At 41.8% G+C, this 288,358-nt stretch overlaps 1 long non-coding RNA gene across 3 annotated transcripts; it reads left to right on the top strand.

Annotated features, from left to right (window-relative positions):
* The first annotated feature begins 101,439 nt into the window (after positions 1-101,439).
* Positions 101,440-188,599, top strand: LOC140908266 (uncharacterized). Of its 3 annotated transcripts, none has more exons than XR_013635511.1 (4): positions 101,440-101,545; positions 132,700-132,727; positions 132,977-133,086; positions 188,373-188,599. It is a non-coding gene; the product is annotated as an uncharacterized LOC140908266 (long non-coding RNA). The 3 variants fall into 3 exon arrangements; XR_012157817.2 differs by lacking the exon at positions 188,373-188,599 and adding an exon at positions 154,662-154,799; XR_012157818.1 differs by lacking the exons at positions 101,440-101,545; positions 188,373-188,599 and adding exons at positions 132,468-132,520; positions 154,662-154,799.
* The last annotated feature ends 99,759 nt before the right edge of the window (positions 188,600-288,358 follow it).

Here is a 288,358-nt window from a genome sequence, read left to right as displayed (position 1 = left end):
TGCCCAGGGAGAAAGCAGAATTTCTTGACTAGTATTGAGACAACAGATATGAGACGTTTGACTTGCAGAAAGAGCTTGTGTATTATTGTCAGCGGGATGTCAAAATTTTGAGATGGACCTGTATCCTATACAAAGAAGAAATCATGAAAATGACAGATATGGGAGATATTGTCAAGAGAGGCCGTGGTAAATTCACAGAGGTAGAATTGTGTTTAGATCCTTTCCAGTACATAACATATCTGAGCTGGTTTGTGTAAAGCACAAGTGTCCTGGTCTGAAAGCTAAGCTGTTACGTGTCTTCTATTCAAAGTTTTAGTATGCTTTTTGGCTGCTTGAAAAAGAGGGTTCACCCCACTGAAGCACCCAACTTCCCCGGGGTGTAATATATTTTCTTTAACAGAGCCGTCTGCATAGAAATGACTGTTACTTGTACCATCTTTTACTAACACGAGAATGGAGGGGACACATTCATATTGACAAATGTAAACAAGTTTTATTAATTGCCTGGCTTAACATGCCCTTTTACAGTCGCCTGTGAAAATGGATGCCATAACCCCTACAAATAGGGAGCCTGAACTGGTTCATTCTTCCATTTTGTACTTTTCCAGATTTTCCTCTTGAGATCTGTGTCTCAGACATGAGCAAAAACAGCTGACGCATGATAGATTTATTCCCACAGGGCTATCGATGTGTACGTTCTCAAAGGCCTCTAGAAAGGCATCATCAAGTTGTCAAGAGATTTTCAGAAAAGAAACAGTGTAACCCCCCCATCGCTTGTTTTTAGATTTACGCAACCCTGGGTCAGTTCCTAACCCCATTACACCCCATCCTCGACCATCACTTGTTCTTTGTCTACACTATGAAATTAGGTCAAATTTATAGAAGTCGATTTTTTAGAAAGTGATTTTATACAGTTGATTGTGTGTGTCCCCACTAAGCGCATTAAGTCAGTGGAGTGCGTCCACAGTACCGAGGCTAGCATCGACTTTTGGAGCATTGCACTGTGGGTAGCTATCCCACAGTTCCCGCAGTCTCCGCCACTCATTGGAATTCTGGGTTAAGCTCCCAATGCCTGATGGGGCAAAAACATCGTCGCAGGTGGTTTTGGGTCCATGTCATCAGTCGCCCCTCCCTTGTGAAAGCAATGGCAGACAATCATTTCACGCCTTTTTTCTGTGCAGGCGCCATACTGCTTTCAGCAGATGGTGCAGTAGGACTGCAAACCATTGTCATTGAATGACCGCTTCTGCTGCCACTCTGCTCTCCTGCTCTCCTGATGCTATGAATCCACCTTGCAGGTCTTCTATATGACCGTCATCATCCACCGCTTCCGCTGCCACTCTGTTCTCCTGCTCTCCTGGTGGTCTCGCAGGGCCGCTTCCGCTGCAACTGTGCTCGGCTGCTCTTGTCTCGCCATACCACGGCAAATGTGCAGCCCACTCAGCTGTTGTGTCCTGGCAGCAGACGGTGCAGTAGGTCTGCAAAACTGGTCATCCAACCAATGCTTCCCCTGCAACCCTGCTCTCCTGCAGACCCCATACCACGGCAAGCATGGAGCCTGCTCAGATCACCGTGGCAGTTATGAGCATTGTAAACACCTCGTGCATTATCATGCACTATATGCAGAACCAGAACCTGCAAAAGTAGGTGAGGAGGCGATGGCAGCGCGGTGACAAGAGTGATGAAGACATGGACACAGACTTCACTCAAACCACGGGCCCCTGCAATTTGGCCATCCTGGTGGCAATGGGGCAGGCTCATGCTGTGGAATGCCGATTCTGGGTCCGTGAAACAAGCACAGACTGGTGGGACCACATAGTGTTGCAGATCTGGGATGATTCCCAGTGGTTGAGAAACTTTCGCATGAGTAAGGGCACTTTCATGGAACTTTGTGACTTGCTTTCCCCTGCCCTGAAGCGCAAGAATACCAAGATGAGAGCAGCCCTCACAGTTCACAAGCGAGTGGCAATAGCCCTGTGGAAGCTTGCCACGCCAGACAGCTACGGGTCAGTTGGGAATCAATTTGGAGTGGGCAAATCTACTGTAATCCAAGTAGCCATCGCAATCACTGAGCTGCTGCTATCAAGGGTAGTGACTCTGGGAAATGTGCAGGTCATAGTGGATGGCTTTGTTGCAATGCGATTCCCTGACTGTGGTGGTGTGACAGATGGAATGCATATCCCTATCCTGGGACTGGATCACCAAGACAACCAGTACATAAACCCAAAGGGGTACTTTTCAATGGTGCTGCAAACACTGGTGGATCAAAAGGGAGGTTTCACCAACATCAATGTGGGATGGCCGGGAAAAGTACATGACGCTCGCATCTTCAGGAACTCTGGTCTCTGTGAACAGCTGCAGCATAGGACTTACTTCCCAGACCAGAAAATAACTGTTGGGGATGTTGAAATGCCTATAGTTATCCTTGAGGCAAATCCCCTGGCCGCTGATTATGCACAGCCAGACACCAGGGCGGTGTGATAGTTCTGTTTGTTTCTCCTTGATGAAAACCCGCCCCCTTGGTTCACTCTACTTCCCTGTAAGCCAGCCGCCCTCCCCTCCCCATTTCGATCACCACTTGCAGAGGCAATAAAGTCATTGTTGTTTCAAATTCATGCATTCTTTATTAATTTGTCACACAAATAGGGGGACAACTGCCAAGGTAGCCCGGGAGGAGGGAAGCACCAGGCGGGGTGAGGGAGGAGGGCAGGAGGGGAGGACAAGGCCACACTGCACTTAAACTTATTGAATGCCAGCCCTTGGAGATCTTTTCAAATATTTTGGCATTTCATCTTTTGGTACGGAGTTCTGATAGCACAGATTCGTCTCCCCATACAGCAATCATGCTATAGCTCTTTTGCGATTCTGGGACTCCATGGTCATCTCTGCTGATGAGCTCTGCATGGTCATAGCACGGTGGCCAAACAGGAAATGAAATTCAAAAGTTTGCGGGGCTTTTCCTGTGTAACTGGCCAGTGCATCTGAGTTGAGAGTTCTGTCCAGAGCGGTCACAATGGAGCACTTTGCAATTGCTCCTGGAGGCCAATACCGTCGAATTGCGTACACACTAACCCAAATTCGACCCGGCAATGTCAATTTCAGTGCTAATCCCCTCTCAAAGTACAGAAATAAATTTTAAGAGCCCACTATGTCAACAAAAATGGCTTCATTGTGTGGACGGGTGCAGGGTTAAATTGATCTAACACTGCTAAATGCGACCTAAACTTGTAGTGTAGACCATGGCTTTTAGAAATAGTCCTTTTCTTATGCAGGGTTCTGTAACTTTTTGTGTGGACCAGACAGTCAATATAACACTGTAAGCAGGCATCTTCTGGTTTGGTCAATTTCTTTAAAACACTGTCAGGGTTTCCACTGAATTTCACAGCATTTACCAAGGTCATCCCTTGTGCTAAATGTTCTTGGGTTAGGCACAGACATCGCAAAGCATAACCTATGGCAATAACACTGGTTAATAAACTTTTCAAACACAAGACAGCGCACAGGTCCTTGAGCTTGCACTTTATATCCTCTGAAGTCTAACTCACACAGTTATGGTGCCATTGGGCTGGTGTGTCTATGACACAGCCCTCACAATCTTTGAAAAGCTTTTCCTAAGGCAGTGATTAAGGATAGCATAAACAGCAACACATACAATAGAATACATGCCTTTTTTTATGCTCACAACGTGGCACTGGCTCAGTTAGTTCTTATGCCAAGCCTCCTCCTTAAATCTTCGGTGACCTCATCAATGATTTTGTACCTGCTTTGAGCAAAACCAAGATGGGCCCAGTTCATCTTTGTTGTCTGATGCAACGCTGTCCAGGGCCTCTGGGTCCTCTAGAAAGGCATCGTTGAGCTGTCGAGAGATTTTCAGAAAAGAAACAACTGTAAGCCCCCACTGCTTGTTTTTAGATTTATGCAATCCCGGGTTGGTTCCTAAACCCATTACACCCCATCCTTGACCATCACTTCTTAATTGTTCATTTGCTTGAGCGACATCTTTTCTGTTCACCTGGTTCACCGGTAACTCCTACAAGCCTTCCTCCTGTAGGGGGGTGGATGACGAGAAGCCATCATACTTGTTGGTCTTCCTCACAAGTGGTTGGGTTTCAGGGTTGGGTTCTGGAGTATCCATCAACAGCTGAGCCAAAGGATTCCCCTGACCTGCTCTCTCCTTGGAACTGTCACTGATGTAGCACTTTCTCCATGGGCCCTCAGAGCTACGGCCCTCAGAGCTAAAAAAAAGGCTGAAGTTCTCATAGGGCTGGTGAAGGAGTCCATGTTTCCGCTCAGCATTTCCACGATTTCTAAAACACATGTTCTTCTGCATGAAATGGCCTCTTCTGCATGGTGCTTGGACTTCCAGAGGTGGTGCTGTGCTCTGATTGGTAGAGGGCAGTAGCGGGAGCTCTTAGAGGGGTCTTCTGGGTGGGTCTCTCCACCCCAGAACTCTCCCCAATTGGTCAAATCTGCTCTTAGAGACATCCTATGAGGCTCAAACCCATCCTGATTGATAGAGGGCGGTGGGAGGAGTTCTTAGAGGGGTCACATGATCCACTTCCGGACAGCTCACCCAACCCTGGAACACCCTCCTGATTGGTCAAATCTCCTCTTGGGGCAGTCCTTGGGTACAAATCCCACCCTGATTTGTAGAGGGTGGTGGGAGGAGTTCACAGAGGGATCACATGACACCCTTTGCTTCCGGTCATGTGTCCGTCATGATCCTGGAATTAATACCCTCAGGGGGTGGGTCTTAGGGTGACAGGTGGGTGGGGACTGAGGGTTCACAGTTTTATTGATAATAGGCCCCTTATACTACTGATGGCTAGACCAATAAGCGCCATTACCGAAAACGTAGGCCTATTTAGAGCCGGTTAGAAACTAAGTTTTGTGGGGGAGGGGTTTCCCTAAGTATTGTTTGTTGGAGCTGTGTGGATGTATGAAATGCAGCCAGAAACTCCCACAGAAGGAGAAAGAAGGAAACACCAGACAACTACAGAAGCACTGGTAGCATAACCTTGAGCAAAAGCTAAGATAATGAGCTTTGGGCTAAGTGCCGGCTGAAAGAGGCTTGGAGTTGTGATTAAAAAAACCTCTTTCGTCTGCTGTTTTAGTCCCACGGTGTTCAGAAAAACAGACTTTGTACATTCTCTGTAAATAAACAACATAGTATCAAATAAATACCTGACTCCATCATCAATTTTATCCCCTAATAGAAACAACCTGCAAGATCAACCTCACCTTGCTTCCAGCAGGCCACATCTCCTCTCAGGGATGGGGACTGACATGCATCTGGATGGGCCAGGATGGAAGGTGGGGGCTGAGTGTGGCATGGAGTTGGCAGGTGGGGGGCTGGGGCCAGAGGCTGCAGTGGAGATGGCTCCACAGGGATTGACAGTGGGTACTATGTCAAAAAAGGATTGGGGGCACCTCTGATCTCAGCCGCCATTAGAGGGAGACAGAATAGATTTAGGTTACAAGGACATAGAAAAGAAATTGTAGTTTGCTTTGAAGTGCTGATGCCTTAGTTTTAATGTGTTAAGCACAAAATATAGGTTGCATTGCAAAGTTTCTCTATTGTCAGTTTCCATGACAACGAATATGTTAGCAGATTATACTGTCTCACATAGGATGGTTGCCAAGATTGTGACCTATTTGTTAGTTCTAATCATTTTTGTTTAAAGAGCCTGGCAATGCTACCTGTAACATAATTGATAGGATATTACATTAGTTTAGAGAGTCTTTAAACTTGAAAGGAATGCTGTATGTCAAAATAATGAAAATCCTTATAACTGCTTGGAAAGAAAAAACGCAATGTAATTCACAAACTAGAGCATGGGTAGAGTGGGGAGGAACAGGACACCTAAATGGGTAGAGAGTGGGATATGGAGTCTTTCAGCTCTAGGTCAATGGTCAAATCCAGCCCTGGGCATTAAGCATCATTATTAGCTGATGGCTATTGGGTGGTTTCTCTGAAGTGTGGCTTCAGTCCAGTTCCTAGTGCACGGTTTTTCATATTGTAAAAGCGGCCAATAAAACTAGTACTAATTGATACCCTTATTATGAGCAAAGAAGCCAAGGAATGAATGAACCTTCCAATGCAAGAGGCGATCCCTGCCATGGCAGAGTTGAGGCACACCACGGGGTTGTTGATGGAAATGCTGTTGCCCATGTTACCCCTTTTTTGTGCATAATCAGATACACTTCTTCCTGTTAAGAGATGTTAGCTCGACACTTTTCATAAGCACACAATTAATTCACTTTAAAATAGTGAAAGGCCAGCAGGACAATAGCAGTTGATATTAGTCTTTTCTCACTTAAGTTTTCTTTGACTGCCACTTCCCCAGATCTCAACTAAAATGCTCCCCAGATACTGTCACACAAAACGGTTTCTAGAGTGAACAAAATGGGGTGAACAATGAAGTGAGGAATCTGGTAGCGTAAAAGTATTGTATCAGGTTGCAAAATACCATGCAAAATACCTCACATGCTTCTGATGATGTCTTGGAAGAAGTGACAGGTAACACCAATGCAGGAATAGAGTGCTGGGATGGTGTACAATCCTGTGGCATCTCCATCCTGTGATATTGCATGCTTTATTGACTGAAGTTCATTGCAATTCCAAGAAACTTTCAGGCTCACTGTATTCAGCCAGTTTTGTTCTGTTCTGAAATGATTTCTTACTGCTCATGAAATGTAACAGGTAATCATTTTAATGATTGTTTATTTTTTCTGAGACAGTAGCTCCCACAGGCTTGACCAAGATCAGGGCCCCATTTTTCTACATGTTGTACAAACAAACCAAGACTATTTATTTGTTCTATTGAGGCAACAATCAAGTGGTAACATTTTTTTATTGGCACTAGAAACTAAAGTCTTCAAGTTATACACAGTTCCAGCATATAAATCAATGACGAGAGCTTCCTCTTGTTTTGTGCTTCATGTCCGTTCATATTCCTTACTCCCTTTGATTCAGCTGCCAACTTGAAAGGCAATTGTTGCCAATCATCATTGTGAGTAGCTTGTATGGTATAGACATCAGTCCATTGGGGTCTGTATTGAGACTACTTGCACATTTCACAGTGGCCACAAAACAACTGTCAATTTTGGGTCAATAATAGGATTAAGCAAACCAGTTTAGATGCAATGAGAGATAAGTAAAATCTTTCTGTTTTGTCAGATTCATATTGTTCAAGTCCAATGTGGTAGCCATCAGGGAATGAAATAATTGATATTAACAGCAATACAATATGGTATAGCCTTGATAATCCACCAGAATCCCACTTCATTTACTTGAGTATGATTAAGGGGATCCCAACATTACTTTATTTTACAGACACTTATTAGACTATGGTAAAAAAATCCTTCTTTTAAAGTTTTGGTCTCTTTTTTTGAAGCAGGTTGTGTTCTGCATTCTGTTATAAATCCATTTCATGATGTTCAGTTCCTCCTTCCCCAATTATTTTCTTCTTGACACTCACTGTTACAAGTAGCCTTTGTTGGGCCGTAAATTAACGCTGATGAATAAAAATATATATTTTGTGTGTGAGCAATTATCAGTCAGCTTCCTCATGGGACGCCAATAACTGTTAAATTCCTGAAAGCAGTTCAGATAAGTAGGGTTTTCAATCTCAGTATATCCCTGCTCTCAGTCTCCTTGTCAAAACAAAATGAAATATTTTCTTACTGAGTAATCTGCAGAAATCTCATCTGGCGTCTGGCCTCCATTTATTAAAATTATGTCTCCTTCAACAGATTTATTGACCCAGTTCAGAAAAGTTCATTTGCAGCATCTTACAAACAAGGAGTGGAGAAGTAATAAGGGGGGGGGGAGGAGGTGTTTACCTACATACTAGTAGCACAGATACTTTTATTTCTTATATAGCATTTAACATGGCAAGTAATGTAGAAGTGTCCCGAGAGAGAGTTAGCTTGTCCTAGCCAATAAACCAGTCTATGATTTTCTGACACTACCAGGAGTCATGTCAGCTACTGATAGTGACTCAGCTCTGAACCACTGGAACTGTGGCACTAAGTGGAAGAAAAATATATGGGGAATTTGACGAGGTGTCCCCTTAAGGGTAGTGGTACCTAGGTGTCAGCCCACCCTGTCATGTGGTGTGGCCCTTTAAGATTCTGAAAGTTCTGATATATATATATACACACACACACAAGGGCCTAGGAGATATTGATGGAGAGGAAGCAGTCCTGCATGAGAGGTCTACAAGAGTAGCAGACATAAATATAAAGCTTTCAGGGGCTTGCGGGTGACACTTTTAAAAGCATCAAAGTGACTTAGGAACACAAGTCCCTACACTTGGTGCTTTGACTGATTGAGCAGTCTGACTGGCTGCTGTTCACTTCAAACCTCAGGCATGTGAGAGTATAAGAATACCCTTGCACTAATTTCTACGCATTTCCTTTACTTTCCTTTTTGTACTTTTCCTGGTGTTCGAACATCCTTTGACCTACCGAATGCTGGCAATCACAGCCCACATGCTGCAAGTCTGCAAGAGTAGAAAACACAGATCCTAAGGCCCCACATCTTTAAAACTGAGCTCTTTAACAGACAAATGGTAGACTGTAAGCATCCTAATGATTGTTCATCTTACCTGAATTTGTTTGACTCCAAGCCCCACCCCCTAACAATTGCTAGTGGCATGTCACTGTATACGTGTGTGTCTGTTGGCATGTCACTATATATGAGTGTGGGTGTGCGTGTGGGTGTTTCCTGCTGCCATAATGTGAAAAATACATAGAATCTGTGGGGAGCATTTCCTTTACCATCCATTCTTCTAGTTCCATCATCTCAGGATCTTTTTAGAACATGATGTGTTGGAGTTATGGGGCAGGGCGGGGAGACACATAAAGAACTCCACATATCTACTCTCCTTTGCTCTAAATCAGATTTCAGGATATTAATCTGAGGTGAGAGAGACTGGAAACGTGTGCAAGTATGATGTAGTCAATTGGGAAGAAGAGTCCAATCACAGAAGTGGAAGGAACTGGCCATCTTATTCCAAAGAGGACTCCTTAAGCAGGCCTTGTCCAAAGTAACCTATCCCCAGCCAGCGCCTTCTCAACTTATTGCAAAAAAGTAAAATAAACTCTCAAGTTTCTCCCTCTTATGGTCTCTGAAGAGCCTCTAACAACCTGGCATCAATTAATAGGAGCTGGTTTTCTAGGTCATCACTTTGACTTTTCAATGCCTTACTGTCATCAGTATTGTCAATTAGAATGTCATGGCCATTGATCGGTGTATTCAACTCTTCAGTTTTCCTCTCAGCTCCCTGCAGTCTAAAGCTGAAACTTGTAAACTTCTTCAGTCGGATCAGGTTAGCCATGTGCGTCATATTTTGTGACACAAAAGTTATGATGTTTTGGATATCCACATAAAGTGTACTTTGTGATAGGGCTGAGAGTATTTCTAGTACTTTTCCATCAAGAAAAGTAGGCACTAAACAGGGACTCCACTCAACTAAAATTATTCATATTCTATTAGCGTGGGGGAGTTTGCACTTCTTCCAATATCAAGTGGTAGAGCTCAGTGAATAATTTGAAATCAATAGGACATTAAGAGGGAGGTTGGATGAATTTTATCTCTTTATTTTCCTTCATAAAGTATATAAACACCAGTTACAATCTTTTACAACTTATTTATTATTCCAAATTATTTGTCAAATAATTCCAGGGTAGACTCATGACTCTGGACCATTTGCTTATCAGAGAACACCCACAACCACAGTTGGGTATGACATCCATTAGGAAAGGTTTTCTGTCTCTTTTAATTCCAATTACAAGAATTTCACCCTGCACACAGTGCACAGATAGTGACCGATTTTTTGAAACAGCAGCAAACACAGGGAGCATCTTAGAATAATGGGATGACTGCAGCCTAGGAAAAAGTGGTTCTACCCAGGTTAGGAGAAGGGGGGTTTGGAGAAGCAGGTTTTCATACTAGGGTTCTATTACTTTGCCTAGATCTGCATATCTCCTGTGTTTTGTCTGAGTAAAGAGTGACTGATTGAGAAACTCCTTTATGAAGTCTGTGTATGTTTCTTGCTTCAAATGAAATGCATCTCTAAAGGGTTGAACTGTAAGCCAGAATACCCATGAAGATGCTACTCTGGGGCTGAGGTGCTTGAATTCTTGGTGGTCAGCCGTGGTCCTGGGGGCACAGGGCAACTGGATCACAGGGTCCCATCCCCTAGAACTAGTACTAGTCTCTGGGAATTGTGCCCAGGAGGCCAGAGACTGTGGCAGGAGCACAAACACAGGGAAGCTCTGAAGCTCATGAATCTAGAGCTTGTGTCCAAACACAGCTGAATAGGAATGGGGGATCTCAATCAGGACTGTCAGGTATATGAATAGCACATAACTAATTATGATTATAAGAGGTGATAAAGTAATTTAAACTTGTTAATATGATGTCTATAAATGTTCACATCTTAGTAGAACAGAAAAGAAACATTATCAAAGAATAACTTTGGTATATCAAACATTTTCTGTTATTCTAACCAGCTTTCAGGTGGTTCATTAGATAATTACCACGGACACCACTAAATGTTCTTATCCTAACTGTTATTTGAATTGAAAAGATCAAATATCCTGATCATAGAGCCTCCATTTTCCTAATGGCATTTTTAGACCTGATTGTAGGACTCAATTATGGCTCAGTGTAGGCATAAGAGTTAACTGAGTCACTCACCTACTGAGGGCTAATGGTTGATGTTGACTTCTTCACTCTGACAAAAATAGTTATATGGCCAAATATTTAATGTGTGAAAGGAAAGTGGTAGAAAAGTGGAGTCAAAAGATGCTTTTTGAGCCTTAAGTGCTGGTCCTGGAATTTAGAAGGCACGAATTGGAAGGAGTTCTGTGGAACAGGCTACATATTGCAGGAATCCTAAGCTGAGGCTTGCCAAAAGTACCCCACTTCTGTGAACTGGGATGACTAAGGGTTCATCTACCCCGTAAATTAAGATATGATTATAGCTCGGTTAGGCATACCCATGCTAGCTTTAATCAAGGTAGTCTGGGTAACAACAGTATTGAAGGCATGGAGCATGGACTTTGGCATGTTTCACTGCCCTGCTATGTACTCAGGGTCCCTCACAGGTTTGTACTGGAATGGCTAGTCTGTGCTGAAGTCCGCACTGCTACGTCTTCACTGCTATTGTTACCCGCACACTAGCTAGATGATGCCTACCTGTGTTACAATGACACCTTCATTTGTGGTGTAGACATTCCCATAGATATTCAAGACTAAAAGGCAAACATATTTATGGGAGGAGGGGAAGGTTGGGCGAGGGTATTTTTTTTTTTGTCATGGTGGAGGGCTAGTTGGGGATTTTTAGACTTAAGAGGCAGTTTGAATGAGCTTGAATAATTTCCTTAAAAATTTAGCCTGGGGAAATAGCATTAGGAATAAAAATAAGATGTAAAATATAGGAGACTAGCTTGTTTGCCTATCTTGTATATTGGCGTGTCTGCAGCAAGGTATAAAACCCAGAAGTCTCTACACATGAGAATAGCAAGGACAGCCACTGTTTATACAGTGCTGACATTGTCAAGCTCGTCTCTTTCTTCTTTTACAGTTGTACAGTATGTAAGAGATTTGCTAAATGATGTATCTAAAATATGGACAAAAAGGCTCAGAGTTTGCATTTAGATAAGGCCCTAACACAGTTCTCCACAAAGCTTATCTCCTCATGTGTGACTTTCAGGCATTTAGCTTCTAGTTCCATGCCCTGAAGCCAACACTTCAGTGCTGTCTGCCTTTCAGCCTCACCAAAACTCATTGATGAGCCAGGCAAGTGAAAAGGTCACTTGGAAGGGAGGAAAGGAAGTGCAGAACGAGTAGGGTCTCAGGAGAAAAAGATTACTTTTCAAATACTCCAGAGGCTTGGGGACCACTGAACTCATGCCTTCTGGTAAATTTTAGGGCCTTTTCCTCTGTCTTTTCGTTCTTGCCCTTCTAAGAAGAAAATAACCTAAAACTCACCAAAACATGCACACAGCTTTCTATCAGCTGTGGCTAGATGGCCCCCAAATACCCACCTTATTTTCCCTAGCAAGTGCTATCACGTGTTGACAATTATAATGGTGGTTAACTCATATTTCACAGGTCATAAGAGCCAGATGGGGTGATGGTCAGGGTGCTAGTGTAAGCGGGGGAATAGTACCGCTATTGTAGGGAACTTTCCAGGCTTCTGCACTACCCCAGTGAAGTGGGCTAGCGAAAGAATCTGAGTCCTCACTCCCGCTTCCTTTACCCAGTGGCCTCCCTGTCCTTGAGGACTCCCCTTCCCCTCTCCTGTCTGGCAGAGTCCTCGTAACCCCAACAAGGCTGGGCCCAGGATTCCTGGGGGGCTCGACCCCAACCCTGCTGTGGTCAACTAGGACAGGGGCTAGGGTGTCCCCTCTCCAGGGTACTCTCTCTGCACTGGGCACTTCTCTGACCCACTGACCATTACATACAATTTAAAGCAAATGCAAGTTATTTAATCAACAATTAATTTTAAAAAGAATAAGGAAAAATGGGAAAGGTTAAAGGAAACACATCAACCTGCTCTGTGGCAGGGAACATCACAAACAGTGTCTTTGGAATGTCCGGGCAGTTCACAGTCTGTTCCTTGTAAGTCCCAGGCCTCCTCCTCAGACCTTGGCTGTGCTGGAGGGATGCTGTGAGTTGGACACTTGCTCTGGTGCTGGCCACACGCTCTCAGGCTTTAAGTGGTAGGATCCTTCTTCCCAGCGTCGCCCCCGCCCTGTCGGGGTTATGATCCAAGCCTGGCCTGCAGAGCCTCTTGGTTGAGGCATCTCCCTCTGCTGGGCCCGCTGCCCAGGGTCCCCCTTGCTCTCCCCAGCTGCTCACCGCACTCATCTCCGGACTGCTCCAGTCCCAGCTCCACCACTCTGTCTCTGCACTGCTGCTGCTGCTCTGCCTCCAGCTCCCTGGGCTGCTTCTTTGGCCCCTCTGGCTCTGGTTGCTGCAGCTCTGCTCCCAGGACAGGTCTGCTCTCTCTGTGCTGTGCCCCTGGCTTTGGGGCTGCAGCTCTGCTCCCAGGACAGGTCTGCTCTGCAGGCTGCTTCTGTGACTCTGCTCCCAGCACTGACCTGCTTCCTGGGCTGCTTTTCCGGCCCCTCTGGCTCTGGTTGCTGCAGCTCTCCTCCCAGGGCAAGTCTGCTCTCTCTGGGCTGTGCCTCTGGCTTTGGGGCTGCAGCTCTGCTCCCCAGCTCAGCTTGGGCCCCTGCTTTCTCCTTAGCTCGGCCCCACTCTGTCTGACCCAGGCAATTCCAGCTCACACGGAGGATGGGACCTCCCTGGCCTCCTGACTCCCTGATTAGCCTGCCTGCCCTGTCATTCAGGCTGACCTGGAGCATTGGCCTCTCCCCATTGTTCCTGGGGACTATCAGTCTCAGGGTCCTGGTTTCCCATAGACCCTTCCCCTTTTAGTACTCGGAGCTAGCCAACTAAAACACCCCCACTGAATGTTAGTAAGGGGGCAACAGTCCCCTTACACCAGTATGTGTCTCAGAAGACCTGAGTTCAACTTCTTGCTCTGCTATAAACTTCTTGTGTGACCTTGGCCAAATCTCTATGCCTCAGTTCCCTATCTGTTAAATGGGAATAATAGTATTTCCGTACTTCCCAGAGATGTTAAAGAAGCATGTTAGGTACTTTCATCATGAGGGCCAGATAAGCACCCTATATCAGTGGTTCTCAAAGCTAGCTTTGAGAACCACTGCCCTAGATGAAGAGGCAGATACACCCTTTATTAAAAACTCAAAAAGGTTGCTCAAAAGAAGGGTGAAGGCTATGGAGGTAGATGGTGTTTTTTCCAAACATGTTCATGCATTTAATCAATTGCCTAAGGCTGGCCAGGCTCAACAATTCTTAGCTTGCGAGATCTGAGGAGATCACTTTTCCTCTAGTGTTCTATAAACTGTAGCATGTTTAAGAAGACCTAATTCTCTAACTCTTGTCTGGGTGGTTGACTTTCTAATGAATATAGAAAGCCCTTTCCCTTAATAATGAGGATTACAAAAAAAGGTGGCTGGGTGCTTTGCAGTAGTACAACAAATTGAGCCACTTTTATTAAAACAAATGAGGTAGCTGAGATTCTTTGATAATATCCATAATACGTATATCCTGCAGATGTCTGATTTCAGTCTATGAAGCTGCTATTTCCCAGAGTAAAAAAATTGTTTATGCAATCTCCTTTGATTTGTTTCACAGAATTTTGTTTAATCCTCTCCAGTTTTTCATTCCTGGCAAAAGCTTTATGGTAACATAAACTGTAATTGTGCAGTAAGGAAACCCACCGAGTGTTACAGTCTATAACTGCTTTATCACCCACATCCCAACACATGTAACCAGCACTCAAACAGCTACACATGGACAATAAAGATGGGCAACACACATTAACAGCACATTGATGCATGGCCTTTGAGACAAAGAACTGTACTTCTCTATGAAAAAAGATAGATTCAGGAGCATCTTTGGGATTTTACCTTCCTCAGTCAATGACAGAGAGAGGAACATATTAACATTGGAGCTGCTGATCTTTTTTTGCATGAAAAGCTTTCTTGTTTTATATATCCTTTTTTTAAAAGAATAAAAACATCTGGCAAAATTGTCAACATTATCAAAAATGTCCATGAACTTTAACAATGTTATTGACATTTTAATCTACATCACTTTAGAAATCATTATTGAATTATTTTGTTAGTGTTTACTAAATACGCAGTTTTCAGTAATGACACAGTGTTAGGTTTCAGAATTAGTTAAAAATGAAAAATATAAATAAAAAAATTGCAGACACTAGGAAATGCAAGTACCTTCAAAATCTTTTGCTAACTACATTTCCTGGTTTTCAATCAGCTCAAGATTACATGTATCCACCTATAATAATCCCTACAAAGTCTGCTGCTCCTCTTAAAGCTTCCACACCACTCACCAATACTTCTGTAATGCTTCTCTCACATGTTGTCAGCAGCAACAAGGATTGAGTTCAAATACTATGGGGTTCCTTTTATAATTTTAACAAATATCACTGACAACCAGTCAGCCTCACTTCAATACTTGGAAAGATACTGGAACAAATTATTAAGTAATCAGTTTGTAAACATCTAAATTACAATAGGGTTATAAGTAATAGCCAGCATGGATTTGTCAAGAACAAATCATGCCAAACCAACCTAATTTTGTTTTGAGAGAGTTACTTGTCAAGTGGATGGGCAGAAAGCAGTACATGTGATATATCCTGATTTTAGTAAGGCTTTTTGCCATAGTACCACATGATATTCTCATAATCGAACTAGGGAAATGTGGTCTAGATGAAATTACTATAAGGTGGGTGCATAACTGCTTAAAAGATTGTGCTCAAAGAGTTGTTATCAATGCTTTATTGTCAAAATGGGAGGATGTGTTGAGTGGGGTCCTGCAGGGGTCTGTCCTGGGTCTGGTATTATTCAATATTTTCATTAATGACTAGGATAATGGAGTGGAGAGTATGCTTACAAAATTTGTCAGTGCTACCAAGTCAGGAGGGGTTACTAACACTTTGGAGAACAGGATTAGAATTCAAAACAACCTTGACAAATTGTAGAATTGTTTGGAAATCAACAAGATGAAATTCTACAAAGGCAAGTGCAAAGTACTACACTCAGGAATTAAAAAATCAAATGCAAAACTACAAAATGGGGAATAACTGGCTAGGCAGTAGTACTGTTAAAAAAAGATCTGGGGGTTATAGTGGATGACAAATTGAATTAATCAACAATGTGATGCAGTTATTAGAGAGAGTACTATTATTCTAGGGTGTATTAACAGGAGTGTAGTACATTAGATACAAAAGGGAATCGTCCCACTCTACTTGGCAATGGTGAGGTCTCAGCTGGAATTCTGTGTCCAGTTCTGGGTGACGCACTTTTGGAAAGATGCGGACAAACTGGAGAGAGTCCAGAATAGTGCAACAAAAATAAAAAGGTTTAGAAAACCTGACCAACGAGGAAAGGTGAAAAAAAATGGGCATGTTTAGTTTTGAGAAAAGAAGATTGAGTGGGGACTTGATAACAGCTTTCAGCTATGATCAGGGCTATTATAAAGAGGCTGTGATCAATTGTTGATCAATCTGTGATCAATTGTTCTTCATGTCCTTTGAAGGTAGGACAAGAAGTAATTGGCTTAATCTACAGCAAGGAAGATTTAGGTTAGATATTAAGAAAAATGTATTAACTATAAAGATAGTTAAGAACCAGAATACATTTCCGAGAGAGGTTTTGGAATCCCCAGCATTGGAGGCTTTTAAGAACAGGTTGGACAAACACTTGTCAGGGTTGGTCTAGTTGTCCTGCCTTAGGGCAGTGGCTGGACTAGATGACCTCTTGAGGTCCCTTTTAGCTCTCCATTTGTATGATTCTTCCCAAAATCTTTAGTGAAAAGGGTTTAGTGGCTATTGGACTTTGAACAGAGACATTCACTTGTATAGGAGCATCCATCTATGTTTCTGTCAGCAGGGACAGGCAGGTTCCATGCAGATCTCTAAAGACCAGCTTGAATAGAGCTTCTAACACTGTGTGACTTAAGAGCCCCAGAAGAAGAGCTGGTTCAAATTTTTCATTCAAGGTGGTTGTTTTTGTGGGGGATTTGTTTGTTTTGTTTTGTTTGAAAAACTGTAAACTTCAATCTGAAATGTCAATTTTTGACCACTTTTTTTGGTGTTTGACAACTGAAAAGTAAAATATTTTGGCCAAAACTTGAGAAATTCTAGAGTTTAGACCAACATTTTGGGGTTTGTGTTTTCAAAGAAAACCAGAACTTTGGAAGGAGAATTTTGGTGGAAACTAAAACTTTTTTTAATTTTCACTGACATTTTTCATAGGACCAAAAACATTCCTAAATAGCTCTACCCAGAAGGCAGACACTTGGTACTGTAAGGCTCACCCTACTTCTCCCAAGATACTGCTTAGCCCTTTCTGTTCCTCCATCCTCAGGGAGAACAGTTGGTGGGACTGGCCACTGTCATCTTTTCTGCTGTCTTGAATCAAGAACAATGATCAGCTTGCTTCTTCTAGATTTGTCCTTCTAAAATGTAGTAGTGTGGGAAGAGAATGCAGATCACTGTTCAGATTTGGAGAAGGACAGCAAAATGGCAGGTAGGCAAGATGAGTTGCTTAGAGAAGGCAAGAAAGTTCTTTATGAAGAAAGAGCTACACTTTTTTCCCGGGGGCATGAACTCCGTTCATTGTTGACTTGACACAAGGAGCTAGCATTTTTCAAAGTAACAGGGAATAAATGTTGTGATACTGTAGAAGAAAAAAGATGATATGTTTACATATATGTATCCCCCCCACCCATATGTATCACCACTGTTGCACAATTGACATAAAGCTTATACAAAGTATGCCTTTTAAGGTATAATTGAAAAAGTTATAATCTGCTAAGTATTATTATCCTGTTTAAATGTGTGTATCACCTTTGTGTATGAAATTTTACTGTATGCTTGTTACTGAACACGTTGTGTTTCTGGGTAACACCCACAAGACAGATTTATACCAAGACTAGCAGGTGATGTGTTGCTGGGCCATTAAGGAGAATCAACTCTTCTAGTCAGCCCCTCCCAAGGATGCTTCAAAGAGCCTATGGACAATGGACCGCCAGTGACTCAGCAGGGCACATAGAACATGTGATCCCTGACTCCATGTCTGAGACAGTAACTTTTCATGCACATGGACTGGGGGTGGGGGTCTAAATTGGAGACTGTGACATCATCTCCTTACCTCTTTTCTGTTGCACATCTCTGGACTGTGGTTTCTAACCAAGAGAGCTTTGAACAATGGACTGAGGACTCCAATCATTTGGATGTAACAGAAGGACGTTTTTACAAAGTGGCAGATTCAACAGCATTGTATTATCCTGATCTCCAGACTCTGAAATCAACTGTAATGTATAGGATTCACTTTAACCATTTAATAACTCTCTTCTTTTATTTTTTATCAATAAATCTTTAGTTATTTTACTAAAAATTTACTGCAGTATGGTATTTGGTAAGATCCAAATGTACATATTGACCTGGGGTGAGTGTCTGGTTCTTTGGAACTGGAATAACCTAATAGACATGATTTCTAGTTTTAATAATTATTTATCCCAGAAGTCTGGCTTGTCTGGGTGGTTCACGGGGGACTAGAGGGTCTGAAGGGGACCGTCTGCGACTTCATAATAACTAGTTTTAGTGTATTAGAAGCACACATTTGTTACTGGGTTGGTGAAATCTTATGATAGAACATACCACCAGTTTGGGGTACATGCCCTGTTTTCTGGCAGTCTGCCCTGAGATTGGTGCTCTTAGTTGTGTCCCATACCAGGCAGCATGACACATGTAATTCCCTCCTTATTGCTGAACTGTTTGCTAATTATGTCTAGATGCAATTGGTTTGAATAACATTGTAAACCCCCCCCCCCCCCCAAAAAAAAAAAAAAAAAGATATTAGAGCAAATGTACATTTTTAGACAGAACAAACGGGTTAAGCACTTCTTAAATTCTTGACTCTGGCAAACTTGGAGAGCTTTTTGAGTGAGTGAGAGATTGCTGCCAGGTGGATGCAAATTCATGGTACAACAAAGAATTAATTTGCTTAGGTATGATACATCATCTCTCTCTCTTTCTATGATGATAATTGAATATTCATCACATAACAAGTGCAGTTAATTTGCAGATTACTCATTTACTGGACAAATAATGAGCGTTATCTTCCTAACAAAGAAGAAGAAGGGCGAGAGAAAAAGGAGGGAGAACCAGAGGGAGAGAAGAAAACACACATTTTTATAAGGCTATTATTTAAATTAGCTTTTAAAAAATCACTAAAAATATACTTTTTTTTGTTTTTAACAATAATAATACTACATTCCATGGCAGTATTGCTCAGGCGCCAGTTTAGAATAAGGAAGTTCCCTTGCGCTCTTTTGTGAAGCCTTGACTTCAGTGAAGTGAATGGCAAAACTTCCATTTACTTTAGTAGGATGGAATTTCACAATGGTGGTTGGTATTTCACAGTGAAGCAAGACTATTGTAGCTTTATGACAAGCCTTTGTAACTTGTCAGTATTTGCAGTTTCATGGTTTCTTTAATTAGAATGATTCTTAGAGTCAAATTCTCTGCTGATGTAAGCTGGCACAGCTCCATTAAAGTTAATGGAGCTGACCCATTTACACCAACAGAGAATATGGCCCTTAATTTTAAAGTTTACTTACTATGCCTTTTGGCTTTCTCTCTTGGGGGGCTTAAAAACAAAAGTTACTTACTTCATGGTCTAACACAACATCCAGATTATTAGTTCAAAGCAGGGATGGGCAAACTTTTTGGCCCGAAGGCCACATCGGGGTTGTGAAACTGTATGGAGGGCCAGGTAGGGAAGGCTGTGCCTCCCCAAACAGCCTGGCCCCTTCCCCCTATCTGCCCCCTCCCACTTCCCACCCCCCTCAGAACCCCTGACCCATCCAACCCTCCCTACTCCTTGTTCCCTGACCGCCCCCTCCGGGGACCCCCGTCCCGAACCACCCTCCTGGGACCCCACCCTCTATCCAACCCCCCCTGCTCCCTGTCCCCTGACTGCCCTGACCCCTATCCACACCCCCACCCGCTGACAGGCCCCCCGGGACTCCCACGCCTATCCAACCCCCCCACCACCACCCCGTTCCCTATTCTCTGACCGCCCTGCACCCAGAACCTCCACCCACTGCTCCTTGTCCCCTGACTGCCGCCTGGGAACCCCTGCCCCTGATCCAACCCCTCCCCCCCGCCCCCTTACCATGCCGCTCAGCGCAGCAGGAGCTTGCAGCCACGCTGCCGTGCTGCCCAGCAGCAGCAGCGGACCAGAGTGCTGGTGGTGCATCACGCTGAGGCTGCAGGGGAGGGAGGACAGCAGGGGAGGGGCAGGGGGCTAGCCTCCCCAGCTGGGAGCTCAGGGGCCGGGCAGGATGGTCCCGTGGGCCGGATGTGGCTCATGGGCTGTAGTTTGCCCACCTCTGGGTTAAAGCATAAGAGGCCAAAAATCATCCCTGATCTATTTCTGCTGAAATCAATGGCCTTATGCCAGGAATTAATTGGGCCCAAGATTTTTAAATTGTCCCATGTATTGATTCTCATTCAAAAGTCATGGTAGCGAGAGGAAATAATTTAACTCCTATAGATCTAGCAGAAGTTACATTGTGTGCTGATGCCATGAGTACATCCCATTTGTGAGAAGTTTCCTAATGGTGAGGTGGGTTCATCATTATAGTACATCTTCTCAGTTTCTCAAAATGGTTCTGAAATTAGTGAATTTCTCTTATTCAGTTCTGTCAACTCAGAATTTCTTTTTATCACGACTAGCAGTTTTGGGGCATTTTTTATCTGTCTCATGAAAGCAAGACAAAAGGCTGCCAACTCATGAATTTTCTCTCATTCAAAATGGCCACCATCTCCTATTATTGTCAAAGGAACTGAAGCCAACAAGGTGACCATCTTTTCCCTACAGTCTAGCTGCATGTGGAAGTAGGACTGCCATCTGCCACTGTTTTCAATAAGATTGAAGCCTTGTGCACAGGCAAAATGGCTGCCACTCTGTGGTTCAGGGAACTGGACAGAACATAGGGGCTGTGAGGACCAGCAGAGACACTGTGAAAGATGAATGGGAAGAGTAAGTGGGAGGGGAGCAGTGCAGTGGGAGAACAGGGGGTGGAATGAGGGGCTGCAGGAGCATGGGGCACAGGGAGATTTGGGGGCAGAAGGGAATGGAGTGAGGTGAGGATGGGTTCTGGAGCAGGGGAAGGCAAGGATGGGGAGGGGAATGTTGCTCAGTCTTGTGCGGAGAGGGCAGTCAGAGCAGTGTCACTCCTTGCAAAAGGCTAAATCAATCCCATATTGTTTTTACTATGATGTTAGAACTTATATGAATGATTGATATAAGTTAAGTTCTTTAATATGTATATCTGCAACTCATCAAGACTAAAAAGTAATATAAATTCTATATGTGAGTGTGAATCATATGCAGTAATTAGGTCAATGATTCTCAAACTATTTATCATTCAGCCTTTGTTTTATCAAAGGAAATAACTAGGAGGGAAGAGAGTCAAGACAGTAAAGGAAATGGATGGCTGTTCCCCTGTCTTAAGGGTGAGGAGAGGGTAAGTGGAGTTCCATCTGGGCAGGCAGAGAGAGGTGTGCATTAAAGGTTGACTTTTCAACCTGAAATTCTCACACACACACTGGCACAAGAGTAGAGGGGAGTTTAAAAAAAAAGTCAAAAGAAAGACAAAAACCATATAATTTGTTGGCTTTTTTAAATCTTATGATTTTGGAGGGGCTCTGACTCATGATTTTTGATCTCTTGAAGTTGGCAAGACTGTTTATAAACACACATGACTGGGCCAAAATAAAAATATTCTTACAACTGACAAGTTTTATGTCAGATTGGGAAAAAAGAGAAAGGCATTGAGAAAATGTAACCATTTTTTGATCTGTCTAAGGGCAGTGTCTTGCAACTGGAAACTGTTGTTCCTCCTAGCAAATGCCCCATTTCCACTTAGGCTAGCTCAAAAAGTTACTTGTGAAATGAAGACAGATGTAATGGACATAATGGCAAGGTGTGCACTGTAATGAGTTTGCATAATGTGACAAATACATCTTATTTCCAAAAAGTGTGCACACTGAAAACTGGTAGTGTGGTACAGCTCCACTCCCACAGTACTTTGTTTGTATAGACCAGTAAGGCTATGTGGTATTTCTCTGAATGTTTGTGGCCTCTTACTAGCAGTATACAGGATTCTGACAACTATACTGATGTCTTTGTGGCTAGTAATCAGATCTATTCAGTCATTTCTATGTACTATTAGCCGATGTCAGTTACTGTGCCTTTTAGTGACAGTTTCTGCTTATATCTTCTATTGCCAAAGGCTCAACCTACAGCCATGAAACTTGTTCACAGCTATCGTTTTGTTGCATCCCTAAGAGTAAATTAATGAAACTCCTCATTCCAGGCAATCCTGGGCGCTGAAATGGAGATGCTTTAAAAGTAAAATACCCTAAACTGAAAAAACCCAAACCTGCAATACTACTTCCATCTAATTGTTTTCCCCCTGCCCTCTCTACTTTTTCTATCTAGTCATTGCGAGTTGCAACAGTAGAAAATTATTCTGCTTTCAGCTATCGTTAAATATAAAGTAGTACAAAAGTGTAAGCGGCTGCCCATTTTGAAGAGGAAGGAGAAACAAATGCAGAACATTATTTATAAACATAAGTGTGAGTATCTTCTACCCTCCATCCCTCACCACCCTCCAGTCATCAGTCTGCTGGTGAGGAGCTATCCCTCAGAGTTGAACTCCTGATGGGGAGATATCACAGTCTTCCTTACTATACTCAAATTGAGGGCTAATCTTTGGACTTCGTTGCCTCTTTCTTCACCTGCTACAGACCCTGTTTTATTGCAAGAGCGTCAGGATGCCTTTAAAATTCCCCCTTGACCACCACCTGTTTCTGCATGATATCAGTTGATGCAATCAGCATATGTCAAAGACAAAATTAGTTGAAAGTCTTTGCTTAACAGGGCCCTAAAGTTGGTTGGGAATTTTCTGCTGCAATGATTTTCCAAGAGAGAATCCCTTTCCCCCAAATTGAAATTTTCCACAGAAAGGTTTCAGTTTCGCTGGAAATTCTACCCCTCCTCCCCAAAGCAGCTCATTCCAAACTCCACAGCTCTCCCACTCTTTGGCAGCCCCCTACCCCACAGTTCTGGGCTCCTCAGCAGCTTGTCAGATGGACTAGACTGCCCTGAAGCCTGGCCTCTCATAGCTTCCAGGCTCCCAGCTTCTTGGCAGCCCGAAGCTCTTGGAGACCTAACTCCCAAGTTCCCTGAGCTGCTTAGCTTCTCTCCCACTAGGGTGCCGGGACTCCAGGCAACTTGTGGAGCCTTGGGAATGCTTTGAAAAGGTTGAAACAAAATGTTATTTTTTTTTAAATCACTGTTATCTACCTGACTTCCCTCAATCTGCCTCACATTGCTCAAAAATATTTCATGAGGTAATTGGGTAATTATACTCTGTTAAATCAGCATGCATATTGTTTGGATGCTAATAACTCAGAATAATAATGAAAAAGTTTTATTCCTAAAGTGGCTTGAATGTGTGTGTTTGAATAAAGGGGAAAATGAGGAATAGAGTTTAGTCATAGGTTACACATGCTCAGTTATTCATGTACATACACATGTAACCGCTGGCAGGAATTGAAAGTTACCTTCCCAAGTCGTGGAGCACAGAACCTCCCATGCCTGTTAAATACTTAGAGCCTTTAGTTCACGACCTCTAAAGCCCAGAAATGACAATAAGGCGTCTTGGACTTGTGCTCACTCGTGTCAGGCCTGACATACTCACTACATCTAACATTGTGTTGTCATGATATATATCCTAAAGGTGGCACATAGTACAGGCAACCATCAATCCACTGGATCATGGTGTATGCATAAGAGGTCTAGTCAGGTGCCTGATGAATCTGCTTATGGCTGACAAGCCCAATTCAAGACCAACACAGTTTATTACAAATTTGTGCATCCATGTATTTGAGTTGGGGTCCAAGATTACAGCATTTTGCTTTCATCCTTTGCTTCCATCCTCTGGATCAAAGCCTCTTCATGTTGAGCTGCACCCAGTGCCAGATATTCCCTCCAGATTGGACAGAATTCTGTGCACTCCACCCAGCTTTCCACACTGATGTTAAATGACTTCATATCACTTTTGCACATGTTGTGGTACTGCCATAAAGGGCAAAGCACTTTTTAGAGCCATCTCGAATCTCACTGTACACGCTGTATATGGTCTCCTCCCATTCTCCTGACATGACTGAGCCATCGCAACCTCTTCTTCTTGATAGTGGTTTCTAAATTTGTTAGTCCTGCACTCTCCAGCACCTCTGTCTTTGGTATTTTGTCGTCCCATTTTATTTCCCGGATCATGCACAGGCATCTCATAGGGAAGCTATTTGATCTCCTGAAGTGCCTAGCACACAAGTCTCGTAGATTTGCATCTTCATCTTTAGTGGATAGTTTGCTGTAATTCCATGCACTTTTCCGCAAGAGCCCAAAATTCTTAGCTGCTTTTCCAATTCTGTTATTCAGTTCAGTCTGAAGGGCAAGCTTTCTGCTAATCATAGAACCCAAAGAGCAAAAGCTGTTGATGTTGCCAAGAAATCTGCTTTCCAGAATGATGTCCACCCCTTGGTATGTGATCACTGTCTTCTTGAAACTAATTGTCAACTTGAAGCTCTTGTATGATGCAGAAAATCTACCCAAAAGATTTTGCAGGGAAGGTTCACTGTGGGGAGCCAAGGCTGTGTCAGCCACAAATAGGAAATCTCTCAGAATCAGTTCATCTTGGTTTTCACTCTAAACCTTGCCCTGTTAAACTAATAACTCACTGAATAATATTTTTGTGTGATTTATGTATGCGTTGTGTATAAAGGTTATTGATATGTGCTAGAATGATGTTCTTGAAATGTGTTTGGTACGCGGTGCATAAATTCAGTCTGCCCTAGACAAAGGAATGTGTATTTGTTTATCTGAGCAGCCTGGTCGTCAGGCAGAGACAATGAAGGCACATTTACATAAAAGATAAACAAAGCCATCAGTCTAGTGAGTGGAGGAGATAGTCTCTGGACTATAAAGGCGGGGGTCTGAACCTCAAATGCAAATTCAAGCTCTGTTTTTTGGCTGACCTTCAGGCCTCAGCCTGGGTTCTCTGATGGCTCTCCATGGTGACTGCACCAGTCTTAACCCAGCTTCTCCAAACTGAATGATTGTGGGCAGGATTTTCCCAGCTGTCAGTGGGAACGCTGAGTTTCTTCAGGCCTTACTTGACCTTGCTGCTGTATTGGAACTTCGGCCTTCCTCTACGTGGTTTTTAAATTAGCCATAGAGCACAGCCTTCGGCATACAGTCTTGAGGCATGCGCTCTATGTGTCCCAATCAGCAAAGCCTGAGAACGTCCATGTCTTCTGCTCTGGAATCGTCTGATGTTAAACAAGCTGTCGTCCATCCTCGATTCAATTAGTACATAGATTGATCATTTCCAAAGGTGTACTTAAGAAGAACAGATGCCAAAGCCCCTGGGTGCTAAAATGCAGCCTTGTTTCATACCAGTATCAATATCCTATTGAACAATAATATTTCTAAAATAAATATTTCTCTTCTTTTCTGTCCAGGAGATACTTAAGAGTATTTACCAGCACCACATATCATCGGCTTCAGTTTTCCTCTTGTCAGCAGCACTAGTTTCCCATGATTCGCATCCATAAGTTGTTATGGAAGAAACTAACCTTTTCAAACTAACCAGTCAAACCTTTGTGTTTTGGAATCCCCATCTCTGTCAGTGTCCTCCAGAGACACTCATGACAGACAGTAAAGGATGCTTTGGAGTAGTTAGTGAAACACAATCAATCAATGGGTGATTATATTCCCTGCATTTTTCAATGATATGACAGATGTTCATAATTTGATTATGCATATCTCATCCCTCTCTGAAACCAGCGTGCTGTGATGGTGGTTCTGCTTCTGTCATTTGCCTCATGTGATCCTGAATTATATAGAACAGCACTTTATTCACCTAAAGCATCAAGGAGGTGGTATGATGGGGATATAACAGAGTAAAGTAACTTTCTTTGGTAAGGGCAGAAAGATTCCTTTCATCTAATCAGCAGGACAATATTTAGTCATCCATACATCATTGCAAATTTTCCACATGAGATCAATATCACGGTCACCAATCACTTTTAGCAGTTCTGCTGGTATTTTATCTTCCCCTGGCACTTTCCCAGGATTCATTTTCATAATAGCATGCACTACTGCCTCTCACAGGATTGATGGCTCTAACTCTGTGCTTTCTTTTCTGTCATCCTGTATTGTAAGTGTCTTTGATGAAGCATACAGATTGGCACGGTATCTCTTCACCTGAGTTTGATATCATACCTTCAGCAAGAACTGTGCCATCACAATAATAAATTATGCTCAGTTGTGGGAAAAACTTTTTAGAAATAAGTCTCACCATGGTGAATAAGCCTTTTGTTCTATTCCTCTCTTTATAATTCTCAAGTTTCCTCACATTTTGCCTCCATGTATTTGATCTTATCTAATCTAGTCTGCCTTTGAATCTGTCTGCTCAATGCCTTGTGTTCTCTCCTATGTCCTTCAGTCTCCATATTACTCTCTTTCACGCTGCGTTGTTTATTTTTACTAGTTCAAACACCTCTGTAAACTATGGTGTGGTCCAACACTGACTTTTCAGAATGTGTACTTTGGTGGCTTTGAGCATAACAGTTTTTGTTTTATTTCAAAGTTTATTTGGATCAGGGCCGGATTTAGGGGCAGGTGACCAGGTGACTACCTGGGGTGCCAGTCCTGGGGGAGGAGGGGCACCAAGCTTGGGATGCTGTTTTTGTTGTTAGCGACACATGGGAAAATAGAATGTTTGAAGTAAAATGTTTCAATATTCTGTGAAATGTGCTACAAATGCAATAAAAAGAAGGTATTCAAAAGTGTAACAAATGGAGGGGGTGTGCCAAAGACAGTCCTTATCTTTGGTGCTATGTGTCCTAGGGCCATCCCTGGTTCGGGTTGTTCTCTATCACCTGTGACAATGCCTCAAATCAATTCTGTAGTTTTTGTCGATTATGGAGAAGTCCAGATGCGGTGGACCTGCTGAACATCTTACTATTTAACGTTGTAATTAAGTTTGAGCCTAACTGCTCCTGGTTTGACTCGCAATCTGAATTTAGGAAAGTCTTTGTCGATTGGACACTAACTATCTTCTGTGTCCCAGTATCATTACATAATCAGTGTGGTTCTTTGACATGCTGTCAGGCGATCTCCATGTATATTAATATCTCAGATACTGTGTGAAGATGTTGTTGTACTGACCAGTGATTATAGCAGCAGAATTCTACTAAACATCTTTCACTCTCCTTTGTAAATCCAAACTATTGTTTTCCATTACTTCTTTTTGAGAGTTTACAGCTCCAACCTTAATGTTCAGGTCTCCAATTACAAGGGTGATGACTTTTCTGGGTGTTTTGATGAGCATCTCTTCAAACTATTCATAGAACTCATCAATCAAGTCATCCACTGCTGTCATAAGGGCATAAGTCTGGTTGATCAAAGGTGAATTGTAATGATTCTGTTGCTGATTGGGTACTATCCAAGCACACACTTTGATGTCTCCTTGGATAAGATAAATGCAACCTTATTTTCTCTTAGAATCATAGAATCATAGAATATCAGGGTTGGAAGGGACCTCAGGAGGTCGTCTAGTCCAACCCCCTGCTCAAAGCAGGACCAATCCCCAATTAAATCATCCCAGCCAGGGCTTTGTCAAGCCTGACCTTAAAAACTTTTAAGGAAGGAGATTCTACCACCTCCCTAGGTAACGCATTCCAGTGTTTCACCACCCTCCTAGTGAAAAAGTTTTTCCTACTATCCAACCTAAACCTACCGCACTGCAACTTGAGACCATTACTCCTTGTCCTGTCCTCTTCTACTACTGAGAATAGTCTAGAACCATCCTCTCTGGAACCACCTCTCAGGTAGTTGAAAGCAGCTATCAAATCCCCCCTCATTCTTCTCTTCTGCAGACTAAACAATCCCAGTTCCCTCAGCCTCTCCTCATAAGTCATGTGTTCCAGACCCCTAATCATTTTTGTTGCCCTTCGCTGGACTCTCTCCAATTTATCCACATCCTTCTTGTAGTGTGGGGCCCAAAACTGGACACAGTACTCCAGATGAGGCCTCACCAATGTCGAATAGAGGGGAACGATCACGTCCCTCAATCTGCTCGCTATGCCCCTACTTATACATCCCAAAATGTCATTGGCCTTCTTGGCAACAAGGGCACACTGTTGACTCATATCCAGCTTCTCATCCACTGTCATCCCTAGGTCCTTTTCCGCAGAACTGCTGCCTAGCCATTCGGTCCCTAGTCTTACTTTTTTGGATCCTGAGTACTACATTGCATACACATCCATGTCATGAAATGACCCCTACTATTCCATCACAGCTCTTAGTTTCCACATCTATCTAATTTACATCTTTCCAATTCTTTAGTTGAAATGGCGAGCTTCCTTCATACATACTCCTCATGTTATGTTCCTACTCTGATTAATTGTTTAGGAAGGTTCAGGTCATTTTTTTCCTTGGTGCAAACAGCAGGCACTGTACATCCCAAAGGATTTGGTACAGTAACATCATAACCGCAACTGGTACTCTTAATGGCTGGAACCTCCTCCCCAGTATAATTTTGTCATGCCTTCTGGCCTGGGGATGGGGTGCAGTCTGACTGTCCGGTGTCACATGTGGATCGCATTGCCTTTGTTCTGTCATGATAGTTCTTGTGGAGAAAATACAAAAATGGTTTCCAATCATCTTCCCTCCAGTTTGTGGCTGCTGTTTGCTTAAATTGTGGTTTAACTCTTCTGTTTCTTCATGGCATTTCCTCCATTACTCCATTCCTCTACTGTGTTCTCGCCAGGTGCTCACCTCTCTGAAGCCATTGGCACTGCCTGTGCCTTTGGCCAGACACAGGTGGTACCGTCTACTGCTATTATGGCAGCAGACTACAATACAGCCTGACCTGGCCACCTACTGTAGTAGGTGAGTGGAACTAGTGCACCTGCCAAGGCCATGATTTAGGGAAGAAAGACTACAGGTAGATCTTGAAAGGTGTGTTGGTCATTGTAGCACTGGAGATATGTCTGCAGGGTTTTATATCTGTTGTTCTGGCAGTGTCTGGTGCTGCTTCTACTTGATGTGTCCTGGTCTGTGGGGAGTTTGATTCTGATCAAACTGGGAGAGCTTGGGTGGTTTTTTGAAGGCGAGAAGAGGGAATTCAAGAAAGATTTCTTTAAGGATGGGGTCCCCATTGAGAATGGGTTGTAGTTGTTTGATGATACCCTGTATAAGTTCCAGTGTGGGGTGGTATGTGATAGCTAGGGGACATCTTTCTGCATTGAAGCAGGTTCTCTTGCTTTTTGGATGGCCCATTCCATTCCATGATCTACTTCTCTTGTAGAATGTCCTTGTTTGGTGTAGGTGGTATTGAATGTATTGAGGTATGTATCCCAGACTTTCTCCTTGGAGCATATTGTGTGGTATCTGAGTGCCTGACTGTAGATAACAGATTCCTTGGTGTGTTTGGGGTGGTGACTGGATCTCTGCTACTATGGGAGTATTCCAGAGAGAGTTTAATGAATGGGTGGTGGTTACTGAAGTTTGGTGGAAATCTGAGGGAGTTTAAGTCATCAGTCATGAGCATGAAAATATCATCAATGTATCTCAGGTACATCATTGGTTTTGTGGTGCATTTGTCCAGAAATTTTTCTTCAAGGTGGCCCATGAAGATGTTGGCATATTGGGGACCCATACTAGTATTCATGGATGTTCTATGACTTGGACAAAATGTTTGCTGTTGAACATAAAATTGTTATGGGTGAGGATCCAATGGATGAGTTTGGAGCTGTGTTTGGGATGGATATCTGAAAGTTGTCCATTGTCTTGTAAATATTTGAGGCAGGCAGCTATGCTGCCATTGTGAGGGATGTTGATGTATAAGGAAATGACATCCCTGGTGGCAAGGATGGCATTCAGAGGGAGGTTGTTAATGTTGCAGAGTTTGTGGAGGAAGTCAGTTGTGTCCTGGAGGAAGCTGGCCCTTTGTGTGGTGAATGGTTTGAGGATGGTTTCTCTGAGTCCCAGTATTCCTTTAGTAGGAGTGCCGTGCCCAGATATGATAGGTCTGCCTGGGTTCCCTTGTTTGTGTATCTTGGGAAGCATGCAGAAAGTGTTACCCAAAATTGGGCCAGCTAGTAAGCTTAGGGAGGACTAATGACCCACCAGAGTTTGGCAGAAAGCAGCAAGTTTATTATACTGATAGCTAAGCTCAGAAGAAGGCGGGGGGGTCACACTCACATACTCATGCTTCCAGGACAGGCACAGCACTGGAGATGTCAGGATCCTTCAAGGTAAGTGTTCCACAGTGCAGCAATGGATGGTGTGATGAAGATAAGTCTTCCCAAGGCATGATGGAATGCAACGCAGCAGACCACTGGCCAGGCGGTCCGGGCGAAGGGCCTTCATGGGAGATACAAGCTTGTGAGTGCACTCCTGAGCACATGGCCCCTTCCCCTTTTAAGGATCTGCTCCTCATGGCCTGCGACTAGAGATGACTTGGCCGCATCTGGTTGGTCACACTCCACCTCGGCCAGTGTCCATGCATTGGGGGTGGGAGCGCTGCCTAATTAGAGTCCCAGACACCTTGTCTACCTGGGAGCTCTTCTGATCTTCCAGCTGTTCAACCAGCCCATTCCTCCCACAAGCATTCCAGGAGGGAGGGGCAGGGGGATAGCCACTTCATAGGTATTCAAAGAGGGAGAGGAGACAAAAGGGCGGGTGGGGGGAGTGTAACAGACCTTTTGAGCATATAGGTTATACATAGCATAGTCACACAGAGCATACAGATCACTGCTGGTCCTACAACAGAAAGTACCTGTGGTGGGTCCTTGGGATCATTTATAGGGTCTCTCTTGGAATTGTTTGGGGAAGGATTTGATGAAACTATTAAATTCCTGGGTAAAATGTGGTGTGGGGTCATCTTTAAGTTCTTTATAATAGGTGGTGTCAGAGAATTTTCCATTGGCCTCATTAACTTAGTCATTACAGGCCAGGACTATGATGGCATCCCTTTTGTCTGCTGGTTTGATTACTATCTGTTGGGATTTCAGGGACTGTACTATTGTCCTCTCGGCAATGGAGAGATGGCAGTGATGTTTGTCAAAGATTTCACAGTCAACTTTTTTCCTGAAACAATCAATGCAATGATCAAAAGTGTGATAAAAATGATAAAAGACAAAAACTCCATATCACCTGTAGGTGAACACTTTTCACAAAGCAATCATTCTATATCTGACCAAAAAGTCCTAATCTTCAAAGGAAACCTGCACAACACTTTCAGAAGACAAGCATGGGATTTAAATTCATAACTTGGCTAGACACTAAAAATCATGGACTGAACAGAGGCACTGGATTTATGGCTTAATACAACAATCTATAACCCACTAACAAATCCCCCAACTGCCTTTCTTCCCTCCTCCCCTGCACGTCCCCCTATAATTGGAGAGGTGTAAATAGGCCACTTCCCCTTGAATGGTCCCTTGAAATATGTGTTAACTACTTAGGCTAAACAGTCTGTTCCATCTTGTGTTTAGCTGTGACATTCCGAGTACACTTCCCAGACCTGAAGAAGAGCTCTGTGCAAGCTCAAAACTAGTCTCTCTCACCAACCAAAAGTTGGTCTAATAAAAGATACTACCTTACCCACCTTTTGTGTCTGATTTCGTATCTGATATCATTTCAAGAGAAGAATGCTGGTCTGGTGTATTTACAGACTTCAAAGGAAATGTTGACTTAAATGAGTGTTCTTATTTGTGACACTGTCACATCAAAGCTAAGGTGCCACAACGTGTAAATGAGCTTGGAGTTAAGAGTGATGACAGTCTCATAGGAAGAAAAGGAGTACTTGTGGCACCTTAGAGACTAACCAATTTATTAGAGCATAAGCTTTCGTGAGCTACAGCTCACTTCATCAGATGCATATCGTGGAAACTGCAGCAGACTTTATATATACACAGAGAATATGAACCAATACCTCCTCCCACCCCACTGTCCTGCTGGTAATAGCTTATCTAAAGTGATCATCAGGTGGGCCATTTCCAGCACAAATCCAGGTTTTCTCACCCTCCACCCCCGCACACAAATTCACTCTCCTGCTGGTGATAGCCCATCCAAAGTGACAACTCTTTACACAATGTGCATGACAATCAAGTTGGGCTATTTCCTGCACAAATCCAGGTTTTCTCACATGCCCCCCACCCCCATACACACACAAACTCACTCTCCTGCTGGTAATAGCTCATCCAAACTGACCACTCTTCAAGTTAAAATCCAAGTTAAACCAGAACATCTGGGGGGGGGTAGGAAAAAACAAGAGGAAACAGGCTACCTTGCATAATGACTTAGCCACTCCAAGTCTCTATTTAAGCCTAAATTAATAGTATCCAATTTGCAAATGAATTCCAATTCAGCAGTTTCTCGCTGGAGTCTGGATTTGAAGTTTTTTTGTTTTAAGATAGCGACCTTCATGTCTGTGATCGCGTGACCAGAGAGATTGAAGTGTTCTCCGACTGGTTTATGAATGTTATAATTCTTCACATCTGATTTGTGTCCATTTATTCTTTTACGTAGAGACTGTCCAGTTTGACCAATGTACATGGCAGAGGGGCATTGCTGGCACATGATGGCATATATCACATTGGTGGATGTGCAGGTGAACGAGCCTCTGATAGTGTGGCTGAATGTCCTGAGGGGCTTAGGCTACAGTAGACAACTCACACATACTAGTAGCTATTAGGTAACTGGGCTTGATTTAAACCTCTTCCCTACATGGAATTTAAATTAATCAGATTAGCTTCTGTCATCTTATGTTGAAAGCCTTAAGCATATAAAGGGACTTCCCTACAAGAGGACACAATTTTGAATTGGCAGTTCATTTTATTCCCATAGATTGATAAAACATCTATTAAAAAGCACCAATCCTCAACTCTAGAGAACTTTATCAAAGTCAAAATACAATCAAATTTAAAGTAAAGCCATCAACCACTCCACATCCCAAAATAGCCAACACAGAAAAAGTCAAGCCAAGCAGCAACCGTCTGTCTCCAAAAGCCTAGTTAAATAGATATATTGTTCATTGTCCCCTGGAGTCAATAAATTCAGGCTATCTGAGACCTATGGGATAGAGATGGAAAAGAGGTTCCAAGCTTGAAGACTATCCTGGAGAATGCTGTGCTTGCAGCTCCTCCGGTTTATATGAAAAGGGCTCCAGATCAAGCCCTTCCACTGATTGCAGTTGTGTCAGTAGGTCAGAGGGAGACAGATAATCTCTAAAGAAGGCATGACACAATCCATTTAGAACTTTATAGGTCAAGACCAAGAGTTAAGTTTCCACTTGTAAACCACCAGGCAGCCAGTGAAGAGCCCAGAGCAGTGGTGACATGTGCTCTGATCAAGGCATACTGCTAAAGAAGGGATGCTACATTCTGTACCAGCTTCCCTTTGTGGATTAAGTTAAGGGATAGCAACATAAAGACCACACTGCAGTAGTCTAATCTTGAAGTCACAAGAGCATAGATCATGGTAGCAAGGTCCACATCCAAAAGAAATGGTTGCAGTCACCAAGCCAGATGAAGATATAAAAAAGCTTTCTTCAATAAGATATGATAAGATATGATTGTTTAACAGCAGCTGGGGATCAGCAGATCCTAGAGATTGAAAATTGTGCAAAAGTATCAACATCATAACATCTTATCCAGATTGTTTTCCAGCCAGCTAGTGCTCATCCATGCCTCAGTCTCACCCGAACACTGGACCAGGAATTCAGCATCCCGGGCTAGGCTTGGTCAGATACCATCAGTGTACTGAAAGCACTGCAGCCCATACATCCTCATTAACCTTCCTAACACTTTAAACAAGAGAGGAGAATACCTGGAAGTCCACATGATATCTGACTTCTGGACATCAAGCAGTTGCTCAACATCACCATTTTGGCATGCTTAGCAAGCAAGGAACCGAGCCACTCAAGAGCTGCCCCTTCCATACATGCGAGAGTCCAGAGATGGTCCAAAAAAAAAAAAAAGAAGAGAAAAGGTGGGAAATGGTTCTGCAGAAAATGTTAGCTGGTGGGTTTTTTTTCTGGCAAAAATTTAAATACCATTTTTTTTATTTGAGAACTGAAATACTTGAGCCTGAAACTGATTTGGGGTTTTAGGTGAATTATTTTGTTTCTCAGACAGTTTCATAACTAAAATTTCATTTAGTCAACCCCCCAAATTTCTGTAAAAAACAAACAAACAAAAAAGTTTATAAAAACATTTCAACCAGGCCCAGTGAGCATTACTTTGTGAGCAACAGTATCAAAGATAGCCAATTGAGCTACTGACATGGGCATCTAAATTTCATTCATTGCCAGGAGGAGATTATCTACCAGTGTTGCTAGAGTAGTCTCTTTATGCCTATGCCCATACTGACAAGCATAAAGCAGACCACAGATGACCTATATACTCTGAATTGTCATAACTAGAACTGGTTGGGAAAAAATGGATTTTGCTATGAAAAAGGACATTTTTCCCCCAACTTTCATAAAAAATGTATATTATTTTTCATCCAGTTCTAGTCATGATCTTTTCTGTAAACTTAACCAAAACCAGAAGATTAGACATTGACAACTTCTAGTTGTCAACTTCAAGTGTCTGTTTCTTGAGCAAAAGGGGCATAACAGCTTTGTTCAGAGAAGCCAATAACCTGCCTTCCTCAAGGAAGCCACTGCCAGTCTCCATGAAAAATGGACCCACTTATTTCCCAGTAGTCATAACCACGCATCAGAAGAAATGGCACTGAAGAACAGGATGTGTGATGATGAGAACTCAACACCTTTAAATACTTCTGTGAAGTTTTGTGGCCTAAATTTAAGCAGGAAGTACTTAGCATTTTATTCCTTCAAAATTCCCTCTGCACCAACAGAGGCAGAGGTCAGATCTGCTCAATTTTATTTGCAAAGTAATCAGTAACTGCCTCACAATGAAAGGGACAAATCAGCTATGAAGTGAAGGCAGCTCAGATTAACCAGCCTGTTTGCTACTTGAAAGAAATCCACTGATCAAAACATTGCAGTACCTTGATGGAGACGGCTCTTAGCTGTTTCTCTTTCAATGTTGAGAGATTCAGCCTATGCACTTATAATACACTTTTGTGCATTATATAACAGAACTGCATTATTTCATTCAAAAGAATCATGCTGTCCAGTGTACAATAACATGGTGTGCATAATGTGGTTGAAGTATAATTGTGGAAGCAATAGATGAGGTCCATTATTAAACAAAATCTTTATTTAGACTAAAGAGCATGACAGGCCCAGAACCAGAAAAGGAGTAATTAAAGTTAAAAAGTTTAGTAGGGTTAGAAATGTGACACATACCAAGTTTGGAAGCAATTTTTCCAAGCTTGGATTTCTACAAATATGATTTGGAAATGCCACATATAATTCAAATCAATATAGATATATATAACATTGTAAGTAGGGCCTGATTCTCTTTTTCTGTGTCTCCCTCTTGACACTGTGCCAAAAATATGGCATGACTCTCTCTGCTAGTTAGCTTAAGTTCCAGAGTTTTGTACCTCCTCCATCCCTACCAAGTGGCAATCAGCTTCCATATTCATATATGGTATCTTCTGGATACCGATTGCTGCTCTTTGATGCTCCCAAAATATTAAAATAAAATATTAATCTTCATTCAGCATATCTCTAGTTTGGAGCAATCAAGTGGACTACTGGGGATTAGAACACAGAAATTGCCTTATTTTATCAGACCCATCATCCATGTAGTCCGGGGTCCTGCCAATGACCAGAAGTTTCAGAGGAAGAAGCAAGACATCCTATGGTAGGTATGTGTTAGGATATAGATATTCAGGCCTGTCTGTAAAGGCCTGTACTCTAAGAATGTAGGTGTATTCTTATCACTTGGCTAGTTATAGAGATATAAAAGAAAGAATCAAAATCACTGTCTGCCGGTATAAGGGCCTTCTCTTACTGTGACAGTCTGAGGCCCTGTTCTTAGGCTAAGGCCTTTGGCTAAGCAGCAGAGGCAGCCATAAACTGGGAAGCGACCGGTCACCTCCTCACATTCCAAACTAGTCACATTGAAATAAGGTGCTATTGGGCTGTTAGGAATACAATCCTGTCCTGATAGTGCCTATCACCTCCAGAGAAAGGGAAGTGCCTAGAAGATGTAAAAGGAAACTTAGTTTGATAGCATCCTGTGTGGCAAGAACTCACTTATCAATAGCTGGGATGTGAAATCCTCACTTCTGTATTGTTTTGTCATTATAGTTCCCACTTTGCTATTGTTTGTCTGTATAATCTCTGTCTGGTTCTGTGATTGTTCCTGTATGCTGTATAATTAATTTTGCTGGGTGTAAACTAATTAAGGTGGTGGGATATAATTGATTACATAATCATGTTACAATATGTTAGGATTGGTTAGTTAAATTTCAGGAAAATGATTGTTTAAGGTATAGCAAAGCACAACTCAAGTTTTACTATATAGTCTTCAGTCAATCAGGAAGTGGGTGGGTGTGGGGAGGGGAAATGGGAACAGCGAATGGGGGTAAGGAAATTGGAATCATGTTTGGCTAAGGGCAGGAATGGGAACAGGGACACAGGTGTAAGGCTCTGTGGTGTCAGAGCTGGGAAGGGGGACACTAAGGAAGGAAACTGGAATCATGCTTGCTGGAAGTTCACCCCAATAAACACTGAATTGTTTGCACCTTTGGACTTCGGGTATTGTTGCTCTCTGTTCATGCGAGAAGGACCAGAGAAGTAAGTAGGTGAAGTAATAAGCCACCTAACAGTATGCACTCTACACGGACAGACCAAGAGAACTTCAGAGCTTATTATTAAAGGAATTTTGCAAAGTCAAATTACCATCTCTCCCATTCCATGGACTATGGTCTCATTTTGGGAAACTGTCACTTTCTCCCTCACAACACATCTTCCAAGCAATACTGAATATTTTATCCCAGCAGCAAGAAGAGGTAAAATCTACCTGCTTTAACTTATCTCCTGTTTTTTGTTAGTTAGTATCAAAAACTTTCCATCATTTAAGTGCTTATTTCAGATTCTGTTTTTAAAATGTTCCATCTTTCTTCTGCAATTATAGATACCTGAAAAAATATTGAAGCTTACAGAAGTGATTTGAACCAAATGAATAAGTATCACTGATAGCTACCTTATGATTTGAAGGTAGGAAGTTCAAACCCTGTAGGAGGTATATTTCTTTTCAAAATGCTTCCTATTTCAATAGTAACTGGTTGAATACATTTTCAACATATAATTATATTATTCATCTGAAACATACTGAAATGACTTTTTTTTTTGTCCAAGCAGCAAAAGAAAATACGTGGTATTAAGTCTAATTTTTGTGAAACTTCCTCTGTTTCTCTGCAAATGTTGGTATGATCACAGGAAAGCATTTTGCTTCAGTTTCATAACCCTTTATATTAAATCTATTAATTCATTCGCAATATATCTCTATTACATTAAATGGAAATGGATGACTGTATGACAAATGGATGACAAATACTGTATATTTGGCTGGGAGTTGTATTTATTTGCATACAAGCCAAAGGGAGAATGGGGCCAGGCAGTCTGAAAACCTTAGACAGACAATTGTTTGGACCTTAGGGTCTTCTAGCTCTGGTGGACCCATGGTTAGGTCAATGTTGCCAGCTCGTGTGATCAGGGGAAGGGACACAGAATCTGTTTGCAAATTTAGGTCATATTGGATGAATAAATTCAGCTGAAAAAAATTGAATTTATTTAAAAAAAAGTCAAAACAATTCATTTTGACCATTTCAAAATGAAATGTTTTGACTTTTTATTTTGAAATAATATTTCAAATAGAAATTTAGGTATATTTAACTTAAAACATTGAAAGAGCATCCAAAAATGAAACAAAATAAAAAAAAAATCATTTCACAATAAAAAAAATCCCAATAACTAAATGAAATGAAAGTCTGAAAAACTTGGTTCATTTTGGTGATTATTTGTTTTTGTTTGTTTTGGTTTAGGTATTTTTTTGATCCAAAATGAAAGTGTTTTGGTTTTTAATTTTAGCGAGAAAAACAAACAAAAAAAACAACAGCAGCAAAATCAAGTTTGGTTCAAATAAAACTGAATTATTTTATCTGGGACTTTTTTTGATGTAGCCCACCCCAAAAAATAATTATGTTTTCAGCTCAACTTAAAAACCATAAGGCAAATGAAAGGAACCCAATATTTATTTTTAAACTTATGATTCTGGGAGAGGGATCAATTATGGGGTTTTCAATATCTCTATGTTCCTTCCTAGTCTGTGAGAGCAGCAGGGGGACCTATTCCTTCTCCTCTGAGAGAGCACTTTCTTCATTTCCTGTTTAAAATACCTGCCTTGCCCAGGACCGATACACTTATCAGGTTACTGTCAGAATGATCAGGATCCCAGAAATTAGAAAAATTTAAGTGTTGCTGCAGTTGGTTAACACTTACCTTTCTCAATCCCCAAAAAGTGAAGGTTTGAGACACAGCAAAAACTGATAAGACTGTTAGCAAGAAGAGTTGGTCTCTAGGCAGGAGCCTACCTACCTCTTCATTCAGAGTGTTAGGCAACTTGATCTCGTAAAAGGAGTTATTAGTCGTTGTCATCCATAAGAAACCCAAGCTCTCTCCATTGCCTTTTGGCAAGCGGGAGTTTATTCTGTAGGTGGTTGAGCATGCACAGTCAGAAAATCCATCGGTGAGTGAAATTCAACCAGAAAAAGGGCCCTTTTGCCTCTTCCAGAGACTATCACAAGACTACTCCAATCTTGTCTGCACAGTACATGGGAAAACTGTTCTCAGTGAGAATTATTTGATTATGTCTCTGAATGGAGACAGTCTTTATGCACCAGGCTTTCCACCACTTGGAATAGTTCTACTCGTCTAGGCTTCACAAAGGCTGTGACAGAGTAATAGAATAACCTTCGTCATATACGTGTTAACAGTATTGTAATGCACTCTACTCGGGGATGTAATAATATTCTGACTCATAGGACTGCTGGAAAGAGAAATTAAATTTATTTCCTGGCCACACAATCACATGGCCTGGGTCACATTACTGAGGCCAATACCCTAGTCATATAACATAGGTCGATATCCACTGTCTCAAGTGGTTATTCTTACAAGGACACCTGGAAGCCTCAGGCAGTCTAGAATGTAACCACATGGCTTTTAAATGAGTTAGGTCAGTTTTCCCCCTAGCTGTGGGGTGGAAAGGCTGTACACAAAGAACTCTCAATTGTTCCCTGGAGTCTCAGCTTTAAATAAAAAATAAAGCTAGTCTCAAGCCAATAGTGCTGTGAAGAAAACGTTCAAAATGAGAAGCATGTATAACTGGCACTGCCTGAGTTTGCAGAGAGCTTGAATAAATTATTCCTGTGGTGCCTGTTGATTTCAAAGAGTGCTAACAGACGTCAATAACACTTTAAATGTCAACACTGTAAACGGTATAAGCTCCTCAAGACGTGCAAGAATGGAGAGTACGTATGATGAAGACCTACACTAGTATTTCCCAAAGCATGAAAGGGAAGGAGGTGTGAAGGATTAACTGTCTGGGTGCAGAAGTATGGATTATGTAGGCCTTTTAAACATGTCAGAGTTGCAACAGTCCATGAGGATTTCACTTCCCGTATAGGGGCACAGTTTTCAAAAGTTTGGGAAACAGCAAGAAGTTGGAATAATCTGTTTTAGGGTGCTGTATAGGGATCTACAACGAGCTGTAATATGGGTTAATTTTAATATTGCTTATGCATCAAAATACACCCAGTTTGGTGGCAATTTGGCACCATGACAAAATTCGGGCTGTAAATTGCAATAACTATTAACAAAAGACTGTTTGTGGCAGGGAACCACCCATGCTGAATCAAGTAATGATCAGTGTATTAAGGGGAGAGTTTCAAAAGCAGACCTGGCAGTTAGGAGCTTAACTCCTACTGACTTTCAATGAGAATTAGGTGGTTGATTACCCTTGAAAAGCAACTGTTCTAACATCACCCTATTCCAGTGTCTTTGGTTTTAAAGCTAGTACATTTTTATATGATTAAACTGTTCATTTGGTGTCTTGTTTTCCCCCCCACACACAATGAGATGTTTTGCATCATAGTACAATACCATGCAGATCAGTTTATATTTTGCAAGCCGCATCTGCTAGTGAGAGACATTTGAGAAAAGCTACACATTTTTTGCAAAGTTTAATTGCTAGTGTGATTTGAATGCCAGCAAGGCAATGTCTACGTGAGAGTTTTTGTTTTAGTAGTACCAGCTGTATGTTGCCAATATAGACATAGTTTAATTGCAGAGGCTCTTTTAAGTAAATCATTATCAGTGGCTGTCATTCCAAAGTGATAAACCATTAAAATAGACATAACATTCAGCACTATTTAGACAAATATACCAAAACTTGGTATTTTTTAAAGCATGTATTCTTTAGACCACATAATTATGTACCTTTACTAGTAAGACCTTTCAAATCACAATATAAGTCAAATTATTCAGAAAATATTGAGAACTAGTTGGGACATAGGAGCAAAGAGTCACAAACGTTGTTGTTTCAATTTTTATCCAAAAGAAATGTTATATAGCTGTTTGATTATTGTAATTTCAACAGGATCTATCTTTGGTTAATGACTGAAACAGAGGTGATGTCTCATCTTGCTTTGCTTTGTACGTAAGGAGGTCTCCCAGTCGATACAATAAAGAGAAAGGTGGCATGATACATTTAATAACCACATGTGATAGTCACACATTTGAAACCAGTAGTCTGTAATGAATAGCTGTGATAGCCACCATGTTGGCTGACATGCAAGGGATTGAAACAGTGATCTCCAGAGTTGAACATATGAGTAGGGCCCCACCAAATTTACGGTCATGAAAAACACGTCAGGGACCATGAAATATGGTCTCTCACCGTGAAATCTGGTCTTTTGTGTGCTTTTACCCTATACAATACAGATTTCATGGGGGAGACCAGCGTTTCTCAAATTGGAGGTTCTGACCCAAAAGGAGTTACAGGAGGATTGCAGGGTTATTTTAGGAAGGGCCATGGTATTCCCACACTTACTTCTGTGTTGCCTTCAGAGCTGGGTGTCCAGAGAGCGGCGGCTGGTGGCCAGGTGCTTAGCTCTGAAGGCAGCGCCCCGTCAGCAGCAGCACAGAAGTAAGGGTAGCAGTACCACAACCTGCCCCTACAATAACTTTGCAACCCCCCAAATTCCTTTTTGGGTCAGGACCCCTACAGTTACAACACCATATGAGAAGGATGAGTTTAAACTAACACTGAGCCTTCTTTTAATCTAGCATATGGTCAGGACATTCTATCCAAAAAAGGGGGGCAACCCTTGAGGAAAGGTTGGAAACACTGGCCTACTAGGACCACCTAGGACTGATGGGTGACCTCTCATAAACTTTTAGCATGTGTATTGTTTTTATCTGTTTTCTCTGTAATCCTTTTATACAAAGAATAAATGTATTCTGTTCTGTGAAGGGATCACACTCTGCTATTTGTATGAAAGGAGTGTGGGAGAAGAAACTACCTTTTTTCCCAGTGTGATGGCCAGTGCCAGGATTTGAACTGGGGAATTGTCAGAACCAAAATCATGAATATCTACAGCTTCAGCTAAAGCGCCATCTTCTCCACCTGGGGGAAATAATAGATATATCCTGTGTAGATTAGGTACTGAGGGAATATATAATAGACATTGAAGAAAGAAAGTGCTTTTATCATAATCTTCCTTCAAGATTGTTTGTCCTCGGATCATCAATTTGTCTACAGCATTGGGGTCCTCCTACGAGCATGTCAGATGATGAACAGACATAGCTACAGCTTCAAAAAAAAATTATGCCTGCCAGACTTGGTCCTGGCTGCAGTCATCTATGCATTCTTGAGCTCTGCACGTGGTTATTGCCATACAATATATTGTATGTAAGAGGATAACATTTCTGACCATTAAAAGGGCAAAATTGTTCAGAAGGCAGCAGGCCACCTTCGTAACACAAACCATCAGCAGCACCCCACCCCAGTGCTCTGCTCCCTACATAGTTTCTTGCTGAATACCGGGTCAATCTTCAAGGCTTTGTTCCTTTTCTGCAAAGCCCTCCATGGAAATGGTGCCTAAAGGACTGTGCCTCTGCCTTTAAGACCAAGATGAGCTTTGACAGTCATGTTTCACTAAACCAATGGAATCATCAACAAGAAGAATTAGACTTGTGAGTGCTGAAGAAAGAGTTAGCGGGCAGCCCACAACTGTGGCACTCATTCCCAGAATTCTTCCGAATGACCACTAGCACCACTTCCTTTGCAACAAAATGGAAAACACTCATCTTCACCTTAACTTTTCTATAATAACTGCATACTCCAAAGCAACAGACAAAAACTCCCCTTCACCTGGGGAATCAATTACTACTCCTATGTATTATTTCTAGTAACACCTACAATGTACTTGGAGCACGGTCCCTTCCTCAAAGGCTGGTCAAGTGGTGACTGACTACATCCTAATGGAGAGGGTAAAAACAAAGATTCAATGTGTTTCTTTTAAAATCGAAGATCCACATGTCTCTTAATCTGTAAAGCATTTTGATATTAGGGCAATAAACATGGTATAAAATATTATCTATGTAATTATAAACACACACACACACACAAACAACCACACTATTTTGAAAGAACATTATTCAGGTTGCAAAGTCAAACACTCAAAAATTAGAAAATGCCAGTGTGACACATTTGGAGCTGCCCTGTAATAATTTATGAACATTGTAGGATGACCTGGACATTGGGATGTTTGCTGTATGCATATTAGTTTAGTTTAATAAGCGGTGGTAGAGAAAAACAAGCAGGAAGGAAAAAGAGTGGCTCACAATAAGCACTCCTCAAATGTTTCAAGGAACAATGTGACAGCTACTATCTTGGATGATTTTACCTCTGGCTCCAGCCAAACTTCAACACTTATTTTGATTAGAAACTCGAGAATGTAGAAGACAAAAAGACCATTTTCAGTTTAAAAAAGAGAGGGGGTAACAGTTTGGGGGAAGAAGACTGAGACACACGATAGCCCATGAAGGGTGCCTGAAGAAGTGAGGCCTGGCTAGATTACAATCAGGAGATGGTAAGCCTTTAGGTAAGGCAGACCGGCATGACCACTGTTGCTTCAAAAAAACTTTGTTTCCCTGCTTAGTGTTTTCCCTACTGCTAAGCAATACATGTGTTTTGAGAAGGCTGGCTGATCCCTGGTGATAGATTCCCAAAGGGAAGAACCACAGGTGTTCACACTCAATTGGACCTGCTGGATAACAACAGTTGATACATAGGGTACTATGAGAGAATCACATGATTCCATCACCGGAGAAGTAAAGACATGAGGCTTGACACCTGCAGGGGTACACCTCAAAGAAACCAGGAGAGGGACAGCAATGCAGTTAGCCCATATTTGTGACAGTCAGAATCAAGGATGCATAAGCTTATGGAACCTTATTCAATCCCTCTTGTGTGTGCATGATAAAGTCTTTAATTATATGCTCACATACTATTTTGTTCCACAGAATGGACAGTGCCCACTGCTGAGCAGCTACTCAATATTTTGTTTTCTCTTCCTTGTTCAATGTGTGGTCCCATTACTTACTTACTGCACACTATTCTGCACCCTTACTGCACCCTGCTCTGAAGACAGAATTATTAATTTCTGTATGGACTTTCCTATGGTGCTCATCGCTAGAACATTTGAGTTCTTCACAAATATTAATTACAACAGCCCTGTGAGATGAGTGGGCATTATTTCCATTTTTATATATATAGGAAACTGAGACACAGAGAGTTTAAGATCAAAAGTATCCACTAATGTTGGGTACCTAATTTGAGACGCCTAGCACCTGATTTTTCAGAACATGTAGCATTATGTACCACATTGTATGATCAAAATACTGACCTCAGTTGCAGCTAAAACTTCTCAACACTTCAGAAAATCAGATCCCAGGGTCTCCAGTTTTATCTCCACACCTCAGCTCCTCATCAAATTTGTCTTCCCCCTCACCACTGGTTCTCATTTCCAGGCTCCTAGCCCAGCCAATCCTTGTTCTTCCTACAACTCCTCATCCAATCTCAGTCCCCCCCTCACCTAGTGGCTCCCATTGCCTCACCACCACTCTGTTTCTTTCCCTGGCTCCCAGTCCCACTGTCTTTGCCCTGCCCTGTCTCAGACTTCCTCTCCAAATTCCTGCCCCATTTTCCCTCTACCCCTCTCTGCCACTTCCATTCCCAGTCTCCTGCCCCCCCCCGCCATGTTTTTTTGTCCCAGTTTACTTCTTCCACGTGCTCCTTTCTGCTCCCTGGTCAAGCTCTTGTCCCTTCTGCATTCCATTCAGGAAGCTTCTTCCACACTGCCTAGGCTTCATTGATAGCCTAGGCTCTTGTCTCCCAGTTCTGGTGCCTGGACCTGGACCTAGACATCCCAGAACTACAATGGCAGGGAAAGTTCTACTCAGTCCCCAGCTGTAGCGCACTCAATGTGGACAGAATCTCTGGTGAAGTAAGTTATGAAGTTCTTAACTCTCTTTACTGAGCATGTTCAAACTGCAATGTTTTCAAAGGCTGGTAACATGGCCATATTTGGGCAGGTTTTCACAGATTATATAAGAGAACATTCCTGAGACAAAGGCCATCTTCCTGCCAAATTTCAGTTCCCTACTGCAAAGCATTGGAATGCTAGAGCTTCTCAAAGAAAAAGTCACCAATATTTTTTAACAAAGGAAAAACAAAATATTTCCCCCTAACTTCAGTCTTGGAAACAGCTGAACTGTTTTGGCCAAGTATATTTCTAAAATTCAGGCAGACACCGGGCATAGAAAATTTCAGCCTGAATGGTTAAAGTTTGGTAAAGTTTTAAGCAACTGAAACCAGGGAATTGTTGAGCAACCTTAATAGCAGGTGATCCTCCCAGCCCCACCTATGATATAATGGAGAAGTCACTGGCTCAGATTATAACATCATAATTTTAAAGGCTGTGGGTGGGATTTTCAAAAGCTCTCAGCACTAGCCTAAGCTCTGTTCCCTTCACTTCAATGGAAGCAGACTTGGATCAATGCTGTGAGCTTTTGAAAATCCCACCCTAAATTTAGCTTCCAGTTTTGGCAGGATAATTCTTCAAAGGACTTTTCTATACAATTTTCAAGCAGCAATATACCATATTTGGAATAGGAAACATTAGAAAATACTCCATGAAATATTGCTCTGCTTTTCCAAACGTTTTCTTGGCTTCCTTCACCTAAACAACCACTGTCCCCAGACATTCCAGACTTCTCTCTTTCTCCCCTGCGCACAGATACGATTGCAGACATAGGCCACATTTGAAACTTTAATTTTTAACACACAAAGAGTATCCACAATTCAGGATAACCTAGATGACTTTCATCCTGACTAGCTGATGTAACTTTAAATTTCTGACACCCTCTTTTATCTTCCAATTCTGCCAACTTGCTACACCAGCTCTATTAATTAAAAACAAACAAAAATACACAGAGTATTAGGCTGAGTAACAAAGGGCATGTGGATAGGTTCTGAGGGACAGACAAAGGTCTTGTAGCTGTGGAGGAGGAAAGGACAGGGAAAAATTAGGGGGATGAACAGAACTTCAAGGAGGCAGGTTAATTAGCAGGGATGTGTAGTCCAATACATGAAGAGGCTTGAATATGAGATGTGGAAGATCAGGGATCTGTGGCTGTTCTGGGAGACTGCATGGGGGCAAGCCCTGGGTCTCTAAGTCAATGAAGAAACACCCTTCTCCTCCATCACTGCTATTTTGGCTCTCTTAAGCTTAAGTCATCAGTGCTGAGCAAGCCAAATGTCTCTGCACATAGGCACAGCAAACCAAGGGCTACCTGTCAGCAGCCTAGGAGAGTCCTCAAACTCTAGTACTTTGGATCAAAGAACTTGGCTCTCCACTATTCCAGGCCCTCTATAAAAACCCTCCCTATTCTCCATCCCTGATCACCTCATGCCTCTTCCACAGCCCAGCTCCCTCCAACCCCCCGTGGGAGGTCTGAGTGTACATGTGAATCAACAGCCATATAAAGGTGGATAGGAATGAGGGACAGACTTTGGCGGGGATCATGGGGAAATAGTGGGAACCAAGCTGGTGGGAGTCAGAGAGGAGGAAAGGAGCTCCACCCTGTCTTGTCCAAAAAGGTTGAATCAACATTCAGGGCTTGTCTATGCTTGACATGCTACAATACTGTGAGATTTCAAAAACCTGAAACCTTTCAAAGTTTTTGACAAAACAAAACAAACAAACAACCACACCATACACAGAAAGCACAATCCCCGAGACTAGCCCATATCTTGGTGGTTAGGGCAAGCCCTGGGGCTGTGGGACACCTCAACAGGGCCTGATCAGAGCAGGCCTTTAACTTTCATATGTTTATATGAAAGTAGATATTGACAATTGTTTAAGTCTGTAGCAACCTCCCTATCCTGAACACCTATAGAAAGCATAAAAACAGTGAGGCTTAAACAACCATGTGGATGAAGAAATAATCTAGGATTAATTGAAATGTTCAAGTACTGGGGATTAATCTTTTTATTTGCCCTTAACAGCATATACTTTTTTCTATTGTGCTATTATGTGATGCAAGTGATGCCAATGATCTACATGTAATTTAGACGTTTTATCATTCTAATTAAGAAAAATGACCTTCAGTGGAATCGTGAAAAGAATATTGAAATGTTTTTGACTTGAGTATAGAAATTTATCCAGGGGGGAAAAATCTAATTTTCAAGCAGGCAAATGAGGCTCCGGTCAATAATGTTTATGTGTTTATGACCATAGGGGGTGGGGGCGTGGGGGATTTATCTTTTAAATGATCTCATTGAGAAGTGAACTAATAGGTACGTGTTTACACATGACTTCATATGAACTAGATTATAATGATTTCCATTGCAGGACAGTTAAAAATCGAATCAGGTAGAAGTGCTGATAACACAAATTGTTCTTATATTATAAATCAGGGAATCCAGAATTTTAACAAGAGTCGGGTATCCAAATCCCTTTGGCTCCTTTAAGAATCCCTGCCTGAATCCCGTGTATACATTATTTTTGCACTCAGTTAGTCTTTTATTAATAATATGTGTGTTATATTTGTATTGCAATATTTTACACTGCTTTAACATTTTTAAATGTCACATGCCTGTATTAATATAGTTTACCAGGCCTAGGACAGGCTAAGAAAATAGAATTCATTTTCACGTGAAAAGTAATGCTTTTACCAAATAAGCTGATTTTGAGTCTGGAAATGAACAGAAAAGTGCAAGATGCATATATCCCCAGTATCCAAGAAGACATGCTAGGGAAGGTAGTTTACACTTACGTGCTAGACATCTAAAAATGTAAAGCTCACAAAGGAATCCTACTGGATATTGCTGCGGAATGATAGTCACTAGGTGGCAGAAGCACTCCTTCTGCTGTTCCTTATACCCCTTGTGGTGTGGGCTGTAATTAGGTCAGCGTATGGTAAAGTAGGACTGAGAAATAAATAAAGTAGGTTTTCTCTTCTAGAACATACTGCAGTTTAAATTCACTTCTTTTCAGGTTGTGTTACAAAGTTGGATTCAACTGTTAAAGGCAAAGAAAGAGTCCTCCTGCCAAAGTAAATGAAATTTAAACTTGCTGAGGAGTAATGGCAGAACAGGAGAGAAAGAAAGGAAAGAAAAGATGACTCTTTTGTTTGTGACACTGATATTCTGTTCAGAAGAATATTGAGGAGGGGGAGGACTGTGTTTTTATATCTGAAACCTAAATTAGCAAAATGTGCATTTTTGCCAGTTTTTATGTGAGGCAATAAACACACACTTTTCCCTTGAGGGATTTTTTCTAATTTTGCCATGAACAAAAGGCAGTTTTAGTCAGCAAAACACAACTGAGTTTCCCTTCCTGAGATGAGAGTGTACGCCTTGCTGTGGAGGTGCTATTGAAGGTCAAAAATGAGATTAAAGCCTTGTGTGTCCCTTAGTCTCAATCTAAGAGTGAGCCATGTTACCGGTAGAGCTCACAGTCATCTTGACAGGGTAGGGAAGTTACAAGTTGTCAAAAGAACTATCAAAAATATGTTTAATAAGAATCAACCAAAAAACTGTTCTTTTGGGGTTAAATCACAGTAAGGGCCTGATTCTATTCCCATTGAATCTCAGTGCAAACCTCCCTTTGGCTTCAGTGAAAACAGGCTTTTGCCCTCAGTGTAACATTTTTCATGCTATGAGAAATGGTAGAGATGGGGTTTTAAGGACAATTGTACAGAGTGAGGAATAATTCTCACCCTCATCGCTACATCCCCAAAAGAGAAAAATCAGGCTTATTTACACCACAGGTTGATTTGGTCCTTTGTCTTCATAGTAACTTAGGTATTTATAGGATACCAAGAAGCCTAGTATCTGGGTTCTGGTATGAACCTCAGAGTGGGGACAGAATTCCGTAAGCCATCTATAGTGAAGAAAATGAGCATGAGCCAAAGGTATACATGCCACCAAAACAGTCATCTTCGCCTTCCAAGATGTGTGTCTTATTCTTTGTAGGCTTAACAGGGTGGGAAGGTGGACTTGTGATTAAGGTACAGAACAGAGTAGGAGTCAGGAACATGGTTTCCAATCCTGGTTTAATGTGCACCCTGGGATATGTCACTTTAGCTGTCTGTACCACACTTCCACAGGTGTAAGATGGTCAGATAATTACTTACCTATCTTGCAAGGGTGTCACAAGGATGTATGAATGATTGTAATGTATGCAGAGATCCTCAGACGGAAGGTGCTATATAGAGACTCTAATAAGGGATAAAAGGAGGGTGATATAATAGACTTCTGTAAGGCAGTTGACTTGGCACCACACAACATTTTGATTAAAAACTAGAATGATATAACATTAATATGGCACATATAAATGGATTAAAAACTGCTTAACTGATAGGTCTCAGAATCTACCTTTAAATGGAGAATCATCACTAAGTGGGTGTTGCCAGTGGGATCCCGCAGGGATCAGTTCTTGGTCTTTGCTATTTAAATTTTTCTTATCCTTGAACTGGAAGAAAACATAAAATTTTCAACTGATAAAGTTTGCAGATGACACAAAAATGGGAAGAGCGGTAAATATTGAAAAGGACAGATCTCTGATTCAGAGCAATCTTGGTCACTTGGTAAACTGGGTGCAAGCAAACAATATGTGCTTTAATATGGCTAAATGGAAATGTATACATCTAGGAACAAAGAATGTAGGCCAGACTTACAAGATGGGGGCCTCTGTCTGGGGAAGATGTGACTCTAAAGAATGATTTGGGAGTCCTGGTGGATAATCACCTGAACACAAGCTCCTAGTGTGATGCAATGGCCAAAAGAATGAACATGATCCTGGGATGCATAAACAGGGGAATATTAAGCTGGAATAGAGAAGTTATTTTACCTCTGGCACTGGTGCAACGACTGCTGGAATACTATGTCCAGTTCTGGTATTCATAATTTAAGAAAGATATTGATAAATTGGAGATGGTTCAGAGAAGAGCCATGAGAATGATTAGAGGATTAGAAAACATGCCTTATAGTAATAGTATCAAGGATCTCAGTGTATTTAACTTAAAAAAAAGAATGTTAAGGGGTGACTTGAATACAATCTATAAGTACCTTCAGGGGGGACAAATATTTAATAATGGACTCTTCAATCTAGCATAGAAAGATCTAAGACAAACCAATGGCTGGAAGTTGAAGCTAGACAAGTATAGACTGGAAATAAGGTGTACATTTTTAACAGTGAGAGCAATTAACCATTGGAACAATTTACCAATATTTGTGATGGATTCTCCATCACTGACATTTTTAAAATCAAGATTGGATGTTTTTCTAAAAGATGCTCTTGGAACTATTTTGGGTAAGTTCTGTGGCCTGTGTCATACAGAAGGTCAGAGTAGATGATCATATTGGTCCCTTCTGGCCTTGGAATCGATGAATTTATAAATGTGCAAAGTGTTCATGTTATCTCACCTCTGCCTTCTCCTCCTCTTTGCCTCTAGTCAATAAACAGGTATAAATTCTAAATATCTGTTTGAATATCTGAAAAAAATAAAACAAAAACTGATATGTCACAAGCAAAATAAGTCTTCAGATAATACACTGTCTTTCTGTAACAGTTTACTGAACTGGCTTCAACTACCAAGTGCCTAGTAATCAACCTTCTAAGGCATTGCACAGTTGCTAATCGCTTTGTGTTACCCAAATATTTGTTCAAACCTACTGCGGAGGGAATTCCACCTGAATACGCAGGCAGTTTTCCATCTGCAGCAACAGCTGATGTGACTGCAGACATTGTGTGCAATCTGATGTTCTTGTGTTTGCTCATGAAATCATGAACAATCAAGTTAAAGCTATGTGCAAACATGGCTCATGACTAAATTCTTCCATCCTAAATACCATTTGCCATATTTGCCTTGTTAACAAAAGCAATAAATTCAGACACAGAAAGGGAGAGGCTAATTTAAAAATACAGCTTCACTGGCAATCACTGTGTGCAAACTGGAGAGAACCCAAACCACACCAGGCAGTTCCATCACTTGACAACAAATACTGGCCAGAGAATGAGAAACTGGGCACTGTATTATACAGGTGACTTAAAAGAGATTCAAAGTCCATTTCTACAATAGGAAAATGTACTAAAATATTCCCAGTGGTGCTGTCACTGGTTCAGCTAACTTAGTATTAGCACAAGAAGGAGCCATAGTAAAGACAAGTCTCTTGTACTCAGACCTGTGTTCACCATCACCCTAGTCAAACCCACTGAAAGCTAACCTCAACAAGATGGTGATAAAAATGGGTCTGGCTGGAAGAGTCTTATCTACACTTGCTCTCCTATCAGAGCTAACACCAGACCAGCAGAACTAGTGGGAATTTGCTTGTAGATTTCCCCAGTGAAAATAAGACTATAATGAATAATTATACATGGAGTGAGGACGATCCACATACTAGTCCATAACTTGGTTCTCAGATAGATCTTTTTCCCACTATTGATACTGAAAGCTTGTGTCTGCTGCACAGGAAGATTTTTTTGTTTTTTTAACTGTTCTTGGAAGCATTTAATTGAAAAGTAGGTGTGGTTCCTTCATTTCCAGTATGGAATGTTTAGCCCATGAGTTCACAAAACAAATTCTACAAGAGAGAATTCTACTTCACGTCCACTGAAAAATATTTCTTCAAGGAAAATTTTGCTGACTTAGACACCACATTATTCTTTTTTTTTTCAACTTGCTTCTCCGATACTGTCAAGGTTCCTTCCCCACTCTGAACTCTAGGGTACAGATTTGGGGACCTGCATGAAAGACCCCCCTAAGCTTATTCTTACCATCTTAGGTTAAAAGCTGCCACCACCAAAGTATTACGCAAAGAACAGGGAAAGAGCCCACTTGGAAACATCTTTCCCCTCAAAATCCCCCCAAGCCCTATATCCCTTTTCCTGGGGAAGCCCTGATAAAAATCCTCACCAATTTGCATAGGTGAACACAGACCCAAACCCTTGGATCTTAAGAACAATGAAAAAGCAATCAGGTTCTTAAAAGAAGAATTTTAATGAAAGAAAAAGTAAAAGAATCACCTCTGTAAAATCAGGATGGTAAATACCTTACAGGGTAATCAGATTCAAAACATAGAGAATCCCTCTAGGCAAAACCTTAAGTTACAAAAAGACACAAAAACAGGAATATACATTCCATTCAGCACAACTTATTTTATCAGCCATTTAAACAAAACAGAATCTAACGCATATCTAACTAGATTGCTTACTAACTCTTTACAGGAGTTCTGACCTGCATTCCTGCTCTGGTCCCGCCAAAAGCATCACACAGACAGAGAGAACCCTTTGTTTCCACCCTGCCCCTCCCCCCAGCTTTGAAAGTATCTTGTCTCCTCATTGGTCATTTTGGTCAGGTGCCAGCGAGGTTATCTTAGCTTCTTAACCCTTTACAGGTGAAAGGGTTTTTCCTCTGGCCAGGAGGGATTTAAAGGTGGTTAGCCTTCTCTTTATATTTATGACAGATACTGAAAAATAAAAGATACTGCCAGAAATAAATTTTATTTTTAATAAAAATACATGCATTTTACTTACATCCCTCATTTCACCTGAAGATCTCAATGCATTTTACAAAGACAGGGAGAATAATCTCCATTTTACAGATGGGTTAGCTGATTTACAGAGAGGTTAAATGTCATACTCAAGGACACACAGTAAGCCAGTGGCAGAGAAAAAATGTACTAAACATAACTTAATCAAGTCTCAATTATATTTAATTAAAAAATTGTTTTGCTGGGGTAGGGAAAAGCAGTCGGGTATTCTCCATCCAGTGATACATTTCTCTCCAAGGATCAGCTGCAGACGCACAAAGCACCATCTCCACCACTGAAGAATTTTTCAGTTCAGCACAAAAACATTTTCAGTGATATTTTCTCAATATCATAGTTAGTTTAAGTAGGCTTATTGGCTTCCAATCATAGAGAGTTGGACTTTTCTGATAGGCCCAATGACATGATTTAAAAATAAATTTTATTGTGTGCTTAGGTGGATATTGGTACACTCATTTGTGAGCTTTTGCATGTAAGTCTGGTATTGTTTGTTCAGCAGAGATATCAAACTGTGGTGAACAGGTTGCTGCAGTTTTCATAAAGAACTTAATTGGCATTCAGTGACAATAAAATAACACAGGGTATTGCAGGTCAAGATTCAAATCCATTGGCAGAGCTTTGTGGGGAAGCTTTCATGGTACCTGCTGCGCTGTGTCTTGCTATTTTCAGTGCTATCAGTCTCTCTCTATCTCTCTTTGATGAACACTACAATTTTTATTTTAAACCAAGAAATGCAAGCCATTTTGTGTGGCTATATGATGTAATGGATGATTTCCATAATAAAAGGAGAATTAAAGTACCTCTCTCAAAAGGAGGGAATTGAGTTTTCCATTTTTTGTTAGTAATAAAGTCTCAAGTCACATTCAATATCTCATTGTAAGTCTTCCACAAAATCAGTTTGGTTGAAAATGCAGAATATAATTGGCATGACAAAAACAAGGACACAAGAAGTGATGTATTATGTACTGCTTCCACAAATATCAATGTTAATTGTTTTGATTAATTTAAGAAATCAGTCTACAGTAAATCACTTGAACACACACCAGCACAAATTAAAATCATATCTCCTGAGCTCTCTACAGACACACCAATGCTACCCACATGGTCAGAGTTTAGGATAGATCATTCAAAATAGAATGAGCAAAGAGTATCTCTGATCTGAACTTTGTTAATCTACCCGAGGGGGGTGCTAAAGATCCAGAAAGTCTTCAGCATAACCCTATAGCTATTACAGCTTACTCCTCCCCCTTCTTCTTCTTTTTCTTCTTCTTCTAGCCCTAGTCCCATCTACATGGGGTCGGCTCTTCAAGTCCTCCTTCTCCATTAGTCTGTCTTGAAGAAGTTCCTCAGAAACTCACAGCTAATCTGATCCTTTTGTATGACATCCATCCATCCCTAGTTTTGGGATGTCCAACTCTTCTCTTACCCTCCACTTCTAAGTTTAACATCCTGTTTCCTGTATATTCTTCTGATATTCTTTTCACATGCCCAAACCATCTAAACCTGGACTCCCTCAGCTTTTCTATAATTGGTACGACCTTTTGTCTATTCCTCAGTGCCCAGCATTCAGAGCCATACAAAGAGGCAGACCTAATTACCATCTTGTAGATCTTAATTTTCAATTTCACAGGCATTCTCCTATTACAGATCACTCCATTCACTTCTCTCCATTTAGTTCATGGTTAAGTTCACCATTATCCTGTGCTATCAAATCTAGGCACTTGAATTTCTATACCTTTGGAAATGGCTGGCCTCCAGATTAACAGTCTTCTTGTCACATGCCATTTGAGTTAAAGTGTGGATGTAGGAATTGAAAGACAAGAAAAAAATTGAATGAACCCAAAACTTTTAGTCATGGGAAAATTAATTATGGATGGAAAGTTGCATGTCCAAGTGTACATTTAGATATATTTTATAAACTTATGGGTAAAAATGAGACAGTAGATATTAAAAATGAAGTGTATCCATATATAGCTGAAAAGGGTAATCAGATTTGTCAAATATATACAGATGGGTCTAAAAGAGAAAAAAAAAACAGAAGGAAGAGTAGGGATGTCTACTGTATACCAAAATTGGAAATTAGTATATCCCAAGGAATATCAGACTATGTAGCTGTCATGACAGCCACACTAGAGAAATAATGTTAGCATTAAATTAGATCTGAGATGGACACCAGTGAGTGTCATTTTTTAGGAATCCATCTCAGGCCTTATGGTAATAAAAAAGGGTGTCTCAGTATGTAGAAGTGATTTAATCAATGAAATTATATTTCTAATAACAGAGCTAGTACAGATGGGGATACACATAGTATTAGCTTGGATCCCAGTGCTTACCAAGATAACAGGGAATCATGGACAAAGCAGCTGAAGACATAAGAAATATAAGGTTTGACATAGAATAGTCTTAAGTAAACAGGAATTCAAAAGTCTAGTACAGAAAAAAATTAAAAATAGGGATGGCAAAAATTTGAATTGATGAAAAAAGAGAAAGATGTTTTGAATTGTACCCTTGACTTGAGGGTAAAGACATATTTCAGGGCATGGATAGGACTAATGAAGTGCTTTTATTTAGAGTATAATGACCATTGTGTCTTAAACAAAAATATTTTTTCAGATATAGTCTGGAAAAGAGAAGACCGAGAGGGGACATGATAACATTTTTCAAGTACATAAAAGGTTGTTACAAGGAGGAAGAAGAAAAATGTTTTTCTTAACCTCTGAGGATAGGACAAGAAGTAATGGGCTTAAACTGAAGGGAAGTTAAGTTGGACATTAGGAAAAACTTCCTAACTATCAGGGTGGTTAAGCACTGGAATAAATTGTCTAGGGAGGTTGTGAAGTCCCCATCTTTGTAGATATTTAAGAGCAGGTTAGACAAACACCTTTCAGGAATGGTCTAGATAATACTTAGTCCTGCCATGAGTGCAGGGGACTGGACTAGATGGCCTCTCGAGGTCCCTTCCAGTTCTATGATTCATACACAAAAGTGTGCTCTGTAAGGTGGAAGAAACATTTGATCACCTTTTATGGGTATGTACAGGCTTTGATCAAGAAAGGATAAAGCTTTCCAAGGAATTAAAAAAGGTAACAAAAATACATTATGTTGTTTAGTAACATTGTTTAATAGCATATGGTATTTAATAAAATATCAGGGAACGGGGTATTATTAGAAAGGTGCTGTTACATAACCAGGTAAGAGCGAGAGAATAGAAACCGATAAATATTGAGGAATTATAGTTGGTGGCAGCTACAGACTATTTAGTCAAATGTGCTTTGCCAAAATAAAAAAGAGAAAAAAGAAAAGAAAGAATGAGGTTGCAGGGAGACACTCTGCAGTAATTCTGCGGGACTAGAGTGGAGAGACCAGGAGATTCAAGGAGGAAACCGATGAGGAAGAGTTGGCCTTGGGATTCTCTCCTGACCAGCAAAGTCAGGCAAAAAGCTGATAGAGCAGCCACTGGGGTGGAACAAACTTTGACGGTGAGCCTGATGATAGGGCAGGATCTGAATTTCCAGGGAGAGTGCCCGGGGACACACTCAACTGAAGCACAGAGAGAGATGAAAGGTCAAATTAGGGCCAATGTTCATATGTTTGATTTGGTATTTATTGGTTTGGAAATTATTAGATATTCCAGCAGAGAGTGCTGTGAGTTCTGCCTCTGAAAGAAAGTTGAACTCAGAAAGGCTGTGGAAAAGGCCTGCTAACAGGCTTTGTAGGAAGAAGGCCAGGGAGGTGGTACCAAGGAATCTGGCAGAGTGAACCTTGACAGCCAAGGTCCCTGGGCTGGAATCCAGTGTACTGGACAGGCCTGGGTTCTCCTACCAGCCACTGCTAAGGTGGTGTGAATCCCCTGAGAAGGGTTAAGGATGACTGTGTGGACCACGGGGTCCAGAGTTGGAGCCAAAGACCTTTTGTGAGGACATTATACTGTTGGATTTTGTTACTCTGGAAAGCATGAAAACAAAATGTGATTGGGACAGAGGGCTGAGCCATGAGAAGAGATGGACCACTGTGATACCAGACTGACCATTGGCAAGGAGCGCTAGACAGGAAAGAGCTTGTACATCGTGCCCAGCCACAAGGCGGAGTGCCTATGGTGAGCCCACTCTTCTACAGTTGCAAAGTGCATCTTATATATTTTGAGAATTGACAATTGGTGTTCACTTTTAATTATTTGATAACATTTCAGAATATACTACTATATTTACTGTCACCATTTGTAAAATGTATAAGTTCCTGCTAATATAAGGCCACATTGCAATGGTATGGCTATGTTTCACTGCCCCCCAAAAAATGTATTTTACACTGAGATAGATAACTTAAGGAAGTTAGTTGTTCCCAGGCATAGAGTTGAACCCAATTAGTCACATTGAGGTTAAAGACTACCTGTCCCTGTTTCCACTAGGATTTTACATTGAGATAGTCATCTTGATGTAAAAAGCACACTGTTTTGTAGTGAAAATATAGACAATATCCCTTTATGTGGGATTTGCCAGTGTTGTCTGTCTGTGCAGTGTTGAGGCTGAATGCACTGTTCAAGCACACAATGGTATTCAGTTAAAGATCCCTTTTGGCCAACACAGTTTCTGATCATAAGGTTCCTTATCACTACAAAGAATGAAAGAGAAAAAAGCCAATTCCACTGCATGTGCTTTTGAACTATCAGTGCAGTTTTCCCTTTAAAATGTGCAAAAAACTGTAGTGTCTTTGGTGCTTGAGCATGTCTCACTCTCTGTCAGTGAGTATCCTATTGCTACAAGCATAGAAACCCCCTTTCGAAATATAAGGACTGCCCCCTGCCATCTTCAGCGTATGTTCTTTTTACTCATCCTAACTCAGTTCATGTATCTCCAAACAGCTCTGTCAGGGTGTGTGTGCCCAAGGCTTCCCAGGAAGAGCTAAATCAAGAGGTTCAGATCTCAAATGTTTATTGCTGCCTTTTTAAAAAAGTTTCAAAGGAAGTTATAATTGTAAATCTTTTACAAGAGGGATGGTGTTATAGCTAGAAGAAAATGCCTTACACTCTGCCAAACCAGCCCTTTGTGAGAAAAGGAGAGTGAGGGTCAGAAGGGGGAGGGCAAGAATGAACATGCCTCAATCTAAAATCCTTGGGACTGCTGTTCCATAGATTCAAGGCACTGAAGGCCCCTGGTGATCATGATATTCAATGGGTGTAAGGTACAGCCCCAGCAGTCACTCATGACTCTCCATGTTCAAAGAAAGATGTCATAGACTTTACAGATTATTTTCCTACCACAAAATACATGAAGATGTTTTAATACCATTTAACCCTACGAAGAGCTTTATAGTCTTATTCAGTTTGCTTCCTTTTTAACAACTAACTTTGCTTTAATTCTAAAGTAGTTAAGCCCTCTTTCCCAGTCACCTAACATAGCATGCTCAGACAGAAACAAATAAAAATGATATACAAAGGACTTTTCTCTATGTAAATGAAAACCTAAATAAAACAAATCTGAAAAAAAAAACCCTCTCAAGATGATGGATTTAACTTGTGCATAATAATTTCCCAAATTTTGCACATTGTGCCTTAGTTATTTATCAGATAAGTGTTGTGAGATTTGTATAACATTTTGAAATGAAATGTTTAGATCAGCAGTTCTCAAACTATGGTGCAGGCCTCCCAAGGGAATCAGGGGAATGTGTCAAGGGAGGTGCGAGCTGTGTTTTTTTTTATTATTTTTTTTGAAGAGCTCTGGCTGTCAGCCCCAGGTGGCTGGGGGCTTGTGCAGAAGGGCCATGTACACCTGGGAGACAGGGGTAAAAGAGACAACCAGAGCCCTGCCAGCCAGGCTCAGGCTCTCTTTCCCTTCCTCCCTATCCCTCATTGGGAGGCAGCCCAGGTGTGGGCTCTCCTTACCTGCCCCATTCCCTCTCCTGGAGGCTGCAGGACTCTGGCTATCCACCCTGGGGTGGCAGCAGCAGCGCAGAAGTAAGGATGGCAATGCAGTGCTAAGCCTGCTGTGAAAAGTGATATTGACGAATATCCCTTTTCACATTGCCACCCTTAATTCTTTGCTGCTGCTGGTGTGGCGCTGCGTTCCAAGCTGGGTTCCTGCCCAGCAGTCCCTGCTCTCCGCTCCGCCTTCAGAGCTGGGTGGCGATATGTGTACTTGTGGGAGTGAGGTATGAATGACTACAGACACAAAGAAGGAGGGACTCATCTAACAAGTTTGAGAACCAATGGTTTAGACCATAAATATAAAGTTTTTATCTAAAACAGCTGTTTATTAAAAAGTAATTTGCATTCACTAAAGTGCAAAATGAATGTTTATGCCTCAGAATTGGACAGAAATGGCGGGGAGGGTGGAACGCTTTGGTTTGTTTGGGTTACTTTTTTTAGACTGCATCCAAGCCACATTTACTCTTAATCTGCCTCTAGCTATAAAGGGGTGACTGTCAGGTGGGTCCTGCTCCCATTTCTTCACATGCCAACATTTAGCACTGAGCAGGAGAGAGACATGTTTTTGATGAAGAAAAAAATCCCCCTCCCTCCCCAAAAAATCTGAAATACCATATGAAGCATTGTGCACTGGGATCATGTAGCTAAGGGCCCGTGCAACAAGTTTTTTTGGCTACTTGGTTCTGATTTGTGGAAATCATGTTCTGTTACTATACCAGTAAATAACCACTGAACACCAAAGGCTCCAAAACCACATTTCCTAGCAGGTGCTGTGAGTTACCTATATACATACCTGTATGCACAGCTTATTCTCTACAGTCACTCAGGGCTGGAACTTGTGCCTGTGATTGTGGTGGACTATGCCACCTGGGCTGTTGCTGATGACACTAGGGCCACTTGCAGCTTCCTCCCAGCCAGCTATTGTACCTGGGCAGGGTCCGCTGTTGAGCATCTAATATGATTTCTGGACACAAGGAGGGGAGGGGTTGTACATATGTGGGGGAGGGGAGTGTGGTAAGTGGAAGCACTGTAGCGCAGGAGTGGTATATCAACTATAAGATGCCCAAAATGGTTCATCAATGAACAAACATGAAGACTGTCCCTGCCTACAGAGATTTGTCTGAAAAATAGAAAAACAAACAAACCCAGCAGACAGCAAAAGAAAGGGTCAGGAAGTAGATGAGGGTGCATTACTAAATGAGGTAACTTTTCTGGGCTGTATGTACACTCCATAAGCTGAAGGAGGTTGGAGTTGTTTTAAAATATGAGACAATTATATTACTTTTTTCCTGATGTTAGGGTAGTCAGGTGGCATGATGAAGATGGGCAGAAGTTGAAGGGAAGGTAAAAAAGGTAGGGAGACGTATTTCTTGTAGGAAAGGGGCAAGGAGAGAAGTGATGAAATTGGAAGTTAGATGGTGATGGGAAGAAGGTGGGAGAGATTAAGATATAGGAAGAAGGTGGGAAAGATTCAGAGATGAGAAGAAGGTGGGAGAGGATACATGAGTATGAAGGCAGAAGGAGATTACATGCATGATGGAGAGATGTAAGGGAGGCCAGGCTGTGGAGGGGACATCCAGGTTGGGGGATGACTGGACACAGAAGAACTACTACTGGTTACAGAACAAAGCTCAGTGATGAGTCCATTAAATGTCCCAGGCTGCAGGTGGTATGGGAGCATGAAGTGGACTGGAGTGCCTGATGTTCTCCTGGCTTCCACTAGAACTGCAGGTGCATCCAGGGACAAGAGCCCTGAGTTTCTTGGTGTCCTGAGCTTGCAAAAGAGAGTAGCTACTACTGAGCCTCATAGTGCAGAGTTGCATGGACTAAATACAGCAATGAGAACAGGGAATTCCTGAGTTCTTTCTAATCCTGACCCTTACACGGACTTCACTCTTAGGCCTTGGTCAAGTTACACCCTTTCTGCTTTTATTTATACTTACTTCCTCACAGGGGTGTGGGTGAGAATTAATTAGCTAATGCTTGTAAAAGTATTATATAAAGGCTGATATTCTCCAGAATACACACAAAACTCTCTTCTGTTAAATTCCAGACAGTTAAATTCCAGATATGCCAAAGCACCATCCCAAATAATCCTCATACTGATCATATGGATAGAGGTGTTACCAGAGCTCCTAACATTTTCAGGGGTGTGGCAACATACTGTTTTGGAAGCTCACCCCAAAGTGCTAATACCACTTTTGCTTATAATGCGCCTAGTCAATTGTGCAAAGCTTTCCGTGGGAAAGATAATTCAATGTCTGTAATTGTTAATGGGAGATGCAACTGTAACTCCCCACTTATTTGGCTGAAATTGTGTCCTGTACTGTATTGCTTTGGGCTTACTCAGCATTCAGCGTGTATTCTTGATACAGCACAGGCTGATCTAACTAGACACAATGTGACCCATACAGCAAATTGCACTAAAAAGATTTGTTTCCTTAATGGATAAAAACAGGCAATTCCTTTGACAAGAGCATTTGCAGCTGCCCTTTCATATTAAAGATAACTATGCTTGCTAATAAGCACTTGACACTGAATCCACATTGCATTAATGTTTGTCCATTCAGAAAGCAGGAATGCCAACATGAAGGCATTTACTAGCTTCTCAGCATAGTGTACTAGTTGGGGATTCACTGCAACAGCTTTCAGAAATATGAAGTGTGTGATAAGATCCTGCCCTTCATATTCTCAGCAATAGTAACATTCAGACAACAAGACAAAATCCATTTAAGGTGACCCTAAAAGCAAGTGTTTTGCACATGATGAAAGTGCTACCTTGTGGGCAAACTGGTTGAGACAGTCTACATTAAGGGGAAGAACAAGTCTGAACTGATATCTTGCCTACCTGGAATGAACAGTGCTGGCTAGAGCCTGGCAACATACAACACAGAACTGATTCATACTGACTGCAGCAACTGTTGCTGTTGCCAACCCAAGCACACAGAGAGGCAGTATCACCTACATTGAACAGTTAGTATGATCAGATTAGTATTTTCCTGGGGGTTGAGGGGCAAGGCACAAGGACTCACCCTGTCTCCTTGCCACTCCCAAGTACAGATAACAGGAAAATACTCTGCTGAAGTTGAGAGACAAGAGAATATCCTTGACACTGAGCCTCATAGTATTAGAACTACTTTTACATTTACTCAGGCGCATCCAAAACCCTCTGTGCCTGCAAGAGTGCAGCTGATAAAAACAGGAGGCCAAACCCTCAATGAGGCATCTGTGGAACTACATCCATTGTTGTTGGACTGGGCCAATAGTTCAAGTAGTGCTTATAATGCACGGAAGCTTAATGAGAGATGGCAGGGAGAAAAATTGTGATTGCAGTACCTTCATCTCCAGCTCCCAGATGTCTGCTGTTAGCAAAACACACAGTTGAAGGTACACAGAGTACAGTTCACATTTTTCTTGAGGCAAGTGCCCTGTCCAGCTCTCCTCTGATTGAGTCATCTGACTTTCCGGTCTGGACATTGTATTCCAGTGATGTTATTCCGAGATCTTAAAACAAGTACATTTTTTATAAACCAATAAACTGCACTGAGAATAGACATTGTTATAAACAACTCGTTTTCTCCTTGGAACACAAGAAGCTGAAGACTGTTCTGCTTTTGACCCACTGGTTCACAAAGTAGAAGAAATTGTTAGAGGGGTCCCAAATCCCTGTTTCTGAGAGAATAGCTGCTTTTAGGTGGAAATAAAGATACCACAAGACAATCCTTGATTTCAGAAGATGATAAAGTTATAGGTGACTATAATTTTTGTGCTTCATTTTGTGTGAATTAAATGTTCATAAAAGTGAACTAATATCACTGCATAGATGCTATGTGAACAGCTTGCCAACACTCTACTCCAGCTCTGCAAATGCAACTCAATCCTTTATTGTTCTAACCTGTGCAACATAAACAACGTTTCACTAAAGGATACAGGTGAGAACTCTTACATTCTTTACAATTGAGACTAATGCCAGGATGTAGGGATTTGACAAATCCATTTTTCCAGATTATTCAGATATTGAATACCTGCCTTGACATTAATCAGACATCGATATAGATATTGATATTAGTACAGATATGAGAATTCGCATGGGAAGTATCCTATTATTAGTATGAATATAGTAACTGGTATCAGTATAAGTATTGTGACAGGGTCGGACCAGATGGCTATAGGAGAGTAATTTTTTATTTTTGAAGCAAAAGATGTAAATAAAATAAAAGATGATAAAAGAGCTGCTGGTCATATCGGAGCCCTCGGATGCGGCGCAGGATGATGTGCGCCGGTATGCTCCACGCCGAACTGCCTGCACTATAAAGGAGCCTCTGTAGGGCCTGGAGGCGGAAGACGCAGACCTGAGTGTGCAGACACTTCAGGCCCTGTCCTCCTTCCGTCAGGGGTAGATGAAGAACCCCTACAGGGGCCCAGTGCATTCCTGACCAAAAGAACCGAGACAGTGACTAGGTCTGGGCCAAGGACGTCCCAAAACATGTGGTAGAACTCCACGGTCAGCCCGTCCATGCCTGGAGACTTATTAGTGGTCATACGATGGAGGGCTTCCGAGAACGCGGCCAGAGTGAGAGGCAACTCTAGCCGGTCTCGGTTGCTCACGCTGACCATAGGGATCTCCTCCCAGAGCACTCTGCAAGCACCAGGGTCGGTCGGATCTGGGGAGAAAAGGCTTGTGTAGAAGGCTCAGGCCCTCCTGCACATCTCCACCGGTTCTGTGAGTGGGGTGCCGTCTTCTGTCAGGAGGCAGGTGACATGTTTCTTGGCCCCCCTCATTTTCTCCAGGGCATAGAAGAAGCGGGAGCCGCGATCCATCTCCCGAAGGAGGCGGATGCGGGATCGAACAAAGGCGCCCCGGGCCCTATGGTCCTCGAGGGCCCGGAGCTCCTCCCGCTTCTCCCGGCACGCTCCGCAGAGGAGCGAGTCCTTGGGGCTGGCGGCCAGACACCTCTCCAGCTCTAAGACCTCCCGTTCCAACTGCTCTATCGCCGCATTTCTCCGTCGGCTGGTGCCCCGGGTGTAGTCGCAGCAGAAAAGCCGGGTGCGCACCTTCCCCAGGTCCCACCATTGCCGCACCGAGGGAAAGGCACGCCGCTGCCTTCGCCAGGCCAGCCAGAATTCCTGGAAGGACGTCATGAAGCCCTCATCCTCCAACAGGCTGTTGTTAAAATGCCAGTAGGCCGGCCCCGGCCTCTCTGCACAGAGGGAGGCTGTCACAGTGGCTAGATGATGGTCAGAAAATGGGGCCAGCCGAATGCTGGAGGAGTGGGCTCGTGAGAGATGGAAACGTGATAGATAAATGCGGTCCAACCGGGAGTGGCTCGACCGATGGGCTTTCACCCGGACAAAGGTGAACGTGGAAGTGTTATCCAGGTGGTGGTCACACCAGATGTCCACTAGGGAGTGATGTTCAACTATCTTCCGGAGGGTGCCCGCGGCAGCCGGGCACTGCTCGGTCCCCAAGCGGTCTTGCTCCTCGAGGGTGGTATTAAAATCCCCTCCCAGGACCAGGCACTCGTGAGCATCTAAGATGCTGAGGAAGGTGGATGCCTGCTGATAGAATTGCAGCCGCTCCGGGCCTGATTTCGGGGCATAGACGTTAACGAGGTTAACCACGATCCCCTCTATACGGACCTGGAGTTGCAGCTGGTGACCCTGCACAGCCTTGGCGACCCCTAGCACTTGGGCCGTAGGTCGGGGGAGAACAGGGTCGCCACTCCAGCCTGCCGAATCATGGAATGGCTAAAGTAGACCCTGTCCCCCCACTCCAGCTGCCAACTATCTTCAGCGGTCGGATCCATATGGGTCTCCTGCAGGAAAATCACAGAGTACCCTCCCTCCTGAAGGAAGGAGAGCACCTGGGACCTGCGGAGAGCCATCCTACAACTCCGGGTGTTCAACGTTGCGATGGTGAGAGGTGTCATGGGGAGGGCCAGGGGGGATCCTCACTGGCAGGGATGCTCACATCCCCCAGCAGGACGCGCCACAGTCCCTGACCCATCCCGTAGGTGAGTAATTGATCACGGAAGACGCGGACCTGCTAGTAGGCCGCGGCATCCTGCTTCCCCATCCCTTTACCTTCCCCCATGAGGGCCCTTGTGGCCTGGAGGATTTGAAAAAAAATCCCCCCATCGCTGGAGAGCAAGCTGTACCTTGTTGCAGGAGCCACGGACATCCTCTAAAAATGTCCGCAGCTCTCCTTGCAGCTCATGGCGGGGGGGGGGGGGGGGGATTACGGTTTCCCGGTTGTTCCCCGGCGGGGCCCTTGGTGCAGCCCCGTGGCCCACTAAAACGGGTAAGCAGGGTGTGGACCCCCGATGGGGTGCCTGATGGGCTGGAGCTTCTCGGCCCGCCTCAAACCCTGGGGCGATAGGAGGAGGTGGAGGGAAAATAGCAGCCCCTAATGGGTAGGGGCAGGAGAACGCAAAGGCCGCTCCCTGGGGGTCATAAATTGGAAAAGGGAAAGGGGACAGCCCTGGGGGCAGCGATAACTTCGCAGGAGGTAGACTGGATGGGGCAGGGGCAGGGGCAGAGGTGAGGTTCTGGGTTTCGGGAGGCAAGCAGCTAGATGGTGGCGCCTCCCGATCAGGCTCGAGGGTTAAGGGGGTAGGGAGGGAGCTCTCAGTGATACCGGGCATGGGCTCTATGGTGGATTTAGCGGCTACAGCATCAGGAGGTGGATTATCTTCTGTTGAGCCCCTGCCCGGGAAGGAAATCAATTGCTCCACACCAACGGGGGGTGCCCCTGGCGGCTCGTGTCCCGGCCGTGTGGCGCCGGCTGTCACCTGAGGAGGCTCGGTGGTCATCAGCAGGGTGCCATCAGCGGCAGGGTCAATGGAGGAGTCCAGGGGCTCCTCAGAGGTGGGAGCAGAAACAGCAGTTAGGGGGAGGGAGCATGGGGAAAAGAGGGGTGGAGTGAGGTCGCCCAAATTGAGGTTTGCTGGCAAAAGGTCGTCCTCCCCCTGGGTGACCAGGGTCAGATCTAGGGCCTCGATCTCCTTGTACATGGAGGAGAGGACACTTTCCGTCACCCCGGGGTTCTCCCCGCTGACACCCGCCACGATGGTTGCCTCAGAGTTCACGGGGGCTTCGGGTAGTGTCAGGACAGAAGGGGCTTCCTCGAGGGTCTCGGAGGGGAGGGTCTCCCATGGAGGGGAGACACTACCTTCCGGTGCTACCACATCTTTCCCGGCTGACACCGGTGGATGGGACGCACTCGTGGGCAAAGCAGAAGGTTCGGCATCGGTACCCCCCTTCCTGGTCTTCCGGAGGGCCTCCGCCTTGGGTAGATGAGGTGGAGCTTGAGCCTTCTGCTTGCCTCGCTTCTCCTGGACTAGGGCACAGCCCTCCATGGCATCATCTGGGGGCTGGTTAGCAGGGGTCGTAAAGGCGATGGCTCAGGGGCTTGGGGGGGACGGTGGGGTGGCATAAGGGAGAGAGGATTCTCCCTGGGGCAGGCTCTCTCCCATGCCTGGTGGTATCTCTGCCACACCCTCCTCCATAGGCCCCGCCAGATTGTCAGCAGTGAGGGCGGGGCTCTCCCACTTGTCTGGGCGTTGTAGGGGAGGTGCCCCTTGGGCCTGAGTGGGAGAAGTGGTGGTCCAAAGAGGAGGGGGGGCGGGTTCAGGTATCAGGCAGCCAGGGGCATCGGCAATGATGGGGCCGATGTCCTGCCGGATCTCGGGGATCCCAGGTGCCCCTCCTTGCCGGGCTAAGGGGCAGTCCCTCCGGACATGCCCTGACGCACGGCAGAGGTAGCACCAGACTTCCCCTGTGGAGAAATACACCCGGTAACGGGCCCCCTGGTGGGGGACTAGGAAGGACCCCTCGAGCGCCTCTCCGTCACGCGCCGCCGATGGCAGCAGAAGCTGCACTTGTCAGCGGAAGTAAAAGATGTGATGGAGGGTGGGGTCCTTGCCCCCCAACAGGAGAGGGCTGATGACAGAAACAGGTTTCCCCAAGGTGGAAACGACGGGTAACAGGGCAGCACTGGGGAGAAAAGGAGGGACAGAGGTCAGGACCAGGCGGATGCCCAGGTCCTCCAGTGGCTCTACAGGGACAAACCCCCCCCCCCCACCGCCAGGCCCCTCTCCACCGCCTCCTGGGCAGCAGCCTCTGATGCTAAGAAGAAAAAGACCTTCCCATACTTTTTGGAGGCTGCCACAATGGCCGAGGGCCCCACCACCCTCACCAACGCCCACACGTAGGTCTCCATGTGAGGCGAGGCGGGCACCAGGAGGCATCGGACATGGTGCTTCCTTGTCATGGTGGGGGAGGGGCCCTGGCCGCTGTTGATGGTGGCAGAGGCAGTGGGCGGGAGAGATGACAAGGCGGCAGGCGGGGGGGCTGCCGTCGCCTGGGCATACGTCTTGGGTGGTGAGGGAGGGACACCTGAAGAGCCGGTGGAGGGGGCAGCGGGGAGGAACGTCGTGGTCGGTGGCGGGGCCGCAGCAGTGGGGGTGGCCCCTGCCACGGAGGGCCTGGTGGTTTTAGCGGGGCCCTTCCCCTTCTTCTTGCCCTGGCCTTTCCCGCCAGCTGGGGGGGGGCTCCCCTAGAGTCTGGGAGGTGGTGGGCATAGCAGCGATGGAGGTCACCCCGGTGCCCTCCATTGCCTATGCCCCAGCTGGGGCGGTGGCAGGTGGTTAACTGGAGTTGGGGTCAGGTAAAAAGGGACAGACTGTGGGATGGGCAGTTCGGGCTGGGGGGGGCACATGAACCACCGTACGCTTGTCCAGAGAGTCCTGTTTGGTTGGCTGGTGCTTCTGGCCCACACGGTGGAATCAGGGTGAGCAGCTAAGTCCAGAGGCAGATGTTAAACAGCCAGCAATGACGATGGAGGGGGCAGTGGTGAGGATAGTAGTGTGGGGGTTCTAGTGTGTCCAGGGAGGACACAGATGGATCAGGGGGCAGCTCCGTGCCACACCCCCTGTGTCCCTACAAACACAGTCATAACACAGTCAATGCCTCCCCCCACACGAGAGCACAGTTCGAAAGTTACTCAGCCTTGGGCCCCCTCCACGGCGATTTGTAGATTCCCCTGGAGGTGTTCCTCCGGTAGACGGCTGTTTCCCTTCCTTGTCCGGGCTTTCTTTTTCGCAGCTCCAACATTCCAGGTATGCCGGAGCAGGTGATAAGAAATTCTCTCAGCTGGAGACGGGTCCACAAACAAACACCAAGCGGCTGGGTTTGGGGGCTGGGTCCTTCCACTCCCCCTCTCCGGGGAGCAGGTCAGCAGGCCCCCCCTCTCTCGGGGGGGGGGGGTTCAGCTGGAGCGACAACAGCGTCCGAGGGTGGGGGGGGGGGCTAACAGCCGGCCGGCAGCTGGCCAGCAGTCTAGCAACAGCAGAGAAAGAAAAAAAAACAACAAAAGAAAAGAAAGGGGGAAAGCGTCTGGCCCGGTCCGGGGGGAAGCCGAAGCAGGGGCAAAAAGCAAGAAAAGCCCAGGCCAGAGGGCAGCAGTAGGAGAGCAGGCTAAATGGGTCCCTTTTCCCTGGGTCAGGTAACAGGGAAGGTTTTTTTTTTTCTTCAAAAACATAAGCATTATTTATTTTCAAAAAATAAGTAATCACAGTATTTTTAATAAAAGCAAGAAAGAATACATAAAACACAATAAAATACAATAGAATTATATCTAGGAATGAGGTGGGACAGCAAAATAAAAGACATGGAATATGTAGATCATGTAACAGTTACAATGTAATAGATATGTATATATTGTGACAGGGTCGGGCCAGATTGCTACAGGAGAGTAACAGAAGGCAGATATATTAGCCCCAGGTTAAGTAGGTCCTTTTTCCCTGGGTAAGGTAACAGGGAAGGTTTTTTTGTTTTTTTGGGTTTTTTTGAAACAGAAAAGAATTTTATTTGTAACACTTACAAAGAATTACCAAAGAAACAAAACAAACTATGCAACAAAACAACGCGAACAGAAGGTATAACACAGCAGCTTTCAGGAGGGAGAAGTGTTCAGGCTAGCCTGGGCCCAGAGCGGGGGGGCTTCCTCGACACTCGTGGTCTTCCACCCTCCTGAGTTACCTGGTGGCCTATGGCGGGGGGGCTTCCTTGACACTCGTGGTCTTCCACCCCCTCGAGTTACCTAGTGCCGCGCCCAGTGTCACCGATTATCCCTCTCCTGAGAGTGCCCGGCAGGATGGGCATGGCTGCAGGGTGGGCAGTTTAGGGGTGGGGGGGGTAGACACCCATGTATTATAGGACCCCTCCTAGATGACAGTAATGATGGTATCCACAGCAGCAACGGCTGGGGCTGGCATCTCTCGCTCTTCCCCTCAATCAAAGGGCCAGACGGAGGGAACCGGACGGGGTCACCGAGCAGAGAACCCCGGACAGCGCCCACTGCTCCTCGAAGGCGTCAAGGGAGTCGCTTGACGCCGCCCAGAGGAACTCCGCCCAGATACGTGAATGTACTAAGGATCGGAAAAAGGCCCTACAATCGCAGGACGCTTCATGGGCCAACCTCCCCTCTCTGGTTTTATAGATGGCTATTTTAGCCAAGGCTAGGAGGAGGTTAACCAGGAGGTCTCGCGATTTTGTGGGGCCACGGATGGAGAGTGTATAAATAAAAAGGTGAGGGGAGAAATGAAGCCAAAAGCACAATAGAATATTTGTGAGGAGCCGGAAAAGGGGCTGCAATCTGGCACACTCTAAATATACGTGCGCCAGGGTTTCCCTCACATTACAAAAAGGGCAAGTGTCTGGAATGGGGGTAAACGGTGTCAGAAACACGCCCGTGCTCACAGCTCCATGAAGGAGCCGCCAACTGATGTCCCCGACGGGTCTCAGGACCAAGGTGGAATACAGGCTGGCCCACCAAGTTTGCTCACCCTCCAAGGGTGGCAGGAGGTCCCGCCACTTTGTATCGGGGCGTGACACCAGGGTGTGGGCATGAAGGGTGTGAAGCGTGAGTGTGTATAAATAATTCTGTGGTGTGATTTGAAAACTGACCAGCTGCAGTTTATGCAGCCAGCTTGCAGTGAAAGGGTGAGGGGTTTGTTGGGATCTACGGGGTAGGGGCCTGATGGAAAGGTCCGGCGGGCCTGGGGTAGAGGATGGGCGGGGTGCGCCCTCGCACAAGGCTCGGCTAACAAAAGCCCGAGCAGCGGGGGTCAAGGCGGCCTTCACCTCCTGAAGTACGCGCCGAGGGGTACGGGGGCTGGAGAGCCCCATGCGCCGAGCGAGCGTCAGGGGATCCAGCCAGTCTCTCCGGTCGTAGTCCAGGAGGTCTCCGACCCTCATGACTTCTGCCAGGACCAACCTCTGGCGCACCGAGCGGGACTCCGCCACCTGCACACGGAGCTGGGGGTTGTGTAGCAGGGGCTCCGTGAGGAGATCTGCTCCCACGGTGGCCGCCACGGACCTGGTTGTTAGAAACAGTTTCCAGGTCCGGAGGAGGTCCTGGTAGAAGACCGGCAGCCCGGAGAGGTCTCGCGGAAAACCCCTCGGAGAAAGATAAAAGAGCTGCCGGTCATATCGAAGCCCTTGGAAACGGCGCAGGAAGGCGTGCGCCAGTATGCTCCACGCCGAACTACGTGCACTATAAAAGAGCCTCTACAGGGCCTGGAGGCAGAAAACGCGGACCTGAGTGTAGAGACACTTCAGGCCCTGCCCTCCTTCCTTCAGGGGTAGATGAAGAACTCCAACAGGGGCCCAGTGCATTCCTGACCAAAAGAACTCTAGAATCAATCTCCGGAGGTGGGTCAGGAAACCCAGGGCCAAGGCCAGGGTGTTGAGCCGGTACCAGAGCGTGGACAGGACTAGTTGGTTAAGCACCAGTGGTCTCCCTCGGAGGGAGAGACATCGGAGTAGCCTTGTCCATTTCCGGATCCGCTCTATCATCCCGCCCTCTAAATTTTGCCAGTTCTCCGGCGGGGAAGGGTGTGTGGCGGAAAGGTAAATGCGGAGATAGAGCAGTGGACCCGCACTCCACCGGATGGTCTGAAGCGCGGGTGGGAGGGAGCTTACCTGCCGCCAGTCCCCCACCGCCAAGCCAGAGCTCTTGACCCAGTTGACTCGGGCGGAAGAGGCTGCCAAATAGATGGCCTGGCATGCCTTCACTGGCGCCAAGTCGCCCGGGTCCTGGACCACGAGGAGTACATCATTGGTGTACACCGACAGGACCAGCCGCAGCTCCGGCTCCCACAGCACCAACCCTGTCATCCTCCTGCGGAGGAGACAGAGGAAAGGCTCAATCGCCAGAGCGTACAGCTGGCCCGAGAGGGGGCACCCCTGCCGCACTCCTCGCCCGAAGCTGACTGATTCGGTCAGCGTCCAGTTGAGCCTAACCAAACACTCCGCGGAGGCATACAGCACCGGGAGAAAACTCACAAACTGAGGTCCAAATCCAAACGCCTGCAGAGTGCTCAGGAGGTACCCATGGTCTACTCTATCGAACGCCTTCTCCTGATCAAGAGACAGGAGGGCGAACGACAGACCATCTCTCCGCCCAAGTTCCAAAAGGTCTCGGACTAGAAATAGGTTGTCAAAAATGCTGCGACCCGGGACAGTATAGGTCTGGTCTGGGTGGATCACATCCGCCATCACGGACCCTAGCCGCAGCGAGATTGCTTTCACTACGATTTTGTAATCCGTGCTAAGGAGTGAGACGGGACGCCAGTTTCGTAAATCGCGGAGGTCCCCCTTCTTCGGCAACAAGGTGAGCATCGCTCACCTGCATGACAGAGGGAGGACCCCGCTCTGCAAGGAGTCAGCCCAGACAGTGACTAGGTCTGGGCCGAGAATGTCCCAGAACACGCGGTAAAACTCCACGGTCAGCCCGTCCATGCCCGGAGATTTATTGGTGTGCATGCGATGGAGGGCTTCCGAGAACTCGGCCAGGGTGAAAGGCAGCTCTAGCCAGTCTCGGTCACCCACGCTGACTGTGGGGAGTTCCTCCCAGAGCACCCCGCAAGCGCCAGGATCGGTCGGATCCGGGGAGAAAAGGCTTGTGTAGAAGTCACGGGCCCTCCCACACATCTCCTCCGGATCTGTGAGGGGGGTGCCGTCTTCCACAAGAAGGCAGGTGACGTGTTTCTTGGCCCCCCTCGTTTTCTCCAGGGCATAGAAGAAGCGGGAGCCGCGGTCCATCTCCCGAAGGAGGTGGATGCGGGACCGAACGAAGGCACCTCGGGCCCAGTGGTCCTTGAGGGCCCGGAGCTCCTCCCGCTTGTTCCAGCATGCTCCACAGAGGAACGGGTCCTCAGGGTTGGTGGCCAGGTGCCTCTCCAGCTCTAAGACCTCCCATTCCAACTGCTTCATCGCCGCATTTCTCCGTCGGCTGGTGCCCCGAGTGTAGTCACGACAGAAGAGCTTGGCGCGCACTTTCCTGAGATCCCACCATCGCCGCACCAAGTGAAAGGCACGCCACTGCTCTTGACAGGCCAGCCAAAACTCCCGGAAGGACGTCACGAAACTCTCGTCCTCCAACAGGCTGTTGTTAAAGTGCCAATAGGCCAGCCCTGGTCTCTCTGCACGGAGGGAGACCGTTACGGTGACTAAATGATGGTCGGAGAAAGGGGCCGGCTGAATGGCGGAGGAGTGGGCCTGTGAAAGATGGAAACGGGATAAGTAAATACGGTCCAACCGAGAGTGGTGTGACCGATGGGCCTCCACACGGACAAAAGTGAACGTGGAAGTTTCATCTGGGTGATGGTCACGCCAGACGTCCACTAGGGAGTGATGTTCGACTATTCCTCGGAGAATGTTCGCCGCTGCCGGGCTCGGCTCGGCCCCTGAGCGGTCCTGTTCCTCGAGGGTGGTGTTAAAGTCCCCTCCCAGGACCAGGCACTCGTGCGAATCCAGGGTGCCGAGAAAGTCGGACACCTGCTGATAAAATTGTGGCCGCCTGGAGCTCATTTGCGGGGCATAGATGTTAACAAAATTAACCACGAGCCCCTCCATACGGACTCGAAGGTGCAGCACGTGGCCCGGCACGGCCTCATTGACCCCTAGCACCTCAGGCCCTAGGTTGGGGGAGAACAGGGTTGCCACTCCAGCCTGCCAGGTTGCAAAGTGGCTAAAGTATACCCCGTCCCCCCACTCCAGCCGCCACCTGTCCTTGGCGGTCGGGTCCGTATGGGTCTCCTGCAGGAAAACGACAGAGTACCTCCCTTCCCGAAGGTAAGAGAGCACCTGGGACCTGCAGAGAGCCATCCTACAGCCCCTGGTATTCAGGGTCGCAATAATAAGAGGTGTCATGCAGAGGGCTGGGGGGGTGGGGGCCTCGTATTGGCGGGGGGGTTCAGGGCCCCCGGCGGGTTGCACAGCAACCCATGACCCATCCCGTGGGTGAGTAGATCGCGTCGGAAGCTGCGGGCTCGCTCGTAGGCCGCAGCACCGCGCCTTCCTTGCCCCCTGCCCTCCTTTATAAGGGCCCTTGTGGCCTGGAGGATTTGATCAAAGTCCCCCCATAGCTGAAGAGCCAGCTGTGCCCTATCACGGGCGCCACGGGTGTGCTCTAGGAACTTCCGTAGTGCATGCCACAGCTCATGGGGGGGTGGGGTTACAATTCCCGAGGTGTTTCCTGATGGGACTCTTAATACAGCCTCGTGGTCCGCTAAGGCGGGTAGGTAGGGTACGGACCACCGACGGGGCGTCTGACAGGCTGGGGTTATTAAATCCATTTCACGCCTTGGGGTGGAAGGGGATGGCGGGGGAAAAATTTCCACTCCTAATGGGTCGCGACTAGAAAGTGCAAAGGCTGCTCCCTGGGGGGAATCTGCAAAAGGCGGGAAAAAAATAACCCCAGGGGTGGCAATAGCATTGCAGGAGCAGGTAAACTGGGCAGGGACAGGGGTGGGGGCAGGGGCAGAGGTAAGGCTCTGGGGTTCAGGAGGCAAGCAGCTAAAGGAAGGTGCCTCCTAAGCAGAGTCAAGGGTTAAGGGGTAAGGGAGGGGGCTCCCAGTAATGCTGGGTGCTGGCTCCGTGGTGGTCTTGGTGGCCATGGCATCAGGTGGTGGACCACCTTCTGCTGGGTGCTCGCCCAGGAAGGCAATTAGGGGGAGGGAGCATGGGGAAAGGGGGGCTGGGGTGAGGTTGCCCAGCTCAAGACCAGCTGGCAGTAGATCATCCTTTCCCTGGGTGACCGGGGTCAAATCTAGGGCCTCAATCTCTGCATACACGTAGGAGAGGCCAACTCCTGCTACCCCGGGGGCCTCTCCTCTAGGGTTGCCTCGGGGTTCGCAGGGGGTTCAGGTGGTATCCAGGCAGAAGGGGCATCCTCAAGGGTCTCGGAGGGGAGGGTCTCCTGTGGAGGGGGGATTCTGCCCTCCAATGCCAGTCTATCTTCCCCTCCTGACACCAGCAGATGGATCTCACTCGTGGCCGTAGCGGAAGGCTCAATATCAGTGCCTCCCTTCCTGGTCTTCCGGGGGCCTTCCGCGTCGGATGGATGCAGCAGAGCACAAGCCTTCTGCTTGCCTCGCTTCTCCTGGACTAGGGTCCAGCCCTCCATAGCGTCGTCTGGGGGTTGGTTAGCAGGGGTCGTGTCGGGGGGCGGAGGCGATGGTTCAGGGGTTCGGGGGGGGTAGCGGTGAGGCAGCTTGAGGGGCGGGGGGTTCTCCTTGGGGTGGGCCCTCTCCTATACCCGGTAATATCCTTGCCACACCATCCTCCATAGGCTCTGCTGGATTGGTAATAGCAAGGGTGGGACTCCCTTGCTCGCCTGGGTGTTGTAGGGGAGGTATTTCTTGGGCCCGGATGGGAGCAGCGGCGGGTCGAGTAGTAGGAGGGTTGGCTTCAGGTGCCGGGCGGCCAGGGGCGTCGGCAACAACGGGGCCGATGTCCTGCCGGGTCTCGGGGGTCTCAGGTGCCCCTCCCCCCTGGGCCAAAGGGCAGTCTCTGCGGACATGCCCCGCTGAGCGGCAGAGGTAGCACCGGGCCTCTCCGGTGGAATAAAAGACCCGATAGCGGGCTCCTTGGTAAGGGACTAGAAAGGACCCCTCGAGCGCCTCTCCATCACGCGCTGCCGCCGGCGGTAGAAGCTGCACTTGCCGGCGGAAAGAAAGGACGTGACGGAGGGTGGGGTCCTTGCAGCCCAACGGGAGAGGGCTGATGACAAAGACAAGTTTCCCCAGGGCGGAGAGAGTGGGTAACAGGGCAGCATTGAGTAAAAAGGGAGGAACGGAGGTGAGGACGAGGCGAACGCCCAGGTCTTCTAGCGGCTCTAGGGGGACAAACCCCCCCCCACCGCCAGGCCTCTCTCCACCATCTCCTGGGTGGCAGCCTCCGAAGCTAAGAGAAAAATGACCTTCCCATACATTTTGGAGGCCGCCACAATAGCCGTGGGTCCTACCACCTTCGCCAACGCCTGCACGTATGTCTCCACGTGGGGCGAAGCGGGCACCAGGAGGCAACGGACACCGTGCCTCCTGGTCAAGGCAGGGAAAGGGCCCCGGCCGCTGGTGATGGTAGCAGAGGCAGTGGGTGGGCGAGATGACAAGGCGGCAGGCAGGGGGGAGCCTGCCACCACCCGGGCATATGTCCTGGGGGTCGGGGGAGGGACATTCACAGAGCTGGTGGAGGGAAATGCAGGGAGGGGTGCCATGGTCGATGACGAGGCCACAGCTGTGGGGGCAGCCCCTGCCATGGAGGGCCTAGATGTTTTAGCAGGGCCCTTTCCTTTCTTCCCGCCCTGGCCTTTCTGGCCAGCTGGGGGGGCGTTCCTAGAATCTGGAGGGGCGGTGGGCGCAGCAGCGGCAGTAATCGCCCCGGTGCTGCCGGAGCCCCAGCGGGGGCGGTGGCAAGTATTTTAACAATAGTGGGGGGGGAGGCCTTGGGGGTTGGGCAGAGGGGCCTTGCCCCTCTCATTCCCCGCCATTGTGAGCAGGGAGAGACGGGGAGACACCGGAAGGAGGAGGGGGGAGGGGGAAGCAGATTAACCGCTCCTCCCTGCTGGGCTGCAGGCGGGGGGGGGGGAAGCCAAATGGGTTGGACTGGGCGGGGAATAACAAAAATCGGGGTCCAGTGATAGGGGCAAGCTGTGGGATAAGCAGTCCGGGGGGGTGTAGACCCACACACGTTTGTCCAAAGAGTCTCGTTTGGTCGGCTGTTATGTCCGGCCCGAAAGGCAAAGTTCAAAGCAAATAGCTGGATCCGAAGGCAGATGGCAGGTTGCCAGCAGGGACGGATGGCGGGGGGGCCGTGACAGCTGTAATAATGTTGGGGGGGCACCGATGGATCGGGGGGCAGCTCCGTGCCACATCCCCTGTGCCGCCACAAACGCAATTAAACCACAGTCAGACTCCCCCCCATGAGAGTATAATTCAAAAAGTTACTCGGTCTTACGGCCCCCTCCACGATGATTTGTAGCTTCCCTGGGTGATTTCTTCTGTTTTCTATCTCCTTCGTCTCCAGCTCTGTTGGCTTTGTACCAAGGCTTCCGGTATGCCGAGAATGTTGCAGAGATAAGAAGTAAATTCCGAGCTGCCAGCAAAACGGCTGGATCTGGGGGCTTCCACTCCCCCCTCCGGGTAGCGGATCGGGAATCTTCCCCCCCTCCTCCGGGGGTTTCAGCTGAGGCAAATAGCTGCACCCGAGAGCAGGCATGTGGGGGGGGGGGTTGTGCTGGCGGCAAGCTGGCAGCCGACCAGCACTCAACGGCAGCAAAAAAAAAAACGGCAAAAAAACAAAACAAAACAAAACAAAAAAGCGTCTGGCCCGGTCTGGGGGGGGAACTAAGGCCAGCTCAGAAAGTAAGAAAAATCCAGGCCAGGGGGCTTTAGGAAAGAATGGAAAGCAGATAGCTGAGGAGCAAGCGAGGGACATCCCGTTTCCCAGCCGGGAAGGTTCCAGAACAATCAGGAACCTTCTGGAGACAATTAAGACAGGCTGATTAGAACACCTGCAGCCAATCAAGAAGCTGCTAGAATCAATTAAGGCAGGCTAATCAGGGCACCTGGGTTTTAAAAAGGAGCTCACTTCAGTTTGTGGTGTGCGTGTGAGGAGCTGGGAGTAAGAGGCACTAGGAGCTGAGAGTGAGAACGTGGATTGTTGGAGGACTGACGTGTACAAGCATAATCCTCCCAACTCCTGGTCAGACACAGGAGGAGTCGACCTGGAATGTGGGTTCAGAAAAACAGCAAAGCTGAGGGCTGGCGTGAAGCTCCAAGGCGAGCAAATCCGCCAATAAGCACAAGACCCACCAAGGTAGAGCAGGAACTTTGTCACAGTATCTATATGGGTACTATTGTGGAGCTTCGTAATGGTACTACTATGTGTGTGATAGTACTGCTTTCTGTTTCATCCACTGATACATTAAAACTTGCCATGTTTTAAATCCTGTCAGGGATGGTCTAGATAAGGCTTGGTCTTGGGGGGGTAGGTCACGAGGTCCCTTCCTGTCTTATGATTCTATGTTCTAAAGTTCAAAGCCAACACAATGGGCAAAGTTAATTGAAGGATTGCAAAAAAATTAAATAAAATCTGCATCCCAGGAGCTAGAAAAATACAGTGGGAATGAGCGAGACAGTAGGTAATGGCCTAGATTAAGGAATTGCACACCAACTATGCTTCTTTACCTGGCATACTAATACACTTCCTCAGACTGTTCCAGAAACTAGTACAGACGTTTGCTGCATTCGTATTTTGAAAGTTGCTGCTGCAACCAGTGCTGCCAAATTCTGTAGCTGCCCCGCCCATCCAAACTCCACAGCCAGAAAAGGGTAGAGGCTGTGCTGCCTCGGAGAGCCATATTGGCTCTGCAGGGTGCCAGGCAGCGGCAGCAGCAACAACAAAAGCTTTTGCAAGATTTTTGATCTATTAAACGAAAACAAAGGTAACTGTTTAGAGAGAAAAGGGAGCAAGAAGTGAGAAGGAGCCTTGCCTTTCCCTATTTTCATTCTCCTCTTGCCCATGGCTCTCTTAGTCTAACCATCCTTATTTTTTTCACCCAAAAGGCACAAGAACAGTGAATCTGTGCCCCAAAGTATATACAAAGTAATTGAAGACATGACAATACACCGTGTAAGGGTTACAATAACAGGATAATGGGTTTACTCACCTAATGCCTGAACACATCTTGGAATTTTTTAAGTTAAAGTACGTGGTTATTTTTAAACTAACTCATTTTTTGTAGCTGATGTAGTAGAAATAGGTCTTTGGGATGACTGAATGATAGTTTGGTAGTCAAGTTTAAGGAAGGAGGTTCCTTGCACAGGAGGGAGCATGGAAGAAGCCACAGAAGCAGAAAGTGGAGAAGAAAATGAAGAGGAGTGTTGAGGTAGGCTTTTATGGAATGGAGAGGCAGGAAGGAAATGTGGCAGGAGATAAGTCAGAAATGTAGGTTTGGGTTCAGTAATGCAGGACCTCTCTCATTCCTTTATTAATGATTTGTATGGTGTTAGTCCATTCTAAGCCTTGTATTAAACCTTCCTTCTAGAGGGGGAGGGAGAACAAATCCCTTCCACATCTTTGCGTAAAAACCTATAAAACCACCGTTTGTCCTGAATACTCTCTCATTTCCACAGAAGCCACAAGAGATGTGTGTTAGATGGTTCAAAGTAAATCAGCCAAGCCCAGTTTGAACTGTGGATCATTGTAAGAGTAACATCCATTTTATTTTAAAAAAATGTGTCTAAAGGCTTGAGAAGCTATACTAAAATATGGTCTGATTTTCACCTGTTCACACTTCTCATGGACTTCGTCCTACATGAGAACTACCATAGAATATAGGCTAGTTTTCTGAATCTTAGGAACTTATATAAACACCAATCCTAGTATCTGGTTACCAGTTTTAACAAAATTTAGTTGAAAAAGAAATTTATTATAGGTGTCATTGCAAAATGACTGGTTATGTGTCAGCAGCTACAGCAGAGAACTGCATATGCATCAGTGACTCTGAACAGAATGTGTGCTACTGCAACCTAATATAGATCACTGAATGTTACAGAGATTACAATCACTGCAGAAGACATTAATTGCCATACTCCTGTTCTGTAGAAGACGAACACATATAGAAGGCCCCTGCAGAGATGGCAATCATCATAGGAGACTGAAGTGTAATACAAAGAATATAACACAACATGGAGATCATAATCCCAGAAAACAATACATTTCTTTCCATTAGAGCCAGGTGAAATTTTTCATCCAAAACACTTTTTTTCACTGAAAAAGTGCTATTCAGAGCAACTGACAGATTTCATGATTTTGTGTTGATTTTGGCAAAATGTTTCAGTCAAAACTAAATCCTTCCGTTTTTCAAGATAGATTCACAAAGGGTTTTAAATAGGCACCATTCACAAAACTGAAGAGGAGAGAACCTTCCCCCCACCATTACTCAATAGTCCAGTGGTTAGGGTATTCATCTGAAAGGGGTATGACTTCAGTTAAAGTCCCTGCTCTGGAGCAGGGATTCAAACCCAGGTCTCCCCCTCTAGGTGAGGGGCCTACCCAGAACAGCCAGGTGGTTAGGGCACTCTCAGTCTCTCCTGCTGAAGCTGTTCCACTTTGTATAAACGACTTGAGTGGTCACTAAGCCATGGGTCATGGGTGGGGGGAGACCCAAGTCCCTGCTCTAATGATTGTATTAAATGAAGTTGTACTTTTTATCTTCGACAGACGAGATTGACAGCAATTCACCCCAGAAAAAACTATAAGTTTGTAGTTAAGGCATTGATGTGGGATAGCTAGGTTGAAGTCCTTGCTCCAGAGTGGAAATTTGAATCTAGGTCTCTTATACCACAACTGAATGCTCTAACCACTGGGCTATTTGGTATGAGAGGGCACGCATTCCCTCCACTTCAGTTTTGGGAATATAGTTCTTCATTTCCTTGCCTTTTATTAAAAAAGGATAAAAATGCCCAAAATGAAATTTTTCCAACACTTTTGATTTGCCAAAAATACCAAAAATTGTTGGTATCAAACTGACTTGATTTTAGGAAGGCATTTGACACAGTCTCACATTACATTCTCATAAGAAAACTAGGGAAATGTGGCCTAAATGAAATTACAAGGGTGGGTGCACAACTGGTTAAAAGAACATATTCAAAGAGCAGCTATCAATGGTTCACTGCCAAACTGGGAGGGCGCGGCTAGTGGGATACTGCAGGTGTTTGTTCTGGGTCTGGTACTAGTCCATATTTTTATTAATGACTTGGATAATGGAGTGGAGAGTATGCTTATAAAATTTGCAGATGACATCAACCAGAGAGGGGTGGCAAGCAGTTTGGAGCACAGCATTAAAATTCAAAATGATCTTGACAAATCGAAGAATTGGTCCGAAATCAACAAGATAAAATTCAATAAAAATATGTGATGTACTTTGCACATAGGTAGAAAAAATTCAAATGCTCAACTACAAAATGGAGAACAAGTGGTTAACAAGTAGTACTTCTGAAAAGAATCTGGGGCTTATAGGAGTTCACAACTGAATATGAATCAACAATGTGATGCAATTGCAAAAATGCTTATATCATTCTGGGGTGTATTAACAGGAGTGTTTTATGTAAGACAGGGAGGTAATTGTCCTACTCTGCTCAACACTGGTGAAGTCTCAGCTAGAGTATTGTGTCTGGGCTGCACACAGTAGGAAAGATGTGGATAAACTGGAAAGTGTTCAGAGGAAAGCAACAAAATAATAAAAGTTTTAGAAAATCTGACTTTTGAGGAAAAGTTAAAAATCTGGCCATGTTTAGTCTTGAGAAAAGAGTATGTGGGGGACCTGATAATAGTCTTCAAATTTGTTAAGGGTTGTTATAAAGAGGACTGTGATCAATTGAACTCCACTGAAGGTAGGACAAGAAGCAATGGGTTTAATCTACAGCAAGGGAGATTTAGGTTAGATATAAGAAAAAAACTTTCTAACTATAAGGGTAGGTAAGGTCTGGAGCAAGGTTCCAAGGGAGGTTGTGGAAGCCGCAATACTGGTGGTGTGATACTGGCCAGGTGCCAGCTCATGCCAAAGTCCCCAGTCTCAGTAGAACACTGACAAATATATAGTTGGAGTCAGTCTGGCTCACCTATGTGCTATTATTGTTAAAATAGGTATTAGAACTATAATAATGGGTTTAGTGTTTAGACTTTATTGAATGCTTCTGAGTTGCTGCATTAATCTCACTTATAACATCTGTATACCTTATTGTAAGGTACTGTTTGTGCAGTTGTATGGTAAGACTCTGTCACTGTGTAAATCATCAGACAGGAGAGACACATTAGCTAGTGTGAAATGCTAATCTCCAACAGAAGGTGTTACATCCTGCCCAACAGGAAAGGTTCATCAACACCAAAGCCTGGTGTGGGATCATAAAGAGGACAGAAGACATTCCCCCCCACAACTATGAAGAGGAGTCATGGAAGTGGATTCCTCCCATAAACTGACTTTGCAGCTCACAATACAAAAGCACAGGGGGATAAAACCCCCTAACAAGAAAGAACTGTATCTCTGTGCTGCTTGGACCCCAGGGGGGGGGCACAGTTTTCTAGTCATAAGCAAGAGATTCCCCAGCTGCTTAGCCTGGGTTAGCTCAAAAGGACATATAGAGCTTGCTTTTTTATAGAAGCTTCTATTCCTTTTGAAACTTAAGATTGTAACTCATTTGTGAATCTACGTTTACCTGTTTTAACCTTGTAAATAACATTTTGTTTCCTCTTTCTGTAAATAAATCTGTATATAGTTTATTATAGGATTGGCTACAGGCATTGTCCTTGGTATGGGATCTAAGGTGTGACTGACCTGTGGTAAGTGACTTATTTTTTGGGACTCGAAGTAACCTGAATATTGCTGTGATTCTTGGTGTAAGGCAGCATCTATCATAAAGGTTAGCTCACCTGAATGGCAAGATAGAATTGGCGTACCCAAGGGGACTTTCTGTGACTCCATGTTTAGGCTGTTACAGCTCCTGAGGAGTTTATGCTTGATAAATGCTTGGTGAAATCAAAGTATAGAATACACAATCAGTTTGGAGTTTGTGCCCTGCTTCCTAGCAGTGTACCCCAAGGTTAATACTCATGCTCTTGAGTCACTGCAGGCAGCTTGAGAGGAGATTTTTAAGAACAGGTTGGACAAACACCTGTCAGCGATGTTCTAAGAACATAAGAATGGCCATATTGGGTCAGACCAATGGTCCATTTGGCCAATAACCTTCTGATAGTGGCCAGTGCTAGATGCTTCAAAGGGAAAGAACAGGGCAATCATCAAGTGATCCAAGGTTTACTTGGCCCTGCCTCAGTGCAGGGGGCTGGACTTGATTTCATGAGGGGCTTTCCAGCCTTATGATTTGCAGAGCAGGGGGCTGGACTTGACTTCATGAAGGGCTTTCCAGCCTTAAGATTTGCAGAGCTCTACTTTCAATGTAAATAGAAAATTAAAAGCACCTTAGAAAAATATTGCCATGAAATATTTTATGGATTCTACTATCACTATTTAATACCCTAATCTCTACAGAAGACTCATGTAGAGATGACAATGTCTGTACAATGCTGTAACCTGGGTAGTAGACTCATACAGAGATTAACATCTCAGTAGGAAACTAATATGTTACATAAGTTGTATTTTACTGTAGAGAATATAACCCACAGGCTTGATGGTGCAAGCCAAATGTTTGTTGCAGTAAGCAGTTCTATTAAGACTTAGATCAGGCCCTGCTATTCTAATCTACAGCACTAACTAGAATTGATCGACTATAACACAGGCAAGTGAATGCTATACTTCTATCCAGATCTGCAGAACAGCTAGCCTCCAACTCATGGCAGGAAACTCCTCTACAAGCATTTCTTTGCACTTTACGATCTACGGAGGGAGGGATAGCTCAGTGGTTTGAGCATTGGCCTGCTAAACCCAGGGTTGTGAGTTTGATCCTTGAGTGGACTATTTAAGGATCTGGGATAAAAATTGGGGATTGGTCCTGGTTTGAGCAGGGGGTTGGACTAGATGACCTCCTGATGTCCCTTCCAACCCTGATGTTCTATGATAAGATCCATGCCTTCCATTCCTATCATCTGTAGAGAGACAATCCCACAGTGCACAAAGGTGTGCCCTTATGGTTTCATCTAGCACTGAGGGATCTTTATCCTGATGGATAAGCTTTGAGGGAGTGCTTAGCCCTCCTGTCTATTTCTTAAATGTATAGTTCCTAGTTAGTCTCATGAGATAGGGTGATACATCCAAGTACTTGGGTATAAAGATTACAAGAGGCAAAAGAAATGAACCCACTTGGATGAGCCACTGTCAGATAGGGTGACCAGATGTCCTGATTTTATAGGGACAGTCCCAATTTTGGGGGCTTTTTCTTATATAGGCACCAATTTCCCCCACCCCCTGTCCCAGTTTTTTACACTTGCTGTCTGGTCACCCTAGTGGCTAGTAGTATACATGATAGACTGATTGCATGGGACCTTTATCCTTTATTAAGGAAATTATTATAAGCATCTTCATTTTCTATCTTGGACATTGTGGGTGAAATTCTGGCCTCACTGAAACTAATAGTAAAGACCCCATTGACTACAGTGGGACCAGGATTTCACCTTGTAACATGTCTGGTTTATGAAGCCAGCAAGGAAAATATTATTTAAAGGTATTTACACAAATATCAGTAATAGAAGGGGACAAATAATATAAGAAGTCCCTGAGGCTGTTTGATTGCTTTTTAAATGAAACCTGAGTGATCAGATTTTAATACAATAATAGCCCAGCTCATATGTGTCACTTCTCATCAGTCTCAAAGCACTTTGCAACAGGAGGTTAAATATCATTATCTCCATATTACATATATGTATGTATGAGGCACGGGGGATTGAAGTGACTTTCCCAAGGTAACAGAACAAATCATTAGCAGTGTTGAGAATAGATTCCAGGTCTCCAGTTCAGTGCTCTGTCCACTAAGTTACACAGGCTCCTGTGATAAAGTTAGTGTCATGAGTGGATACTTTTGAGCTTACTTTATGGATGTTATGTCCTTGATGAAGAAGCGGGCAGTTCAAGTCTGATGAAAGACTCTCTTACTGACTAATTTCAATTGAAAAGAGTACTCACTCTCAGACACTGCTTTAAGTAAGCTTAAAATATATTTTTAGAATGTGTGTATATTATATAGGTAATAAACACACATTATATAAATTACATACCAAAAACTGTGTTAAAAAATATTCAGGGTGCAAAGTCAAGCACTTGAAAGTTTGGAAATGCCCATTTTACAGTTGCCTTTGCAATGTTAATTCTGCCCCCTTTTACATGCATCCTGTGCAGTGAGTGAGGCAGGCACCCTACAAAAAAGAAAATGTGATTATGTAAATAAAGAGTTGTCAAGGTTCCTCCCCCACTCTGAACTCTAGGGTACAGATGTGGGGACCTGCATGAAAAACCTCCTAAGCTTATCTTTACCAGCTTAGGTCAAAACTTCCCCAAGGTACAAAATATTCCCCCCCGTTGTCCTTGGATTGGCCACTACCACCACCAAACTAATACTGGTTACTGGGGAAGAGCTGTTTGGACGCGTTTTTCCCCCCAAAATACTTCCCAAAACCTTGCACCCCACTTCCTGGACAAGGTTTGGTAAAAAGCCTCACCAATTTGCATAGGTGACCACAGACCCAAACCCTTGGATCTGAGAACAATGAAAAAGCATTCCGTTTCTTACAAGAAGACTTTTAATAAAAAATAGAAGTAAATAGAAATAAAGAAATCTCCCCTGTAAAATCAGGATGGTAGATATCTTACAGGGTAATTAGATTCAAAAACATAGAGAACCCCTCTAGGCAAAACCTTAAATTACAAAAAAGATACACAGACAGAAATAGTTATTCTATTCAGCATAATTCTTTTCTCAGCCATTTAAAGAAATCATAATCTAACACATACCTAGCTAGATTACTTACTAAAAGTTCTAAGACTCCATTCCTGGTCTATCCCCGACAAAGACAGACTATAGACAGACACACAGACCCTTTGTTTCTCTCCCTCCTCCCAGCTTTTGAAAGTATCTTGTCTCCTCATTGGTCATTTTGGTCAGGTGCCAGCGAGGTTACCTTTAGCTTCTTAACCCTTTACAGGTGAGAGGAGCTTTCCCCAGCCAGGAGGGATTTCAAAGGGGTTTACCCTTCCCTTTATATTTATGACAAGAGTGTGTCATATGGAATATGTACCAAAGGGTCTTTTATGTTGGCACAGCACCAAGCACAAGAAACCAAAAATAACTAATAATTTCCCAATAAAGAAATAAGGATAAGAAATAAAATAATAAATTCTAAACAAATATTTGGGAACTTACAAGATGTGCTAACTTCATTACTGCTATTGTGTCCCATCTCTTTACCTATTTAGATTGTAAGACCTTGCTTTCAAGTACCTGGATCCTGATCCTACAAACCTTTCTCTCACAGTCCTGTGTTAAGGCCTCTAGGGAGCACCTCTCTCCACTATTCTGTTGGTATGACTTTGTTGTCTCATACCTTTGAGCTGATTTCCAAATAAAGGGTGATGGTCTTTGGACTGGGTCTACTGAAATCAGTGAGAATTTGTTTATTGCTTACTATGTCTTTTGAATCAGATGCTATATCCCTTTAGTATAAATCACTAAAGAATTTTCAGAGTGCAACATTGGCTAAACATGCTTAACCTAATTTTGAATACAAGGTGGTTTCACTGCGGATATAATAATTAATGATGGGCAAACCTCCAAAACCTCTGAGGTTCAGTTAAAATAAATATCTCCAGTTATTCATACTTTCTAAATCTTTTATTCTAAAATATTGGAGAGGAAACATCCTAGATCCTAGACAAATTAACTTTTAGCAGATTCTCTTCTACCCATCCTCTAAAAAGACTGATTTTGAGTGTTGGGCAAATGTAGGGATCATTCCTTATTTTTATCAGAATTAGTTTGCCCATCTTAATTAAAGTCAGTGTTCTATGCAATTCTGTGAGACTGGAGGAATGGAGAGTTTGTTAATTTACATTTAAATCAAACTGCTATTCTGAACTTCTGATGTAGTTGCATTTTTAATTTGTATGCTTCAAATACATTTGTATTTGCTACTTCTGGAATTACAGGGAGCCTTATTCCATAGCTCTGAGTTTTAAAAGTCATTGCTAAGGCAATATGTGCACCACTGCCCTTGGCTGGATGGAATCAGACCTACCTAGATGTTTCAACTCCAGAGGTTGGCCTGCAAAGAGTCTAAAAGTTCTACTACTACCACCAATATCTATGGAAATTCTCCTTTTGCTAAAGTGATAGGGACTCTCAGGCCTGGTCTACAGTGTGTGTGTGTGTGGGGGATTGATCTAAGTTACGCAACTTCAGCTATGTGAATAACGTAGCTGAAGTCGACATACTTAGACCTACTCACCGCGGTGTCTTCACTACGGTGAGTCGACTGCTGCCGCTCCCCCATCGACTCTGCCTGCGCCTCTCGCAGCGCTGGAGTACAGGAGTTGACGGGAGAGCACTCGGGGGTGGATTTATCACATCTAGACTAGATGCGATAAATCTACCCCCACTGGATCGATTGCTGCCCGCCGATCCTGTGGGTAGTATAGACATACCCTCAGAGTTAGGCACCTAGGTGCCTCCCTGCATCCTGGACTTACCTTTGCAAGAAATTTTCAAATCAGGGGAACTCATGTGTGGGGCCCAATCCAGTAGGTGTGCTTGGGGGCCATCTAACTACACATTATGCTTCCATTGCCACAGCACTACTCCAGTCTCCCTTATAACCTTTAGCCCAGGGATTGGGGCACTAACCTGAGATGTAGGTCAAGTCCCCACTCTGCCTGAAGAGAAGAAGAGATCTGAACAAGGCTTTATCCTTGTTTACTACCTCAGGAGAGTGCTCTAACCACTGTGCTAAAGAGCATTCTGATGTTGGGTTTCCTCACTCTCTCCTCTTGAATTTGTTCCAATTTAATTACATAATTGAATATTAATTGCACCACAGAGTGAGACTAACTTTATAGCCAAGTGGTTAAGTCACTCAGCTGAGAGGTAGTAGATCCCTGCTCAAATACCTTTTCCTCAGGGTTTTGAATGGGGACTTGAGCACTTCCAAGGTGAGAACTCTAGCCCCTGAGCTAAAAGGAGCCTATAGCAGTAACAGCATCGTGTATAGTTAGATGGCCTCTGAGCACAGCTACTGGATCAGGCCCCACACATGCGTTAGGTGGATGCACTCTTCACTTGGTTTGTAAATCACTAGCAAAGATAAACTGGGCTGCAGGGGGGTATGTAGGCACCTGACTCTGAGAGAGGCAGGGCTCTTATCAGCATCAATGAATAGGCTGCTTCCTGCCTAGCATGCTAGGTTGTGTAGATTGTATTAGAGGGCACCTGTCTCTCCCCATTCATTATATAGGGAGCATAAGTGTTCTAACTCAAGCTCTGTAGATCACAATATTGTTCCTTTGATTTTTGTAGATGCTTAAAAGTTAGATATTGCAATGTTCAGGAATCCTAACAATCCTTTTGAACTCATATGTTCTTCTAAAATGACACTTGTCAATCTGCACTTGACAATGTATCTTCCTTGTGTAATGCACTAATTCCATTTTATAAATTCTCATTGATTTGGAGGTAACAAGCTCTGAGAAACTTTGTAAGGCTAGGTTGTTGCTTGTGTTGGAGACTACTTATAGGTCTTTGATTCACACTAGCGGAAGAGTCATTTCCATTCACCTCCTACTTTGATGCAAATAGCTTCTCCAGAGGAGTGGGAGGCTTAGCTTTCTTTTAGTTTGCAATCAATGTTACTATGAAGTGAGGTGGTAAAAAGGAATGAAAGAGCAGTTCATCTACCACCATCAACTTCAGTTACACAGGATCTTCCTCACCTGGGGAAATAGAATGACCAGTTTTGACCTCAAGATAGTCTGGTCCCCAGCAAAATATAGCAACAAGTCTCTCAGCAAGCATAGGGCATTCTCTTTAAAGTGAAAAAATAATAAATATGCTTTCTGAAAGATATATTGTATGCATTTAAGCAACAGCGATTTTTCAGTAGGAAATTATATGAAGAAATGATTGGATAGTTTCTCCATGGTATGTACTAAGCTTCACTGAGAACCCCCACTAGGTTTCTGACTGTTCTGTATCTAACATTTCTCACATCTTGTTCAGACTATCCCCTAATGAAAGATGGTACACTTAAGACAATTCTGATGCAGATCAGAGAATATTACTATTTGAAATTTGTATAGCCAGAAATCTAAACCTTTTAGGATCTTTTTTTTCCAAACTGCTAAACCTTTAAAGATTCACACATCAATAGGCAAGATAAACTCAGTGACAGTTTTGAGGCCTCCAAAATTGTCTTTAAGAAGTTTGACATTTTCTCTTTTAAACAAAACAGTTTGTAGCCAATTTAAATTTCCTAAGCTTGAAACTTATCAAAACATTGTGTCATACACAGTTACTAATTAATTTCATTATGTTGTGCGGTAGAACTTGCCACTAAAATAAAGTGTGAGGTCTGTTCTTGCAACAAGCCTGGAAAATTCAGAGAGAGATGCAATATACTTAAAGTCTCCAGTTCCCACATCCTCATGACCTATTAATAATGTCTGAAACTTCTTGACAAATGCATTGGCATGAACAATCTGTTTCCATGGTTGGAATATTGGGCAGTTATGCCCAAATCACTCACTGTGGTATTTAACCTTTAATACAAAGTTAATCATTATCTATTAATGAATATGTTGTAGTACCTAAAAAAGCCATTTGCATTTGTTTATGTCAACCGTGCAGGTATCTAATATCCTGTAAAAACTATCTGTAAGAATTAATTTTAATAGTACAATCATATTTTTGTTTTCATTGGCAAAGAACTTCAGACTGTATGATGAATAGAAGGATAAAGCTACTTTGCTAATGCATTATTTTCTCTATTTGTCATTTAAATACTGTATGCTTTTGATGCCTTTAGTATTTCCCTGTTTTACTACATGTGGTCTCTGAACCAAATATTCTTTCTTTTAAATTCAGAGTGGAGTGTTACAATGGTACACTTAAAACCCAAGGAAAAAATATAATGGTTTAACTTAGTTTAATTACAGTTGTAAAATAAATAAATGAACTGGCAGGAAAAGAGAGGGAGAAAAATATCTGCTCACCGAGCTAGAAAAGCATTGACAGTCTAGTGCAGGACATTTTAGGTCAAGTATACTTTATTTTTCTGTGTCAAACCTAATCAATCATTTGTCAGAATTTGTGATAATAATTCAAAAATGCAAACTTAATAGAGAGAAACTCAGAGATGGACCTGAATAGTACCTTTAATGATATCATTCAGGCAATATCCTTCAACCGGAAGGACAGTGACAAATATTAAAAATGCATTGTGGCTTAGATAAAAATATATGAATTTGTAACTTACAATGGGTTGTCCAGCGAATTGTTGTTCTTCTTTTTCTTCAGAATAAAAATCACACTAATTTTGTGGAAGTCTAAGATCCTCAGCCTGCAAAGATTTACACACATGCTTAGCTTTATGTATTGAAAGTAAACCAATTGACTTCAACAGGACTATGCATAGTGGATAAAGTTAACATGTGCATAAACTTTTTAGATTTAAGAGCTAAATTGGTATGAATACAACTACTGGCTACCTCTTTTGAAAGTATCAGTGCTTTGGGAGCACAGCCATATCCAAAGTCATCCCCTCCTGATATAGCAATTGACTAAATCAAAATTATAATCTTCCAAATATCAGAAATCATATGACTAACTGATCCTTAGGTTCTGATCCTGCAAACACTCACACATGTACTTAACTTTACAAGTACACTTGAAATTAGATGAAGGTTTCTAACCATCAAAGGAGAGAAGTTTTGGAATAGCCTTCCAAGGGAAGCAGTGGGGGCAAAAGACCTATCCGGCTTTAAGACTAAATTCGATAAGTTTATGGAGGAGATGGTATGATGGGATAACATGATTTTGGTAATTAATCGATCTTTAAATATTCATGGTAAATAGGCCCAATGGCCTGTGGTGGGATGTTAGATGGGGTGGGATCTTAGTTACTACAGAGAATTCTTTCCTGGGTATCTGGCTGGTGAATCTTGCCCATATGCTCAGGGTTCAGCTGATCGCCATATTTGGGGTCGGGAAGGAATTTTCCTCCAGGGCAGATTGGAAGAGGCCCTGAAGGTTTTTCACTTTCCTCTGTAGCATGGGGCACAGGTCACTTTCTGGAGGATCCTCTGCTCCTTGAAGTCTTTAAACCATGATTTGAGGACTTCAGTAGCTCAGACATAGGTGAGAGGTTTATCACAGGAGTGGGTGGGTGAGACTCTGTGGCCTGCATTGTTCAGGAGGTCAGACTAGATGATCATAATGGTCCCTTCTTAGCCAAATATCTATGAATCTATGAAAGTATGAACAGGTCCACTGATTCAAATGAGTTTACTCACAGTAGTAAAGTTACGCATGTGCTTAAGCGTTTGCAAGATCAGGGCCTGATTTCAATGGAGTCAGATGCCTAGACTCTTTTAAAAATCCCACTAGGCAGCTATCTACATTGTTAGGGGCCTAAATATCTTTAAAACTTGGATGCTTAATGTCTCCCACTCTTAGGGTCATGTCTCTTTCTGCCCAATCTACTGCATGTGGAATCTCCTCCCTAACCCAATCTGCTATGCTTCCCATGCCCCAGTTCCTTCAAATCCCTCTTTAAAATACAATCCTTTCAAAAAAAGTCTGTAATGATACTTTAATACAATTTTAACCTTGTGTTCTTTGGGCTTGAAATGCTTTAGCAGCACAGCTGTGCCACTGTAGATCTTCAGTGTAGACACTACCGATGCTAACAGAAGGGGTTCTCCCATCAGCGTAGGGTAATCCACCTCACCAAGAGATGGTAGCTAGTTTGACAGAAGAATTCTTCTGTCAATCTTGTGCTGTCTACAATGGTATGGTTTAACTGCGCCACGTAAGAATGTTGATTTTTCACATCCCTGAGCAACATAGTTGACCAGGCCTTTGTCCGTTTCACATACTGCACCCTGAGGTAAGCTCTGATTCTGAAATAACCCATGTGCAAGAAGATCCGTTTGCCCATACAGAGTTCTTTGCAGGATCAAGGCCTTCTTTAATACCAAACTCTATTTTTAATGTTTAATATAAAAACTCCTTCTTGCAAGAAGTGGACTGACAAGAATCAGACTATCATGTGAAAACATTCCATTTCTTGGTGCTTCTCTTAAAAACTTTCTTCTTGAAACTTTCCTCATAAAAATGCTACCACAAATACTGCAGTAACATTTTGCTATTTTTATTCTAGTCTGATGGATTGCACTTTAATGTCTTGATGGGAAACCTACATCCTGGAATAGAAGTCTATTGTTTTTACTTGTATTTAAATGAAATAAATATTAAGCTGTAGTGTTTCATAAAGTACTGTAAAATACAGTATTGTAACATGCATATGATCTTTCCATAGGGATGAAATTGCTTGCTGTGAATTCCATGCAGATTATTAGTGTCCATCCATTGTTTTCAGCTGAAATTTTTTTATCAAGGAAGAAATTAGAAAGTTAAACAAAAATTGCAGTTGCTAAAATGAATGTCCATTGTAGCAAAGTGCATGGGATTACTATTTTTTAGTGCTCATGAAAGTTTCTAGATTATAGAAATGGGCAATCTGAATAAAAAATTTCCATAAATATCCCACATACGATTATGCATTTGATGCTATGGTGATGAAACATGGTATAAATACAATAGACAGATGAATGGATGATATCAGTTAGGTAAATATCAATTGGGAAGTCAATATCAATCAAAGTATGAGACTGTTTTGTGTGCACAAAAAACAATCGGTTCAAGACTAGTGGCAAGGGTTAGGTGGAGGATTCCAAGTCTCAAAAAAATATTTCAGCCAATCAGCATCTGCTTTAGAACTTCTGTGATAAAACCTATTTGATTCAGCTATTCTGTAGCTCAGAATTTCTCAGTTTTTTCCATACCAGGACTATCCCCTCATTCCCAAGAAGCTCCCACCAGCTAACTGGGGTTTAGCAGAGAATCTTCCCACACTTAGTAATGTGGAAAGGGTAGGATAGTTATGACCCCATGTCACCACCAGTTCAGAATATCCCTGCTGTAGTCAGTTCTCTAGTTGTTTTAGATGCTGTTTTGGAGGAGACACTTGGCTACCCTCCTCCTAGTGCCATTTTAAAAACATTAGCTGCAGAAAAATTCTCAGTGTTCTCATTCCAAAAATAGATAACACTCTCTAAAACTACACCTATTTAGAGAGTAAACTTCTTGAAGGTAGGCACTGTCTCTTAGTATGCATTTATATTATATGTTTCAGAGTAACAGCGGTATTAGTCTGTATTCGCAAAAAGAAAAGGAGTACTTGTGGCACCTTAGAGACTAACCAATTTATTTGAGCATAAGCTTTCGTGTAGCTCACAAAAGCTTATGCTCAAATAAATTGGTTAGTCTCTAAGGTGCCACAAGTACTCCTTTTATTTATATTATATGTAGTCCAGTACAATGGAGCCCTGATCTTGTTTGAAGCTTTTAAGCACTACCTTAACATAGTTCTGTAATGTGGTCAATCTACTCACCTCTGAAGCAGGCTTTTTATGCGAAGGTCTTACAGTCCCTGAAGGAGTTTGCTGGAGATCTGCTGTCTCTCAGTGGAGCCACAAATAGCAACCAGGAACCCAAGGCCCATTAACTTCTTTTTTTTCCCAGCAAAAACTCCCATGTGGAAAGTTAGGAGTGTGGAAAACAACTAAGAATGCACTCCAATACTATGTCCTTCATGAGGAAACGTTTTGTGTGAACAACTGGTGGCCTGATACCCCCACCTTCCTGAAATGGAAGAATATTTAGGGTAAGACTATGTTGGGACAAAAAATACTATATCAAGTTACAAGGCTTTGAAGATGCATTTGTGAAAAGGAGTGTCAAAAAATATGGATGCAGGTTTTGTGGCTTTAATCCATTGCAGACTATTCTCAAACCAAAATATAACACGTGAAAGATTTTACATCAAGAATTCCAAGCAGTGCAGTGAAACCAATAGCAATTTTGCCTGAACAAGAAGTTCAGGATCAGACCCTAAACTGGCACCTTGTTAAAATGTCTGCTTAAAATAAATGATTGCAGGAAACAGATTAAGTGCAATGCATTTCAATGACTCATGAATAGAAAACTGGCACACCCAGTCAAATTAAAATGCCTATATGATATTGTCCACAAGACTACTCAAAGTAGTCTGCAGCTGTGAGATTGTTTTGTGTAATAGTTCTCCACTGCAGCCCTGTTCACTTCATGCTGATTCCTTGTTCTATTATGGTTGTTAAATGAGTCACATACCTTAATATAGTTTAAATATTTTAAGCTTTGTACTCTATTATTTTTAAGGCAATTGCTGAAATAAAAATGAATGTCTCCCTGCACTGTGTATTCCTATCAGGTTCTTATCATCAGGATGATCACTTAATTAGCATGTTTGTTTCCACTGGGGTGTATCAATTAAGAGGATACTTCTGCACTGATGTACATTCCTATTAATGTGCTTTCTAAATTTAAATTAAGACCACATTTTAGCTAGTGTAAGTTCCAACACTAAAGGAAGATCTTTCCATAGGATATTGAGTGGTTTCACCATCTGTTCTTTCAATAAGTTCTAGTATTCTTAAATTACTAGAAACCAGCTTTCATAAAGCTGTCATACTGACAAACTTTATTTTACAGTTTACACAAACATACACAAGCTAAGATTTTAATAAAGTGTTAGCTGACATGACTACTGATATCACAGAATTACTCCTTCCAAAGAGGCACTGTCCCAAATAATTTTACTTTTTGTGTGCTACCACATTGTACTTGGCAATTATGATGCCAACATTTTTGTCAAGAGCTATATTGGCTTCCCTTCTCCATTATAATGGACAAATGTCACCAAGTTTCATCACTTTTTTTAAATTAAATGATTTTTCCCCTTGTTATGAGCCTGGTGCAAAATTCATTGAATACAATGGAAAGGCCCCCGTTAATTTTAATGGACTTTGGATCAGGGTCTAGAAACTTTAGACATTCATGTGCTCTAAGCATTAACATTAAAACTTATTTTGACATATCATTTCTCACAACTAAACTTCAAGTTAATTTTGTAGTTCATCTTTCTTGACTCTTTTCTGCAAGCTTTACAAAAATGCAGCAGGTAAGGGGTTTTTAGTAAGTTAACCAAAGCATTCTAATATGTAATATATAAACTGAAGTGTTGATTATTAATGTCCAATGATTACTGATGTCTAATTGACTGTGAATTTCACATGCACAAAAGCTGAAAACCGTTCTTAAATATGTGCACATTTTCCTAGTACAGAGACGTAAGAATCCACCTACATTTCAATTAGTCTTCTGCTAATTTATCTGTGATATACCTAATTTATGCATTTCAAGTGATTAAACCTACTGTAGGCACCATTTAAGAACTCAACATTAGAAGCCTCAGGTACAACATTTGCAATTCAGTATTGCAATACCACAAGCTTTCAAAAATCAGGAGCTAGTTCCTCAGAAATCATTGGCTTAAAATCATGATAAACTTTTTTTAAAAAAAGTTACAGTTTTCATCCTCTGATGTTTGAGCTTTCAGGTTGCCCTCAAGTCATACAACCAGGAGGGCTAGAGTTTTTTTTAAAGGAAAACTGAGATTCTCCCATTCACATGACTCCAGCATCTGAAGCTTTAAGAAAAACATGAAATATGGAAACTTTTGTGATAAAACCAAGAAAGTGTGACAGTTCATGTAGTGTCTTGCTATTATTAAACTAGGAAATTCCCCTGTACCATAACTGTTGTGGAGTGGTAACTGCTGAGTCTTTAATACAATCTGAGTGTGTACATCATATGAGCAGAGCACATAACTACATAGTAAGACAGATGGTTGTCTATTTACCATGTATCTTATAACTTTTAAATGAAAAAAGACATTCAAGGATGGAATAATTTACTCCCACCCATTTTTGACAGACTTTAAGTAGTTTAGCTTATTATAGGCAGCACAGGTAGCTTGAAACTTTCCAGAATAAGCCTCTATTTCCAGTTGTTTATAATATTGCCACACTTTAACCATTTAGGCTTAAATTTTCCATGCCAGGTGTCTGCCTCAGTCTGATTATTTTTATTTATTAATTTCACAAAAAATGTGTGATGTTCCTCTCTGGTGTTATCTGGACTGCTGATCTGCTTGGTCACTCCAATCCTTGACTCTGGGAACCAGCCATACCCTGCTCTGCTGTGAGAGCCCCTACTCCTGGGCTGTTCATGCACAATCTCTGGCATGTAAGCTGCTCCCAGCTACTTGCAACTGAATGGCACTAGCCAATATCTCCAGTCCCAGAAACAACCCTAGGAACCTCCGTCTTGCAGTGTCCAGTTATGCCTGCTGGACACTGCAAGCTTATATGAGTTTGTCAATTTAACAAAGAAATTGATATGTACCAGGCTTGTTATCCCAAGGGGAGTCTCTGACACTCTTCAAACCAAACACACTGCTTCAGGTAGAATAAACAGATTTATTAACTATGAAAGACAGATTTTACGTGATTATAAGTCAAAGCATAACAAGTCAGAAATGGTCAAATGAAATAAAAGCAAAACGCATTCTAGGCTGATCTTAACACTTTCAGTTCCCGTACAAACTTAGATGCTTCTCACCACAGGCTGGCTGGTTGTTCTTCAGCCAGGCTCTCCCCTTTGATCAGTGCTTCAGTTGCTCGCTGTGGTATCTGTAGATGTAGGTGGAAGAGAGAGAAAGCATGGCAAATGTCTCTCCCTTTTATCATGTTCTTTCTTCCCTCTTGGCTTTGCCCCCCCCCCCTTCAGAGTCAGGTGAGCATTTCCTCATTGCTGTTCCAAACTGAAGAAAGGAAGGGGGGTGACTCCCTCAATTCTTTCATTGCTGCCAAGGCCAGCATCCTTTATTCCTGTGAGGCTGGGCTGGGTTTGTCCCATACCTGCCCTGATGAGATGTGGACTGCCTCTCTGTTCTTGCAGAGTTTTTGCCTGGGCTTGGTTTAAGCCATAAGGATACATTTTCAGCCTCATAACTATATACATGAAATGATAACCTATAACATTACAGTAACAATTACTATAACAACCATTCTCAGTGCATCATGAGCTTTCTGAAGACACCTGACATGACAAACTTTGCATTGGATACCACACAATCATTTTAAAAGGATGAACATGGGGGTGCTGGGTGTTCCTCCGAGGTACAGAGCATCACAAAATGGTTCAGCCTTTTCTCAGGACAAAATTAGGGGAAAGTATGCTGTCCTGCCCATGTTTAAAACATCCATATAACTGTTTCATTGAGAAATTCTAGTATCTCCATGCTTTGAAGCAAGCACTTGAAATTTGACACAAGGAGTGCCCTGGTGTAAGGGATGTGCCTTTTGCCATCCCTCTGAAACTCTGCCCAAATTGGTTCAAGTTCTGAGCCTCTCAAAATCTCAGTTTGCACATGTTCAGTTATGACTTTTTACAGTTTGGCAACTAAATTGTCTGAAGATTCCATCCATAACTCAGCAAGCCCCACAGGAGTGCAGGGGTTCAGCAATACTTTCCCCCTCACATCAAACATGGGACGTTGTCATGCTGGGCACTGGAAATAGGAGCAGTAAGACTGTCTCTCCTATGCTGTCAATGCTCCTTCTGCTAATGCCCAGGCAGCATGGAGGTGAATGAAAAAGCAGTCTGGGAGCCCTGGCATGCAGAAGGCTCGTAAGAATCTGGGCCTCTGGGATTGGTGGGGGAGGGGGATATTGAGACAAAGAACTAAAGGGGGTTAGGGGACTGGGACAAGTGGGGCGGGGAACATGGAGTCGAGGAGGGGAGACTGAGAAGAGGAGGAGGAGTGGGGATGGGGGAGTGGATGTGAGGACAAGGCCGGGGAGGACTGGGATGAGGACAAACTGGAAAGGAACCACAACTGAAGGTATCAGGCTTGAGGGTGCCCTGGCAAGGATCTGTGGCCACTAGAGATTGCTCCCCTCAATAAGGTGGATCCTACATATTTCATAACACAGGGTGGGAAATGTTTTCTGTGCCCCCTGAACGGCTGAGAAAAAAACCTTGATTTGGTGACACACACACTCAGATATAGATTTGGCACCCAGGATGATTGTCCTGATCACCCACCCTTAAGACTGGCCCTGACCCCTCAGAACCTGGAATAGAAGCCAGAATTCCTCTCACTATTCCTCTGCTACCAGCCAATAGCTGTGAAACTCATTAGCAAAATGTGTGCCTCAACTCTCTCTAGTGGCTGGCCTGAAACCTGCATGTGCTATCAGTTATTCTGTTAGCTCAAATGTCAGAGGTCTGTGCAGGGGATCTAAAGGTTGCAACCCTGCTAATGAGCCACATTGAAGTCAGTATGGCTCCACATGATGGAATTTGTTTTTAAAGTATTGTTTTTTAAAAACCAAAACCAAAACACAACCTAGGAAGTTACACAAAAAACTACATTAAAAGAACATTAATAAGACTACAAAGTCAAGCACTCAGATGTTAAGTATTTGCATATGCATTATGATATAGGATTTAAATATGTGACCAGCGACTGGTTTTCCCCATCTCACCTCTGCCATATTAAGTTTGCTCTTTCCAAACTAATTTTTTAAAAATAAAAACCATTTACTTACAATATTGCCTACATATGTTGTTCTCATTTCAGTTTGGGCATTATTTCCACTTTAGAGCTACATCCATTATGTGACTAAAGCCAGAAAATCGTTGGGGTTGATTATTTGCATTAGACCTCTGGAAGTTTGTCCATTATAAATTTCCATATACTCTACTTAACATCTATTCATGACACTGATTGACCAGACTCTGTTCACCATCCCTCAGAGCAGTGTGACGCCCCATCACCCCCCACAAAAAAAATCTTAAATGCAGTTCTGAAATTTGTAACCAGAGACTTCACCTTGACTAAGAATTAGATGTACTAACCTAGAATTTTTTTGTAAGAAGGAAAAAGGAAGAAGAAATATAGTTATATCTATGCTGACAGCTTGTACACTGAGTTCCAGCTCAAGGTAATTTAAAATTTTTGAATTATAGCACCCCTGAAACGCAGGTTGTACAATACAAACACCATAGACATACAGTAACTATATCAGTGCCACTGGGCACTGTGGTAATAACAGCAACAATAATGAAACAAGACCTGTTGTACAGCTGAGTAGCTGCACTAGAATTTTCAGTGTTCAGATGTAATTAGAAAACAGCTGTGAAGGAAAATCAATTGTAACTGGTAGTCAACGGCTGATTTTCCACAATCAGAATAAAGAATGCAATATGACATGTTTGAAATGAGCTAGTAATTGTTTATCTTTTGTTTAGTGTTTAACATTTTTCCATTTTATTTGTGCAAGCTGTCATTTATTTGCTTCAGGACTACTTCTCTCAGTTCTTAGCCTCTTCCAGGGATATTTAAACCCTGATTTGCTGTAGAAACTAGCTCAGTGTTGCTGTGAAGTTTTTAAAGGCAGTGATTTGTGATTCATGAAGGAAGTGTTGGACAAGCACTTATAAATTACACAGTGCTGCTTTCATAACTGACTTTCTAAATGAAAAAAAGTTGAATCCCATCAGCGAACCTGCACACCTATTAATATTAATACGGGTTAAACCCGTCAGAGGAATAGTCTCCAAATTCATTGTCCTGATCTTCAAAGTGTCTTTGACGCAAATCTGTATTCCAGTACATTCATTTTCCTTTTGTTGACATTAGCATGTAGAGGGTGGGAAGTAGGTGGAGGGGATGGGAGGTGCCTATCTGTCATATTGTATGAGTAACAGCTAGTAGGAGAACCCTCTGCAATCCAAATCTAGAAACCAAAATTGCAATGCATTTACATTCTGGAATGTGTTTTAAGTTGTTATTTGGATCACAGTAGCACTGTTAACACTGGTTTAATCTCACATAGAAGCAGAAATTGAAATATCAGGAATTATAACAAAGCTGTGCTGTTTGAGCATGTAAAATGTTTCTCTATTTTCCCATAAAATCACCCAACCCACATAGTTATTTTAATCTGCCCTGTACATTTAACTTTCATCATAATATTTGAATACTACTTTACATGAGATTATATAGGGGTGAGCGAAATACACAAGCTGACTTCAATGATATCTGTGACCCTTTTAGTCTCCTTACGCAAATGGCGGCGGGTAATTTTTGTTTGCAGAATATTCACATAGAGGGATGTATACTCCTGTGACTATGTGTTGGAACGAGGTTTTGTACTATCATGTTGTTACGTGTTTCTTGTGTGTCTAGCAATGAGGCTGTGCTCCAGGATGGGCACTACCACAGCAGAAATAGTTTATTAATTAATATTATATGAGTTCTGGTGGCCATTTTAGCAGCTCTTTGGGAAACATGTTTAAAAACATCAATACCATGTTCTCCAGCCACTTAGACTTCTCCACTGGGGTGGTCTTGGCAGGTTTCCTCAAAGTAGTGGGCTTATGGCCTGTTGAGCTGTGTGGGATAGTTCACCCATCTTAGCCTACATCTACACTTGGAGCTAGGGGTGTGATTCCCTGCACATGTAGACATAAACACAGTAGCTTTTGTTAAGGAAGCATGCTAAACGCACTAGTGTCGAGGTGGTCCAATGGGCAGTGGCAAACAGCCTAATGGGCTAGCTGCCCAGAGCGCAAACCGGCTTGGACCCCCTAGGTTCCTACTCGGGGCATCTAACCCATGCTGCTGCTCACCACTGCTCATGCTACCACAGCTACATAACTACTTTTAGTGTGCTACTTTGATGGCAGCTGTGAGTATGTCTACACTAGCTGGGAGTCACACTCCTAGCTCCACCTGGAGATGTAACCTTAGAACTATTGTTTCAGTCTGTAGCCTCCGGCAGTCATCCTTGTATCATTAACCCTTTGAGTCACGCTTTCCAACTTTACTTCATATGTTCTAGAAACACTTTGTTTTTTAAATGAAAGTTAGTCACAGGCCTATAGTTCCTGAGTCTTTATCCAACCCTGCTTTGATTAGTTTGCTTAGCTGTGCATGAGATTATGGAAAAACAGAAACTTTCTCACATTTAACAGTAAATACATGACAACAAAAAGACCTGTCACAATCATACTAAGGAGAAATAAGAATCTGAAGCTCCCCCATTCCTATAGGGGAGAAGCAAAGTACAGTCACAGCCATCCAGTGGTCAGCCAGAAACCTTTTGATTCAGAGTTCAATTATTTCCTTTTGGGGAGAGAAAGCAACTGACACAGACGAAAAAGTCTTTACAATAGTGCCAATTATTTAGAGCAGGTACATTCCTCAAGAGTTATTTGGTAGCAAAAGCTATGTGTACAGTAGATTCCAAATAAAAAACAAAATGTTTTCAGTATATTACTGAGAATAGATAAACTGTCATACATGTGTTTCTACCTAAAAATTTTAAGAGGCTCTGAGTTCTTGCCAAGGAAAAATAGAATGGCACAAACATAAATAAATCTATGACAAGAGATGTTAATTAATTCAGGATGTTAGAAATAACTCAGGGAGCATATCAAACATTGACAATGGAATTACTTTTAGAGAAAAACTCTAGGAATCCGATACTCCTACTTAAAACAGTTTTACGTCAGTGGGAATTCATTGACTTCATTGAAGTTACTCCTTATTTACACCAGTGTACATGAGATAAGAATTAGGTCCTATGGGACCAAATGGCTTCAGGACAGAGTGTCATTAATTTCTCAGTGGCTGTTTCAAATTCAAATTAGGCTGGTGGAGACCAAAATTAACATCATCCCGTAGTTCAGTCGTCTTTGTTAAATGAATCTTGTGATCTTGTCCCAGTGGACAAGTGTCCTCAAAAAACACAACCACATACCGCCACAACCACAATTGGCACTGTTGGTGACAGTCACTGCAAAAAAATCAAGCAGAGTGGGTAAGGGCTGAATGGGCATGGAGACCAAGCAATTTCCTGTACCTTGTAAATAGTCTCTCAATGTCAGGATCGTTAATGAGGCAGCAGTTGGGGATAATACACTGGTGCTGCTAGATTACATCAGTTCTGTACATAGAAAACATCAGTCTCTTGGTCTGTCAGCTGGCACCTTTCATGAACACCAAAGAGACAGGCCAATCCTTGCTTACAGACAGCCCCCCAACCTGAAGCAAATACTCACCAGTAACCTCACACCACACAGCAGAACCACTAACCCAGGAACCTATCCTTGCAAAAAAGCCCGTTGCCAACTGTGTCCACATATCTATTCAGGGAACACCATCATAGGCCTAAACACATCAGCCACACTATCAGAGGCTCTTTCACCTGCTCCTCAACCAATTGATATATGCCATCATGTGCCAGCAATGCCCCTCTGCCACGTACATTGGTCAAACTGGACAGTCTCTATGTAAAAGAATAAATGGACACAAATCAGACATCAAATATTATAACATTCAAAAACCAGTTGGAGAACACTTCAATTTCTTTGGTCACTCGATTACAGACCTAAAAGTGGCAATTCTTCAACAAAAAAACTTGAAAAACAGACTCCACTGAGAGACTGCTGAATTGGAATTAATTTGCAGACTGGATACAATTAACTTAGGCTTGAATAAAGACTGGGAGTGGACGTGTAATTAAACAAAGTAAAACTATTTCCCCATGTTTATTCCCCCCCTACTGTTCTTGTCAACTGCTGGAAATGGCCTACCTTGATTATCGCTACAAAAGGTTCCCCCTACCCCCCGCTCTCCTTCTGGTAATAGTTCACCTTTCCTGATCACTCTTGTTACAGTGTGTATGGTAACACCCATTGTTTCATGTTCTCTGTGTATATAAAATCTCCCCACTGTATTTTCCATTGTATGCATCCGATGAAGTGAGCTGTAGCTCACGAAAGGTTATGCTCAACTCAATTGGTTAGTCTCTAAGGTGCCACAAATACTCCTTTTCTTTTTGCGGATACAGACTAACACGGCTGCTACTCTGAAACCTGAATTCATACAAACACTTTTTTATTTAAACTGAAAAGTAGATAAGTGTGATTTTTATAAGTTAACAGGAACAGGTATATGATATGTGCCTCATGTGTGAGTGCAGTGGGCGGGCTGACCACAGACTAATATGTAGAAAAAAAATTTCAGAATTAGGTGGAGAGTAATGGTGGCATTGGAGAATGAATGGATAATGTAGATGAGCAATGGTGCTTGCCTGCAGAAGATGAGAGACATGTCATTAGGAGAAAATTGGTAATTTAGTTTATGAATTCTGATGAGATTGTGATCTCTAGGTATCTTTACCAAGCTGCAAACTTCATTCTGAATGTGCAGCATTTGCCTTCTCTGCGGTGGATTTTGCATCCATGTTGGCCTCAGATTTCATAGGCTTGTGGCAAAAGTATAACAAAACAGGGTCATTGCCTTAAAATGCTTGACCTTTGAAATGTAAGTGCTCCAGACAACAGGCTAGTTCCTTACCAGGAGAACTGGGGATTTAGCAAGGGACAGATCATTTTGGCAAAAAAGTCACCTGGTGGGGTTTTCTGCTCATGTGGGAAAGCTGGCAAGGATGTTACCTGACACTGTCAGGCTGACAAAGTGGGAAGGAGTGAGCTGATCTTTCTCAGGGCTTTGGAAATTTTGTGTCTAAATGAAAAGGAGAGAGCAGGGCCAGAGAAGCTATTGAGCAAGTTACAGCCTGCGTGAGGCAAGGGACATCATGCCTGCCTGTCTTCCTGGCAACAGATGACACCCATGGATTCCCAAAGGAAGGGTGAGCTAGTGAAGAAACTGAGGGAGGGTAATGTATTTAAGGTTTATTGTTCTGTGTGTTCTATATTCTTTAGTGCTTTACATGATTAAGTAAAGAACAATTGTATGAGACTCTAGCAAAACATCACTGTACGTTGAATGCTTTACCAATACAACTTTGCCCCCTGAGTGAATTAAAGTGTAAGCCAGAAGCTTCACATCACTGGGGTGAAGTTCTGGGAGAGCATGTGTGTAAGTATGGGGAAATCTGAAAGGTCACCATTGTGCTCAGATGGGGACGGCAGTGGACAGCAAGTTCTATCTCTCAGAAGGGAGTGTTACATTGAAGATGAATTTTCACACCCCCCCCCAAAAAAAATGGGGGCAGTGGCTGGGCTCTGTTCAGGCTCTGGAGGCTTAAAACACCTGGAGATCTAGAGACAGAGAGGCTTGGGTTCCTCTCTCAGCAGTTTTGTCAGTGGCCAGCAAGCAGATGCCCAAATGGATCTGTGACAGAGGACTACAAGAAATTGAAAATGCACACAGAATAGAAGGTGCAACAGGGAGGGGCAAAAAGGAGGAGAAGTTTTCCTTAGGGTTTGCAGCAGGCGGTAGAGTGGGTAGCAGCTGAGAAGATGAGCCAGGCAGATGTGAAATGGGATGAAGAAGGTCTAAGAGGGACAAAAGGAGAATGGGCCTTGGAGGCATATGGTAAAGAGTTAAGGGAATAGAAAAGGGGCTCCCGAGACAAGGAAGAGTTGAATCTAAGCTCTCTGGGTGGGTCTCAAATGGAGAAAAAAAACAATGGTAAAGAATATTGCTAAGGGATCTAACCCTAAGATTTTTCTTTATGTTTATTTTCCACACCACAGATTTGTACTTACTGATTTAGGTAGAAGGATGTACTATTGCTATTAGTGTAATTACCCTTTGTGGGGGGAAAAGCAGTGGTTTTCAAGAAGTTCTGAACATCTTCATATTTGATTAAACAAACTAGGACAGAAACAGAACCCCACATTTATCTGAGTTCATCCATTCCTAGCTTGCACCTCTGTTTGCTGTGGATTTTTGACCTCTGTCCTTTTTGCAGGTGATGCTATTAAGATTCCAGAATGTACAGGAGGGCATTGTGATTCTCTGCAGGCACTGAATGTCTGTCCATTGATCTATGTGTCATTTCACAATGTACTCATGCACAGCAATGTTACACACCAGCAGACCTAAAAATATTCAAATGTAATTAAAAAAGAGAAATGCTATAAACGCTTTATTAAGGGTCAGCGATGTCTCTGTTGCCTAAAGAAGTGTTTACTGTATTCAGAATGTTGATTTAAAAACAAGCGTATTCTGTCAGAGGCTGAGCAGACGGTCATTGTTTATATAAAGAATTAAAGGGTGATGGGGGGGAGAAAACATGGCATCTGACTAAACATTGAAAAATGGTGTAGATAGAAGAAAGGGGGGGAAAAGGCAGACACTTGAGAAATTTTTCAAGCATGATTCTTTGTCTTCTTGAACTCTGATTTAAAGGTTGCCTAGCAACAGTGGCAGTAACAGCTGGGACACCCTTGATCTTGTTGTGTAAACTATTAAAAATAGGTGATGGAAAGTGGCACCATGGAAACAATGACAATTCTGAAGCAGGTGTCTGTAATGCTTCTTTTCAGTTTAATGTCAGAGGTGTAAATTACAAAATGCCTTTCTCACTCTAATCTGGAATTTTAGGAAGGAGGAATCTTTATTTCTCTCAGATTAAATAAAGTTGAAAATAACATGATCCCATTTTGTTGCATTGACTTATGATTTACTGTTTTATATTGAAGATCTTCATTTCAAGACTCATTTTGTATTGGTGTATTATTACATCATTGCTGTAGCAAAGGGTCTAATTGATATTTTCATTATTAAACTCAATAGTTATTGGCTCAAACTTTGAATTCAGATGGTTAGTCCAGCTTAAACCTCCCCAAAATTATTACCACTAGACTGGAAACATGAAGGTACTTCCCTTTGTAATAACTATATTTTGGGGTGAGTAAACACAGGAACTGAAGGCTGAGGTACTCATACCAAAAAAACTCAGAGACCAAGGGCCAAAATTTTCTCCAGTGACTAGTGATTTGGGTGCCAGAGATTTGGGGATGAGAGTAGGGACAATGAAATGGCTAAGTATTTCCCTTGGAAATCAGGCCCTTTTAAAGTATCTCAAATTGGCTACCTAAAAATGGAGGCATCTAAAATTATTAGTCTCTTTTGAAAATACTGGTCAAGAAGTTTTATTTGACAAGGATATTATGACTACTGACTTAAATGGAAGCACCCTTGAGTTATTATTAAGTTCACATTTTATTTAAGCTTTTAACATTATAAATAAAAAGAAGGAAATGTTACAAAAATTTGGCCCATAAAACTGCTGAATGCTGTAGAGAAAGTTTTGAATATTGCATCAACTTACTGAAAAATAACCATTGTAGAGTCAAATTTTCAAAGGGCCTCAGTCCCACTGAAAGTGAATGACACCTAAGCCATTTAGGCATTTTTGAAAATTCTACTCATTGTTATTATAAGGGATATCTGCATTCTCATTGGCTAATAATATCTATCAGCCATTTAGTGTACTGGGATTTGCACACAATAGCATTAAAAATAGTATGCAAGACAGATATCTGGGACAAGAGTGTAAGGAATTGCATAACTGGTAAAACAAAACTGAGGCTATATTACTTACCAGTATTCCCGCAATCTGGTTACTGAGACAATTCCATTTCAGTATTATAATAAATCTCAAGAATATAGCTCAATTGTTTAGTATTACAGATCAAGTTGATATCTACATCCTCCTTTGAGTATTTATTTCTATCACAGTCAGTAGGATGCCACTAAGGCAGCAGCCCAGATCAATCCATCTTTGAAAGGTAAACACTTTAGGATAGTATTGGGACTTGTAGCCCTTATATGATTGTCTGATAGTACAATGCACTATGTTCCCACTCCCACAGAATTCAACTTAAATTCTTGGTTCAGTCTTATAGCAATATAGTTCCAGGAAAAAAGGACCAGTATAGTGAATGAAGCTAACTTTGGCAAACATTTTATGAGGAAAATACATGTGATCACTCTTGTCCAGCCTATATAGAAACAGGCAGCTCTAGATATATGGTTTCAATGAAACTGGAATCATGACAGGTGAAATGGCTTTTCAGTATTCCATGCATAAATTATTCAGTGCCTGCCTAGCAACAACTTAGTAACTAATTCACATAGGAGACTACTAAAACAGAAATTTCATTAGGATACTCAGGCAATGGGCTTTATTTCAAGCAGTGGTAGAGCTAAGGGTGCGGCTGACTAGAGATCAGGCCAACAGGGAATGATCTCTTGGGGCCTGTTGTGTTCTTCACCCAGAGTCAGATTGTGAACCCCTAACTCAATGAATAGCAGCTTACGTCAAAAATAGTCTCATTGAAGACAACAGGACTCCTCATTGAGGTGCCATTCAAAGCAATAGCTCTTATGTATTGACAAAGTCCTAGAGCTGGGCAGGAAATGGTTTTCATCATCCCTCAAACACTTTTGAGATTTCAGAAATGTTTCCTGTTCCACTTTGGGACAAAACCAAGACCTTTTGAAACTTTTGACAAACATTTACAATGAGAAAGAGAGTGAGTGTCACCTGGGATGTGGGAAATCTGGGTTCAAGTCCCAGCTGGACTCGGTTTGAATCAGGGACTTCATCCAAATGTCCTACCTCTGAGTGCGTTACCTAACCTCCACGGTATTGGCTATTCTGGGGGTCTCTCTCTGGACCTGAGAAACCTTTCCTACCTAAATCTTTGTTGAAGCTGGTACATTCCTGCAAAAAAAGTTTTGGTTTAATAAATCAGCCTTTTCTGACAAACCTCCAACCTCCCCCCCCCGCCCCAACCTCCCTTGGCAAAAAAAGTTTGTTTGAAACGTTTTCGGCCAGCTGTACAAAATACTTCAAGAATGACAGCAAATTTAGGAAAGAGATGTAAATTTCTGCAATTTTGTTTTGGAGATTAAAACATATAGCTGTTGATATGAGTCATTAGGTTCTTATTTCCTCATCATCAAAACAATTCATGCCTTATGGGAAAGAAAACTATGTCAGGCTCAGACCTTATAGGTTTCACAGCAGGGAGGACTTATAGGAGCCCACAACTTTTGCCCCTGCTCCCTTGCACCCTACATTCCTACCATACCATTTTGGAGTTTTTTGGTTTTCTTTGCACACAAATATATAGTTAGTAACAGAGGCAACTGCAAGAGGACATTACAATCAAATGAACTCCATCTCTCAAGAGGACTATTGGTTGGAAGAAAGTTGTGAAACAACACTAGCATACCAAAAAGTGTCAGACACCCCAGCAAGTATATTTCATCTGAATATACTAAATATACCTGACATCTTCTTATCCTTGGCTATAACGCTCCAACTAGTACAGAATGCTGCAGCACATCTCCTCAGTAACACAAGCTAGCATGACCACCTCAGACCTGTGTTCTGTTCTCTACACTGGTTCCCTATGGAATTCTGATTCAAATTCAAGATTTTGATCCTTATCTTCAAGGCGCTTCATGGCCTGATCTCAGAGTATCTAAAAGACCATCTGAAACTCTGGGCTAAAGACCATGGTTAACAATTATGGTACCCTGGCACAATCAAACTTTTTTCAATAAGGGTAAAGTTCATCTGTGCAGGAGAGAGAACTTTTTTGGGGACTGGTCCAAGACTGTAAAATGAACTCCCCCAGGAATTAAGGACCATCACAAACCTTCAGCAGCAAGTGTAAGGTGAATTTCTTTGACCTTGCCTGCTCTAGCATAAATATATTCATAAGAATATAAGACCGGCCATACTGCGTCAGACCAAAGGTCCATCTAGCCCAGTATCCTGTCTTTCGACAGGGGCCAATACCAGATGCCCCACAGGGAAAGAACAGAACAGATAATCATCAATTGACCCATCCCTTGTCATCCATTCCCAGCTTCTGGCAAACAGAGGCTATGGACACCACTCCTGCCCGTCCTGGGTAATAGCCATTGATGGAGCTATCCTCTATAAATTTATCTAGTTCTTTTTTTAACCCTGTTATAGTCTTGGCCTTCACAACATCCTCTGGCAAAGAGTTCCACAGATTGACTGTGTTATGTGAAGAAATACTTCCTTTTGTTTGTTTTAAACCTACTACCTATTAATTTCATTTGTTGACCCCCTAGCTCTTGTGTTAAGAGAAGAAGTAAATGACACTTTCTTATTTACTTTCTCCACACAAGTCATGCTTTTATAGACTGCAGTCATATACCTCCTTAGTCATGACTTTTCCAAGCTGAAAAGTCCCAGTCTTATTAATCTCCCCTGGTACGAAAGCCACTCCATACCCCTAATCTTTTTTGTTGCTTTTTTCTGAACCTTTTCTAATTCCAATATATCTTTTTTGAGATATGGAGACCACATTTGCATGCAGTATTCAATGTGTGGGCATACCATGGATTTATATAGAGGCAATATAATATTTTCTGTCTTATTATCTATCCCTTTCTTCATGATTCCCAACATTGTGTTTGCTTTTTTGACTGCTGCTGCACATTGAGTGGATGTTTTCAGAGAACTATCCCCAATGACTCCAAGATCTCTTTCTTGAGTGGTAACAGCTAATTTAGACCCCATCATTTTATATGTATAGTTGGGATTATGTTTTCCAAAGTGCATTACTTTGCATTTATCAACATTGAATTTCATCTGCCATTTTGTTGTCCAGTCACCCAGTTTTAGTAGCTCTTCACGGTCTGCCTGGGACTTAACTATCTTGAGTAGTTTTGTATCATCTGCAAACTTTGCCACCTCACTGTTTGCCCCTTTTTCCAGATCATTTATGAATATGTTGAATAGGACTAGTCCCAGTACGGACCCCTGGGGGACACCACTATTTACCTCTCTCCATTCTGAAAACTGACCATTTATTCCTACCCTTTGTTTCCAATCTTTTAATCAGTTCCCAATCCATGAGAGGACATTCCCTCTTATCCCATGACAGCTTACTTTGCTTAAGAGCCTTTGGTGATGGACCTTGTCAAAGGTTTTCTGAAAATCTAAGTACACTATATCCACTGTATATCCCTTGTCCACATGCTTGCTGACCCCCTCAAAGAATTCTAATAGATTGGTGAGGCACGATTTCCTTTTCAAAAACTATGTTGACTCTTCCCCAACAAATTATGTCCATCTATGTGTCTGACAATTTTGTTCTTTACTATAGTTTCAACCAGTTTGCCCAGTACTGAAGTCAGGCTTACCGGCCTGTAATTGCTAGGATCACCTCTGGAGCCCTTTTTAAAAATTGGTGTCACATTAGCTATCCTCCAGTCATTTGGTACAGAAGCTGATTTAAATCATAGGTTACAGCAGTGGTGGGCAACCTGTGGCCCGCGGGTTACACATGGCCCATCAGAGTAATCCACTGGCAGGCCATCAGACAGTTTGTTGACATTTTCACAGCCACCCATAGCTCCCAGTGGCCACAGTTCACCATTCTTGGCCAATGGGAGCTGCGGGAAGCGGCGGCCAGCACGTCTCTGTAGCCCACACCGCTTTCTGCAGCTCCGATTGGCTGGGAACAGTGAACCGCAGCCACTGGGAGTTGTGGGTGCCATGCAAATGTAAACAAACTGGCTGGCGGTCCATCAGGAGATTACCCGCAGGCCTGGTTACAGACTACAGTTAGTAGTTCTGCAATTTCACTTTTGAGTTCCTTCAGAACTCTTGGGTGAATACCATCCGCTCCTGGTGACTTATTACTGTTTAGTTTATCAATTTTTTCCAAAACTTTCTCTAATGACACCTCAATCTGGGACAGTTACTCAGATTTGTCACCTAAAAAGAATAGTTCAGGTTTGGGAATCTCCCTTACATCCTCAGCCATGAAGACTGATGCAAAGAATTCATTTAGTTTCTCCACCATGGTTTTATCGTCCTTGAGTGCTCCTTCAGCATCTCTATTGCCCAGTGGCACCACTGGTTTTTTAGCAGGCTTCCTGCTTCTGATGTATATACAGATTTTTTTGCTATTACTTTTTGAGTCTTTGGCTAACTGTTCTTCAAATTCTTTTTTGTCTTTCCTAATTATATTTTTACACTTCATTTGCCAGAGATTATGTTTCTTTCTATTTTCCTCACTAGGATTTAACTTCCACTTTCTAAAGGATGCCTTTTTGCCTCTGACTACTTCTTTTACTTTGTTGTTTAGCCATGGTGACACTTTTTTAGTTCTCTTACTGTGTTTTTTTTTAAATTTGGGGTATACATTTAAGTTGCGCCTCTATTATAGTGTCTTTAAAAAGTGTCCATGCAGCTTGCAGGGATTTCACTTTTGGCGCTGTACCTTTTAATAATTAAATTCTACAGTGTATATTCCTACATATATGTATGTGTGTGTACATATATAAAACCCTACCAAACCAAGGCACTCCACTGCACCTGTTTCTCCTCCCAGGGAGGAGATGGGAAAACAACATATGACAAAGACAACACTCCTGGGAGGCACTCAGATACGATAAGCATGATATAAGAACCTTTTCACTGGATACCCTAACTGCTGGGGATTAACTCCACTCTGGTCCTACGCCTCTTTTCACACCCAGTGGTGCCTCTCTCTCTTTCTCTGGGACTCAGGGTACTCCTTCTTTGTGACTCAGCCCTCTGGCCAGGTCACAGTACAGTCCTCCCCTTCTGGGTTACCAAATTCCCATTGGACAACTGTATATTGCCCAGTATATGCTACTTCCCCAGCAGCTGGCAGGGGAATCCAGGCCCGCCCACTATTCCGGGTTCCAGTCTGGGGACCCTACGTCCAGCAACTATGGCCTGCTTCTACCCAGACTCTATTGCTGTTTCCCTACACTCCTTCCTACTTCTCTGCTCTTATCTTCTGGCCTTTCCCATTTCTGGGCTTATCAGCCCAAATGCCCTCCTGCTAGGGAACAACTGAAGACTACTTCCCCTGAAGCCCTTTACTGTTGCCAGGGTCCTGGATTTATACCAGCCCCACCTATTCCTTCTTAGCTAAACTCCATCTTCCATCAGCCTTTCAATCCCTGGTTCTCCCTCAGTTGCTGCCTATCAGGTTAATTAACCTGCATTGCCTTGTGTGTATGGACATCCCATCACAAACATATATAGAATTGAAGGGAGGCGCTAGAAGTCAGAGTGGAGATGCCCCCCGAGTCCTGGGCTGGCCAGCAGGATGAAAAAAGATGCCAGCTACTCTAACTTGCACTGGGAAGAATAGGCCTCTAGGGACTTTTGTGCCAACTACAGAGATTGTAAACTCTTCAGGGCAGGGGCTTTTTGTTGTATGTTAATATATTGCCTGGCACAATGGTGCCCTGATCTATGACTGAGGACTCAGGGGAAAAAATAAATGTATTAGCCGAGAACACCATGCTCTGGCCCTTGCAGTGTCTTTCTTCTTCTCTTGGAACATGGCTCATCCTGCCTCCAGCCACTCTTACACTTTTCCTGCATTGAATGGATGGGGGAAGAGGTATAGGACAGGTGATGGTGATTCCTTCATGTCAGGTGAATCTTCATCAGCCCCTGTAGAGATTGTTTCAGGTCTATTTGGACTTGGTGCCTCAAAGGGACCTTACCAAAGACCTGCGATCCAGTCCCTTGTCTTTTCCTGTACACTTATTTTGCTCCATTACGATAAAAAAGGTCCCCTTTCTGCATTTCAGTCTCTTCCTACCACCCGCACTCTCTCCTTCCCAGCTTCACTGCATTTGCTTTAGTCAGCATTTTCAGGATATGTGTCTGATGCTTTTTCTGTATATGCTAGCAAATAAACATATGGAGTAACCCAACCACCCCATGCTCTTGCTGATTTCACTGCCTGCTGGGCAATATAATGAATGACTGAATAAACAATTTGCCTGCAATATTTGATCTTTATGCTTAAAAATGTGGTAATATAAATTTTGAAAACTGGACTAGTGTTATTTCCCAATTATTATAAGAGATGTACATAAAATATTCCAAATTATAACATTCATAAGTCTTGCAATTTCTTGACAGCTGTCTTCCCACCAGGGCTGGGATTTGTGATCTAGAAATCAATTGAATGTGCAAGATAATATTTTTGAAAAATGTTCCTTCTGAAGGAGGGTGTTTTGATTGTAAGTGCTGGCTTTTTGTTTGGTTGGTTTTGGGGGGCGTTTTTTGTGACTCTTGTCTGAATTGGCAGAGGTGTTGTCAGTGTTTTGAGAGTTGTTTTCTCCTCCCCCCACATGAGAAGCCTAACCTAGCTTTATATTAATTTTCAACCTGTTTTCAAAATCACAATTCTAGCTCAGCAATTATATGACAATTTATCTAAAACAAAATTCATATAATCTGATTTTTTTTGGCTAGTTCTACTGTTTACTACAGGAAAAAAAATGAAAAGAACAGTTTATGTTGACAAGAGGGAACATTGCCACTCACTTGTTTCAATGCACATAGTTTTGTTCCCCTCTCGATGGTCATTAGACATTCATTTAGATAATCATAGAATCATAGAACTGGAAGGGACCTTAAGAGGCCATCTAGTTCAGTCCCCGGCACTCATGGCAGAACTAAGTACTATCTCTAGACCATCCCTGACAGTTAGGAAGTTTTTCCTAATGTCCAACCTAAACCTCCCTTGCTGCAATTTAAGCCCATTGCTTCTTGTCCTATTTTCAGAGGTTAAGAAGAACAATTCTTCTCCCTGCTCCTTGTAAAACTCTTTTATGTACTTGAAAAAGGTTATCATGTGCTCCCTCAGTCTTCTTTAACCAGCCTAACCAGCACGGAGTAGAGCAGAAGAATTACTTCTCATGTCTTGTTTACAACACTCCTGCTAATACATCCCAGAATGACGTTTGCTTTTTTTGCAACAGTGTTACACTGGTGACTCATATTTAGCTTGTGATCCACTATGACCCCCAGATCCCATTCTGTGGTAGTCCTTTCTTGTTAGTCATTTCCCATTTTGTATGTGTGCAACTGATTGTTCCTTCCTAAGTAGAGTATTTTGCATTTTTGGAGGACTCTTCCCAGAACATCTACTGGAGTCTTTTTGCTTTCCAGTACCAGAGCCTCAGGTGCTTTATCTGTTCCTGGCACTGGGACAGAGTATGGTGAATGGCTGCCTGTGCCAGCCTCTCCAAAACTTCTCAGTACAGGTGTTAAGTTCCTGGTGTTGCAGGAGAAGTTACGGAGGACAATGAACTACAGCCACATATTGATGAGCACCTGGATGTGGTTGGTGGACCAGGCAGCTGCTCTTGGAACATGTTGCATGTTCATGAATACTGGTGAAAAGAGTGCAGTGGAGAACTGATCTAAAATGGTCCTCACAGCTTACTACTACCAATGAGAATGGCGGGACAAGGACCTTTATAGATCTGGGTAAGGGTCAGACAGGAAAGGGTCAGTACATGCCTTGAAACCTGTGCTTCTGGGTTTTAGAGGTGGACAGTAAGGGGTTTGGGCACAACCAGGCACATGGACCCACGCCCAGTTGCTAGTGCAGAAGTAACCTTTACATAATTTCTGGCCACTTCAATTTATTGAATAACTTTTTTTTAATTTTTGTGGGGCTTTTTTGGGTGGGGGGGGGTTGTTGTTTTGTTTTAAAGAAAAGCTTGCTCCTTTCAAGGCTCACTGTCCCTTCCAGCACTGAAGTCTTGTAATGCTGAATTGGTGTTACATCACATTAATTTCCATAGCAAGGGATTATGATGTTACAGACATGGGATTAGGACTTCATGAAAGGATCAAAGCAAAAAAAGAAGCTGGGATTTGAAGAATGACCTTTCTCTAAGCAAACAAATATCTAAAGTAATAGCCAAAGGAAAATAGAAAGTGATTGGCCGAGTAAGCGCTTATGACTTAACCTGAACTCATGATCCTTAGGCATATTGGATGTTACCTGCTACATTTCTTGCCAGTAGACAAGTTTTGAATTTGTTTTCTTTTGCTTTCTACTGCAGCAGTGCTAGTCATACAGACTGCAATACAGTACAAACTCTGAAACAATATCCTGGGGCTAGTGTCATAGAATTTTGCATCTTGTATTCATCTGCTCTAGACAGCAGCTATGCTTCCCATTCACGTTGCTAAGTTATTGCAGTACATTTTCTAGTTGATTTTTCCACTGATATTAGAGCAGTGTGAATAAATTAGCAGCAAATAATTTATTCCACAAAGTCAGCCTCATTTTCTGTTTGTAGAACGTCCACAGAGATGTAGCAAATTTTAAGATTTTATCCTTCAGTCTCATTTTCTAAAAAAAGATGGATCTAAATTCTTTTTTTAAGTACTTGGTATCTGTGAGTAGTTTGGTTCAATTATTCAGAAACTGATTTTGGAAACCATAGGTGTGTTTAACAGCTATGAGTCTTCGCATAATTAGTCCCACTTTTTTGTCCTTAAATTAGAGGAGCATTACTGTTTTAAGGCTTAGGTCCATTGCACATAGGCAATTACTTGTGTGACTAATGAGAGAAAACTGCATCCAGACTATTAATTTTATAGGAGTCTCAGACAAAACCTTGTGTGATCCACAAGGGTAAGGTTTAAAATTTGCCAAAATTCCCTAATTCTGTTTATCTGTTACTTTTCAATGAAGCTACTCCAGTTTCCCCCAAGAAAGATCTGGCCCATAAATTAGGAGGGCTAATTCGGGTATCCCACTTCACAGAAAATATACCACATCCAATCTGAATGCGTGGATGTTTACATTTAAAATGTACTTTCCATGAGTACTTGCATAGGTAAAATTCAGTCTCTCACATTGTAGCAGGGTGGTCACCTGCTCTGGGCCTGAAAGGGTTACAGCCAGCCCTGGGAGAGGGCTGGGATGGTGAGCCAAAGGCTAGGTTGATGGGGAAGGCAGCCTTAGCTGGGGCCACGCCCCAATCAGGCCACAGTTGGCCCTATAAAAGGCTGTGAGCCAGGCACTCAGGCAATCTCTCTTTAGTTGGGGGAGAGAGCTGGGCCTGGCTAGGTGGGAGCTGAGTAAAGTACCTAGAGTGGAGCAGGGCTGAGGGAGCTCCAGCCTGGAAACCCCCAAGGCTGGGAAGGGTACAGGGGTTACAGAGGTGCAGCCCAGGGTAGGCAAAGGCAGTGGGTCCAAACCCCCCTTTGCCAATGATGAATGGCTTGTACACTGCAGTCTGCCCCAGTGAGCAGCAGCTAGAGGGTGACTGGCAGTAGCCAAAGACTGAGGTGAGGTGGGGATAGAGGGTTGGGGGTTCCCCTGGGTGGGGAGACCCAGAGAGAAGGTACACTGCCAGGGGGTAGCACCCAAGATAAAAGGGCACTGGGGTCTGGGAGGGACATGGGGGCCTGAGGCAAGCGGGACACTGGCCTGCAGAAGGTGCTCTGGAGGCTGGAGAGCTAATTCCCAGGATGACCAGTGGGAGGTGCCATGCTGGTGAGTCCTGCCCTGCTATGCACATGTTCATAGAAAAGTTAGAAATTAATTCACTTCAGCTTGCTTGCACTTCTTAATATTTATGAAAACATTTTTGCACTGTATCCCTGGCTCTAGTTGTTACTCTGAACGGTCACTCTTCCCTCTCCCAAATACTATGAAAGCACTCAGATATTACTGTTACGGCAGCCATGAAATAAATTTATCAGAGCTGGGTAGATTTAAGTTCTGATCCATATTTCATGGAAGCCTTCATTGACTTCAAGGGTCTCATCCCAAACCCATTGAAGTTTCCATGTGTCATAAATATAAAGGGAAGGGTAAACCCCTTTGAAATCCCTCCTGGCCAGGGGAAAGCTCCTCTCACCTGTAAAGGGTTAAGAAGCTAAAGGTAACCTCGCTGGCACCTGACCAAAATGACCAATGAGGAGACAAGATACTTTCAAAAGCTGGGAGGAGGGAGAGAAACAAAGGGTCTGTGTCTGTCTGTAGTCGTCTTGGCCGGGGATAGACCAGGAATGGAGTCTTAGAACTTTTAGTAAGTAATCTAGCTAGGTATGTGTTAGATTATGATTTCTTTAAATGGCTGAGAAAAGAATTGTGCTGAATAGAATAACTATTTCTGTCTGTGTATCTTTTTTGTAACTTAAGGTTTTGCCTAGAGGGGTTCTCTGTTTTTGAATCTAATTACCCTGTAAGATATCTACCATCCTGATTTTACAGGGGGGATTTCTTTATTTCTATTTACTTTTTTATTAAAAGTCTTCTTGTAAAAAACTGAATGCTTTTTCATTGTTCTCAGATCCAAGGGTTTGGGTCTGTGGTCACCTATGCAAATTGGTGAGGCTTTTTATCCAACATTTCCCAGGAAAGGGGGGGTGCAAGTGTTGGGAGGATTGTTCATTGCCCTTAAGATCCAAGGGTCTGGGTCTGTAGTCACCTAGGCAAATTGGTGAGGCTTTTTACCAAACCTTGTCCAGGAAGTGGGGTGCAAGGTTTTGGGAAGTATTTTGGGGGGAAGGATGCGTCCAAACAGCTCTTCCCCCAGTAACCAGTATTAGTTTGGTGGTGGTAGCGGCCAGTCCAAGGATAACGGGTGTAATATTTTGTACCTTGGGGAAGTTTTGACCTAAGCTGGTAAAGATAAGCTTAGGAGGTTTTTCATGCAGGTCCACACATCTGTACCCTAGAGTTCAGAGTGGGGGAGGAACCTTGACACCATGGTAAATATAGGAAATATCTTTCAAAATGGTAAAAACTTGAGTTTTAAGAATTTCAGGTACAGCTGTTTGGTACGTAGGTAGGTAGTACACTAGAGAAAGACAAATAGGATTAGCTGGAGCCCCCACTTGCCAAAGTTCCACTGTGGCAAAGAAAACCCTTTAAAAGCTCCCTAAATAAAGCTTCAAATTGAAGTTTGCCAATCAGACTTAGAAACCATGAGTAAGTTAAAAGTAAATAGGTTGTGTCAATGCATGAATCACAAAACTAACAGGATGCGTATTCTGGGATATGCAGCTTGCGTATTGTGCTGGGGGACAGGGAAATGGAGATTTCTTCATTGAAATTAATTAAACTCACTTTAGTCTCTACAGCCTGAAGAATTTAAAAGCTTAAAAAAAAAAGACAGTTTGCTTGCCAGGCATATTTATCCAAGATCACAGCTCAAAATTAATCCATAAGGACAGAGAGCCAGCAGATTAAGGAGCTAAACAGAGTTTTCATTTCTTACTGTATTTTGCTTTTACACTGTGAAGTTCTTCGAAGGAATATGTTCAAACAAGACATCCCGTTAAGCAAAAGCATTGTTCACAAAATAAATATCCCCTGCACTTGAACATGAACATTCACACAACAGAAGCTAGCCTCTCACAGAAGCTGCTGAGGGATTTATCATGTTTTGCGATATCAGCAACATGAGTAGTAAAACCACATTTGCATTAAGGTGTGGTAGCCTGGCAATTCATAATAATGTAACCAAAGTAAATTCCTCATCCAAATTCAAGAAAATTCCACTTACGTTTATGGGCCTGATTCACCGCTGGTGTAAATTGGCAAAGCTTCATTATCCAAGGATCCTACAGCTAAGGATCTGATCCACAATAAAATCCTTCTACAACACAATTATTCTGTCGCTAAAGATTCCTATAATATGTCCTTCAAAATGTTAGAGGCAGATATTGTAAAAAAAACAACCTCATAAGTATTTAATATTTTTAAATAAATTAAATCCCTTTCTTGTGGTCTTACCCCTTTGTGTTGCCTTTCTCTAATTATTCTCATCAAACACAAGCCCAGTACTCTTAAAGTAAACATTACAGAATGTTAATGGAAAGAAAATGTCAAATTCATAATAATGAATAATTGCCCTGAAAACCCAAATTCTAAGAGTTAAGTACATCCAATCTCGCAACAGAAATGTATTATATGCCCTACATATCTAGTTAAAACCACGTAGTTTGTCTATAGAAAATTCAACGGTCTACTCATGAACAAGTTACTGATCAATTATTTGGTGAATAAATTCTGAATAATGCATAAAGTTAGGCTAATGTGTTTACAGATAATTTGAGGACACAAAGTCAAAATGTGTCAAATTATTTGTTACAAGCTATTTGCCCAGTTCTAACAAGTATACAAGTTGTAGTGATGGGACTGTGCAGAAGTTCGTTATTTGTTATTTTTCTGCCACTGTGATCATGCTACCTGTTGTATATCTAAAGGTATTTGGTGTGTCTGAAGCTGTCTTAATTGGAACCAGTTGAAAAAATATATTGTGTTGATGGCATCTCATGTGCTTTAGCAATAAAGAGGTAAAAATAGACCTTGTATGGACAGACTTAAGAAAACTCATGGAAGAGAAGAGTTATCTGACTAATACAGTCGTATGGTCATACCAGAGAAGAAAAGATTTCTAGAAAATGATGAAATTGATAAGGCAGAAAAGTGAAACATTGGATCCAGCTGTGGATGAAGAACAAGATAGATAAGAGCAAGAGAAAAATGGAGAATTTACTGACCTAAGTACTTTAGATTAGGGTAAAGACTACAGACTAGTTATACTGGTGCAAACCTCCAATGCAGACACTTCAAAATGGAGCTTGCACCAATGTGAATAAGTCTGTGCCCCATTGTTCAAGGCTAGCTACTCTAGCCCTAGGCCTCATGCAGCTGTTTGTACTGGAGTGTAGAGTTCCAGTTATATTTCTTTTCAGACTGGACCCATGTGTCAGTCTGGACTCCGCACTGGCCTTTCCCTTCAGATGTCTTTAGCAGTCTTTCTTCTTGGCAGACAGGCCACGGAGAGGAGTCCAGTTTGCCTTTCTCCCCACCCTTAAAGAAGGTTTACATAAGGCGGGAATCCTTTGTTTCCCAGACTTGACCCTCTCCCTCCCCTTTTAGGGGAAAGTTACAAGAAGTCCAAGATAATGTTCAGTATCAGGTGACAAGACCACCTGAATTAGTAATGTTACAGTTACGTCCCTGGATGCCTCCCAGGAGAGAGAGCGAGTCTTGTCTTCACAGTCTTCTTGTTCCTTCCTAATGGCCCATCAAATCTGACGCCCTGTTGTCTGGTAGATGTCTTCCCGATACAGCCCTAGTTGTAATTGTTACATAGTCCATATTCCTAATTTTAGACACAGAAATGACACAGGAATACAAACTGAATAATCATTCAGTAAATCATAACCTTTCCAATGATATCCTACATAAGCCATCTTGCATAAAGTACATCAGTTATGTCATATCCATATAATAAGCATATTTCCATAAAGAATATGGAGTGTACATCATAATGGGGCCAGATTTTCACTCTTAAAATAAAAATTTCTGTCTTATTACTAGGATAATTAGTTACTTGCAAAGTCAAAATTACAGAGATTTTAATAGTGACTTCTATATACACAAAATATAATGCACTTATACATAATTTCAGATAATCCTTATTATTGCTTTGATCAAGCTGACCCAGAGACTCAGAAATACAGAGGGCAAAAATTGTAAAATATTCCTGGAAACGTTTCTGAGAAATACCCACAAGTTTGCTTAATGGTATTCAATACCATTTTAAAATTTGTTGTCTCCCCCCCACCCCCCTGAATCTTAATATAGGTAACATTTATTCATAAGAACTCCATGGAAACAAAAAATGTTACACAGATAAGGTGACTGCCCACAGTGTGATGCAATGGAAAACTAGGCCCCAGAGGCCAGATTCACCAAGGTACACTGTTCCCTGAAGAGGCAGTTAGTGCTTAAGCCCATCATTTAGATGCCAAATCTACTGTTCAACTAACTGCTGCCTAACCCTGTAGAGACCTTAAGTCCCATGGTGAAGTTTCTTCCATCAGGCATGCACAAAGCTGCCTAAGTCCTGATGCTGCCCTATAACTAGTGAGTCCTCACTTCTGCCATCCCCAGCAAGATTCTCAAAGCAGACATTCCCCTGCCAATTTTGCCTGTGGGCCTGATCTGGTATGCGTGCTCTGTACCTCACACACAAGACAGTTTGGGGTGAGCAGGTCAGGAATTTTGGGGCCTGGCCCAAAAACGTGTGTGTGTGTCCAAGAACACCTGAGTGATTGGGGCACTCACCTGAGACATGGGAGGCCCAAGTTCAAATGCCTGATTTGGAGCAGGAACATGCACCCAGGTATCCCACATCCTAAGTGAGTGTCCTAATAACCAGGCTATAGGGCACTCACTTGGAAGACCTAGGTTCAAGTATCTCCTCCAAATCCAGCAGAACAGGGATTTGATGGTCCCCCACATCACAGAATTGTAGTGCTGCAAGGGATGTTGAGAGGTCATCTAGTCTAGCCCCTTGCACTGAGGCAGGATCAAATATACCTAAACTATCCTTGATAGGTATTTGGTTTGTCTAACCTGTTCTTCAAAGCCTTCACTGATGGTGATTCCACAACCACCCTTGGTAACCTATTTTAGTACTTAACAATCCCCTGTAGTTAGAAAGATTTTCCTTGGGTTTGTCTACATGCAACAGTAATGCACACTAGTGGGAAGGAATTTTAATGTGCATACTCATTACACAGTGGTCCACTCATTACACAGTGGCCCGCTATCGTGCACTAACACTTCCCTAGGGTCTATCAAGTTAATGCTAGCAAGGTCTACATGGACTAGTTAGCATGCAACACACTGGTGCACATTAAAATTCACACCCCACTGATGTGCATTACCACAGTGCACGGACAAGCACCTAATATCTAACCTAAGTCTCCCTTACTGCAGATTAAGCACATTGCTTCTTGTCCTACCTTCAGTGGACATGGAGAACAGTTGCTCATAATCTGTGACAGGCCTTAACATATTTGAAGGTTACACTTATCTTTACTGAATTTTGTCTTTTGAATTCAGACCAATTCTTCAATTGGTGAAGGTAGTTTTGAATTCCAATCCTGTTCTCCAAAGTGCTTGCAACCCCTACCTGCTTTGTTTCATTTACAAATTTTATAAGAATGTTCTCCACTCCATTGTCCAAAACATTAATAGACATATTGAATGGTACCAGACCCAGGACAGACCCCAGTTGGACCTAACAAGATAAATCAGCCCAGTTTGACAGCAAACCATTGAAAATGACTGACTTTCAACCAGCTTGCACCCACCTTATAATCTCATCTAGACCACATTTCTCTAGTTTACTTATGATAATGTCATGGGATGTCAAAACCTTACTAAAAATCAAGATACATCATGTCTACTGGGCCAGTAAGCCCATCAAAGAGGAAATTAGATTGGTCTGGCAAGATTTATTCTTGACAAATCCATTTTCTATTACTTATCCCCCTGTTATCCTCTAGGTGATTACACACTGTTTGTTTAATAATTTGTTCCAGTAACTTTCTGTGTAGTGAAGTTAGGCTGATTTTTGCCCTATTTTTTAAAGAGAGGTACTATATTTTCTCTTCTCCAGACCTCATCTGTCCTTCAAAAGTTCTTAAAGACAATTGCTCAGGGTTATGAGATTGTTTCAGCTAGTTCCTTAAGTAACCTAGCATGAATTACATCATGTCCTGAGTTGAATACATCTAACTTCACTAAATATTCTTTAACCTGTTCTTTCCTTATTTTGGTTTGTGTTTCTTCTCCCTTGTTGTTAATATTAAATGTATGAAGCATTTGGTCACCATTAAACTTTAAGGAAAACTGAAACAAAATAGGTTTCAGAGTAGCAGCCGTGTTAGTCTGTATTTGCAAAAAGAAAAGGAGTACTTGTGGCACCTTAGAGACTAACAGATTTATTTGAGCATAAGCTTTCGTGAGCCACAGCTCACTTCATCGGATGCATTCTGATGAAGTGAGCTGTAGCTCACAAAAGCTTATGCTCAAATAAATCGGTTAGTCTCTGAGGTGCCACAAGTACTCCTTTTCTTGAACCAAAATAGGCATTAGCCTACTCTGTCATCAGTTATTAGCCTTCCTTCACTAAGTACTGGGTCTACATTTTTCTTCATCATTCTCTTGCTCCTAATGTCTTTATAGAACCAATTCTCATTGGCTTTCATATCCCTTGCTAGGTGCACCTACATGCTTGTGCATATCCTTAGCTATTTGTCTGTTTCCACTATTTATAGAATTCCTTTTTGATTAATCTGGTCATTAACAAGCTCCTGATGCAGCTAAGTTGGCCTCTTAGTATTCTTCCTCTCTTTCCTTTGGATCAGAATAGGTTGCTGCTGTGCTTTTAACATTATCTGTTTGAGAAACTGCTGACTATCCTGAACTCCCTTTTCTCCTAGATTTTCTTCTCATTTGACCCTACTTACTAGTTCTGTGAATTCGGGCACTCTGTGATGGGGCACCTGCCCCACACTGGGCTCTAAGGGGTTAATAGAGCCCTAGTGAGGCTGCGCAGGAGGCAGCCAATCAGAGAAGGGCTAAAAGGAGCAGCCAATCAGGGCCAAACAGGCTCATATAAAAAGGGAGATGCAGGGCAGAGGAAGCCATTCTCTGCTGGGAGCTAAGGGAGGAAGGACTGTGTCTCTGGAGGGCTGAGAGAACTGCCAGCACCCTGGACAGAGCAGTGCTGCTAGTATGGATGGAGGACCGGGAGACAGCTCATGGCTGGCTGCTGGGGCTTGAGGGCTGAGGCACTGAGGCAAGGGCAAAGAGGATACTGGGGCCATGAGGAAGTGGCCAGACAATTTAATTTTCTCCAGTACCCACTAAGGGAAGTGGCTGAACAGTGGACTGCAGGTCCCCCAGAAGGGGGAGCACAGTGTATGGCATGGCTGAAGGGCTGTGTCATTGAAGAGGATGCTGCAGTCGTTGGAGAGATGTCGGTCCTAGAGCAGGAGTGATGGCGGTGAGGGACCACCTGAAGAGGGCGCACTAACATGCAGAGCTAATCCCCAAGATGGTAAGTAGGAGGCATCAGAGTGGTGAGTGAACCCCATTACACATTCACATCTCAGGTGAGTGCTCTAACCGCTTGACTGTAATGGAGTGGTTCTCTCTCATTTGTTTTTTGTGGTGTGGAAGGGCAAGAAAGGACTGACCTGGTTTAAGTGACTTATTCCAGGAGAGGGTTCATAGCTGAGAATCTTGGGTGGAGAGGTGCCTCCCTCCAGGCTGTCAGTCAGGTATGAAAGGTCTAGATCAATGGGAATTAGGCTCCTAAGCACCATTGTGAATCTGGACTCTAAGCACCTCCCCTTTCCTCTTTATTTCACTCCTGACTAGCTTTGGTGGGTCTGCATTCAGCTTGATGGCTTCTGAGATCCTTTCTTAGGTGCCTAACTCTCCCCATGCAGTGTATGGGGTGCCTTGGCACCCAACTTTGGGCTGTGAATTCTATTGGGTAGCAGAGTGCTTAGGCCTTGATGGGCTTAACTCCTAAGTCTTTCTGTGAACCTACTCCTATGGGATGTAGGTGATCAAACAGGCCAAATAATTAACAGCAAATAGTCAGAGACAGAGTCAACGCAAGTAGTTAGAGAAAGGTGATGGTATAAAAACTATTCAAAACAATAGTGGATAAATGCAACCATCTGCATTTTCTCCTTGTGCAACCTCAGCCACCCAGTGTGATCAGACTTTTTTATTTTCAGTAGTCATGTATCAAGAAACAAGGCAAAGCCTTTGGGGGAAAAATACTACCTCTATAAGTTGGAATGAAACCAGCAGCAAATATCTGGAATTATTTCTTTTCCTGCAAGTCTTCATATCCAATTTGCTGGAGATATCCGCCAAATGACATAGAGATGTACTTAGATTCATTGGTTTCAGTTTTGACGACAGTGACAGTTCTTCTCAGTCATTGGAAGCTCGTTGTCAGAGAATACATCCTAAATATGCAAGGCAAGCAGTCAAACAGTCCATCTAGACCCTTATGAGCATCTTAGTATCTAAAGTAAAAATAGGAGCATACAATTATTTTATAGGATCATGTAAACTAAGTATTTCACTAAATTTCCAGCACACTGTCACCAATATCTCTTCTTCAACCCATGTATACATATAAAGGGCCCTCACAAACACAAAAGATGGGTATTTTTCGACTCTGAATGTCTCTAGCAGTACAGCTGACTTTTGTAGCACCAGTTCATTTCATCTTCTTTACAACTTCTAGATCTCATGCAATGTTTCTTAATAACTGTAATAAAGTGGCTCCACACAGGACAGTGACAAATTGCATTCTGCCAGCAAACAAAAGGCAACTTTTGCCTGTTACCTTGAATGTACTCTGTGTAGCAAAGAACTGATGATTTTCCTCACCATGTGCTTTATAGTCTGCTGACAAATCTGGCTTTTCTTGTCAGACCACAGTGAAGTGTCCATTATTATGGCATACAGCCAGTGCTCAAAATACTGTAGTAAGAATGTATGAGGGACAAAGGAGAGAAAATTGATCAAGTGCTGCAGTGTAGGTAGAGGCTAGCCGAGTGAGTTAAAATAAGATAGAAAATTGGTTTTGTGGTGGTAAAACCTGTCTTAACTAACGTTTAGTTCTCATATGCTCAACATCTAAAACATAAGGTCTCTTCTCTTTTAATATGTATGCCCACAGCTATTCCTTCAATCTTTACCTCACTTTTCGTAATCCTGTGGTACAAGGTTTTTGGTTTGCTTTTTAAATTAAAGGTGTGTGCTGGTATTTAGTTCTAATGAACCATAAATAATGTGGCTGGTTTGTTTACAGAAAGCCAGAACATATAAGGGGATTGGAAGGATGAGGAAGAGGTCTCCCTCATGGGTCCTACTATGTTTTCTAGAAGCAACCAGATAGGTGATAAGCATGCTTCAAAAGATTAGCATAGCTTTGGTTAAGGTCTGAATGCTGCTCTGCATCCTTTCATGCCTCCCTTTATCAAACTTGCATTACCCTTACTGTTTACTCCTCTGAGCCCCAGAAAGCCTCTTACACTAAAGATATAATGCAAATGGAGTAGTGTGCAATTTTGCTTGAAGAAATGTTTTTTAAAGAAAATAAAATTTAGCTCAGTTCTGTCCATCATGCATATCTAACTCCTATTGACTTCAGCAGTGAACTGCTGAAAGCAAAACGGGAAAAACCCAGCAACTTCAATGTGACTTGCTTAAAGGCACCCAATTGTGTAAGTGCTTTGCTGGAGTTGGAGCCATATTGTGTTTTGAAAGAGCATGCAAGCAAGAGAGAAGAATACTGGAAATCTTTACAAAGGAATCTTCAAGCTGAAAAAAGGACTATCAACCAAAGCATTTCCAGAGAGCTAATCAGCATCTGAGAAAAATGTTTAAATATTTAAGTAGCAATATTGAAAAGATGACATGTGCATGAGGGCATATAAATACCAGCAATATGTTAGAGCCATTCACTGTCGTTTTTAAAACACTTTCAATTTGCTTTTCATATTATTCTTAGTAGGCTCAGATAATTCTTAGTCTTCCCATGCCAAACCTGTCAACCCACAGTACTTTCTTTTGAGAAGAGACTGTCAAATTAGCTCAGCCCTTCAATAATTAGTTTGTGACATAACAATTTAGTCACAGGAAAGGGAAATATCTTGATAAAAATATTTCAGCAAGATCCTAGATTTGCCTGTGTAAGGCCACTGTGTCATAAGTGATTAGCTATTATTACCACTAAAGAATCTTGCTATTGACTGATTACGTAAGGATTTACTCAGCAAGGTATATTTTAGTCGGTAAGTCCCACATCTTCCTTTAGAGAGGAAAGTAACAGGACCACCTGTTACCTTTGAAGTTTGGGATAGCAACCCCTTTAAGTTGGGTCCCAAAAAGGAGGAAAAAAACTTCCAGGTTCCACCAGAGGAGAAAATATCCATCACAAGGCAGCTCTTTTGGCTAGAGGTTCAAGTAAAAGTGGACAGAAGGATTCTCACATCAGTGCTGAGGAAATATGGAGTGTCTGAGGATTTAATAACTACAGTGAATGCCCTATATAGAGCATCTAATACTGAACGTGTTTTGGGATGGTGAGTCCCTTTGAAGTGGAAGGCAGACTGCATCAGGGGTCATGCATCAGGATAAGTCCACTGTTGGTTTATCATATTGATGGACTATGTCAGCAGGAAGATCCCAATGGGGAAAAAGGGGAGGCACTGTGATATGCAGAAGACATATAAATAAAGGTGTCATCAAAAAAAATACCTAGGGGGAAATGGTAACCAGTGGTATGATCAGCTAAGCAGACAGGAGATAAAAATGAACATGACTAAAACTGAGATCTAGTGGGTCAGTAGAGGTGCCCCAGGGAAATTTGACATAGAGATTAATGGACTATGACTAAACCAGGCAGACCAGTCCAAGTACCTTGGCAGCTGGATTACAGAAGATAGTGAATCTGAATGTGAGATACAGTTCAGACCAGGGAGTGCTGGAAAAGTGTGGGACAACTCAGGTGTTGTGTGTGCAAGCATGTACCACTCAGACTGAAAGCCCAGCTGTACAGAATGGTGGTGCAGCCTCTATGGCAGAACCCTGGGTGGAAAAGAGACAGATTCAGTGCCTATGGGAGTTCGAGATATGAGGTCTTTGTGCTATTAAAAGACTTGCACAAAGAGCTTTCAAAGTGAAATCAATGGGATGCAAGTAAAAGTCTCATGTAGCTGGCAAAATCTAGGAAGTATTTGTTCAGATATGTACAGAGGATGAATGAAGAGGACCTGGTGAAGATGAATTGCAGAAGAGGTTGGTAGGAAAGAGATCCCAAGGAAAGGAAGCAATAGATGGATTGCATCAGAGATGGTGGTAAGAGGGTGATCTTAATGTGCCTTGGACAGATGCAGATGCTTGCATGACAACCCAGCCCCAGATGATGGGATATGGGAAAGAAGTACTAGTAGTTCAAGTAAAACAAAGGAAATGTAGGGCAGCTAGTTTCCATTCAGTTAAACTGACCACAAATAGCACAAGGCTGCTTCATTCAACCAAGGATCCACTTGGGGGGGAAAAAACCCAAACAAAATAAGTCTCTTTCCTCTAGCCAGGGTGTGGTTCAGAAGTCTCCCAGGTTAAGAGACAGACAAAACCAGCAACAACACCAGCACCTCCTTTCTAGAAACATGCTTCCTTTTTATAGATTCTCCCACTTCGGAGGCAAAGCTCTCAGTTCCATCTCCCAGTAGCCTAACAATCCATAGCCACCAGCTTTCATAGCATCATAGAATATCAGGGTTGGAAGGGACCTCAGGAGGCCATCTAGTCCAACCCCCTGCTCAAAGCAGGACCAATCCCCAATTAAATCATCCCAGCCAGGGCTTTGTCAAGCCTGACCTTAAAAACTTCTAAGGAAGGAGATTCTACCACCTCCCTAGGTAACGCATTCCAGTGTTTCACCACCCTCCTAGTGAAAAAGTTTTTCCTAATATCCAACCTAAACCTCTCCCACTGCAACTTGAGACCATTACTCCTTGTCCTGTCCTCTTCTACCACTGAGAATAGTCTAGAACCATCCTTTCTGGAACCACCTCTCAGGTAGTTGAAAGCAGCTATCAAATCCCCCCTCATTCTTCTCTTCTGCAGACTAAACAATCCCAGTTCCCTCAGCCTCTCCTCATAAATCCTCATAATTTCTCTCCAGGTTTACTGCTCAGATGGGCTCTAAGGACTTGTTTCCACCTTTCTGCCTATTAAAAGGGTTTAAACTCTTCCAGCCTCAGCTAAAAGTTAAAAGAAATATCCTGAAGATCTGTGATATGTATTACTTTTTCTATCCAGCCCCGCAGAAGAGCCATGGTTAGTTATTGTCAGAAGCCAGGCTCGGTGAGCAGTAAACTGTACTCACAACTAGAGCTAGTTGGGAAATTTTCAACTAAATGTTTTTTTACACAACACAAATATTTTAGAAAGAGGTTAAAATCAGAATGAAACATTGTGATACTATCAAGACAAAATGTTTTAGGTGACTGGTTTCAGGCAACAGATTTAAAAAAACAAAAGGAAGTATTTATTTCTTCCAACAACACACACTCAACCTGTGGAACTTGTTGTCATGGGATGTTAAGGCCAAAAGTATAACTGGGTTAAAAAAGCATTTGATAAGTTCATGGATAAGTCCATCAATGGCTATTAGCTATGATCGTGCTCTGGGGGTCCTAAGCCTCTAGCTGCCAGACACTGGGAGTGGACAAGAAGGGATGAATCCTGCAATAGTTGCCTGGTTCGGTTAATTCCCTCTGAAGCATCTGGCATTCACTACTTTCAGAAGACAGGATATTGGGCTAGATGGACCATTGGTCTGACATAGTATGGCCATTCTTAAGTTCTTGATGGATTTGGGCAGAGGAGGTTGTCTCTTCATGAAAATTTGAAATTGCATATGTTGATCCTGATTTGGGACAAAAAAGTTTTCAAAAATCTTAAACCATTTCCCACAAAGCCCAATTAACAAATGTTCAATATATCTGATTTCCAGTTTGATGAGCTCTAACAAGCAAAAAGTTAATACATAAAGTTGAATATGTCAAATTTTTCTGCCTTTTCTCCCCCTCCCTAAAAATTCAAAAATCTAAACTTTCTACTTACAACTCAGTCTAACCAAGTTCAAACCTTATTAAATTTGCTTCTCACAGTCAATGTAGACCTCTTTCTTCACACGTGGTTTTGGGAAGAAGCTTTCATTTGTGTGAATAGATCTTTTAGCTTTTTCATCAGGAGCTGTGAGACAATTTTTCACTGTCCCACTGAATACAAACTCATTCATGCCGACCATGATCATACCACTTTGCACAAGTTTAGCCTACAGGTTTGTAGAAAGCGGATTTTTTTTGCGGGGTGGGGGGGAAGAGACACTCAGACATTAACTTACTCCTTCAACATGTGCGGCGGTAGTAGCAGGGAGAATCTTTAGGGTCCCACTTCTTGGAGGAGAAGAGGATCCCACTTGTTGTTTTCAAACCTAGTGATTAGTTTACGTATTCCTCTAAAAAGGAAAAAGGGATAGAGACTTGGGTCCGGATTCTCTTATGCAACTGAGCTACGTTTGGCACAACTCCCGAGTTGGTGGCATAGGCGTCTTTAAGCCATGTTTGATGGCCACAGATCCACTAGCCACCAGAAGTGAGGCCATCTATACTGGCTGTGCAAAGAGGGTGGTGTACCGGCCAGGATTTGTCCCATATTACAGGACAGGATATGAGTGTGCCAGAAATGGGAGGACAGAAAAAATAGAGTAACAAATGGAATGTAACAAGCAAAACACATTTAGGAGTTTTAGAGAAGTGAAATAAGCTTGGACTTGTATTCCACTTAGGAATATGGTTCTTGCAGAAGATACACTACTTCCTAATTCTGTGCTGTATGTGAAATTCTTTCATCAGGGGAAACATTTGAAATAGAGAGAGTAGTCATAAAAAGAACAATATTTTCCCATGGTAGTTGCTTGTAAATGTGACAACATTATACAGATTACAAAACACTGCTGCAGACTCTGTCAAAGCTCGATATATTTTCATTCAAGCTAAACTTCAGAAGTGCAGACCATTTCGAGCAACAGTATCATAAAGCATTATCTTATTCTCATTTTAAAGGAGTGTGGTTAGTGTCCAATAATGATATAAATCTTTATATTAAAATAAGAATATCACATTCCCTTTAAATATCGGAAAGAGATGTTTTTCTGGGGACTTTATAGCTTCCATATGGCTACTATCAAGGAAATTTTGTGAGAGCCCTCTGTGCACAAATGCTCTAAAAGTAAAGAGATAAGTGTTCTTGATGTGGGAAAAGAAAAGTAATTTAAAGACGATCAGAGCAAGATCTTGGAAAACACATTTCAAAAATTTCAAATAATTCTGACATTGCAGTAACCCCAGAACTGTTTTTAAATGCATTCTTTCAATAAGGCTATTTTGTTAAATAAAACACTTTCAGTTAAGCAATGGTTGGCAGGAATAATAACCCAACATCAAAGCAAGTTTTTGAAGAACGAATATCCTCCCCCCCCACCCCCAAAAAAATTATAACCCCAAACTTCCAACACCAGCACGCTTGCTACACAGTTAAATCAAACACCCAATATGTCTTCCACTTACTTACAGAGAAGATGGGAATAATGCTTTAGAGTAACATATAAATGGGTGAGTAATTCTTTATCTTACTGGGCCTACTGGGAAACAGATGATTGATTTCAGGCTTATTACAACATACAGGCAAATTAACTAAAAATAGGTGCCACTTATTTCATAGAATCGTAGGACTGGAGGGGACCTTGAAATGTCATCTAGTCCAGTCTCCTGCACTCATACCAGGACGAAAGACCATTCCTGACGGGTATTTGTCTGTCCTGCTCTTAAAAATCTCCAGTGATGGAGATTGCACAACCTCCTAGCCAATTTATTCTAGTGCTTAACTACCCTGACAGGATGTTTTTCCTAATGTCCAATCTACACCTTCCTTGCTGCAATTTAAGCCCATTGCTTCTCATCCTATCCTCAGGTTAAGGTGAATAATTTTTCTCCCTCCTCCATGTAACAACTTTTCATGTACTTGAAAACTGTTATGTTCCCTCTCAGTCTTCTCTTCTCCAGTCTAAAGAAACCAAATGTTTTTAATCTTTCCTCATATGTCATGCTTTCTAAACCTTTAGCCATTTTTGTGGCTCTTCTCTGGACTTTCCCCAATTTGTCCACGTGGGGGACCAATTTCCACTGGCCTTACTCCTCCTGAACTATATATGCAGGTGGCATGCCTGCTAAGATCAGCAGGAATATTGCTTGAATACAGACAGACTACTTGATAGGTCCTTCTTTATTAAGTACAGCATCAACCCTTCAAGGTGCTGCATGCACCTGTGTGGGTCTGAGAAGCCTTAATCCCCACTGACTTCATTTGAAGTTAAAGGTGCTCAGCAGCTTGCAGGATCAAGTCCTAAAAGTCTGCCTAAAGAGTGTAATGTTTGGTATATGGTAATTAACATTTGTGTTCATAACCAGAGTACAATGTACACAAGTATGTTGTATGTGCTTGCTTGACTCTGGGTGTGGGGGGGGGCACAGTTAACCAGCTTAATTTCCTATATTTAAAAATAGATACTAAAAATGAATCTAAACCACAGTATGTTACAATAGCAACTTGCAGCCATCTGAATAGCATAGCATATTTATTAATTCCCCACGCTGTGTACAGCAACTTTTTTGCATTTGCAATATAAATTCCAGGGCCTATAATATATATTAAATGTGACAGGGGAACTTGTTAAAGTGTGCAAACAAAAGTGAAGACAATTACAATCATCTCATCTACAAACTATAAGAGAACAATCCTAAATAATCAGCTCCTTATATCATGAACATTTTTAACCGTAATACCATTGTATGAAATGGGACTGACTGTACTTTGTCATCTACCCACAGTGCCAGAACAGTATAATAATTTCAAAAGAAATAATGTATTTAAGTACCTTGCTGTTAAATAAACTATTTAGACATTCCTTATCGTACCCTAATATTGTAGAGAAATAAATATGCAAATCATTGACACTAACAGTTTGTGAAGTTTGAACTAAAACTCCTAAAATAATCATACAATGGATCAAAGCTAGAAACGTGACAAATACTGATTGATCTGCACAGGACTCTATTTAATTGCATGTGGAATTACTAGGATAAGAGAGAGATGGATCTGAGATTCACCCATCACCTAATCTTGTTGATTTCTGTGTGTTGATTGGTCAGTCAACCTTAAAAGAGCAAGACTGGCTGATTTTGAAGTGCAAGGCCTCCATTTTGAAGCACTGTAGAGAAAGAGAAAAGCTTTGTCTGGGAGCTGCTCAGAGAGCGATGGGAACCTGGTGAAAGCTGAGTGTATGCTCTGTAAAGCAGAAATCTCTTCAAGGAATACTATTTCTGGCTACTGAAATTAGCCATTGGAAACCTTGTAAGCACATTGAAACCAAATATCCACCCTTTACAGAAGTACATTGAAAGAAGAAGGGGGACCAAGTAGACGGTCTTTGATCTATCTGCAAACACCAAGATCCATACAGAACACTCAGGAATTTCAAGAGCCCATAGACTGACTAGTGATTGGTAAAATCAACATTGCCCCAGGGAAAATGACGACAAGGTGACATGCAGCCAATTTCTGTTAGAATTGAGCCTGAACTAAAACCCTATATTCTAACTATCATGAAATTTAGACATAGGGAGGGAGATCTGGAAATCAAATTGCACAGCCCTCCATCACTATATTGCTCTAAGCCAAATCCCTGGGTCCGAACTTCCACACTCTGAGGTATAAGAGCTCTTGTTCTAAATTTTGTGGCTGAAACCTTAAATTTATGTTGTGGAGCAAATTTTGCAGGTGCAAATTAAGGCAACTAACAGAGACCAGGCCTCAGACCATTTCAAAACATTATCCATTAAAAGTTTGATCCTGCACCCAGTGAAGGCAATGGCAAAGCTGGCACTGAATTCAGTGGTGCAGGCTCAGGTCCTACACACTGAGAAAACTGGTGAATAATTCATTATGGCCTTTCTCCAGTCTTCACTTTAGATACCTGTTACAGCAATATACAAAGTTATCAAAAATACATTTTTAAAAGCCCTCATTTTAAAAACATCGTCAGAGGCCATTTGTTCTGCAACTTTTCTGTTCAGAGGCAAAAGTTTAAGTAGGAGGCTAGTGTAATGCCAACAGACCCCAGTCGTCGGCAGGCAGGATCAAACCAGGGACCTCGCGACCTTAGTGCATGAGCCTCTTCTGCATGAGCTGAAAGCCAACTTCCTGTTAGCTATGGCTGTAGAGCGTGCTCTCTTCCTCCCCCCCCCCCGACAGAACACCACACCCCGAAGGTGTGTGGGTTACACTAGCAGAGACTTTGAGGAATTAACGTATGAGATGAGCATGGAAGACACCTGCACCAAGGGACCAGATAATTCAGTGGTTATGGTCTGGAACTTGGGAAATTGAGGCTCAGTTTCCTGCTCTGCCAGAGACTTCCTCTGTGACCTTGAGCTTAGTTTGTGTCCCTAAATTCCACATCTGTAGAATGGGGATGGTAGCACTTCCCTACTTAGCCAGGATATTGAAGGATATGTTTTTGAAAGATTCTGAGGCACTGAGCTACTACAGTAAGAGAAGGGGCAAATGAGAGAGCGGGGCCTAGTGGATAGGCCTCTGTGAGGGACTCGGAGTACTTGGGTTCTGTTCGTGGCTCTGCCACTGACCTATGGGTAACCTTGAACCAGTCACTTAACCTCTCTGTGCCTCAATTTCCTGACTTATAAAAATGGGGCTAATTATATTGACATTATATTTGTGAATTGCTTTGAGATCTACTGCTGAAAAACACTATAAAAGAGCTGAGAATTATTGCAAATACCTTGGATAGATAGTATTTCTTCCATAGAGAGAGCTTACCCAAACTTTGATGTACCAAATCAAGAAAACTGAGCCATATAAATAGAAAATTTTAACTGCTTTCACTATATGCTTATTTCAGCAGGATTGAGTCACAGTATCCCATAATTTGAAAATGTGAAATGGTTCCTTCTGAACTGAGTTAAATAAAAAAAATTGGATGGAAGTTCAGGGGGAAAGAATGGTTGTTATCAAACATGATTTACGAACCCCTAACATGGGGATTGCAATATATAGATTTCCCAACTTTGGGCCAGTGCTTTAGACTTACTCTCTCACCTCCAAATTAGATTTAATTACATTAAATGAGGTGGGTGTTTCTGACAGTATTTCCTCCTTTAATTTTATAATGGGCAGTACCACAGCAAGGCACAATGCATCTCAACTGGATTACTGCACATTGGGAGATATGACAGTTTCTGACTGGATGTTGTGGTATCGTAGCCAGGATGCCAGACACAATAGACTGAAATTAATTATTAACAGTACTGCTATCTTTCTAACTTGACTTTGCTCTCAGTGAAGGTGCTCATTTCTCAACCATTCTGGATAGAATAAATTACTTGTGCTTCTCAATTTTCAGCCTTCCGTCTAAAACAAATTTATAACCACAGATCCTTCCATTCCTTGAATAGGCGGGTCCTGTGGTTTGTGATTTCAACTGTAAACATCTCTGATGTGGTTGTGATGTACGCAGAATCAGGCTAGGATTCTTACAGTTTGATTTGGCAGATATACTTGAAACTGATCACATTAAAGGAGGTTGGCTGTCGAGGGGCTATAAATTCATATATCCCAAGTTAATCAACGTTTATTCTGTTCTGTAATTAAAGATGAGAAATACAATATTTTTATTGCTGTTTTCCAGGTGACACTGTTATGCCTTCAAGACCCAGGTAATGACTTTCAAAATCTTCAAATATCTTTAGAAATATAATGAATCTCAAGGACATACCTGATCAATCAAAGGTTTTGACATCTTACATTTCCAATGTCTTCATAATTCTGGTGCTGCATTTTTTCTTCATGGTCAACATTGTGTATGTTTTGTATCTCATATAGTCACATAAAAAATCCATTTAGAATAAATATTCCTGACATGTTGTATACTACACAGTATTGCTCTCAAATCCTGTCTATTTTAGCTATAACAGGCTGAGGCAACTAAAAAGTTACGTGAGAAAATAAAGCATGAGGAGAGAGATTGCAAGAGGACCATAAAATGAACACACATGTATTTGCTGACATGACCAAGGTAAGACAGTGATAAAGCTATTTGGTTTGTTATTTATTTATATACTGCCAAAGCTGAGAGTGCCACTTTACAGGCATATAAAAAGATAAGAGCTTAAAAATATAAAATAAAGTGATCAAGTTACTGAGGAACCTAAGTCCCATTGACTTTCCACTCCTGGGGTGTTTATAATCTAAGGACCTGTTCATGCAAACACTCATGTACATGTAGAATTGGGTGGGAAATGTTTTTCCCATATGAGAAAAATATTTGAGCTTTCAAAAGAAAAAATTCCATCCCAAATCAGGATGAATATTCAGTATCTCAGAAAGTTTGCAAATCAATACACAGATTTTATTTTTTGTTTGGGTCAATCAAAACGCTTTATTTTAATGATATGAAATGTTTCATTTAAATTTGGCCAATTTAAAACAAAATATATAATTAGCTCAAATTTTGAAACTCTTTTTTGCTTAGAACATGTTAAAATAGGGCATTTTGACACTATCTTGAAACTTGTTTTGAATTCTTTTTTTCAAGTCAAGAAATTAATTGAAACTGATCCTTTCCGGCCAACAGTTTTTTAGTTTTGATTAATCAGAAATTTTGGTGGGGAAAATGGGTCACTGAAAAATTCAAAGCATGTACCTAATATTTTTCATCTGAGTGGTATTGTAACTTGTTTAAGTAGTATTGTGAATGGGAATACTCATAATTTAAAGTTTTGGATGGGGAAAATACCCTTTGTGGCACAATTTCTTGCAGAACACATGAAGTGGGGAAAAAAAATCCAATATGGAACAACTTTTAACTATTACCGATTGCCTATAGTTAGATTTCAGAGTAACAGCCGTGTTAGTCTGTATTCGCAAAAATAAAAGGAGTACTTGTGGCACCTTAGAGACTAATCAATTTATTTGAGCATGAGCTTTTGTGAGCTACAGCTCACTTCATCGGATGCATACTGTGGAAACTGCAGCAGACTATATATATATATATACAGAGACTATGAAACAATACCTCCTCCCACCCCACTGTCCTGCTGGTAATAGCTTATCTAAAGTGATCATCAGGTTGGGCCATTTCCAGCACAAATCCAGGTTTTCTCACCCTCCACCCCCCCACACAAATTCACTCTCCTGCTGGTGATAGCCCATCCAAAGGGACAACTCTTTACACAATGTGCATGATAATCAAGTTGGGCCATTTCCTGCACAAATCCAGGTTTTCTCACATCCCCCCCACCCCCATACACACACAAACTCACTCTCCTGCTGGTAATAGCTCATCCAAACTGACCACTCTCCAAGTTTAAATCCAAGTTAAACCAGAACATCTTGGGGGGGGGGGTAGGAAAATACAAGAGGAAATAGGCTACCTTGCATAATGACTTAGCCACTCCCAGTCTCTATTTAAGCCTAAATTAATAGTATCCAATTTGCAAATGAATTCCAATTCAGCAGTTTCTCGCTGGAGTCTGGATTTGAAGTTTTTTTGTTTTAAGATAGCGACCTTCATGTCTGTGATTGCGTGACCAGAGAGATTGAAGTGTTCTCCGACTGGTTTATGAATGTTATAATTCTTCACATCTGATTTGTGTCCGAGCTGTAGCTCACGAAAGCTCATGCTCAAATAAATTGGTTAGTCTCTAAGGTGCCACACGTACTCCTTTTCTTTTTGCGAATACAGACTAACACGACTGTTACTCTGAAACCTGTCATTATGCAAGGCACTGCATTTAGCCGTATGGAGTGGAAATCTATCAACTGCATGAAAAAACTTGTACAGATACAGACAGACATCTTCCTTTCCAAATGCAAACAGATGGACATTGTACCGAAAGGACTGAAGGTAAAAAATCCATTACAATCTACATACCACACAGACTATGCTGACAGCTTGTGCCACACGCTCTCAAAGAAACTGCGGAATCACCTGATCAACATCCTCTACAGCAAACAGGGAAAGATTAAGAATGAGCTCTCAAAAATGGATACTCTCAAAAAACCAACCTTCCACACAAACTTTCTCGTGGCTGGATTTTACTAAAACTAGACAAGCCATTTACAACGCACACTTTGCTTCTCTACAAAAGAAAAAGGACACTAAACTTTCTAAACTACTACATGCTACAAGGGGCCACAGCAATGGTTCCCTCAACCCACCTAGCAATATTGTTAACCTATCCAACTATACTCTTAGCCCAGCAGAAGCAGCTGTTCTATCTCGGGGCCTCTCCTTCTGCCCCTCCACCCCCACGAACATGATACAGTTCTGTGGTGACCTAGAATCCTATTTTCGACGTCTCCGACTCAAGGAATATTTCCAAAATACCTCTGAACAGCATACTAATCCACAGAGGTCTCCCTACCAACACTACAGAAAGAGGGATTCTAGGTGGACTCCTCCTGAAGGTCGAAACAGCAGACTGGACTTCTACATAGAGTGCTTCCACCGACGTGCACGGGCTGAAATTGTGGAAAAGCAGCATCACTTGCCCCATAACCTCAGCCATGCGGAACGCAATGCCATCCACAGCCTCAGAAACAACTCTGACATCATAATCAAAAAGGCTGACAAAGGAGGTGCTGTTGTCGTCATGAATAGGTCGGAATATGAACAAGAGGCTGTTCGGCAGCTCTCCAACACGAGTTTCTACAAGCCATTACCCTATGATCCCACTGAGAGTTACCAAAAGCAACTACAGCATTTGCTCAAGAAACTTCCTGAAAAAGCACAAGATCAAATCCGCACAGACACACCCCTGGAACCCTGACCTGGGATATTCTATCTACTACCCAAGATCCATAAACCCGGAAATCCTGGGCGCCCCATCATCTCAGGCATTGGCACCCTGACAGCAGGATTGTCTGGCTATGTAGACTCCCTCCTCAGGCCCTACGCTACCAGCACTCCCAGCTACCTTTGAGACACCACTGACTTCCTGAGGAAACTTCAATCCATCGGTGATCTTCCTGATAACACCATCCTGGCCACTATGAATGTAGAAGCCCTCTACACCAACATTCCACACAAAGATGGACTACAAGCCGTCAAGAACACTATCCCCGATAATGTCACGGCTAACCTGGTGGCTGAACTTTGTGGCTTTGTCCTTACCCATAACTATTTCACATTTGGGGACAATGTATACCTTCAGATCAGCAGCACTGCTATGGGTACCCGCATGGCCCCACAGTATGCCAACATTTTTATGGCTGATTTTAGAACAACGCTTCCTCAGCTCTCGTCCCCTAAAGCCCCTACTCTACTTGCGCTATATTGATGACATCTTCATCTGGACCCATGGAAAAGAAGCCCTTGAGGAATTCCACCATGATTTCAACAATTTCCATCCCACCACCAACCTCAGCCTGGTCCAGTCCACACAAGAGATCCACTTCCTGGACACTACAGTGCTAATAAACAATGGTCACATAAACACCACCCTATACCGGAAACCTGACCGCTATTCCTACCTGCATGCCTCCAGCTTTCACCCTGACCACACCACACGATCCATCGTCTACAGCCAAGCTCTCCGATACAACCACATTTGTAAAAGTGGATGGGAATCTGGGAGGCAGTGACCATGAGTTGGTTGAGTTCAGGATCCTGACGCAGGGAAGAAAGGTAAGCAGCAGGATATGGACCCTGGACTTCAGGAAAGCAGACTTCGACTCCCTCAGGGAACGGATGGCCAGGATCCCCTGGGGGACTAACTTGAAGGGGAAAGGAGTCCAGGAGAGCTGGCTGTATTTCAAGGAATCCCTGTTGAGGTTACAGGGACAAACCATCCCGATGAGTCGAAAGAATAGTAAATATGGCAGGCGACCAGCTTGGCTTAATGGTGAAATCCTAGCAGATCTTAAACATAAAGAAGCTTACAAGAAGTGGAAGGTTGGACATATGACCAGGGAAGAGTATAAAAATATTGCTCGGGCATGTAGGAATGATATCAGGAGGGCCAAATCGCACCTGGAGCTGCAGCTAGCCAGAGATGTCAAGAGTAACAAGAAGGGTTTCTTCAGGTATGTTGGCAACAAGAAGAAAGCCAAGGAATGTGTGAGCCCCTTACTGAATGAGGGAGGCAACCTAGTGACAGAGGATGTGGAAAAATCTAATGTACTCAATGCTTTTTTTGCCTCTGTTTTCACTAACAAGGTCAGCTCCCAGACTGCTGCGCTGGGCATCACAAAATGGGGAAGAGATGGCCAGCCCTCTGTGGAGATAGAGGTGGTTAGGGACTATTTAGAAAAGCTGGACATGCACAAGTCCATGGGGCCGGACGAGTTGCATCCGAGAGTGCTGAAGGAATTGGCGGCTGTGATTGCAGAGCCATTGGCCATTATCTTTGAAAACTCGTGGCGAACCGGGGAAGTCCCGGATGACTGGAAAAAGGCTAATGTAGTGCCAATCTTTAAAAAAGGGAAGAAGGAGGATCCTGGGAACTACAGGCCAGTCAGCCTCACCTCAGTCCCTGGAAAAATCATGGAGCAGGTCCTCAAAGAATCAATCCTGAAGCACATGCATGAGAGGAAAGTGATCAGGAATAGCCAGCATGGATTCACCAAGGGAAGGTCATGCCTGACTAATCTAATCGCCTTTTATGATGAGATTACTGGTTCTGTGGATGAAGGGAAAGCAGTGGATGTATTGTTTCTTGACTTTAGCAAAGCTTTTGACACGGTCTCCCACAGAATTCTTGTCAGCAAGTTAAGGAAGTATGGGCTGGATGAATGCACTACAAGGTGGGTAGAAAGCTGGCTAGATTGTCGGGCTCAACGGGTAGTGATCAATGGCTCCATGTCTAGTTGGCAGCCGGTATCAAGTGGAGTGCCCCAAGGGTCGGTCCTGGGACCGGTTTTGTTCAATATCTTCATAAATGATCTGGAGGATGGTGTGGATTGCACACTCAGCAAATTTGCGGATGATACTAAACTGGGAGGAGTGGTAGGTACGCTGGAGAGGAGGGATAGGATACAGAAGGACCTAGACAAATTGGAGGATTGGGCCAAAAGAAATCTGATGAGGTTCAATAAGGATAAGTGCAGGGTCCTGCACTTAGGACAGAAGAACCCAATGCACAGCTACAGACTAGGGACCGAATGGCTAGGCAGCAGTTCTGCGGAAAAGGACCTAGGGGTGACAGTGGACGAGAAGCTGGATATGAGTCAGCAGTGTGCCCTTGTTGCCAAGAAGGCCAATGGCATTTTGGGATGTATAAGTAGGGGCATAGCGAGCAGATCGAGGGACGTGATCGTTCCCCTCTATTCGACATTGGTGAGGCCTCATCTGGAGTACTGTGTCCAGTTTTGGGCCCCACACTTCAAGAAGGATGTGGATAAATTGGAGAGAGTCCAGCGAAGGGCAACAAAAATGATTAGGGGACTGGAACACATGAGTTATGAGGAGAGGCTGAGGGAGCTGGGATTGCTTAGCCTGCAGAAGAGAAGAATGAGGGGGGATTTGATAGCTGCTTTCAACTACCTGAAAGGGGGTTCCAAAGAGGATGGCTCTAGACTGTTCTCAATGGTAGCAGATGACAGAACGAGGAGTAATGGTCTCAAGATGCAGTGGGGGAGGTTTAGATTGGATATTAGGAAAAACTTTTTCACTAAGAGGGTGGTGAAACACTGGAATGCGTTACCTAGGGTGGTGGTAGAATCTCCTTCCTTAGAGGTTTTTAAGGTCAGGCTTGACAAAGCCCTGGCTGGGATGATTTAACTGGGAATTGGTCCTGCTTCGAGCAGGAGGTTGGACTAGATGACCTTCTGGGGTTCCTTCCAACCCTGATATTCTATGATTTGCTCCAACCCCTCAGACAGAGACAAACACCTACAAGATCTCTGTCAAGCTTTCTTACAACTACAATACCCACCTGCAGAAGTAAAGAAACAGATTGATAGAGCCAGAAGAGTTCCCAGAAGTTACCTACTACAGGACAGGCCTAACAAAGAAAATAACAGAACGCCACTAGGCGTCACCTTCAGCCCCCAACTAAAACCCCTCCAACACATTATTAAGGATCTACAACCTATCCTAAAGGATGACCCAACACTCTCTCAAATCTTGGGAGACAGGCCAGTCCTTGCCTACAGACAGCCCCGCAACCTGAAGCAAATACTCACCAACAACCACATATCACACAACAGAACCACTAACCCAGGAACTTATCCTTGCAACAAAGCCCGTTGCCAATTGTGCCCACATATCTATTCAGGGGACACCATCACAGGGCCTAATAACATCAGCCACACTATCAGAGGCTCGTTCACCTGCACATCCACCAATGTGATATATGCCATCATGTGCCAGCAATGCCCCTCTGCCATGTACATTGGTCAAACTGGACAGTCTCTACGTAAAAGAATAAATGGACACAAATCAGATGTGAAGAATTATAACATTCATAAACCAGTCGGAGAACACTTCAATCTCTCTGGTCACGCAATCACAGACATGAAGGTCGCTATCTTAAAACAAAAAAACTTCAAATCCAGACTCCAGCGAGAAACTGCTGAATTGGAATTCATTTGTAAATTGGATACTATTAATTTAGGCTTAAATAGAGACTGGGAGTGGCTAAGTCATTATGCAAGGTAGCCTATTTCCTCTTGTATTTTCCTACCCCCCCCCCAAGATGTTCTGGTTTAACTTGGATTTAAACTTGGAGAGTGGTCAGTTTGGATGAGCTATTACCAGCAGGAGAGTGAGTTTGTGTGTGTATGGGGGTGGGGGGGATGTGAGAACCTGGATTTGTGCAGGAAATGGCCCAACTTGATTATCATGCACATTGTGTAAAGAGTTGTCCCTTTGGATGGGCTATCACCAGCAGGAGAGTGAATTTTGTGTGGGGGGGTGGAGGGTGAGAGAACCTGGATTTGTGCTGGAAATGGCCCAACCTGATGATCATTTATATAACTATTACCAGCAGGACAGTGGGGTGGGAGGAAGTATTGTTTCATATTCTCTGTGTGTATATATAAAGTCTGCTGCAGTTTCCACAGTATGCATCCGATGAAGTGAGCTGTAGCTCACGAAAGCTCATGCTCAAATAAATTGATTAGTCTCTAAGGTGCCACAAGTACTCCTTTTCTTTTTGCCTATAGTTAGAGCATCTAAATCCCTATTTAGGAGCCTAAATAAGTGTCTTGGTTTTCACAAATGCTGAGTAGCACCCTTTGAAGTCAGTGAGAGCTAGTGAGTGCTTCAGCAAAAAAGGTGAGTTTATCCATTTTTGTTAAACTGACTTTTCAACATATTCACTGAAATTTCAAAATTTTTCGGTTGCCTCTTTCGTTCAGCAATTTTAATTTATTGGACCTATTTGTATTACTAGTAGTGCCTAACTTTAAACACTGAAAAACGCCTTGGTTATTTTAGACATATACAAATGAATGAAATGGATAATTATTAATAGTACACTTTACAAAGGAAATGTATAATTAAGGAGGAAAGTTGAATGAATTGTATTGTCTTAAGAATTGGTGACACACTGCATTGTAGGGCCTCATAATTAGAAGTTGCTGTGGCATAATGTTTTTGTTCTTTTCAAAATTTGACGGGAAATAAGAAAAGGAAAAATATAATAATAAAAACACAAATAATAAAGATATTGCTTTCTTGTCAAATCATTGCATTTTCACTCAAACTAAAATTTGACATCTTTAAATACTGCCCTTTACATGTCTGTTTCATAAAATCAGAGGGAGAAGAGAGAAAAGTATAATTTTAACACTTTAATAACTCTTCAAAACTTCCTAAGACTGAATTTATTTTAAATGTTATGTAGTCAAGAACACAATTTATGCTTAGTCAAATAATGCAAACAAGCATTTAAGCTAAAAATACAAGTCTGGGACAGACTTGCTGCATATATTCAGAAAAGCAGTCTGTTGGGGGGATATCTATAACTAATTGAAATCTTAGAACAGAGGTGGGATGCAGATTCCTTGTATTTTTCTGGAAAGTCAGCTCCTAGGTTGCCAGAATCCTAGACTTGGCTACAAGCCACTAGGCTGGCCCTAGACTGAAGTGGAAGGAGGAGGCACCTAGAAGGATGATCCTGTGGCTCTGATGCAGAAATATAAGCAGTTTCTATTGCATGAATAGTTCCACAAAAACTAACTCCAGAACATTTAACTTGGAGGAAAGCTTTAGAAGCAGATTCCAAATTTGCAAGTGCCTATAAGTGCTGATGCAACTGATGGCATTTAGACACCTCTATATTTGATTGTACTCTTAGCTTGAGACCTTGCTTTATTCCTTGGCTTTGCTGACTATTTCCTGTGGGGTCTTGGGCAAGTCACATATGGCCACATGCTGCTCTTCCCTGAGACTTGAGGGGTGAGGGGAATAGGGTGAGCATGCCACAGGACTGGCTCACCATCTCTTTCTCTCATCTCACCCAGTCCTTGGCTGTGCCATAGGATCAGGTTCAGTGGATGGTGAATGAAAGCTGCTTTCCATGACCTCATCCTTCCCTGAAGGGATTTCTAGGCTAACTTAATGCAGTTTGGTCGTTTGTGGTACTTGATAGGAGTATGGCTCATTCAGGAGTTGGCGCTAGATGGCTGTATAGTGGCACAATGTCCTGATCTACATAGATCTTAGGAGAGCTATGGTTTCAGGGGTTAGATTTGCTGTCACTTCCACAAGGAGGCAAAAGCTGAATGCATCCCCACCAACAGAAATTCTGCCAGACAGCCCTTATGGACTTTTCAGTCCCTTATCTGGGAAAAATAAATAAAGAGGTGGTAAATTGGCCCCAGAAACTTTCTGTCCCTCAGTTTGCCCATCTGTAAAATAGGCATAGCACTTATCTATGGTACCTCACAGGAGTGTTGTGAGGCTAAGCTGGAAGTTTTTAAAAGCACATTGAAATCCTTGGATGGAAGATGCTATACAAAGGATTGATCAAATGCTCACTGAAACCAACATGTATCTTTCCCTTGACTTCAATGGATGTTGGACAGGCCTTACGTACAAAGAATTGTTGCACATTTTTGCATTTCAGTTACTTGTGTGTTTACTACTTTTCACAGAAGATTCTCCATTAAGCAAGAGAATATGGCAATACAGAAGAAGGCAAAATATATGAGCAGTGCTAGCATCTGTATGAGAAATGGATATTTTAATTATTCACTGTGTTAAATAACATCCCTTTAATGTCTAACATTTATTTTGAATGGTTGAATCTACTTACTGTATAACAAAAGAGCCTAGCAATGCTATATCTTGCAGCACAGGGGATTTATTAAGATAGTTTCCATCCATTATCAGTACATTTCCAATTTGTTTTGTATGAAAGTATAATTAGGGAGAAATATAGCAGAATTGAAAACAGCTTCATTTTGTCAGAACTGTGTACAAACACTGTATGATACAGAGAGGACAATGCAGGCAAGGTATCAGAAAAAGAGGTAAAGCATTTAGCCAACCAAATAACCTGATTTACAAGAGAATTCAATTGAAAAAGGAGAGAGATGATTGAGTAACTTGGTTATATATGACCCTGTTAAAGATGATCATAGTGAACCCCTGAAATAAATGTCAGTATGATCCAAAATACTCCCAAGAGATATCAGAGCTAAGACAAGTGACAATCTAGTATATGTCTTTGTCTGACAGAACTGATGTTTCTCTAGCAATAGCTAGAGATAATATCACCCAGACACAGAAGACATTTTCAGAGAATCCTGTAAAAGTGCATTTAGATAGACAGGCTAGTATAATCACTACTTTTTAAAGCTTTAAAATGGAAAAAAATAAGACAAAGCTATTCTCTACTTATAAGAAAGAGAGAAGGGCAAACTGATAAAGAAGATTATGAGAGATAGTGACTACAGAAGATTATACGCTACTCTGTAACAAACTGTAGTAAGAAGACGAGCTGCATACAGCACAGATCCAAGTATAGAGAAACCTCGATAAATGAAATAAAATCATAACTCTTATAGTCATAGTTTTGGTCAAAACACTTAGATTCATAGATACTAAGGTCAGAAGGGACCATTATGATCATCTAGTCCGACCTCCTGTACAACACAGGCCACAGAATTTCACCCAGCCACTCCTGCGAAAAACCTCTCACCTATGTCTGAGCTATTGAAGTCCTCAAATCGTGGTTTAAAGACTTCAAGGAGCAGAGAATCCTCCAGCAAGTGACCCGTGCCCCATACTACAGAGGAAGGCGAAAAACCTCCAGGGCCTCTTCCAATCTGCCCTGAAGGAAAATTCCTTACCGACCCCAAATATGGCGATCAGCTAAACCCTGAGCATATGGGCAAGATTCAACAGCGAGATACTACAGAAAATTCTTTCCTGGGTAACTCAGACCCCACCCCATCTAATATCCCATCACAGTCCATTGGGCCTATTTACCATGAATATTTACCATGAATATTCAAAACCATGTTATCCCATCACACCATCTCCTCCATAAACTTATCGAGTTTAATCTTAAAGCCAGATAAATCTTTTGCCCCCACTGCTTCCCTTGGAAAGCTATTCCAAAACTTCACTCCTCTGATGGTTAGAAATCTTCGTCTAATTTCAAGTCTAAACTTCCTGGTGGCCAGTTTATATCCATTTGTTCTTGTGTCCACATTGGTACTGAGCTTAAATAATTCCTCTCTCTCTCCGGTATTTATCCCTCTGATATATTTATAGAGAGCAATCATATCTCCCCTCAACCTTCTTTTAGTTAGGCTAAACAAGCCAAGCTCCTTGAGTCTCTTGTCATAAGACAGGTTTTCCATTCCTCGGATCATCCTAGTAGCCCTTCTCTATACCTGTTCCAGTTTGAATTCATCCTTCTTAAACATGGGAGACCAGAACTGCACACAGTATTCCAGATGAAGTCTCACCAGTGCCTTGTATAACGGTACTAAAACCTCCTTATCCCTACTGGAAATACCTCTCCTGATGCATCCCAAGACTGTGTTAGCTTTTTTCACAGCCATATCACATTGGCAGCTTATAGTCCTCCTATGATCAACCAATACACCAAGGTCCTCCTCCTCCTCTGTTACTTCTAATTGATGCAGGACTTAGCTGCTTACCACTGGGTCCTAAATTACAACTTGGTGGAGAGGGTGGACTGGGATTCCTCTACCAATCCCTTGTGGGTACCTAAAGTCTCCCCCTGGTGTGGGGAATCCAGTTGAGGAGTCCCTGAAGTCAGAAGGGTCTGGACTATGAAACCCTGATCCAAGGGGAAGCCCAGAGCCCCTTGCTTAAGAGGGCTACTCTCTGGACTCTTTATATACCCCTAAATGGACAGACACAAATGAACAGCCTAGCTGGAGGGCTGAGTTGTGGAAGGAGCAGGCCACTGCAGGGTTGGAGTGGCTGTCAGCAATGGTTGTCCAGAAAGGAGATGCCCCGGCTTGACTACTAGGTGGCTCCAGCAGTGAGTGTCTCAAGTTGGTCACCCAGAAATCAGTATGGTCTTCATTGCTGTGTATATAAGTGCAATGTGTAATTTTATAGTTCATAAGACTATCTTAAAACAAGATACTTTTAAGATTATTATTCAGTTAACTGAAATAAATTGTTCTTGATGCCATCCAAGTAAATTCAGCTGGATGGAACCTAGAGAATATCTATCATTGATGATCATAGAATGAGATGATCCATATACCCTTGTATGAGTGATTGAGCTTTTGCTCAGACAATTCCTCTGCTGATGTTTTCTGGTATCAGTAAAAAGAACAGGAGTACTTGTGGCACCTTAGAGACTAACAAATTTATTTGAGCATAAGCTTTCGTGAGCTACAGCTCACTTCATCGGATGTAGCTCATGAAAGCTTATGTTCAAATAAATTTGTTAGTCTCTAAGGTGCCACAAGTACTCCTTTTATTTTTGCGAATACAGACTAACACGGCTGCTACTCTGATATCTGGTATCAGTGTAGTTAAAAGCAAACTACAGTACTTAATGTCCAGCCAAGAATGGTTCTCCCTTGTGCTAGGCACCCTACACCACCTGATATGGAAGTTTCTCCTATTTTAAATGTTATGCCAATATTTAGATTTAAGGGTGGATGTGAGGAAAATACTTCAGCATCTTTAAGTTAAAGGGTTTTGGGTTTAAGATGGAACATTGTGTTAAAAATGCTCTAATGGATCATGGCTAAATGGCAACAATATATTGCTACTGTGCTAGCAAAACAGATGTATTATACATCAGAAGGCTCCCAAAACTTCACCCATCCTTTGAGCTAAATTACATCTAAATTTTTAGTGAGGTTTGAGAGTTTGACTAACTAACCCCATATGAATGATTCTTCCACATTTTCTTTTCTTAGCTTTAATAGTTACCCTTAAGTAACTTAATGAGTAATAATACTTGAGGGTGCTTTTCAGCTGTCATCTGTGTATTTAAGTATGCTATCTCTGTGAAGTGTTGTCTGTACTAACCTGGTTCATATGGAAACTCAGCAGGCCACAGAAATGATATAACTGTCCCTGACACTGCACTGATTTTTGGAAAACACTACCTGCTGATGAGTTTCAGTTCTGCCACTTAACCTTAGTTTATCTTGATCTAGGCTAATCCCTCTCACTAAATAAAGAGCCATTAGACACTATTGTAATAACTAAACATAAATTCTCAAAATATAAATCCAAATCTCTTCTCTGTCTGACTTCAGTACCTGGCTCTCCTGTTTCATCTCCTCTAAAATATTCATTTTCATCCTGGGGGACTACAACATCCTTTTTGGGGATTTAGAATTAAGATTGCTATATGTTCATGATCTTACAAGAACTATTTTAAAGTTTTGTATACTACTTACTAATATTTAGATAATCTACTGTCTTGATACTGGCAGACTATTGCTAGATACCTTTTTCCAATGCTCAACTTAAGTATTCACTGAATGAAGTATGGCTCTATTGACCCCTACAATATTCAGTGCAAGCTTCATAAAGTGTGCATTCCACCCTCTACGCTTTGGACAGTGAACTCTGATATCTTTGGCCCAATGCATGTTTACAAGAGATGTATGAAAAATAAGGCAATGCTTGTGCAGCCCCCTGCACATGTGCAGACTGATTTTTTTTTTGAAGGCTCACAACTCAGCCAAGTGAAAAAGCAGTATTCATGGGAATGCTCAATAGCAATTCACCTCATAAGGCCTTCCCCCTATCTTTCCTTGCAATGTTTCAGCTTTTAGTCAGCCATTTTAAGAGCTAGCACTATTTTAAAAGATAAGTCATAAGAATATTCTTAATTAAGAACATGTATTTCTTACACTTGAAACTCAGAACTGTTTTCCCCTCAAACTTTCCAAAACAATTTACCTGTTGACACAGATGAGGCCTAGATATTTTAGTCCAGTGAGGGGGAAGCTTTAGTCTCTGAGAAACTTAGAATGGAAATGATTGGGCAATTTTAATAGCCACTGCTTTGGGAAGTGAAGATAATATCTGTGTAAAGCCAGCAGAATCTGTAATTCACTTTGGAGCACACACTGCTATTGGTGATTTGCCACAGGTGCTACGTAATAGAATGTAGAGATATTAAATAGTTTAGCAAAGAGTGGGTATCTCTGAAATAGCAGATTCACATTGCTTCATAAAGGCTCAGTTTATCTCCAGATGTCTTAAAGAAAAAATGCCTTAAATGCAATATGATTGAAGTAACTGAACTTTTAGCATCACAGCAAGGGCATGTTAGACTGGGAAACTGAGTTTCCCGAAACCCATGCATACCAAAAGGCTTTAGAAAGAGTTTGTTTTCTTTTGCACAGATCAAAATTTGCCAGTCAACAGAATTTTAAACATCTATTTCAAGGGTAAAGATTTCTTGAATACTTGGTATTGCCTACATTGCAATGGGTAGAAGTAAGATGTTCTGAGTCTAGAAAAATCACTATAGTTCAGCTTCCTGAAGTCAGGATGACACAGAATGTTGAGAACTTTATTTGATTCAATAAGTAGTTACCCTAAGGGAATCTACTGCTGAAAAGAGGGAATCTCAGACTGGGAGACAGTGCTAATCTTAATCTTTCTTTAGCTAAAAGGAGAATACTATATTCTACTTAAACCTGTGGGGGAAATAGCTAGTAAAGTCACATCGTAGAAAGGTTAGAAGCAGATGCAAGAGCTTGCTCAGAAAATTGTGCAAGAAAATCCTAATTGTTGATTTAAAAAACGAAAGTGTGCAGATGACGACTCAGGGATTTTTGTAAAATGTAAGACCGTTCTCGGGCAGAAGACTGTCCCTAACAACAAAGATGTTTTCATTTTGAAAATGACAAACTGGGTTGTCAACTCATGACTTATTGCTAGCCTGACGATATTTGGTATTTTTTCTTAAAGCCTCAGATTCCATGAGAATCTCAGTTTTCGTTTTTAAAAAAATGCACTTCTAACTCATGGGTGCATGGTTGGATAAAAGCTTGAAGACATGAAGAGTGCACCCTAAAGGCCCAGAAGACAAAGCAAAACCAGATTTTTTTTAAACAAATATGATTTTAGGGTTCCTGACTTGTGATTTTTTTTTTTCAGTGCTTGGAGTTGGCTGTACTATGAATTTCTATCTGGGATAAACTCATTTGCTCAGAGGAGAAAATTATTTTCCCTTTGAAATAGTGATTTGCTACAGGAGATGGTGTAATTTCACCCTGGATCAGAACTTCCCATGAGGGGAGCTGATACATCACTCTCACCATGTATCCCCAGATGCAGTATATGGCTCCAGTGGCCCATTGACCACTAATTCCCAAACAATGAGAGGTGCAGAGAGAGAGATCTGCCATTGAGGTCAATGACAAAACTCTGAAGTGACTTCAGTAGTGCCAGGATCTCACTCACAGTCAACACAAGTCAAGTACACCTTGAGACCCAGAAGAAGGAAATATCTTTAGAACATTTTGAGGTGGAGGTGGGAACAGCAATTACGGACTCCAGACTGTCCTTTGTTAGTGTCTTAGCTTAATCACAATCAGGTTTCAGATCAGGAAACCGCACAGAAATAACCTCAGTGGCACTAATGGACAAGCGGCTTTTGGCTTTGGAAAACAAACAAACCTGCCTGTTGATACTCGGACCTTTCTGCAGCCTTTGACATGGCTAATTGTCCAGTGCTGATATGCTGGTAATACTCAACTGTACACTTCCACCAATACATCCTTTGTCATCACTTAGACGTCCCAACTCCTAGAAGGAATCACCATCTGTAAAAAGAGCCACTGGCTCAATTCCAGTGTAGCAAAGACTTAAGTGATCCTTGTCGGAAAATGAAAATACTTTGAGGAACTTGGCAATATGCTCTCAACATGGATCAAGGGCATCAAACCTCAGGTTGTTGTGAAGCGCTGGTGTTTTGCTAGATGCCTCACTACTCAAGGCCATAAAGAAACAGCTTTGTAACCTTATAGCTCTAACTTAACTTAAATAAAATCAGACTTTTATTAGTCATTTGAATCCTTGTACAACAGGTTTTCTACATAATGTTTAACTGGTACACAGTCTAATAAATGCTGAGTAAACAATCATGAGCACCAAACGTATTTGCTCTGTTTTTTGTTCTATAGCATAAGCTGCAATCCTATTGTCGTTATTTATTCTGATCTGCCTGTCTTTCACAGAGTGCTTTTAAGGGAAATGTTATAGTAGTATTCAGTTGTTTCAAAGATCAGAGAAGCTAGAATCAAATACCTGTGATCGTTCAACAAAAAAAGCTTCTGATGTTGACTCTAACAATGTGAGACAGTTTAAGTGGTTGAATACTTAGAAATGAGTCTTCCTATTAGTATGAAAATCATTAAAGAAATCTCTCATCACCTTCCTCTAACTAATAAATGAAGTGAGGTTTTGCTCACATAATTTTCTCATTAATTCAAATTAAGGCCATTTAACAACTTCAAGCTTGATTGGGTTTTAATCTTAACAGGTGGGATTTTCAGTCAGTCATTGTCCCATAAGAAACTTCATTTAGGTGAATCCCCTGTTCATCCAGCCCCTCAAACTAGTCTAAGAAAATGGGTGGGGGAAATACAGGAAGAAACAGCATATTTTATGCAGGGGGTGTGTGTGTGTCAGAATGCACAGGGGACTGTTTTAGAGTGTACCAGCGTGGCGCATGGGAGGCAAGAGGAAAAAGGTACTTTCTCCTTAGACAAATAATCCCTTCCCTGCTATCCTCTGAGTCTGACTCTATATGTGGGTTATGGCTGGTGCAAAGGAGAGGGAGTTATCACTAGATGGTCTAGGGAAGGAAGGTATCAACAGGTGATTGCTAAAGTGAGGTCCTTGAGATACAAATATACTCAGCCAGCCTTCTGTCAGTTTCACTTGCTCAGTTGGCTGGAAGCTCTTTCAAGTGGCCAGTCTTCAGCAAGTTTCAAAAAGTGGGCCAAGATACTGTGTGATTATAAAATTGACAGGGACACCACTATGTGGCAGAGCAAGGAATTAAACCTGGGTCTCCCCTATTCCAGGCTAGCACCGCAGCCATTATTTATACCATCTTTCCTCTGTAGGATGATCTTTAAAATCCTGAATGCCATGGAATATAGTTAGATGAGAAATCCCAACCACTCTTCTTTGCTCTGAGCACATCTATGCAGGGCATAGCACAGGTGCAGGGAGTACCAGCATTTGTGGGTGGCTTATTTAATGGATCTGGCTCTAAATTTTTCTATATTTAAGGCATCTACCTGCAAAGGCAGAAGGTGTTATACAAGTCAATAAGTTGTTCCTTGTTCCATTAGTATATAGATAAAAAGTGGGACTTTGGCCTCACTTTGTCTTACATTTGGTCAAATTATTTCCTGGGGTGCACCCATGAGCTATGTGCTGATTGCAATTTAAAATCCATTGAGAAGGGTTTGTCCCTGGGGTGCCACCTGGAACCGGAGTATCACTGAGCCCTCTGACACACCAACCTGGGCTCCCTCTCACTCTGTGCTGCTGTGACAAGTTGCAAAGCTCTCAAAGCTTGCACTTTCCCCAGCATTCACGCAGGTAGGGACACACCCAGCTGCAGTCACATGCAGGCTCTCTAACCACCAGCCTCCTAGCCTAAGACCCCAGAGCAATACTGTTCTGCCCTGGTCAAATCTGGCCAGTGTATGGGTCTGCCTCTCCCTCAATGTGAAAAGGACCATGCACACTTGGGGTAACCAAGCTGAGATTTCCCCCAGACACCTTAGTCAAACTCGCACTGGTTTGGATTGAAACACAAAATAAGTGTATTAACTACAAAAGGAGAGATTTTAAGTGATAGCAAACAGATCAAAGTAGATTACCTTGTAAATAAACAAAACCACAAACTGAGCTTAACATACTAGATAGGTAAGACATGAATTAACAAATTCTTACCCTGAGTGATAAATAGGCTGGCAGATTCTTAAGCCTCAAGCTGCCTTGGCTTCCATCTTGGGTTTCCCAGGATTTCGTACACAGGTTAGAAATCCCTTTTAGCCTGGGACCATCACTTCCCTCCTGTTCAGTCTTTATTCCTCAGGTGTTTCCAGGTGCATTGTTGTAGGGAGAATGAGGTACCCCCATGATGTCATTTTCCCTCTTTTATATCTTCTTCCCACTTGCTGTGACCTGGGTCAAACAGTTCCTATTATGTAGTGCTATCTCTGAGAGGCTTCTATTGTACACAGTTCCTGGGGTAATCCTTGTGGTTGTGTGTGTTTTCTCAGTGAGACATTAACATTGTTTGGCCTTTCTACTGTTGTACCTGAAAGGCTGCTTGTGGGTGTTTTCAACCTCACAGCATGTTTCAGTAACACATGCATAGCCAAACTTCATAACTTCACATACAATGATAGCATGTACAATCAAATGAGCTATTAATGTCCAGCACATCAAGACTTTTTGAATGATTCCTCACAAAGCATACTTTGTACAAAACATATCCTAATTACATGACAGTAGCAAATATTGGGGTGCCAGGGTGTCACACTCATAAGTAATACAACTTACAATATCTGAATGTATTGTATTTATACTTACAGTATATTTAAACACAAAGTTAATATAGAAGTGTGTTTTTGGATATTAACATAAGTAGGGCATTGACAGGAGGAGCTAACTGGTAGTACGGCCTAGTGGTTAGGTACCTGGCTCACAACTCTCCCCAGTGTCTAGCTCTATCAAAAAGAACAGGCGTACTTGTGGCACCTTAGAGACTAACAAATTTATTAGAGCATAAGCTTTCATGGGCTACAGCCCACTTCATTGGATGCATAGAATGGAATATATAGTAAGAAGATATATACATACATACAGAGAAGGTGGAAGTTGCCATACAAACTGTAAGAGGCTAATTAATTAAGATGAGCTATTATCAGCAGGAGAAAAAAACTTTTAGTGATAATCAAGATGGCCCATTTAGACAGTTGACAAGGTGTGAGGATACTTAACATGGGGAAATAGATTCAATATGTGTAATGACCCAGCTACTCCCAGTCTCTATTCAAACCCAAGTTAACGGTATCTAGTTTGTGTATTAATTCAAGCTCAGCAGTTTCTCGTTGGACTCTGTTTCTGAAGCTTTTCTGTTGCAAAATTGGCACCCTTAAGTCTTTGACTGAGTGGCCAAAGAGGTTGAAGTGTTCTCCTACCTGTTTTTGAATGTTATGATTCCTGATGTCAGATTTGTGTCCATTTATTCTTTTGCGTAGAGACTGTCTGGTTTGGCCAATGTACATGGCAGAGTGGCATTGCTGGCACATGATAGCGAATATCACACTGGTAGATGTGCAGGTGAACGAGCCCCTGATAGCGTGGCTAAAGTGATTAGGTCCTATGATGGTGTCACTTGAATAAATATGTGGACAGAGTTGGCATCGGGCTTTGTTGCAAGGATAGGTTCCTGGGTTAGTGTTTTTGTTGTGTGGTGTGTGGTTGCTGGAGAGTATTTGCTTCAGGTTCGGGGCTGTCTGTAAGCGAGGACTGGCCTGTCTCCCAAGATCTGTGTGAGTGATGGATCATTTTTCAGGACAGGTTGTAGATCTTTGATGATGCGCTGGAGAGGTTTTAGCTGGGGGCTGAAGGTGAAAGCTAGTGGTGGTCTGTTGTTTTCTTTGTTGGGCCTGTCCTGTAGTAGGTGACTTCTGGGTACTCTTCTTGCGGATGATACTAAACTGGGAGGAGTGGTAGATACGCTGGAGGGGAGGGATAGGATACAGAAGGACCTAGACCAATTGGAAGATTGGGCCAAAAGGAATCTGATGAGGTTCAATAAGGATAAGTGCAGGGTCCTGCACTTAGGACGGAAGAACCCAATGCACAGCTACAGACTAGGGACCGAATGGCTAGGCAGCAGTTCTGCAGAAAAGGACCTAGGGGTGACAGTGGACGAGAAGCTGGATATGAGTCAGCAGTGTGCCCTTGTTGCCAAGAAGGCCAATGGCATTTTGGGATGTATAAGTAGGGGCATAGCGAGCAGATCGAGGGACGTGATCGTTCCCCTCTATTCGACATTGGTGAGGCCTCATCTGGAGTACTGTGTCCAGTTTTGGGCTCCACACTCCAAGAAGGATGTGGATAAATTGGAGAGAGTCCAGTGAAGGGCAACAAAAATGATTAGGGGACTGGAACACATGAGTTATGAGGAGAGGCTGAGGGAGCTGGGATTGTTTAGCCTGCAGAAGAGAAGAATGAGGGGGGATTTGATAGCTGCTTTCAACTACCTGAAAGGGGGTTCCAAAGAGGATGGCTCTAGACTGTTCTCAATGGTAGCAGATGACAGAACGAGGAGTAATGGTCTCAAGTTGCAGTGGGGGAGGTTTAGATTGGATATTAGGAAAAACTTTTTCACTAAGAGGGTGGTGAAACACTGGAATGCGTTACCTAGGGAGGTGGTAGAATCTCCTTCCTTAGAGGTTTTTAAGGTCAGGCTTGACAAAGCCCTGGCTGGGATGATTTAACTGGGAATTGGTCCTGCTTTGAGCAGGGGGTTGGACTAGATGACCTTCTGGGGTCCCTTCCAACCCTGATATTCTATGATTCTATGATTCTATGATTCTGGCTCTGTCAATCTATTTTTTTCACTTCAGCGGTGGGTATTGTAGTTGTAAAAATGCTTGATAGAGATCTTGTAGGTGTTTGTCTCTGTCTGCGGGATTGGAGCAAATGCAGTTGTATCTTAGAGCTTGGCTGTAGACAATGGATCATGTGGTGTGTCCCAGATGGAAGCTGGAGGCATATAGGAAAGTGTAGTGGTCAGTAGGTTTCTGGTATAGGGTGGTGGTTATGTGACCATTGCTTATTAGCACTGTAGCATCCAGGAAATGGACCACTTGTGTGGATTGATCTAGGCTGAGGTTGATGGTGGGATGGAAATTGTTGAATCATGGTGGAATTCCTCAAGGGCTGCTTTTCCATGGGTCCAGATGATGATGTCATCAATGTGGCGCAAGTACAGTAGGGGCGTTAGGGGATGAGAGCTAAGGAAGCGTTGTTCTAAGTCCGCCATAAAAATGTTAGCATACTGTGGGGCCATGCAGTCATGCCATCTGTGGTCTTCTTTTCTGGTGGAGGGTTGACTCAGCCTTTTGGCCAGGTTACCAATTGAGTCCACCCCCTATTCTGGGGCTGTGGGGAGAGGTGTCTGGGGGTAATGGAGTCCAACAAAATATATACAAGCCTAATGTCCCCCACAAGGGAAAGGGTCTTCAGCCCAGGTCAAAGCCTTTGTGTGCTGTGAGCATTTTCCTCAGGTCTTACAATGTCTCAATCCCCCTTAGCTTCAGTGGTGAAGGTGTTTGTGCCCTCTTTGTGGGAAGGGTGTTGGGAGGGAAGTCCAGGCTCCAGCCCAGAGGCCTACAAGAGGCAGCAATATCAAACACTTAAGTGTGTTTCCTAGCTGCCTCTCTGGGCCACTTTCTAATTCAGCAAAAAGAAAAGGAGTACTTGTGGCACCTTAGAGACTAACCAATTTATTTGAGCATAAGCTTTCGTGAGCTACATCCGATGAAGTGAGCTGTAGCTCACGAAAGCTTATGCTCAAATAAATTGGTTAGTCTCTAAGGTGCCACAAGTACTCCTTTTCTTTTTGTGAATACAGACTAACTAAGGCTGCTACTCTGATTCCTAATTCAGGGCACAGTTAAACAGCATCACAAATGGTCCCCAGACAATGGAGTTCCTCAGAGCTTAGTAAAGTCCTAAGGGACTTTTCTAAGGGAGCTGCTGCTTGCAGACCTCTCCCCTGCAGCTAGGACTCCAGCAGGCCCCTTACTGAGGAGCTCCCAATATAGGTCAGTCCTTTCACCCACTCTGCCCCTTTCTGAGCTGTCTGACTCTCTTTTAAGCTCCTCCAGCTGGAGCAGGCTCTGCAGGTGCAGCAGGGCATCGCCACCTGGGTCCAGAACTGCTCCTTAACCCCTTGTGTCCCAGTGCAGGGTTTATAAATTCCATCACAGGCATACTGATGAAAAAAAGAGTGACCCTCAAGACTATATAAAGAGAATAGGAAGTATGGAGTTAGTGGTGAATGTATATACAGTACTGCTATTAGGATGCTACTCAAAATGTAATCAGCTATTTATTTAACATTTGCGAGAAATTCTTACTCTCTCTGCATAAAGATTTTCGGTATTTTTTTCTTTCTCTCTCTATAGATAGAGACAAAAGAATTGATAGAAATGTGGGGAGGGGAAAAGACACCAAAGCAATATCAGGGAAACCAGTTCTCTCTCCCAGGAACCCAGACAGTCACTGTGGTGCTTCCTGACAGAGTCAAGCAGCAGGAGCCAGCTAATGAGGCAAGTCATCCGTTATCATTGCAGTGCTTAGCCTGATTTAGTTATCTGAATCAAAATGACAGATTCAGGAGAAAGGCTCCTGGGAACTTGACTGAAAATGTTATGTTGATGTAACCATGCATTGATCAGTCTAATGGAGTACCTCTTGGTTTCCATGCCAACAATGAAAAGAAACAAAAAACTGGGGTTAAGGGGCATGCTTTAGGAAAACTGATATTGGGTAAGATATTTTCTTTATAAACAGGTTTAGTTAAACATTGAAACAAGCTTCATGCCCTGAACAACTCAGGGCTCTTCAACATACAGGAGGTTTTATAATGGAATTTCAGCTTGTCAGGAACAATTTTCCTCTTTCCCTTTAGGATTACTTATAACTTTAGCTTCTGCAGCTACAGCCTGTCACTGGTTGCTTATTAACTTTATTCCAATGTGAAAAGGAAGAAACAGTTTAACTGTTTCAGTGCCACTTACCATTTCAAAAAGTCAGGAATAGTTCTGCTTTTACAGTCAATTCAACACATTACACATGATGTTAAAATACTTGATTAAAAAGAAAAATGTACACTAATGGGAAGGAATGCAAGCAACTAACAAGTAGTTTTGTCTGGGAGCTCCATGGTAGGGCTAGGTTGTTTTAGTGTGGGAAAAAAAAAGTGTAAACAAGGTTTTTTTTGCTACGATACTTATACAGTAGATTTTGGTAAGGAAAGCTTAAAAACAAAACAAAACCATACACAGAGAATAAACAATTCACTGTATAAACGTTGTTCATGGTTTGATGTAAGAGCAAGGAAATGGACTATGAATTGATTTTAATATGCATATGAATCTAACATCTACCAGTATTCACTTCAAGTCACAAAGGACAAACACCTCAGTACGGTCAGTGAATATCTATTCAAATATGGCTGATATCCATAATCACTTAGTGTAGGGTACAAGATTGACAAATCTTCCCTCTGAACCACTTTTACTGGTTTGTGGAATTGAAATTTACCAGGTTTCTAGCAAATGCAGTTTAATGCATACATGGTTGTTTTTGCCCTTTCACACAACTTATGCTGTATCTTCACCTTCAAGTGATCAGAACAAGAGCTCTGGGATGAATTGAAAATCTTTACATTCAGTGTGAACTGAGGAAGACGCTTATGCCCATTCTGCATTCTCCTTGAAGCTCTGAGGCTCACCAAAGTTGAGCCCTGTATCTCCATGCTTTTAAAAGGGCCAGTTTTACAAAGCTGAAAACAATTGAGCCAAATCAGCTGTGAACAACTAAATCAGTAAGTGAGAATAATAATTAGAAATTGCTTAACACTTTAGTAGATGCCCCAAAAGCCACAATCAAGGAATTGTTTTGGTTTTAAAAAAAATGAAGGCAGCTATAAAAAATACATTGAAGAGAGATGAATTTGATAGCTTTGATTTGTATTCATTACTAGGAAGTGTAGTGGCAAAGAGTCCTGTGGCACCTTGTAGACTAAAAGACATTTTGGAGCATAAGTTTTCGTGGGTGAATACCCGCTTTGTTGGTTGCATCCGAAGAAGTGGGTATTCACCCACGAAAGCTTATGCTCCAATACGTCTGTTAGTCTATAAGGTGCCACAGAACTCTTTGTCGCTTTTACAGATCCAGACTAACATGGCTACCTCTCTGATAGGAAGTTTAGAAAATTGATAAGGCAACCAAAGGGACACAAGGTGAAATCTATGCCCAGCAGAGTTAAGGACACTAACAAGAATTAAAAAAAACAAAACAAAACAAAAACAAAAAACCCTACACTAGGAACAAAAAGAATTCTGACAATGGTATTGGTCTCTTACTAGATGGAAATGGTAGAATTATCAATAATAATGTAGAAAAGGCAGATGTTCAATAAATATTTTGGTTCTAGATTTGGGAAAAATACATAGTCATATAATGTGGTGATGATGTTCTTTCCATTCCATTAGTATCTCAGGAGGATTTTAAACAGCAGCTACTAAATTGGACATTTTAAAATTAGTAGGTCCAGATAACTTGCCTCCAAGAGTTTTAAAAGAGCTGGCTGATGAGCTTGTTGGACCACTAATATTGTAAGTTTTAGTGCACTGGGGAAATTCCAGAAGTCTGGAAGAAAGCTAATGGGGTGCCAATATTTAAAAAGGGTAAACAGGATGACCTGGGTAACTATAGGCCTGCCAGTTGGACATTGATCCTGGGCAAGATAACGGAGTGGCTGACATGGGATGCAATTAATAAAGAATTAAAGGAGGGTAATAAAATTAATGCCAATCATCATGGATTTATGGAAAATAGATTGTCAATCTAACTTGTAATCTCACCAAAAAAGAGAAATATTTTTTGATAAACATAGTAGTATTGATGGAATATACTTAGACTTCTGTAAGTGTTTGATTTGTTACTGCATGACATTTTGATTAAACATCTAGAATGATATAAAATTAACATGGTACATGTTAAGTGGATTAAAAGATGGCTAACTGATAGGTCTTAAAATGTAACTATAAACAGGGAAACATCATCAAATGGTTGTATTGCTAATAAGGACCTGCAGGGATCAGTTCTTGGCCTTGTGCTATTTAATATTTTATCAATGATCTGGAAGAAAAAATAAAGTTTGCAGATGACATAAAATTGGAGTAGTGAATAATGAAGAGGACAGATCACTGATACAGAGCGATCTGGATCACTTGGAAAGCTGGGCACAAACATTGTGTTCTATACATTTATATTTAGCCATATTAAATCTAGCAACAAATAATGTAGGTCACACTTACAGTGGAGGACACTATCCTGGGACTCAGTAACTCTGAAAAAGATTTGGGCATGGTGATAGATAATCAGCTGACCACGAGCTCTCAATGTAATGCTGTGGCCAAACAGGCTGATGCAATCTTTGGATGCATAAACAGGGGAATCTAGAGTAGCAGCAAGGAGGTTAGTTTACCTCTGTATTTGGCTGGTGAGACCACAGCTGGAATATTGTGTCCCCACTTCAAGAAGGATGTTGATAAATTGTACAGGGTTTATAGGAGAGCCACAAGACTGACTAAAGGATTGGTAAAACATGCCTTATTGTGATAGCCATAAAGAGCTTCATATATTCATCTGAGTCATCTATCTGCCAACCTGACCGGGAAAACAGAGAAGTCTGCTGCTTGCCAGGGGCTAAGATTCACGATGTGACGGAGAGTCTGCCGAGACTCATCAAGCCCTCGGACCACTACCCCTTCCTGCTTTTCCACGTGGGCATCAATGATACTGCCAAGAATGACCTTGAGTGGATCACTGCAGACTACATGGCTCTGGGAAGGAGGATAAAGGAGTATAAGGCACAAGTGGTGTTCTCGTCCATCATCCCTGTGGAAGGAAAAGGCCGGGGTATGGATCATCGAATCGTGGAAGTCAATGAATGGCTACGCAGGTGGTGTCGGAGAGAAGGCTTTGGATTCTTCGACCATGGGATGGTGTTCCAAGAAGGAGGAGTGCTAGGCAGAGACAGGCTCCACTTAACAAAGAGAGGGAAGAGCATCTTCACGAGCAGGCTGGCTAACCTAGTGAGGAGGGCTTTAAACTAGGTTCACCGGGGGAAGAAGACCAAAGCCCTGAGGTAAGTGGGGAAGTGAGATACTGGGAGGAAGCACGAGCAGGAGCGTGTGAGAGGGGAGGGCTCCTGCCTCATACTGAGAAAGAGGGGCATCACCGGGTTATCTCAAGTGCCTATATACAAATGCACAAAGCCTGGGAAACAAGCAGGGAGAACTGGAGGTCCTGGCAAAGTCAGGGAATTATGATGTGATTGGAATAACAGAGACTTGGTGAGATAACTCGCATGACTGGAATACTGTCATGGATGGGTATAAACTGTTCAGGAAGGACAGGGAGGCCAGAAAAGGTGGGGAAGTTGCACTGTATGTAAGGGAGCAGTATGACTGCTCAGAGCTCAAGTATGAAACTGCAGAAAAACCTGAGTGTCTCTGGATTAAGTTTAGAAGCGTGAGCAACAAGGGTGATGTCGTGGTGGGAGTCTTATATAGACCACCGGACTAGGGGGATGAGGTGGATGAGGCTTTCTTCCGGCAACTCACAGAAGCTACTAGATTGCACGCCCTGGTTCTCATAGGCGACTTCAATCATCCTGATATCTGCTGGGAGAGCAATACAGCGGTGCACGGACAATCCAGGAAGTTTTTGGAAACTGTAGGGGACAACTTCCTGGTGCAAGTGCTGGAGGAACCAACTAGGGGCGGAGCTCTTCTTGACCTGCTGCTCACAAACCGGGAAGAATTAGTAGGGGAAGCAAAAGTGGATGGGAACCTGGGAGGCAGTGACCATGAGATGGTCGAGTTCAGGATCCTGACACAAGGAAGAAAGGAAAGCAGCAGAATACGGACCCTGGACTTCAGAAAAGCAGACTTCGACTCCCTCAGGGAACTGATGGGCAAGATCCCCGGGAGAATAACATGAGAGGGAAAGGAGTCCAGGAGAGCTGGCTGTATTTTAAAGAATCCTTATTGAGGTTACAGGGACAAACCATCCCGATGTGTAGAAAGAATAGTAAATATGGCAGGTGACCAGCTTGGCTTAACAGTGAAATCCTTGCTGATCTTAAACACAAAAAAGAGGCTTACAAGAAGTGGAAGATTGGACAAATGACCAGGGATGAGGATATAAATATTGCTCGGGCATGTAGGAATGAAATCAGGAAGGCTAAATCACACCTGGAGTTGCAGCTAGCAAGGGATGTTAAGAGTAACAAGAAGTAATAAAAAATGATTAGGGGTCTAGAACACATGACTTATGAGGAGAGGCTGAGGGAGCTGGGATTGTTTAGCCTGCAGAAGAGAAGAATGAGGGGGGATTTGATAGCTGCTTTCAACTACCTGAAAGGGGGTTCCAAAGAGGATGGCTCTAGACTGTTCTCAATGGTAGCAGATGACAGAACGAGGAGTAATGGTCTCAAGTTGCAGTGGGGGAGGTTTAGATTGGATATTAGGAAAAACTTTTTCACTAAGAGGGTGGTGAAACACTGGAATGCTTTACCTAGGGAGGTGGTAGAATCTCCTTCCTTAGAGGTTTTTAAGGTCAGGCTTGACAAAGCCCTGGCTGGGATGATTTAACTGGGAATTGGTCCTGCTTCGAGCAGGGGGTTGGACTAGATGGCCTCCAGAGGTCCCTTCCAACTCTGTTATTCTATGATGCAGCTTAACAAAGAAGGTTAAAGGCTGATTTGACCACAGTTTATAAGTATCTATATGGGGAACATATTTTTGATGGCTCTTCCATCCTGCTGGGAAAGGTGTAACATGATTCAATAGTTGGAAGTTGAAAGTAGACACATTCAGAGTGGATATAAAGTGTACATTTTTTACTGTCAGGGTAATTAACCATTGAAACATGTAGATTCTCCATGGCAATTTTAAAATCAAGATCGGATGTTTTCCTACTATATATACTCTTGGGGAAGTTCTATAGCTTGTGTTCTACAGGAGGTCAAACTAGATGATCACAGTAATCCTTTCTGACCTTTGAATCGATGAATCCTGTCCCTGTCCACCCATTCCTCCTCTTTCTCCAGCTCCTCCCCACCTGAGAACAATTTTGATTAAACCAGCTGCTCACTATTCTGCTCTGTTCACAGTAAACCTCCCCCTAACATAAAGCATATTATAACAGAGACAGCTTGTAGCAAGCAACATGTTAGTAAATCTTTATTACACATGTGTAAAAAGGTTTGGACAAGAAATGTCAGTGGCAGGGTATTCACCATAAGCAATTGAATTGATACATTTCCTCGAACTATCCAAACAAGCGTAAAGTGGTGTGACACTCCCCAGGGTACCCAGGATTGTGAGGTATCTTGCTATCCTGAGCCCTTCATGTGAGGAAGTCTTGTCTGTGCCTCCTGTGAGTCAGCTCACTGACTCCACCTGCATCTACCAATCAAAGCACTACTTCCAGGCCTCCACAGCCCTAATTCTCTCCACAGGTTAGTGATAGGCACGCACCAAATTCGGAGTCCTCTGTGTGAACCTCTGGAGTGCCCAGCCCCTGTTCCACTGAACACTTACAGAATTCTCCTACTCGCTTCTCCCAAAGAACCAGTACACACCAGCTTGTTTTAACTCAGGATCAACAGACCACATAACATGCAGCACACAGACAGATTTTGAGTGACAACAAGAATAAGACTATTGGGAAAAAATGGTTACATATAAAACAAAAGCATAACCCATTCTCTAGAGCCTAAACTTAATTATAAGACATTATCTAGTCTCCTACAGGATAGCTTACCTCAAGTCCCTTTTACCAGTTTTATTCAAGCAGGAGGGCTGACACCTTTCTTTCATAAGATCAGGCCTGCTGGCAGCTTGTCTTCTCAGACTGAAGGATGAAAATTTGCCTCTCTCCACTTTGTTTATGCTATTACAGAGTATGGTCCCTCGCCCTCTGGAGGTCCCCTTATCTTGGAATTCCCTTGTCTTTGTAAGTCCTCAGGGCCTGTACCTGGCAGGAAACATAGCCTGTCATCAAATACGTCCCATGTTTTTTATCCTGGTTGAGTTGGCCTGGAGACATATGCATACACAGTGGTCTGCCAGACAGGTAGGTGTTTACTACCCCCTTCCTGCCTAAAATCTGTTCATCACCTTCTTGTGACCTGTCTTAACTTATATACATTAAGAATGTAATTTTCAGGTTACATACATAACTCCTTTCACATTATCTGCCCATACATCTCACAGTCGTTGTGATGACCAGTGTGACATAGGCTTTCAGTAGAGCCCTTACATGACACCTTTTGTAAACCCAGGACATCCCTCTAACCCAGTTGGCACCAAGAGGTTTCTGTTTTACACCTTCTCCCCATTTTTCTTGGCACATGTGCACAGTAATCCTTCCAGACTGCAAAGTTATGCAAGTGAAGAAGTGAACATGCTCTGAAATACCAAAGTCTTAGTGGGTGCCATGCACTATCTTGAGTAAAAATTGACTAATTGAAATGATATTGACCTGCATCACAGCAATAGTTTGATCTCTAGCTCTGTAGAAAAACAAAACATACCTAGAAACTTTTTTGAAAAATGGCTATTTTTTCAGGTATATTTTTATATACATCTGGGACACACAAATATCAGGGGGTAGAGTATCTATTCACTTTTAAGAGTTTGAGTTAAAATCCACACAAAGTTAGAAAAGCAGGAGCATCTGTCTTTACTCCCATGTGGTGGGCAAACTATGGCCCATCCGGGTACTCTGATTGCGAGCCGTGAGACATTTTGCTGATATTGACCATCCGCAGGAATGGCCCCCCACAGATCCAAATGGCCATGGTTCATCATTCCTGGGAAATGGGAGCCGCCGGAAGCGGCGGGCCGCAGGGACGTGCTGGCTGCCTCTTCCCGCAGCTCCCATTGGCCAGGAACGGTGAACCATGGCCACTGGCTGCCGGGGCTGGGCAGGCCACACCTGTGGACGGTCAATGTCAGCAAAATGTCTCGCAGCCCGCAATCAGATTACCCTCATGGGCTGCATGTGGCCCGTGGACTGCAGGTTGCCCACCACTGCTCTACCCCCACCACCTTCCAGGAGCCTCAGACCTCAACGAAGCCCCCACCCCATCCCCACTGAAGGGACCATGCCTCCTTTCTCCCTGCTCATCTCCCCTCCCTGCTGACTTGAGACTTCCTGGGGGGATGCTTTAGCCAGAACATGGGTAATGGCTACTCCTATGAGTCATCAAAACATGCAAGGGCTTGTGACTAGCTCATGTGACCCTGAACTCTATCTTGTGCCTATAATTTTCCACAAACTAAGACTGAGAGCATCCCCTCCACACGGGTGAAGGTATAAAGAACCCTGGAAGCATCTCCATTTTGCCTCTTTCCTGCTCTGATCTTTGGACTACAGACTTACACTAAAAAGAGCATTCCAAAGGACTGAGGACCTTCCAACGTTTTGGAAGTTACCATAGCATTTACAAGCCAGCAGTCTATAACATCACTGCTAGAAACCTGATCCAAAAACTTTGCAATCATTTTATGTATGAGACTTCTTTGACCATTTTAACTCTCTCCTTCTTTTCTCTTATAAATAAACCTTTAGATATTAGATACCAAAGGATTGGCAACAGAATGATTATTGGGTAAATTCAGAGTTATATATTGACCTGGCTATGTGGATGATCATTTAGGATTAGAAGGACCCTTTGGTTGATGAAATTGGTTTAAAGAACCACTCATCATAAAGTCTAGTGTCTGGGTAGTGAAATGAGTGCTGGAGTGCCTAAGGAGACTGTTAGCCAGTGTGGTGAGATAGAAGTTTACTTTTTTACTGGCTTGGTATATCTAATAATAGAATAACCACTAGTTTGGGGTGAGTCTGCCCTATTTCTCAGAAGTTTGTCCTGAATCTGATATTCTCAACTGTGACCTACTGAGACCCAGTGACAATCACATACATAGTTTGAGCTCCAGCTCTGTGAAAAAAAAATCCCCACCTAGAAACTTTTGCAAAATGGCTATTTTTGGGGTGGGGCTTATATCTCTGCAATTCCAGTCAAATGACCCCAAATTGGGATCACTAACCCTACCCTGCACTCTCCTGAGAGTCACCAAATTTCAAAAGAATCCAATTAAGCATGGAACTGAACCTTTAACAGAACTCGTGATGCAATCTTAACTGTAGTGGGATTGCCAAATCAGTATAATACAAATCATCACAACAGTCCATCCATGAGCTGGAGCTAAGCAAATGTAAAGAAATCTAAGCTAGTGTAATTTTACATGCTGAGGAACTGGAAGAAGATGCAAGAAGGTAAAAGTTACAAGCGTGGTAAACTGTCACAGACATTCTTATTGTTCTCCTGTTGCTTTTCCTGCTATATGCCTCCTTCTAAGCTATCCCCACTTAGAATCCCTTAGATTGTTACGGGAAAATTCTGATCTCAGTCGCACCAGTGCAATGACTCCACTGTAATCAATCGATTTAGACTAGTGTGCTTTAAGTCCAAATCTACACCTTAAAATCGGCTCTGATTTTGGCACAAATTATTCTTACCTCCCTGTTGGAGGGCACATTGGAGATATCTCTTTACTATGTTTTAGTTAGGAATATAATACCTGTGCTATGCCTCCTGTGGCTTATACCATAGAAACAGAATTGGAATAAACAGAGTTAGTGAGCTATCAAATGTGAGAATTTCTGCTCCCAACCAACCCCGAAGGAAGATGAGAGCCTAGAGTGCATCATATCGTTAATCAATATCCTCTTTCATGTATCTTGGAAGTATATAGCCATCTATTCTCATCACCTCATGCAAAAAAAAAGTCATTGAACTGCCTATATTCCTTTTCTAAAGATATTTCAGCTTCTGTATTACATTGCTATCTTATTGTACACTACTTATCTCTCTTGCTGACTCAGCAGTTTATTCAACATTCTATCCACTTGTAGTTTAAAAAAAGTCTTACCTATATTGCTTCATACATGCTAGTCAAATTCAATACCGGAACTCTTCTTTCTTATTAAGCACTACTATATATCAAAAAGTGGCTTGAAATCACTCTGTTCCTTCCGGGAATTTCCAAGTAATATAGATTCATTATAAATATTTATATAAAAATACACTAGATTAATGACAGCTGAAAAGTATGAGCATTTCTTCTTGTCCCTCAGTATTGGAAATTGCAAAGACAATGTATTGTGTGTGTTGCATAGTCTCCTGGATTCTCTGCAGGAATTCAGAGGCTACAAAATTCCTCTCTGAAGGCCTGACAGAGAAAATATACTTTCTCCTCTGTATTAAGACTACATTATGGCACAAGTGAAGTTAAAGAATATCTGGTGCAGCAATATATAAAGTAGATTTTCAAAATCCTGCTTGTAGCATAGAAGAGGAAGAGAGCAGAACTGAGACTCAGACTGTAAGTAGAAGGGTGAAAGATCTGTTGATATGGAGAAATGAAGAAAAGGATGGTGCATTAAGAATCGTGTTGGGGCAGAAAAGGGAATGAGAAGCCCTCACCACATTTGGATCAGACCTCATCATTTTGGGGGATTTTCTAAACAGTTTCAAAACATTCCAGGTTCCATCATCTCCACTATTCCAATCCCAAGTGAGCTATCAGCTAGTCTTTCTAAAAGGCTTTCCTCATCTACTACAATCTTTTATACTGTGGATATAATTGATCTGAGCCAAGGATTTGCCAGTTTAGAGTAGTAGAAGCTGCCTGCTATAAATCTATTTGTTTTCACTGAAGTGGTAAAGAATTTTGACATTTTACTTTCCTGGCCACAAGAAAGTATCAAAGACAATTGCTGGGCTATTACCCCTTTGCTGCTTTTGTGAATATTGAGATGAAAAATTAATACAGTTGATCTTATGAGTCCATAACATTTCATTTGTCCCTAGGTAGACTGACCGCCTTCTTGCTGTTCAGTCAGATTCTTCTTATATTTCAAAGTAGACCTTATTTATCTTTGTTTTCCTTGGCATTTTTACATTTAATTTACAATAGTCACTTATAGTTGTCATCTTCTAGCTTTTGTCCCCTCTATATAGGGTCGGCTTTTCAAATCCTTTTTCTCCATTGCCGTCTGTCTTCATACAGTTCCTTGGAAACTCCACAGCTAATCATATCATCTTGTATGACAACCATCCATCTAGTGTTGCGTCTTCCAACCCTTCTCTCACCCTCCACTTCTAAGCGTTCACTATAGTACTATTTGTTAAATGAAGTACAGTTTTAGTCTTAAAAGTGACTGTTAAAACAGCATTTTAGGATTCCATGTGTATCTGTCACAAATTGAAAACTCCTCCTAGGCTCTGAAAGTCAAGCTTGGTTCTTTCCTTCTCATAAATCAATACAATAATAAAGATACAAGTCAAAAACTCACACCATTTACACCACTGCAACATTGTTGTTTTCAAATTAAGCAGTCACATTGACACGTGTGGCAAGTGAGGGAAGGAATTAATTTTGCAGAATCTTTATTTGTGTTGAGGTATGACAAGGAAAGAACTTACCTGCCATGCCTGGTGGCTGAGGCAGGGTAGGTGGCAGTTCACAGCAGTAGTCAAGAATGCAGAGCTGGTCAAATAGCAGAGGCAGTCCAGGGCAATGGTTGGAGTTCTTGTAGGGCTCAGTAGCTGGAAGATCCAATCCAAGGGGCTGGATCAGAGGGTTGGAGAGGTGACGTCAGGTGAGGTGGTAAGAGAGGGCCAGGTGAGTCAGCAGTGCAAGGATGCAGGGCCAAGCCAGGCATCAAAAGGCAGGAAATAGTCTGTTGCTCAAATTGCTTCCTCTTCCTTTATGTAGTCCAGGTACCTAATGAGAGTACTGCCCCTCCCTCCAATCAAGGACCTGGGGTGTGGCTGCTGTGGGTCTTTAGGCCTTTAGCACTAAGGTGGTTGGTTAGGGGTGGCGGTTCAGTGCATCACCATGTCACAGCAGCTGAAGATGCCTCCTAAGGACATAGCAGGCTTGGGTTCGATACCAGGTTTCTGACATTACCCCTCCTCCCTCGGGGCACCGAAGGACTGAGCTTGTCCAGTTGAGCTCTGTGGAAGGCTCTTGGCTTTTTTGGGAGTGTGCACATAAGGGGCTGGTTCTTGCAGCCCATATCCTTCCCAGTTGACAAGGTACCATCTCTTCCCTCTCTGTATATGGAAGTCTTGAATTTTGTGGACAAGGAACTTTTCTTGGTCTTGGACTGGCAGAGGGGAAGGTTGTTTACATTTGAGACAGGGGTTGTCGGGGAAGGGTTTAAGAACAGACATGGAATACAGGATGCACCTTAAGGTAGCAGAGAAGTTGAAGTTCAAAGGTTTATGAGTTGATTTGCCTGCAGATCTGGTAAGGTCTTAGGTACTGGTAATCCAGTTTACATTCAAGTCGGCCTGTCGTGAGGTGCTTGGCCATACCTTTTGTCCTACTGCAAATGTAGGGCCGTCCTGTCGGTGATGGCCAGCATCTTGGCTGCAAATAGGTATTGTTTCAACTCTTCCTATGTTTGTTGGATTTAATGAACCAGGCCTGAGGCTGTAGGACCTGTGGGTTCTGTGGGCACTGTAGGGTGAAAAAAGGGGTAAAAGCCATCATTTTGTAAAAAAACTGGCTCATCTTGGTTGAGACATGGTCTACGTTGTTATATGGGAATTCTGAGTATGGAATCAGTGAAACCTAGTCATTTGGGTGGTATTTTCTGTAGCATAGCAGGTGCTGTTGCAATAATTGGTTCACTCTTTCTGACTGGCTGTTGATTTATGAATGGTGGGCAGTCGATACATTGAGAAGCATATCTAGGAGGTGGAAAACCTGTTTTCAAAACCAAGACACAAACTGGGAACCCTGATCTGAGGTGAGATGGTCTGGGATGCCATGGAGATGGAACATGTGTGACGAGGAGGTGTTCCCTGTGCACTTCTTCCCACAACCGAGGACACCAAAGTGCCATCTTTGTCAGTTGATCACCAATTGTCAGTGTGGTGTGACATCTCAGATTCTGAGAATTCAACAATGAAGTCCATTGTAATGATAGCCCTGGTCCCTATGGGGTCTCGGTGGGTATTAACGTCCCAAGGGATTTAGTTCAGTGAACTTTGGTACAGCATCAGGTGCCTCAAGACTTGACATTGAACATCAGACTTCAGTGTTGTCCACAAGAATGACTGATGTGCTCTGGGAGTTGCCTTTATCTGGCCAAAGTGTCCAACCCAAGGGACATAACAGCAAATGTGTAGGGCCTCCAAATGGTGGAGTCCCTCAGGGATGTAAATGTGCCCGTGAATGAGGAGGAGTCCATCCTTTTGTGTGAACTTGTGTTGGAAGTTTGAAGCGTCTGTGTGAAGGGGTCACTTGGTAGGGCAGAACGTATGGTCATGAACAAATCTGATAGCGATGCTCCTCTGAGAAAGTTATGTGGTTTCAGGATGCAGGAGTGACCTTCTTAAGGTCCTTTAGGAATGTTGGAGTATTCCTCTTTGTGGGACAGAGGTCTACCTTGCCATTGCGGGAACCAGGGTGGTAGGTGATAGTAAAAATCAAACGTAGCAAAAAGGAGAGCTGTCAGTGGGTTAGGGCTTTCACAGAGTGCATGTATGCTAGATTTTGTGATCAGTGAACACCTTCTAGATAATGACTCCAGGTGTCAAAAGTCATTTGATGGCAAGTAGCTCCTTGTCTGCAATTTCATAATTGTACTTAGCAGGAGTGAGTTTGCAGGAATAGCACACAGAGGGATGAAATTCTTGTTTGAGACCTGTTTCTAGGACAGAATCACCCCAATAGTGACTTTGGAAGCATTTGGTTTCCAGGACAAATGACTGGCTTGGGTCAGTATGTATGAAGATGGGTGTGGAGGTGAGTGCAGTCTTCAGATAATCAAAGGCTTCTTGGGCTTCTGATGTCCAAGTAAACTTGGTGGGTTTCACAGCAGAGAGGAGGAGTACTTGTGGCACCTTAGAGACTAACCAATTTATTTGAGCATAAGCTTTCGTGAGTTACAGCTCACTTCATCGCATGCATACTGTCTCGTGGGTCCATCACAGGGCCTAATAACATCAGCCACACTATCAGAGGCTCGTTCACCTGCACATCCACCAATGTGATATATGCCATCATGTGCCAGCAATGCCCCTCTGCCATGTGCATTGGTCAAACTGGACAGTCTCTACGTAAAAGAATAAATGGACACAAATCAGATGTGAAGAATTATAACATTCATAAACCAGTCAGAGAACACTTCAATCTCTCTGGTCACGCGATTACAGACATGAAAGTTGCGATAGTACAACAAAAAAACTTCAAAACCAGACTCCAGGGAGAGAGTGTTGAATTGGAATTAATTTGCAAATTGGATACAATTAACTTAGGCTTGAATAGAGACTGGGAGTGGCTAAGTCATTATGCAAGGTAACCTATTTCCCCTTGTTTTTTCCTACCCCTCCCTCCCTCCCACCCCCCCAACGTTCTTGTTAAACCCTGGATTTGTGCTGGAAATGGCCCAACTTGATTATCATACACATTGTAAGGAGAGTGATCACTTTAGATAAGCTATTACCAGCAGGAGAGTGGGGTGGGGGGAGAGAAAACCTTTTGTAGTGGTAAACACCCATTTTTTCATGCTTTGTGTGTATAAAAGATCTTCTATACTTTCCACAGTATGCATCCGATGAAGTGAGCTGTAGCTCACGAAAGCTTATGCTCAAATAAATTGGTTAGTCTTTAAGGTGCCACAAGTACTCCTTTTCTTTTTGCGAATACAGACTAACATGGCTGTTACTCTGAAACTTGTCACAGCAGAGAGGATATGTGGATCAGGATTCAGAAGTAGTCCCATATAAAGCATCTATAGAAATTCCCAAACTCAGTGAAGTGCTGAATTTCTGAAATGTTTCTTGGTGTTGTCCAAGAGCAAACCACTTCCACCTCCTGGGAGCCCATGTAGACTCCCTCAGTGGAGAGAATGTAGCCTAAGAATTCCACAGTGGGCTGATCAAAGACATTTCTCCAGCATAACATAGAGACCACGTTGGCAGATTTTTTCTAGGATCTTACACACATACTGGTTGTGCATAGGCTGGTATTCAGAATAAATTAGAATGTCATCTAAGAAGGCGATCACATAGTGGTCCAGTATATCTCATAAGACATCATTAATTAGATGCTGAAAAGTCTTGGGCATGGTAGTAAGTCCAAAAGGCATCACCAGATATTCAAAGTGGCCATACCGAGCTCAGTTTGACACACAGTCACCAGGTTCTAGACCTAACTGAGTAACATCTGTTGTTAAAGTGTTCATAAGCTCTTTTAGCCTTTTTATCCAATTTGGTAACTGTCCATGTCTGGCCATTTTGTAAATAGGTTCTTTTCCAAAGTTGGAACAGTAGTTCTAAGTTGTCGTGCCATCAGAAGCTGTGCTGGACTATATCCACTAGCCCATATCAGTGTTGACCTGTAACTCAGAAGTGCAAGGAATGGGTCTTCCTGCTGTAGGACTTTCTTGGCTGTCTGTACAGCCCTCAGCCTCTCCATTCGCTTGTGGGTAATGTAGGCTGATCAAAATCATATTTCATTCAGAATGACAAATTCTGCTGCAGTGAATTGTCCATTATTAGTTGTTCTGAAATACTGAAGTGAGCAAAAGTGTGTTTCAGTTTCTCGGTAACACTGTGACATGTTATATCTTTCAAGTACTTTGTTTCTATTTACCTGGAGAAATCAACCATCACAACCAGGTAATGATGTCATCTGAATTTGCATAAATATCCAACTAGTCTCTTCCAAGGTTTCCCTTGTAGAGGTGTTTGTACACTACACGATCCAGCATTGTCTCTTTAGTTGATTAGTACTGGGTTTCCTTTGAAAAGTCCAATATTCCCAAATAGTCCATTGAGTTCTTCCTTTCTCACTAGGCCTGTCATGGCTGAAGCAGAGAAGACTATTTGGTCTGTCATCCTTTGGTCACATAACACTCTAAATGCATAGCTTTTGTCTTTGTACATTGTTTCTGAGGTGAACTGTCCCATGCAGTTCAGAATACCTCCAGGGCTAGTCAGAGCTGTGGCAGGTGATTTCAGCTCTGGGAGGGGTTGAAGGTGATTTTGAGTCTTTTCTGTGATGACTGTGTCGTCAGCTTCTGAATCTATTTTGAAGTCAGTCATCTTGCCATGAAGTTCAATTTCACTCTCCAGGTAAGTTCTATGTCATCACAAGTAATAGACTGTAGAAACTGTGACTGTTGATTGTCTGTATTATGAATCAAATCCCTGACTGCTTTGGTGTGGCAAACAGCTGCAAAAAGTCCATATTTCATTTATTTATTACGCTGTGTGCCTTTGGCTGGACATGCATCATCTCTGGGATATGACTTTTTTCCACATTTTGTGCAAGTAGGCTGGAATTTGTTGCTTTTTGTCTGGGAGTTCTGAGGCAAGGAGACAAGGGTTTTATGATGACTTTTAACACTCAAATGTCTGCTTACTCAAGTTTCTAAGCTTGTTTCAGGGTTTTCAAGTTTGTCAAGTTGCTCTAGGTTTTGCTGTCTCACCACCTCGGACTGCTTTGCTCTTTGTATAGCTGTGGCTAGAGTTAAATCTGTCTTCCAGTGTAACTGCTGAGAAAAGTTTTAATCTGTTAACCCAATAACCAGCTAGTTTCTGATATTTTTGTTTTGCATTCCTGTAATCATTGTTTTTGGCCAATGTATGCAGAGCTCTTATAAAACATTTAACATTTTCCCCTGGTTCTTGAATTCTCAGGTGGAAACATGCTCTTTCATGCATCACATTTCGCTGAGGTATAAAGTATGCATCAAACATAGCCAGAATCCTTCCATAGTCATCTTTGTGACTGTCTTCAGTAAAGTCAAAGAATTTATGGATATGCTCTGCTTGCTTACCCACAGTATACATTTAAGAAGATACCTGTATATCTCCAGTTTTGTGGAGTTTGTAATTCAAAATCTTGCAAACTACTGCTTCCAGGCTGTCCACTGTGAAGGTTTGTCAAAGCTGAAGTTATTTGGGGCATTGAGAAATGGCATGTTGATGAGATCCTGAAATCTTTGTTGCTTAGTTTCTTCTGTCTGCAACCTTTGTTGCAGTTTTCCTTCCATTCCTGTTCTTAGTTTACTTCTGACATCATGTCCCTGTACACATATGGGCTGGCTACAGAACTTACTTTTATACACCAGATGTGTTCATCATAAGATCCTTTAATGCTCTGCCAGGTATGGCTGAGCTTTGTTTAAATAAGGTATTTTCCACACAGTACCATCTAGTGGCTGAACAGTATAATATAATTTAGCATTCCATTACAATACCCTTTTCTGGAAGGCTGAGCCTAGGAGAAGACTGAAGGAATCTGAGCAAATTGTAATGCCCGGTGGCAACGGTGGGCTAGGGACAGTCTAGAGCTGTAGTCAAGTGTGCACAGGTGGTCGGGTCGAAAGGTGATGAATTAATCTCAGAGGCAGTCCACGGCAATTGATGGAGTTTTCGCAGGAGCCAGAAGATCCAATCAAAGGGGCCAGGTCAGTAGGTTGGGGAGACGAGATCAGGTGAAGTGGGAAGGTAGGGTCAGGCAAGGCAGCAGGGAAATAATGTAGGATTAGGCAGAGCAGTAAAGTCAAGCTGGTCTGGGCAGCAACCAGCAGACAATGATCTGTTGCTCAGACACCTTCCTCTTCCTGGTGTCTTTATGTAGTCCAGGTACCCAATAAAAGTTCTGCCTGTCCCTCCAGTCAGGGGTCTGGGGTGTGGCTGCTGTCGGTCTGTAGGCCTTTAGCACTAAGGCTTTTGGTAAGGGGTTATGATTTAGTGCATCACTATGGCCCAGCACCTAAGGTTCTGGTGGGCCAGGGTTAAATATCAGGGTCCTGACACTACCTTGACTCTGAGTCTAGTCTGCATTTACATGAGTGCTGGTTAGAAGAAAACATTATTTGATTTATAAACTGAGGAATGTCATCTGAAATCACTGAGGGATGAAAAATACAGAATCTTATGCTACAATTTTTCTCTATAGAACCACACTCTCCTTCCCCCTTCTATGACCCTTTCTCTCCCTCCTTGTTCCATTTTGCCAGTGAAAATGGGGGGAAACCAGGGAAATTAATATTATATATTTTTGTGCCAAAATTTTATTTTTGAAAACAAGCGATTTTAATAGGCAAAAAATTAGTCAAGACATTTCAATCAGTTCCACTAATTATGTGTAATTCTACAACATCATTTGGTGTTTCACATATTCTTGGAAGAGTCTGAGTTTTAAGGAACATACTGGCATAGAAACCCTTCTTTGAAAAGAAAAAAGGTACACTTCTGGGATAGCACATAAAACAAATTCTTATCCATAAACATTAATGCTCAGTATTTGATCTCATTCTGTCAGTGCCTTACAAAGAAACCAAGCTGAAAAGCAATCCTGTATAGGATCAATAAATGTTCTTTCCTCATGTCACATTATCTCTGTTTAATGTGCTAATGTCTGCAAATCAAAGTCCAATAATTATTTGGTTACAGCCCCAGACTTCCTAAATGGTTATTTCTAATACTGAAGACCAGACTGAAGTTTATGAAAGTGACCACACATGGATAAAACCCATAATCCTTCTGGAGGTTTTGGGAATGCAGTCCAGCCACTGCAGTAGAAAATACCTGATATAGTTTTTTCCCCAAAGCATTGCTCTACCCAACAATGCTAATACTCCAAGTAATTCTTGATATTCTTCCTCTCAGTGACACATAATATTACAGGCAGTGACAACTAACATGATCCGCTACAAAAATAACAACTCTTACTACAAGAATCAGTAAGATGTGCATTATCCAAATGATTTAAATAAACCTCCTGTCTTTTTCCAGAGTAGAACGAGAAGGATCATGCAAGCAGCCAGCACCAAAAGCAGATTGTTGTTGGAGGGAGGAGATGCATTCTGATTCAATAAGGCATTTATTTGGGGTGATAAGATATGAATATGGACAGAGGCACCATTACTGTGTGATGGTTTTTCCAAGGAAGGTTTATAGTTGATTAAAGGTTGCTTATTCAAAACAATTAATCCAATAGAGAAGGGACCTGAGATACAGGCAATGAATATATCATGAGACACATAGGAAAACACCAGTTACAGTGGGGAATGTTTCTCATATGCCAATAGCTTTGACACGTCCAAGAAATTGGACAAGTATAATACCGCTGTGAGCTAGGTAAGGAGAAAGAAGGATGATGCAAGATAAGTGACACCCAGGGCTGTCTCTCTTTGATAGGCTGACTGTTAAATAAGTCAGGAATAGAGCTAGTTAGAAACTGGAATTTCCATTCTGGAGGAAATCCTGACATTTAGAAATCTGTTTTTGTTCCAACTCCTTAAAAAAAAAAAAGTCAATGTTTCTGTTTCAATATATTCCACAAAATGAACATTTTAGAAAAGTTTGATTCAGAACCATCAAAATTTTGTTTTGATAATGTCAAAACCTTAATAAAATATAAATGAGTAATTATTATGTATAACATACATAAAATATTAAACTTTATAAACTAGTAGTAAAAATGAAACTAATCTAAACAATAAAGTATAAACAATTCATTTTGAATTTTTCCCATTGAAAATTTTACCAGAATTGACATGTTCCTGCAAAAGTATCATTTTTGATTAAATTGCATCTACAGGTGGCAAACTGTTCCACCAACATTTTTTCTACCAGCTCTAGTTAGAAGGGAGAAAAAAAAGAGGTCCTTTATAATAGAGGAACTGGTTGCAACTCCATAATCAAGGTAGAATTCTTTTTCAACCCATCTGTTATGTATGAAGAATACAACATATCATCCTCAAACTTATAGGCCTTAATCCTTGAGGACAAAATAAATTTCCTTTTAATTTACAATTAATTTGTTTATGAATTAAAATTAATGTAAAGCTGGGTTGTTGAAGAAATGTAGGTCTTGTGTCATTCTTTTCTTTGTCCTAAACTTAATTTGTCCTCGTGTATATGCATTAGTATACAGTCTTTAGTTACCTGATCACGTGCTATTTTTTTCCACAGAACCTCTGCCTCATTCTGTGCATCCTGTGATGAATCAGGGTTATGTAGTAAAGGAGTCTGTTGTATGTGGGATCCCTTCCTCATTTCTTGCAGGAGTTGGAAGGTGTGTACTGAATGAGGCAGGAGATTGCCAGAAGAGAGAGGATGGTCTTGTTCAGGCAGTTGAATGCTGCCCTGAATAATCTGATTCTATCCCTGCCTAGGCCGGAGTTCCTATGTAATGCTAGGCAAATAACTTAGGCCAAACTTTTCAGCTGTGGTCACTAATTGAGGGTTTCTCATCTTCTAAGTTCCTGACTTGAGACCCTGGGGTTTGTTTCGCAGAAGTGCACAGCTGCTACTGAAGTCAATGAGAGCTGTGCTTTGCACAAATACATTGATATATAATGCTAAGAACTCTGAAAAATTATGTCCTTATCTCAAATTGAGCATCCAAAATTAGTGGGCATTTTTTAATTTTAATCTCTCTGTGCCTCTGCTCCCTATCTGCAAAATAGGGATAATACCATCTCACAGGTAAGTTGTGAAGATTGTTTGTGAAACCCACCAACTCTCAAGTGATGAACACCATAGAAAAGCTTGTGCAGAAATTAATAATTCTGTATTCAAAGCAGGTTTGAATAGGTGTGCTACGTAAGTGCTAACGCTACACACAACAATGAGGATAAAACAAAATATTGAACAGTGAAACAAAAGCTTTTCAGAAAAAATTCACCCTGAGGTGGACACCAGGCATGAAAAATGTCAGCCCAAATGGTTAACGTTTATCAAAGGTATAGGCAACTGAAAACAGGGCCTTCTAATGGGAAGGGGCAGGCAACCTTAATTATAGGCAGTGCTATCATCCTTTCCTATAATTAAATTGTAGATATTTGATAGTATATCTCTCCTCCCATCTTTTATGTGCCATTTGTTTTTCTATGCCCTGGTCCTGCAATTAACTCCAGGTGAACAGGAATTGTGACTTTGTATGTGACCAAGTACAATGAATTCTGATCCTGATTACAGCCTTTGAGTGTTCCTGTAAAACAAATATTAAATGAGTAGTTCTGGCAGCAGCATACTGGCTCATCTTTCAATATTTGAATCACCTGAAAGACACAAACAGCTTAGTTTTAACTTCAATCTCACCAATTTTGGGAGGACATGAGAATTTTAAAAAGAGAACCAAGAATACGGTTGTGTATTTTCAATTTCTTATTTTCCATTCATTCAATGTTAGCTTAATAAATTCTGTTTTTTACCAGATGTCTTAAAGACCAATTTGTAGTTTTTCCTTTTAAAATTTACATAATTTGTTTACAAATACATAATGCACTAAACAGCTCAGACACCATCTGCCTGCATTGTTTCTCTCTACAATTTGTGCACAATTTCTTTCCTCACCATTTTGTTGAAAAACAATCCTGCAGCCCAGAATGTGCCATTAAATATCACACTATCTTGCTAGGCTTGGTTGATGACTCTCATTGCTACCATTGAGAAAAAGGAAGGTGCCACGTGCTAAGTTGGATTTTTAAACGTATCACAATAAACCACAAGTTTCAGGAACCTGGAACTTAAAGTATAAATGAATAGGGAAAGCCAACAGAAAGGCAAGAAAAAAATGGCAGGCTTAGGGTAGTGTTTTAATGGCAAGGAACCTCCAATAAACATCCCGGTGTAACTGTTGCCATACTCCTCATCTGTCTGCCCATCTCTCTGGCCTTTCCTGGTGAACTGAGCAGCACAATACAGTGGCCAGTAAAGCCAATTATATGCTGCACAGTGAAATTTACAAAAGGTCTACAACTGCCCATTTCTCCCTCTGTCCTGCACAGTAATCGAGAGTAATATTTGACTAAGGACACTAAGAGGATTCTTCCTGCCAATCCTTATATTGTGTGTGCTTAGCTACCATTTTCTTGTAAAGTTCTTTTTTGTAGATCACTATTGAAATGCCTGTTGCTTAATCCTGATCTAGCTGGTAGGGCTCTGTAAAAGTAACTATTATATTGAGAATCCACTTATATTAAGGTTTGATTAAAATCCCACATCTTTTCAGTCACATTTAAAGCCAGGAGGACTATATTGTAACTGCTGCATTCTTTTTCTAATGCAGTGCAAATGTTAACATTCAAAAGTGACAAATTCAGCCTCCATTACTTCAGTGGTGGTTGTGTAGGTCTGGCTAAGAATAGAATTTGGGTCCCAATATATGACTAACTTTACAAAGTGTCAAATGATTGAGTCTGCCATCTGAGCTGGACTTTTTGAGGATAAACTATCTTGTGAAATGGTACTTCCTACTTTCATATGCGCTCAAAATACCTTGAACAAAATCTATCATGCACTGCCACTTTTGAGCGCAGCCAGAACCTGTGCTGGGGTCTCTGCAAATGAAAATTAATAATGAAAAAAGGGAGATTATTAACATCAGAAAAAAAGTGTCATTTGGGTTTTATTTCAAGTTTTGAACAAACTTTCAATCCGGATTTTTTTTAACCTCAATCAGTTCAGCATCCAGGGAGGCATGTGTCAAATTAAGAAGGATGAGGAAGGGTGGGCATGTAAGACACTGACTTGGTATTTACGAGATATGGTTCACTCTCTGGCTCTGCCACAAGCTTCCTCTGTGATCTTGGGCAAATCACAATCTTAGACTGTAAGCTCTTCGATTGTCTTAGTTATATGTTTATACACAGCCTAACACAGTGGGCCTTGGACACTACTGTATATACCCGTATATACTTGTTCATAAGCTGAATTTTTTTTAGTAAAAAAGGGAAGCACCAGAGAAGGGGGGCGGCTTATGAATGGGTATAGAGAGGGGGAGAGGTGGGACACAGCCCCTTCCCCCAACAGAGGGAGCAAGGAGAGGCAGCACAGCCAGCAGAGGCAGAAGGGAAGAGGTAGGGCCAGAGTCTCTCCGCTTCTGGCCATGCTGCTCTCCCCTCAGCCTCCGAAGCAGCTGCAGCTCCGGGTCTGGCAGGCTGCAGCCGCACTGCCCACCCCTGCCCCCCAGAGCAGGCTGTGGCCACACCACCCGGCCTGCTGGAGTATGCTGTGGCCATGCCGCCCGGCCCAGCCTCCTGGAACATGCTGCGGCCCCGCTGCCCGGTCTGGCCTGCCAGAGCAGGCTGCGGCCACACTGCTCAGCCTGTCAGAGCAGCTCCAGCCGAGCCAGAGACATCCTCCCCTGGCCCTCCCCGGAGAGTGTGGGGGTCCCGGTCTAGGGGTGGTCACGGGTTACTCCCCTGACCCCACAGCTTCTCCCCCCCACCCAAAAATTTCCCCACCAGTTGCTGTCCCAGCCCGTCAGGGTAAGCAGCTGGCGCTCCAGGACACTTTGATTACTTAGGTTTACCTCCGTGCCTGCGGACGCTCGAGGTAGACAAACCATCTCAGCCCGCTAGCGGCTTATCCTGGTGGCCCAGGAGCCAAGGTTTGCTGACCCCTGAATTATAGGGTTGGCTTATGAATGGGTCATAAAAATTTTCCATTTTACTTATCCATCTTAGGGAGGTTGGCTTATAAACGAACTGGCTTATGATAGAGTATATATAGTAAATACATTATAATAGTTACCTGCTCTTCATTTATAAAACTGGGACAATAATGCTTCCTTTCTCCCACCCTTTGTCTGTCTTATGTATTTAGATTGTAAATTCTTTGGAGCAGGGACTGTGTGTTTGTACAATGGGGTCCCAATCTTGGTTGAGGTATCTAGGTGCTACTTAACACAAATAAATAATAATAATTTTAAAGCAAAGGAAAAATGCAAAGCATATTGTAAAGATGTAGTCATTTGAACAGAAGTTATGCAAATCATGGATAAACATTTACCAAGGACATATAGCAGCAGTAGTTGAAATCAGCTGTCCTTACCTTTCTTTATTTTTTTGAAAAATGTTTGATGTGGGCAAATTTTCTTTCTACATAGAGATGTCATTACTCTTCTGGTCTATAAACAGACTGCCACTGCAAACACTGCACATTTGTCTAACATTCTGGAGGATAACTTTGTCTGTGGCGAAATACATCACTTTGCTCAGCAGCCTTGAATCACGCAGTACTTCACTTGATCCAAAGTCCTTTATTCTGTGGCTCTGTGAACATATCCTAAATGCATCAGCACAGAAGAAATACTTCTCTGGGTTTTCTTAAAGGGATTTTTTTATCCTGTATAATAGTCAAGGATCTTATAGCTACACTTAGACATGGTTAATTTCCAGTGTCCTGAAAGGAAGAGTAATGACATAAGAACAACAGCAATGCCAATGACTCACTTTTTTTCCTTTAGGATCTCTGAGCTGCAGAATGAAACATGGAGTAAAAAACAAAGCAGCCTTCCAGTAAATGGTACTTTTTTGCTTTCTGGAGTATTCACTATGGCAAGTTAGAACATCAATATGTCTTCAAAATCACTGTATGTGCTTGTCATCAAACCAAGGATTAAATGCTTCACAAAAAAACTTGCACACAATGTTCAGACTCCAATTCTTTGAAAAATATGATGTTTGTAGTGTTTTTGTTAGGTGCCAGCCTGACATCCCTGGAAACTGAAGTGCCGTATTTACCCAAAAGATATACACAGCTTGGAGAGAGATGGGGCAAGCATGACTCATACTATCCCATCAAACAGGTTTCCGAGGGGTAGCCGTGTTAGTCTGTATCAGCGAAAACAATGAGGAGTCTTTGTGACACCTTAGAGACTAACACATTTATTTGGGCATAAGCTTTTGTGGGCTAAAACCCACTTCATCAGATGCATGGAGTGGAAAATACAGTAGGGAGGTATATAGATTACTGCACATGAAAAAATGGGAGTTGCGTTACCAAGTGGGAGTCAGTGCTAATGAGGCCAATTCAAACAGGGTGGATGTAGCCTATTCCCAACAGTTGACAAGAAGGGGTGAATGTCAACAGAGGGAAAATTACTTTTTGTAGTGACCCAGCCGCTCCCAGTCTTTATTCACACCTAATTTGATGGTGTCAAGTTTGCAAATTAATTCCAGTTCTGCAGTTTCGTGTTGAATTCTGTTATTGAGTGTCCAGGGAAATTGAAGTGCTCTCCTCTGCCCCTCTGCCATGTACATTGGCCAAACTGGACCATCTCTATGCAAAAGACTAAATGGAGTACAAATCAGACATCACATATTGTAACGTTGTAACATTCAAAAACCAGTAGGAGAGCACTTCAATCTCCCTGGAAACTCAATAACAGACTTAAAAGCAGCCATTCTTCAGCAAAATATCTTCAAAAACAGACTTCAATGAGAAACTGCAGAACTGGAATTAATTTGCAAACTTGACACCATTAAATTAGTCCTGAATAAAGACTGGGAGTGGCCGGGTCACTACAAAAATTAATTTTCCCTCTGTTGATATTCACCCCTTCTTGTCAACTCTTGGGAACAGGCTACATCCACTCTGTTTGAATTGGCCTCGTTAGCACTGACCCACCACTTAGTGAGGCAACTTCCATCTTTTCATGTGCGATAATATATATACCTGCCTACTGTATTTTTCACTCCATGCATTTGATGAAGTGTGTTATAGCCCATGAAACCTTATGCCCAAATAAATTTGTTAGTCTCTAAGGTGTCACGAAGACTCCTCATTGTTTTTACCCTATTAAAGTGTCTCAACTCTTAACTGGAAGATCCACTTCAAAGTCTGAGAGAGTTTCCCTACCCATTCATTCTTTACCTCCTGTTACTAGCAAGTCTGCCAATTAGTGTGTGTTCTGGTAGTGATTTTGTGATGTTGGACATTAAACACCTAAGAGATTGGAATAACCGAGCCATTTTACATTTCAAAAAAACACCTACACAAAAAACAACCTAGTTTGTCAAAACAGAAATCTATTTCTTTTAAATGCCTATCAGTTCTATTTCTGAACTGGACAGTCATATCAATCTGTCCTACTGTCTTCTCACCATCAAAATAAGTTCTACATAAAGGCTGTGCCATCTAATATTATGAATTAATACACTATAAAAGAACCTATTGAATTGAAACCAGAATCTTAGGGCTTGTCGACACAGAGGCTTAGTCCATGGCAGGCCATGGTGTGAATCTATAGCACTCTAGCCTGCTGTGCTCTAAGTCTCTGCTACCATGCAGCTCTGAATTTGGCTCCTGTTTTACTTACCTGTTTATCGTGCTCCCTTTTGTTTTCCATTTTTTTCACATTGCTTTCTGAATACGTTAGAAATGCAGAGAGTTGACATTTAAAAAAATAAGTCTATAAAATTATATAAGATAATAAAATACATTTACTAGTTTATACTGCAATCTATTTGCATGGAAAACTTCATAAAAACCAGCTTTAATGTAATGTTTGTTTGGTCAACAACAAATGCAAAGAAAGTGAACTGGATTTTTTTTTCTGTTTTGGTTATACAATTTCTTTATAAATGTATCTAAAAGAGGATTTTTTAATTATATAAGTTTCTACAAATACATAACAGAAATCGCACTTCAGTGCTTGATATTATCAGACAATACTTTGTATTCCTTTGTCGTGTTTGGTCCTGTACAATTGGTAACTCTAATGCTTTTTTTCTGACTTGTCTAGACTCACCATCCTGGGGCTTGAAATATGCATATGTGCATCCCATGATCTAGCAAACTCATTTTAGTGCAGGATATTAGTTACTGCAAAAGTGGGATGAATGAGCAGCTGTGAGAACACCAGCATTTGAAAATTAGAACTATGTTCACTCAGAATGCCCAACCACCTCATCACCGCACTGAGTCACTGAGCTGTGTGTGGCTGCAGCTGATGAAGTATTTCAATCTGTTTTAGGATTAACCTGTTCTTCTTATGGCACAGCACCTACAGTACACTGCCTGGAAAAGGCGATTAACTAATTTTCAATTTGTTTGTAGACAGACCCCCCATTTATAAAACAAACAGGCAAATCACTTCAAACAGAGGGAACACTCAAAGCTAAGTGGTATATTTCTTCAACTGATACTCAGTGACCTTTCAAGATGAAAGGATAATAGTCTACACAGAGAAGGAAGAAAAAAGCTCTGTGTGCTGTTTGCAAGGTTTAGAGGTCATTTGGCTACAGAGAGAAAAAAATACAATGGAGGCTGCAGAGAACAGTGGAGAGGCAAACATGGCTGTTAGGCTAGATTTTTTCTTTTAAGCCTAACCATTCACCACTGGCGTTCATATTTAACAAGCCCCTCTGTTTCCCAAACTAAGGATGTGTTCTGTTTATTGTGTGACTGTGGCTCTACTTATGTGTCAGCTGTCTATCTGCACTCTTCTTTAGTGTGCAAGTAATTGGTCAGTCCCAAAAGCCAAATGGCATGCCTATCACATTCAGCATTCTGGTGATCATATGACAAAGCTGAGAGAACATGTTGGAGGGCTCATAAAACAAAGTCGGATATTATTCCCAGTGGCTCCATGCACCTCTCTTTGCAAGTACAATTAGAGCCTTTGTTTTCCTCTGAATCGTGGCAGTCCGCTTGCTTCTTCCACTGAGAAAACGCAAAGCAATTTCCCATACTTTTACCAAGGCATCCTTAGCCATACAGATTGCTGTCTCCAGAGCACAAAACAATGTTTAGACAAAAATAGAAAAAAATCTATTTCCAGGTTACTGTCTTTCAAGAGTTATATTCCTAATTATTGGCGCTTATTAGCAAAATTCAATTACAGTGGCAAAACCTGCTGCTTGATTACATATAATCTGCTTCCAGGAAAGATTTTCCTCCCTAACGTGCTTATTTGTTTAAAATCTTCCATGCTGCTCACCATTTAAAAAAGAAAAGAAATCAATCTTTACCAACAGTAGTGTATGAGATACCAGTTCCCTTCCCCACTCCCCCCATTCTTAGACTAGGAGAGAAACCTGGTAACTGCTAAGAAATGTTGACTTTTTAATGGTAACTGCTGTACATGTAAATGCTAACCTGGTCATTTTAATTATTTAAAAGGCAGTGCTCAGCATTCCAATCTCCTTGAACACCAACATTAGAAACTATCCTTTTCCCCAGAACTATCTTCTCTGCATATTTGAAAAAAACAAAAAGACTGAAAGAAGCAAAGTTAGTGTTATTTGTGGTGCTGGAGTTTCCCCAGGTATGTTGGGGAGGTACCACTCTCTTCATATAGCTAAGACTGTGGCTTTCTGTCCATCTGAAATTTGACATGCTGTAGAGTATTTCTGAAAAGTCTTATGGTGAATTAGACAATACTTTGGGAAATTAGAGGTTTAAAAAAAAGGCAAAACAAGACATTAGTTACTGGAAATTTTTCCTGCCCTTTTATTTCTTCCCTGGTTTTGGTTTGCCATGCATGAAATAACTCAGGGTGGGATTTTCAGAAGGCAGCTTAGGGTGTGGAAATTCAGTGGGAGTTAGATGCCTAACTCCTGTAATTTCCTTCTTTGAATATCCCAACCTTGACCTAGGAACTTCGGATTTGTTTGACTCTATGGCCTTAATGAGGACTGGTGCCTTTGATAGAGCTAGTACTAGTAGGCATCCTTCAGTCTCAAGAGACCATGGATATGTGCCCCTGAGAGGTAAAGAATTTTCTCAATTGGTTTTATGGCAACTGTGGCTGTGACTGAGGCTGAAGAGACTCACTCAAGAGAGACAATCTCTGCCATAGCTGCCACATTTAAGGGTGATGTTTTAACCCTTTGGGCTCCGCCTTCTGTGCACTCCTTTCTCCTCTGCTAAACTGGACGGCTTCCTCTTGTAACTCTGGGGACCTGTGCTGAGCTCTTGTTTCCAAAGGTCCTGAGTGAGATTTTTCCAGTTGTCCACATCCATGTCCATTTCTTTGAGGTCTTGCTTCCACACAATGAAACAGAATTTCGGGCATCCTTTGGGTCCTCGTTCCAGGTGCCAATTCACCATAGAAGATGTCCTTTGGGATGTGCCCATCATTCATTCAGCACACATGCCCAAGCCAGCTGAGGAGTGTTTGCATGCTGGGTATGCTGGCCTGCTTGAGCACCCCAGTATTCATCACTCTGTCCCTCCAGGAGATTCCAAAGATTTGACAAAGGAAACACATATGAAAGCTGTTGAGCCTCCTTTCCTAATGAGAGTATAAGGTCCATGTCTTGCTCTGTACATCAGTGTGCTAATAACACACGCATGATACACACAGATCTTTGTGTGATAGAGCTAGCATAGACCACAATATTCAAAATAACTTTAGCTTCCAGTCAATCTTCTGTATTTGGCATCCTTGTAGGATCCAGATATTTACTAAAAATAATAGATACAAATGAATGGTATCATTGTATTAATATAATTTTTCCTAGTTTACACTGGATCTGTGGGACTGCACAGTCATATCGAATTCTTGTTAAAGCCATGTTACACATTTTTTTCTAGCTATGCACTGGAAGAGTTTGTGGGAAAGAAAGTGAAGTAATTAACAAGCATGGTACAGCATAAAATAATTTGCCACTAAAGAGTGCCATTTTTATACAGTTGCTAAGAGCAATATTTAATCAATGGGATTTGAATACAATTGTTAATGAAACAGTGTTGGATACTAGTCAATGCTATCTGAAGCTACTGTATAAACAGCAGCTAGTTCTCAAAGTGAAAGAACTATCTTTACTGTCATGAAGGCATATGCCTGTTTCTAATGCTAATCAAATAAAAATGCTGTCACAGGCAGGAAACATTAAACAAATGTAGTTGTATAAAGTTATATGCACCTGGGCACTATCTACCTGAGTGATAAATTAAAGATGTATGTAAAAGCCACTGAAATTCGGCAGCTCTGTCAAACATCCACAATCAATAAGAACACCATGATCCTAGTCTGTTGTAATTTTGTGAGAAACACAAAGACAAATCAAGGAAATACAGTATGTTGCATCCTGTAATGACTTCCTGGCAGGGCTGAAGCCTTCTATTTTCTTCTGAGTTATATTAATACAATGAAATCTTCACTAAGAACAAAATCTAATATGCAACACTCTTCGAATACTTTTACATTATCCCTGAGGTTTCCAGTATCCTTTTGTTCAACCTTTAGTTAAACTCTAGTTAAATTTCTACTAGGCAGTCATTTTTTGCTGGTCTCTTGGGTAAGAGCTTACAAATGATTTCATTGCATTTGCCACAAAAGAGAGGTCCATTTATGTGAGGGGTATATAGATGCTGTCATGTTCAGTACTAATTTGAAAATGAGTGAATGAGTAGCTAAAACCATAGCTCAATGAGAAAATGAATAGCTCAAACCATTTTGGAGAGCAGACAAAATGCTAATCTTTCCAATCTCTTTCTGCTCTTGGTGATCTATAGAACAAACCCTAATAGTTCAAGGGTGTTGTTGTGCAGAGAATGAAAACTAATTTGTGAATGTTTTTGTGACTATGCCATGGTTTGGTGAGATCATATGAATGTTCACATCCTCTCTGGGTACTCCTGAAAAAATGTTCACAAATCCACAAACTTTCAAAAACTTTAGCTCAAATTATTACAATGCTGAGAATTTCCCTAGAGGTGTATGGCTGATTATTCAGTGTTTTTTAGTCTCTTGTTTAGAATGCTTCACTCATCCAATAAGAAAATAGATATAATACCATGTGACCTTAGAGACTAGTAATACCATGCATGCTATTTCTATGTTATATGAATCGTCAGAGCAAACAGTTTGTGAATTACCCCTTTAGCAGTATGAAATGTATTCAAAGTAAATAAAGGTCAGTTTGAACATTCACTAATTTATGTTCACAAAGTGTATGAATAGCAACTCCACTGAAAGAGAGTTCTAACAGCACCAAAGATAAAATGTGTGCAACAGCCCCAGAATCACTGGTACCAGTGCTTCTGATACGTTGAAGATTAACCCTGCAATCACTTCTGCATATGCAGACTCTTCCACTTATGTGGCTACAGGTGCACAATCTTGTTCTTGGGCACTGAATAGGATTAGAGCACTTTTTGGAATGCTGCATGAGAACTTTCCTCTCTGCAAACAAAACAAATAAATAATGGGGGACAAGTTTAAACAGGAAAATGTGCATAATAGTCGGGATCTGCTTACGAACACTTTATTAGATGCTGAAAAAGCCATAATCTGGCAATTGAGAAAGAAGGCTTCACTTTTCACTTTAAAAACAGCAAGCTTGCTTAAAGGGGAAGTAAAGACAGGTATAAAATTTTTAAAGAAAAATATAAGTAAATGGAAGAAAGGGGAAGTTGATTGTAATGAATATAAGCCAGAAGTGTAGAAAATTGATTAGGGAAGCACAAGGACACAAGGAGAAACCTATGGCCATCAGATTTAAGGACAATAAGAGGAACAGTGTCTAACACAATGGAGGCCTTGTGAATACTACTGTAATACAAATAATGAGTTTTTAAAGTATATTAGGAACAAAAAGAATCCTAACAATGATATTGGTCCATTACTAGCTAGGAATGGTAGAATTTTATATAATAATACAGGAAAGGCAGAAGTGCTCAATACATATTTATGTTCTATATTTCTGTATTAAATAGATTTAAAACTAGCTAAAGGACAGGTCTCAAAATGTAATTGTAAATTGGAAATGTGTGTGTGTTTCAATTGGGTGTATTTCTAGTGAGGTCCTGCAAAAAATCAGTGCTTGGCCATATGATATTTAACATTTCTATCAATGACATAGAAGAAAATATAAAATCATTACACAAAGTTTTCAAACACAAAGATTGGGTGAATGGTAAATAACGAAGGGGACAGTGATCTGGTTACAGTGTGATCTGGGTTGCTCGGTAAAATAGGTACAATCAAACAACATACATTTTAATACAGTCAAATGTAAAGTTTTGCATTTAGGAACAAAGAATGTAGGCCATCCTAACAGGATGAGGGACTCTATCCTGGGAAGCAGTGATGCTGTAAAAGAGTTGGGGGTCATGGTGGATAACCAGCTGAACATAAACTGCCAGATATGATACTATGGCCAAAAGAGCTGATGTGATCCTTGGATGCATAGTGAGGGGAATATTGAGTAGGAATAGGGAAGTTATACTACCTCTGTATTTGGGATTGGTGTAACGGCTATTGGAATACTATGTCCAGAACTGAGGACATCAGAACAAGAAGGATGTTGATAAATTGGAGAGGGTTCAGAGAAGAGCCACAAGAATGATTACCGGATTAGAAACTATGAGTTATAGAGATAGATTCCAGGATGTCAGTCTCTTAAATTTAGTTTAACAAAGAGAAGGTTAAGGGGTGACTTGATTACAGTCTATCAGTAACTGCATGGGGAACAAAATTTAATAATGGGCTCTTCAATCTAGCAGACAAAGGTACAAGAAGATCCAATGGTTAATAGTTGAAGCTAGACAAATAAGGCATACATTTGTAACACAAAAGGTATGCAGCAGGTCAGTGAACTATCCAGCTGGGTTTCTGGTCAGGCAGTGGCTCCACAGTTCTTTCCAGCCTGGCCATTCCAGAGGGGACCCTGGCTGGGTCATATATGGCAGCCTCAATCCCTCCTGAGTGTTCCTTCCACTCCCCTTAGGGTTTGGTCATAGCAGAGGTGAAGGATATGGGGATCTGAATCCAACTCCTTTTCCATTGGCTGAGGGCAACGGAGGCCATAGCCTGTCCCTTCAGAATGGCACTCGCCTATATCTTAGGACCGACTGACCCATGTTCAACTGCTGTTCACATGGAGCCCTTCTCCACTTCGGCCTTCAAAATTCTCTTTTGAATTTTTGCTACTACCACCAAGATCTGCACCTGCGGCAGCTCCACCCGAGCCCAGGCCCCAGGCTTGGAGGTGTACCACAGCGTCCCTCGTATTCATCGCGGTTTAGCCCCCACGGCTCTCATTGCCAGCTATGGCTGGGTATGGACCTGATGCTCCAGTGCCATCCATTTTCAAGGCTAGTTGATTTGGCAGGTGAGTTGTTACATACGCCTTCATGGATTCCAACTTCCATGACCACCATCCTGCTATCTATATCAACCAACACCTTTTCTGGGGTCTGATGAGTGTCGGCATCAGGCGCCTTAACCTGGTGGTTGGTTCATCCTGCAGCACCAGTTCTGCTTACCAAAAGTGGTCCACTAGGCACTCTCATTCCATGCCTGGCTCCAGGCCAGTGAGCCAGACTCCTTACCTATTTAAAGTTTGAGAATAGGTATCAACCCAGGTCCCTTAGAAGGGTGTTAAAATGTCCGGGTCACTCATTGGTCCACCCCAAGTTATATTCCTCCCTGGGTCCCTTCCTTCCAGGTTGTGGCTCCTCCATATGGGGCATGGCCACAGACTTAGGAGTATCCACTTAGTCTTCCAGTGGCACAATGTCCCATTTGTCAGTCTCTTGTGAGTTTCCAACTACCCAAATGTGGGTGGAGGTGGGGACCAGGACTACCACTTCCAGATTAGCCTTGACAATGCTGTAGGCACTCCTTTCACAGCTCTAGGCATTACCCTTACTTCCTGGTGCAGTCTATATCTACTTCCCCCCATTCACTGGGCTACCAGTGCCCTTTTAAATTATCTTTCCACCAGGAGCATGCCCGGAAGCCCCAGCATGATGGGGGTCCCCATAGCTCAGTACTGGTTTGTGTCTTGCCCTGGTTTAGTGTGGGGTCTGTAAACCCCATCACAGGATAATTAATCATTGGAACAAATTACCAGCGGTTATGGTGGGTTCTCCATCACTGGCAACTTTTACAATCAAGATTGGATTTTTTTTCTCTCAACAAGGTGCTCTACTTCAAACAGGAATTAATCAGGGAAGTATTATGATCTGTGTTACAGAGGAGGTCAGAGTAGATAATCACAATAGTCTCTTATGACTTTATAATCTAGGAATCTATTAAAATCCTGACCCCACTGATATTAATGGCAAAACTGCCATTGACTTCAGAGGGGCCAGGATTTTACCCGTGAAGTGTAAATTTTGAATAAATGTAGCAAATTATACATTTAACATGCTGTATCAGAAGCCGGTACACTTGAGGCCATTAGAGACATCAGCTGCTCAAATAGTGCTTTCTGCTAAGCTCTGTCCATTCCTGTTCAAGGAACTCCGAAGCAAGTGCCTGTTCCCACACTGAAACCCTGTCCTCAAGCTGTGCAGCCAGACTCAGCCTTTACTCGTGCCACGGTCCCTCTGTCTTTGGTTCTGGACCTGCTTGTTGGCCCTGTCCAGAATTTCAACCATAAGTTCATCAAGGAAACGCTTCTTCTTGGAACCGTCCATGAAGGCATGTTGGACCAGGCTTCAGCTGCAGCGTGGGTGAGCTGTTCAGGTACTGCAGCAAGGAGAGGTCTAGGAATAGGACAAGACATAGAGGGTTATTGTCTCAAATAGCTCACTGTGGGAGCACAGAAATAATTTTTGAGGGATTTCAAAGATATAAAATGTTATTTTTCCAAACTCAACTTCAATATATTGTGAGAAAGATGCTTCAGGCCACAGAAGTTCCCTAGACTCAGCTTGGTTAATAGCAGCAAAAGAAGTTCAGAGACAATGGTAAGTTAAAAATTCAAAGCTTGTGTTTTTTTCTTTTATAAAAATTGGAGAAGTTGGGTTTAGGAGGCAGTGAAGGTGCAGGTGTCAGTGGCTGGGCTACAAAACCTTTTCTATCATTTCAGCACTTCCACATATTGGAAGACATAATAGTTCTTGTGGTGCCTGATTGGCAAAGGGAGACGCTATTCCAAGCTGCCAGTGGGAAACCTGCAGTGTATGCAACCAAAGTATTCAAAAATATAGTGACTGAACAGCACATCTGTGAGTGGAGTGAGCTGGTCAGCTACCAAGGTGGCACTGGAAAATATGTCCTTCCCCAAAATGTGACTACCTATCTGGAGTTCCTGCTTCAGGGAAAGTTTGCAGCTATCAGCACCTGGGATTGGGACAGAAATCTGAGGGAATCAACAGGATGATGCATTAGCTTCCATGTGACTTAGCTGCTTATGGCTTCATGCAAACACACACAACTTCAAGCCTTCACCCTTCTACTCCCTCACTCTCACCACCTCAGAACATTTCTGGACAAAATTTCAAACCTCAATTGAATTTGGGACCAATGATTTTGTCACCCGTGGACTATATGGACTACCGTTAATTAAAATGGACTAGATGTATGAATGGAAGAGATTTCCACCTTCCTCCCACAATCCAAAGTCACTGTTTCCAGGTGGTTTGTTATACCGCTGAATGGTTACAGAGCGGCATACTTACAGGCATGGCAATTAGTCCTGGGGAAATTCTGCACCACTGCACCACACAGAATTTTGCAGAAAATAGTGTTGTGCATGCAGAATTTCCTTTCCCCCCTACAGAAATGGGCTGCAGAGCTGCTGCCCACCACTAGGCACCACCTGACCCAGCAGAGTTCAGCTCGCAAATAGAAGACAATGCCTGGGGGAGGGCAAGGGAGCTGGAGGGTTCCCGGCAGCTGCAGTTCCCAGCATGCCCTGAAAGAAGGAGGTGGTGGTGTGCAGGAAACTGTTCAAGCCTGGGACCCAGCATCAGGATGTTTCTCTCTGGATCCCTGGGCTCTAGGAGGGTAGGGGGTATGAATGTCTGGGCCTGGGGGAGGGACGTGAGTGTCTGGACCGGAGGGGAGCCTCTGGGGAGTAGGGAGTATGAGTATCTGGGCTAGAGGGTGGCAGCGGCTGGGCTCTGGGGGGAAGGGGTGTGAGTGGATGGGCTGTGGGGCAGGTCCACATCTGGGCTCTGCAGGCAAGAAGAAACAGGAATGGGTTGTTGTAGGGGTTTCTTTAACTCTAGTCCTGGGGGAATTTTTCTGAGTGTCTGTATTGTTACGGACATACTTGCTGACAGGTATTTTGAAATAAATTACCAAAATAATTGAAACTAGTGTGATTATATTGTGTTATTTTGGCAAATAACATTTGCAGAATTTTAAAATATTGCACCCCAACCCCCTGCCCTGAGCCCTCTAACCCCCTGCCTTGAGCCCCCTGCTGAACCCCTCCTACACCACAACCCGCTACCTTCAGTGCCCTGCTGCACCCTGCAGCCCAACCCCCTTCCCTGAGCCCCATGCTGCACTCTGCACTCCCTCCTGCACCCCAACCCCCGCCTTGAATCCCCTGCTGCACCCCTCCTACACCCCAACCCGCTGCCTTCAGCCCCCCGCTGCACCCCTCCTACACCCCAACACCTTGCTCTGAGCCCCTTCCTGCACACTGCACCCCATCCCACACCCCAACCCCCTACCCTAGCCCTACATTCATGGCCCTACATGCAGTTTCCCCACCCAGATATGGCCCTTGAGCCAAAATTTTTGCCCACCCCTGATCTAGACCATTCCTGACAGGTGTTGATTGTTGTTGATTGAGCATTGAATAGTGTTGATTGAATTTAAGATGGAACTACCGGTGGCCGAACCCCTTAATGATGTAGGCTACATTCAAGACTTCTTCCTCAAGCCCTGTCCGGATGATTATCAATGTGTTCCCACAATAGATGCCTTCTAGGAATCTCATCATTTGCTTTAGACTGGCAAAGCAATTGGGGCTTTCCTCTGATGGAATTTGCTCCCCTGAGACACTCATCAACCTCCGTTTTAAAGAAGGCCTTAAAACTCTTTTTAAACATCCAGAAACATTTTTAAAGATGACCCCTATTAGGGTCATCTTTATTACCTTCCCCTCATACCTGTTTACTCCTTTGCCTTTAATGGTCTCCCTCCGAGTATTCAACACATTTATTCCTTTTGCATTTTAAGAGATTGTTTTATAGTTTTAGTGTCATTTTTATATTTCAGTATGGTTTCCTATATGAAACAGAGCTCAAAGCAATTTGGTAAGAGAGGGATCCCTCTAAAAATTAAGCTGTTACTGTTGTATAGACAGCTGGGTGAACACAGCACAAAAGTATTTGTGAACATTCTTGCAAATAAAACCCAACAGTCCCCCTTGTGCTGCTATTCACAACCTTCCTTTTACTTGAAACATTTGGTTGAGCAAGTTTTTATTCACTTGGATATTTGTGGAAAGCAAAGATATGTCAAATACTACAGCATTGCCGAAGTACCCATAACAAAATGCTCTCATGACCATTTAAAAAAACTCTTAATTATTCACACTGTAGAAGAGAACTATTACTAATCTTTACAAACAAAACAAGAGATACCTCCTATTTATAAAGTTTAGATCATCCAATCAGGGAACAGAAACAACCCTATGTGATTTAGGTGACTGAGCAATCATATTGCATAAATAATGAAGAGTGAACACACATTACAACCTATTGGTAAGCAAACCATCAGTTAAAATTTGTTCACACAAACTATTTGACAAATGAGTGCATAGAAAGAGCACACTTGTAAACTTGGGACCTCTTCATAAACAATTTGTAAACAGAAAGAAGAGTCTAGATGTATTGGATAAATTATTTGCAGTAAATAACTCTACCAGGTCTAAATATATAATATTATGGCTGGAAGCTAGCTGACCACTCACTCAGTGATGGGAAAAATACTATGCTAGTCTTTCAATACCAACAGACTGTCCCGCTGACAGTAACCAGAGGGCCACCCTGGGTCTTGCAGAACCACAAAAGACTAGGCTTTATCTGTAACCACCAGCCAGTGAACTAAGGCTTCATGTTTTGTGCTTTGCCTTCCATCCACTGAACAGTCTGAGTCAGTACCATTTTCTGGAGATTGTTTATTGACATAATGCAAAGGCTACCCTGTCTGATGTTAAAAGTTTATCTAGAAAAGAAATAGAAATACTGTCTCTTTACCACTGTTGAGAGGAGAAAATTCAAAAGATTAAGTCTCTAAATCCACATTATATAGAAACCCACCTCTTCTATCCCTGAAGCGGTCTCTTTCATCTTAAAAGAATGATTTTTTGCAAAAGGTTCAGATTCAGTACTCATGCTTGTTTCACTGCAGATTACCTACTTTTTATAATATGCTAAGTAAGTTCAAGCAGTATTAGACTAGTGTCACTGGTTTAAAGAATAGTGTGTAGCAGACATATTTTTGGGAGTTTTTCGTAACTGAAATACAGTTTGATACCAGCCAAAAATTACAACAAGAGAGGCCATTACCAAGTTCTGACATTTTGGAATAAGAATGTAATAAAAACTTTCTAGTATATATATTTACCGCTGGTTACTATTAGATGGAAACAGAACTGATTAACTATTTATTAGAGACTGCTTGTTCTTTTTGAAAAAAAATATTCAGAGCTTCTTAGAGAGACTCGTTTTGGTGAAACAATTTGGATTGCATAGCACACATGATACGGAGCATCTTATCTGCATTTTGAACTTAAGACAATTATGTGTTTTGGGAATTCTTAGTTGTCCTACAATTATACTGGAATTTATTCATATTTATTCTATATATAGTGTGATTTATTTTTAGGGATCCATTTTCCCTTCAACACATACATGCAACTTCTCATGGGAAGTTATGGCACTTTTACTGCCCAAGGGAGTTATGTGCAGCTACTGGGTGGATCACTTCACTTTAACAGCCGTGAATATACATTTTAAATTCCCTGTAACTCTTTGGAGTTTAGGTCTAGTAGAATCAAACTGATGAAAAATCTGATTTCAATTAACTTTAGTGGGAATCTTTTTCCTGAACAAGGAATGAGAGACTGGATAATTCATTTTGAAATACCATTGACCTTACAAGAATTGAGAATGATTTTGTTTCTTTTATGAGTTCCCATGTTGAAAACAGCAGACTTTCCAAAGGCCTGTTACAGTCTGTGGAGTGAGGCTCATTTATTTTACTTGTTATTACTCTTACAAGCTGCCAACTCATTTCTCAAATAAGAAGACTTAATAGATGTCAGTGTGGGGGAATTTAAAATGCATTGTAAAAATCTACGGCTCTCACTTGCAGGGTGAAGGATGCTCCCGAAAGCCAAAATGACAGAAAAAACAACCATTGAGGAATAAAGCAAAATTTGACAGAGAGCAAACCTTAGTCTCTTTAGAGCATTGATGCCCACAGAGAAATCAACCAGGCCTATGCTGTTCATATCTATTCGGTATATTTCTATCTCACTTGGATTAATCATTTGAATGAACTGTTCAATTCACACAGTGTCAATATTTTAGTCTTAATTGTACTATAAAAATAATTGTCCTACCCCTCTCAATTTGGTTAAGTACTGTACATATTATATTTTTTGTTTCAGGGAATTATTATTTTTAAAATAGGAAGAATCGGACTTCTTTGTACACATGGCTTGCATTTAGTTTTTTTGGTGGGGGGGGACTTGATTATAATTTACTCTGAAGTAATTAAATCAATAAAATGATTCATTTATAAACCACTGAAGGAAATGTGAAAATGTTCACTCCCTCAAGATAAGGAGAATTTTCTTCATCTGACTGGCTTTCAAAATGACTGATGCTGGCTGCTAAAGTCCATGTCAGTGCTAGGTTTGATACAAATAATTCATAAGGAAAGAGAAGATGGAGCCATCAGTTCTGACTGCATTCAAATAATATGTATTCTGTGCAGTTGGTTGCAACCTTAATTAAAAAAAAAAAAAAACACAGTTGTAACATGCTATGAAGACTAATGTTTTGAATGGAATATTTGCATACAGTATGCATGAGATTAATTAAATAGTGTGTCATAATATATGAACCTTTATTTTCCAGAATACTTTTGATTTTATGAAATATATGAATATTTATGTATTTGAGGAAAATAAACACTAGAGCTCGTCATAAAATGGACTTTCCACCCTACCAAAAATTGTTGATATTTAAAAAAAATCCTGAATGGAGATTAAATGACAAAATTTCAAATTCTTTGTGTAAAACAAAATTCTGAAAAAAAAAAACCATTTCAGAAAAAAATAATTTCAGATCAATCAAATGATTCATTTTGATAAATTCAAACATTTCATTTTGATTATCTTTTTTTTCATTTCTATACTATATATATATATATATATATATATATATATATATATATATATATATATATATATATATATATATATATATATATATACACATACACACACACACACACACAATACATTTAATTTCAAAGCAAAAAAAGTCATTTCAAAGCAAAAAATTGAAACTGTCCATTTGGAAAGTGTCCAAACAGAATATTAACATATTCAAAATTATTTTTCTAATGTTTTTAGCCATATTTTTTTTCTAAAGTAACATGTTTTCACCAATTTTTTTTTCACTGAATAGTATTTTCCGATGGAAAAACCTTTTGACAAAAAGTGTTTTGTTTAACTAATAAACATACCTTTCAAGGGCTTTGAGGAAATTTCTTAGGAACTACAGTGGAATGTGCATCCACGGTAGGTGGGGAATGATTAAATTGCATATGGTTCTGGCTCGTCCTGCATTACTTTACCAAAAAACTTTTGAAATACAGGGAAAGGGAGAAACACATGCAAAAACATAGACCTGCCAGGGGCCTGCATGGACTATATGAAAACCTGGTGGGTGTGGGAGTGTGTGAAAGCTGATGAACTGATCCTGTTCTGGAAACTCCCATGGGTAGTTGGGAAGAGAGATGGAAGAGAGTTTCTGAGAGCAGAGGCTTTTTTCCACAGAACTTTGCTCTGAACAAGGCATTATCTACCAAATTCTCTGTCCCAGGAATATGTTGTGCTCTCAAATTTCTTGCTTTGACAGAACTTCCAAATGTTTATACCACATTTTTGATCATCTACTCTTTGAACTCATACCCCTCAAGTCATGTAATTTAATGTGACTTTATTCCCTGACCGATATAAAGGTACAACTCTATATAGACCTTAATACAAGATAGACAACTCATAATATTTTAAAAACAGACTACAATGAAGATACAGTCACTGTTTTTCATGATTCTTAAAACACATTCATAGTGTCATAGCTACATTTTGTGCACCATGGACCACATTCTGCATTTATTTATGAGCACACAAACCCAACTATATTAGATGAGAGTCCTGCATGAGAATTGTCCCTGTGGATTGATGCAATGCTAAACAAAGGTTTATACAATAGACAACAGCTGCTGCAATTAGTCAAGTAGATAAACATGCATATTTAAAGTATACTATATAATGACATGTTAACTAATTACAGCAATTCCAGTATATTGTATATAAAGAAACTATAGTAGTAAATATACCTTTCTGCAAAGTGCACTTCAGTTGTATGGCTGAATGTCTACATGGGTCCTTGGTGATTTATGTAGTTACTTTTCAGGGACCACAGACTGTACTCAGTGGAAATTAGAAATGTTGCAAAAGGGCTTTCTAGGAATACAATTAAAAGGATAGGTACTCTAAGGACACAAGTTCCTTTTATACTGCACATTACTTACGGTACAATACATCAAACTCCCCAACTCAACTTTTTCAAACAAACAGTAGCATGACTCACCCAGTACCCTTGGCATCAAGAATCTGGTGCTCAGAATGGTGACAGATACCAGATTTCAGCATAGAGCACAGCTCATAGCCATATCGCTACCCCTTGCAAGGCTTTGCCTTTGGGTTTGGTCAATATTTATTCCCTAGTAATATTGGAGGGCTATATCTTATTCCTTGGTTACATCCAGCACCTTTAATGCTCTCAGTTCAGTTTTGCCTAAAAGCAAGTAAAATCTAAAAGGTACCTGTGAAAAGTTTGTAGACAGCCTGAGGAAAGAACAAGAGATTATTATAGACTTGGGCTAATAATCAGCTAAAGACTAGGGAACCTGATTCTCATTTACACTAAGGCATTTAGACCATTCTGGTAGTGTAAAGAGGTCTTAAAATGGGTATAAGTTATTTTACATTTCCAGAGCAGTGTACTGTGACTTTAACGTAACTAAGAATCAGATCAGAGCATTTTAAAATTATTTTTAAAATAGAGTAAAACATTTTGTACTATCCCACACATGCACTTTCCATTGTTTACTCACCATAATTACCCAGTACCTGTCACACATAATGGGTTTCCTAGAGGGATTTAAACATGGATATGTAACCACCAAAAATGCCCTAATGGTCAGTCAGAAAATGGTCAGACAGGATAAAGATAGCAAAACAGAACACTAGTGAATTATCATAGATTATTTCTTAATGAGAATGGTGCAATGTACTGTTTGTTGTAGTTGTTGTTAAGAGTGTGGAAAATATTAGCCCTGGTCTACACTGGGTGTGTGTGGGGGGATTGATCTATGTTACGCAACTTCAGCTACGTGAATAACGTAGCTGAAGTCAACGTACTTAGATCGACTTACTGTGGTGTCTTCACTGTGTGAGTCGACTGCTGCCGCTCCCCTGTCAACTCTGCCTGCGCTTCTCGCTGCATTGGAGTACAGGAGTCGACGGGAGAGTGCTTGGGGGTTGATTTATCGTGTCTAGACTAGACGCAATAAATTGATCCCTGCTGGATCAATCTCTGCCCGCCGATCTGGCAGGTAGTGAAGACATACCCTTATTGTTAATAGATCCAAGTTCGGGTATTTTACTTTTGCTGGAAGCAAAACATTATGAGATAACCTGCTTCTGAGAGTTTCCCAATCCAGTGTTCCAAACTCAATACGTTCAGTAATTGTAGCTTGGATAAATATATCCAAACCATTTGCTGATACAAATGTATGGAATTTTCTAAAGATTTTCCAACAATAAACCCTGCACTCAGTGATTCAAAGAAAAAGCTATGCCAAATGCCCATGCATATTCGAATAATGTATAGTGTTTGAAACAATATAAAAACAGAAAGATCAAGGTTTCTAGAAGACTTAATTAATAAGGCTATTGCAACAGAGTCAATTTACCCCTTCAACCATATCATAATACTGCCAAGTCTCTTAATCAGAGCCATAAAAAGCTTATGGAGAAGATCAGACAATTGTAATGATCTTCTTCATTACTTTGAAAAGCTGATCTAAGTAAGATAGATATTCAGATAGATAGATCAAATTCTACCACTGGTTTCCAAATTTACAATGATGTTGTTACTGCGGGCTCCAAAAATATATAGTTCCATTACATATTATAAATACAAATTGGATTTTAAACATAACTTAAACTGTGATTTCAAGTTCTACATTAAAACTTAAGGAGCTGAGGCAAGCCTACCAGAAAACCAGAGGCGAATGGCCACTCTGGGTCAGAGCCCAAAACATGCTGCTTCTATGATGAGCTACGTGCCATTTTAGGGGGTTCTGCCACCACTACACCTGCCGTGTTGTTTGACTCCTTCAATGGAGATGGAGGCAACACGGAAGCAGGTTTTGGGGATGAGGAAGATGATGATGAGGAGGTTGTAGATAGCTCACAGCAAGCAAGCAGAGAAACCAGTTTTCCTGACAGCCAGGAACTGTTTCTCACCCCCTGAACCCACCCAAGGCTGCCTCCCGGACCCACCAGGCGGAGAAGGGACCTCTGGTGAGTGGTTTAAAAGCAAGCATGTTTAATGATTAATTTGCCCTGGCATTTGCGGCTCTCCTGGATGGACTCCCAAAGCCTTTGCAAAAGGTTTCTGGGGAGGGCAGCCTTATTCCGTCCACCATGGTAGGACACTTTACCACTCCAGGCCAGTAGCACGTACTCGGGAATCATTGTAGATCAAAGCATTGTAGTGTATGTTTGCTGGCATTCAAACAACATCCGTTCTTTATCTCTCTGTGTTATCCTCAGGAGAGTGATATAATTCATGGTCACCTAGTTGAAATAGGGTGCTCTTCTTAAGGGGACATTCAGAGGTGCCCGTTCCTGCTGGGCTGTTTACCTGTCGCTGAACAGAAATGCTCCCCACTGTTAGCCATGGGGAGCGGGGAGGGATGAGGAGCTAGCCACACGGTGGGGGGAGGCAAAATGCAACCTTGGAACGAAAGCACGTGCTATGTATGTAATGTTAACAGCAAGGTTTACCATGAAAAAGTATAAAATGCGTCTTTTTAAATACCGCTGTCCCTTTTTTTTTTCTCCATCAGCTGCATGTGTTTCAAGGATCACCGGATCTTCTCCTTCCCAGAGGCTAGTGAAGATTAGAAGGCGAAAAAAATGCACTCGCGATGAAATGTTCTCTGAGCTCATGCTGTCCTCCCACACTGACAGAGCACAGACAAATGCGTGGGGGCAGACAATGTCAGAGTGCAGGAAAGCACAAAATGACAGGGAGGAGAGGTGGCGGGCTGAAGAGAGGGCTGAAGCTGAAAGGTGGCAGCAGCATGATGAGAGGAGGCAGGACTCAATGCTGAGGCTGCTGGAGGATCAAACTAATATGCTCCAGCATATGGTTGAGCTGCAGAAAAGGCAGCTGGAGCACAGACCGCTGCTACAGCCCCTGTGTAACCAACCGCCCTCCTCCCCAAGTTCCATAGCCTCCTCACCCAGATGCCCAAGAACGCGGTGGGGGGGGATCCAGCCACCCAGCCACTTCATCCCAGAGGATTGCCCAAGCAACAGAAGGCTGGCATTCAATAAGTTTTAAACTTTTAAAGTGCTGTGTGGCCTTGTCCTTTCCTCCTCCACCATCCCTCCTAGTGCTTCTCTCCTCCACCACCCCTCCTGGGCTACCTTGGTAGTCATCCCCCTATTTGTGTGATGAATTAATAAAGAATGCATGAATGTGAAGCAACAATGACTTTATTGCTTCTGCAAGTGGTGATCGAAGGGAGGAGGGGAGGGTGGTTAGCTTACAGGGAAGTAGAGTTGCACCAAGGGGCTGGGGGTTTCATCAAGGAGAAACAAACCAAACTTTCACACCGTAGCCTGTCCAGTCATGAAGCTGGTTTTCAAAGCTTCTCTGATGCGCACCACGCCCTCCTGTGCTCTTCTAACCGCCCTGGTGTCTGGCTGTGCGTAACCAGCAGCCAGACAATTTGCCTCAACTTCCCACCTGGCCATAAATGTCTCCCCCTTATTCTCATAGATATTGTGGAGCGCACAGCAAGCAGTAATAACAGTGGGAATATTGGTTTCGCCGAGGTCTAACCAAGTCAGTAAACTGCACCAGCGTGCTTTTAAACATCCAAATGCACATTCTGCCACCATTCTGCACTTGCTCAGCCTGTAGTTGAATAGGTCCTGACTACTGTCCAGGCTGCCTGTGTATGGCTTCATGAGCCATGGCATTAAGGGGTAGGCTGGGTCCCCAAGGATAACTATAGGCATTTCAACATCCCCAACAGTTATTTTCTGGTCTGGGAATCAAGTCCCTTCCTGCAGCTTTTGAAAGAGACCAGAGTTCCTGAAGATGCCAGCGTCATGTACCTTCCCCGGCCACCCCACGTTGATGTTGGTGAAACGTCCCTTGTGATCCACCAGTGCTTGCAGCACTACTGAAAAGTACCCCTTGCGGTTTATGTACTCGCTGGCTCGGTGCTCCGGTGCCAAGATAGGGATATGGGTTCCATCTATGGCCCCACCACAGTTAGAGAATCCCACTGCAGCAAAGCCATCCACTATGACCTGCACATTTCCCAGGGTCACTACCCTTGATATCAGCAGATCTTTGATTGTGTTGGCTACTTGCATCACAGCAGCCCCCACAGTAGATTTGCCCACTCCAAATTGATTCCTGACTGACCGGTAGCTGTCTGGCTAATGCGTGTGGTGTTTAATGTGCTCCTAATTGCCAAAGTGATCTGAGCGGGCTCCATGCTTGCTGTGGTATGGCATCTGCACAGAAAAAAGGTGCGGAACGATTGTCTGCCATTGCTGTGATGGGCGGGGGGGCGCGACTGATAACATGGCTTACAGGGTTGGCTTACAGGGAATTAAAATCAACAAAGGGGGTGGCTTTGTGAGAAAAAGAATGGCCCCCTCAAGGATAGGACTCAAAGCCTCAAGGATAGAACCCAAAACTGCATTTAGCAGGCCGTTGATTTCACAGAGGGAGGGAGGAGAAAATGAATACAAAACAAATCTGGTCTATTTCTTGTTTTGAGCCACTTCATCTATCTTTATACATCTTGCTGGCAGCAGACTGTGTAGTACGACCGCTAGCCACTGTCATCTCCTAGGTGCTCGGCAGAAGATGGTGCCGTATGACTGCTGGCCATCGTCTTCTGCAAGCTGCAGATTAAAAGACTGAATCGCCATGAAACAAAACTTAAAAGGGAAATGACTTGGCTGAGTCACTCCCATGTTTGCCCAGGCGCCCCGACCTCATCAAGGTCAGTTAAAAGAGCACCCTGGACTACATCGACGACGGCTACCAGTCATACTGCACTGTCTGCTGCCAAAAGGCAATAAACTGTTGCTGTGTAGCAATGCAGTACCACGTCTGCCAGCACCCAGGAGACATATGGCGATGGTTAGCTGAGAGGGCTCCATGCTTGCCATGGTATGACGTCTGCACAGGTAACTCAAGAAAAAAGGCGCAAAACGATTGTCTGCCCTTGCTTTCACGGAATGGGGGGGGCTGTACCCAGAACCACCCGTGACAATGTTTTAGCCCCATCAGGCACTGGGATTTCTACCCAGAATTCAAATGGGCAACAGAGACTGCAGGAACTGTGGGATAGATACCCACAGTGCAACATTCTGGAAGTCGATGGTTGCCTCAGTACTGTGGACACACTCCGCCGACTACATGCACTGAGAGCATTTGTGTGGGGACATACACAATCGACTGTATAAAAACGCTTTCTACAAAACCGACTTCTACAAATGCGACCTAATTTCGTAGTGTAGACATACCCTTAGTATTGTTCATACTTCAGCACCAATGCACCTGAGAGAGCAAATGTGATGGAGTCTGTTCTATTTTTTGTTGTGCATTATCTAGAGAATTGACCCAACCTTTTCAAAAGTGACTAGTAATTCTGTATTCCTCCATTTTTGGGTGACGAACCTGATTTTCCTTAAAGAGCCCTCAGCACTTTCCAAAAATCAGTCCCCATTGAGATATCTCTTGTGAGGCAGCCAAATAGTGAGACACCCAAAATCACTAGTCACTTTTGAAAATCTTGGCTTTGCTTACTATATTCTAATTGGTTCCAGCTGTACAAGCTCATTTGAGGCATTGAGATTGCAAAAGTGACATTGAAGGCATAATTTGAAAGTAGTTCTCCCTGAAGATGTTAGGATAGAAGGGACTCAAGCTGGTACGAACAGAGAGGGGCTGGAAAAATAATTTATTTAGCAATAAATAGCCTCCAAAGCTGGTTCCAGCCACAGAAGACAATCAGAGGAACTTTGATCATGAGTTGCCTCCCTTCGGGTCTTACTGCCAGTGTATGCATGCTGGGTTGGCCTGTGAAAGCCGCATTATTGCAGGAATTCAGGGCCCAAAGTTGCATTTGAGTTAGGCTGATACTAGCCCCCACCAAATGCTACAAGCCAGAGAAGGCTATTACATTTTATGCTTTTGTAAGACATAAGAACATAAGAATGGTCATACTGGGTCAGACAAAAGGTCCATCCAGCCCTATGTCCTGTCTACCGATGGTGGCCAATGGCAGGTGCCCCAGAGGGAGTGAACCTAACAGGTAATGATCAAGTGATCTCTTCCTGCCATCCATTTCTACCCTCTGACAAACAGGCTAGGGACACCATTCCTTGCCCATCCTGGCTAACAGCCATTAATGGACTTAGCCTCCATGAATTTATCCAGTTCTCTTTTAAACCCTGTTATAGTCCTAACTTTCACAACCTCCTCAGGCAAGGAGTTCCACAGGTTGACTGTGCGCTGTGTGAAGAACTTCCTTTTATTTGTTTTAAACCTGCTGCCCATTAATTTCATTTGGTGCCCCCTAGTTCTTATATTATGGGAACAAGTAAATAACTTTTCCTTATTCATTTTCTCCACACCACTCATGGTTTTATATACCTCTATCACATTCCCCCTTAGTTTCCTCTTTTCCAAGCTGAAAAGTCCTAGCCCCTTTAATCTCTCCTCATATGGGACCCGTTCCAAACCCTAATCATTTTAGTTGCCCTTTTCTGAACCTTTTCTCATGCCAGTATATCTTTTTTGAGATGAGGGGACCACATCTGTATGCAGTATTCAACATGTGGGCATACCATGAATTTATATAAGGGCAATAAGATATTCTCCAGCTTATTCTCTATCCCTTTTTTAATGATTCTTAACATCCCGTTTGCTCTTTTACCTGCCTCTGCACACTGCGTGGACGTCTTCAGAGAACTATCCACGATAACTCTAAGATCTTTCTCCTGATTAGTTGTAGCTAAATTAGCCCCCATCATATTGTATGTATAGTTGGGGTTATTTTTTCCAATGTACATTACTTTACATTTATCCACATTAAATTTCATTTGCCATTTTGTTGCCCAATCACTTAGTTTTGTGAGCTCTTTTGGAAGTTCTTCACAGTCTGCTTTGGTCTTAACTATCTTGAGCAGTTTAGTACCGTCTGCAAACTTTGTCACCTCACTGTTTACCCCTTTCTCCAGATCAACTTTATGAATAAGTTAAATAGGATTGGTCCTAGGACTGACCCTTGGAGAACACCATTAGGCACTCCCTCCATTCTGAAAATTTACCATTTATTCCTACCCTTTGTTCCCTGTCTTTTAACCAGTTATCAATCCATGAAAGGATCTTCCCTCTTAGCCCATGACAACTTAATTTACATCAGAGCCTTTGGTGAGAGACCTTGTCAGAGGCTTTCTGGAAATCTAAATACACTATGTCCACTGGACCCCCCTTGTCCACATGTTTGTTGACCCCTTCAAAGAACTCTAATAGATTAGTTCGACATGATTTCCCTTTACAGAAACCATGTTGACTTTTGCCCAACAATTTTTGTTCTTCTATGTGTCTGACAATTTTATTCTTTAGTATTGTTTCAACTAATTTGCCCAGTACTGATATTAGACTTATGGGTTTGTAATTGCCAGGATCACCTCTAGAGCCCTTTACTATATACCTGTAGACCATTGTGCTATATTATTTGTGGATCCAATACAAGACAGTCACTTTTGCCATCAATGAGACTGCTGCATACTCACATACATTCAGGAAGTGAGGGAACATATTTATCATGTTGTTGATGATATTGGGCATGTTAGTGCAATATATTATTCAGCAACATTCCTAAACATTGCAGCAGCATCTAGATACTATGTTGATTGACACTATAAATGCCTTAGATAGATTAGCTATTCTGTCCAACTTGTTAAGTCAATTTCCAAGGTACAGTGCGGTAAGTTTGCTTTGGTTATTGTGATCTGTATTTAAAATAAGGACTGTAAAGCTGATGTTATTTCTCAGCATTTTAATGTTTAATTTCATTTTACTGTTTAGTCCCTGTTTAAACCTTGATTTCAGTCACTAATGAATGCATGTGGTGCTTTTGAGAGTACCCTTTCTTGACTACAGCAGAGAATTAAAATATACTCCTGTTGTAGCAGAACAAATATAAATTAAAACATTAGGAAACAAAGAGCTCTTTTCATCTCACATCTCAAAAGCAAAATACTATATTATAAGACTCATTTACTTTAATAAAAGGCATTTTGTGGAATTTAGGGCTTCAAATGTCAGAAATCACAAGGATCTGGGGAAAAGGTCAGTACTATAATACTATAGATAGTGGTTATACTCTGAATCACAGATTTGGGAAGCTAATTTGTGAAGCATAATCAAATATAGACAAATATTCAAGATTGTCCCACTGAGACTGTGGGAGCAAATTTTCAAAGGGACTTCAAGCTTGTGTCTAAAAAACTTTATGCCCACAATTTCTCACATGCAGCTTTGGCTTGCACAAAATGTGTACAAACCAAATTGAAAGGACAAATGTAGGGTCACATTTTCAAAAGTAGCTTCAATGTATGTGAACCCTCTAGTAGAGGATATAATTGCACTCTTATGCATTTTCTGTTTGATAACTAAGGCCCCAATCCTGCTTCCCATTGATTTCATGGAACCAGGATTTCATCCCCAGAATAGAATGTTGGTCAATCTGGGGCAGAAATGTTCTGTATGCAAGCCATAAATACGGTGGTGCCAGCATCTTATGTGGTATGTTGTAACTTATAATGGGGAGTGAGGAAACATTATATTAGCCTGGATTTGTGCAGTTGTATTTCTTTTTTTACTGAAACCTGCGACAAACTGGCTACAGAGAATATAATCCCTGTATTGTGAGAAGAAATAATAGAAAGTATTCAAAAACATGATTATTACTTCTTTATGATACACTGACTATTGCATCCTGTTATCTGAGGCCTATCCCTTTGGGGAGAGATGAACTTTGAGGGCTTGCTCTTGGAGGCTGAAAGAACCCCCCACTTTTTTCAGAAAGAATGTACTGTTTTGCCCCCAGACCCCTCTGTCAATAAGCCAATTAGAACAAGGGCCAGCTCCTCAATTGAGCAATATCAATTTACACCAGCTGAAGATCTGGCCCAAGGTTTTTCTTTGTTGCCATCAATTGGGTGGCCCTTAAATATTCTCTTCTTTGGCTTTGATACCATTACTTAACAGAAGTGACAGGGACAAATGACAGGTGACAGGGACAAATGTTTCAGTTATTCCCTTTCAAGACCAAGCACCAAGTTTTATCCTCACTTCCTTTTTCTATAGAGGGAGGAGTCTCTTATGTCATTCCCCTTCTAGCAAGTGTCTTTCCATTACCTCTATATATTAGCATATAACATTCTTCCCTGCAAATGTCTGTCTGCTGCTGTAGAAACAGTATAATGAAGGTGTGAACCTTGAGAGGTTCAGAAATCAATCAGAAAACCTAAATGGAATTCAAACTCCTCCCCTAACTCTTCTCCTGCAGACCAAATCCAGACTTATTTTTTTTAATTGAAGGATGGAGGGATGGGAAGGTGAAAAATGAGCCGCTGCCGTGAGGAAAGAGTTATGAGAATCAGGTAAGTAGAAGAAGTGTGTGGTAGCAGTAACTGAGCAATGAGTAATAGAGTCTGAAGGATAGGAACAGTAGCAGGGGAAAAGACTGATACACATCGGGGAAGAACAAGAAAAACTGAGAATAAGGCAAGTGTGCCACAGAAACAGGAAAGGAGGATATAGATTCATAGACTCCAAGTCCAGAAGGCACCCTTGTGATCATCTAGTCTGACATCCTGTGTAACACTGGCCATAGAACTTCCCCACATAATTCCTAGATCAGATCTTTTAAAGAAATATCCAATCTTGCCAGTGTTGGAGAATCAACCACTATTGTGGATAGTTCTCTGAAAACATCAGCTCAATGTGCAGCAGAAGTCAAAAAAGCCAACAGAATGTTAGGAACCATTAGGAAAGAGATAGATAAGACAGAAAATATCATAATGCCACTAATGATAATGGACACAACTCCCATGCTCTGGGTGTCTCTAAACCTCCCACTGCCAGAACCTGGGACTGGATGGCAGGGGATGGTTCATTCGATAATTACCCTGTTCTGTTAATTCCCTCTGAAGCATCTGGCACTGGCCACTGTCAAAAGACATACTGGGCTAGATGGACCATTGAACTGACCCTATATGGCCATTATGTTCTTATGACCCTTGGTAAATTGTTCCAATATTTACTTACTCTCACTATTAAAAAAAAAATTACACCTTATTTCCAGTCTGAATTTGTCTAGCTTTGTTTGCTAAATTGAAGACACATTATTAAATTTGTTCCTCCTGTAGATATATATAGACTATAATCAAGTCACTCCTTACCTTCTCTTTGTTAAGCTAAAAGAGATTGAGATCCTTGAGTCTATCTCTGTAAGGCATGTTTTCTAATCCTTTATTCATTCTTGTGTCTCTTCTCTGTTCCCGTTCCAATTTATCAGCATCCTTCTTGAATGATGAATATATACAGATAGACTGAGAGGGTGGGAGGGTAGGGAGTGGGAGTGATGGGGAAGCAGAGGAGGGACAGGGATAGAAGAGGCAGCTTTGAATGAGAGGTGGGCTAACCCATCTGAGAGTCCATCTCTTGATCTAGAAGAAGCTCTTACTCTAAAGAACTCATGGGTGAACTCTGAGATTTTCAAAGGTGTGTAAGGGAGTTAGGTGGCAAACAAGCACTGCTATTCAATGTCATTTAGGTACCTAATTCCCTTAGATCCCTTTGAAAAATCTTTGGAAAAATGGCTAAACCGCTAATAAAAATACAGCATATCTCCTTAAAATCAGCTATTCTGCTAGCAGACTGGAGGGTCGCCAGTATTGAAACTATCCTTAAAAGACATGCTAGAGGTGAACCTGGTAATTATAGACCAGTGAGCATTATTTTAGTATTGGGTAAATTAGCTGAAAAGGTAATTAAAGAGATTTATAAAACTCACAAATGAGCATTGTACAATAGGAACCAGCATAGCTTCTGTAGAGGGAAATTACACTGTTTAGGCTTTTGGGGATTATTCAAGAGTACCAACACAATGGTTGATATAGGCGAGCTGATAGATGTAATTCATTTGGACTTCCAAAAAAATCCTACGACAGTCCTGCAGAGGATGCTAGTGACAAAACCAAATAGGCATGGGACAAAAATGTTATGTTCATTCATAGATTAAAAACTTGTTATAAAGATAGAATATCCAGAGTGGGAACAAATGGTCAATTTTCAACATGGAAAGTGAATATTGCCTTGCCTCAATGATCTGAACTAGGATTGGTGTAGTTTAATATGTTAATGTTCCAGAAGATAAGCTAAATAGTAAGATAGAAAACTGTTGATAACTTGTTTTGGTTAGTTAAGAATGTAAACGAGCATTAGGACATAAAAGCTAGATGACAGGACAATAAAACGGCAGATAAAAAAATACATGTAATGTACATTGGAAGGAACAAAATTAACCATATGCATAATGATTGGTTATAGTTAATTCAGGAACTCTTTGGAAAAAGACCCAGTGCTATTGTAGCTCAAGGAAAACATCCACCTGATGCACATGGGTAGTCAACAAATCATACATGACTTTAGACTGCATTAAGAAAAGGATAGAAAATAATACTGAAAGTAATATAATGCCATTATCTAAACTGATAAGGCCATACCTTGAAGAGTATGTTCCATTTTGGTTACCCCATCTCAAAAAGGTTATAGCAAAGACAGAAATGGTCCAGAGATCGGAAACAAAAGTGACTGCAGACACAGAAAGACTAGCATATGAGGAGAGATTAAAATGATTAGACTTCTTTAGTTTAGAGAGGAGACAAACGAGAGGGGATATGATAATGGTATGTACAATAATGAATTATACCAAGAAGGGCATTGGGATTCTTCTTTTTACTATTTTTATAATAAAATAATAAGATTTAATTTAAATGCAACACATTAAGTGACAAAAGGAAATACATGAACAACAAAAAGGCAACAACCTGTGTTTCAGAAGGCTGCAATAACCTCTTCCCAGAAGACTGCATGTTTGAATCATATCGGGGTCACCAGTGTTATCAGATGTTCAGCTGCTTGTGTGTGTTTTCTGTCTGTGTGCTGTCCCAGCTCTGCACAGATAGTTGGCCTAGCAAACCTTGATCAAACTGCCTAATTATCACAGACCCATTCAGAGCAAAGGAACTCAGTCAAGTTTATTGTCAATGAAACATGGTTCTTATGCCCTAGCTCAATGATTACAGGTACACTAACACATGTGTATGCCCATTGCAATGGGTTAGCTCAGTTAGGAGCTCAGTTAGTTTATGATCATTCCCACCAGCATGAAGTGGGTTTAAAATGCTACCAAATCAGAATGGTAGTGTTCGTCACCTGCTTTGTACTCTCCTTACACTGGTGTGAATAAACCTAAAAGATGCAGAGCAATGGCTCCAGATATTTATATAAATTGTAAAAAATACCATCCAACGTGACACTAGTTAGAATATAAATATAGAGCTATTGACCTTCAAGTTTCAGAAAGACAGCCAACCATTAACTGTGTGAGGTTAGGAAGAAACTTCCACCAAAGGCATGTGTAGCGGGGTAGTCACCCGCTCCAGACCCGAGAGGGTTAAAACCAGCCTGGGAAAAGGCTGACCCTGGAGAGCTAGAAGCAAAGCTGATTGGGAAGGCAGCCACAGCTGGGGCCATGCCCCAATTAGGCTGCAGCTGGCCCTATAAAAGGCCAGTGAGCCAGGCACTTAACACTCTCTCTTGCTTGCTTTTGAGAGGGAAGGACCTGAGCAGGGACCTGCGGTAGGGTAGCGTTTGGGGAAAGGCTAGGGGGCTGGGGAGCTCCAGCCTAACAACCCCCCAGCTGCAGGGCCTTGTGTGGGGCCTAAACCAGGTGCTGGGGCTGCAAAGGGGCAGCCCGGGCCTAGGCAGAGGCAGCAGGTCCTACCCCCCTTGCCAATGATGAGTGGCCATTACAAGCTGCAGTTGGCCCCAGTGAGCGGGGGCTAAATGATGACTGGCAGTAGGCACTGAGGCAAGGTGGGATTAGGGGGTTGGGGGCTCCCTGGGGAGGAGATCCCCAGAGACTGAGGGGATACTGCTGGGGCAGAACCCCCAGACAAAGGGGCACCAGGGTCCGGACAGGACATGGGGGCCGGGGGCGGTGATGACACTGGCCTGCAGAGGGTGCTCCAGAGCTGGAAAATGAGCTAATTCCCAGACAGCCAGCAGGAGGTGCTGCAGGGGTGAGTCACGAACCATTGCAGCATGTCATAACTTAATGCATATTCACCTGCTATGAGGGCTTCACATATCCTCCAAACTGTACCCACCTAATACAATTGCAGCCAATTAATCTTTCTCACATTTAAGATGGGATTTTCAAAAAGTGCCATGGGGCCATGTCCCATTAAAACTCAAGGGTTTTAAGAGCTTCTGTATTAGAGATGGGCCCAGATTAAAACCGCAGCCCAGAACATGCCTCAACTTCACTCCCCTGCAGAGAACCAGCACAATCTCTGCACCACTGAAATCCTACTTAAGCATGGTTCTGAGTGCTTAAAAGCAGCCTTTTAATTAACAGATGGAGAGATGGGCTTGTCTTATGCTGGTCCTCTGCACAGCTCTGAATTGCACTCCATGTTCATGAGAGAGTCACGGAACTAAAAGTGATTATACAAACCTGTAAATTTTGTGCCACAATTACAATCAACACATTTTCTCAACAAAGGCAACAAACCCCCACAAATGTTATAGAAGGCTTTTGTGAATCAGACCTTTCATTTTCAGAGCAAAACACTTTTCCATTTACAAATTCCCCCTAAATGTATTGCCAAGAAAAATACATACACATTGTTACATAATTTAGTATCTTCATTTGCTTCTGAGAATTATTTAAAAAACAAATTCAGTTTCTTCATTTGGCTTCACCCCTAAGTAAACTGTAGACATTTAAACACTTCATCCTAGAGTGCTAAGCAGAGTTTTCTTTTGTCAGGGAAAAACACATCATCACATTAAGTGCCAAAATCTTTCAAAGATAATCTTCCTTCCCACAGCTTAGTTTTTAATTAATTCAGATATAATGATACAATGCCTTACAGATGTAAAATATCCCATCTGCCAGCTTATTTTATATTTTCCTCCTTTAATATTAAATCTTGTGAGGCCAAAACCTCACACTGCTGATCAATCAGTCACTTAGGTTTCAGCAGCACAATCTTTCTGAAGATGTTACACCACAACTCAAGTTCAAACCTCACCTTCGTACTTAGTAGACAGTCACTACTGACTGTACTTCTTGAGGGACTGGCTCTATCCTCAGGTCCATCTGCACAGTACATCTTGAGATTAGGCCAAAAGGAAATCAGGACACTTTATTTTTAAACTATATGTGATATTTTGAAGTCAGAGTCAGAGTCCTACGGGCTCTTTGTTCTTAATTAGTATTTGGTACAGAATACTTCTGTTTGCTTTTGTGATAAAAGTTTCAGCTCCTAGCAGGACTCTAAAGCTGCTGAGAAAGTAGTCCTTTTATTTGTAATGTGCCAACCACACACGGTGAACATTGTATCATTGCTTACCAGTTAAGGCAACATTAGCACATTGAGTAATTGACTACCCAACATAAAACCCAAACATACTCGAACACCTCAACAGCAAACTTTCTCTTCTAACATACACACCCAAATATACAACCTTCAGTAATATACATAAACACACACCTTCACTCTGAACTCAGATTGCTTTCAGTGGTAATAGTAGACTTTTCAAATAAAAATGTATATTAGTAACACGTGTGTGTGTGATTTTGAGACTCGCATGTGTTAACTGTGGTGATGATTATGTGTTGGATACTAAAAGAAGGTCAGGCTTTTAGGAATGCGTTTGAGTAGTATGATGCTTGAGTGGTAAGGGTTGTGAAATGAGACTGGTTTCCATGTTATTATTGCCCTAAGTAGGGATTGCCTTAATTTTTAGTGATTGAGTAGAAGAGAAATATACTTGTACAATCTTAACTCTAAGTTAGCCAAGTTTGTGTGGAAACATTCTTGGTTTTTCTTAAAAAAATCAGATTAATTTTGATGAGTGATAGTGTTGAGTATCAAGATTTATGTCTGTAAAAGACACAAAAACACGGCATTGGGTATTCTTGCTCCAAATCATAGCATTTAGACATGAAAAAAGACCTTTTAGATCACCTAGTCCATATGCTTGATAGTTTAATATTGTTCCATACAGTACGTTTTTAGAGCTTTTTCCAGTCTAATTTTAAGTCTCCAGCAATAGGACTTCCAACAAATTCCTTGAGAAACCATTTGTTTTTCCTGTACTAAGCTTATTTTTTGCTCTTTACTTAATTTCATCCCATTACTTGGAGTTGTATCACAAACAAATTATTTCACATCCTTGGAATCAGGAAATATTTTATAATAAAAGACCACACATGAAGTTGTTGTAGGTTATGGCATCAATTCCTGTAAACAATCCAAATAAATGTATAGTAGTATCTTTTGTGGTCACACCACCTCACTTCTCATAGGCCAAAACAGAATAAATACTTGGCTGGGAGATCTCTATAGAAAGTGGTTTGTCCCACTGATCATTACTGAATCATTGCTCCAGCGCTGGGGAGGGAGGGCACTCTATTGCTGGAAGAGTTTCATAAAAATTAGGTCCTGACCACTTGTCATTAATGATTCTATTGCAATTTTCACAAGGGAAGGTCTGTTCGTTCCAGTGTCCTTGTATTTGCATAATTCCTCCTGCAGTTTACATTTATCTCCATTAAATGTGATGTTAAGGAAGGTACTTCCTTTCCTGTATTTTTCATCAGCAGCAAAAATAACAAGCAAAAATATCAAACTAACTTTCTTCCAAAATCTACCTTTATCCCTCTGACACACCCACCCATCCAGTCACTCACCCACTCAAACACACTACTCATGTAATCTAAGTAGCATGTGTTTTATGCTAATGGTCTACTCTGGAATTGCATCTCTTTTCCTATGAAGTCACTGCTGTGGAAATTGTTATGCCTTTGGAAATGGTAAGCACTGGAATGGTAACTGTGATGGGTTGGACCTGCCCCACCCCCTATCCGGGATGTCACCTGGTGTGCTGGAGTCTCACTGAGCCTGCCCGTTCCCTGAGCCTGGGCTTGCTTACCCTGTTTATGCTGTGCCAGGCCCTCAAGCCTTCTCTAGCTCACACACACAGGTAAGGTCACACCTAACTGCAGACACAGACTGAAGTCAGCTCTGTGTGAGAGGATTCAGCTTGGAAATTGCCCAGCACTCAAGTGCAGCTCTCCTCTGGAAAGTACACCCAGAATAATAATGCCTTGTGCTGTAGAGAAATCTATAAAACGTAAGCTCATAAATCTGCCCCCTCCTTCAATGTGATATGCACAAATTCTCCCCCACCCCAGTTATAAATTGCAGAAACTGGGTTTTATAATAAACAAAAATGAGTTTATTAACTACAAAAAGCAGACTTTAAGTGATTATAAGGGATAGCAAACAGAACAAAGCAGATTACTAAGCAAATAAAACAAAACACACATTAATTTTAAAGAGACTGATTTCAAGAAGTAATTTATCACCCTAAATGTTGGTTTTGGGCAGGATGCAGAAATTCCTGAAGGTTAGCTATCCTGCTTGCAGTTTAAATCTTCAGACACCATATTCACAGACCAGACCCCTCTTCCAGCCTGGGGTCAACTCTTCTGCCCCCATGTGTCTTTGTTTCTCAGATCTTTCCAGCTGTCATCTTAGGTGGGGATTCAGTGAAGAGTGAACCAAGATCAACTTGCTCCCCAGCCTAAAACAGAATTTACATAAGGTAGGAAACTTTTGTTTCCCAGTCTTAACATCCCACTCCTTTTAATGGAAAATCTCTAGAAGTCCAAGCTGGTGTTTAGTACCAGGTGACATGACCACCTGACCTTGTAGTGTCAAAGCAACATCCCAGGATGCTTCTCAGGAAGAAAAGAGATTAGAATCTTCAAAGTCTTATTGTTTCTTCCTAATGGCCCATCAAGGCTGATGGACTGTTGTCTGGTGGATGTTTCCCAAGTATACACACAGCTGTAATTGTTACATAGTCAACATTCCTAATTGTAGATACAGAAATGATACATGCATACAAATTGGATAATCACATTCAATAAATCATAAACTTTCCAATGATGCCACATATGATCCATCTTGCATAAAACATATCTTAGTTATGCCATATTCATATCATAACAATATTTCTATGAAGAGTATGGAGTGTAACATCACAGTAACCAATTTACCAAGGATCATGTTGGATTGTCCCTCACTGACGATTTTTAATCATTTGGGGTTTTTTTCCAAAAAAATATGTGCTAGGAAATATTTTGGGGAAGTTCTATGGCCTATATTATACAGGAGGTCACACTAGATGATCACAGTGGTCTTTTCTGGCCTTATAACATATGGACTCGAGAGCATATTTTGGCAAAAACTTCAAAAAGTCTGCTTAGCTTTTGACACAGGTCAAAATCTATGTGCTCTGAATGCAAAAGAGTTAAATTATTCTGGTCTATGGTGCCAAATGCTTGGAAGCAAAATATGCTTGGGACCTTCTGTTTGTATTTTGTCTGACATTTTAAGAATTAAATGCATCCCAAAAGCATCTTCAAAATGGATCTGCACTAGCCTAATGATTGCTAAAAGGATGATACTGAGGCACTGTAAGAATATATAAGATTTATCTGTGAAAGTTTTTGCCAGACCTTGCAAGAGCAGTTTCATATGAAAAGGTTACACTCAGGCTAGAAGATAAACAGAATGATTTTAAAGCAATATGGGACCAATTTCTAGCTTTCATAGGAAAGAGTATATGGATGTTGGATAAAACATGGTTGTTTATAGGCACAAGCATAAAAGCAATAAAAATAAAACTACAATGTTAACATGCATTAACATGTGAATTAACATGCCAAGGGATTGGGGAATGGTTATTTTTATTCCTCCACATGTATACCATAAAAGCAGCTACGGTCCTGTTATTGCTCAAGGAGAGAAGACACATAAGTTAGTTACTAAAAAAGAAAGGACATGTTTGCACTGTAAAAGCAGCTACGGTCCTGTTATTGCTCAAGGAGAGAAGACACATAGGTTAGTTACTAAAAAAGAAAGGACATGTTTGCACTGAGCTGAGGCTGTGAGCTTAATCTGATGTAGGAATTGGCATCTGCAGCACATGTGAAAAGGATTGTTGAGCTACAGCATAGAAAACAGTGTCCAGGTTAGATGGCTAAAATGTCTAACTGGGAGACAAAGCCCTTATTATGTGAAAAATGCAACATGTGGAGTTTCCTCGACAGCAACATAATGGCTAGGGGAATGCAGCTGCATGAAATGTAAACCTACTCAATATAACTGTGGAGCTGAAAATTCTTGAATGTAATCAGTTCAAGTTTATTGCTACCATATGGCTTCCTTGTGATACATTGCTACAATACATAAGTAAATAATACATAAAACAAATCATACAAATTAAACCACAGAAATCCTAAACAAATACTTTCAAAACTAATCTATTATTGGCAGATCAATGGTTAAGAATATTAAATTTCAAAATTAGTTTAGGATTTGTACATAAGTCATTCTGACAGTTCATCATCTATGTATCCTTTCTTGGCTTTGAATGTAGTTGTCTTCCAGCACCCCTTCTCCATTTCTTTTTAGCCAATTAAGTCACTGCTTTCAGGACTATCTCGAGCATATTAGTAAACATATATTCTAGATTTTTAATTTAGGCTAGGATTTTCAAAGAATCCTAAGAGAGTTAGGTGCTCATTGAAATTTTATTGGGTCCTTTGAAAAATCCCACCATTAATGTCCCACAGTCTCTGTTTCAAAGTGGTTGTATCCTCCGCCCTCCCAATGCATATTACCAATTGAATCCACATATATCTGTTTGCTGGTCAGTGCATAGGGGTTAAAAGTAGCTCAAAGACTAGGAGACATGACTGACTCACTTGTAATGACAATGAAGGAATACGAGTTGAACCTAATTAGCGTAACCTGACTCTTTGAGCACAGATGCCCCAGACTGTGGATTTTCTGATGCAGGACACTCAGCCAGAGAGGGACTGAACTAGGATAGTCACTTTATTTGGCATCATCGGCCAGCAATCCCACAGAATTTCCTATTGAAATGTTTCTCTTCATAATGTTAGCTCCCACATTATGCCTTCTAATTACCTTGAATTACGTAGGAAGGCACAGATATGCCACAGTTATCATAACTGTACAAGGCAGAAGGGTATAGCAAGAGAGGCAGTAAAGGAGGACACTCCCTTTACATAGATGCCCCAACATCCAACAATTTTCAGTTGCTGATAACTTTGTCAAACTTGAACAACCGATGATGAAATCTTCCATGCTGGGTCTTTGCCTCTGGCTGATTATTTTTTTAACTTTAATTTTATTTTATTCTAAAGTTTCAACAAAAACAGTCCAGTTGTTTCTGAGCCTGAGATTAGGGGAAAATACATTTTTCTAATGTAGAACAATTAAAGCCATTTCATTGAAAAAAATCTAGTGCCTCCAGGCTTTGCAACAGGAATTTGAACTTTAGTAGGTGAGTTGCCTTGGAGTAAGAGAAGCAATTTTTGCTGTCCCTTTGAATATCCATTCAGATTTCATAGAGTCATAGTGCTTAAGGCCAGAAGGTCTGACCTCCTGTATAACACAGGCCACCAACACCACTCAGCACCTGCACATGAAACGCAACAATGGAAATAAGAATAAAATAAATGAGACCAGGAGACCAGACTATTATGGGGCCCATGCAGAAAATAAGAGGGATGGAGGTGCACCAATGCTTGAGGCACCTGCAAGGGCAGAGAAATGATTACATGAAAGATACCAGATAATCCTGACAAGTGGCCTGAACCTACATGATGCAGAGGAAGGTGAAAAAATGGACAATTTTCCAATATGCCATTTTGCTTTTAAATTGAGATATTATTAAATTATAAAATACAAAACAAGGGAAAAAATGGGGGAAAAATCCTATGTTAAAAGAACATTCATTTTGTAAAGTCAAACCCTGAACAGTTAGGAAAACTTAACAGTTAGGCAGCTGGTGTGCTGAGACCACTGCTTCTCATGCTGACCAATAGTGTCTCACTGTTTCCTTTTTCTCCCTCCTGTTCTGTATCTATTTGTTGTCTCTTGTCTTATACATAAATTACAAGCTCTTTGGGGAAGCTCTTTTGTTATGTATACATACAGCACTTAGCACAATGGGGTCCTGGCCCATGAATGGGGCTCCTAGGCAGGACGACAATACACATACATAAAATAATAAGGAAATGACAGAAATAAGGTTGTCTGTGCAAGCGTAATTCACCTCCTTGGGTGTATGCACTAGAATATAGTCTTTTAATTACATGATCACATACCATTTTTTCACACAAGACTCCTGCCTCATTCATTGCATATGAGGGACAGCACTATTCACGTTTTTTTTTATCTGCTTCATTCAATGATGTTTGGTCCATAATTCAGGTATAGTGCGCTATAGTTGGTTGGAAAATGGAATTTCCATTTCATATTTGAAAAAAATTGAAGGCAGTAAAAATATTAAATTTACTTTAAATACGTGTATATATATTATCAAATAGATTAAATAATATGTTAATATTATAATAAAATATTTAAATATAACAGTTTAAACAAAATGAAACAGTCAAAACAAAGCAATGAAATCTGAATGAAAAGAGAAATCCAAAACAATTCATTTTGATGCTTTTCCCTTTTTTTGCAATATAATAAGGAGATATGTTACGCTACAGTTCCTAGTAAATGCTCCTTTTAATTTGTATTAAAAATGTGGCTAAAAATGGGAGAGACATGAAATCATGGGGTAAAAATCAACAATATAAATCACTATGTTATGACACAGCTTAAAAGTGCTAGCAACTAGTAAATTTTAATACCAGCTGAGGACTGCAATAATTACAAGTCAGTGCTTGAAGTACAGCTTGCTTTGGTAGTGATTCAAAAGAACACAGGATTCCAATACGGAGCACAGATCATTGTGTTTGGTATAAACAATTACATATATTTGAAAATTAATAATTTTAATTAACATAGGTGTCTCTGAGCTACTGGTACAGTATTGGTGACTGTCTTGATGAAAAGTTGCATCATTTGTGTCCATTCAAATTAGAAATAAGGCATTCTTTAGTCAAAGACAAGTTATTGGGCTCAATACAGAAGTAACTGGGTGACCTGCATTATACAGGAGGTCAGATTAAATGATCTAAATTACTCCTTCTGGCTTTAACATTTGTGAAAATGTTGCAGAATGTTGTACTTTCTACCTTGTTTTTAATAGTGATTTCAAATCAGAAGTTCTTTTTATGTAAAGATGTGTCATTTATGTAATTATTAAACAGTAACATTGTCAACATCATTGTTAATTCTGTATTAAAATATGAAGGTAGGCTCATCCATTGCATATTCATGCAATTGGTGCTACATATGTTAATTTCCAGCAAAATATGCCTCACCAGCATGAGTATGCTTATTGGAGAAATTTAATTTAAGACCATTTTCATATACATTTTATTCTCACAAAGGAAGAATAAAGTTTCCAGAGTATGGGAATAAATGTAAAAAATCCAAAACCAGCCCATTTTCTTTGGACATTTTCTCATATTGGGTATAATGAGAACCGGGTTTATTCAAATAAACAAATATATTGAACCTTGCTACTTTCCAATGCTGTTCAAACCTTCAGCCATTCATTAGCTGAGGTTTGGGCGGAAACTGGGTATCATCATAGGCCTAGTCTACACTTAAAAAGTTTTTTTGGCATAACTATGTCAGTTAGGGGTCTTTTTTTCCCTGACATAATTTATGATTAAAAGCCCTAGTGCAGATGTAGTTGTATTGTAATAGAGGTGCCTGTATACCAGGAGAGCTGATTTCACTTCGCCGAACTAGAATAAGCGATACTGCTATAAGCACTTTCATATCCGTAATAATACCAGCAATAATTGTATCTACACTGGAGTTTTCTGTCATTTTAACTATGCTGGCAGAGTTAAAGTGGCAAAACTTAACAGCAGACCAGGCCCGAGTCTCTTGAGTGGGAGCTGTTTGATCAAGTATGGTGGCAAGTCTGAGGTATTCTCCCCATACAACCTGCCATGTTGATAAATGATAGTTAAGACTAAGATTTCGTCATGGGTATTTTTATTAAAAGTCATGGACAGGTCACAGGCCATAAACAAAAATTCACAGCCCATGACTTGTCCGTGACTTTTACTATATAAACACCTGTTATACCAATAAAATGAAAACCAGCAGGATCTTATTAAAGGGGAAAAGGCAAAATACCACATTTATTGTGAATACAGAAAGAATCATAGTAAGCAGTTAGTTATAGCTGTAACATTCCATTCAATGTCATATTTATTCACACATTCATTCATACAAACACACACACACAGGTTCTGCAAGGTTGTTATCATACTTACCAGCCTTAGAGTTGCTTATGCCAAGCCACTGGCCAGGTGGCCTGGACATGTGGAGGGAGCAGGGCCTTGTCAGATGCTCATCTGATGCTCCTGGAAGTTGGTTTGTAGAATCAGACCCCAAAGTTTTCACTTTCTAGAGTCTATTTTTATAGGAATTTCTTCCTATGCCAGTCTATGGGAATTGCTTCATCATGCTGTTGCTGAATCAATCAGCAGATAGTACATTCCTGATGGCTCCATGCTTCCACATGTTATCTTGTTCTTTGGTTCTCCCATTCTAGAGGCTGTTGGGTGGATTCCAGTCTGCCCTCCAGGGGTCCTCTGGTTATTTCCACTTGACACCTTCTTCAGCCGATGGACACTGGATTCTTAGGCTGGCACCTCCCTGACCATTCAGTTATTATCCACACCAAGCATCCATCCACATCCATCCTCTATCTCTATTTTAATCACAATTGTTAATACAACAAAAGGGCAGGGAGTCTCTGGGTGCTGTTTCTGTTGTTAGAGTATTGCTTTGAGTCTCTCTCTCTGTGAATTGCTTTGAGAACAGACTCTGTCTTAGAATGTACTAACGCAATTAGCAGCTTGCAAGTTTCACACATAGAGGGAGAGAAACAGTACCAAAAAACAAGAGATCTCTTAATTAGTAATACCCTGGAATTTAAACTCTGGGGAATCAAACTCATTTATGATTTTAATACAGAACTTCTTTAATATGATCCAACACACCCCTAACTAAAATTTAGCAGCTCCTGGGGCCCTGCAACACTGCTGCCCTGGGGGGCCCTGGGGCACTGCTGTTCTGCTGGCCCCAGGGACCACCTGAGCGGTTGACCCGGGGCCACTCTAGCAGCAACTGGTGCAGCTGATTGCGGGGTGCCCTTGCAGCTAGCCTTGGGGCCAGATGCTCTGGCAGTCCTGGGGTCAACCGCACCGGCCACTGCAGCTGCGAAAGTCACAGACGTCTCGGGAAGTCACAGAATCCATGACTTTCTGCAACCTCCATGACAGAATCACAGCCTTAGTGATAATGAAAACTTAACTCATGCCTATATGCTATGACATCCAATGATTGTCACAAATAACTGTGAGGTTAAAAAAAAATAGTACCATTCTCCAAGACCAGGTAAGATGTGACAGATGGATGGGGAGGGAAACAACCCTTATTTAAAATACCTGTGTTAAAAAGCAGTCCTGAAAACTAATAAACCACAGTAGATTTATCTAGCAGTGGGATATATTGTAAAGTATCCTTCAGCAAAAAAGACTCATTTATGATTTGCTTCTCATCCTCCAAATATATCCCTTTGAGTTGGACTTCTTCAGCATTCTCAGAAGATAATGAGATAATAATAAATTAATGGTTTGATGCGTGTTTGGCTAACACCACTAGCAGCACTCAGGATCAAGTGAATGATAGAAGTCATTTACGATATCAGTATCTGGATGGAGGATCAGAGATCGAAGGGTCCATAACTCCCCTGAAGAAGAGGAAATAAGTGGGATATCACAAAGTTTGAATTAGATTATGCAAAATACCTCTTTTAGATGAAAACCCCAGCATTTCATTGATGTCTGAGTTTGGTCTGTTAAATTTAGCTGCAGAATATATAATCAAATTGATGGGCAGCTAGACTGGACTGAAATAAAATAAGCAATCTACATGGTAGAAGTGTGGATAGAGGGGACTTGTCAGTTTTATAGACTTACAAACAATTTAGCTATCAACAGTGTCGCTATGTGTTTCATACATCCTCCTCTCTTGCCTCCTTTTTTTTCTGGGTAATCCTGTCTTCCAGTTGGCATTAGTTAAAACAGAAGCAGCTGCTTTCTCCCTCAACAGTGTGTTTTACTGCTGACGGCCTGTGTGTCCATTGTCTGTCCTCCTTCTTTAAACAGACAACTTTATGTAACTCAGCATAAGTGGCTTGGAGTGTATTAGGGGATTAGGAGGGGAAATCTGCCAGTCAGGGCTGACGTGGACCATGTTGTTGTTTTGCCTGATGTCATAACAGGATGCTTAGGGATAGAGGCATTGCCTGAAGCAATTACCCTGACATTTCCTGAATGTTTCACACTTTCAATATAGGACATCTCCCACCATCACAACCGGGATGTGGGCCATCATGCCTAGTGATCAGAACAGAAGTCGGAAGCCAGGAGGCAAGCCAGGCCAGGATACCAAGAGATAAGTCTGAGACAGTGCCAAAGAGCAGCCCAAGAGTCAGGTGCCAAGACTGAGCTTCAAGTTCATGTGACTGTTAACAGGTGACTGGGTGGTGGGTTGGACCACACTGGTGCCCAAGAGGCCTGTGGATGGGGGTATAAGACCCACATCTACTTTGTGATGCTGTGTGCTGTAAACCTACTGGAATCCTCTTCTACAGATCTGACTATACTTAATCCCTTCCTTCCATTGCACGAATTAAGACTAATCTTTCCCTCTAGTCATTTTTCTCCCATAAACCTTTGTTTTCTCACTCATCACTATTTAACTCTGTAGCTGATTATGTGCTGACTCCTCTACAGGTCAATCTGAGCTCCACTGGATGACCTCTGACTATATGCAGACCCACAAGTTTTCCAAATCAGATATAAACAGGAATAAATGATGGAGAATTTGAAAGGAGAAATCAAGTTCTAGAAAGAATTTCTGTGGCAATGCAGGTCAGTCAGTTTATTATTTGCTCTAACAGTTCTCCTAGCTATATTATTTTATATCTACAGCCAAGTGATACTCAAAAACTTGATAAATCTTTTCCTATATTTGAAAACACTTCCAGATTTATCCTTATAGGTCAGAGTCTGAGGCCATGTCTACACTAGCACTTATGTCAGCAAAACCTTTGTCGCTCAGGGGTGTGGAAAAACCACACACCCTGAGCAACATAAGTTTTGCTGGCACAAGGGCTTGTGTGCACAACGCTATGTTGGAAGGAGATGGTCTCCTGCCAACGTAGCTACTGCCACTCGTTGAGCTGATTTTATTATGTCAACCAGAGAGCTCTCTCCCATCAACGTAACGCGGCTACACAAGCACCCTGCCATGTAAGCTTGTAAGTGTAGACATGGCTTTATACTAACTGTGGCACAAACCCACTAGCACACATGGAAACTAGGTCTAGGAAAGTATGATTTAAGCTACAGCATATGACCAGATGAACTCAGGGCTAGATTCTGCCACCCTTACTTATGCTGAGTAGAACTTTATTCTGCGAGTATTCCAACAACAAAAAGAGGCACTGAAAATCAGTGAATTCTTTAGAAAATTCTGACATATACCTGCTTGATTCTTCCTGAGCAAAGGTTCAGATTGCCCCTTTTTCAGACTAGAATTTTTAGAAGGAATATTTCCACTGATACTGCTATTGCCAGTTTTTCATGTCACTGTGTGCAGTGCCAAGGAGGTGCATCTCCTTCTGTCATGACGGTTCTGTAAAACCACAATCACAGCAACCTAAACAAATCAGTTTAAAGACCAGATGAAAGTCACATCCCTTCACATTTCCCTTTTTGTTTCTTGGAAGAAGACCAAAATTTGAAGCAATGAAGAATTAATGAGTTGAAGTATTTTATTGACATGGAACAGCTGAATGTAGCTACTATTCAGTTCTACTAAACAACCTGTTAGAGGGACATATTCTACTTCTTTTACTTGATTGACAGAGCTATTTACTAAGTACTGCTCAACATGACTAATGTTGGTAGAATCTGCACCTCAAGTTGGTCACTCAAAAATGGAAGCACTGAAAAAATCAAAGGCCAATTTTGAACATTTTGGCTTCAAATTTTACAAACAAATATGGGCTCAAGCATTTAATTCACAATAGAGTTAATATTGCAAAGTCAACATCATTCATTATATCTATATTTAACTTTTAATATACTCTTATGGTAATTTTTTGTATTAAAAAGATTAAATAATTTAATAGCCAAATTTTCAAATGGACCTCGACATAAGTGCAGATTTTTCTGCATTGTCTCTTGTGAGCACAAATGACAGAAAATTACATACAAAAAATGTTTACACTCAAGTGGAGCATGCAAATGGGGAGGCTGTGTGCAAAAATTTGTGGAGAAAAAGCAAATGATACAAAACTTCATCCATGCAAACGGAGACTGTGTTTAGGAAATGTAGACCTATAAGAGAATTACATTGTATGCACTGAACACAACACTGATGATCTGTATAAAGAGAGGCTGAAATGATGAGTGTATTATAGAGACCCAGCTGATTATAAGAATAAGAAAAGAATGACATCTCATGCTAGAATAGGCAAGGGCATAGAGCAGCTCTTATCCTACTAAAAAATTTGATATCACTCTAAGTGTCATCCACAAATCATGTTGTTTAGCTACATTTTTCAGACAATAATATGAATGCTTGTAAGAATGTGATGTGAATCAAAATTTGGAGAATGGAGGTGTGTGAAGGCCAGAATACTAAATGTGGTGAGTGACTGAAGTATGTGGAGTTTAATAGCATATCTGAGTGTACATTTATACTAGACAGCATATGAGAAATGTCATTTATCATTTTTCCTTTTTTTAGATTATGAATTAAATACATCCAGAACATCCTACTCCAGGAAAAGATTTTTCTTTCAGAGAATTCCTCCCCCCCACACATATAAAATCTAGTTTAAAGATAGTTGCAACACATATAAGGTGAAAACTGCAATGCTAAATCACATATAATATCTTTATGAATAGCATCCCAGATTTCCAGCACTGGGGAAAGCTTCATGGGAAACTTCAGTCACCATGATTGTGATCTTTCTGTGATCATTTGAGTAACCAAACTTAAAATTCACTTTCTGCAAGTATTAGCACTAGGAAAAATGTTCTGAATTAATGCTCAAGGAAAGCATGCACTAAGGGCTTGTGCTACTTTCCATGTAGACATCTTTAATGAATGGTGGGATTTAAAATTGATGTAGGCTGGTGCAAAAGGCTGTGTGGCTCCTCTTAAAATGACGTGAGCCTGGCTTATATTGATTTAACTTAAACTTATTTGAGTTAAATGGACTTAAATATAAAAAAGTGACTAAAACTGATATTTGAGTGTCTGCACGGGGTTTTGCACCTGTTAGACTAAATCAGTTTGAAACCTGATTTGAGATGAACAGGTGAAATTTGAATGTGACCTCTTTGGGGCAGGGACCATCTTGTTGTTATGTCTTTGTACAGCATCTAGCACAACAAAGGTCATAGCCCATGACTGGGGCTCATAGGCACTACTGCTGTGCTAATAAATTATACTAGATATGAGTATAACAACAGTGAATTCATTTACAAAATTGAAAAAATGCTTTGATTTGTTTTAAATTATTGTCCCAGCTCCAGATATAAATGATGGCAGATTTGGGGCTGACGTATATGGAGAATCCTAAAAGACACCATAATGCAAGTGCAAAACTCCCACAAAAAATGTCTTGTGTGGCTCCACAAGGGACCACAAAGATTTAAAAGTACTGGAAATAGATGGACAAGACAACCTATACCAGTACGTTATTTCCATCTGCAGTGTCTATGATTTCATAAGCCTATTTCAGGAACTCTTGCTCCTTTGAAATGGTCTGATTTCCCAGGGACAACCAATACAGTTATGCAATCCTCTCCCTCCCTTAGCAGCTCATCCAGTTTCCCAGATGTTACACTGTTACTAGACTGAAATGTCATGCCTTCTGGTACTCCATATCTCATGAACGGAGGCATGTGATATTTTAAATTTAGATCGAATGATACAAAACTCTTCCTCTCAGTGCATTCTATTAACATAAGAGAAGTGATAGAAGCCCTATTGTTCATCACATTTACAAGACAACTGGACAAAACTCTAGATAAATGTAAATTGTACATTAAAGGACATAACCTTTCATTAACAGGGAAATGACTGGATAGCTTCATAGGCCTTTCCATCTCTTCATTCTATAAGCTTTAGTCTAGAATGTTTCTGTGACAATTTTAGGAATATCCGGGAAAGTGGTTTTTAGTAACCATTATTATCAGGGCAGAGGCCATGATGACATAAATGTAGCATTGAGGAAATGGTTGGCAGAGGAATGGCAGAAGGCTCAGGTGCTTTTATTTATTTAATTACATATTTTTTTAAAAAAAATCTGAACCGTTTTACGATGAAGCTTCAAAATTTAGATCAGGACCTGAATTTTCCCAGAGTTTAGGAGGAAAGCTTTGGAATTTAGTTTGGGCCTCTTCTTGGGTTTATTCATTACTATTCACTGACTAAGTTTTGAGTAGGAATGTGAAAGAAAGACTCTTCCATTTATTGGAGCAATTTTCTTTGTACTCTACGATTGCCCAGCCATCATTGTCCAAGTAAAAGAAGTTAATGAAAATTACTGTGGAAAGTGAGTAAAGCTGATTAGAAACTGGCTTTTGATGAGCCAGTCATTCTGAAATGAGTTGGTTTCCACTGGACTCATGAAGTCCTTAATGAAAGTTTTTTTCTATTAAAAAATGCTTATCCTGTATGAATGTAGCTTTTCATTCACTGTGTTTTTGTTCATTCTTTGCTCATGGCAGAGGTGACCAATATACCAACACTGCACCTAGTATTTGTAACTTTGCATACACTTTTGTTCTCTGGAAGTTGAGCTGACACTTTGGAATTCATTTTATTTGACACCAGACTTAAGTTTTAAGTCAGGAGTCCAGATATGATACGCTACGCTATACCAACCAATCTCCTTACTTTAATTATTTGGCTCTCCAGTTAGTTTCTCCTCTATTTTACTATGGAGTAAAAAAAAAAAGTTACCCCTCCACAAATTATCCCCCAACATATGCACTTACAAACAAAGTAAAACAGAACTTTGGAAGAATGTGTTATTAGGAAAATTCCATTTTAAAAATGTCAAAGGCAGTTTCATTTCTATTTCATATAAACTGTCGACACTCACAGCTATATATTGCTTTCCTTGAACACAGGTTCATTCTTCAGCACTTCTGCTTCCTGTCATCAACATTCCAGGGAGGAAGCCTCAGGCTGGTAGCTTCATGCATGCACACACACACTGGTACATAGAAATTGATATATAGCCTTAAGTGTCTGAATAAAGGCTTATTACAAAGCCAACATGTGAGGGTCTCTTAAGTGTCACTCCCCTCAAGCAAGTAAGGCGGGAAACTTTTCATGATTCTGGAAAGTAATTGCATTTGAAAGGAAAAAGAAATCCTATTTATTTAAAACAAGATTTGATCTGGCTAAATACAGGACTAAAGAACTGAAAAAAGTCTCTTAAAAAAAGATAAGGCAGTTGAGAGGGCTTGGACAAAGTAGATATAAATAAAAGGTGTGTAAATGAATGTTATGCAAACAATGTTTTAAGTTAAGTATAACAGAAAACCCCACTCCCATAAAATAAGAACCGAAAGAAACTATGGCAATGATAGGTTTCAGAGTAACAGCCGTGTTAGTCTGTATTCGCAAAAAGAAAAGGAATACTTGTGGCACCTTAGAGACTAACCAATTTATTTGAGCATAAGCTTGAAGTGAGCTGTAGCTCACGAAAGCTTATGCTCAAATAAATTGGTTAGTCTCTAAGGTACCACAAGTCCTCCTTTTCTTATGGCAATGATAGAAATGCATTATGATACCTATCTGATGATGGTGAAAGATCAATAGCTCACTTACAACAGTGAAATCTGATAACTTATTAATAAATAAGTACTATTAAAATACTCATTAGTTATTTTATCAGACAGAAGAAAAAAGATAGCATGCTCTGCATATTGCACTTTCACATTGTATACACTTCAGCTTAGGGCCAGAATTTCCCTACAAATTTATATGTTGCTGTTATAAACACTGGTGATATTTCTGCTGCTGCAAAGTAGTGTCTAAAGAATAGTGTATGCAAATCTATCAAACTGAGTATTTTTTTATGAAAGGCTTGTTCCAAATCCCGTGGGCCATTATGGATCTAGATTTACATAACAAAAAATGACATAATTTAATATATGTAGGGTGAAATCCTGGCTCCACTGAAGTTAATGGAAAAATTGAGCTGAATGGGGCAAGGATTTCATCTTTATAATGGCTCTTCTCATATTTTGAGGCCCTCAGTAACATGTGCATAAAAGGGGTTTTAAAATACATGTTTATCAACTCCTGGGGGCATCACGGTGTTTTAGAAGCTATTCAAAGAGGAAATCAGGAAATGTATGTTGGTAACCACGGTTACCGGGAGGACCTGCAGATTCCAAAGCAGTGCTTAGACAATAGCCACCAGCCAGCAGCTCACCTGAGTGACTGGAGAAGGAAACCAGTGAAACTCTAGTTCACAAAGGGCCCTGCCCACGAAGCTTCTGATTGGTAGGGTGACCAGATAACAAGTGTGAAAAATCAGGACGGGGTGGAGGGTAATAGGGGCATATATAGGACAAAGCCCCAAATATCGGGACTATCCCTGTAAAATTGAGACATCTGGTCACCCTACTGATTTGGGGAGACATCAAGCCCCACTGATTGGCTGGAAAGCTCTGCTTAAACCAGTAAGAGGCATGGGAAGTTGGGCGAGCAACCAAAGGAATCTCTGGCTGGCTGCCACTGTGGATCCTGCTTGGGTCCTGGCTCCCAGTCTGTTCCTGTTTTCGTTATCCCAGAACTCCATCTGTTCCCAATTCCTGTGTTTCCGCCTTGATGCCTCCTACTCTCTAGCCCTGACCCTATCTCTGGCTCTGACCCTTGGCTTTGCTCTGCTCCTTTCTCTGACCCTGGCTCCAGTTTCAGGCTCTGGACTCTAACCTTTAGGCCTAGCTTACAGTTATGGGGTAATACAGTAGCCAACCACAGAAGAAATGTAAGGACATAAGTTTGCAAAATTTTGTCAGATCATTGTTTTCTGCCACCCTGACTGTAACAGGGTAATACCTGCAGTGGCCAGTACCCGATATGTCAGAGAAAGACAAAACAAATCAAAAACAAATCCCAAGGATGCATTTAGCCAAAAAAGCAATGATATAAGATGAGGTAGGGATATTCCTTCTTTATCCTTGTAGTGATAATCTTATACTATGACTCATCCCGCTCCAATATAATAGAATAGAATATGGTTCAGGACAATATGATAGAAATCATGATTGATTCTGAGTGCACCAATTTCAGACAGTTTAACAGATTGTGAGGTAATGGCTATAGGAGAAGGCTGAGGGAATATTTCATAACACAAGTAACTTTTCTTTCAAAGAAGCAATGTTTTTACAGCTACTGTCTGAAATAGCTGTGACTCTTAAATAAAATTTAATTTACAAAAAGCCTAAATCAGAACTAGAGGAATAGTGAGTGCATAACATTTTCCACAATATTCACTTGAATATTTAAACAAATTATTTTCAGCAGGCTTTCTATGAGTATTCATTTTACTGGGTTCTACTAGTACTAATGCTTACAGAAAATGATTACTTGTTGAAATAGTCAAAGTTAATTTTAAATTTGCTTTCTGAGAGCATTCATACCAGCAACCTAATAAAACCAATGCACATCAAATCAGGGAAAAGAAACATCAATTTGCCTTACATAGTCAATCACAAAGCAACTCACATTTCAAATTGTGAATAGAAAGGCAGAGGTGTTTTTTAATGATTTAATTGTGTGCATAGTTTAGACAATAAATACATTTAAGAAAGTCATGAGATGTTGATGGACATCTCACAAACAGAAAAGGAGTGAAATTTGTTTCATAATTATGTATTACATAATATTTACTCAGGTCTATTATGGACCAACATGAGGTGGTGCTTTTTCCAATTCTTTGTCTAAAAATCATGATTAGAAAGACCAGGACTAGAAACTGCTCTCATTTCCTAAGGTAGAAGAAATAAATGTGAAATATGGTCTGTTGACATCATTTTTTTCCTAGTACATAGACAGATGTTTATCAATCAGAACTGAGAAAATAGCTATGTTAATTTAAAATTCAACAGAAAATAGAAAATACAGTAAGACAAGATTATACAAAGACCTTAGAAGTAGTGTAAGCAATGGCATAGAATATACCAAACAGGAAATTGTAATTTAGTTACTGTATGTTGCTACTATTCTACCCTTTCTTCCAAACTGTCAGTATCCATTTCTGCTTCAATTCATTCATTATTGCAACTTTCTTTCTTCCTGCCTGTAATAATTTACCAAGAAAAGCAAACTTTGGTTGCATTTACCGGTGACAATGAAAATTGAATGAACCTGATCTTCATAGATATTAGGCAGGCTTATCCCCATATCACCTAAAGTTATACTGTGAATCACATCTACATTTAAACAGTTGGCCCACACACTCACTCATACATCTTGCTCTAAATGAATTAAATTGTTATAAAACTACATAAAGTAGTGTGTTCTCATACACTTTAACCTAATTCTACACTTATTCCTCTTTGAAACTGTAATGTCACATTAAGTTAAAATCACCTTCCGCTCCGAGTAAATGCTTTGTAACCGACAATACAGTTTAAAAAGTTGTTTCCCAGTATTCATTTCCATTTATCTGTGCAATGACTCTGCCCAAATTATTTCATTCCCATGATTTCTCCTTTCATCTAATTTCATTAGGGGTTAATGATTTTTAAGGATTTTTTTTCCTTGGGTCAGTGTGGCCTTTCCCCCTCCCTTAGGTTGCAGTAAGCTTTATCAGAGGTTCTTAACCTTTTGCTTTCTGAGCTCCCACTCCTTCCCCAACATGCTATAAATACTCCAGGGCCCAGCTGTGCCACAACAGCTGTTTTTCTGCATATAAAAATGGGGGTAAGCAAGCAGGGCAATTGCCCGGGGCCCCACAAAGCTAACTTGTTCAGGCTTTGGCTTCAGCCCCAGGTGATGGGGCTCAGGGTCTCAGGCTGCAGTCCTGCTGGTGGGGCCTTGGCTTTCTGCCCTGGGCCCTAGTGAGTTTAACGCTGGCCATGCTTGGAGGACTCCCTGAAACCTGCTTGTGGCCCCCCCAGATGACCCCGGACCCCTGGCTGAGAACCACTAAGCTATACTTAAGTCCATGTCTTGATATATCAGCAACATTCCTATCTGTAATGAAGGCAGTCCTGAATGCACACAGATCCCTGCAATACCCCAAAAAGAGAGCAGATCATCCAGTACTATCCCCCAAGGGTTCTTGGCAAATAAGTCTGAGGATATTATAAAATGACTCTTCATGGTTCTGGAATTACCTCAGAACAGCTTTTGTTTTGAGCATCAAAAACTGATCAAGCTGAAAGAATCAACTTGGTTCTCGATCACTAGCACCAGGAGGTTACTGTCCAGTGAAATCAGTGTACTCTGTATCTTTTCCATATCTAAAACTGAACTCACTATGGTCAAGGAAATCTGAGGTATTGCTAGAGTTTCTTCAATATCATGTTTTCAGAGTCTTCTCTAAAACCATAAAAAGAAGGTTGGAGGCTAGCCTGGTGAATGGTGGGAATGTCAATGTCAAAGCATAGTTGTTTAAGCAAAGATCTGACAGCCACTTCCTTAAGAGAAGCTATCATGGTGTGTTTTGAAAGGAAGAACTGATCATCTCTTCCAATCATAGAGATGTTTTCTATATTTTAGCCGTCACACTCTATGTTTTCCTCTCAAACAGCCCTCCATATTCACCATTGTTCAGCTCCCAACCACTTATCTTCCTTCCCATCCATACCATGCTCCCTACAGAATTTAGGAGTTGACCTGTGCCACCTCCTGCCAACCTCTAAGGCCAACTGTTACAGGGAATTCAATATCCTAGGGCATCTCAGTCTCACACAATCTGAGATGCCCCAGAATTTGTAATGTATATTGTGCTGGAGAAGCTATAATCAAACTCAGTAGCAGATATCTGGAGGCAGATGAGCCCCAAAGCACTATGCATAGAGAAATTTGGGGGGAGTGGATAGATAATTATATTGAAATCAGGGCAAAATTCCAGATTCTGTACAATTACCTAGGTCACCAAGACTGTCCCTCAAAATCAGAAAAAAAAAGGTGATAACCAGTATATATACTGTATTAAGTATATTTTTCAGTTGTAACATCATGCCTAGCCAATACTGTATGGGCATTACATAATTTAAAACCATACATCTATCCCACAAACCATCACTTAAAATAAAAATGGACTCCCAGAAAAGTAACCTCATCCACTCTGCTACCCCTCAGGAAATCCTTCCTCCCAGCAATCCCCCACCTCTTACACATACACACACAGATGAAGCCTGGGAAAAGAGATGATGCCTGAGAAAACAGATGGTTCGTGCTGTGTGTCTTAAAGACCAACAAATCCAAGCTCTGGAAAGTGGAAGAATGAAGCTGGGAAGAGAGTTGTAGCACCCAAAACCTTCACCAAGAATGCCTTCAGTCATTCTGGACACCTAAGAAGGAGATGTCATCTTGAAGGTGTATTACTGTCATGGTGTCATGTGAGGATCCAAACCATTTTGGGTTAAAACCAACAATATGAAATTAACTGTGAGCCAGCAGAAAACTCTGTAAAAAATGCTGTTCAATAAGCCAGATGCTTCACTCTGCACTAGCTGCAATTTCTAAGCGGTTTGGAGATGTTAGGCCCATGTAGAGCACATTGAAATAATCTCAAACTTGAGCTGAAAGGCACTGATAATTGTAGTTGGGGCTACATCCTACAGGGAAAGGACACAACCTTTTTGTGAAGTGCAGGTGGTAAGAAGCATACTTGACAGCCACTGCTATCTGGGCACCCAGGAGCTGCTGGGGATCCAGTAAGACCTCCAGGCTGTCAAACCTTAGAAACAAACAGCTTATAGTCACCTGGCTTTCCACAGTTTGCAATACTCTCTTAGAAAGGTAAAAAAAGATGTTTTTTTTTCCCCTGCCGATTTAATTTTTTTAAACAACAATGCTTTGGATTTATCAAAACACCTTTTACCTGAAGACCTCAAAGCCTTTTATAATATTAAATCTCTCCAAACCACTGTGAGGTAGGCAAGTATTATCTTCATTTTATACTGAGAAAATTGAGGTACAGAGAAGGTTAAGTGACTTTCTTTAAGTCACACTGTGAGTCAGTAACAGAACCCGGATTACAATTTAAGGGTTCTGTCTCCTAGTTCTTAGCTCTAACCATTGGACCACTCCATTAATGTCCCTGTCTTTGTTAAAGGCTGGCTCCTCCTCTCCTCCCCAACTACCCCTGTAAGTTATTTGATTTTGGTCACCCCTTTGTTGGTGCATCAATGTAATGGATGTCATAAATGATAAAAAAAAGGTCTTTAGAAAGAGAGGGCTTGATTCTCCACTCTGTTACACTAGTTGTACAGGTGTAATTCCAATCACATCAGTGGAGTTACAGCAGTGTAAGTCCTTGTCTACACTGGCATTATTAGGTAGGGTATATGAAGTGACATGCCACACTGAAAAGCAGTCTGCATCCATACTGCAATGTGAGGCTATACATAACAGTGAAAGGCTATGGCAGGGAGACTGTGGGACACTACATTGCTAAAAATAGCAGTGTAGATGTGGAAGGTACTGCTTGGACATGTGGAAAGTAACATAGGGCACTTACCCTAAAGTTTTAGTAAGTCTTTACTCAATTAAGCAATGCATCATCATCTACACTGCTATTTAAACCTATTCTAGGGATGAATGCATAGTTTGCACTTTACATGCTGCTCTAAGTTTAGACATAATGTAAGATTAAGGCCCAGAATTGTTTGCATATCTGGGCTTGTAACTACAAGGGGCAAAACATCATGGGTCCTAAATAAACTGATAAAATAGTATGGAGAATTTTAATGTGTCAATGACACAAAAGTCTCTAAAACTTGTGGGGGGATCATGATGAATAATCAGCTTGACAGGGGCTCCCCATGTGATGATGTGACCAGAAGAGCTAATGCATGAACAGGGGAATGTTGAGGAGGAGTAGAGGTTATGTTATAACTCTGTGGTTGGCACTGGTGTGACCACAGCTGAAATACTGTGCATAGTTCTGGTGTCCACAGTTCAAGAAAGATGGTGAAAAATTGCAGTGTTCAAAGAAGAGCCACAAGAATGATTAAAGGATTGGAAAACATGCCTTATAGTGAGAAACTCAAGGAGCTTGATCTATTTACCTTAGCAAAGAAAAGGTTAAGGAGAGAATTGATCAGTCTTTAAGAACCTACCTAGAGAATAAATATTTGACAAAAGGCTCTTCTAGAGGACAAAAGTATAACAAGATTAAATGGCTGGAAGATTAAGCTATCAAATTCGGCTTGGAAATAAGGTGTAAATTTTTACAGTGATGGTAATTATCCATTGGAACTACTTACTAAGGGTTGTGGTGGACTCTCCATCACTGACAAATTTAAAATCAAGTCTGGATATCTTTCTCAAAGATATGCTCTAGGAATTATTTTGGGAAAATTCTATGCCTGAGTTACACATGAATCAGATCAGATGAACAGAATGGTCCAATGGTCCAGAATCTATGAACCAATAAAGTATGTTTGAGAGAGTAATTTCAGAGGACATTCCTTCTCAGATTATGGCACACTTCAGAACATTATTTATACAAATGGTCTCTGAAAGTATCATTGAATATGTTGTTTTAAGTGCAAGTGAATTTTAGATTATTCTCAGACTTTTATTCACATCCAACATTGAGAACTTTCCTTCTTACTTTTTTTCCACCTATGATTTAGGGCCTCTCAATTTCCCTTCTCTCATGAGATCTTTCCATTCTGATTAATAACTCCTCTGGTACCATAATGAATCTTTCCCTCATCGGTCCTAATTTAAACTATTTTTATTGTTTTCTGCCATGCACGTTAAGTTAGCTTGGAAACTCCCCTGCCGGTTTGTGACCTTGTTCAAGAAGACAGTCTGTTAGTAAATAATCAAGTTCTTTTGCCAGCTGAAATCTGAAAGTGCTGCCCCATGATTGTATGATGAGAAGAGGGGGCAGGAAGAAAGACAGGAAACAAAACTCAAAGACGAGTGAGGTAATATCTTTTATTGGACTAACATCTGCTGGTGAAAGAGAGAAACTTTCAAGCTTACACAGAACTCTTCTTCAGGTCTGTAGGAAACAAAATGGTAATTTGGGATTTACCTTTAAATAACATTTGCTAATGAACTATTCCAAACACATTAGAAACCTGAGGGAATCCTTTCCTTGTCTCAGTGGTTTAGATGTCATTAGTTAACACTTTTCATTTGTTATAATCACTATGGTATTCAAAATATGAGTTCTGTGACTGCTAACAAGAGGGACAAGGTGGGTGAGGTAATAACTTTTATTGGACCAACTTCTGTTGGTTAGAGAGACAAGCTTTTGAGACACACGGAGCTCTTCTTTACCTCACCCACCTTGTCTCTCTAATATCCTGGGACCAACACAGCTACAACTATACTGCTAACAAGCGAGTTAAGGAAAACCTCAAGTCCCACTACTGTGTAGTGCCTAGCAATTTCAGGAAAAGCAAAAACTATATATTTAACCAAAGTATTTTTTTTAAGTATCAGTTTCATAAACCTACTTTTCTATTGCATTGAGCTTCACTATTGGTACAAAAAGTTTTTTGGTTTTATGTATATATGTCAACTAGCAAAGGGCAAAATTCACAAGATTCAAAGGTTGGTGTGGGTCAAACAAACTACCCAAAGTAGGATGCTTTTCCAAATGTACCCATTGTGATACAATATTACAGCTACATATCAGAGCTCACTTAGACTGTATGTACTGTATGCTTAACCAATGGGCTCAAAGTAAACAGCATTAGTATAAAGAGGCAGCAACAATATGATGAGCAAGCACAAGTGTGATCTACATTGAGTGCTGTGGTCATCAGAGCCATCCTGCTGCCAGCAATTAAAAAAAATATATCTATTCAACCAGAAAGGCATCGGTTCTTTAATGCCTGGTGAAGTATTTGAAAAGCATCTGCTTACTCCAGTCACGGCAGTTGAACAAAATGAACCCCTTTTATGTGCAAAGGTGGATTATTAACATACCTCCCAGCAAAGTACAGAAGGAAAATAGACTTCTCCAGGTTCACTCATTCATTCATTAAAAACATTTGTGTTTTTATGTTCTTTTCACTTCTGTCCCTTGAATGCCTCAATTACTCTTGCTTGCCCTTGCGAACAAGTGGTATGAATTTTAACCAGCTGCAATGTAATTAGAGCTTTAAAAAAATACTTGCTGTTGAATCTCCTTTTATTAAGGGAACAGCTCATACCGACGCTGTGTGAAACTCCTGCCTTTGCGGAGCTTGGATGCCATTGCCGTGGACTGAAGCAAACATTTTTATTTTCATTTCCACCTCAGCTGACTTTCCTCTGCATTCCTCTCCCCTAGGTATGCCTGTGCCTCAGTTCTGAGAATAATTAGCAACACCCACTGGTCATAGGAGGGTTGCAGCAACCTAACAGCAGTATCTTGCCAACGCCAGCTGTGCTTCAGTATTTATTTATTAAGATCACAATATTTACACAGGATGAACTTGCTGAGATGGCGTAAGGCTGAATACAATTGCAGCAGCTGAGTTTCAGCTTGATTTTTAAAAGGAAATACAACCCATGCTGGGTAACAGTTCTCTCTCAGAAGACAAAAGGAAAGCCTCTCATTCCACCTCCAAATTATGCTTTTTCTGAGTATTATGTTTATAATCACTGCAAGTGGGAGGGGGCTGTTGCAGACATGCATTGCAGTGCCTATGTGATGAAATTTGCTTGTCCAATAGATTTAATGGGTGAGGCTAGAGATGTCAGAAATGCAGGAGAATGACACAGCAATGAGATAGGGAGGCAGACTTCCCATTTACAGGTTTCAGAGTAACAGCCGTGTTAGTCTGTATTTGCAAAAAGAAAAGGAGTACTTGTGGCACCTTAGAGACTAACCAATTTATTTGAGCATAAGCTTTCGTGAGCTTATACTCAAATAAATTGGTTAGTCTCTAAGGTCCCACAAGTACTCCTTTTCTTTTTCCCATTTAGAGTGTCCGATAACTGAGTTAAGGCCAAAGCTGTGACTGAGCAATCTAGAAGCTGGCTTGTAAATCCTAGTACACTTGAATTACTATATCATCTCATTACCTGTCTTGTCAAGGTTTGCCACTATGGAGTTAAGCAACACGTTTCCTGATAGACGAGGTGGGTGAGGTGATCTACTTTATTGGTGAGAGAGACAAGCTTTTGAGCTTACACAGAGTTCTTCTTCAGGTTCAGGAAAGGTAATCAGTGTCACAGCCAAGTACAAGGTGGGACGCAGTGTTTAGCATAAGTATTTAACACATATATCAAGGGACAATTCAAGGTGAAGTGGCCTGTTAACACCTCTCCAGTCATAGCCAGCAGGCAGGGAAAAAAAGATGGGGTAGGGATTAAGTGGGTTACAGATTGTTGTAATAAACCATAAATCCAGTGTCTCTATTCAGTCCAAGAATTTTAGTGACTAGCAAAGTTATGAATTTAGGCTTCCAAGCTCGTCTTTTGAAGGTGTTGTGCAGGTTTCCTTTGAGGATGGGGACTGAGAAGTCATATATAGAGTGATTGTTTGGTGCAAATTGTTCACCCAAGGGCAATGTGGTGTTTTTGTCTTTCATCATTTTTCTTTGTGACACTTTAGAGACTAACCAATTTCTTTGAGCATGAGCTTTCGTGAGCTACAGCTCACTTCATCGGATGCATCGGTATGCATCCGATGAAGTGAGCTGTAGCTCACGAAAGCTCATGCTCAAATAAATTGGTTAGTCTCTAAGGTGCCACAAGTACTCCTTTTCTTTTTGCGAATACAGACTAACACGGCTGTTACTCTGAAACTTTTCTTTGTGAGTTCATTTGATAGCATTGCAATTGTCTTGTTTCACCCACATAGTTGTTATTGGGACATTTAGTACACTGGATGAAGTACAATACCTGTTGTGATAGGCATGTGTAGGACCCATGGATCTTCAAAGGTCTGTGTGACTGAAAGAACCTTTGTATTCATACCCTACACACTATTGTAATAATCTTTGTACAAAATATGCCTTGTGAGGTATCATTTGAAAACTAATATCTCACTAGTCAATAATATCAAGGTGAAATGTATGTAGCAACATTATATGTAAAATTATGAAATCCCCCTCTATGATTTATTAGCACATGTGCAAAACCACACAGCCCTGTCAAAGCAGAAGTTATTCATAGATTCATAGATATTAAGGTCAGAAAGGACCATTATGATCATCTAGTCTGACCTCCTGCACAACGCAGGCCACAGAATCTCACCCACCCACTCCTGAGAAAAACCTCTCACCTATGTCTGAGCCATTGAAGTCCTCAAATCATGGTTTAAAGACTTCAAGGGCCCTACCAAATTTACAGCCATGAAAAATGTGCCACAGACTGTAAAATCTTGTCTCCCCTGTGAAATCTGGCTATTGTAGAGGGGTCTCAATATTACCATCCTTACTTTTGTGCTGCCTTCAGAGCTGGATGGTTGGAGAGCAGCAGCTGCTGGCCAGGCACTTAGCTCTGAAGACAGTGCTGCTGCCAGCAGCAGTGCAGAAGTGAGGGTGGCATGCAGTGTTCTCTCTAATTTTTTACATCCCCGTGAGGAATTAATTTTGTTACGTGCACCAGTATGGAGGTGATATGTGACACACTGTCTTCATATTGGTGCACATAACAAAATTAATGTGGTGGGGGTGGGGCCGAGGAGTTTGGAGTGTAGGAGGGGGCTCAGGGCTTGGGCAGAGGGTTGGGGTGTGGGGGGATGAAGGCTCTGGCTGGGGGGTGTGGGCTCTGGGATGGGGATGAGGGGTTTGGGGTGCAGGAGGGGGCTTAGGGCTGGGGCAGACGGTTCAGGTGCAGGGGGATACGGGCTCAGGGATGAGGGGTTTGGGGTGCAGGCTACCCCGGGGCTGCGGTGAAGAGAAAGGACTGTCCACCGGCACTCTCTCGCCACAGTAGCTCGGGGCTGGGGGAGAGGCTCCCCTCCTGAGCTCCTGCACAGGGCTTAATAGGCAGCTGCATGGCTGCACAGCCACGCAGCTTAGAGGGAGCTTAAGTGGCATGGTATTGGGGACAGTCATCACTTTTGGTGCGGTCAGGGCCAGCCTTATGGGTGGGCAACCAGCCCAGGGTGTCATAGTCAGGGGGGTGCTGTGATCACTCCCGGGAGCTGTGATCACTCCCTTTCACACACACAGCCAGTCCAAGGCCTGGAGCCAGGGAGGGGGAGGGGTGCCTGGGACAGGGGCTCCTACCATGTGTCAGGCACTAGCTGCTAGTCCCAGCCAGGCTGGGAAGGGACGGGACTTCCTCTTCCAAGCTGCAGGAAGCTCCATGGCTACTGGCTGGGAGCCCAGCGCAGAAGGCAATGCCGCTGTCAGCAGCAGCACAGAAATGAGGATGGCATGGTATGATACTGCCACCCTTACTTCTATGCTGCCGGCAGCAGTGCTGTCTTCAGAGCTGAGCTCCCAGCCAGCAGCCACCACTCTCCGGCTGCCAAGCTAAAGACAGTATCATCACCAGGAGCAGCACAGATGGAAGGGTGGCATGGTCTGGTATTGCCATTTCTAAATTTCTCTCTTTTACCTGAGTTATCTTAAAATCCCATCTGCTTTTGTTAATAAACTTGTGTTATTATTTTTTATCTAAATCACTACAGTGCTGTATTTAAACTGAACTGTTTGGTAACTCCAGTTAAAGTAGCAATGATTACTACTTTACTACTTGTGATACACACAAACCATGGGGGGGGTGTTGGGGGGGGGGGGAAGAAAACCTGGATTTGTGCTGGAAATGGCCCACCTTGATTATCATACACATTGTAAGGAGAGTGATCACTTTACATAAGCTATTACCAGCAGGAGAGTGGGGTGGGGGGGAGAGAAAACCTTTTGTAGTGATAATCACCCATTTTTTTCATGGTTTGTGTGTGTAAAAACGTCTTCTGTACTTTCCACGGTATGCATCCGATGAAGTGAGCTGTAGCTCACGAAAGCTTATGCTCAGATAAATTGGTTAGTCTCTAAGGTGCCACAAGTCCTCCAGATCTTAATATCTGAATTGTCCAAGAGAGGGCTGAACACAGCAGATCAGATTTTGGGGGGAAAATTGCTACTGGGAGCATGTTGGAGTCACCCTGCAAGTAGCAACCAAGGCTGGTGGAAGCCAGTATGTGACTGGTGTGTTGCTGACAGGTTGCTGGGGTCAGAGATGCTGGAGCAGGTCTGGCTGCAGCTATATGCAGACACTCAGGGTGTGATCTTCCTGCTGGCAGGCTGCTTGTGAGTAGTCCAGGTTGGGAGCTCCAAAAGCAAAGCATGATGAGGCACCAAAGGTTGTGGGGCAGGTAGTGACACAATGCCTCACTGATCTGGATTGCATTCCAGAAAGTGTGAATGTGTTGTCGGGGGGGGGGGGGGCGGTCGATCATCATAGCAGTGGAGGTATGTCTACAGGTTTTTCATCTATTGCTCTGGCAGTGGGTTAAATGAGACAATCACTATGTTCTCAGATGAGCTTGCCGAGAAAAATGATAAAAGACAAGAACACCCTATCACCTATTTGTGAACACTTTTCAAACAGAGCGATCACTCTGTATCTGACCTTTCAGTCCTCATCCCCAAAGGAAGCCTGCGCACCTTCAAAAGACGAGCCTGAGAACTTAAATTAATAACTTTTCTAGACACTGAAAATCATGGACTGAATAGAGACACTGGATTTGTGGCTCATTACCGCAATATAACACACTTAACCCACAACCCCCACTTTTATTTTTCCTCTCTGCTATGACTGGAGAGGTGTTAATGGGCCACTTCACCTTGAATGGTCCCTTGAAATGTGTTAATTTATGCTAAGCAATCTGCTCCACTTTGTATTTCGCTGTGACACTCTGAGTCTGAGTCTCCCAGACCTGAAGAAGAGCTCTGTATAAGCTCGAAAGCTTGTCTCTCTCACCAACAGAAGTTAGTCCAATACATGATATTACCTCACCTGCCTTATCTCTCTAATAGCCTGGCTACAGACCAACCATGGCTACAACAATGCTGCGTACAATAGTATGTCCTGATGTGCATCTATTCAGCAAGTCAGTAGCTTTCTAAATCATCTGGAAAGAGTGGCTAGGCAATCTCAAGATTATACCTGCCTCACTAAGAGTTCTATATAGGATGAATTGAGTAGGTCTATAACCCAAGGACTAGATTCTACCTTTAAGGAATCACTGTGAGTAAGGTACATTTCATAGGGATGCTACTCAGAGGATGCATCAGGTGGCAATGTTGTACCCCTAGTTACAGACATTCATAGAATACAACCCCTGTGCATCCAGCCAAGTCTGCGTTCAGTGACCAGGATGGAGTAGCTCTGGCTGACTACTCCCATTCCTCTCTTCCAACTTGTTCCTGTGAATGGAGGAGTTAGCACTCAGGGGCAACCCTTCAATGCTTAGATTCATATTTCAGGAATCCCAAATGAAGCCCCTAGAGTCAAGGCACAATCTTGTCCTAAACCTTCCCATAGGTAACACAGAAATCCTCCTACATGAAAATTGAGTCCAAAGCACTCTTTAGCTGCAAAATTTCAAACACAGTACACATCCTGACATGAAGCTTTTTGCAATTTTTTATTTTAATTAAAAACAAATACCCTTAATAAAAGAGGCACTGAATTTGTTTTGCAAGGAGTGCACACCTCAGACAAGGAAGCCCAGGTATTTAGTAGAGTTCGTTGAGAAACAGGAAAGTGATTTTGTGAAAAAATTCAATTTTTTTTGTGAAACCTCATCAAATTTGTCCATTTTTGTGAAAAATGTCATGCCTTTAAAAATTGTTCAAAGTTTTTTTTTTAAAGCAAAATAACTCCTGAAATGGTTATTGTAAACTTTGATTAATGAATACCCTGGAATTTTCAACTGTTTCAATAAGATTTTTGAGAAAAAGTTTAAAGGAAAAGGGAAAAAATCCATGAAAAATTTTGAAAAACAAGTCGTTCATCTTCAAGCACTTTGAAACAAAGAAAGGTTGAAAATTTGGAAATTGCAAACTTCATTTTACCACCTGTACTGAGATTATTAATCCAAATTCTGCACTAAGATTCTTAATTTTGACATGGCCTTTACTGTCATGATCATCACAGTAGTATCTGAGCCTCAGAAACACTAGTACATGTATCTTCATAACATGCCTGTCAGATAGAAAAGCATTATTATCCCAATGTTAGCGATGAAGAACAAACGCAGACTAAGACAAGATACTAAATGCCTTCCAAGGCTGCCGAATTTCTGAGGCCTGTAGATAAATGATCTCTGTGGAGGACCTTTTGGGTGGTTCTACTTCAAATTATTCTAGATTATAGAATTTACTTCTGTTATTTGCAAATATTTTGCAAGGCCACTGCAATTCCTTTATATATATTTATTTTTCTTAAAAACGAAAAATTAGATACAAAGAAAAACTACATTAGGAGAATATTAAGGCCACACAGTTAAACAATGAGAACTCAGGAAGTGCCAAAGTTAAAGTTGCATGTGTAAACTTAACTCTGTCTGTCTGTGCATACACGTTACAATACAATGTTCAATGCTGTTGTCATGTACTGTTGCTGAAACACAGAGTTTTTTTTTCCTACGGCTTTTAGATACACATGTACACCTTGTACCATTGTGCACTACTCTATGGATGACTGAAAAAATGGAAGTCTTTGGAAGTGATTTATATGAAAAAGTACACAGTAAATAGTACCTTCAGAACACACCGCAGATTAAGAGCCCAATCTCATTAACACTTAGGTTAAAATGTGAAAAAGCTGTGAGATGATCTTTTTGTGTATTAATGTAGGAAAAATAGTATATGACCATATTATAAAAGACTAAGGGCTGGTCTATAGGACAATTTAGTGCCTGGCAAGCTGGGATATGAATCTACAGCAAGCCAGCCTGCTGTGTGGACCCTGCTACAGCACACTAAAGTTCTGCAGTACACTTTGATCTACTGTTGTTTGAAACAGCAGTGTGTCAAAGTGCACTGCAGAACTTTTAGTGCATGGCCCCGAGTCCACATGACCAGTGAGTGCCTGTCAGGCTAGTGCTCTGGAGGATTACACTCTAGCTTGCTGCACACTAAAAGTATGTCTACACTGCAATAAAAAACCATGGCTGTCCCATGACTCAGGCTCACGCGGCTCTGGCAAAGGGACTGTTTCATTGCTGTGTAGACTTCTGGGCTCAGGCTGCAACCCAAACTCTGGGACCCTCCCACCTCACAGGGTGCTACAGCCCAGGCTCCACCTTGAGCCTGGAAGTCTACACCGCAATTAAACAGCTCCACAGTCAGCCTGAGTCAGCTGGCATAGGCCAGCTGTGGGTATCTTATTGCAGCATAGACATACCCCAGAATCACCCTGTAGACTTGCTCTAAGACAATATTCATAAAGAGGCATAACTGAAATTGTATATTCAATCTTAACTTCGGTGTTTTCTGACATCTAAGGGTATGTCTACACTACGAAATTCGGTCGAATTTATAGAAGTCGTTTTTTTAGAAATCGTTTTTATATAGTCGAGTGTGTGTGTCCTCACAGAAAATGCTCTAAGTGCATTAAGTGCATTAACTCGGCGGAGTGCTTCCACAGTACCGAGGCAAGCATCGACTTCCGGAGTGTTGCACTGTGGGTAGCTATCCCACAGTTCCCGCAGTCTCCGCTGCCCATTGGAATTCTGGGTTGAGATCCCAATGTCTGATGGGGTTAAAACATTGTCGCGGGTGGTTCTGGGTACATATCGTCAGGCCCCCGTTCCCTCCCTCCCTCCGTGAAAGCAGCAGCAGACAATCGTTTCGCGCCTTTTTTCTTGAGTTACCTGTGCAGACGCCATACCACGGCAAGCATGGAGCCCACTCAGGTAACCGTCACCGTATGTCTCCTGGGTGCTGGCAAACACGGTACTGCATTGCTACACAGCAACAGCAACCCCTTGCCTTGTGGCAGCAGACGGTGCAGTAGGACTGGTAGACGTCATTGTCATGTCTAAGGTGCTCCTGGCCACATCAGCCAGGAGCGCCTGGGCAGATATGGGTGCAGGGACTACATTAGAAGTGACTTGATCAGGTCATTCTCTTTAGTCCTGCAGTCAGTCCTATTGAACCATCTTATGGTGAGCAGGAAGGCGATACGGATTGCTAGCAGTCCTATTGCATCATCTTCTGCCGGGCAGGCAAGAGATGAGGATGGCTAGCAGTCCTACTGCACCTTCTGCTGCCAGCCAAAGATGTAAAAGATAGATGGAGTGGATCAAAACAAGAAATAGACCAGATTTGTTTTGTACTCATTTGCTTCCTCCCCCCGCCCCACCCATTTAGGGGACTCATTCCTCTAAGTCACACTGCAGTCACTCACAGAGAAGGTGCAGCGAGGTAAATCTAGCCATGTATCAATCAGAGGCCAGACCAACCTGCTTGTTCCAATAAGAACAATTACTTAGGTGCACCATTTCTTATTGGAACCCTCCGTGAAGTCCTGCCTGAAATACTCATTGATGTAAAGCCACTCCCTTTGTTGATTTTAATTCCCTGTAAGCCAACCCTGTAAGCCATGTTGTCAGTCGCCCCTCCCTCCGTCAGAGCTAAAGGCAGACAATCATTCCGCGCCTTTTTTCTGTGTGGACGCCATACCAAGGCAAGCATGGAGGCCGCTCAGCTCACTTGGGCAATTAGGAGCACATTAAACACCACACGCATTATCCAGCAGTATATGCAGCACCAGAACCTGGCAGAGTGATACTGGCCGAGGAGGCGATGTCAGCGTGGTCACGTGAGTGATCAGGACATGGACACAGATTTCTCTGAAAGCATGGGCCCTGCCAATGCATGCATCATGGTGCTAATGGGGCAGGTTCATGCTGTGGAAAGCCGATTCTGGGCTCGGGAAACAAGCACAGACTGGTGGGACCGCATAGTGTTGCAGGTCTGGGACGATTCCCAGTGGCTGCGAAACTTTCGCATGCATAAGGGCACTTTCATGGAACTTTGTGACTTGCTTTCCCCTGCCCTGAAGCGCATGAATACCAAGATGAGAGCAGCCCACACAGTTGAGAAGTGAGTGGCGATAGCCCTGTGGAAGCTTGCAAGGCCAGACAGCTACGGGTAAGTTGGGAATCAATTTGGAGTGGGCAAATCTACTGTGGGGCTGCTGTGATGCAAGTAGCCCACGCAATCAAAGATCTGCTGATATCAAGGGTAGTGACCCTGGGAAATGTGAAGGTCATAGTGGATGGCTTTGCTGCAATGGGATTCCCTAACTGTGGTGGGGCCATAGATGGAACCCATATCCCTATCTTGACACAGGAGCACCAAGCCGGAGAGTACATAAACCGCAAAGGGTACTTTTCAATAGTGCTGCAAGCTCTGGTGGATCACAAGGGACGTTTCACCAACATCAGCATGGGATGGCTGGGAAAGGTACATGACGCTGGCATCTTCAGGAACTCTGGTCTCTTTCAAAAGTTGCAGGAAAGGACTTTATTCCCAGACCAGAAAATAACTGTTGGGGATGTTGAAATGCCTATATGTATCCTTGGGGACCCAGCCTACGCCTTAATGCCATGGCTCATGAAGCCGTACACAGGCAGCCTGGACAGTAGTCAGGAGCTGTTCAACTACAGGCTGAGCAAGTGCAGAATGGTGGTAGAATGTGCATTTGGATGTTGAAAGGCGCGCTGGCGCAGTTTACTGACTTGCTTAGACCTCAGCAAAACCAATATTCCCACTGTTATTACTGCTTGCTGTGAGCTCCACAATATCTGTGAGAGTAAGGGGGAGACATTTATGGCAGGGTGGGATGTTGAGGCAAATCGCCTGGCTGCTGGTTACGACAGGCAGACACCAGGGCGGTTAGAAGAGCACAGGAGGGCACGGTATGCAGCAGAGAAGCTTTGAAAACCAGTTTCATGACTGGCCAGGCTACAGTGTGAAAGTTCTGTTTGTTTCTGCTTGATGAAACCCCCCACCCCTTGGTTCACTCTACTTCCATGTAAGCTAACCACCCTCCTCTCCTCCCTTCGATCACCGCTTGCAGAGGTAATAAAGTCATTGTTGCTTCACATTCATGCATTCTTTATTCATTCATCACACAAATAGGGGGATGACTACCAAGGTAGCCCAGGAGGGGTGGTGGAGGAGGGAAGGAAAATGCCACACAGCACTTTAAAAGTTTACAACTTTAAAATTTATTGAATGCCAGCCTTCTGTTTTTTGGGCAATCCTCTGTGGTGGAGTGGCTGGTTGGCTGGAGGCCCCCCCACCGCGTTTTTGGGTGTCTGGGTGAGGAGGCTATGGAACTTGGGGAGGAAGGTGGTTGGTTACACAGGGGCTGTAGTGGCAGTCTGTGCTCCAGCTGTCTTTGCTGCAGCTCAACCATACACTGGAGCATACTGGTTTGATCCTCCAGCAGCCTCAGCATTGAATCCTGCCTCCTCTCATCACGCTGCCACCACAGTTGAGCTTCAGCCCTGTCTTCAGCCTGCCACTACTCTCTTCAGCCCACCACTTACTCTCTTCAGCCCTCCACCTCTCCTCCCGGTCATTTTGTGCTTTCCTGCACTCTGACATTATTTGCCTCCACGCATTCGTCTGTGCTCTGTCAGTGTGGGAGGACAGTGTGAGTTCAGAGAACATTTCACCAAGAGTGCATTTTTTTTCTTTCTAATCTTCGCTAGCCTCTGGGAAAGAGAAGACCCTGTGATCATTGAAACACATGCAGCTGGTGGAGAAAAAAAAGGGACAGCGGTATTTAAAAAGACACATTTTATAAAACAGTGACTACACTCTTTCAGGGTAAACCTTGCTGTTAACATTACATACATAGCACATGTGCTTTCATTACAAGGTCACATTTTCCTCCCCCCACCGCGTGGCTACCCCCTCAACCCTCCCCACTCCCCGTGGCTAACAGCAGGGAACATTTCTGTTCAGCCACAGGCAAACAGCCCAGCAGGAACAGGCACCTCTGAGTGTCCCCTGAAGAAAAGCACCCTATTTCAACCAGGCGACCATGAATCTCCTGAGGATAACACAGAGAGATAAAGAACAGATGTTGTTTGAACGCCAGCAAACATACACTGCAATGCTTTGTTGTATAATGATTCCGGAGTACGTTTTACTGGCCTGGAGTGGTAAAGTGTCCTACCATGGAGGACACAATAAGTCTGCCTTCCCCAGAAACCTTTTGCAAAGGCTTTGGGAGTACATCCAGGAGAGCCGCAAATGCCAGGGCAAATTACTCCTTTCACATGCTTGCTTTTAAACCATGTATAGTATTTTAAAAGGTACACTCACCGGAGGTCCCTTCTCCACCTGCCGGGTCCAGGAGGCAGCGTTGGGTGGGTTCGTGGGGTACTGGCTCCAGGTCCAGGGTGAGAAACAGTTCCTGGCTGTCGGGAAAACCGGTTTCTCCGCTTGCTTGCTGTGAGCTATCTACAACCTCATCATCATCATCATCTTCTTCGTCCCCAAAACCTGCTTCCGTGTTGCCTCCATCTCCATGGAAGGAGTCAAACAACACGGCTGGGGTAGTGCTGGCTGAACCCCCCTAAAATGGCATGCAGCTCATCCTAGAAGTGGCATGTTTGGGGCTCTGACCTGGAGCGGCCGTTGGCCTCTCTGGTTTTCTGGTAGGCTTGCCTCAGCTCCTTCAGTTTCACACAGCACTGCTTCGGGTTCCTGTTATGGCCTCTGTCCTTCATGCCCTGGGAGCTTTTGACAAAGGTTTTGGCATTTCGAAAACTGGAACAGAGTTCTGATAGCATTGATTCCTCTCCCCATACAGTGATCAGATCCCGTACCTCCCGTTCAGTCCATGCTGGAGCTCTTTTGCGATTCTGGGACTCCATCATGGTCACCTCTGCTGATGAGCTCTGCATGGTCACCTCTGCTGATGAGCTCTGCATGGTCACCTGCAGCTTGCCAAACAGGAAATGAGATTCAAAAGTTCGCGGTTCTTTTCCTGGCCAGTGCATCTGAGTTGAGAGTGCTGTCCAGAGCGGTCACAACGGAGCACATAGTACCCCAAATTCGACCCGGCAAGGCCGATTTAAGTGTTAATCCACTTGTCAGGGGTGGAGTAAGGAAATCGATTTTAAGAGCCCATTAAGTCGAAAAAAAGGGCTTCATCGTGTGGATGGGTGCAGGTTTACATCGATTTAACGCTGCTAAATTCGACCTAAAGCCTTTGTGTAGACCAGGGCCAAGTGCTTAACCATGTAACCTTAATGTTCTGTTAATACATTTTTTGTGTGAAATTGAAATGAGATAAGCACCACATGTCATCAAAAGTGCAATGATGCTGTCTCAGCTCCTGTTAACAATGGTTCATCTTTAAGTGACTACTTCAAATGCATATTTAAAGTTACTTAGGATATATTCTTTTTCCAAAGTGGGCAGCTTCTCTGACTTTAATCAGTATTAAGTGATTAGCATTCTTGAAGATGAACGTGAGAAACATTATTTAGTATGGTTCACCTGTCCTCCTGTGCTGTGCTGAGAATGATGTTAGTGCTTATGAGCCTTGTTAAACACTGAGAAGAGAGAGACATTACCATAGATTCAGTTACCATTAGATTTCTTTTAGTTAGTTACCTTATAAATTTCAATTTAATGGCTACTTCACAGGCAATATTGTGTACATACTCTCTGTCTCTGTCTCTCTCTGCATTAAGTAAACATTAAGTTTGTGATTTTTATTGAGGCTGTGTCAGGAGATTCAGAGTTAAGTCTCCACACAAACTGGCAGGTGGCTGGTTGGCTCAGGGCTCAGAAGCCCTGGGATATTGTGTCTTTCACAGCTAGATTCGGATTACAAAATCTGGCCCACGTTGCTATCAGCCACAAGCAGTTACATTTAGACCTTGTTTTCTTGTATGTATGAAATTAGTTGCTTTTAGATCATTTCTTTATGCTCAAGTGTCAACATCACAACAACAAATATCTCCAGCGAATATCATTAAAGTAGTAGGTTGTTAGCAGCCTCAATATAGAAGCCAAATATTGGGCTGGACCACTACATTTTCTTTCCCCCCACTTCTAGTCAGAGTTCAGGCACACAGGTGGGGCACACTATGGAAGCTGGGATATTTTTTATTTAATGAGAGAATGTGTTATGATTGCTGTTGAGGGCCCCACACACTTTCTAGAGGGGGAAGGGGTGCCTTTATAAATGAAATTTCATATATTTTATTTCAGTGATGTGGAATGTGATATACCTGTGGTTTGCATTAAAACTTTTGAAAGAGACAAAGTTGGTGAGGTAATATCTTTTATTGGACTTCTGTGTGTGAGAGAAAAGCTTTTGAATTTACATAGAGCTCGTCTTCCGGGTCTGGGAAATGTACTCAGTGTGTCATAGCTAAATACAAGTAGTTAATATATGTTTCCAGGGACCATTTCAGGTGAAGTGGCCCATTAACACAGGAGAGAAAGGGGGAAAAAAGGCAAGGGGAGAGGGCTGTTAATGGGTCATAGATTGTTGAAATAAACCATAAATCCAGTGTCTCTAATCAGTCCACAATTTTCGGTGTCTAGCCAAGTTATGAATTTAAGCTCCCAGACTCATCTTTTGAAGGTGTTGTCCAGGTTTTCTTTGGGGATGAGGACTGAGAGGTCAGATGTGGAGTGATGGCTTTGTGAAAAGTGTTCACCCACAAGTGATATGGTGCTTTTGTCTTTTATCATTTTTCTGTCGGAGTTCATTCGAGAGCGTAGCTAGCGATTGTCTCGTTTCACCCACACTGTTGTTATTGGAGCACGCAGTGCACTGGATGAAGTACACTGCATGTTGTGAAAGACATATGGAGGACTCAAGAACCTTCAAATGTGTGTTGTGGAGGGTGTTGATCATTGGAGCAGTGGAAATATCTCTACAGATTTTGCATCTGTTGTTCTGGCAGTGGGCAAAACAAGACAACCACTATGCTCACGAATGAATAAGCTATCCACTTTGAGCAGCAATGTACAAACCATTACAATGGAATAATTATTCAAAAAAGGGAAATGGGAGAATTCAAGTAGAAAGCAAACATTTAAAAATGTTAAATGATAATACATGATGTGACCATTCAGGAACCTGCAACCCAGTACATCGTGTTCACTATGGTATTTCCATATATTCATTACTTCAAGTCATTTTAAAACTGTATTTCTTCACACATGGCAAACCATCCATTCCTCATTCAGGACTAAATAGAATGTATTCAGTCTGCAGTTGTTGTTGTTGGTGGTGGTGTTTTAAAGCTTCTTGTGACCTATCTGTGTACAAATAAAACATCTGGGCAATTTCCTTAACATTTATGGTGGATTATCTATGAATGTAAATAGTTATGATTCTATAGGATATACTTAATGCATACTGTGTTGAGTACATATAATGACAAGTTTCAGAGTAACAGCCGTGTTAGTCTGTATTCGCAAAAAAGAAAAGGAGGACTTGTGGCACCTTAGAGACTAACCAATGTATTTGAGCATGAGCTTTCGTGAGCTACAGCTCACTTCATCCGATGAAGTGAGCTGTAGCTCACGAAAGCTCATGCTCAAATACATTGGTTAGTCTCTAAGGTGTCACAAGTACTCCTTTTCTTTTTGAGTACATATAGTTTACTAAATTCATTTAAATGACTCATCATCTATATTCTGTCATAACCACAGCAGCACACAGTACTACAGGATGTTACTTATGTGTGTCTCCAGTTCAGAAAAACAGGGTATGATATTGTATTAATTGTGAAAGCATGTGATCATGTTTTTAACCACATTACAATGGAAAAAGATTTTCCTTAAACTTAAAAGATGCGCATATCTTGAGATAGACCCTGAGCCTGAAAAGTTTACTCCTAAAATGTGGAAGTTTCAGAATATTGTGAACAACTGAAAAGGAGAGAGAGAATGGAAACCATTACACAACCTTAATTATACAGTGGTTGGTATGACTTCTGTAATAGTGCTCCTATCACACTATCTGACAGAGAATTAAAAAATAGTAAACTGTAAACAATAAGGCTACACATCAGGGAGTTCTGAGACATTGTGTAAAACGAGTGGTTTAATGGCATAAGAATGCTGAGATGTTTGGCTAGCCTTAGTCAATGTTTTCCAATAGGATGTATGTATTTTCAGGTTGTCATAACATTGGTAATATAAACTGTAATTTTATATCACACAAAATATTTCTCTTCTCAGTTGCATGTTTGTTTTTACAAGATTCTCTTATGCTGGATGATCTTCTAGATCTTAATAAGGATTCTATAGAAGTTAAAAAACCTCAATAGAAATTACTTCAGAAGCCTAGAAAATTTAAGAAATACTTCAATCTCGGCTACTGAATTTTATAGGTTTATTTAAACATTCTATAGAGAGACTAATCAGTCATTCCCTGTAATTCTACAGGAGTTTTTCTAAGGAGAGAAATACATGGGAAAACCAAGTAATCTTCATGGAACCATTATTGCTCTGCATATTGTGTTCCTGATTACAGCTGTGATTCCTGGCTCTAAGGATGCCCTAGGTTTTCTCTTTAAAAAAGTCATATTTCATGGCTCCAATATCACAACCATGCATAGACATCTAGTGACACCATTTCTAGATCTGATTTTTTTCCTACTGTCAGGTAGTGGAGAACAGCAATATGTCGTATGTATTAGGATATGATTACGCTCACTATATTTCAGAGTAATAAATCAGTTTTCAATGTATCTTAACATATAGAATTGCAAATGAATGACAGTTAACTGTAAGAGAAAGGAGAGCTGTATGCAATGGGGTTTTCCATTTCAATGAACTCTGTGAATAGAGATTGACTTGAAAATCAAAAGGGACAGTTTTAGGGCCAACTGATATGGAATGTGTTTTCTTTTATCTTTTTCCCTCAAAGTCTGATGGACAGTTCTTATTCCAGAAAAGAAGGAAGAGAATCATTCTCATGCTTAACCACTGAATAGGAAGAATTATTATTTTGAAAACAGTGATCAATATATTTTTTTAAACCAAGGTTGGAGATGGAATCATGTGGGGAAACAAAATGCAGAAAAAACCTATGGCCTTTCTGAGTAACTGACCAATTATTTTTCAGTCAAGTGGGAAGCCAGACTTCAAGCTTCATGAGTATAGTGAGTTTTCCCATTGACTCAGTGAGCATGAAACCACTGCTTTTTTATTATTCTTGCAGTCTACATTAAATTAATGTACTCTAGAGGATTGTGCTGTTCACATACATAAACTAAGAATGATTACAAAATAGATGGACACCGTCTCATTTTGTGTGGAAAAAAAAAGATTTTTAAAATATCAGAAACGAATATAAATTGGATAACTTTTAAAAGTAATTAAGCATTTCAGTGATGCAGTTAATTTAAAACTTAATAAAGCAATAATTGTAGGATACATATTCATTAAAAACACTTCATGAGTATATTAAATACATGTAAATGTTGTCACATTAGTCAAAAATTACACAAACAATACAAATGTCTTTTTAAATAATAATAAAAAAATCACACATTTAAAACAACCCATACCCAAATCATAACATAAATATGAGAGACCATCATCAATTAATTTGCTCCCATATATTTATGATAGGATCAGAAATGAAATTTATTGAAATCAATACACTGAAAATCTTGATTTATCAGGATTCTAATGATGAATTCCTTTGAGTCATTGAACAATTAGTTAGTTAATGTGCAACAGTCAGTTTTATTAACTTTAGAAACTCCATCACATTAAAAAGAAAAATTCAAGACAGGTAGGCCAGAAATTGGATCCACCATATGCATGGTTTAAGTGAATAACAGTTAACTGCATGGTGCATAAAACTACAAGAGGTCTATAAAAAGTATACAGTTTTGATCTAGCCTCTTAGTCATATGTAACCACTTAGTTTCTCATTATGCCAGTTCCCCATCTCTAACATGCAGATAGTATTTATGTGTATTACAGGAGTCTTATGAGAATAAATCCAGACATATATGGAAGGTTCTCAGATACTGCAAAGATGATTCATTCTCAATGAAGGACAGGTAGGTGGGGGGGGGTCCTTGATTATATGTTGTGAATTCAGAAATAATAATATACAGCATCTATAATAATAATCTGCTTTTATATATCATCTTCTGTCCAACAATCTCAAAATTACTTACAAACAATAATGGTTTAAGTCACATGAAGAAGGAAGTACTATTCCCATTTCACAGAGGATGACTCACACAAGGGTAAGACCTGCATTTTCAAAAGTGGGCTCCTGTAATGAGGCAGTACTTCCTACTGGTCAGTTCAACTGCCAGGCTTTTTAAGAGTTGAAAGGTTTTGATTATAGATACAAAGACCTGGGAGATACTGGGAAAGAGGAAGTGGTCTAGGAGTAAAGAGTGTTTGGGAGGAAATCCCATTGCTCTTTCTTTAGGGGCCCAGGGTCAGGAGCCTTGCAGAGACGGCAGGGCAAAGCTCCCCTCTCACCCAACCAGCTGGGGATGAGCTGAGAGAAGGGGACCAACATAAATGCTGCCTCCTCCCTTATAGCAGGGCAGATACCTGCAGACATTGAAGGGAGTAAGGAGGCTCCTGCAGGGCCCTGATGGACAGACACCAGCAGGAGAAGGCTGCCAAACACTAAAACTGAGGACTGTGTAGGGCCAGCCGGGGATAAGCTAGGTAAGGTCCTACAACCGAACTCCATGAGGAGAGCTAGGGACTTCTGGTAATGAGATGGATAATAATTACTTGAATTACCCAGCTCCAGGAAGAGGACTGAGGCTCCTGCCATAAGAAGACACAGACTGAGAAGTAGCCTTAAAACAATAATTGCTTTAATTACCCAGCTCCAGAAGGAGGGCTGGGGCATCTACCCTAAGGAGAGACATAAAGACTGAGAGTTAGCCCTGAGGGGACAAGAAACAGAGCTTAGAGGGCAGGCTTCAGAGGAACCCTGAAAGACCTTTTTTTATTTAGGACTTTTTGTTAAGGACTCTTTTGCATGACTTTTTCTAATAAAAAAGACCCTACAAGGTTATTATTCAGTTAAGCCTCAAGAATGCCTGAAATGGCATTATTGGCTTCCTGAGAAGAAAAACAGAGGCAGGGCATACCTGCAGCACCCCACAGACTCAGCAGTGGTTGCTACAGGGCAGGCGCAGCTATGACTGTTCCTCAGCCCTAGACTTGGTGCTGACTTTCAGTGGTGTTGAGCCCCAACCAAAGTCAGAAGGGGCTCAGGATCTCAGACAATGACAATTTTTTTTTATTTTTTTCCAAATTGTGTAGTCAATATTTGAAGCCATGTTTAAAAATTTGGCTTCAAATAACATATCCAAAGGTCTGCCATAAATATAAAGGGAAGGGTAACAACCCTTATGTATGCAGTAACATCAAATCCCTCCTGGCCAGAGGTACAGAATCACTTACCTGTAAGGGGTTAATCAGTTCAATTAACCTAGTTGGCACCTGACCAGGAGGACCAATGGGGAAAGAAGATTTTGTTTGTGCTCTTTTTTTTGTTCCCTCTTGGGACAAAGAGAGAGAGAGACAAAGCAGGTAACCCAGCTCCTACTGAAATGATACACCTAAAATTAAAGAAATTGTAAGTAATAACAAGGAAATGCATTAGATTATCTTTTGCTTTAGCTTGTGAATTTTCCCTATGCTAAAAGGGAGGTTTATTCCTGTTTTTTGTAACTTTGAGCCTGGAGGGGAATCCTCTATGTTTTAAATCTTTTTATTACCCTGTAAAATTACCTTCAATTCTGATTTTACAGAGGTGTTTCTTTTACTTTTTTCTTTATAATAAAGTTCTTTTAAGAACCTGATTGGTTTTTAGTGTCCTAAAACCCCAAGAGTCTGGTCTGTGCTCACTTTGTTAACCTATTGGTTGGCATATTATTTTCAAGCCTCCCCAGGAAAGGGGGTGAAGGGGCTTGGGGGGATATTTTGGGGAAGTAGGAACTCCAAGTGGTCCTTTTCCTGAATCTTTGTCTAAATCACTTGGTGGTGGCAGCAATACCGTCCAAGGAAAAGGAAAGGATTTGTGCCTTGGGGAAGTTTTTAACCTAAGCTGGTAGAAATAAGCTTAGGGGGTCTTTCATGTGGGTCCCCATATATGTACCCCCAGAGTTCAGAGTGGGGAGGGAACCCTGACAAGGTCAGATAACAAATTAGGGGTAAATCTGGGGACAGAATTAAGGTCTTTGGACACCCAGGATTGTTCCTGTTCACAAGGCTGACTTTTCCTTTGGGACTGTAGTGACAAGGGAGCCACAGGTAATCAGTCTGGCCTTAGAATTCTCATCAGAGCAAATCTAAACATGGCTAACAATATATGGCCTGCAATCAGCACAGTACACACTTTGGCAGCAGAGCCAGGTAAGAGCTGTGTTCTCAGATGAGACTTGTATATACTTATTTTGGGTGTTGCTTTGAATGCTGTGCATAGAAAATTGTGCAAAAATAATTTTGTGTTACATGATGCAATCAGAGCTGGGTATGACCTTCAGACTCTTGGGGTGTTTGGATGCAGAGTTAGGGGCTTGGGAACATCTCTAGATTCATCAGATGGGTATACCTGTGGTTTTCCCTTTTAACATTTCCAGCAATAAATAAAACTCACCCAACCATCACTACAAGAAAAATTAATCATAAATCCCCAAATGGACTAATAATTTTGCCAAATGTCACACCAAAAGCATCCTCCTTGGACTTAAAACCCATGTGATCAGTTTTCTCCACAAAGGAACATATGTGCTTATAAACTAATCACTGACAGAGACCTCACACTGACTTTATGAATGTGGTGTTATAATATATATATGCGGATGATATGAGAGAGAGAACTCTGATCTTAATTATTTGACTCACCATAACTTCAGTTTAGAATGCAAATTAAGTATTGGAGCAGTTTTATATTTGAAATACATAAAAGCATTATAAAAATCTGTTTGGCTTCTGTTCTAATGGGCTTTAAGTTGGCATCTTGCACTTTCATTTATTAAATTCTGACACCTTCTACCATTTTAACAACATTATTAGCCTCCTTACATGAAGTAAATGGTCTTCAAAGCTATATAAATTAAGTGTCTGATAATGTGTTCAAATGGGCAACATAGGAACAAAGACAAGAATCAATGCTAGAGTTCAAAAAATGTCCACTAACAGCCAGCATTTAAAAAATGAATATTTTAATTGTTGATACATTTTTGCAATATTTTCTAAGTGCTGTATATTGTCTTTGTATGAAAACTCTTTTCTGTTAAAAAGACGTGTATACATAGAATTAAAGAATGACTGGATATTAGTCATGACACTTCATTGTATGCTGCCATAGGTATCCCAAAAACCTAATCCCCAAAAGATTTAAACTGTGATAGGTTAGGATTGGAAAGTGAAAGATTCAGTTAAGAAATCAATCCTTTTCAAGTTATGAAGTGGGCAAGTATACAGATATTATTTAGAGATGTTTGAATTGTTTATGAAAAATTACATATGGATCATATGCAGTGAGGGGGACATCTTAAATTATATTCAGATGAATGGACAGATGTAGCCAAAATAAAGCTGCAACTCTATTAGCTTTAAAAAGCCAATGGAAATTAGATGAGATTTAAATCAGCTGTATGCTACCCATCAGTCACTCTCCATTGCTGGCTTCCAATACTGGACCCACAGAATTATGGTCCTCATAAGCCATCAAAGGAGATGAAATGCGGTTTCACCCAGAGACAATAAGGGATTTGGCTTTTCAGCCAAATTCACTTGCCAACCCCTCACCCCCCAGCATGCACAGAGATTAGAGGAATAGACAAAGAAGGGTGTCTCAAGATGCACAAACCCTCAGAGACCTCTCCCACCGCCTGTTTAACATGCCAAGTTGCCACAACAGTTAGGCTGCCAGCTTGGTTTTGCAATTACCAGCATCTGTGATGGACTACTGGAAATAAACATTTAATATAAACTGTAAGAAAACCAGGCATCCTGGCTGCAGACAGGAAGCTGGAAAAACCCCAATCACATTGGTCAGTTTTGCATTTTGGCAGAAATACCTTTCTAGCCCTAAAAAAGGAGATTGGCAAAAGCCTTCAATATTCCAGTAAACCTGACATCAAACCAAAGTAGCCAAACACAAACCATACGTTGGAAAGGTGGGTAGCAGCAAACTTAGGCTGCAGTCCTCACCTGGATGGGAGACTCCAGGGACAATCAAATGAACCATTAGACCTCAGCTCCTCCCAGCACTATAAATGAGTCAAAAGGTGGGGAGGAAGCCTGTACATACAAAGTCCACTCTTCTCACCATGCTAGAAACCACACCCAAGAAGGGAGTGGGAAGGAGAGAATTGCTGTCTTGCAGTTTCACCAGCTATGGGCAGGAAATGTTGCAGCTGGCGTTGGAGAAGTCGCTGTATGCCTCATCCCCAATTGTCCAGTCCAATTTCCATCCTGGCTAGCAGGGCAGACCTTTTCAATAAACAACATTCTGTTATATAGGGTGTATATTAGGGCTGTCAAGCGATTAAAAAAATTAATCATGATTTAAAAATTTAATCATGATTAATCAAACTGTTAAACAGTAATAGAATACCATTTATTTAAATATTTTTGGAAGTTTGCTACATTTTCAAATATATTGATTTCAATTACAACACAGAATACAAAGTGTACACTGCTCACTTTATATTTATTTTTAATTACAAGTATTTGCACCATAAAAAAACAAAAGAAATAGTATTTTTCGATTCACCTAATACAAGTACTGTAGTGCAATCTCTTTATCATGAAAGTTCACCTTACAAATGTAGAATTATGTACAAAAAAACTGCATTCAAAAATAAAACAATGTAAAAATTTAGAGCCTGCAAGTCCACTCAGTCCTAAGTCCAATCGCTCAGACAAACAAGTTTGTTTAAATTTGCAGGAGATAATGTTGCCCGCTTCTTGTTTACAATGTCACCTGAAAGTGAGAACTGGTGTTCTCATGGCACTGTTGTAGCCGGCATCACAAGATATTTATGTGACAGATATGCTAAACATTTGTATGCCCCTTCATGCTTCAACCACCATTCCAGAGGACATGCGCCCATGCTGATGATGGGTTCTGCTTGATAACAATCCAAAGCAGTATGGACCAATGCATGTTCATTTTCATTATCCACCAGCAGAAGGTTGATTTTCGTTTTTGGTGGTTCAGGTTCTGTAGTTTCTGTACCTGAGTGTTGCTCTTTTAAGACTTCTGATGGCATGTTCCACATGTTGTACCTCTCAGATTTTGGTTGGCACTTCAGATTCTTAAACCTTGGGTCTAGTGCTGTAGCTATTTTTAGAAATCTCACATTGGTACCTTCTTTGCGTTTTGTCAGATCTGCAGTGAAAGTGTTCTTAAAACAAACAACATGTGCTGGGTCATCATCTGAGACTGCTATAACATGAAATATATGGCAGAATTTAGGTAGAACAGAGCAGTGGACATACAATTCTCCCCCAAGGAGTTCAGTCACAAATGTAATTAATGCATTATTTTTTTAACTTTCGTCATCAGCATGGAAGAATGTCCTCTGGAATGGTGGCCGAAGCATGAAGGGGATACGAATGTTTAGCATATCTGGCACATAAATACTTTGCAATGTCAGCTGCACAAGTAACATGCAAATGCCTGTTCTCATTTCCTGGTGACATTATAAATAAGAAGAGGGCAGCATTGTCTCCTGTAAATGTAAACAACCTTGTTTGTATTAGTGATTGGCTGAAGAAGAAGTAGGACTGGGTGGACTTGTAGGCTCTGAAGTTTTATATTGTTTTGTTTTTGAGGCCAGTTATGTAACAAAGAAAATCTACATTTGTAAGTTGCACTTTCACAGCAAAGAGATTGCACTACAGTACTTGTATGAGGTGAATTGAAAAATACTATTTTTTTATCATTTTTGCAGTGCAAATATTTCTAATAAAAATAATATACACTTTGATTTCAATTACGTCACAGAATACAATATATATGAAAATGTAGAAAAACAACCAAAATATTTAATAAATTTCAATTGGTATTCTATTGTTTAACAGTGCGATTAGAACTACGATTAATGGGTAAGGGTAAAAGGAGTAAAAAACAAGGGTGATGTCATTGTAGGGATAACATGTAGACCACCTAACCGGGAAGAAGAGGTGGATGAGGCTTTTTTTTAAACAACTAATAAAATCGTCCAAAGCACAGGACATAGTGATGATGGGGGTATTCAACTACCCAGATATCTGCTGGGAAAATAATACTACAGGGCACAGATTATCCAACAAGTTTGTGGAATGCATAGGATACACTTTTTTATTTTAGAAGGTGAAGAAAGCAACTAGGGTAGAAGCTGTTCTAGATTTGATTTTGACAAATAGAGAAGGAACTCGTTGACAATTTGAAAGTGGAAGTCGACTTGGGTGAAAGTGATCATGAAATTACAGAGTTCATGATTCTAAGGAATGGTAGGAGGGAAAACAGCACAATAAAGATAATGGATTTCAGGAAGGCAGACTTTAGCAAAGTCAGGGAGTTGGTAGGTAAGATCACACAGGAAACAAGTCGAAGGGGAAAAACAGTTCACAAGAGTTGGCAGTTTTTCAAAGAGACATTATGTAGGGCACAAGAGCTAACTATCCCACTGCATAAGAAAAGATAGGAAGTATGGCAAGACACTGTCCTGTCTTAACCGGGAGACTTTCAATGGTCTGAAACTCAAAAAAGAATCCTATAAAATGTGGAAACTGAGTAAAATTATGAAGGATGAATATAAACAAGTAACACAAGTATGTAGGTTCAAAATTAGAAAGGCCAAGGCACAAAATCAGATTGAACTAGCTAAAGACATAGAGGATAACAAGAAAACATTGTGCAAATACACTAGAAGCAAGAGGAAGAGCGAGGACAAGATAGGTCCATTACTCAATGAGGGGGAAAAGACAATAACAGAAAATGTGAAAATGGCAGACGTGCTAAATGACCTTTTTGTTTCAGTTTTCATCAAAAAGTTTAATAAGCAATGGACATCTAACATAATGAATGCTCGTGAAAATGAGGTAGGATCAGAGGCTAAAATAGGGAAAGAACAAGTTAAAAATTACTTAGACAAATTAAATGTCTTCAAGTCACCAATGCCTGATAAAATATATCCTAGAATAACCAAGGAGCTGACTGAGGAGATATCTGAGCCATTAACGATTACCTTTGAAAACTCATGGAAGATGGGAAAGACGTCAGAGGACTGGAAAAGAGCAAATATAGTGCCCGTCTATAAAAAGGAGAAGAAGGAAAACCCGGGGAATTACAGACCAGTCAGTTTAACTTCAGTACCCAGAAAGGTAATGGAACAAATAATCAAGCAATCAGTTTTCAAACACTTAGTTTGATACTATCTCACATGACCGTCTCATAAACAAACTAGGGAAACACAGCCTATATGGAGATACTATAAGGTGGATGCATAACTGGTTGGAAAACCATTCCAAGAGAGTAGCTATCAGTTATTCACAGCCAAGTTGGAAGGGCATATTGAGTGGGATACCACAGGGTCTGTTCTGGGTCTAATGAAGATATTGAACAGAACCAATGATTTAGATAATGGCATAGAGATTGCACTTAGAAAGCCTGTGGATGATACCAAGCTGGGAGGGGTTGCAAGTGCTTTGGAGAATAGGATTAAAATACAAAGTGATCTGGACAAACTGGAGAAATGGTCTGAAGTAAACAAGATGAAATTCAATCAGGACAAGTGCAAAGTATTCCACTTAGCAATGAACAATCAACTGCACACACAAAAAATGGGAAATGACTGCCTAGGAAAGAATACTGCAGAAAGGGATCTGGGAGTCATAGTGGATCATAAGCTAAATATGAGTGAACAGTGTAACGCTGTTGCAAAAAAACAAAACAAAACAAAAAACCCGGACATCATTCTTGGATGCATTAGCAGGAGTGTTGTAATCAAGACACAAGAAGTAATTCTGCCACTGTAATCTGTGCTGATAAGGCCTCAGCTGGAGTATTGTCTCCAGTTCTGGAGCCACATTTCAGGAAAGATGTGGACAAATTGGAGAAAGTCCAGAGAAGTGCAACAGAAATGATAAAAGGTCTAGAAAACATGACCTATGAGGAAAGATTGAAAATATTGGGTTTGTTTAGTCCAGAAAAAAGAAGACTGAGGGAGGACATGATAACAGTTTTCAAGTACCCAACATGTTGTTACAAGGAGGAGGAAGGTAAATAGTTCTCATTAACCTCTGAGGCTAGGACAAGAAACAATGGGCTTAAATTGCAGCAATGGAGATTTAGGTTGGACATTAGGAAAAACTTCCTAACTGTCAGGATAATTAAGCACTGGAACAAATTGCCTATGAGGTTGTGGAACCTCTGTCATTGGAGGTTTTTAAGAACAGGTTAGACAAACACCTGTCAGATATGATCTAGTTATTACATAGTCCTGCCTTGAGTGCAGGGGACTGCATTAGGTAACCTACTGAGGTCCCTTCCAGTCCCACCCTTCTATGATTCTATGATCATAATAGTTCTATGATTCTATAGATTCTATAGATTCTATAATTCTATGATTATTGTACTGTGACCAGATTGCATACAATGAAATTACCTCCAATAAAATATTGCAGGAGAAATTGTTGGCAATATGGAACATCAGAACACACTTTAGTTTTTTCCCATAATAAAAGCTTACTGGAAAATGATTAAGGGCAAGATTTTGCCTCGCCCTTATACAGGTGTGCAATGTAGGGATGGATGGAGTAAGGAGTGCAGTTGCTCCCTAAATTTCCCTACTCCAAGAGTCTTCCATTGCACTTCATTGCACAGCACCATAAAAACAACAACAACAACAGTCATGGCAAAGTTTCCCCAGGAATAAGAAGGGAAAAAGAGCTCAAGAGCTGTTTGGTGTTCTCAGAAACACAAGTAAGAAGAACAATAACAGAAACTGGTGCAAGTTCAGTGCCGCTTCTCAAATCAGAAGCTTCAACTAATGCTAAAATGTAAGCAGGAGAGAAGGTGTGTACATTCATAACTGTTAACTTACTAAGACAGTAATGTTCAGAAGAATATGTTCACTATTCTGCTAACCCAATGGAGGTGGAGTGCATGCTACTGTCTAATGAAGGCTTTATTACTGACAACATGAGCAATCATTAAGGACAACTGAGAATGAGGAGTTGATGTAAGTTCAGAAACTCCTATCTAAGCGTATATAATCAAAATGTTCCATCCATGGGTAAAGGTATCATTATGTACTCCTAGCAGCCAGAACTATAGTACATGTCAAATATTGAGCACTTTCTGTCCCAAACATTATTCCATACTGAAATGATGCTCTTAATCTTTTCATGTCCTGACAACTAAGGTCTTAGCATTTTATATTTGCACTAATAAATCCAAGGAAGATTACATTTACAGGCTTGATGATGTTACCACACTTAGTTTTCAGTTTCAGTGGAAGAGTGCTGATGTTGAAAACCTATGGTTTTCCCACAGACAGGAAAAGTCTTTCAGCAGCTAACAAGGCATTATATCTAAAAGGTATAACACCTCTTTTCATTTGTTGTTGGATCACTTGAATTACCACAATCAGTCAAAACGCCTGATCATTTAACCTGTTTCTAATAGTGGGGTAAAATAAGAGCTGGCAAAATAAGACTCATCCGGTAGCCTTTATGTTTGCTAATCCAGAATTCACTGTTGTGGATCTCTAGTCCTTGATAGCAATCTATACAATACATATCAAACCTAACAACAAATTGTAAAAATGTAGGGCTAGATGGGACCTTGAGAGGTCATCTAATCCAGCCCACCTCCCACTGCACTGAGGCAGGACTGAGTATATCTAAATCAGTGGTTTTCAACCAGGGCTACACAGAGGTCTTCCAGAGGGTACATAAACTTATCTAGATATTTGCCTAGTTTTACAACAGGGTACATGAAAAGCACTAGCGAAGTCAGTACAAACTAAAATTTCATACAGACAATGACTTGTTTATACTACTCTTTAGACTATACACTGAAATGTAAGTACAATATTTATATTCAAGTTGATTTATTTCATAATTATATGGTAAAAATGAGAAAGTTAGCAATTTTTCAGTAATAGTGTGCTGGGACACTTTTGTATTTTTATGTCTGATTTTGTAAGCAAGTAGTTTAAGTGAGGTGAAATTTACAGAAGACAAATCAGAATCCTGAAAGCGGTGCAGTAGTCTGGAAAGGTTGAGAGCCATTGATCTAGATGATCCCTCACAGGTATTTGTCTAACCTGTTCTTAAAAACCTCCAGTGATAGCAATTCCACAGTCTCCCTGGGAAACCTATTCCAGAGCTTAACTACCCTTTTAGTTAGAAAGTTTTTTTCCTAATATCTAACCTGAATCTGCCTTGCTGCAGATTAAGCCCATTACTTCTTATCCTACATTCAGAGGACATGGAGAACAATCGATCACTGTCCCCTTTATAATATCCCTTAATATACTTCACGGGTTTTTGTTTGTTTGCTTGGTTTTTTTTAAATAATCAGATCCCCCCCCCCCCCCCCCGCAGTCTTCTTTTCTGAAAACTAAATATGCCCAGTATTTTAACCTTTTCTCATAGGCCAGGTTTTCTAAACCTTTTATCATTTTTCTAGTTGTCCTCTGGACTCTCTCCAGTTGTCACACATCATTCCTAAAAAAGAAAAGGAGTACTTGTGGCACCTTAGAGACTAACAAGCGTATGCTCAAATAAATTTGTTAGTCTCTAAGGTGCCACTAGTTCTCCTTTTCTTTTTGCGAATACAGACTAACACGGCTGTTACTCTGAAACCTATCATTTGTAAAGTGTGGCACTCACAACAAGACACAATACTCCTGCTGAGGTTTTACTCACCAGTGTTGAGTAGAGGGGGAAAACTACCTCCCATGTTTTACATATGACACTCCCGTTAATACAAACCAGAATACTATCCATTTTCTCCACTGCATCATATTGTTGGCTCATATTCAATTTGTGCTCATATTCAATTTGTTCAATTCATATTCAATTCAATTCAACTATAACCACCCAGATCCTTTAGAGTAGAACTGATGATTACTCAGTTATTTCCCATTTTGTATTTGTGTATTTAATTCTTTTCCCTTCCTACATGAAGTACTTTCTGCTTGTTATTATTGAATTTTATCTTGTTGATTTCAGACCATTTCTCCAAGTGACCACGGTCATTTTGAATCTAATTCTGTCCCCCAAAATGCTTGCAACCCCTCTCAGCTTGGTGTCATCTGCAAATTTTATAAGCATACTTTTCACTCATTTATTGAAGTAATGAATTAAAGTGTTGAATAGTACCAGACACAGGACAGAGCTCTGCAAGGCCCCACTGTATATGTCCTCCCAGACTGACAGAGAGCCATTGATAATGACTTTTTGAGTATGGTTTTTCAGCCAGCTATACACTCACTGTATAGTAAGTTCATCTAGACCACATTTCACTAGTTTGCTTATGAGAATGTCATATGGGACTATGTCAAGATTCTTACTAAAATCAAAATATATTAAATCTACTGCTTCCCAAGGCACTAGCCCATAAACCTGTCAAAGAAGGGAATTAGGTTTGTTTGGCATGATTTGTTCTTGAAAAATTCATGCTGGCTATTACATATAACCCTATTATCCTCTAGGTGCTTTAAAAGGGATTGTTTAACCATTTGTTCCAGTATCTTTTTAGGTATCGAAGTTAGGTGGAATGGTTTATAATTCCCTGGGTTCCCTTTATTCCCCTTTTAAAAGTACTCCTTTTCTTTTTGCGAATACAGACTAACACGGCTGTTACTCTGAAAACTATCTTTTCTCTTCTCCAGTTCTCTGTGGTCTCATCTGTAATCCACGAGTTCTCAAAGATAATCACTAATGTTTCCGAGATTGTCTTGACTAGTACTCTAGAGTGAATTTCATCGGGCCCTGCCTTCCTGAAAATGTCTAGCTTATCTAAATATTCTTTAACCTATTCTTTCCCTATTTGGGTTTGTCTTTCTTCCCCCTTGTTGCTAATATCATGTTAGACATCTAGTCACAACTAACCTTTTTAATGAAGACTGACGCATAATAGGCATTAAACATCTCAGCCCTCCTAATGTCATAGAATCATAGAATAACAGAGTTGGAAGGGACCTCTGGAGGCCATCTAGTCCAACCCCCTGCCCAGAGCAGGACCAATCCCAACTAAATCATCCCAGATAGGGCTTTGTCAAACCTGACCTTAAAAACTTCTAAGGAAGGGGATTCCTCCACCTCCCTAGGTAATGCATTCCAGTGTTTCACCACCCGCCTAGTGAAAAAGTTTTTCCTAATATCCAACCTAAATCTCCCCCACTGCAACTTGAGACCATTACTCCTTGTCCTGTCATCTGCTATCACTGAGAATAGTCTAGATCCATCCTCTTTGGATCCACTTTTCAGGTAATTAAAAGCAGCTATCAAATCCCCCCTCATTCTTCTCTTCTGTACACTAAACAATCCCAGTTCCCTCAGCCTCTCCTCATAAATCATGTGTTCCAGACCCCTAATAATTTTTGTTGCTCTTCGCTGGACTCTCTCCAATTTCTCCACATCCTTCTTGTAGTGTGGGGCCCAAAACTGGACACAGTACTCCAGATGAGGCCTCACCAGTGTCGAATAGAGGGAAACAATCACGTCCCTCGATCTGCTGGCAATGTCCCTTCTTATACACCCCAAAATGCCATTGGCCTTCTTGGCAACAACGGCACCCTGTTGACTCATATCCAGCTTCTCGTCCACTGTCACATCCTAGGTCCTTCTCTGCAGAACTGCTGCCGAGCCATTCGGTCCCTAGTCTGTAGCGGTGCATTGGATTCTTCCGTCCTAAATGCAGGACTCTGCACTTATCCTTGTTGAACCTCATCAGATTTCTTTTGGCCCAATCCTCCAATTTGTCTAGGTCCCTCTGTATCCTATCCCTACCCTCCAGCGTATCTACCACTCCTCCCAGTTTAGTGTCATCCGCAAACTTGCTGAGGGTGCAATCCATACCATCCTCCAGATCATTAATGAAGATATTGAACAAAACCGGCCCCAGGACCAACCCTTGGGGCACTCCGCTAGATACCGGCTACCAACTAGATATGGAACCATTGATCACTACCCGTTGAGCCAGACAATCTAGCCAACTTTCTACCCACCTTGTAGTGCATCCATCCAGCCCATACTTCTTTAACTTGCTGACAAGAATACTGTGGGAGACCGTGTCAAAAGCTTTGCTAAAGTCGAGGAATAACACATCCACTGCTTTCCCTTCATCCACAGAACCAGTTATCTCATCATAGAAGGCAATTAGATTAGTCAGGCATGACTTTCCCTTGGTGAATTCATGCTGACTGTTCCTGATCACTTTCCTCTCGTCTAAGTGCTTCAGAACTGATTCCTTGAGGACATGCTCCATGATTTTTCCGGGGACTGAAGTGAGGCTGACCGGCCTGTAGTTCCCAGGATCCTCCTTCTTCCCTTTTTTATGTAATGTCATACATTACTAAGTCTCCTTCCCAGCTAAATAGTGGATTTGCACTTTCTTTCATCTTTCTCCTGCTCCTAATGTGTGTCTAGAACCTCTTCTTATTGCTTTTTATGTCCCTTATTATGGTAACTCATTTTGTGCATTAACCTTTCTGATTTTTGTCCCTAGATGCTATTGTGCTATTCCTTTGTACTCATCCTTAGCAATTTGTCAATGTTTGCACATTTTGCAGATTCCTTTTGAAATTTTCAAGTAATTAAAGAACTCCTGATAGATGCATGTTGCCTTCTTACTATTCTTCCTATCTTTTCTTCACATCATGACAGGTTGATGTGGTGCCTTAAATATTATACCTTAGAAACTGCCAGTTCTCCTGAACTCCTTATCCCCTTAGATTTTCTTTCCATGGCACCTAACGTATTAAAGTCTGCTTTTTTTCAAGTCCATTGTCCTTCTCTTGCTGTTCTCACTACTTCCTGTCCTTAGAATCTTGAAATCTATCATTTCACATTCACTTCCACCCAAATTGCCTTCCGCCTTCAGATCCATTACCATCTCCTCCCTGTTAGAGAGAATCAAGGCTAAAATGACTATCTCCCTGGTTACTTCCTCCACCTTCTAAAACAAGCAGTTGTCTCTAGCAAGGTCCAAGAACTTACTGGAAACTTGTGTTTTGCTGCAATACTTGTCCAACAGATATCTAGGTAATGAAAGTCCCCTATTACTGTTAGCTCTTGGATATCTGTTATTTGCTTACATGATTGCAGGAAAGTCTCTGAACAAAAATGTCAAGTTTCTCTGCTCTTAAAACAAAATCTCACTTGGAAGCTTCATCAGGAGATCTCTTATAGTGCCAAAGCTGTGTTATTGTACAAGAACAGGCAACCACTGATTCAATGTGTGATTGTGGATGCTAAGGAAATATGTATCTTAGAATATGGGAGGTACGATGAAGTGAAAATTTTCTGTATTATTTTTGTGAATTACATGCATGGCAGTGATTTACTTGACTAGGGATTGCTAACCAAACGGAGCATAAGAGTTAAATCTGTTATTGGAGGCACAGCAGGAGAGTGTGTTCCTGTAACTGTCTGGGATGGAGTGAATGGGTTGTTAGCACACTGGCTAAAAGGGACACATATCCGTGGAGAATCCTGAAATACAATGGGAGCCTCAAGAACTGAACAATTAACACCTATCAACTGGAACCTCTGGCAGGCAGAACAGGAGCACAATGGACCAAAAGATGTCAGGTGGTTGTGTTAAGTACTGGCCTCTGGATAGACACATAGTCCCGCTCTTGTGGGACTGAAAGAGATGGTGGAGAGAGCCACAAATAGATTCCACTGCAGCTTGGCTGGCATGGACTATGCCTTAACCTTTATTTATCTATGCTAACCTAAGGATTTCCTGATGCTATGTTCCAGATGACTAATAAAGCCTACTATTTTGAACAGGCTGCCTGGTGTCACTGCAAATACTTGCTGCGGTGCATTGGTCCCTGAAGAGTGTAAAGTCTCTGACCAGGAGTCTATCTCAATTGGACTCTCAGTACAGAGCTCACAATGTGAAACAGGAGTTCTGGTGCCCATAAGCTTAGTCTCAGAGGCACTGAGGCATAATTCTGTATTCAGGGTAGGGTTTGAATAGTGGGGGAACATTACTGAACTTTGAGGGATTGGGGAAACATTGAACAATGAGGATAAAATGAAATGTTGAATAGCTGCTCATTTGCAGAGCACCATCCATTCTGTGCACTGAATGAGGCAGAGGGTTCTGTAGAAAAATGTGTGGTTATGTAATTAAAGACTGAAACATAATGCATGTAATAGTAATACTAATAACTCCTAGCTCTTACAAAGAGTTTTCATCAGTAGATCTCAAATGCTTGACAAAGAAGGTTAGTATCATCCCCATTTTACAAATAAGGGAACTGAGGCACACAGAGGAGACAGTACCTTGTCCAAGGTCACTCAGGAGGGTCAGTGTCAAACACAGGAAACCAGAACTCAGGTCTCTTGAGTCTCAGTCCAGTGTTATGTCTGGTAAGCCGCACTACCTGTTGTGCATTAGAGGCTGAATTAAGGTTGAATAGGCATTATGGCATTTCCTAATTTTTGAGTGCTTGACTTTGAAACCTTAATTTTTGATGTAATTTTTTGTATGTATGAGATTAGATGATCCAAAATCCACACTATAGCACAATTTAAAGCAATATGTATATGAGATATTATAGAAATCAACTTTAAACTGCAAAGACATTTGTCTCCAACATAAAAACATATGCATTAAGGAAACATGGGTTACATTTTTTAGGGTACATTAAAAAAATTATTTATCCCTCAAGACCACAACTTTTTTGGGGGAATTATTTTCAGAGGCAATTTGAACTTGAAGAATTTGTGTGGTTTTCAATGAAGTTTAATTTCTAATGTAATTTCTCATTGAATTTCAGAGTTTTTAGGAAGCTGGCCATTATATACAAAGCCAATACACTGGAGAGACTTAGATGCCCAAACATCTTTGATGATCTGGCCCTAACTCCCAAATAATAAATACTTTTGAGGATCTGGGTCTTAGCCAATAAAATATACTCCATTTGCATTTATCTTCTTTGATCTGTATCACAGTGATTTTATTACCTGTAGTCAATAGCTATAACTGAAACCCATGCATTACAAAAGTAAGTGGAACAAGTAAATTAAATTTTGGGACTCTTTGTAGTATAGTGACTCATGTGCAACTTCCATGAACTTGACTGGGAGCTGCACATGCATATATGTGAGTAAAATATACCATTGTTGTGACTTGCCCAAAACACTGTATAAATATGTGCAAAAAGAATGGCAGTCTAATTAGTATACAGTTCAAGTTTCAAATTTTATTTGCTCCTTCAGCCTTCTCTGGCTCAGTTTTTGATCTTCCTCTAATCTCTGTGCTCTCACTCAGAAGTGACTGAACTCCAGCTATTTCTAAAAATAAAAAAATATAAAAAAAATAACTTTCAGCTGACACTATTCAAGATTTCTTGTATGCCTAGAACAAAGAGTACTACTGCACTGGGGACTACTTAAAGGTCAATTTTATAGTATCAGATAATGTTAGAACAAAGCAAATAAACAGGATGTTCTTGGATGAAATGACTCAGAACATTTTAAAGCATACCGTATTAAACAAATCATACCAGTCTTCAGCACATCATTATCTAAGCTGCTCATGACCTTCATCAAAAAGTGGATGAGTTAATTGCCTAACCTGTATTCTCCCACAAAGAAAAATTACAGGTCATACCTACACTCATCTCCTAAAGCATTTCATCCATTGTGCTAAATTCTACTTTTGTTCATAGCTGTTCAGCAATTCTTTAGGCAACAGTGCTCTGCTAGCTTTAATGTGAGTGCAATTTAACCTAATATGTGCCCTGGAATAACAAGCATAGGCCCTAATCCTGCGAACACTAACATGTGCTTAAGTTTACACAGTGCAAATAGTTCCATTCGCATCAATGGGACTACTCAGGGAACATAAAGTTAAGCACTTCCATTAATCTTAGCAAAATTGAAAGCTTAAACTCTGTGTAAATTAAATGGGACAGACACAAACATTTACAATCCATTTATTAGCCCTTTATTAGAATGAAGAGTGCTAAAACCTAGGAAATAGAGCTGTGGAGAGCTGCAGAAATATTTCCTCAATTTTTTTGCAGTTATGTTTTAACCATACTTATGCCCCTGAAATACTGTGAAAATATTATTTTTTATGTGAGAACTTATGCAAAATATCACTATTTCTTGGTTTTGCTGTGTTTTTTTTCGAATGACCCCAATTTTTGCTTGAAAATTTAATGAAAAATGTTGAATTTTCAACAAAATACAAAATGTTCACACTTCAAATATTTCCGATTTCATTGTGAATGCTTTGACCACCTCTGAAAATGTAACATTTTTCATCACCTTTGTTGTCAAGAATAGGTTTTCTATGGGTCTGTACTGTCTGTCATAATCAGTCTATGCATTATATAAAATAAGCTTGAGCTCTGATCCTTCAAAAACGTATACATATGGTTAATTTTATACACTGTAGTCCCACATGAAAACACAATATGCAACAGTTAAGCTTGTGTGTAAGCCTTTACAAAATAGGAGCCTAAGACCCAGATCCTGCAAACACTTCTGCATTTTAATTTAGCTTTAATGGAACTTCTCAAGTTCTTAAATGTAAGCATGTCTCTAAAGTCTTTCATAGACTGAGAGTTTGGTGTTCACAAAAATTTGGAAGCAACATTAAGTCTATGCTCTAAAACCAAAACTCTCCCTAGGAAATTACACTGGATTTCCCTTTGATGTGCTCTGATAATATCAAAACTTAACATCTGAAGTATAGCTTATGAAAATGGATCAATACAAAGGCTGTGTTGTCTAGTGACTAGTTCAAGCAACAAACATCCCAGTTGTAAAATTAGGCAGAATAATGGATCCAGTACTCCCTCCAACTGATTTAGGGAAATATGGATTCTGATCAAATTCCAGATTCAAACTTGATGACTTTAGCTAATCTCTGCTTAAAACAGAATGTTTAAGAAAACCAAATGCTTCACTTGAGAGGCAAGGCATGTAAATTACAAAACCAAATTCCACCTGTAAAGCAAATGCAGAAACTTTCACTTACCTGGGTATTGTCAATATCATAGAATCACGGAATATTAGGGTTGGAAGAGACCTCAGGAGGTCATCTAGTCCAACCCCCTGCTCAAAGCAGGACCAATACCAACTAAATCATCCCAGCTATGGCTTTGTCAAGTCAGGCCTTAAAAACCTCTAAGGATAGAGATTACACCACCTCTCTAGGTAACCCATTCCAGTGCTTCACCACCCTCCCAAAGAAATAGTGTTTCCTAATAGCCAACCTAGACCTCCCCCATGGCAACTTGAAATCATTGCTTCTTGTTCTGTCATCTGCCACCACTGAGAACAGCCTAGCTCCATCCGCTTTGGAGTCCCCCTTCAGGTAGTTGAAGGCTGCTATCAAATCCCACGCCCCCCCTTCTCTTCTGCAGACTAAATAACCCCAGTTCCCTCAGCCTCTCCTCATAAGTCATGTGCCCCACCCCCTAATAATTTTTTTTGCCCTCCCCTGGACTCTTCCCAATTTGTCCATATCCCTTCTGTACTGGGGGGACCAAAACTGGATGCAATACTCCAGGTGTGGCCTCACCAGTGTCGAATAGAGGGGAATAATCACTTCCCTCATTCTACTAATACAGCCCAATATGCCGTTGGCCTTCTTGGCAACAAGGGCATGCTGCTGACTCATATCCAGCTCCTCGATATCCAATAGTCTCTTTGGTTCTTGATACATTGAGCATATAGCAGTGAGAGTGGACACAAGATAGATATACGTTTTCAGTGTCAGATGGGTAAAAAAAGGCCAATGCCATTTTGAGCTTCAGATGCAAAGGCATATGTTATGAAGAAAAGAAGCAATAGCCTCTCTTTACATAGTTGTGGTTAAAGTAGACCTTGGATAATGATGGCATCACTGCCTCAAATATCTATAAGACCATGGACCACAATCAGATATCCACCCCAAACACACCACCAAGCTCATCCATTCTATCCTCACTCATAATTTCACATTCAATAAACCCTTTGCCCAAACCATGGGAACAGCCATGGCTACTAGGATGGCTCCCCAATATGCCACCCTCTTCATGGTCCACTTCAACAGAGTATTTCTAGAAAAATGCACCATGAAACCAATGTTATACCTGAGATACTTCAATGATATTCTCATCCTCTGGACAGATGACCTACACTCCCTCATAGATTTCCACCACAAATTCAGCAACCACTACCCACCAAACATCCTCTAGAATACTCTCACACTAACATCAACTTCCATTATCAGCTTCAAAGACTGGAAACCTACAGACAACTATATACAAGAAACCCACTGATCACCACACTTACCTTCACATGTCTATAACCAGTCTGAATACACCAATAAATCTACCCAAGTGCCCAGATGCAGATACCACACAATATGCTCTGAAGAGAACATTTGGGATACATCCTTTGACACTCTTAACACCGCCTTCACCAAACAAGGACATTCTGCCAGAGAAGAAGATTGCATCATGGAATGGGCCACACAAATATCACAAAAGAACCTTCTTCAATACAGAAAAAAAAAACCCTCTTAACACACACCCCGAGTTGTCACCTACTACTCCACAGTAGAATCCATAAGGTGGATCAATAAATAGTTACAATCCATACTCAGTGGGGACCACGTCCTGAAATAAACCTTTCCTAAACCCCCTCATCTGGCCTCCAAAACCCTCCCCCACCACCCTCACCAAGTTCATCATCAGTAGCAAGCTTCCCATCGACCAGGACACACCTATTCAAAGTGGCACCAGACCCTGCCAATACAAGATATGCAAAACCTGTGGACACATCTCCCAGACAGAAAACACCGTTCAAGATCCTTGGTTCCTACATATGCAAATGAAGTACCTCATCCAGTGCACTAAAAGCTCCAATAACAGCTATATGGGTGAAACAAGACAATCATTACGGTCTTGAATGAACACACACAGAGAAATGTTAAAAGACAAAAACGCCCTATCACTTGTGGGACAGCTCTTTTCACAAAACAGTCACTCCATATTTCTTCTCAGTTCTCATCCTCAAAGGAAACCCGCACAACACCTTCAAAAGATGAGCCTGGGAGATTAAATTCATAATTTTGCTTGATACTAAAAAACCATGGACTTAATAAAGGCAATGGATTTATGATTTATTTTACAACAATCTGAAACCATCTAACTCTCCTTTGTCCTACAACTGCAGAGGTGTTAACTTCCCACTTCATTTTAAATAGTCTCTTGCAACATGTTAACTCCTTATGCTAAACAATCTGCTCCATGTTGTATATAGCTGTGACACCGAGTACCTTTCCCAGACTAGAAGCAGAGCTCAAAAGCCTGTCTCTTTCACTGATAGAAGTTGTTCCAATAAAAGATATTACCTCATCCATGTCATCTTTCTGGGATAATCTGGGAAATTCAGTGTATTGCAGTGATATTAGTCAGGGAAGAACAACAAAACAGAATAGCAGAGTGTACTGAATAAATTATGAGAAAAATAAATGTCCTGCAACCATGTATGCCTTTATTTAACTTTTTAGTCCTAGTGAATGCAAAGGGGCTAATCATGTGCATATATGTGTTTATCGTATCCAGCCCTACAAGGGCTCTGTCTGTTTATCTTGGCTAAAAGTGACACAGCAGGGTCATAATAACAATCTACAAATATTTGAAGCATGTAACATCAGGGAGAAAGAGGAAATATTTCTGTGATATGCAGGGGGGCTAAGGGAATGAAATTAAACAAGAGAAATTTTAGTCCGGATACCACTAAAAGCTTCTTCAAAGTGAGAGCTATTACACTGTGCAATAGTCTTCCTAGGAAGTGGTTAAAGCCCAATCTCTTTTAAGATTAGAATGGTCACAAAGAAGAAAGAAAACTGCCCTGAACAATCCTGCATTGGCAGGGAGCTGGACTGGATGATAACTGCTATAAATAGCTGTCATTGTGGAAGCAGCTTCTATAACCGCACGTCCCACTGACGAGAGCCACCAGCAGTATAAAGTAATCACACAGAAGAAAATTCGTATTCCAGTAGCCCACCAGCCAGTGCTTCTTTCCCCAAATATTCTGCCCTGCATGCGCAGCAGCAACTGGCGATTTTATTAGAAGCTCCTATGAACAGATGTTCCTCTTCAACTCACTTCCAGCAAGTCCCTCCCTGCACCAGTTTGAGCTCTTAGTAGCACATTCCGGGGCATAATTATACATAATTCCACCCGCATCACAGAGCGGGAAAGGGAATAAACAAAAGCACAAAGATGCCGTTAAATATGTCAGGAAACTGCTTATTTCTGCACCACCTGATTCACCCCCAAACAGGAATCTATTAGATCTGTTCTGCAAAACATTGTTAGCCCTGAATGAAAGGGTTAATTATCTGAGTCTACAGCACATGGATTAATTTAAATATTAGATGCCTATTATGATGCTGTTAGCTACAACTGTCTAGAAATGGACAAAAGATGATGGATTGTTGCAACTAATACAGTGCACCTGCATTTTAAATGTGCCCCTACCAAATTAAATGTACAAATGTAATAAGAAAAACCAAAAAGGAGTTTGAAGAACAGCTAGCCAAAAACTCAAAAGGTAATAACAAAATGTTTTTAAGTACATCAGAAGCAGGAAGCCTGCTAAACAACCAGTGGGGCCCCTGGACGATCGAGTTACAAAAGGAGCACTTAAGGACGATAAAGTCATCGCAGAGAAACTAAATGAATTCTTTGCTTCAGTCTTTACGGCTCAGGATGTTACGGAGATTCCCAAACCTGAGATGTCTTTTGTCGGTGACAAACCTGAGGAATTGTCACAGATTGAAGTGTCACTACAGGAGGTTTTGGAATTAATGGAGAAACTGAACAGTATCAAGTCACCGGGACCAGATGGCATTCACCCAAGAGTTCTGAAAGAACTCAAATGTGAAATTGCGGAACTATTAACTATGGTTTGTAACCTGCTCTGCCCAGTAGGCTAGATGACCTATGTCCCAGTTCCTAAGCATGTGACAATATTGGGGTCAGGAAGTAGTAAACTACTGTACCCAATGACAGGAAGATAGCTAATGTAACACCAATATTTAAGAAGGGCTCTAGAGGTGATCCTGGCAATTACAGACCGTTAAGTCTAACGTCAGTACTGGGCAAATTAGTTGAAACAATAGCCAAGAATAAAATTGTCAGACACATAGAAGAACATAAATTGTTGGGCAAAAGTCAACATGGTTTCTGTAAAGGGAGATCATGTCTTACTAATCTATTAGAGTTCTTTGAAGGGGTCGACAAACATTCGAGGTTTGGAATGGGTTCCATATGAGGAGAGAGTAAAGAGGCTAGGACTTTTCAGCTTGGAAAAGAGGAGACTAAGGGGGGATATGATAGAGGTATATAAAATCATGAGTGGTGTGGAGAAAGTGAATAAGGAAAAGTTATTTACTTGTTCCCATAATATAAGAACTAGGGGCCACCAAATGAAATTAACGGGTAGCAGGTTTAAAACAAATAAAGGAAGTTCTTCACTCAGCGCACAGTCAACCTGTGGAACTCCTTGCCTGAGGAGGTTGTGAAAGTTAGGACTATAACAGGGTTTAAAAGAGAACTGGATAAATTCATGGAGGTTAAGTCCATTTATGGCTATTAGCCAGGATGGGCAAGGAATGGTGTCCCTAGCCTCTGTTTGTCAGAAGGTGGAGATGGATGGCAGGAGAGAAATCACTTGATCATTACCTGTTAGTTTCACTCCCTCTGGGTCATCTAGCATTCGGTCACTATCGGTAAACAGGATACTGGGCTGGATGGATCTTTGGTCTGACCCAGTACGGCCATTCTTATGTTCTTATTGAATTAGAGTCTGATCCTGAAATGTGTTCTGTACACTACTTCCATTTATTTCAGTTGGAGTTATGCAAGTGGAGGGCTGAATATCAGTTATATGAAAGATATCTGCCAGACTTCTTCCCGGAATATTACTAGCCTTATCGCTTACAAAGTTCTTTGAGATCCTTTTATGAAAGGCAACTCATATAAAGTTTTAACAGTTGTCAGGAAAACTCCCATGAATTACAATAAATTAATCAATTAGAGTGAATTCAGATTAGTTATTTAACAGCAATTTTAAACATTGTGAAATATTATCAATGGTCCCCACAATGGACTCTGCATTCAAATCTCCATTTAAAATATAAGTTGGGTGTGCTCATTAAAACCACTATCAATTGCTTTACAGTCAGAACTACTGCATTTCTACAGATGAATTCTTTTAAAAATACACACACACAAATCCTGTCCAAAATGCCAGTTTTAATGACCCACACTTTAAAATCAATGCTCCATTCATATTCAATCAAAACTGTTCCTGTAATACATAGAATTTCTGATAAGCAAGACCCATAAGTTGTCGAAGGACAACCAAAAAGTATATTTCTTTCATTCACTTCATCTGTCAGAAGCATAAAGATAATTTCTGACCAGAATCCTATAGAAGATTGCGCAAAATTATTCCGAAGGGCCTAGATTGAACTGTTATTAAATGTGGGCAGCTACTTCAGAGATAGAAGCACTAGCTCTGAAATGTGAATTCTTAAATGTACCTTAACAAATCATATTTCTGACTAGTGATACACCAAAGTTTTGATTTCACTATTTAGAAACTCAAAGATTAAAAAAAGCAGCAAACATAGGAAGGTCTGAGGACTGAGACTGCAAGATTATGAAACAGTGCAATGACAATTACCCTAAACAGTATTTGTAAACTGTGTGAAATCTGGACTCTGGTATGTAAACTCAGTAAAAACTCTTGAGGGTAGAGTATAGGGGACATAAGAGTTTCATGCATTCATGAATATTTTTAGAAATTCTGACCTGAAGATTCCATTTTATTCAAGTTTCAGAGTAACAGCCGTGTTAGTCTGTATTCGCAAAAAGAAAAGGAGTACTTGTGGCACCTTAGAGACTAACCAATTTATTTGAGCATGAGCTTTCGTGAGCTACAGCTCACTTCATCGGATGCATAGTGTGGAAAGTATAGAAGGGGTGGGGGGATAGAAAACCTTTTGTAGTGGTAAACACCCATTTTTTCATGCTTTGTGTATATAAAAAGATCTTCTATACTTTCCACAGTATGCATCCGATGAAATGAGCTGTAGCTCACAAAAGCTTATGATCAAATAAATTGGTTAGTCTCTAAGGTGCCACAAGTACTCCTTTTCATTTTATTCAAATGAAGGAAGAGCCTAGTACACATATGGGTAATACAGTATATATTGGTTGTAACATACAGAAGTAACCCAGGATTAGTGAATACTAAGGAGCTGTTGGATAGGAAAAAGTGTGTTTTCTTGAAATGGGCAAAGTAGTTAAATATACCCCCCTGTGACAGATTTCTATTACCAATCTGCCGCTGCGTCAGGTGATCAGGCTGACGCAGGATCGTTGGCGGGGGAGATGACAAAACACACCAAGTGCCTAAATTTTAAAGCTTTAATGATTAAAACAATAAAATAACAGCAGAGAGTGATGGGTGCTCCCCACATCACTCAGAGGAAGGAAGAAAGCGTTCGTGCCCCAAGCCCTAACACACTTTCATACTCACACATGCACTACCCGAGACTGGCCAGGCCTGGGTGTAACGTAAGAAGAAGAAGAAAAAGGGTGGTTGGGTGGTTGGGAGTTCTTGTCCTGGGCTCAGGTCATCCAAGGTCTGCTGCAAATCTCTGAATTGCTCCAGCTCTCAGGAGGGTTTTAAGTCCTGGGCTCCTTTGGGGATGTTTCATTCTGCGACCTCTGTTCCTGGTGCTCTTTGTGCCAGTCCAAACTGGCTTTCTGTGGTCTCTTTCCCTTTCCCAAAACACCTAGGCTTCAGGGACGCCTGGCTCGTCTCCCCCTCTTGTTGTCTCGTCTGTGTTTTCAGACTCTGCAGCTCTGGGGTTTGTTTTCTTCTTCACTGGCCTTGCTGTCTTGCAGGTGTGGGTCTGTGCAGTTGGATTTTCTTTCTCACAGCTGCTCGGGCAACTTTCAAGCCCCCGTCTTTCCCAAACATCAGCTGTGAGCTGCAACCTTGTGCTGGCTGGGGCCAGCATCTTATCTTCTAATTGAGCTAGCTGAAGTGTTGAATTAACTTGTTCTCTGTTCTCTTCTTCTTCCCCCCCCACCCCTTCTCGGCCTCTTGTACCCTGTAAAGGAAACTTCCACTCCCCACTCACACACCTTTGACCCTCCCCAAAATGCTTTGCGATGCTTGCAACAGCATTAGCAATATACAGCGCTGATCTGCCTTCCCAGGGGACTCCCTGAGGGGAGGGGGCCATTGGGTTGTGACACCCCCACCCCACCCTCAGTTAAATCCAGAGCTGTTATAGATATCAACATCAGCAACTTTTGTATGGAATTACGTGGTTAGACTTTAATGGATTACTACAGAGTGGTCAGTATCCATAGGTCTGATGGATAGATATTACAGACTTCCTGTGACAACAATAGTGCATGGAATAAAATACATCCAATTCCGAATAGTCCATTAACAACATATGGAATTCCATAGTTATGGAGCTAGGACCAGAGAAAGGCACATGTGGCTTCAACAGAGGTAAATGCTTTATCAGAGCCAGATTTAGGAAATCTGGGGTCCTGCACACATGCCCTCCCCAAACCCTTCCTCTGCTAAGATGCTTGTGGCATACAAGAACCTTTAATTGGGCTGGTGAGGCCCTTCTCTTTGGATAGACTCCCTGTCACTGCAAACTTCCCAGACCACTGCTCCCTGTCTTCAGGCAGTCTGGGGTCCTTCCTGGAGAACTAACGCTTCAATACTCAGCCATCCAAACAGAGGGGGTGAAAGCACCCCAGAAAAGCCAGAATGGGGTGACATCAGCAAGGGGTGTGGATGTGCATGCATGCGTGTGCACACGCACACACAGTCCCTCCCCCTTCACCTGCTGAGCTGATGTCATTGGAGCCTCCTGCTGGCAGCAATGGGTTTCAGAATCAATGGCCCAGTAAGATGATTGGAACACTTCATGACTCTCAGAGCTACTGTTACAAGCTGTCTGTAGACTCAGATAGACATTACTGTATGTCAAGGTTCCTCCCCCACTCTGAACTCTAGGGTACAGATGTGGGGACCTTCATGAAAAACCTCCTAAGCTTATCTTTACCAGCTTAGGTCAAAACTTCCCCAAGGTACAAAATATTCCACCCGTCGTCCTTGGATTGGCCGCTACCACCACCAAACTAATACTGGTTACTGGGGAAGAGCTGTTTGGATGCGTCTTTCCCCCCAAAATACTTCCCAAAACCTTGCACCCCACTTTCTGGACAAGGTTTGGTAAAAAGCCTCACCAATTTGCCTAGGTGACTACAGACCCAGACCCTTGGATCTTAAGAACAATGAACAATCCTCCCAACACTTGCACCCCCCCTTTCCTGGGAAATGTTGGATAAAAAGCCTCACCAATTTGCATAGGTGACCACAGACCCAAACCCTTGGATCTGAGAACAATGAAAAAACATTCAGTTTTCTTACAAGAAGACTTTTAATAAAAATAGAAGTAAATAGAAATAAAGAAATCCCCCCTGTAAAATCAGGATGGTAGATATCTTACAGGGTAATTAGATTCAAAAACATAGAGAACCCCTCTAGGCAAAACCTTAAGTTACAAAAAAGATACACAGACAGAAATAGTTATTCTATTCAGCACAATTCTGTTCTCAGCCATTTAAAGAAATCATAATCTAACACATACCTAGCTAGCTTACTTACTAAAAGTTCTAAGACTCCATTCCTGGTCTATCCCCGACAAAGACAGACTATAGACAGACCCTTTGTTTCTCTCCCTCCTCCCAGCTTTTGAAAGTATCTTGTCTCCTCATTGGTCATTTTGGTCAGGTGCCAGCGAGGTTACCTTTAGCTTCTTAACCCTTTACAGGTGAGAGGAGCTTTCCCCTGGCCAGGAGGGATTTCAAAGGGGTTTACCCTTCCCTTTATATTTATGACACTGTATCACTTACATTTGGCTAGAGACTTAAAAAAAATAAAATAAAAACTCAGATTCTGATGTCATCAAGTGACTCCTAGAGGAGGGATCCTAGAGATACATTTACAGGGCCTGTGCCTATATTTGGTCATGTGCTTTGTTAGTACTGACCAGAATTGACACAAATTGCACCAGGTATAATGAGACCAACAGATTCAACTATTTACGTGTTTTATTGCCAACCGTAAGCAATATAAAATATTGACTCAGCACCTCCCCCCAAAAAATCATGAGATTGGCTTGAAATAATGAGTTTTTTAAAACAAACAAATAATACGTTTTGCATTCTTTTTATTTGCCTTTCTGTTTTGGAGACTTTAAGGTTCACGTCAGTCACATTTTCACACTTTTCTCCACAACCATAAGGGCTAGAAACCTTTTTAAAGAAAGTTTGGGTTCTTACCTAGTAGCACGATTACAGGAGTTGGGCCTTCAGGGAGAACATCAAATGTAGTGAAACGCACAATAAAACTGAGACTGTTGGGAACCCTGGAAACCACCACCATGCTGACAAATAGCTAGTTACAATAGCACAAACATTGATGCAAAAAAATGTAAATGAAACATGTTTTTGCACTATTTGGCCCTGTGATGATTAAGAAAATCTTTACTCATATAATCTTCACTTATCAGAAAACAAGAAACTGAAATGTTATTTTAGATGCATGAGCACATTGCATATTAAGTCATCCTAAATATGTAGTTGAAATTCTCTTTAAAAAATATGGAGTTGTACATGTGATTTTGTATATTGGATAGAAAGTATTAGCAGTGTGTATTTTTAAGAAAGGACTGCCTAGTAAAGTGTATAAGCCCTGCAGAGTAGGAAGGTCATTAGATGACCTTTGATCACAGAACAGAGCAGACATCCTTACTCATAGTAACAGCAAGTATCAAGTAAAGGTTTTTCATATAGTGAAAGAAGTTGTGTGAACTTTCAGCTTTCCATAAAATACTAACACACAGCCTTGAATCAAACCCCAACTATATCAGATAATGCATGGTTTCCATAGTAACTCAAGTATTTCAAATAAGGGGGAAAAGTAGACCAAGATATAATCCTCCCCCTTCGGACAAGCAGAAAAAGTAATAATACAAACATGCAACATGAACAAAATATTTGATGGTGTGATGTGGTGTAAAGTTGTATTGGCTAGAGATTTAAAAATAAAAAAATAAAATAAAAACTCAGATTTTTAGGGAAGACCTGGATAATAGGAGTGTTAATTATGAGATCATCCCAGATTCATAGCAATAAAAACTTAAAAGCATCCCCCACACCATTACATATTCCCTCTGTATGTATCTCTGTTAAGTTAGCAACTGAGAAAAATGAAAACAAAGGGATATATTTTATGTACAAAGCACTGAAGACATCCCTGCATTGCCTGTTCCAGTTTCATACATATCTGACATATCAAATCCTTGGAAATCTTCCTAAGGTCTGCAGCCTCATTGCTTGGAAACTGAAACATTTACATGTATAACGTTCATATTACCAGTCCCCAAAAGGAGATAGACATTATTGGCATGCATCCAAATTAATATTTTTATTGTGGTATTAAAAAAAAAAGATAATAAAGCCCAGCCAACTTAGCCCATCCTTGAGTAGCTGTATATTTTTCTCACTGAGCAAAACTCCTATTTTCCACACTGGTTTAATATGTAAAAATGTTCCATTGTCTCTGCAAGTCTTCAGAGAATATGTGAAATAAAGCACTTTGTTTCAGATCTGAATATATTCCCGGGGATTCACGGACCAACTCTGGCATGGCAATCCTAAACAATGAAAATGAATAAGCTCATCTGGAGGATGAGGGGAGAGAAAAACTTTATAAACATTGAAGCTTATTGGGTATTAAATAGGCATAGATATATGTCATGATTGCTTTACATGGCCATGTTTCTAATTATCTTTTGACTGCTATTGAGTAGTCACCATTTGTGTGCGCATATGTGTGTGTGTTTTGCTTGCTCCAAGACAGAAGTGACAATTTAAATGTTATATATAAGAAAAAAACAGAATCATCATTTTGTCTGACAATTAAGGTTGTATCTGTACACACCCCACACAACCAAACTTTTGAAAGAATAAACATTAGAAGCTAAGGAAAAATTCTACAGCATCCCTTATCACTTTCACATTGTCTACAATGTTGACAATATTACATTCCAACACTCCATAAAGGAATTCATGCTTATCTCCAACAGATTCCAAATAGCAATATGGACCACAAATTCATGAAACTTGAGTTCTAATTTAAAATCTTAATAGTGACCTTATGCTGTCTTATATCAACAGATCAGTGCATTCAACTGTCACGTATCTATTTTAACATTAAGTTATTCTTCTTTAACATTTCTGAGATTGCCATTAAGGTTTTTCAGTAGACAGTGAGTCTCATGAAGTTGAAGTGTGTCTATATAGCCTTTCAGTAGCTGTTGGACATAGAAGTGAATGCCTTATGTAGTGTAAGTGGCAAGAAATAAAGCAAACTTCCCCCTTAACTTCCTATGGTCATACTTTTCAGGATTTTAATGGGTGGGGTACATCCTGATGCAACTTAACTGACCAGGCAAATGAAGATCTTGTTTGCGCTAAATTTCCAGGGGCTGTTCTTTTCATACAGGAGTGGTGTACCTGGGTGGGATTTGAATCAGACCCCTGAAACCACAAATAGTTGGACGCCCAAGAAGTGTCCTTCCTCATAAGACATAAGGATGTAGGAACTTTTTCTCCAAGAATTTAGGACGTTTTTAGATAAAAGTGGCTGAACCTGGAAAACACCTGTTTTGGGGGTATGGCAACATTTCTGCTCCTATTCTGAAAGCTAACAGACCTCTGGGGGGGTGGAGAGGTGAGGAAGGAAGATTGAGTAAGTGATTAATAAATCTCTAAAATAACACCTGCACATAGTGGGATTGCCAGAGACTGGCAGAAATGGAAATGTGAATTATTTTTCATCATCTCAAATCAAGAAACATGTTCTAGGAAGAATATACAGTTTGGGAGAATTTGCTTTTGATTCTGGAACAATGTTTCCTGTAAAATATGGCAAGTACTGGCATTCCAAGAACAGTGCTGCTCATTTGAGAGTCCCTGGGAGGCAAGGGGAAATATTTGAAAGAAAGCAAAAGCATTTGGGATTTTAGTGCAGCAACATGCTGAGGTAAGGCAATGTCTGGGCTATCTGTGAGCTTTAGTAAACGTTCTACATGTAAAGAATCAGCTACAGTCCAAGGTATTGCTTTTTCTTTGTTATATACTGTCACAATTACTAGGTGAAGTGCACCTATCGTACTTCCTGGTCATGTCAAGTGCATCCCCCTCCCAGGTCTCAAACATTTTGAGATCACCGGGCTCAGGGTAGAATAATGTGATTCTTCCACTCTCGGACTGCGCCCTGAGTTACAGTCCCCTGGTACTGACCGTAACTCAGGTAGAGGCAGTTCTTTTTCCTCTAGGGCAATGACAGTAGTCATCAGTGACTGAACAATATCCTTAAATCAAAGTATCATTCATTGAGAACAAAAATATTTCAGAGAAAAGATACCTTGAAAACAATAAGACACACTCTAAGCATGTCAAATTTATCAAGGCCATGTCTACACTAGAAAATTAAGTTGACATACAGCCACCGCTGTAATTAGACCGCTGTTGCATGTCCACACTATGTCATCAGAGTGCATACACAGTAGCAGATCTTGCATTGACACAGAGAGCAGTGCACTGTGGGTAGCTATACCACTGTGCAACTCGCTACCATCTGCTGCAGGGTATTTTGGGAAGGGTTTGCAATGCTTTATGGGGGCAATTTCAGCATATCAAGATGCAGTTTTCTCCATCCCATTATTCCATGGGCTTCCTAGTACATTTCGGGCTACTTTTCAACAGCCCCTGTAGCCTGCACGCTGGCCATCTGGGACAGAAAGCATGGATACTGGACTGCTCTCCAGTATTGTGGTGTGCATGATGAACACAACTCGCATGATCCTGCAGTATTTTATGAGCTGCGAGTCTGATGACAATGCGGAGGTGCCTGCCTTGCTGTGTGCCATGGAAGGAAACAATTCAAGATAGCTGTTAGCATTCATGGACCAGCTGCACACAATGGACCGTTGGTTCTGGGCTCAAGAAACAAGTACTGAGTGGTGGGGATCTCATTGTTATGCAGGTAGGGGATGATGAGCTGAGGCTGCAGAACTTTCAGATGCTCAAAGCCATCTTCCTGGAACTGTGCGTGGAGCTCACCTCTGCCCTCTGGTGCCCACAAGGACACCAAGATGAGAGGTGCACTCATGGTACAGAAACGAGTGGAGATTGCTGTGTGGAAGCTGGCAACGCCAGACTGCTACTGATCAGTTGCAAATCAGTTTGGAGTCAGGAAATCCACCATGGGAGTTGTGATGATGCAAGTGTGCTGAGCCATTAATCAATGCTACAATGCTAATGCTAATCAACTAGATCAATGCTAATCTCCTGCTACAAAGGACTGTGACTCTGAGCAATTTATGTGAAATAGTGGATGATTTTTCAGCAATGGGGTTCCTGAACTGTGGTGGGATGATAGATGGCACGATATCCCTATTTTGTCACCAGACCACGTTACAATGGAGTAGAGCAACAGAAAGAATTACTTTTCTATGGTATTGCAAGCACTGGTGGATCACCGGAGTTGTTTCACCAACATCACTGTGAACTGGTCAGGGAAGGTGCATGAAGCACTCATCTTTAGGAATACTGGCCTGTACAGAAAGCTTCAAGCAGGGACGTTTTTTCCCCAGACCAGAGGATTACCATCGGGGACGTTGTAATGCGAATAGTGATCCTGGGTGACCCAGCTGTTAGAGGGCTTATTCCTTCACCCACTTACTTCCCTGGTCCTTCTCACATGAACAGAGAGCAACAATATCCGAAGTCCAAAGGTGCAAACAATTCGATGTTTATTGGGGTGAACTTCCAGCAGGCCTGATTCCAGTTTCCTTCCTTAGTATCCTCCTTCCCAGCTCTGACACCACAGAGCCTTACACCTGTGTCCCTGTTCCCATTCCTACCCTTAGCCAAACATGATTCCAACTTCCTTACTCCCATTCCCTGTTCCCATTTCCCCCTTTAGCAAAACATGATTCCAATTTTCTTACCCCCATTCCCTGTTCCCATTTCCCCCTTTAGCAAAACATGATTCCAATTTTCTTACCCCCATTCCCTGTTCCCATCTCCCCCTTTAGCAAAACATGATTCCAATTTTCTTACCCCCATTCCCTGTTCCCATCTCACACACCCACATGCCCACCCCCACCCACACCCAGTCACTTCCTCATTGACTACAGATTATATAGTAAAACTTGAGTTCTGCTTAGCTATACCTTAACCAATCATTTTCCTGAAATTTAACTAACCAATCCTAACATATTGTAACATGATTATGTAACCAATTATATCCCACCACCTTAATTAGTTTACACCCAGCAAAATTAATTATACAGCAGACAGGAACAATCACAAAACCAGACAGAGATTATACAGAAAACAACAGCAAAGTGGGAACTATAATGACAAGACAATACAGAAGTGAGGATTTCACATCCCAGCTATTGATAAGTGAGTTCTTGCCAGACAGGATGCTATCAAACTAAGTTTCCTTTTACATTTTCTAGGCACTTCCCTTTCTCTGGAGGTGATAGGAACTATCAGGACAGGATTGTATTCCTAACAGCCGAATAGCACCTTATTTCAGTGTGACTAGTTTGGAATGTGAGGATGTGACCGTTCGCTTCCCAGCTTATGGCTGCCTCTGCTGCTCAGCCAAAGGCCTTAGCCTAAGAACAGGGCCTCAGACTGTCACAGTAAGAGAAGGCCCTTACACCAGCAGCCAGTGATTTTGATTCTTTCTTTTATACCTCTATCACTAGCCAAGTGATAAGAATACACCTAAATTCTTAGAGTATAGGCCTTTACAGATAGGCCTGAATATCTATATCCTAACACCAGCCTACTCCTTGCTCCCAAGACTTAGAAGCACTTCAACAACAGATTCAGCAGGTGCAGAATGACTGCTGAATCTCCTTTTGGCTGCTTAAATGGTCAGAAGGTTAGACCTCAGTGAGGACACTCTCCTCATGGTCATAGCTGCCAGCTGTGTGCTTCAAAATAGCTGTGAAACAAAGGGGAATTAGTTTACCCAGGGGTGGAGTGTGGAAGCTGAAAAGCTGTCTGCTGATTTTGAGCAGCCAGATACCTGGAGCTCAATGATGAACTATTCAGACCAGGAAGGACCACTTCTTTCTTCTCCTTATGTAGTTGAGCTACTCCACCATTGTGTATGAGGAGATCTTCAAAGCCTGTAGTTGATATCTCACTCCTGAGGGTAACCAATGCTGCAAGGGAGCAGCTCCTGCATGCGTGTGGTTGCAGATTGGGTCTGTATGCTACTAGTCTGTGTGCTGCAATTGTGCCTGCTGAAGTAACTGACAAGTGGCATGACAAAGTGTCCTACCATGGGGGAAGAAACCAGGCCTCCCAAGAAACCTTTGGCAGAAGATTGCAGATTACCTCCAGAAAAGTTTCCTAGAGATCTCTATGGAGGATTCACGGGACATCCCCCTCTGCCTAGCTGTATAGGGGAATGAGAAGCAGATAGCAACTTTCCCTCTATTGGTTATTTCACTTCCTCTTCTAGCCTGATTATAAAAGCAGTGTGTTCCGGCAATATTGAAGCAAACTAAGTACTTATCAGAGGTTCCCTCCCCTGCATCAGGCTAACCAGCGCTGGACTTCTGGGAGTGGCTAGACTACTCTGGAGTCAAAAAGAGCTCCTGGCTTGCCACGCCACCTGATCCCCCATCTTCCTCCACCTCCACTTCCTCATCCAGCACCTTGTTCTCAGGGATCACTCTGGCAGCCTCTGACTCCAGTCTGGCCTCCCTCCAAAGGATCCATGGGGGCTCTTGGTGGTGGAGGTGGAGTCGCCACTGAGGATGGCGTGCAGCTTCTTGTAGAAGCAGCATGTCTACGACGCCACACAAAAGTGTCTCTTTTCTTCCTTGCCTTCTGGTATGCCTGCCTCAGCTCCTTTATATTTACATGGCACTGCTGCATGTCCCTGTCATAGCCCTTCTCCTCCAGGCCCTGAGCGATCTGGCCGTAAATATCAAAGTTCCTGCAGCTGGATCAGAGCTGTGCCTTCACAGCCTCCTGTGCCCACAGACCCAAGAGATCCACGACCTCTGGTGTACTCCAGACAGGAGGGTGTTTGCTGTATGAAGCCGGCATGGTCAGCTGGGCAGTAGCTATGTTAGCCCTCCACGCCGAGGAAATGGGAAGAGCAATTTCAGAACTTCCCAGGGCTTTAAAATGGGAGGGGCATATACCTGTGACTGCAGGGCAGCGGAGTTCAAAATGGTGACCAGAGAGGTCACAGTAAGCATTGTGGGACACTTCTGGAGGCCACTTAGGTCAATGCAGGTGTACACTGACACTGAGTCACTCTGACTACATTGCCCTAAGCCTGTGCCTCTTGTTGAGGTGATTTTATTAGGTTGGCATAGCAAGCAAGTTACAGCAGAGGGAAGAGCATTGTAGTGCATACCCCTCAATGGTTACGTTGACTTAACTTTGTAGTGTAGACAAGCCCCAATGTCTAACCATCTTCCACATGGTGACCCTATTAGAACTAGCTTCTTATAGCTTCCACTGAGCCTCTCTTTGTCCGCCTGTCAGAATTCACTAAGAAAACTCATTGGGCATCCCCTGGAGACTTACCCCAGCTACCCTTCATAGGGATCAGGATACTTCTTAACTTTTTATAGCCCTATTGATCTCTAGCCTCCCAGTCTGGGAAAATAAGGCTTGCAACCTAGTAGAGACCAGAGACATGATTCTTGAAGGTAACAGCTTGACTCATTGTCTTTCAATTGTGTGTTGGGCTATCCTCATCTGGATCTGTTGTGTGGCTGTCCTGTTTGCTCTTCCACAGTCCCCTATTAAGTGAGATCAAATAACTTCATATAGGAAATTCTAATAACCCTCTGTAGTTGACAGCAACTTTACCTAACTGACTAGGTCACGTGCAATATTCATACCATTATTATAGATCAGTGTTCATAGATTAATACATAGCAGCTCCATGACTGTTGCCATACACTATACAACTTCAAGTGTGCTGCAATTCATGTTGACATATGAAGCTGCTGGAGAATCTTGGGGGGGTGGGAAGGAGGAGGGCCAGAAACACCATACTGCATGCACTCTTGCTTCCACAATAAAAATCTTCGTATTGTATTGCTATGTAAAACCCCTGCTGAGAAAGTTTTGAAAACTCATGATTTTTTGGAAGAAAATGGAAAACAAATTCTCTGTGTTTTAGAAAAAAAACAAAGACATTATATATGCAATATGTCTGCTTCCTAAAATGGAACTCATTGAATTATCCTTCCTTCTATCTATATTCAGACATTTTACATGTCATTCTTCTGTGCCTTAAAGTACTTTAGTTTGAAAATCTGAATGTTTGAACAAGGTCAGTGCTTTCAACTACTCAGATTTTCTCAGAGACATCCTGCAGGTGTCAGACCCTTACAGTTTTTGCCCTGAGGCTGAAAAAGGAATTGTTCCCCATAGAAGTAAGAGGAGGCCTCAGAAAATGTATGTTTCTTGCCTCTATAATAGTATTGTATATCAAGCAATGCAACATAAAACCTGACACTGTGGTTGCATCTTATAAAAATACATTATTTCAAGCTCCACAGGGTTCTTCTCCAGGTCTGGGAAAGGTACTCAGAGTGTCACAGCTAAAAATACAAGTTGGAACAGATTATTAAGCACAAGGAGTTAACAACATGTTACAAGAAACTATTCAAAATGTAGTGGGCAATTAACACCTCCGTAGTCATAGAACAAAGGAGAGTTAGTGGGTTGCAGATTGTTGTAATGAGACATAAAACCAGTGTATCTACTGAGTCCATGATTTTTGGTGTCTAGCAGAGATATGAATTTAAGCTCCCAGGCTTGTCTTTTGAATGTGTTGTGCAGGTGTTGTTTGAGGAGGAGGACTGAGAGATCAGATATAAGTGATTGTTTTGTGAAAATTTTTTGCCCACAGGTGATATGGCATTTTTGTCTTTTATTATTTTTCTGTGTGAGATCATTCAAGAGTGTAGTCATTGTCTAGTTTCATCCACATAGTTGTGGGGGGATTTGATGTATTGGATTTGATGTATTTGATGTATCACATGTTATGATAGGTATGTGTAGGATCCACAGATCTTGAAAGGTGTGAAGTGGGGGGTATTGATCATCACAGTAGTGGAGATATGGCAGCAGGTTTTGCATCTGTTGTTCTGGCAGGGTCTGGTGTTGTTTTGAGTTAGTTTATCCTGGTTTAAGAAACTTAAACCACACTCACCAAACAAGGATATTTCATCAGAGAAGTAGATCATATCATGGAATGGGCCACTCTAATTCCACAAGAGAACTTGATTCAATACAAAAACCCCAAAACAAAACAAACAAACAAACAAACAAAACAGACCACGCACAGGGCAAAATCAAAAAATAGCATCCCATACTTGATGGGGACTATATGCTGAAAGAAATCTTTCCTGGACCCCCTAGTCTGGCCTTCAAACAACCTCCCCACCTCACCAAGCTTAAGAGAAGCAAGCGCTCCACAGATCAGGACATACCAACTCAAAGTGGCATATGTCCTTTGATTACCCTTCCTAGACCCAAAGAAGAACTTTGTGACACTTGAAAGCTTGTCTCTTTTATCAACAAAAGTTGGTCCCATAAAAGATATTACCTTACTTGCTTTGTCTCTCTCATATCCCGGGACCAACACAGCTATAAAAACCCTGGGGGCAAAAATGTGTGTGTGTGTACTACAGTCATTATATTTGTAAGAGTCAAAGAGATCCCTTTACTAGTATTCAGACACCATGGTGATGAGTGTGATATAAATGAATTATGGACCTACAGCTGGATTAGATTAGATGTAGATGAACGCCGTCATATATACAATTTTAGTAGACCAGTGGCCAAAATTTTCAAATGTAACTA

The sequence above is a fragment of the Lepidochelys kempii genome, chromosome 3 (genome assembly GCF_965140285.1).
Source record: "Lepidochelys kempii isolate rLepKem1 chromosome 3, rLepKem1.hap1, whole genome shotgun sequence".
Taxonomy (NCBI): Eukaryota; Metazoa; Chordata; order Testudines; family Cheloniidae; genus Lepidochelys; species Lepidochelys kempii.
The sequence above is the reverse complement of the archived record's forward strand: the minus strand, read 5'-3'. Positions and strand labels throughout refer to the sequence as shown.